This window comes from Lacerta agilis, chromosome 11 (genome assembly GCF_009819535.1).
Source record: "Lacerta agilis isolate rLacAgi1 chromosome 11, rLacAgi1.pri, whole genome shotgun sequence".
Classification (NCBI taxonomy): Eukaryota; Metazoa; Chordata; class Lepidosauria; order Squamata; family Lacertidae; genus Lacerta; species Lacerta agilis.
In genome coordinates this window covers 19,789,804-20,070,717 of record NC_046322.1, presented here as the reverse complement: position 1 = coordinate 20,070,717, position 280,914 = coordinate 19,789,804, and the positions used below count along the sequence as shown (strand labels likewise).

General features: G+C 43.3%; 3 protein-coding genes across 10 annotated transcripts; 2 read left to right on the top strand and 1 right to left on the bottom strand.

The window, feature by feature from the left end:
* Nucleotides 1–39,957: 39,957 nt before the first annotated feature.
* Nucleotides 39,958–198,731, bottom strand: PARP8 (poly(ADP-ribose) polymerase family member 8). Of its 6 annotated transcripts, none has more exons than XM_033164017.1 (27): nucleotides 198,632–198,731; nucleotides 197,707–197,808; nucleotides 196,703–196,763; nucleotides 119,797–119,834; nucleotides 116,096–116,185; nucleotides 112,507–112,577; nucleotides 109,328–109,408; nucleotides 95,375–95,469; nucleotides 90,620–90,680; nucleotides 88,250–88,340; nucleotides 84,446–84,512; nucleotides 83,547–83,672; nucleotides 80,546–81,110; nucleotides 77,824–77,877; nucleotides 77,626–77,721; nucleotides 60,184–60,276; nucleotides 56,258–56,383; nucleotides 55,196–55,261; nucleotides 53,044–53,111; nucleotides 52,003–52,051; nucleotides 48,969–49,081; nucleotides 48,596–48,668; nucleotides 47,680–47,749; nucleotides 45,435–45,511; nucleotides 44,274–44,343; nucleotides 43,213–43,297; nucleotides 39,958–40,295 (listed from the first exon to the last, which is right to left on the bottom strand). In XM_033164017.1, the coding sequence occupies exons 2-27, from the start codon at nucleotides 197,795–197,797 to the stop codon at nucleotides 40,193–40,195; spliced, it is 2,580 nt and encodes an 859-aa protein (XP_033019908.1). In that variant the 5' UTR covers nucleotides 197,798–197,808; nucleotides 198,632–198,731; the 3' UTR covers nucleotides 39,958–40,192. The 6 variants fall into 6 exon arrangements, with proteins under 6 accessions (XP_033019908.1, XP_033019909.1, XP_033019906.1 ...); XM_033164018.1 differs by lacking the exon at nucleotides 198,632–198,731 and adding an exon at nucleotides 198,061–198,079; XM_033164015.1 differs by lacking the exon at nucleotides 198,632–198,731 and having other exon boundaries at nucleotides 197,707–197,869.
* Nucleotides 198,732–230,967: 32,236 nt separating this feature from the next.
* LOC117054897 (trafficking protein particle complex subunit 2-like protein) lies at nucleotides 230,968–231,504 on the top strand. Its single transcript, XM_033164118.1, has one exon. It carries the CDS (start codon nucleotides 230,968–230,970, stop codon nucleotides 231,385–231,387), a length of 420 nt encoding a protein of 139 aa, XP_033020009.1. The 3' UTR covers nucleotides 231,388–231,504.
* Nucleotides 231,505–246,175: 14,671 nt separating this feature from the next.
* Nucleotides 246,176–272,335, top strand: EMB (embigin). Of its 3 annotated transcripts, none has more exons than XM_033164316.1 (10): nucleotides 246,176–246,374; nucleotides 254,543–254,623; nucleotides 258,164–258,226; nucleotides 260,344–260,539; nucleotides 261,690–261,781; nucleotides 267,583–267,722; nucleotides 268,793–269,075; nucleotides 270,018–270,051; nucleotides 271,093–271,168; nucleotides 272,287–272,335. In XM_033164316.1, the coding sequence occupies exons 1-9, from the start codon at nucleotides 246,269–246,271 to the stop codon at nucleotides 271,148–271,150; spliced, it is 1,053 nt and encodes a 350-aa protein (XP_033020207.1). In that variant the 5' UTR covers nucleotides 246,176–246,268; the 3' UTR covers nucleotides 271,151–271,168; nucleotides 272,287–272,335. The 3 variants fall into 3 exon arrangements, with proteins under 3 accessions (XP_033020207.1, XP_033020206.1, XP_033020208.1); XM_033164315.1 differs by having other exon boundaries at nucleotides 246,177–246,374; nucleotides 270,015–270,051; XM_033164317.1 differs by lacking the exon at nucleotides 254,543–254,623 and having other exon boundaries at nucleotides 246,177–246,374; nucleotides 270,015–270,051.
* The last annotated feature ends 8,579 nt before the right edge of the window (nucleotides 272,336–280,914 follow it).

Sequence of the window (280,914 nt, the reverse complement as noted above, 5' to 3'; positions counted from 1 at the left end):
CGGTTGCGCGGCGAAACCCGCCACTTTCGGAAGCCAATTGAAAGCAGAACCATGGGGGGGGGGGAGAGAGCGAGAGCGAGAGAGAGGGGAGAGAGAGAGAATATCGGTGTATCGACCGGAAGGAAGAGCGGGGAAATTTTCTGCTGCCCAGTTTTGACTCTCAGCCCCCATCCCGGTCCCGGCACATCGCTTTCAATCCCTCATTTCTGACGTACCCTCTATGGAGAGAGGCACGGCATTGCGTCCCACTTCCCGTGCAGAAGCAGAATTATAACTCTGCCCACCCCATCACAAAATGCCCCTGCTTTCGTCCTACCTCCACTTCTCTCACACACATTAAAAACAAAAACAAAAAAAAACATCCGGTCACTCCATTGACTCTTACTGCGCCGCTCCCCCGCTCTCCCCCTTGCAATGGAGTCGAGAGAGACAAACGGTGCAAGGACTTTGACCTGGCGTGCTAGCCTTTCCTTAGCCACGCTAGGGAACGACGAGCCAACGAGGCACCTGGGTCAGGACCGGTTCCCAGCAAAGCCAAAAACTTTTGCAAAGAAGCCCCCTCCCTCCCCTCAGTCCCTTTGCGCCACAGCTCCTGGGCAGTTTGGATACAGATATAAATCGCAACTTCCTCTCTGACGCTCAAGAAATATTTTCATCCCGGTGGCCCGTAGAAAGAAGCACCGGTGCGCACCCCGCGGAGAACCGCTTCTCTCTGCAAGCCCTCCTGGGCATCCTTCCTTCCCCGCTGCATCCGCAGCATCAGCAGCCAAACTGAGCCAGACTCCATCCATCCCTCAAGTGCCCTCCATCCCTCCCGAGGTGCGCACAATACTGTCTGTTTTTCTCTGGGCAGCGCTGCCAAGCGCAGGTGGCTCATTCTCTGAATACCAAACCCTCTGAATAGCGCAGCCTCCCCTCTCCCCACCCCACATCAACCCTGTCTCCCTTTGATTCTCCCACTCCCTTCTTCTTCCTCTTCCTCCTCCTCCTTCTCTCTCTCTCTCTCTCGGTCAAGAACCTTATAATTAATTTTAAGTTAGTCAATGTACCGTATCATTAAAAACAGTCTGGGGGTGGGGGGGGGAAGCAGCGCCAGAGAAATACCGGGGAGGGAGGGAGATGATGGGGGGGGGTTGTGCAGGGGGGAGTTCGGGGGTGCGAAGAGATCCACTCACAGAAGAAGAAAGGAGGGGATGGGAGACAGGAGGGTCTATTTGCATAAAGCTTTGTCTTTTGCGTCTGTAGAGCTGCCAAGGGTTATAACGCTAATTGCGCAAGATTAATGTGGCCATTGTTGCGCGCTGCTGGCGACGGTTTTATTTCCCCAAATCTCTCTCTCTCTCTCTCTCTCTCTCTCTCTCTCTCTCTCTCTCTCTCTCTCTCTCTCTCTCTCTCTCTCTCTGGGTGGGGGAGATGCATGCCATCTCTAGACCTGTGGATCCAAGTTGTAAAATCCATAGGATGTGAGTGGGGGGGAGGCCCTCTCTTCCTCCCCATAATAGCCCCATCGTTCATATTGAAAGAGCCGCTTTATGGGACAGGTGTTTAAATGTGCTTCTCCACTGGAAAAAAAAAAGAGCGACGTTCCGGGTAGGGATGGGAGGCGGGTGCGCGCTCTGGGTGTGCTACATACCAAGCTCCTAGTAGCTATTATCGTACGCAAAGCTGGATCTGCTCGGCTGGGGAAACTGTGCAACAGCGCGGTTTAGCGGCCAGAGCGCGTATTTCAAGGGAACCCGCATGGTGGCTCAGAAACAGCAGGGCGATTAAGAGCGGAGCGATGCTGTCCCTTAGCGGACTGAGAGGCAAATGGACTGTTCGCTTCTGCTGTTAGGCAAAGAAACGTGCTCATAAAGTGTGGCTGTGCATGCAGCAGAATTAGGTGGGTTTTGCTGCACAACCCAGCAGTCTATTCTCCCCCCCTCCCACTAAAATCGGTGGGGTCTCCAAGAACCAGGATGTGTGTGGGATTCTTGGAGCCAGCCCCCCAAACAGGGATTTTAAACCACCCCTACACCAAGATTTCGGACAGGACTCTTTCCAGTGCCAAATTACTAAATAGGCAGAGCAGGCACCTGTCCATGGAGACCCACACATTTTAGGGGCTCTGCAACAACGATCAAAATATTGCTTTGATCTTTAAAGAAAATTACAATAAACCTTTGTTAGTTCAGTGTTTATCCCCCTGAGATTTCGACTGCCTAGGAGCCTCCACAGGGTTTAATCAGCACTTATCTTACCTGGAGATGCTGGAGCTAAACCTGGGTCCTACCCTCCCATAAAGGAGCTGCCTTATACTGATAGGACCATTGGACCATCTAGCTCAGCATGTCTACACTGGCTGGCAGCATCTCTCCCAGGTTCCATATGAGATGTCAGTATTATCCGATTTCTAGATCACCTCTCCAAAGCTAAAACCAGGTTCAAGGTGGGAGGTGTTTGTGGTGAAAAATGGCACTGGTTGCAACCGTAACAAAAGTAGTCGTAAACAATAAACGAAACATAAAAAAAAATACACAGCCACACGGACAATTTCCCACACCAGTTGTAAGAAGATCTAAAATAAAGAGACAAAAAAATGACACCCCAGCCCACAAATCTGTTCAGCAGCCTCAGCTTTTGTAGCTGGAGTCAGTCAAGGCCGTGCCTACCAAGGCAAGGTGAGGAAAGGCCTGCAAGGCAGGAAGGAGGTCTTCCAGGACTCACTCCCATGATGGATAAAATCTGGAGCCTTCTGTATGCTGGCGTAGCAAGCCCGCTGATGCCGAGGGCAAGGGTGAGTGCGCTGTGCCATGGGGGCAGGGGACCCTATGGGGGTGGACCACGTGCCAGAGTGACTGTGTCCTTCCTGGAGCTTGGCCAGCTTGGGACAGGAGGACTCAGGTGCCCTGCAGGGCCAGAGCCACCCAGGGCAATCTGTCCATCCCATACCCCTAGCTATGCCAGTGTCTGTATGTTTCTACACACAGGTTCTACCACTGAGCTCCCTGCTTTCTCCTTAGCTGGTGAGCATCCCAATGAGAACAGGATGCAGAACATCTGCAGACAGGGTTACTCAAATGGCTTCTGGCCTGAGCTTTTCCTAGGAGGTCTGTTTGTTTGAAGTACAGGAGGGAAGAAGGGAGGAGGCAGCCTGCAGCAGCAGCAGCAGCAGCAGCAGCAGCAGCGAGAGCATTGTATTTCAGGCTGAGAATTGATGAGAATTGATTAACCTGAGTTTTCACTTCCGCGGCTTCACCAAGCCTTTTAGCTCTGATGCCTCACTATTACTTAGGGACCTTAAAATGTAGGCCCATGAAATCCTGAGGAAGTTAATATTTCGCTGAACAGCTACCCGGGGTTATGCTCACACTGGTGATGCTTTGCTGCCTAGGAAATGTACCCAATAAACTTTTTTAAAAAACCTAACAACTGTTGCAGTAAAAGCTGAGTGAGGGAGTGCAAGCCAATGTTGCTGTTATATATCAATAAAATATAAAAGCAGTGAGTATTTAGTAATGGACCTAGCAGAAATAAGGAGCATTTTGCCTTTTCTTCCTCCCACCCTCTTTTTCCCCCTTTTCATTCTGTCCCCAACTTTCACCCCTGTGCACTGCTGCACATTTCGGGCACATTCCATGGGAAAGTTCTCTTAGGATTACAGAACTGTAGAGCTTGGAGGAACCTTAGCAGTAATCTTGTAGGCAAACTAAGGCCCAGGGGCCGGATCCAGCCCAATCACCTTCTAAATCTGGCCCGCAGATGGTCCGGGAATCAGTGAGTTTTTACATGAGTAGAATGTGTGCCTTTATTTAAAATGCATCTCTGGGTTATTTGTGGGGCATAGAAATTCGTTCATTTTTTTTTCAAAGAATAGTCTAGCCCCCCACAAGGTCTGAGGGACAGTGGACCGGCCCCCTGCTAAAAAAGTTTGCTGACCCCTGATCTAGCCCAACCCTAGGCACAGTAAAGGCTCCATAGTGCAGGATACATGAAATACCTGTACTGTAGTTCTATCTTCTTCTTCTTCTTCTTCTTCTTCTTCTTCTTCTTCTTCTTCTTCTTCTTCTTCTTCTTCTTCTTCTTCTTCTTCTTCTTCTTCTTCATGCCCCACCCATCTGGCTGAATTTGCCTAGCCACTCTGGGCGACTTCCAACAAAATATTAAAAACAAAACAAAACATCAAATATTAAAAGCTTCCCTAAACAGGGCTGCCTTCAGATATCTTCTAAAAGTCAGATCATTGTTTATTTCCTTGACATCTGATGGGAGGGCGTTTCACAGGGCGGGCGCCATTACTGAGAAGGCCCTCTTTCTCTCCACAAAGGAGAGTTCACCATGTCCCATGACACTGTCTTTTCTACAGTCAAGCAACTACTAATAGTGAGCCAGAATCTGATTCCTTGCCATTTCCTCCTGACATCTAGAGCAACAAAGAACAGCAGCTGCCCTTTGGAACTCCCTGCCTATTGACATTGTTTTAGGCAAGCCTATCCAGACACATAGGAGTTACATTTGTTTTTATTTGTTTTTAGCTATTGCTGATTTTATTCACCTGTTTTTAAGTATTTATAATCAATCATTGTAATCCTTTACATTTTTGTAAATTTTCTTTTAAATCAAGTTCACTAGGTCAGTACTTGAGAAGGCAATGGACACCATGTGGTTTGTTAGCTCACAAGTGCTATATGGCTCCTTTTGACCATTCCTGAAGGTCCAGATCATTAGTAAAACCTTTTCTGCACACCCAAAGCCTCACCTAACCTGTGCCGGTCAGTGACATCCGAGGGCTGATCTCCGAAGTCAGCAAAAACACAAGGCAGATTTTTCTCTGCACAGTGCTGCAGATGGGCATTCAGTTCTGAAAGCTTGCCGCTTTTAAAAACATGCAAGCCGATAACCCCAAAACTGCTTCTAGGTAGAAAAGTGGGGTGGAGAGACGGCTTTACTGATTATCTTTACGCAGCAACACTTTTGCATGAGGAAGGATTTCAAAGTGTAGCTTGCGCCCCACATGATCCAGATGGCTGTGGGACTACAAATCCAATCATCCCTGACCACTGGCAGTATTGGTGGAGGTTGATGGGAGTTGTAGTCCAACAACATCTGGAGGACACCACATTGGATACCCCTGGCCTAGTCCAAGGCAATGATGGTGCTTCCAAGCTATACCTCTTGCATATAATTCTGACCCCAGAACAAATAGAGGCATGGAAGACTTACAGAGACTGTACTGGTACTGAACCACTTTAAACTGTACCACTGGACCCTGACAAGAAACAAACAAGGAAGCAAATGGCAGAACTCCATCTGAAGGAGACAGATCTTATTAATTTATTGCATCTATATCCTACATTTTTCTCCAAGGACCTCAAAGTGTACTGTACATGGTTCTCCCCCCTCCTCAGTTAATCCCTTCAACAACCTGGTGAGGTAGTGACTGGCCCAATGTTACCTAATGAGCTTCCTGGCCGAGTGAGGATTTGAACCTTGGTCTCCCAGGTCCTAGTCGGATGCTCTTAATTTCTACACCACTATTATGGGAACGTCTGCATCTCTACATTTTTGAATGATGGGTTGTTTTTTTAAAAACCATTTTCAGTTTGTGTGTGTGTGTGTGTGTGATTGAGAGTTACTTTTTAAAAAGGAAATATTTCATTCTCCGGATTGCAGCATGCTCAAAAGGAGAGACGCCTTCCTCTGATTGCCTGTTGAGAAGTTTGGTCGTTTTCCTGTAGAAATCACTCAGAGGGCAGCCTGATTAATAGACGGAAGCCCCAGTATAGCTGGCATTGGCTTAGTGTTGCACAGCTAGCCAGGGAAAGGGTATGTGCTTCCTTTTCAATCTTTCCACCAGCGGAAGTATCTATCTTGCGAGGTGGGGGAACTTATCTTTTTCAAACATATTTTTAGTCATATTTATTGTATGCTTGTAAATTGCCTTGGGACTTATGTGAAAGGCAATTCATAAATTAACAAAATTCTACAGATGGAATGAGAACACACCATGGAGGGGAAGAATCGAGGGATCATCTTAAGACACTTCTCCTTAGCCTGAGCTTCCAGTTCCATAGTCCATCACATGAAAAGCAGCGCATGAAGTAGAAATGGCTCTGTACATGGGGTGGAACTGCTGGAGTAGCTTTCCAGCAGGTGAGTCAACACTGCATACTGGAAGGCAGAGGAAGAGGGTCGAGAGAGCATGGAGCTCATTGCAGTGCAAAAGTTCCGAAGGAGCTAATCTGGTGCTCCTGCTGGTGTGTTTGCACCTCGCCAACCGTACTGCTAGCATAGTGGTTCTGCTTCACTCAATGAAACACATCTGATCTGACACAGGGAGAAAGTGTCCAAAAAAGCAACAAACATACTTTATCTCTCAGGTGATATGAACATGAACTGGGAAAGGCAGCCTGCACCATTTGCAACCAAGCAGGCAACTTTGAGCACCATCATATCGCTTCCTCTTCACCTGCCCTAAGTAAGTGAGCAGTAATAGGACAGTGGGGAAACAAAAACAGCTTCTGCTTGGCCTTACCATGCTTCTTTATATTGGGAGTGGGGGACGTTATTGCAGTCAAACCAACAATTCCTGTTTTGCCAGATAAGCATATGAAGAGGCTGAGGCTCACAGAGCTTTGCTGTAATATTTGCTAGAGAGAACTCTGTGAGATTACTTCCTTTGTCTGCCTTGGCAGGAAGCTCTAACACGACATACTTCCTGCCTGCCTGGGCAGCCCCCTCTTTCTTCATCATGCTTCCAAGCTGACCACATGTGCATGTCTGAGCTGTGCAGCTCTGACACCATTTTCCAACTTACATTTTGTACTTTTGTAACTTAGATAGTACAGTTGTACCTTGGATCCCAAATGCCTTGGTACTCAGATGTTTTGGCTCCCAAACACCGCATACCTGGAAGTGAGTGTTCCGGCTGGCAAACATTCTTTGCAACCCGAACGTCCGACGGGGCTCCCTCAGCTTCTGATTGGCTGCAGGAGCTTCCGAGCTTTGGTTTCTGAACATTTTGGAAGTTGAACGGACTCCTGAAATGGATTCCATTCGACTTCCAAGGTACGACTGTAGTTATAAACTTGCCTTCATTTTGTTACTGTAGCAGCTGCTTCAACCGCTAGATTATGTAAGTAAATGCTACTTTCACTTCTTAACAAAACGATGTATGTGTGATTGTTGTTTTTTTTGGGGGGGGAGGGGCAATGTCAGGAAAATCCAGTCTGCCTTAAAGCACCCTGGATTATTGTTTCCAGAAGGTTAAATCAACCTTGTTTTAGCTTCCAAGCTTAAGCTGTAAAGCATGGTACTCTGCTTATCTCACTAATGTGAGCAAGGAATGATAATAACTAAACAATATATTGTCTCCTAGTATCTAAATCCATTCCTACATGGAAGGGAAGCTATTTTCAAGCCAAGGGCCACATTATTGTCTGGGCAAACTGCCAGGGCTACATACCAGTGGTGGGTGGGGCCAGAGGCAAAAGTGGGTGGAGCAAGAATGTAGACTTTAGCTTTTGTGGAGTAAGCTAGTTTCAGTAAGTGCCCATCTATTCTCCATCCAAAGAAGAAAGCAGCATTATCACCAAGGGCACATTCCAGCCAAGCAAAATCACTTGGGTGAAATTGAGATGGCAAGGGGTATGTCTAGGGAGGGGTGTGGTCTGAGAGAGTCCAAAGGCTCAAGTAGAGAGGCTTGGAAGGCCAAAATTGGCCTTTGGCCTGAGGCTTCCCCACCCCTGCCCTAGATGATGATGTCATTTTTGGTTTACAAGGATGGGCAAGTCATCAACAGCATCAAGAAGATGAGGCTACTCAGGAAAGTCTTTGGCCAAGCCCCCACCTACACTCCAAACCTGGAGCTGACACTGGTGGGAAGGCAGTTCTATACGTGCCATGAATTCTGTGTTAGATATGCCCGACCCTCCACAGAATGAAAGTTCTCCAGGTTTTCTTGACTGGGGGCAGTTTGAACATCCATGAAAATATTTAAAATTTGCAGTGCAGACTTGATCTTTATTGGAGTTGCACATATGTGCTAATTGAAACCTGCAGCCCTGATTGCAGGTCACAGGGGCTGAGCTGAAGTGCTTTATTTTTACTGTTTTTTTTTTGGGGGGGGGGAAACAATCCCTCAAGGACAATGGGATTTCCTCCTGCTGGATCCAAATCCTCCCCCACTTTTTTGTGGATTGCTGCTTGGCAATCAAGGTGCGTTTCCTGTACTCTTGGCAGGGAGGTCTTCCTCTTCCCTAATGGGTGTTATTTCCAAGGCAAAGTGTTGGTGGTGAAGTGGGTGGCCTGGCTTCAAAAGAAGTTGAGCATGGCCTGCCAGATTTGCAGTTCAATTGGCAGGCATCCTAGGGAGAGGCTGGGAGGTTGGGGGACTGGGAAGGATGCAGGAACTGACTGTACTCAACCTTTACGATCTCCAAATCACCTAAAACGCAAAACGAGAATTTGGATTCAAACGTATTTTCCAGACCCTTTTGAGAGAGCAGCAATTCAGCCAGGGCTGCATCCGCACTGAATTTGGAGTCTCAGCTTTTGTAATGGTGGTGGCATAGATTTATTAACTATGCAGGCAGCTCAAGCACATTTGGCGCTGCACATTCCGTCAGGGGGAAATGGTTCTTCTGAAACATCGGCTAGCCAATCAGCTTTCAAGTGATCACGTCTGCACAGGGGTGCCAACTTGGATAAAATATTGGGGGCCAGGGCCAGGTAAGTATAATTGGTGTGGGATGTAATCCTCTGGAGCAGTCAAGTACAACACATCCTGTTTACCTAGAGTGGACATGCAGGGGAATGTTGGTCCAGCTAGTTGAACTTCCTGTTACACCTGGCCTGGAGCATCCTTTCATTTGCATGTGACTAGTAGGTGGGTGTGACCTTTCCAGACCTGGTAAAAGGCCAAGTCACATAGCCACCTCTCTTCTTTTTCGTCCTGCCTGCTTCCTGCTTCCTGCTTCACCTGGACTGGACAGCAGCTCCCCAGGTTATCTCCCATATGGGGTAAACCTGTTTGTACATGTTTGTAACTTTAAGCCTAAAGCCTGCTGTTATGTACTGAGTTGAATAGGATCCAAAATGCACCAGTCTGATTGGTCCTAGAACAATAGGCTTGAGATTGCAGGAGTCTGACTGGTCCCAGAACAATAGGATTGAGATTGCAGCAGTCTGATTGGTCCACAGGAGCCACCCAATCCAGCTCCAGGTGGAAGTGAATCCGCACTCCGATTGGCATACAGGAGTATCCCGGAATTAGCCAATCACGTGGGGCCCATTGTGTAAATAGTGTATATAAAGCAAACGTTTTGGGGGAACTGCATTCCTCACTACTATGAGCTGAATAAAGAGCATGAAATTCACACTTGACTCCAAGTATATTTCACCTGCCTTCGGGGATCACACTGTGCTCTGTCTGATAGTGAGTAAAACTTCTTTTTGTTACTTAAGAATAAGACTGTTGTGTCTTTATTCTTTTAGGAGGAATCAAAGGGGTCTTACCAGGCATAACAGAACATATTTCAATCTGGGCAAGCTAGATTGAATTGCTTATTGTCTTAAGAGACTCACACGAGTCTGCAACCAGCTTCCTGCTGTGTAAAAGGGGGGGTGCACTCTGTTGTATAAGGAAGCTTGCTTGTGTGAGTTCAGAAGGATAATATTAATCAATATACCCTCTCCTATTACCCACAACATTCTCACAATTGATCACATGATGTGGTGCACACACACCATTTGAATGGCAATGGCCATCAATTGGGGGGGGGAGGAGGAACGGAGGTTTGTTAAGGGTGCTGGGAATTGTAGCTCTGGAGGAGAAAACTACAGTTCTCTGGATTCTTTTGTGAGTGGGATGTGCTTTAAGTGTTCTTTAAATTTATGGTGTGTATACAGCCCTAGACAGGAGCAGGATTGCATCCACTGTGCTCCTGCATTATTTTGGGCTTCCCATTTTAGAATCTATGTGCATACAACTTGTATATGCATAAGATCAAGAAGCCTGTGGAGATGGCTGTCAGGGAGACTGGACATGGTACTTTCCTTTCCACCATATGTCCAGGCAACAAGGCTGGTCATCTGATTAAAACTCTTGCATTCCTTTTGTATCTACCAATATTCATGCAAACAAAACATGTACGAAGCAGATGTAAACCTGCTGTGGAGCAGGAGGCTGGGACTGGGATCTGCTTAATAGCTCCCTGTGGTCAGGTCTGGTAGCAGATGTATACTTTTAAGTCACTGTGTTGCTTGTTGTGTAAGATAGAAGAGAAACAAGCAAAACTAAGAAGTATTGAAGGGAAGAAAATTGAAAGCTTGTGAGAGTTTCACTATGATTTCCAGACTACGAATTTCCCATGCGCCAGGCTTTTGATGATTATCCGAAATGAACTTCTAAATGTTTGGAAGCCTTCCCAGGAATAATCAACACATGTGAAATATCTGAAAATGATATACGCTTTGCATTGAAAGTCGTGGTGAAGAACCAGCTCGGTTTTAAGCTGGAAGCTCCAATGGGGACTGCAATGGCATTTAACTCTAATCTTTCATTTTCTCACTAGGGTGGTCTCCAAGCCATGTGGTTAGCACCGTTTTGAACGTATGGCTGTGACAAAGACTTGTAAATTGTGAGCCCTGCTTTCGTAATGACGCTCGAGCCAAGCAGCGACAAAATGCATCTTCAACCCATCAGGGTAGCCAGCCAACTTGGGGGCTTCCAGGCTCATTTTTGTACACATTTTGGGAGTTTGGAGAAGTTCATTCCCAAATCTAGAAACTGGGAAATTTCAAAGGGTAGCTGTGTTTTGCTTTGTGTATTGTTTTAGGAAGTGTGAATTTAGGTTTGCATTAAAATGAAGAGAATTATGTGAATTGCAGTCTGGCAACATCTGGAGGGTTACAAGTTCCCCTATCCCTTTTTCTACCTTGCTTTTATGGAAGAGGCTGTTCAAAAATGGCTGGGTTACAACATCTTAGAATGGGACAATATGCCCAGATTAGCAAGGGAGCACAGAACTCCGGCTGGGACAGAAAAGGAGATCTTTGGTATCAAACCAGTTAATGCACATATGTTTGAGAGCATCAGTGGTCCATATGTTTCCAAGTGTCCGGGGCACCTGAAAGACCTTGGTGGTGATGGTTTATAAATAGTCTCTGCTATGGGTTTAGAAACAGTATAATGCAATGGAATAAAGTGCGGCAAGTAAACAGAGAGAAACTTATATCATTTGCATTTTGAAGACCATATGTGCCTCTGAGACTTCATCCACCTTACAGGGGCTTTGTGGCCAGACTGCTGAGCCATTTCCTGGACTCTTTTCAAAGTGTACCATTATGCTTGGGGGGGTGGGGGGGCTTTATTGTGTTCGTGTGTCTTCAATGTTAGTCCAACTCAGAGCAGACCTATAGAGAATAATGCACATGGCTAACCTCAGGCCACTGATTTCAGTGGGTCTTCCCTAAGATAGTGCTCAGTTGGATACAACCATTTGTTTATTTATTTATTTATTTGGTAAGCCACTTAGGGACAGTTCTGGGAATAAGTGGTATACAAATAGACAGAGCAAATAAATAAAATCACATAATATAGGGGCTAAATTAGTTGCACTTATTTCCAATTGAAATCAGTGGGGTTTGTTAAGACATGTCTAACTTGTCCCATTGATTTCTGCTCACTTAGGAGCAAGTAACTTGGGTGGCTGTCCTAACCCTACTTACCTGGGACTGGGAGTAAGCCCCATTGAATTAGATGAGACTTACTTATGAGGCCCTATCTGTATGATACATTTAATGCTGTATCAAAACACTTTAAAAGCTTGTGGATTTCCCTCCAAAATCCTGGGAGCTGCAGTTTGTTAAGGGTGCTGAGAATTGTTAGGACACCCCTATTAAGTTTCCTAGGAGGAGAGATTGGTTGTTAAACCACTTTGAGAATTGTAGCTCTGTGAGGGGGAATGAGGGCTTCCTGACCACTCTCAGCACCCTTTGCAGACTGAACTTCCCAGGATTCTTTGGGGGAAGTCAGTACAGTTTAAAGTGGCATGATACGGGTGCCCCTCCCCGCACTTATGCAGGGGTTACGTTCTGGACCCCCCCCCCCAAAAAAAGTGAAATTGCATAAAGTGGGGAACATCCTCTAAAAGGCCTCTACATGCCTACTTCCCCCTGCTCTCCTGCTCTCTCTCTCTCACTCTCTCTCCAGTCCAAACCAAAATATCTAGAGTTGAATCTCTGGGGCCAGCTGGAGGATGCTCAGGAAAGCAGCTGCTGCTGCTGAGCTACCCCACATGTCAGCTGTTAAGTGGAGAGGCTGAGCAGCCTAAACAAAGTCCCACTGTCCCACCGGTCTCTTTGGAGCTTCCTCTGCCCTCACTGACGTCCTCTTCAGGCTCTGGGGAAGGTCTCCTCTGGAGGCATGAGGGCTTTCCAGCTGTCTCCCACCATTTCCTGGTATACTATTCTCCTTATTTATTTCCTGAAAGACCAGGATTTTAATAAGGAATGGGGAAAATGTATAATTTACCTTAAAATCCACTGTAAGCAATTACAATCATGAGTAGGCTTGCGATAACACTTGTAGTTTAATGTTGAGATGTGGGTATAATGGAGACTTAAAAGATTTGGATTATCATAAAAGATGCAGGAGGGGAAAGATTAATACAATGACCCACAAAGGGGAGGAGGGAAGTCCAGGAGATTCTCTGGAATTCTCTGTTTATGTTTGATAAATGTTTGTAAAATTTTAAAATCGGGGGGGGGGGGATTCTGCACATATATGCAGTTGCACACAAGTAGTACGTGCATAAGGGGGTGGGGATGCCTGTACTGCTTTACATGTATAGCGTCTGAGTCAATGTTATTTGGAGTGCAGTCTTGGGCTGACTCCAACTCATAGTGCAGCATTCCAGAATCCTTTCAGTTTAGCCATGCCCTTTCGATGATGTATGCCTCAAACTGTCACTTCACCTCCTCTTTCCTCATTGCGGTCGCTTACCAACAAAGTTGTTCAAACATATGGGGCTTACTACTTTGTGTATAACGGGTTGGACAGGTTTCGCTTCCAGGCATACACCTTCTTGCATCTTTTGTGCAAAAGCTCCAGGAAACGAAATGGTACTTTCTACCTTCATAGTGCCTCTCAGTCAAGCTAAGCTGTTTCTCCAACATCTGGAATCCTTTATTATTATTTTCTATGTCTAGTTTAAGAGTGTTTTGTAGGTGGTAGTCTAGTAATGGGGGGGGGAATGGGGAGGGCATACAAAAGGCAGTTGTCTTTAACATCAGGCCCAAAGCAATTTTGCCAGGAGAGTTGGGTGCTAATTAACAAAAGATCACTAATGTTACTTCTACTAATAAAAAACAATTATCTTTTGGATTTTAGCTCAGGGCAGCGCTCCAAAAATATTCTATGTCTGATACACATATAAACCCATGGATGTTTCACTGATTTTTATTGGAATGGCCTCAGGATGAAGGAATGATATAAAAGTGAACTATTTTGAAGAGATTTCTAGTTATCCAAGGGGAAATGATCCCTGTTATTTCTTATCGCACTGGTCTACAAAGCAAGATTTCTTGGTGGTATGGCTTTTAGTTCTCTTTCCATTAAAATAAGGCAAGAAAAAAAGAGATATTTTAGTGTGGCAAAACCTTTACTTTGAAACTCCTTGCCTAATTACACCAGGCAGATGCTGTCACTCTGCTCTTTGTGATGCCTGCTTAAACATTTTTGTTTAGGCAAGCCTTCCTCAAAACACATAGAAGTTACATATGTTTTATTTCCTTTTTAGCTACTGTTGGTTTTGAATCTAGAGTCAAAAAGGACCAGGCTGTACCATTTTCAGGCATGTGCAACAAGTTACATGATTGAATGCTGTGCCAACATCTGCTCTCCAGTTTCTTGAAAGTAGGGATGGAGGAGAAGTTCAATTCAGTTCACATTAAAAGGTGACCATACCTAACCTGCTGTGTGGGAATCTGAACCGACTGCAGCGCCTGGAGACAGACAGTTACGTCATGGATCCATAGCAGTGACCAGAGGAGGAATGACCACTTGGAGGAGCACAGAGAGAAGAAACGTCATGGTGCATCTGCAGCAGCACAACTGGGACTCAGCTACATTAGTAAAGAAAAAGTGTTTTATATGCGTTATAACACTGTGACATCAGTTGGTGCTGTGGAGTCCCGTCTTTCACCAACGTGATTTCCAATTATGAAGTTTGCAATACGTTTTTCTGAAATGCTTTTTAAAAAATGTGTCTAGATCCAGCCCTGGACACCTTTATCTGCCCCAGCTGCAACAAAACATGTCTCTCCTGCATCATTCTTTACAGCCACAGCAGGCGCTGTGACACTTCAGCAGTTTGACTTCACCTCCAAAGGTGTGCTCCTCCATTGTCTGCCAAGACAGATGGATGCCAACAACAACTTTGGCCAGGCAGCTACCTAATTTGCACTTTTGCGTACACAAACACAGCCACCCTTTAAAATTCACTCTTTTCTGAATTTTGCAATGCAGTACTCCAGTCAAGTAAAGTGTACCAAAAATGCATATATCAGGGGAAAGTCTCCATAATGGAAACATTAGTGGAAATAACATTATTTTGAGGGAAACAAAATAATGTGTATATTGTTACTCGCAACCCCAATCTCTGCAAAAAGTGTGAGATTTGAGTGGTTGCTGGTGCACTTACCCTTTTGGGACAATGAGGCACAAGGGAGTCTGTGGTGTCTTTATGATAAATGGTTTATTTACACATCTATACAACCTGCTTCTAGATGGAGAGAGTGCAGAGCATTCACATCCCGAGAGGGTCCTGTTCCTCCCATTGTTGCAACCACTGTTTTCAAGACTTCATGTCTGTCCCTCTCTGCAGTGTAGTACAGACCGCCTGTCGTGTGCTCTGCCTCACCCTCCAGCTTGCAAAAGGGTCAATTTGGGATTGCCTTTTGCTATTTACCCAGAGCTCAGGCCAGGTCTCTCCCCTTCTGTTTTCTGCCTTGTGGATGGCTTTCTCGATGGGTCATTGATTCTGCCTTTGCTTCATAATGAAACAAGTCCAGCCTGTATTTTTACACTGCTAGATCCATTGATTAAACTCCAACATTTACTAAAGCCAGAAATTATGAGGTTTGCTTAAATTCTAACATTTACTGAATCCAGAGATTTTAGGGGAGCGTTCCTCCCCCACAACTTAGGTGAGCACCTTCTCTTGGTCCCATCAACATCAGAAGCACAGTTGGTGGTGACACGACAGACAGTCCCCCCCCCCATGGTTGCTCCCATATTGTGGAATCCCCTCCCAAGAGAGGTGAGACTGGCTCCATTTTTGTTCTCTTTCCATCGGCAGGCTAAGACCTTCCTGTTCAGACTGGCCTTTGGAAACTAAGATGCAGACAATGCTGATTCCTGGGCTGATGTCAGGGAGAAATGTATTTTAATTGCTGGTTTTAAATATGTTTAAATATATTTTAATGGTTTTTTCTTTTTCTTTTTTTTATAAAAAAAACCGGTTTGTTTTTATTACTCTGTATTTTACAGTTAGTGTTTTAAATGTTGCAAGCCACCTTGAATCCCAACTTGGGAGAATGGTGGAGTTCAATATTTTTAGTACAGAAAGTATTGGTCTGATGTGTAAGGATCTTTCCTAATCTAATTCATTCAAGAGGGTTCTGGAAGCTTCTCTGTGTGAAAGAAACTTCATGATGTTTGGGTTATTCCTTCAGAGAAGCTGAATACAACTGGTTTAAAATGGTTCTCTTATCTCTTTCTGTCAAGCTCATGCTGACTATAATAATAGGCCAAAAGGAGCCTGGCTCTCTTTTTTTGCCTCTCTTTCCTTCTGGTGTGGTGTTCTGTATGTAGTGTTAAGGTTTAGTCTTATTATAAGTATTGTAAGTTTAGGTTAAGTCTGCTGCAACTGGATTCTTTTATGTACAGTTCCAATCTTGAATGTATTGGATTTGTGACCATTTATGCTCATTTGCCTTCAGTAGCAGTAAAGCACTGCTGGATTAAATGCCTCTGGTCCATTTTTTTATTTTTTGGGGGGAGGGGGAATCCTGCAACATGTTTAAATTGTTTCTCTGCTAACTATACATTGGAATCTTCTCTGGATCAATAATGAGTAGAATTTCAATGACATAAATAAACATATTAGGCAAAACTGCAGGCAAATATTGTGTATACCAGGAGAAATTTGCACTAAACTTTGGTGAATTTTCACGAGGAGGGTTTCTGTTTTTGTTTTTTTATCGCAAACTGATGATGAAATGCAGAGACCTAAACTTAAGAGTGGGGGGAAATTAGAAACCGAGAGAAACTGAAATTGACAGATCCACCCATCCTTTACTCAATGGGGCTTGCTTTGATTGTGCCGTATGTTTGATTGGAAAAGAGATAGAGAAAGAGAGAGATAGAGATAGAGAGAGCTACATTCAGCTTGGAACAGACAGAGACACACAAAGAGAAAGATGCACAGCCACAGCATAAGGTTGTACTGATGGCCTGTGATGGCTGTATAGAAAAGGAAACTAACGGCTAACCTTTCATTGGGTGCTATCATTCTCATGACCCTCTAATCATGGTTCTTATCATCAAGCCTTTTTGTTTCTAATTTTCCCTTTTTCCTTAGAAGAGCACCTTCCCCTTCAAGTCAAGATCATTCAACAATCTCACGTTTCAAATTCGCCGGCTGGAGAAAGTGTCATGTTGTGTTGGATACGAAGAATAGGAGGGTGCTCATCAATCAAGGGTTTTGCAGGGTGCTAATCCCCGCCACAGTTAGCTGATTTGGCACTCTGAATTTTGACCACTGCCGTGGTCAATCACTAAGCAGTTCTATTCAACTTCATCACCCACTATTCTTGTCGAGTATTTTTGCTCTCTTCATCTTGGACACCTAGATAAATACAAGAGAAAAGGTGGTGGCGGGGAGGGGGGCGGGGGGGAGACAGAGAGAGAGAGAGGACAAAACAATCAAAACTCATAATTCCCAAGAGAAATAGACAATGGAGCAGGAATTCTTTCTTTCCTTCATTTATGAGCCCAAGGTATCTTAACATAATTTTACAACTCTATTCCTTTTAATCTTATTTATTAAAGCTACACACTTGCATTGTTTTGCAGCTCGATCCTACTCAGGAGTAAATCCCACTGAATTCAATAGGGATGACTCACAATTGAGTGAATAAAGGCTTTCAGTCTAGCATTTTAATCAGTAGAAGTTTTAGTCAATTAATCAAGGTGGGCTAGGTTGATTTGGTGTGATGGTGATGGCTTTTTTAAAAAAAGCATATTTTAGTTATGGGGAGCTAGTGAAGTGGGATACGGAGAAGGGAAATGAACATTAAATTTAAAGAAGAGTCTGCTCACATACTGTCTGTTTCCCTGCCCCAGACCCTCCAAGTGTTCCCTATTTTCCAGGGACAGTCCCGGATTTACAGAAGCTGTCCCAGTTTCTGGTTTGATCCTGGAATGTCCTGCTTTCCCTTAGGATGTCCCTATTTTCATTAGAGAAATGTTGGAGGGTATGGAATTATGTGACACCCCCCCCCCGAGACAAGGTAACTATACAACCTTTAGTTGGAGTGTAGTTAGAGAGATACCCAACCCCTGACAGCCCTATATAGGTAAGGTCTTTTTAATGTTTAATGTTTTATTATGTTTTTGGAAGCCACGCAGAGTGGCTGGGACAACCCAGTCAGATGAGTGGGGTATAAACAACAACAACAACAACAACAACAACAACAACAACAATGAAATAGGATGTCTCTATTTCCATCAGAGAAATCTTGGAGCAAATGCTGCCCCCATAAAGCGAGATTGGTAGGTATTTCTTTGGTTGCTATCTGCTCCTGGGGAAAAGCTAGGGAGAACGAGACTGAAATCCTTTTCAGGTGTAGAGTTTTATTTGTGGGGCTTCCCTCTGAAGGAGGTATGTCAGAACAGCACTTTTGGTTCTATGGGAGAGACAAGAGAACAAGTTTCATTTCACCAGGCTTTTGAGCTTGGAACTCACAGCCCAATACTAACCATTTCTGCTCAGAATAAGTCAGTGGGGCTTTCTCCTAAGTAGGTGGTGTTAGGATCGAAGCCTAAAACTATCTTGGATATTGCCTCCTGCTAATGTTAAAGCTGCGACAAAAAGTTCAGTGCGTATTGTCGTTCCTTTTACCATCCTCCATCCATTACGGAGAAAATAAATCGCATGCTGGAATAGCCAAAATTGAGAGAAAGTGGTGGCTAAATTCCCACAGGGCAGTTGCAGGACTTTCCTTATGCTTAAGTTATTTTTGATGTAGCCAAGGGGTGTTTGCGAGAGTCCTGTCTTTCATTCTACAAATCATTTCACCAGTGGTCTGGTCTCTTTTTAGCTTTCCCAGGTGTCCCCACTTCCCAGGGTAAGACATCATGAGGACAAGCCCACCCATGGGGTCTTTTCAGATAAGGAAGCCAGGGAAGTTGCAGAGTGTTGGAAAAATGTTTACTGGCCTGGCCAGGGACACACCCTTTCCTGCATTGTTGAGCTGTTTGTAGCATTAGGAAATTCTTCCTATTGTTAGTCAAAATCCCCCCCCCCCCTTTTTGGCAATTTGAATCCATTCTCTCAGGTCCTATCTTCTGAAGTTACTGAAAACGAATTGAATCTATCAGCCATGTAATAGCCCTTCAAATATTTGAAGATTGCTATCATGTCACCTCTTAATTGTCCCTTATCCAGAGTAAACAAACCCAGCTCCTTCAACTTTTCCTCACAGGAGTTTATCTCCAAGACCCTCACAATCTTCAATGCAGAAAAGCTATGAGCCAGATTATTCCATATTTGTTGCAGGCATTCCTTTACTAAATATATATCCCACTTTTCCTTTGGTTTGTTCCTTGCTCCTGGGCTTGTTTCTTCAGCTGCAGTGGTTCCACTCTTGTCTTTTTGCAAAGCTACTTTTGGTGCAGTTTAAAGAGCTAGCTACCAAGATAAGGTAGAGCAGGGGTCAGCAAACTTTTCCAGCACAGGGCTAGTCCACTGTCCCTCAGACCTAGTAGGTGGGGCAGACTATATTTTGAAGGGGGGGGAATGAATGAATTCCTATGCCCAACAAATAATCCAGAGATGCATTTTAAATAAAAGGACACATTCTGCTCATGTAAAAACACGCTGATTCCCGGACCATCCGCAGGTCGGATTTACAAGGCAATTGGGCCAGATCTGGGCCTTAGTTTGCCTACCCATGAGGTAGAGCATCATATATGCTTTTTTTTAAAAGGAAAACATATGGACTACACTGACCTCTTGTGGACAACTTGATGAATGCAACAATACCTTATGGATTTGCTCAACAGAAATTTAAGGTGCTGTGGTTTCCCATCCCTGGCTGCCTGCACCCAATTACTGCATGGCTTTTAGTTGCGTTGCTGTGTCTAAAATGAGAATAAGGATTCAGCAAATGACTGGGTTGATTTATACAACCCACAAGCATTTAGACCAGGGATGCAGAACTTATGGGGCACTCCAGATGCTGTAATGCCCCCCCAGATGTTTCCCCTGCCCAGGCCTCTCTGTCTGGTCCCTATCTCACCAGGTTACTCAGAACCCAAAGAAGGAATTCCTTCACCGGTTCCATCGCTTCTGCCTCAAGCAAACAGTGCCCATGGATGATCTCTTGGCTGTATTGCATTGGCAACACCTGTAGTCCACTGCTTTCTTAATCATTTCATATAATCTAGGTCTCAAACGTGGCTGCACACAGAGAGTGCTGTAACCAGGGGCGTTCCTAGCCCCTCGGCTGCCCGGGGCGGGAAGCCAAGGGGCACCCCTGGGGGGCGGGGCATCGTGGCGCGTGCGTGCATCATGACGTCATGACGCACACGCGCGCGGCGACGGCCCGGCATCCCTGGGGGCGGGGCATCGCTGCGTGTGCGTCATGACGCACGCGCGCGCAGCGACGCCCCCGCCCCTGGGGTATGCCGGGCGGGGGCTTGGGAGCATCGGCGGGCTACAAAGAGCCCCGAAGCCGCAGCCATAGCGCAAAGGGCTGCCAGGCTGCGGCTTCGGGGCTCTTTGCAGCCCACCGAGGCTCCGGAAAGCGGCGGCCCGGCATCCCTGGGGGCGGGGCATCGCTGCGTGTGCGTCATGACGCACGCGCGCGCAGCGACGCCCCCGCCCCTGGGGTATGCCGGGCGGGGGCTTGGGAGCATCGGCGGGCTACAAAGAGCCCCGAAGCCGCAGCCATAGCGCAAAGGGCTGCCAGGCTGCGGCTTCGGGGCTCTTTGCAGCCCACCGAGGCTCCGGAAAGCGGCGGCCCGGCATCCCCGGGGGCGGGGCATCGCTGCGTGTGCGTCATGGCGCACGCGCGCACAGCGACGCCCCCGCCCCTGGGGTATGCCGGGCCGCCACTTCGGGAGCCTCGTCCGTGCAGCGCTGCTGCTCCCGGGGTGACGGAGGGAGCGGCGGCGCATGGGAGTGGTGGGACGCGCCGCTGCTCCCTCCGTCACCCCGGGAGCAGCAGCACTGCACACACCCGCCTAGGGGCGGCACCAGGGGCGGCCCGCCCCCACCGCCCCCACCCTACGACGCCCCTGGCTGTAACCTTAAAATTATGTGACTTGTTAGGTTGTTCTCAGGGCGCTTGTTCCACCTGTTGTTGAACTACAGCATAGCAATGGTAATCGAAGAGCGTCAGGAAGATTTGGGGCATCACATGGCAGGACAGATTCTCAAGCAAAAATGTGCTCTCCCAAGCCCACATTCCCAGCATCTTTGCACTCCTGTCTCAGCGAAGTGTACGCTGGCTTGTTTATGTCCACAGAAAGGAAAGTGGCAGGATTCCCAAGGTAGACCAACTTCATCTCCTCCAGCCACAACAAAACGTGCCTCTCCCCTATCGGTCTTTACAACCACGGAAGGCACTGCAAACTTCCAACAGCTTGGCCTCACCCCCAAAGCTGCACTCCTCCATTGTCTCCCAAGACCGAAGAAAGCCAGCAACAGCTTTCAGAGCAATGATAAACCATGATCCGGCAGGCACCTCAAAGGCTATCTAGTCAAGCCCCTTGCCAATGTGGAAGAAGAAGAAGAAGAGAAGAAGAGTTTGGATTTGATATCCCGCTTTATCACTACCCGAAGGAGTCTCAAAGCGGCTAACATTCTCCTTCCCCTTCCTCCCCCACAACAAACACTCTGTGAGGTGAGTGGGGCTGACAGACTTCATGGGGGTGAAAAATGGGAAAGCTGCATCAAACATCTGGTAGGCCCCTTTATGTGTCCAGAGGTGGACAGATGTGAAAGAAGATGGAGCTCTGGTATCTTTAATAGTCGTATGACAAGCTCAAGCCACGCCAGATGAAATCCTCTCTCTTGCACCAGTATTAAAGGTGCGGGGGGGGGGGGGGCTTCCCTCTTTTTCACCTGGCCAGATTCATTCAAGGCAACATTTGCAAGTTTAGTCACTAAGAGGTGATGTCAGGAGGGAGACAGCTGCCGAATGGAATTATTCCTGTAGTTTTCCAGCCGCTTCACCTAGAAGGCCTCCCATTAAGCAACTCAAAAGCGAAGCTGATTCTGCAATTAATAGAGAACGTCATTGTTTACGGCTGCTGTTGCTTTCGATTCAAATCCCATTCACGCAGGGCTCCAGTAAGGGGAAGCTGAAGGCCGTGTCCCTGCAATAGCAAGCATGAAAAATTCAAGGAAATCTTGATAGGATTTGGCACTTCATAAACAAAATATGAACACTCTCCCTATCTTGCCGCACAGCTGCCTTGCCTTCAAAGCGATATTATTCTTAAAAAACGTGCCACAACAAATCTATTTGTATATCAAAATCTGTTTGGCTGCATGTGATATATAGGTCATCTGCTCAAGCTTAACTTGAACTAGAAATTTCCAATTCCCAGAGCTTAGATTGGCTCAGTATCTTATCTTTTCTTCTTCAGTCTTCAGCCCTCAGTCATGCTGGTGGTGTTTGGCTTAAAAAAAACAACAACAACCAACCAGCCAATCTATTACTTGTACAAATTAGAGCATGGGTAGGCAAACTAAGTCCCAGGGGCCGGATCCAGCCCAATTGCCTTCTAAATCTGGCCCGCGGACAGTCCAGGAATCAGCGTGCTTTTACATGAGTAGAATGTGTCCAGGGCCGTCTTAAGCATATCCTGCGCCATGGTGCAAAGCCCCCTCTGGCGCCTCCCCCCGTCCTTTTTTTAGGGAGGACAGGGCGGGGCTGGAGGAGGCGGGCAGCGGCTGAAGGGCAAGATGCGGAGGGGGGAGCAGATAAACAGCATAACTCTGGGAAGGGCAATGCAGGGGCAAGTGTTCTGTGCCCCACGTTCTCCCTAGAGTAGCCATAAAATGGGGGGCAGAAAGAGGCCTCCCCCACCCCACAATTATTACAAAGTTCCTGGTCTTCCCCCTTTACCTGGGAGTACAATTTGAATTTCACAGACACACACACAAAGACATGTTGGTTGGTGGTGCTCAGCTCAGAGTTGCCACATTTTCTGACCGCTAGGTGCTCCTCTGCTGGGTTTCTGGCAGTGGGGGGTGTCCTTGCTCAGCTGGGGACTTGAGCCCACCCCTGCCAGGTGGCGTCTTCAACAAAGCGCCTGCTCTCCTGAGCCACGGACACACACACCCCGCTCTTGACACCCACAGGACAGACACGGGGGCGGGGGCGGGGAGAGGAAGGGTGCTGACTGCTACATGACCCCCCTCCAACTGAGCACATGGAAGGTGAGGGGGTGCTATTTAGTGTTCAGTCTCTCAGGGGAGCTAGATAACCATCGGGGTCCTTCCAGCACTACAACTCTATGGTTCCCTCCTTGCAAGGTGCATTTATGTGTTTTATTGTTGATTTACTAAGCCGCTGTGCTCTTGTAAGAAAAAAAAATGGGATGTCCCAGTTTTACTGGGACACAGTTGAAGGGTATAGAACTATAGATGAGTGTTTCCGATGCAGAAGGCCCCAGGTTCAATCCGTGACATTACCAGTTAAAAAGTCACGAGAAAGGCCTGCTTCTGAGATCCAGCAGAGCTGCTGCCAGACAGAGTAGGCAATCGATGGACCAATCATCAGGCCTCATTGTAAGATGCTTCTATAGTTCAGCAATCTTTGCCTAAACTCCCCACTTGACATCTATCTCTGACTCTACTCAAATTCAAATGACAACAATAGTGTAGTGTTCAGTGTACAGCGGTACCTCGGGTTAAGAACTTTATTCGTTCTGGAGGTCCGTTCTTAACCTGAAACCATTCTTAACCTGAGGTACCACTTTAGCTAACCTCACCGCACGATTTCTGTTCTCATCCTGAAGCAAAGTTCTTAACCCGAGGTACTATTTCTGGGTTAGCAGAGTCTGTAACCTGAAGTGTCTGTAACCCAAGGTACCACTGCAGTTTCATTTACTAAACTTCAGCAAGTTATTCCTGGGCAATAATAATAATAATATGCATGGAAAGAGTTGACTTAGGGCACAATACACTGGGAAGTTCTCCTGCGCAAGACTCACTGAAATGCATGGGAACTGTGTTAGGAACAAGTTATTCTTAGTACAGTAGGACAAAGTTGGAGCGCCTGTGTTGCTGGACTACAACTCCCAGCAACCATTGGTCATGCTGGTTGGGGCTGATGGGAGTTGGAGTCATCTAGAGGGTCACTTCTGTAGTGCACCATGCAGTTCACAGTGGATTATGCTTTTGGATGTCATCCAGTCTTTCTATGTAACTGTCTCTGGTAGTCTTTCTTTCTTTCCCTTAAGATTCTGATGTTATCTTTTGCTGAAGGTCGCCAGCAATGGTAAGAACAGCCCTGGAAGAACTATTTATAGCACAGTTAGAAAGAAGAGATCTTCAAGAAGCTATTAATGCCCTAGGCAAGAAACCCCATAAATATTATGTTGAAATGTGATTATAGACACTGGAAACTGAGGACAGAGTGACAGGCCAGGAGAGGTTTAAGCAGAATCTTTAAAAGAAAAAGAAAAAAATAAACCCTACTTGAGCAGCATGATTCCTTATAAAACATTGAAATGTTCTTGTGACTCTTCAGCCAAGATCAAGAGCGGCTGACAGTGGTGCAGCTTAAAAGCAGATTTCTACCCCTGCTTCCCAGTTCATATTGTTGTTCGCCACCCCAATCTCCAAGCAATATGAGATTCCAGGGGTTCTTGGTGCTCACCCAGGGTTCAAGTTTCCTTTTGGAAATGAGGCACAGCAAAGATTGTGGTGTGTTTGTGATATATGGTTTATTTACACCTGAGCCTACGATGGAGGGGCTTACAGCATCAACACCCCAAAAGGGTCTTGTGTATGCCATAGCTGCAGTCTTCAAAAAGATATCAGGCATTCTCTGGATTTTCAGCTTGCTTCCTTTACCAGCCTTCAACTCTTGTTCTTCTAGGATCACATCACAGCCAACTCCAAACTCCGGCTTTGTCCTCCTCACTATCTAAGAGATGTATTTTTTATGTTTCTGCTTTGTTTTGAAGAGTTATGCCAGTAAAACTTTGAATAATATTTTTATGGGTTTGGACAATGCTTTATTTCCAAAAGGTGTCAGTTCTTATGCTTCCAGTCGCTTCAAACTGTGCAGTATTAATATCTGCAACAGAGACTACAAATGCATGGTTAACTCTCCAGTGGTCTCACATTCCAAAGAAACCAGTAGCAATGCAGCCCCTGGAACTTCCTGCCACATGGAAATTTGGAGTGCACAATAGCAGTCCTATTGGATAATAACAACAAAACTGGCTTGCAACAGATTTGAGAAATATAGTTAGATTGCAAAACCAAGCTAAGGAGGAGATGCTGGGTAATTGCCAAGTACAGGAAGACTGACTGTGAGAACAATATTGCATTGAAAAGGCGATGATTCTTGCCATACATAAGGCTTTCTCTATTTCTGCTATTTTCATTTACTACCTATTATCTGACATTCCCAGGAAATGCTGAAAGTGCTGAGATGCTGGGAAAGACTAAAGCAGAAGGCACAGGGATCACTGGAGACAGCTAGAAATTAAGGTGAGAGGCCTCCCGGCAGACATTGCTCATAGGAGACCTTGTTTCCCAGTCTTTGGAAATTAGTTTACAGAGGCAAACAGCTGAAAATGTAATATACTCCTCCCACCCTCCCCAACCAAAGCAAATAAATTAAGTAATAAACAAGGAGTTCGGAAGGAGGAAAGGAAATACATTCTTCATGGAGTGGAGAAACAAACAGCTCAGTAAAGAGGAAACGTACAAAAACAGACCAAGTCTCATGTGGTTTGACCAGACTGTGCTATTTCAGTGTAAAGGTTTGCGATGCCTCAATGTATGAGAAAGGAGATACAAAAAGGCAGCATGGAGGAAATACTAGCTACCATAGTAATATTCGAGATAAGCATCAAATCAAAGCTAGTATCTCCCAGAAAAGGTTTTAAATAAACACACTACTCTACTAGTATTCAAACCCTCTAACTTTGTGTTTGCTCCACATTATACAACTACTTGCTGTTTTTATGGCACTCTTACATTTTGAAGTGCTTGATGGCCTTCGTTTTCATTGTGTTCACCTGTAACAGCCCAGGGATGAAACATTATCAGGTGAACAAATGTTGGGAAAATGGAACGAAGAGCATCAGTGCATAGAAGAGGGAATTTTGGTAGGTGCAGCTTGTCAGGTAGAGATGACAGAATCTGCACCTGCCAAAATTCCCTTGTCTATGCAAGTATTATAGGCACTTGCCAAATCATACCAGGAGTGGGGCTTGGTTGCCATAGCGCCGACAGGGAGCTAGGTGCTGTATAAAGAAATACTTTCTGGACGAGGAGTTTATCATGGATTATTGAGATGTGAGTCACTGATGCTGGGATCATTGCCAGTGCTTTTTTCAGGGGGGACACCGGGGTACGCATACCCCTAAACATTTAGTGAATCTAACGGAAGAAAAAAACTAAATATTTTAAAATTTTCAGTTTCTTCTCTAGCACAAGGAATCGTCAGTTCCATTGCTACCCTGATGGTGGCCTTATTTCCTGTCACGGTGTTTCCTGTGTCTCAGATGGAAGCGAGCGTTTAATGTGTGAAGTAGTGTGGAATGTGGATATGTGGTGTTTTACTGGTGAAAGTGTGGCCTCATTGAGGGGCAGTATTTATTTCCCCCGATTTGAACTATAAAATGGTGCTTTCCTTGAGTCAAAATGAGAGTACCCTTTGTACAAGCACTGTATAAAGGTGTTACCTGACTCATGCTGTAACTTGTTATAGCAGTTCTTTTTGGAATTGCTATAATAATTCCAGAACTTCTTCAATCATCAGGTCTGTGTTGTAACATTCCAAATTGTGTTTCTTTTTAAATCCATTGAAAAAAATCCAATTTATATCACCCTTATGATAAAAGTATCTCTCTTTCCTTTCTCTGTCCTTTTTAAACAAAATAAAAAATACTAACACTGTTTATCACCCAAGTGTAAAATATGAACTATAAAAACATCCCCAGACAAATTTCCCCCTTTGCATAGTTTTCGGGGGTGGGAGCACTGATCATTGCTAATGTGACCAGATGGAAAGGAGGACAGTGCATTTGTACCTATAATACTTGCATAGACAAAGGAATTTTGGCAGGTGCAGATTCTGTCATCTCTACCTACCAAAATTCCCTCTTGTATGCACTGATTGTAAGTAATGCGAAGGAGATTATGCATTGAAATATTTTAGTTGATATTTTAGAATGTAAAATGTTGTTTTATTTATTGATTTGTTTTACCTTGTGGGCTTATAGCCGAATAAAGTATTATCTATCTATCTATCTTCGTTCCATTTTCCCAATGTTTGTTCACCTGATAAATGTTTGTGTTTAATGTGATCTTTGACACGACGCAAAAACACTTCTGGAAACATGGCAGAATCTAGTGGAGGTTTAGTGCTCTTTTCTGTGCTTAGTGAGAGGCTTTGGGTCAGGTTACCTTTCCTATGAAACAGGGTTGTAGGAAGGCAAAAATTAGGTAGCCTTCATAGCTAGCCACCTTGAGCTCCTGGGAGGAAGTGGAGGGGGTTGGGTAGGATAGAAATATGATAAATAATAACCGTAGCATTTACACTGATGCTCATTCTGAATGCAACATTTTAAGTAAATTAAATTAGATTCTGCTTAGGTGTGTGAATACCAGTATGGCAGGGTGATTAACTATCAATCTCTATCATCAGCAACAGGCATCGTTTATTAAATGCTTAAAGAACAGGCAAACACTGTGCTGTCAGTAAAGAGCAATGAGCAGGCTGTAGCTCAACGGTAGATCATCTGCACACAGGTTCAGTCCCCAGCATCTCCAGGAAGAGATGTCAAACAAGCACACCATTCGTTTTTATGCAATTTGGCATTGTTGTTGTTTCAAAACATAATCGGTGTATTTATGCGCACACGGAGCCCTGTGCAAATGTGTCATCTGCCTCACATTTAGACATCTGGCAAGATGTTTTGGGTACGCTGCTTGGTAGGCTGGGCAGAGGACAGAGTCCCTCTCTCCCTGTCCCAACCTCCCCCCACCCGCCGGCCAACATGTGCAGCCTGTAAGGCCATCTAAACCAAATCCTATATTTTATTACCCTGGTTGCACATTCTGGAAGATTAATGATCAGTTTAAATGCAGAGCACTTTTATTAGCACGCTGATGTGCGTGTGTTTTTCCCACTTAATGAAACCTGGGGGGAAAGGAATTAGAGGAAACACAGATGTGATGAGCAAGACCCGACATGGTTATACACAAGGCAGTTTTATGTGTGGCTGGCTTGTGTATAGAGATTTGGGGGCTACTCTGAGAGGCCAAGAGGACATGGTGACAAGCAGGATTTGTCTGAATATGTCGCATGTGTGCTCCTCATTACGACCTCCTGCAATGTGGAAAGCAGTTCTTTCCTTCTATTCCCCCACCCGCCCAGCACTCCCCAGTGCTTAAATTCCCTGAAAATGTAGTCCAATACTCTTATAAACATCATTGGTATGCCAGCGGGTGTTAAATCAATGCTTTTCACTGTGAATTGCACCTGTGTTTTGTCTGTCAGAGCACAGTCCATCAAAACCCAGGAAAGAACCCGTATTTCTAACAAAGCCTACCCCCTGTCAACTAGGGAGAAATCAGCATTTAACAGGGTTCTGTTCTTCAATTTCTCTATTGCTCTGTGGATTTCCTGTGCCTTGGGTTCTACTCCTTGGAAAGGCCAGCTTCGCTAGAGAATGATTATAAAATTAATTTCAGAATGTGCAATATGTAGCACAACACAATTACCTACAGGGGAAATGGGAGGAAATTTCCAGAGGAATGCAGCTGGGGATGTACAGAGGAGAGAGACCATTGATTCATGCCTTCTAATACATTATTTCATCTTTTCAAGCAGCACTTCGTTTAAGCAACAATAATAACATTCAGCGTTGCATATATAGAGATCTTTAGATCTTTAGACTGTCTGGGGCACTTTACTGAGGGTGGGTTGCACCCAAGTAAGTTCTACTCAAAGTAAACCTATTGAATGGATGTGACTCACTGTGCGTTCTGCACATATGCACTGAAGGCAAAGAAGAAATAGCAGCAAAGCCCAATCCTTGCCTTTAAAATGTAGACTTTGTGAACAAAAATTGTGACAGCAGGCCAGGACACAAAACAAAACTATTATACAATTGGTTGCTTATTTTCTTGACCAAACTAGTTAGGTTAGAGCGAAGTCCCCACAAATCTACAGCCAGATGAGGACGGCTTCCTGTAGCATCCAAACCAAGCTCTGCAAAACCTTTGTCAATATTTTGTGGTATAAAACTCTGCCAATATCTCTTAGATAATTGCCAGAGGTGCAGTGAGACTCATGGACATCATTTCTCCAGCTGAGATTCAGAGCTGGCACAGTAGTGAGAAGGAAGGCATCTTAACACCATGTAGGAGATTCGGGATCACAGCCTAATTTTGGAATTTGTTCTTCCCTGAAAGCAAGAACTTGAAAGGTTGCATGGGAGAACCTTTTGAAGTCATTGGTTTAAGGCTGGCTTTTAGAGAGGAGGAAGCGGCTGAGTCTCCAGCCCATCACAAAGCACATCATCCACTGATCCACATCTCCTGGAGCTGGTCATGGTTACTTAGTGGTGATGGACGGATGTATACTCTTGCCTGCAAGCCTAATTTAGAAAAGGAAAGTCTGAAACCACTACTGGAAGCCTGGAAAGCAGCATTCTAGTGGATATTAAACACGTTCCGCTGATGATAACTCTTGACTTTCATTAAAATGGGGCTTAAGTCAAGAGTTAGTGGATTTTTCCAGATGTGATCCCTTGAGGCTCAGGCTGTTGTTGCTTCAGACTCTGCTAGTGGTCCCATTTCCACTGATTCTTTTAGGTGGTCAAGTCAAACTATGATGTAAAACACCGCTTTCCAAATAGCCGTTCAGGTTTCCTATTGCCTTTTGATGAACTGCAGTTTGCTGAAGAAGGATGAAATCTCCTGCGATTAAATGTGTGGACAGATGTGCCACTGTGAAGCTGTGCATTTGTGCTGACAAAACGCAGATGCATTCCAAGAGTTGCCTGGGTCTCTCAGAGAGGTTGCTTTCCATCCCTGAGTGCAAGCCAACATCTATTGCGTGGCAATCTCTTCACATTTGCGATGCTGCACCACATTGCACCATCATGTGCAGTATGAAACCACTGGATGAAATCTGTTTAGAAAGCTCTGAGTTCAAATCATCCCTTTCCTTCTGAATAGCCTTGGGCCAGGCTCACTCTCTTCAGTTTAAGTTACAGGTGGGTAGCCGTGTTGGTCTGCCATAGTTGAAACAAAATAGAAAATTCTTTCCAGTAGCACCTTAGAGACCAACTGAGTTTGTTCTTGGTATGAGCTTTCGTGTGCATGCACACTTCTTCAGATACTCTGAAACAGAAGTCACCAGATCCTTAAATATAGTGAGGGAGTGGGGAGGGGTATTACTCAGAAGGGTGGTGGGAATGGGTGATCAGCTGATAGGTGTGGAAAACCTGTTGACAACTCTTAACGGCTGCAATTAGTCTTGCAGGGAAAGGCAAGGGGTGAGATGGCTAAAGATAGCTTTGTTATGTATAATGAGATAAGAATCCAATGTCTTTGTTCAGACCAGGTTTCTCCATGGTTTTAAGTTTGGTGATTAGTTGCAATTCAGCCACTTCTCTTTCCAGTCTATTTCTCTTCAGTTTAGTTTCCTCACAGGAGTGTTGTGTAAAAATTAAAATACTAAAGACCTGTATGTTCATGGGAGGAAAGATGTGGTACAAATATGTTATCCGCATGACAAGCTTCTAGTAATGTTTTGAGATTTTGGACCATTCCTCATTGGTTGGACTGAGCCTACTTGAATACCATGTGTCAGCGCATGTGTCAGCCACTAAAGCAAGATGAGCGCTGCAACCCCAGAGTCGTTCGCGACCAGACCTTAAATCTCCAGTAGATTTAAATTAAAAGCTATAGGGACCTTAGACTGAACCTTGCTGTAGGCCACTCTTGCAGACCTGGCATCACCACCCTGCATACTGAAGAATTTGCAGATAACATATTTGTACCACATCTTTCCTCCCATGAACATACAGGTCAGGGGTACCTTTACCTTTTAAGGAAAAGTGGGACATTCTGGGATCAAATCAGAAACCAGGATGGCTTCTCTAAATCAAGGTCACCCCTGGGAAATAGGGGCACTTGGAAAGTCTGTTTTTATTGATAATTTTATTATTTTCCAAAATGGCTTTGGGTTTTGTCTTGGGTTTGTTTTTTTTTTTTTAAAAAAATCAAACACTACATACATTATATGTAATAAATAAAATAAACCATTTTAGCACATATTCCACATGTTTTTACCACAAATCATCTTCTGAGGGGTTGTAAAATCCCAGATGACCAAGGAAACCTGGGAGAGTTTAGTCATCTGAATGTGAACTCAGTGACATAGGGAAGATTCCTAAGGATCCTGGGAGCCTGGCTGAAGGTCTGTTTCATTTCCTGCCTTACTCACCAAAAAGCACACAAGGCCAGGCCTCTTGGTTCTGAAGCATTTTGCAGTGTTTCCCAAGCAAGACTCAGATACGCTGCACACATTGAACAAATTCAGGATTTATTGAAAGTAAACATTTGCATTTGCTACAACGTTATAACTGTTACAAAGCTGAATAAAAGAGCTTAAATAGCAATAAGAAAGCAAGTGTGGTAAAAAGTGACTGGAGAAAATATTTGGCCTTAGTGATCTTTTGGCAGTTATTTACAGTATGTACAAATTGTTCAATATCTGTAATAATCTGAAGGCACCATAGGCTAAAAATTAGCAGACTGCGAGGAGGTTTTGTGCACAAAATCCAAGACGTTTGTTGGAGAACAGGTTGTTGAGAAACAGAGGCCTAACTGAATGCTTAAATCACGGGAGTGGCTGCATTTTCTTTAAAATTTCAAATACAGTGGTACCTCAGGTTAAGAACTTAATTCGTTCTGGAGGTCCGTTCTTAACCTGAAACTGTTATTAACTAGAGGTGTGCTTTCGCTAATGGGGCCTCTTGCTGCAGCTGCGCCGCCGGCACACGATTTCCATTCTCATCTTGGGGCAAAGTTCTCAACTTGAGGTAACTCTTCCAGGTTAGCAGAGTTTGTAACCTGAAGCGTTAGTAACCTGAGGCATTTGTAACTCAAGTTACCACTGTATACTGTTGAGAATTGGGTAATTTTATCTTTTAAATTTTATTTTTAACCGTTATTTTAAAGAGCACAACATGCTGCAATGATGGTGTGTAAAGACTCCATTTTATCGGAACTGCTGGCAGTAGATGTTTGGTGTCACCTGTGTATTTAACAGAGTTTCACATTCTAGGGTTTGTGTTGTTGTTGTTCCCTTCTGACAGCTCCTTGAAATGTATTTGTCTACAAAAGGCTAACATCTACCCCACTGAACTACAAAACCCCAGTGCAGAATTGGACAAATTGTAATGTACATCTGGGCTGCCTTAAGTCTGAGCAGTCTTCAAATGGAGCAGGAAGCAACTGGCAAGCGACCCATTCAGTACTCGATAGCTAGGCTTAAATAAAAAATTGCTTGGGTCTCATCAACAAACCAGCCATCATTACACACATCCCATAGCGCAAATGATAAACAGAAGCCAAATGGACTGCAGACTTAGCTCAGTCTGAGACCACTTGAACTGCAATGGAATTCTCTTCCAAAGAATTCTGGGAATTGTAGCTTGATATTAGGGATCACTCCCTCTTGCCAGCTCCAACTACCATTCCCAGATTCAGAGAAGAACCTATGAAACTAGGTTATGTATAGCTATATGGGAAGTGCTTCATATGTTGAACTCCTAAGAGCAAACCAGAAGCCAGTGCCCTTAATTCTTAAAAATATAAAAGCTTTGCTTCCTCCTTGTACAGCAGCAATGGAAGCCACCGATTCCTATACCTTTAATGATTGGATGGGAGAAGTTCAAGTAGCTGTTGCCACACCTGGGTGACAAAATATCTCCCCTTCCGCTCAGCTATCGAAGTCCTCCTTTGTAGTCAGTCTCCCTAGTCAAGTATAATACAAGGAGGTAAAATTAACGAAGACAGTTGCATCTGTAGTGGATCAGACCCGACATATTCTGCCAGCTAGGTCTTCTTTCACCATGTTGACTGGAAAAGCTGTTCCCTGTTTTTGGCACAAACAATAAAAGGAACAATGGAGGGGAAGTGTTATAACTCAGGGGTAGAGTATCTGCTTTGCATGCAGGTCTCAAGTTCAATCCCTAGCATCCCTGGGTAGGGCAGGGAATGTCCCCTCTGTGAAATCTTGGAGAGCCACTGCCAGTCACTGAAGACCAGGGTTTCCCAAACTTGGGTCTCCAGCTGGTTTTGGACTACAACTCCCATCACCCTGAGCTAGCAAGACCAGTAGTCAGGAATGATGGGAATTGTAGTTTGTGGAACACTGGTGTAGACAATGTTGAGATGATTTAGGATAAGGCAGCTGCCGTGTTCCCAGGAACTCAGGCAAGGTCTGGCACTCTGAGCATTGAATTAGCCCCAGTCCATAACTCTTGTGTGTCCAGTGTGATGTGCAAGTGGAATTCTTGCATGCACAATCCCCCCATTCACTTTAATGAGAAGGTCAACTCTGAAGGCCAAAGTAATGCATAACTATAGCTATATGGAAAGTTATCTTCTTCATCTGAGTTGCCATGGGTATGGCAATAACAATCGATAGGAATGAAGTGTCCTTTTCCTATTGATCCTGAGAGCAGGATCAGGTCACTGAAGAAACTCCCTACATTGACTTGAGCAGAACATTTATGGTTTTCTTTTACAAGCAGTGACCCTTAGTGGATTTGTGTAAACTGAGTTTTTCTTTCTTTTCAGTTTAATGGGTTTTGTGATCTGGTGCCAATACATCATTGGAAATCTTTTAAGATTGAGCCAAACTAGATAATCAGCCACAAACATGGGTTTAGTAGTTACGGTAGGTTGTCACCAAACAGTTGCAAAGCAGCAGTGGTAAGGGTCAGATTCGCATTGAAGAAGTGGTGAAGTGGCAGTGAAGTATTCAGCTCTCTACCATCCACAACCTTCTCCCTAAAATTTGTCACGCACTGCCTCCCCCATAAAGCAGCAAATAAGCATCCAGGAAGCACTTAGGGAGAGGATGGAGTTTCCAGCAGAAAGTTGCAGGCTGGGGTGGGGCTTAAGCACTGCTCAACCAATCTCCACTTTTCCATTCCACAAATCATGCCATCTCACCACTGCTTTGTAGCTATTCATTGGCAACCTGGCCTCCCAATAGGGTGGTCCAATACATAAGAAGAGTTGATTCTGATGACTTTAGGTCCCAGAGCCATTTGGGTATGGCCCAGATGTGCAATCTTAGTTTGAACATCTGCAATATCCATGTTGAACCCACCAAAGAAGTCAATTTGTAAATGGTCCTGAGATTAGGACAAATGTGTTTAGGGTGACGGGTTAGCACACGGGTATTAACAATCACAGAGATGCACAGAGATTCTGTTCTATTCCTAGGATAGAATAAACCTCCCAAAGTAGGTGGATACAATTCGGAAATCATGGTGGATTGCTCTGTGCAAAGGGCTATAGGGTTGCCATATTTTGAAAAGCAAAAAAGAGGGCACGTTTGCCAACTTCTACTTTTAACTATGGATCGCTATGATGACTCTACCCATGAAAAAGAGGGTGTGCCAACAACATATCTTGGGTTGTCCCTGGCTCCTTATAAGATTTATTTCACCTCCATAGCACCTCTTGAGTTTCCCTACTTTTCTAGGAGTGACAACACACCTTCTTAGCATTGCAAAAGGAGTTTTGTAAAAGGATGGGGAACAGAAAATTAGGATACAACTTGTCAATGTGGAACTGAAAGAGCTAAACACCACATAAGCTATTATGATTAAGTGCAGAATCACCCCATCACTGTGCTTTCAACAGCAGTTTGATACATAGGAATGAGAAGAGGATGCTTTCAGGGCATGGAGATGTATGCTCATCACAATTTACTGCACATCAAGCCATTGCTAAAGACATAGCAGTGGAACAGAATGAGAAAAGAATCAGCACTTGTTAGCTCTGCATTAGCTAGCATATATAAATTGTCCCGCCCCCTGCTCTTTTAGGTTCCAGGTATAAATGAAGATCACCACCCCACCATTTCTAGATCAGTTCCAAAAATCTGGAATAAACAAGACTAAACAAAAGTATCCAAGTTCTAATTCCATATCCAAACAGAACACCCTGTTAGATTTGGGTTGCAATCCTGACACCTCCTGTGTCCTGTCAGTTGCAATAACTAGGTGCAGGATTTCAGCCCAAGTATCAGGCTGTTCTCCTTTTATCTTGAGGTAGTGTTTGTAATGGAGACTTTCAATGAGACAAGTGACTACTTCGAACCAAGGGGCAACTTCTCTGATGGGATTGTATCACTTTAAAGTGGCTTGGGATGGGGGGAGCTGGCCTGGACATCTCTTTGATGTGTACTTTCCCCACAGACAAGGAAAGCATTTTTCCTCTCACGTTCTGGAGTGGTAGAGTCTCATGAGAGGCTCCCAAATGGCTCTGGGACCTAAAGTCATCAGAAGTGAATGCATTTGAAATGGCTCACTGTCGATGGGTGGGTTCCCAAGGAAAGAATCAGAAGGCAGCGACAGAATCCAGAAGGGATTTCTCTGATGTAATGGCCATTGAAAGAAGTGGAAATTGCCCCCAGACACATTTTAAAAACAAAATCGAAAATTCTTTCTAGTAGCACCTTAGAGACCAACTGAGTTTGTTCCTGGTATGAGCTTTCGTGTGCATGCACACTTCTTCAGATACATGCATGCACACGAAAGCTCATACCAGGAACAAACTCAGTTGGTCTCTAAGGTGCTACTAGAAAGAATTTTTGATTTTGTTTTGACTATGGCAGACCAACACGGCTACCCACCTGTAATTTTAAAAACAGTCTAGCAAGCATAAATCCCACAGAAGAAACATTCTACTTGGCAACCAGATGTTCAGTGCACAGGGCCCTGTCCACACAGAAAAAGTTGACTGCTCTATTTTTGGCTTGTGTTTTACCCCATCACTGAATTTTCCACAAGCATGGCAAATTCCAAAATGGACAGTTAACAAGGGCATATACCAAGCATTTAGGGCATGTGAACAGGTTCCCCATTTCCGACAGGAATCAGCTACCTGTAAAGAACTGAATGGCAGGCAGAAATTCAACAGATGGTGGGTCCCCTAATGCAAAGATATTGTGCATCTTGAAATTCTGCCTGACATTCAGCTACAAAAGGCACTGCAGCCTGAGGAATGGTAGCAGCCCTGCTTAGCTCATGCTGAAATTCTCAGCATTACTTTTCTTTAAAAATCCCCCTGCTTTTGCTGAGGAGCTATTAACAGTGCTGTGTGTAATTGCACCATATTTTTTTCCGGGTATAATTGGGCATGTTGCACAAAACTGGAAACTGGGGCACCAGTGCTGAGGGATACAATACCATGTCAGCACTCCTTGTTGTAAGAACAGAAGAATGGCTCTGCTGGTTCAGACTAATTGCCCATTTTGTCCCAGATCCTGCTTCCCGAAGTGGCCAATTAGATGCCTCTCAGAAAGAGCCGGCAAATAGGGCACGAGGCCAATGGCCCTCTCCAGCTGCTGTTCCCCAGCAGCTGGTATTCGGAGCCATCTGATGGTATGAAATGTGTGCAGGAGAAAGGATGAGATCCCAATGGACAAGTTGTATGCAGAGGTCTTGTTTTAACAATGAAATAGAGCAGCACTCCAGAGAACTGAATTCCAAAGAAATTAACCAAGTGGTATAAAAATACAGAATCACACTTAGGACACTGCTGATAGATCAGCTTCACGCACCACGCTGTGGGGGGTGGGGGGATTCCTTGCGAAACAATCCCACAGGGCCATGATGTGCATGATACCATCACATGGTCAGGGCCAATTTGCACAAATCTAGCCATTTCACTTAGGGACCCAGGTGGCGCTGTGGGTTAAACCACAGAGTCTAGGGCTTGCTGATCAGAAGGTCGGCGGTTCGAATCCCTGCCACGGGGTGAGCTCCCGTTGCTCGGTCCCAGCTCCTGCCCACCTAGCAGTTCGAAAGCACATCAAAGTGCAAGTAGATAAATAGGGACCGCTCCAGCGGGAAGGTAAACGGCGTTTCCGTGCGCTGCTCTGGTTCGCCAGAAGCGGCTTTGTCATGCTGGCCACATGACCCGGAAGCTGTCTGCGGACAAACGCCGGCTCCCTTGGCCTATAGAGCGAGATGAGCGCCGCAACCCCAGAGTCGGACACGACTGGACCTGATGGTCAGGGGTCCCTTTACCTTTACCTTTAGCCATTTCACTCAGTCAGTCCTTCTCTACAGGATTGGCCTTGGGGATATGGTTGCACCATTTACAAATGCTATAGCCAGACAAGAGAACACTGCACTGCAGAGATGAATGCAAAGGGGGCATCCTGCCAATAATTGATCCTTCTATACTGTGTGTGTGTGTGTTTGTGTGTGTGTGTGTGTGTGTGTGTGTGTGTGTGTGTGTGAATCGATGCATGAGAGAATGAGTGAGCCATGGCATTTTGTTTTAGGGACTGCTGGTGAGGTGGTGAAGCTTCATAGAGCTGGATACAAGGAGTATGAAAGAATGGCCGAACTTGCAGACTACCACTGTTTACTCCTTCCCCCAGCCATAAATACATCCAGCCGATTCTTAATTTCAAGATTCCACTGTAGTGGCATCAAGATACAAAGTGCGGCACCGCAATCTATTTCTGACTCAAGCGAGACTGGTTTGCAGGTGGCATTGAAGCTGACGAAGGCCAATTTAAGTATGATATCTATGTGTGACCTTCTTACAGCCATAGTAGCAAACCAATGAGTGAACAAAAACTGGGGAATTCAGCAATATATAAATTTATTTCCCCCCCCCCCAGCCTGGCTGCTGTTCAACGAAGAGGAGTTTGAAGTTCTCTAGGAAATTTGTGGCACCATCTCTGTTATAGAGCTGGTGGCCTTCTGTCAGAGGACTTATGGCAGGAATGGGGAACCTATGGCCTACCCAGATGGGTGTTGGACTATAGCGAACATCATCCCTGGCCACTGGTCGTGCTGGCTGGGGCTGATGGGAATTGGGAGACCAACAACATCAAGAAGTTCACAGATTCCCCAGCCCTGAATCATGAAATTGAGGAAGCAGATGAGAAAAAAGCTGGATTTGTTGGGAGCGAGAAGCAAGGATTTGGGTAATACAGATGAGCCCATTAACCTGGGAAATAATGTGTGTCTTACATTTACTCTAAAAATGTCATTGTTCCAGACTATGTCTGTATGTGTATATGCTATAGCAAGTGTTAAAAAATAAGTGAATGTTGTTGCATATTGACAATTCCTAGTTAGAGGCCTGCAGGAAATGTGTTCTTCTGGAATTCAAATATATTAAAAATGTCAGCATTTTCAATGGGTCTCATAAAATCTTTGGAATTACTGGCACATGTCAACATTCACCAAGAGTGCTAATCCATCACAATGCAAGTATACCTTCCATTTCCTCTTCTCCTCCCTGAAGGCCCCCCACTAACACACAAATCTGTGGAGGATACCCCAACCCTCCAGAGCACATCCTGGAGCACACAGGAAGGGCAAATCTCATTGTGCAGGTGTATGTCTATTGCACAACTGGACAAATACAATTGGATGTCACCCAAACGTTCCCCCACCCCCCACCCCCGCTTACAATAACATACAGAATACTTAGGATTTTACCTTTCACAAAGACCATTTTACCCATTCATTTTACTAAATGCTTAGTTGGGCATCCAGGAAATTTGCATGACAAATTTGCTACGTTAAATTACGCCTAGAATAGAAAATAAGAATTTGAAAGATTTCTAATGTGGGAATGCCCCCGGGCTAAGCCTCCTAGTCAATTATCATTGGGTTGATCACCTGAAATGCATTCCATTGGGTATGCACTGTCTCCCTTATTAGGCACTCAAACTATTAGGGAACATCAGTTTTACTGTTAGCTGTTTCTGCTGAATTCTGGTTTCGGAAATCTTGTGTTTCAGTGCTTTGTTTCCAGCAGGCTGAAATTTTGTATAAGAAAATTATTATTATTTGCAGTGGCTGCCTTCCTGTCAGCAATAAAAGACATAATAACAGTCCTGAAACTGATGGACAGTAGATGCTCAGCGTAGGATTGGCTGTGATCTTGTTTTCACGTTATTGGAGGAAAGAACCTCCACTTTTAATTTGGCAAATCAAAATCAAAATGTGCCAGTTCTTGCATTGCCCAGTGGTTTCGGTAATGTATGCACTGATGACAGATGCAAGCCTTGGACCCAGGCATCCTGCTACATTGCAAATAGGTTTTTCGCCGTGAATCAATGCCATTTGAAATATCTGCCTGCCACAAAAAGGTGGTTGAAAGCAGTGTACTTGTGTGGTCCCCAGTTCACATTAAAAAGCTGTGCACATTGTAGGAGGACATGTGAGCATGAAGCTCACTTCTGCACCCTAAACTACACAATGCACATGAACCAGCTCCACAAGTCTGATATATGTGACTCTCTCTCTTTGTGGATGGAATAAAAGAACAGGGTAGATTCAAAAGTACATTTCCATTTCACAAAATAAATGGAAAAAAGTACCGGTATCAGATGAACGGAAACACAGAGAGGCTTCCATAAAACACGTATGCATATTCCTGCTTTGAAGAACAGGGCTACTGCCACACAATTCAATAAGAAACCTAAGAAGGCAGCTGGACTTTCCAAGCAATAAAGACTCAGGGCTTCACCTGTGGGAACATGAAGATTTCACAGGGGCAGCATTGACAGTTCAGGTACTCGGCAGCCCCTTACATATTGATCCACTGTGATGATTGCGCGATTTTTTCCACCCTTTAAAATCCATTAAGGACTTAGTCGACCATCTTCACATGGATGAAAGAAGGATGCTCTGGCTGAATCTACCGGGAACTTTTTCTCCAAAAGCTGCACCTAAAGGAATGAAAAGCGCGCAGAACCAAGCACATACCCTTATGCTGAACATCGGCAAAATAGTCACTTTCATGTTGGCATATATGTCAGCACGACAGAAAAGTCCCTTTCCTGTAACATTGTGGGTCGTGTACATGATTTGTATATAGCAGAATGAATATATTTTACAGCTAACTTTTTCTCACTTTTTTTTAACATTCCAGGCAACCAGTTTCTATGGTGTATCAAAATGTGAATATTCTACTTATTGCAAAATATCCTGTACTACATAGGCTTCCACTTTTGTTTATTTGTTTTATAAAAAGACTTTCTGTTCCAGTCATTGTAAATTTAAAATACAGGTAATACAGTACTAAAATGATCCGATTCAAGTCTTTAATATAAAAATATCAGCACAAAACTCCTTTTCAAATTCCGTTTATTGTGAACAATCCGAAGCGTCTGTTCGACTATCAGCTGTCTTGGACTCTGTGTCCCTACAGTTGCTTGCTTAGATCCCTTTCAGGTTTGTTAATTTCCCCCTCTCCCCGGTGTGATAAGAAATGCTAAGTAAGAAAAAGTATTCAAAGGGTTAACTTGTTCAGAATAACAATAAATTAGGGTTGTTTCCCCGCCTGCCCCAAAATTTCTTCTTCAGTTCAAAATCCAGCTTTGAGACTGAGGAAGGCTTCCAAATCACATCAAGGAGTTAAGAGTGGTCCTTTTAACCAGTAGCAGTTTGATTACCAATGACCCGGAGGATTTCTTTATGAATGCTTGGCTCTTGAGTGTTTATACTTGTATCTCCTACTTGGCCATCTTCATAGCTATAAAAGAAAGAAAGAAAGAAAAGTGCACAAGATAATTTTTTTGAAAAAAATATTTCGAAACTTTCCACAGTACAAGAAACAGTGTGATCCTCCACCTGAATAAGGGGAGTCACCAGAGTGAGGCCCTCTAGATCAGGGGTCAGCAAACTTTTTTAGCAGGGGGCCGGTCCACTGTCCCTCAGACCTTGTGGGGGGCCGGACTATATTTTGGGAAGGGGGGGGAAAGGAACCAATTCCTATGCCCCACAAATAACCCAGAGATGCATTTTAAATAAAAGCAAACATTCCACTCATGTAAAAACACACTGCTTCCTGGACCGTCCGCAAGCCGGATTTAGAAGGCAATTGGGCCATACCCGGCCCCTGGGCCTTAGTTTGCCTACCCATGCTCTAGATGCTGTTGGACTTCTGCTCACATCAGCCCCAACCATTATGGCCAGGAATGAGGCGAGTTCGAGTCCAGCAGTATTTGGAGGGAACCACATGGGCTACTCCTGCTGTATATGGTTTGCATTGAGAAGGAGATTTGCCACATTTCTGGCTTCTGGCAGTTTACAATACACTCCTTCCTTGGATCACGAACACCTTGCGACTCGAACATTTTTGGCTCCCGAATGCCGCAAACCCAGAAGCGAGTGTTGCGGCTTGCGAACGTCCTTTGGAACCTGAACGTCCGACGCTGCTTCCATGGCTTCCGATTGAGTACAGGAAGCTCCTGCAGCCAACCAGAAGCCACACTTTGGTTTCCGAACATTTTCCGAAGTCGAACGGACTTCCGGAACAGATTCCGTTCGAGAACCAAGGTAACACTGTAGTGAGGCTGGGAAGTGGAGAAGCAAGGAGGAACTACAGCGCAGGCTAACAGAATGCACTTTAAAAAATAATAATGAATTTTATCCAAACGTTTAATATGCATTTGGGGATGTTATGTTAAGGGTGGGCAAGCTATCATTTGGTCGTGTCCACCATGACCAACTCAATAAAGAATTTGTGACAAACGTCTTGTGTCAACTGGGGTGTGTGTGGAAGCAGAGTTGTACCTAGGCTCCCCCCACCCCTGCTAGTCCCTTGCTTCCTTGGCAAAGAGATGCATCAGCAGCCCCCTGGCCCCAGAACAGTTTGAAAACCACTCTCCTAGGAGACTGTAGCTCTGCGAAACAGCAATGCGAATCTGATCTAGGGATAGAGATTGCGGAGGTAGCTTGGAATAATTTGCAGGGCAAAAAACCACTAAAATCAGTATCAACTTGGATCTGGGAAAATACCTTTAAATTACTACACTGATGGCATTTGATGCCATTGCAGTGTAACTATATTAGGAAAACCAGAGGTCTCCAAACTACAGCCCATGGGCTGGATATGGCGCGCGGGACTCATTTATCCGGCCCCCGGTGACCCCCGCCGCCCACTGCTGCCACCCACTCTTACCAGCGCAGTGTGGCGCTACTGCCCACTTCTGGGTTGGAGGAGCACCAGAAATAGCTTGTGTGCATGCGCAAGCATTATTTCCGGTGCACATCCAGGTCAGAGGAGGTCCGTGCACATGCCCACAAGCTATTTCTGGTGCTCCTCCAACACGGAAGTGTGCTGGAAATAGCGTGTGCACACGTGTATGGGCACACACTCACCCGCCCTCTGGCCCACCGTGCAATTGGCACTGCAGACACCAGCCCGAGGCACGGTAAGTTTGCTGACCCCTGAGTAAAACTATTGCACTATTGTGCTGGAGATTCTGCATAGTATAGGTACAACATTTCACATGTGGTGGATGTGTGAACATATAAAGCCCTTTGGGCAGAGGGTCTTTGCAGAAATGAGCTATATTACAGGTCAACATGTGTAATGCACCCCAAGTTTGGAATGTGTTAACTATTTTTAAAGAAGGGCAATCTAACCCTGACAGCTGTTCGGCAGTGGAATTTGCTGCCAAGGAGTGTGGTGGAGTCTCCTTCTTTGGAGGTCTTTAAGCAGAGGCTTGACAGCCATCTGTCAGGAATGCTTTGATGGTGTTTCCTGCTTGGCAGGGGGTTGGACTGGATGGCCCTTGTGGTCTCTTCCAACTCTATGATTCTATGATTCTATAACCTTTGCAATAAAGAAATAATTACTTTTCTTTTAGTAGCAGCATGCCTACTAGTGGTACAGAATTGGAAAGGGTGAGAACATCTGTGTGTCTCTTGTTGGAAACAGAATTTATGGTCTATTGATATATGAGAAAAATTAACAAAGAGATTACACACATTCAATAATACAAATGGTATAGATGATTTTGTTGAAGTACAGTGGTACCCCGTGTTACGCACACGATCCATTCCGGATCGCGCTACGTAACACGGGCGTGCTTAACATGAACGCCCAAAAAACAAACAAACCCGGAAGTAGCACAATTTGAGCACTTCTGCACATGCGCGAAGTGCGCAGAAGCGTTCTGTGCATCCGGAGGTCGCGCGTGCTCCGGAAACGCTTCCAGGTTGCAGGCGTTCTGAACTCAAACATCTGCAACCCGGGGTGTGCGCAACCCGGGGTATGCCTGTATGGCTTCCTTTTATAAAAGACTTTACTGATAACCCTGAAGGATGGCAGCTACCAAAATCAGAGATTGGACTTTGGCAAACTTGATTAGATTGATCTGTCCTGGAAGGAGGAAAGTTGGAGATGAATAAAAATATATTCAAGCTTTTAAAAAGAACAGAAGAAAAGAGAAACGAAAAGCACTAAAGGCTTTGGCCTGCTCAAAGGGTTTAAATGAATACAAAGCAGTTTGTTTGAGTGCGACAACAGGCAGGTTGCACCCCCTCTTATTTTAGCAAACTGTTTATTTAATAAAGAAAAAGAATAGCAAGTTATGAAAGTTACAAAGCGGTAAACATTTTTTTTTTGAAAAAATGTACAATTGAAAGTCCTCTGTACTTACACAAAGAAGAATCTCGTGCACACATGATCTGTGTTGGGAACTACCCAGATCTCCCCATGTTTGTGCAGATCGGGTGAAGTTATCACTATAAGGAAGAGAGAAATTATTGACAAAATGCCTGCCGAGTTTCTTTATTAGTGGTCAACAGACCATTAAAGCATTTTAAAACAGCTGACAAGCACAAATGATGACATTAATAAAAATGTAAATACAGCTAAAAAAACACACTGATTTAAAATGCTAGATGGTGTGCATATGTCAGGCAGTCATGAGGGGGTCTAGTAGTATTCAAAAACTTTGCCACTTGCTCTGTGGTTGACTTATTAGATAGAACCTTGGAGCAAAGTGATCAGAAGAGAGTCAGAGGAGTGATTGGGGACGGACTGTGTGGATATACCAGATCTTTCCTAGCCCCTTGATGAAAGTTATAGTAGAAGAGGGCATGCAAGAAAAGAATCCACCTCTGCATTGTTACAGGAGGCAGCATCTGTTCTTTGAGATTTTATTATATCTGCCGACTAAGAAATTAGAGGGGGGATCATTAAACTTTGCCTGAGAGAAAGCCTTCCTATATTTAAGGTTAGATACTGTAACCACCCCAAGTATGGCATGGTATCTCCAGTGACTTGGGATAACAAGATCCCTTGGAAACCTAAATCCAGACGCCTCTGCTTAATCATTGATTTGGCTTACTTTAAAACCATGGGTAGCAGGTATGAGGGTGACGGACCAACTGAGGTAACTTTTTGCACCACAGACTTCAATCAAGGTGATTTTAAAGAAACCATTGTTGCCTTGGAGACCAAGGAACTGCGGGTAGGCACAAGACAACAATGGAACCAAAAAAAGATGGAATAAATCTATTCTAAGCACCCAAAGGAATTCAAACCAGCTATAGAGAATTCTCTGTTAAGAGACCCCTACCACCCCTTCACAATTCCCAGGCTTTCTGTGAAGAGGAAATGATGTCACTATGCAACCAAGTTAGGTTTGAGGTGTAGTTGCTTCATTCTGACTGCAGGAAGAAGACCCGTCTCGTCTTTATTGTTCTTCTTGCTTACCTTCACATAAGGCTATACATTTTAAGTTTCGGCTTTGCAAAAACTGAGACTGCTGTCCTTTTTTCTGCGACTGTAAGGGAAGGCAAGCGTTGGAAGACAAAATTATACTAAATATGGATCACTGACTAAATAGTTACTAAATATGAAGTTGTGCTCTAAAAAGAAAGCAATTTGAGGAAGGGCTGAAGCTCAGTAGTAGAACAACAATTGCTTTTCATGCAGAATGCCCCAGGTACAATCCCCATTGGCATCTGCAGGTACATCAGGGAATGGCTGATGCCTGGATCCCTACACAGTCGCTGTCAGTCAGTGTAGACTCTACTAAACTAAACTAACCTAATGTTCAGATTTGGTTTTAAGAATGCTTCCTCTGTTCCAGTGGTACTATATATTTAAAAAAACGAAAACCAATTTTGGCCAATGAAGGAGTTATTAATAGGTCCGGTTGACATATTCTTGCTAGAAGTACTGATATCATTACTGTTCTGGCAAATCTATAAATTCTCTGTAATATTGCCCATAGCTATCAGTTCAATCCTTGGTTTAATAACAGATCAAATTTCTCCTAGCAGTAGAGCAGAAAAAAAATCCTTACAAGGGACATATATTTGCTAACAGATGAACGAAAGAGTCCAAATTAGGATAATATATGTGACAGTGTATATCTTTTTTGATTACTAATCAAGCATGAGATATTTGAGCTCAATCCTGTGGAGTTGTATATATACCAGTTATGTCTGTTAGTGCCAACATAGAACACAGGGCAACAATACTGGGATGCGGAACCTGTTGTCCTAATACTACTATTACTACTACTAATAATAATAATCACTCATTTGACTGGATGGACTACAACTCCCATCATGCCTGACATTTGGCCATTGTGGCTGGGGATGCTGGGAGCTGGAGTCCAGCAACTTCTGAAGGGTCGCAGGTTCCCCATCCTTGCAACAGAGGAACGGCAGTCCAACAACTTACTATTTGACACAGAAAACAGTTCTTGTAGAGTTCTCAGTTGTCAATGCAATGCCCTTATGGATTCCTCCATCACCACTATCTCATGTGCACAAGAATGCTCTGGGGATAAATAAGCCTCATATCCAGTACTTGCCCTGCATAAAACTAAAACGTCTTTTAGAAATGCTTCATATATTTCTTTACCTGTAACACATTGCTGTTTTTACTGCCTGAAGCAGGCTCATCCTTCGCTGACACCTTCTGCTGCTTCTTGTTCATCCCTAAAGACATTAGATTTACATCAGACATACTGGTGCGTAAAATGTCAGATGTTCCACTTCATATAAATGGAGAGTGCATGCAGACACGGATGTTACAGCTGATTCTTCTTTCTAGCGACTGACAACCCTGGTAAATTGAGCGCTTTCTATGCTGCCAGCCGAGATGGTACAATCTCCTCTGTATCCTGTGCTGGCTCAGTCCTGTCTCATCCCTGCTTCAGGGCTTTCCACTGACCATCACCAGCAGAGTTGTCATAAGTAGTAGCACCTGTCTGCCCACCTTTTGTGCAGGTGCACTGAAACGCTCTTCAGCAGTGCAGCTCCCCCCCCCCCACCAGCAGGGCCAGGCAGGGCTGGGGGGAGGGACAGCCAAACACACATCACACACCCACCCCAGATGGCAGATTGGGGGTTTGGATTGCTTTGGTTGGTTTTTATTTCAGGGATTTCAAAACTATATTTTATCAGAAAGGAGTCTAAGAGAGTTATGTTTCAAGCACAGATATGGCTTTGCGGGGGGGGGGGGGGCAGCAGTTTTGTTGGCCAACAACAGAATAAAATTACAATAAAGTAGATTAAAATAAAGGAGTAAATAGGGGGGAAACCCTGCAAATTTGCTCTGGTGGCTAAATTAACCATGTTATATTAAAACAAGGGAAAAACAGTGACGGAACAAATTGGAATCCCTTTGTACTCTATGGATAATGTTTTTTTGCTTTGGATTTTCAGTGTTTCACAGCTAGTAGATAACTAATACTTCATTTCAGTTCAGCTTGCCTTGGATTTTTTAATGGATTGTTGTTTTGCTATAAATATTTGTAAAGCAAGTACACTACCATATGGATAAAGAGATGTTTTCTTTTGATTTGTATGCTTTTTCTTGTGGCGGAGACCAAATCAATTAGCAACAAAGACAAAATTGGGAATGTGGGAGGCAGGTGCTGTCTCCCCTCCCACTGTAGCAAAAAATCCTACCCACCCCACCCCCTGAACTTTGCAGTTTGGGATTAGCCAATCGTGCGATCAGTCACCTGCTTGGAAGTAAGCAGTAATTTTCTGGGAGGGTGCAGCAATATTTCCTACACCCAGGAATGCGTTCCCTCCCTCCACCAAAGTAATGCTGCAAATGCTCCTGGGGTTTACATGACAACCTGGTGGGTGACTTTTTTTGGTCACTGCTGGGATGTTCAGTATGGGTGGGGAAGGCATTAAACCAAACTGCGGAAGACAAGTGAAACATTATTCAACCAATTCTTCACTGCCAACTGGCTGGAGGGTACGTGGGAGGAGAGCCAACTGGGGGAACTGGTGGCTTCATCACATCTATGCCTGTTCTTGTGACATGAGATGGAGCTTGACACACCTCTAAGCATGGATCAGCTAATGGACTGATTTGGTGCTTGGAGCCATGATGAAATTGTTACCTATGTAAGCTGGGAGTGTTAGTTGTCCCCTGCCTCTCTCCTCGGGGAGACCACACTGTGAGGCTGCTGCTAGTATGTTTCATGTGCTTGTAAAGGTACAAGCTGTGTATCCTAACAAGGATGTCCCTTTGTGAATCTATATGTCTGCAACCCAGTGTGCATTGTGAAATATAGCTCATACAGGGTGAGTCCTTTAAAACAGGCCCCGTGGATACAGAGCACACATGTTCCATGGGGCCTCTTTTAAATGACTCACCCTGTATAGACCCTGTGCTGTATCCAACTGAACTGTTGTTCATGCGGAAGAACTTTACTGAGTGCAATGTAACTTTGCATCCATCTCCCCTCCCTGCAGGTCCCTCAAATCTGCATGAGCAGATATGGGGGAAGTGTGGGGTGTGTGCAGGTAAATGAAAGCAGGGTTAATACCACTGGGCTTGTGAAAGTTGTTCCACACATGCAATAATTTAGTTGGATTCAACTCCCGCGGTTGAGCCAGAAAACTGCAACAACTTCCAGCCTCCACAAAGACTTCCTGTGAGATATGACTATCTGACTTCCACTCCTGCTTCTCCTTCCTGCTCCATCCTTTAATCTCTGCAGCAAGCACAGCCTTCATATATAGAACGAGGAGGAAAGTTGCCACAGGCTAATTCAGCAGGCATTTGGTTCTCTGTTTTAAAAATTCATTCACTCTGCCATATCCCACTCCCCTCTGCACATAGAGAGATTTAAAAATGTCACCTGAGTAACCAAAAGATATGCTTGACAATGGACTAAGGTAGATTCCACTTCCAAACATTGCACCATGGAGCTGCAACAAAACAAGGACCTTTTAGCTCGTTCTTAAATCTGCTACAGTTCCTAGATCTGCTACAGAATAAGAGCATACAACATTTGAATCATTTTAGTTTCATCTCAAACTCTCAATTTATTTAGTATTCAGTGGTATACAGTCTTTGAACTGCACTCAGCTATAATGACCAACATTCAACATTATAGAGAGCTGTACCCAAAGGACCTGTAGCTCAGTGGTTAAGAGCATCTGCTTTGAATGCAAAAGGTCCCAGGTTCAAACCCAGGCATCCCCAGGTAGGGCTGGGAGGGAACGCTGTCTGAAATCTTGCACAGCCTCTTTTAGTCAGTGCAGGCCATGCTAAGTTAGCTGGAATAATGGTCTGACTTGATCTATGGCATCTTCCTATGTTCCTTTGAGACCTTTATCCTTATTGCTTAAGCTGTTCAAAGCCATCAAAGCTGGTGGCCCTTGCTACATCTGCCAAGGCAAATTCTACACATCAAGCAATGAATTATGGATGGGAAACCTGTGGCCCCTTTGAAGTTTTTGGATGCCAAAACCCACCAACTTCAGCCAGCAGAGCCAAAGGTCAAGGGTAGGAGTTGTAGCCCAAAAACAACTGGGAGGTCACAGCTTCCCCAATGCTGCATTATGTGAATTAGTAGTTTTGTCTGTCTAGAATCTACTTTGTGTTGCAATTCAATTCTATACAAGTCTACTCAGAAATAAAGACCCCTGAATTTACTGGGACTTTCTTCCGGATAAAGAGTGCTGTTTATAAGCTTGTAACTTCAATGTCTTGCACCCAAAGCTGCCTTTAAGAAACAACCCATATATTTCCCTTTTCAGTTTTACTTTTACCTGCAATCTTGTATTGGAAGCAACTACTAAGCCATTCCTCAGGATAGAGTGCCAGTTTTCAATGTGTGACCCACTTTCAGAGGGGGGAAAAACACACAGAGAGGAAATTAGTACTGTCATAGAGAAACCAAAATGAAAAACAATGTGTTTAGTTTTTGTTTTTATTGTGCATTTTGTGTTCTCAATTTGTTTTTTTATGATGCAAACAGCCCTGTGATCTTCAGATGAGGGTCAGTATACAAATTTTAAAATATAATAATAACAATAAATAATAAAACTAGCCATTTGCTCTAAAACCATGTTCTGGAAGAAGAAAAGTATGCATTTCAGAATATTTCATTTTTTAAAAAAAATTACAGCTTTTGATACTCACTGAAATGCAAAGGTACTTCCATAGAGATTTTTAGCAGCTCTGAAATTGGATTCTTTGGCTGGTGGACTGCTGAGCAGAAGAAACTGGTGTGGGGTGTGCATAAACTTCAATTGCTGAAAAAGAACAGGAGCAAACCAGCAAAGGGAAGTCAGTGACATATTCTAATTCTCATAAATTCTCTAGTGTAAACTTATTCTTAAGGGTCAAACTAGGCTTAAAACGAGGGGTCTGCAAACAAGATCTAAAAGATCAAAGCAACCCCTCGTCCCTGATATGCAGTTAGCTCTGTGGCCCTTAACTCCTTCTCCTTTGCACTGTTTTCTTTCCCAACCTGCCCTTGATTACTATTTATTCCCCAGGAAAAATATGCTTTGTATTTATCTGTATTTTTTGTTGAGGAAAAGCCAACAGCAGTTGATTCAATGGGAGTCAGAGATGGGAGTTCAGCCAGGAAAGCTTTTCAGGGTTGACCCTGCCTGACCCCCATACCCCACAGTTTCACTAATCTCTGAAAAATACCCCATTAGATATAACAATCACATAGCTCCTGCACCTAACATTTTATTTTCAGCTTATCCAAAAAAAAAAAACCTAAAAAAAACTTGAGTTTGGAGATTAAAAAAAAAATCTAACAAGGGAAAAGGGAAATACCTCTTGTGTTTTCCTATTCATGACATTGCATATACTGTGACAAGGCATGCAGCTAAAGATGGGTGAACTTTCTCTGACTCACCTTATGTTTTTCTGAGTTTTCAAAAGATCTTGGAAGAAAAGATCTGGGTCTTTCTAAGTTGTTCTGGTTTCTTCTGAGAAAGCTTTTTTTAAAAACTGGATTTTTGGGGGGGGGCAATATGCCAATGACTTCTCCCAGTTCTTTCAAGGCAACCTTACACTGCCACATAGTGGGGGAACCAGGGGAAGGAAGGTTCACTCATTATAGCAGACACCTTGCAGACCTCTTCCTTCTAGCCTGGATCATCCTGAGCATGCTCAGGAATGTCACCAAGGAGTGTTCATTGTTGCCCGCTCAATTGCACAAGACCTGCCATTTCCCATGACCCTTAACTTAATGGATTTGGCATGGAGATATAGGGAAGTGATAGTGGTGGTGATTTCTTAGCCACTCTTTGCCCTGAAGTCCAAGGGCAGGTAACAGCAGTTCAAAAACACAACACACCCCAAATTCTGAGAGCAGTGAAACTACCAAGAGGATTCCTTTCTCCTGATCTTAATACCAGGGTCTGAAGGGAAGGAGTGGGTCTCCCAGATCCCTGCCCAACAAATTCCACTAGAAAATTATGCTCATGAACCTACTAGAACACAAGCTTTAAGGATGAGGCCTACAATGTATGTATGGTACCTTGAGACATCTGGTTTCCCTACCACCTAGAAGAATAAGTTGGCACAGGAAGACAGTGGAAAGTAGCAGCAGTGGCTGGTTGGCTTGGTGGGAGTTTGGGCTCTGTTCACAATGGAGCTCAGATTTCCAAACTTTGGTGGGGGAAGTTTGTACTTCAAACCCTTCTCCCCACTTTCCGAAATCCATTGTCATTTCTACATCCAACCTATCATGTCATCACCCAGTGCTATCAGATGGTGGATGGAATACTTTATATTGAAAGGCAGAGCCAATAACCCATAAGATGATCTAAGTTAACACGGCTTGTTCCGAGACATTTAATTAACAGTGGGCTGCACAGAGATGGCTTTAATGCAGTTATTACCCATCAAAATAAATTGGAGCCTACATGCCTAAGTGAACATTTCATCTATTACATTTTGTTCTATCCTCTGAAGTCAGCTGACTGCCTATTTGAGATTTATTTATCAGGAGTGCAGCCCAGAAAAAGTGAAGCATGGCTAAGTCTTGCTGAAATAAATGGGACTTATCAGAACAGTCCTACACACATCTCCTAAAAAATGAGTTCTGTTAAGTCCAGTGAGACTTATTTCTAGGTAAGGGTGTATAGGATTGCAGCTGTAAACACAGTCAAATGCATTCATTTTAATGGCTCTTGGAAAGGTCTAACATTATTTTGCAATATAACTCATGCCTATAATGAGAGCAGGCAGGGAAGAAACTATAATTCTTGAACTCACTCACTTGGACATTTCCTGATGTTCCAATTTTGCCAGTCTTTCAAGAATTGACTTGTAGTGGCTGGAACTGAACAGGTGCTAAATGGTCTTTGGATTATGACTTTTAAATATTTTAATGACTGTCTTTTAATTGCTTATTTAGTTAGTTATTTTCATATTAAGTTCCTCAGTCCAATTCCAGAACAATCGTTTTCAAGTTTACTGGAAGTAAATGCCCTGTTCTCCTTGCCAGCTCCCTGATAGCAGCAGTAGGATGAATATCTAGCAAACAGGCCGAAGGTTAGTCTGAACAGCTGTGACTGCACATACATGGACATTCCTTTGAAATCAGTAGGACTTGTTGAATATGCAACAAGACCAAACCAATAGCCAGATGCAATGGATTCAGAAGCATTCAATGTATATTGTACTGGGTGACGGGCTGCTGAATGTCAATAAGCAATCTCATAGCCAGAATTCATTACCTACCCAAGACATTTTGTTGCCTGAGGTGGAGCAACAACTCAAGTCAGTCAAGCACGAGACTCTTAATCTCAGGGTCATGAGTTCGAGTCCCACATTGGGCCAAAAGATTCCTGCATTGCAGGGAGTTGGACTAGATGACCCAAGTGGTCCCTTCCAATTCTACAATTCTATGATTCTCTTTCCCTCCTCCAGCCTAGCATCTAAGACTGGTCACTTTATTTGGTCCCTGAAGAAGAAAATCCCACAAGCACCTCTTCCCCTCCCCGGCAGTAAAATGTAATAAAATATATAATAACAATAACAATTTGCTGCCTGTTCAGGACAGCCATTTCCCTGTACCTAATGGTAAGGCCATTTCTGTCATTACATCTCTATGCAACTGATTCACAAATACCCCCCTCCAAGTGTTTAATTTTATATCCAACATAACACTTACCCTGTTTAATTTTATATCCAACATAACACTTACCCTGTTCACAGGTAGCTTCACAATATGTGATCTGTTACTTGAAATAACCCTGAAAATAACAATAAATTATATATATATATTTAAGATATCCCACTGACGTAGTACTAAAGTATCACTAGCAACAATTAAAATCATATATAAAGAAATGCTTGGTTTTCTGAAAAGCTTGCCTAAACAGTAAAACACTGATAGATGAGGGGATTGTCAAGTGAAGGGCAGAGAGTTCCTCTGCGCTGACACAAAGAAGGCCATTTCTCTTCTTTCCATTAGCTGAGCCTTCACATTAGTCAGGGCATAGTGAAGGGCCTCTATCTCAACTCTTAGGGCACAGGGAGGCAGGTAACTATCGGGTTGGTTTTCCTATAAAAATATGGGCAGGTACCTTCATTCCATTTTACTTAAGCCCCCACAGATGATGGAAAGCCCTCAAAGTCTGGCTCCCTCAGCCCAAGATAGCTTGGCCATTTGTATCATTCTGCCAAGCAGAAATGGGGATTTTACCACACATTCGTTAAAGAAGCGTCTTAATGTCTCAGAATGCACTCAACTTCATGGGCTCCTTGTGTATGCAACAAGTGAGAATTTACAGGTGTAAAATGATTTTGGATAGTCAACCCATTTTTCTGGGGCTCATTTTCAATATTTCTTTTCAATTGACATTCACAAATGAATGACATGATTCGTTCCCCATGGGGTTGCTTTTAACTTTCCCAACAACTGCACTCCTTTCGAGTAATGGGAAGCCTGCGCCTACTTGCCATATGCCCATTCTATGGCCCAGATCTGTCTTTAAAAAGCAACCTTAAAAATTCAACGAATGAAGTGGAGCTGCTGTATGTGCAGGATAAATCAGAATGCATGGACTTCCCAATACACCAGATAGTCAGGCACACTGCACTGCAACAAGGGCTGTATTGAACATGGCAAAATCTTCTCTCACAGGAGGTGATGGATTGTGCCCTACATTAATGACAAATGGGATCTGGTAAGAATGAACCATGTCATCAAACACCCAGCATTCCATCTAAGTGAGATCTTTACCACTGCAGAAGAGGATGAGCAAGTGGGTCTTGTTTGTCCATCTGCTTCTTTATTTCTAAATAAGGTGCCTAGGAAATAATAACAGTGTTACACTTAGCCAAGGGAACATTCTGAAAGCTAGACGACAGAAGCTAGGGTGGATTCTGGTAACTCTCCCCACCGGAAAAGGTGCAGGAAGTTTCAACAATAACCGCATCTTATGCACAACAAATGGAATCGCCCAACAAAATCTTGCCATTATCCTTACCTCCTAATGGGAATCTGTTCAGGGTCCCAGTTAGCCAGCCCCAGTTCCCCAGTTCCCTTTTCCAACTTTCACTCAATAGTCCGCTGCAGCTGAGCATGCTCAGTTCTCATTGGGCTAGGTATTTTTTAGAGGGGGCTGCATGCACCTTAAGGGATTTTTGTTTCGTACTTCTGCAAGTCTTGACATTACTCTGATTAAAGCCTCTGTCCCCGTCCCCCGTCCTCCAATGGACTTGCTTTGGCTGCATTTCTGTTGGCACTCAACACCTGACCTTGCTAACAGAGGAAGCAATTCAGTGTCAAGTGTAGACAGAGATATCTTTTTTGGTGTGGAAACCATTCTTCTTGTACTCCAAGACATGTTGACTTGCAGCTCACCAAGACTCATCATCAAAACCAGAATTCATGCACACCAAAAGGACCAGTTAATAGTGGCTTCACTTTCAAAGCATTAAAGATGATTGTAAGACTCAGACATCAAGCCAGTCTCCCTAGAGATCCATTCACAATGATATCCTTGTATGACAAACTATCTTTACGCCTGTTTTGTGAAGGTCAGCTCACTTGTTTATGCTTCATACTGACTCATAACCCTTCACAAAAATACATGAGTGGATCTTTGCAAAACAGTAGTAAAGATACCATGCTCAGGAAAGAATGCACCATTGTTTAAAGAGAACCACAGGAAGAATCAAATACTAGAATTATTGCAGGAGAATTCTAACTGAAATGTTGTCTACGCAACTAGATTATGTCTACACTTACTCTTTTTGGGTGTAATGATAAACCACAATACTAGCAGCACTTAGTCTCAAATTCAAGTGCTGCTCCTCACTCCCTTCCAGTGTGACTGTGAGGAGATCAGATGCCTTTACATCCTGTTTAGGTTGGCCAGTGTTTGTCTTACAGATAAATTAGTTAGAACGCTGGTCAGTTTTGTTTGCTCGGAGAAGTCAGGATCAAACCCTGGTTTATGATCCCAGCTTCTTAACAAGAGTCTTTCTGAGCTTCCCCTGCACTTGAGTTTGGATGTTCACAAGAAGTCCTGATTAGTTTAAAACTGGAAGAGGATACCTTCAGTCTTCCCTTCACAGCTATGTAGATGGAGGAGATGGGAAGAGAGAGCACATGACCTTGAGGTTCACTGCTGCTCATGCAAATACTGTAATGATAAATCATGCATCACACCTGAACCGAACTGTCCAGAGCAATCTTGTGTACTCTCCTAACATATAATTCTTATGGACTCATGGATTCATGAAGTGTACGGCAAGGCATTCACTTTGCCAAGCTTATGGCACAACTTGAAAGGACATAACAGAAACTAGTTTCCACTGAGTATTGAGAAGATTCACACTGCAACCCCAAACCCACTCCCCCTTTACTTGAGCAAGCACACTTTTAGTTGTAAAGCCATCACCACAGCAGATCATCACAAAATCAATAGAGTTGGATCCAGAGAGGAGCCATGCTCAGAGCACATCCATTGGCATCAATGAGAATTAAGCTAGCTATCAACCATTCCAATGTCTCCCCTCATCTCTGGCCCTTTAGAAGGCTTTGGCTTGGCTGTCATATTGCATTCAAATAAATACATAAAAATTTAGTCAGCAGCCACTGATCGCTGCTCCATTCCATTGATGGTGGAAACAATCTACTGCTCCTAAGCAGCCTCCGCTGAAAATAAATACTTTTGTGTAACTCTTGCTCATTTCCATTCAAGCTTTATGCGCCTGCCTTCTGGTTCATTGATTTTATGTTGTAGCTTGCTGGACTTTCAAAGTCTATTACGTTGATAGGCTTTTCTTGTATGGCTCTAGTAAAACAACTGCGCAAACAACGTTGCAAACTCATAAACAGATGTACCTTACCAACAGTTAAGGAACAAAATGAGTTTTAGGCTTACCTGCGTCATTTCTCTTATTGAAGTAATACTATCCAGTGCTTTCATGACTCGGTCATAATTCTTCTTCTACGGTGAAACAAATGAATAGATTAAACACAATAGATTATGAACAGATTAAATGCAAAGCATTAAAAAAGAACTAACAGTGCACTCACAAAGAGCAGGAATCTTTGTGCAATGGTACGTAGATACCATGCATTACAGATAATCTTCTATAATAAACATCTACCTATTTGCAAATGAGGTTTGGATGGGCCAATCTTTGCTTGAAAAGACTTCTTTATTTTGGGAGGCTTTTAAATTGTCAGAATTGAAAACTTAAGTTGAAAACTGTGTGAGAACTGATGTGCCTGATTGAATTTGCTGCACCTTCTATTTCTTAGTCTGCGATGCTTATGTTGTGGTTTTTATATCACTGATATTGTTATATTTTTCTGTTGTGATTTTCACTGCTTGTAAGCTGCCTTATTGAGTAGCTGTGCACCAGACAGGTAGAAAGTCTTTTTAAATAAATATTTTGTTTGTCTGTTTGTTTTTCTTCTTTGGTGTCCTCTGCCCTGGACCATTGTTGGGGTCCAGAGATTACACACACGTGAGGGTGGTGGATGGTTGGTGGAGGGATCCTGAGTGAATGGCTGGGAAGTGAAGATCTCCCAGGGTAAGAGGCCAGGAGAAGAAAGGAGGGCTCACCACTTTCTGCAGGTAGCAAGGTTTAAGAGGTTTTTTGAGAGAGGACTCTGTGTGTTCTTTTTCTTTCTCTGTTTTTATTTAGCTTAGTTTCTTATTGTATTATGTAAAAGCTTTAATAAAATATTATGGAGGGAAAAGAGATGGCGGAAATTGTAATCCAACATTATCTGGATGACCACAGGTTCCCTAGCCCTCTCTAACTGCTCTACAGCACTGTTTTAAGCATTCAGAAAGAGCTTTCCCCCAAATGTGGTCCATCCATCCTTTTGCACAAAGCTATACCTTTTCTTAATATTGCATCGTGCCTCTGAAGAAGGATTCAAATTCAAAACACATTAGACTCAAAAACCATAAAATGCAGAATGTACATACCCTGGGATTAAAGGCCAGCATCTGAGAGTCATTAGGATCAACTACAGAAGGATATGGCTCAAAAATGACAACTTTCCTGGGTGATTCCAATGCAGAGCGGCACATGGAGACCAACAAGTCTACAACCTAGAGATAAAAATGGAAACATGTACAGTCTCTCTTTCTCTCTTTTTGCGAGAAATAATATCTTTGGCACTTTCCCCCATGGCTGATTCATCCTTTTTCAGCCTGAGGGATACATTCTCTTCTGGGCAACTTCAGGAGGCCACACTCCAGTGGTGAGCATGACCAGAGGGGAACGGGAGCAGAGCAAAGAATGTAAATATGTATCATAGACTAGCTTTACACACAGTCTCACACACCCCTCTCTTTCTTCTTCCAGTGAAGTAAGCAAGGAGGAGCAGGAGCAGGAGCAGGAGGAGGAGTAGTTTGGATTTGATATCCCACTTTATCATTACCCGAATGAGTCTCAAAGCGGCTAACATTCTCCTTTCCCTTCGTCCCCCACAACAAACACTCTGTGAGGTGAGTGGGGCTGAGAGACTTCAAAGAAGTGTGACTAGCTCAAGGTCCCCTAGCAGCTGCACTTGGAGGAGCGGAGACACGAACCCAGTTCACCAGATTACGAGTCTACCGCTCTTAACCACTACACCACACTGGCTCTCAGCATTATCGGAGTTCAAGGATACATTCCAGACAGTCAAAAACACTTGAGGATGGCAGGGCTGCGGCATGAGAAGTAGATGTTGTGACTGAGGGCAGTCTATGTCATGATGCACAGTCAACACTGCAGATGGCTAGTAAGTAACACTGCAGCTATCAACTCAGTAGGCCAGTGACATAAGGGGCCAATTGAGTTTCAACTGATTATATAAAGCTGCTAGTTCTGGGCTGGCTCCTCAGCATGTTCCTCAGGTAGAAACCCCATTCAGGGATTCAGATCACTCACTCAACCAATAAGCACAGGGCAGCAAGTTCGCACTTCCTGATACACTCATTCACTTAGTGACTGGATGGGGATCAACAGGAGCAGAAACACAGTTGGTGGCACAGTTCCTGATCATGTGAACAAAGCCCTCTGCATTTATACAGCTGTCCGTAAAGGCATTCACTTGCTTACTTCCAAAATATCACTCTCAGCTAGTGATAAAGTCCTGAGCTGAGAATCTTATGTTTCATAACACATGGAAAGAATGATTCCTCAAAATGTAGCTGTAAACTTGCTTGGATAAATTAGTTAGCAGAAATAATGGCACTCTAAAAGGAGACCATTTCTGAAGAAAGAAAGGGGGACTTTAAAATAATTAAATAAATGATTTGACCATGTGATATTAAGATTGATTTCAGCTAATTGCAAGATAGAAAAATCACCTGCCAAATAGCCTGAAATTCTAAGTTGCACACATATTATTATTCTGACACGGCACGGAAAGAAATGAATGATTTTGTTCAGAGTCCCTCCCTCTATCTTTCTATCCTAGATTTAAAATAGTTCACTCACTGAACCCATTTAAAAAAAGAAGATGGATTTTGATTAACACTTCCCTCTGGTTCCACCCACAATCCCAGACAGACTCTGACTCATGCCAGTTCTAAAACCTTTATGTTCAGATCTCTGGAGGGAAATAAAAAAATATGATCCTTCCAATAAGTGAAATAAAAAAAGAGAAACACCAGGAAGAGGAGGCAGATCAAGGCTGCATTTCTCATCCTCCTTTGCACACTTGGAATGATTGCCACAGTCTAGTTGCCAGTGAACCAGCACGCCAGTGCTGCCCCAGCAGGAAGATTAAATGAATTAATTGCCAATAAATATGGATTCAAATACCAGCTTGGCCAAAGAACCACTGGGTACCTATTGTCCTTTGGCCCTCCAGATGGAGATGAATTCCAGTTCCCATCATCCCTGGCCACTGGCCATGCTTCCTGGGGCTGATGTGAGTTGCAGTTCAGCAACATCTGGAGGAACAGGTGTTTCCCACACCTGCTCCAGGCAAATGTAGACAGATGGTACTTTAAGGTGACTTGACCTGGTGAAATTCTAAAACTAGTTTACCAGTTGTTGGGAATCACAAGTGGGGAGAGCTGGGGAGAGCACTGTTGTGCTCAGGTTCTGCTTGTAGTCTTCTCGTGAGCATCTGGTTGGCCACCGCGAGAACAACGTAGACTGGATGTATCTTTGGTCCAATGTGTGGGGGGGTCTTCTTACGTTGTTATCTAACGTGGTGACCACTATTGTCACAGACCCAGTGGCCCAGTTGACTGCTCACCTCTTTTTTAGCCATTTAACAGAGAATCAAAGTCTCCAAAGAGGGCCAGAGGAAAGAACATCTTGGTGCTCATTTATGAACAAGTGAACAGAGTGAATCTCAGGGAGACATTTTGGAGACTACCAAGTCTCTGTGTTTATCTGGGTGTCTGCTGTGGAAACTAGCAGCTCAGCTGTCCTTGCTAGCATGCTTGAATTCCAGACTGAGATAGTAGCCAAGTAACCAAGGTCTTAGCACAGGGAGAGAGAGAGAGAATGGTTTAAGATTTGAGATTGGGGAAGCAAGACTCATCTGTGCCAGGGCAATGTTTATCCGCTTGTGTACCTGCTTTAGTATTAAGATGCTGGGAGAAGGGAAATAATCAATGAATGAATGAAATTTTTGATCCATTCTTACTTTTGACCTTTTGTGCTGTCCTGGTTTTTTCCCCTCAAAAAAAATTATTTATGCTTTTCAGGTTTATACATTTCACTAATTTTACAATCATTTTAACATTTCAAAACTTGACTTCATTCCCCCTCTTTCTGTGGTTCCTTAAATTTATTTTTAATATATTCTGCATATCCAAGGTTCTATCCTGTTTTATTAACATACAATATTTTTTAAATATATAATAAAAGGCTAAAATAAGGAAAACGACCCCTGCTCTTAATTGTCTTGACAATGCACTTTCTTTATAGAGTCAGAGGTGATGGCTTTGATTAGACCTGGGAATTTGGAAAAGGGTGATACTGTAGGCTTCCCACCTTCTAGGAAAGGGCTATCACTCAGGCAGGAATTCTTGGTTTTTGACACTACGCCACCATAGAATCACAGAACTGCAGAGCTGGAAGGGACCACAAGGCTCATCTAGTCCAACCCCCTGCAATGCAGGAATCTTTTGCCCAACATGGGGCTTGAACCCACAACCCTGAGCTATCCAGCAACCAGTAGTCTGGACTTCTTTCAGTCTAACACAGGGTCTGTGGGCACAGGTTGGGCTGTATGTGTGGTGCCCCCAGTTCCCAAAAGGCTGGCAACCCCTGCTACGGTATACCCAGAGTGCTCCAAGGGCAGCCTACAGGCAATGGTTCCCATTCCACAAAAACCTGTGCCAAATTAGGCATGTCACTGTGAAGACTTTGGAATCGAAATTCCTTCCTCTCTCTACTCATCCATGAAGTTAATTGGGTAACTTCTTTCTTAGGGCTGTTGTGAAGTTAAAGTGGGGTGGGAGTAGGGGTTAGGAGAACCAGCTTGGAAGATACTCTTCATTCCCTGGAGGGTTTTGGATAAAGTGATTTTTTACTAGAAGGGTTGAGAAAAAGAAAAGTCTCAGCCGTTTTCACAGAAAAACGTCATCTGTGATATTTTGGCTCAGCTCTTAATAACACTGCGTTTAATGTGAGATTTCTTATACTTCAAGTGCAGGCAGAGTTTCAAAAGAATAAAATGAAAGCTTGAACTTTTAACTCAACTTTTCATTTGCCGTAGGGTGAAATTCGAGCACTTCTGAAAATACCAGCTGCTCAGTAAAATCATAGCACCATTAGTCCTCAGTGCTTTGGATGCAACAGGGGGAAATAAAATGTAGCAAAATGACATGGGAAGATGCTTAATAATAATTGAGCCGGCAATGCAAACATCATTCATGATGGTGTATTTGTTTCACTTTACCTGAGCCCCTGTTGCGATTTCATCTGCCGCTTCATTCATCACACCGAGAGTTTGGAAAGCAAATACACACAGCTCCCGTTCACACACGGTAGGCTAAGATCGGGGTGGAAAAAGAGAGAGAGAGAATCTGCATGAGTTGCATTCATGAAAATTATTTCCTACTAAGGAAAATGCCCAGTCCTATGAAGGCTTGTATACTGCAAGGGCTTCATGGAGTACATACAGGTATATGGAATGACCCAGCAACCAGACCCTGCCTTTAGCAGGGTATCAAGCCCACCAAATTCCATGATGGCTCAAAGAATTGGACCCACACAAAATCCCATGATGCAGCATCCTCAGGCTGCACCAATGTATCCAACTGCTGAAATGAAGGGCTGGCCATCAGGAAATATGGCCAGGAGCAGCTCTTTTCCACAGCAACAGTTTAGCCATTCAGGGAACCCTGCAACTTACAACATGATGCACATGAACAGCAATGGTGGTCACATGGGACAAATGAATGAATACAGGTATATGTCCTTGTTGGGTTAAAAGGCAGGCAAAAAACAGCAGCAGCAGCAGCAACAACAACAACAACAGTTTGTCTCTGTAGTTTTTGAAAAAAAGATTACTGGTGGGAGGTAGCTCCCTTGCCCACCAGCTGAACTCATTATCACCACAATATTCATGTTCATTTGTATGGCACTTTCCTACCGAATTCTGCCCCAAGAAGCTCACAACACGCCAGGCGAACAATTTGGTGTAACAATTCAAGAAATATATATGACAAACAATTAACAATTACAAAGAATAGTAGTAATTTCAAATACATAACTACAACCTCGTCAATCCACACAAGTTTGTATGAAGCAATGCAAATAACTCAATCTAATTTAGCAGCTCAAAACTAAACAGGAGAGAGACCAATGCGTAACACAAAAATAAAAAGTAGTTATACAAAACATCCATAGGCTCCCGATGATGCTATTTCCAAAACAGTACGGTAATTTCAGATCCAAGGTTCAAACTCCGCCTCTCTCACCCGGGATACACTGCAGACACTCCCAGCCTGGCTCTCGCCCAGAGGGGCCTTATGACCACTATTGTCAAGGGCTCTCACTCCACACAGAGGCCAACAACTTTCCTTCCACATTCTCCCACCAATCAGCACAGAACCATAGAATAAACGTCATTGCAGCACTGTCCTAAGCCTCTGAGCCTTGGGAAATGTACTGTAGCTCCCAGCTGATGCCCATAGTAAGGGCACAGTGTTTAATGAATGCCAGAGACTGCAGTAGGTTAACTGTAACTGACACTTTTTCGTCCAAAAGCATCTATGCATCAACTCTAAGAAAATCACTAAGAGCAGAGCCACATCATAGCTACAATTCCAAGCATACTTGACAAACTACAGTTCCCAGGACGCTTTGCGAGAAGGCATGTGCTTTAAATGTGTGTTGAATGTGCTTGTGTGTGGTGTGGATCTTCCCTAACAAAGAACATGTGCTTCAGTCCTCCATTCTAGTTTCACTTTCCACGCCATTCCATAAAAAGTAATGTCTGCCCCCCATTCGGAATCCCATTACACCACAGGCTGCATTTTCTGAGCCTTCCTGGAAATATAGATAATATATGCTACTTTATGCTCTGGAGAGAGAAACCACTCTATAGATTTTCCTGCCAATGCATTTATGCCTTTGGCTGCCATCAGGATAACTGACGAATCCATCTTACCCTGCTCTAGGGGTCACTCTCGGCAGAAATGAAAACCAAACAAGAATGTGTGCCAAGTGTTGGAAGAAATAAATATAAATATAAATAAATAAATAAATAAATAAATAAATAAATAAATAAATAAATAAATATAAAACTATAGAAGGGATTTGCTCTAAGAAAAATAAATTTTAAAAACTGCATCCCTGGGTGCACGGATTTCTGCACCGACAGATTTCGCCTTGCATTATGAGAGCAACTAAGCCGTTTTGTTTGCAGGATCTTTCCCCCTCCTCTCTGCCTCTCTTTACCTCAATGACTGCACGATGACTACAACACTGAAATATTTTCACAGAGATTGCTTTAGAAAAGCCATCATCTTTCAAGTCCTATACAGCATCAGTCATTTGATTTATCTCATCTGCCGTGCTACATTGAATTAGGCAGCAGATGAAGCTGAACACCATCCAATTCACTGTAGCACGGCACTCTAGTAACAGAAGAAGAAGAAGTGTGTTTATTACCTCCAGCGGCGCTCTGTGCGCACACTTTATTTAGGAGCCTTGCGCATACTATCAGTTACTCTGTATTTGGCCCATGTGCTTCAGTGGGTCCAGTTCTGAAATTATTACCCTGGGCAGGGCTGGGCCAAGATATTTTGGCAATCAAGGCAAGCTGCAATGTCATGCTCCGTGTGAAGGGATGATGGGAGCGGTAGCCCACCAAGAAAACGGTGCTTCCACCAGGGTAGAAAAGGTGAGTGAAGATCTACATTGGGAACAGCAGTGCCTTCTGATCCCCAAGATACCGCTGTAGAGGCAGCATGGAGGTGGGGGGGGGTGTTAGGTTTGCACTTTTTTGGTACAGAAAATGTTGGTTTAGTGTGTGGAAATCTTTCCTGTTCAATTTAAGAAGGTTCTGGAAACTTCTCTGTGTGATATAAGCTGGTGCAAGCTGGAAGTTTCTACCTGACAAGTAAGTTTCCATTCTGCCTGGAAGCAAGCTGAAGGTTCCTGGTGTTTGGGTTATTCCTTCAGAGAAGCTGAGTTAAGCTGGTTCAAACCGATCCTGTTATCTTTCTCTCAAAGTCATGCTCTGGACTACAGTGGTGCCTCGCAAGACGAAATTAATTCATTCTGCGAGTGCTGTCGTCTAGCGAAAATTTCGTCTTGCGAAGCACCAACGGGGGAAGAGCGGTTTGATGAGGAAAAAAAAATCGCGGAAATTTTTCGTCTTGCGAGGCAAGCCCAAAGGAAAATTCGTCTTGCAAGACAGCCTTTCGCTAGCGAATGCCTTTCGTCTAGCGAGTTTTTCGTCTAGCGAGGCATTCGTCTAGCGAGGTACCACTGTATAAGAACAGGCCAGAAGAAGCCTGGGTTTCACTTTCTGTCTCTCTTTTCTTCTTGGTTCTCTCTATTTAGTTCCTGTGTGGGAACTCAATATGTTTAAGTGCTAATTGTCAGCGGCGGAGCTAGCCACTCGGGCGCCAGGTGCTGTGCATGCGTCCTATGGGCAGGGGCAGGGCGAGCCACCCATGGGTGCGGGGCGCACTGCATGGAGACTCTCCGTCGCCTCCCCCTCAGCTGTAGGGCGGCTGAGGGAGAGGTGGAGGACAAGCGCAAGTCCCATGCTGCTGTTTTAGGCAGTGCGGAGCCTGCAGGCACCCAAGCCACCACGTCACTCCCAGGAGAGACATGTGGCTCGGGCACGCTGCAGGCCCCGTGGTAAGTGCCGGTCCCCACAGTGTGGTGCCCAATACCAACCGTGTTTCGTTACATTTGTTGACTGAACTAAAAAATTCATTGAGCCCAATTTATTATTATTACTATTCTTAAATAGTAGTAATAATAGTAAATAGCTGGACCATAAAGAAGGCTGATCGCTGAAGAATTGATGCTTTTGAATTATGGTGCTGGAGGAGACTCTTGAGAGTCCCATGGACCGCAAGATGATCAAACCTATCCATTCTGAAGGAAATCAGGCCTGCCTGAGTGCTCACTGGAAGGACAGATCCTGAAGTTGAGGCTCCAGTACTTTGGCCACCTCATGAGAAGAGAAGACTCCCTGGAAAAGACCCTGATGCTGGGAAAGATGGAGGGCACAAGGAGAAGGGGACGACAGAGGATGAGACGGTTGGACGGTGTTCTCGAAGCTACTAACATGAGTCTGACCAAACTGCGGGAGGCAGTGGAAGACAGGAGTGCCTGGCATGCTCTGGTCCATGGGGTCACGAAGAGTCGGACATGACTGAACGACTGAACAACAACAACATTCTTAAAAACTCATAGTTTTGTCATTTTGTCACCCCCCTCAGTGATGACACCCAGGGCGACCCACAGCCCCCGCACCTTCGTCCCCCACTGCTAAGTGTCTTGCTCTGGATCATTATGGAGCAAAACTACGACAGGGGGTGCTAAGGAGGCAGCAGATCTGGCTTCCAATGAGTGCCATTGCAGGAGCAGTAGGCAATGTGCTCCTTGATGGACAAATCTGCTGCCTCTGTGAATCCTGCTGCTTGAGGTGGTCTCCTCACCTTGCCTCATGGGTGGGCCTGCCCCGGCCTTGAGGGATTGTCCCCTAAATATGGATGGCTAACAACCCTGGGAAACAGAATGGTGGTAGGACTAGCCCAACATTTAAGGGAAAGGCCATGGCTCAGGGAGATGCAGCTAAGGAAAGCTACACCTGCTAAAAAATCTCTTTTACACAACTCACAAAGTGGCCACATGTCTGGCTTTAAAGAGGATGATCCTCTGTTGGGGAGAAACCCCTTCTTGAAGGGCTGTCCATCCACAGTTAACACCAGGCTGAGCAGGGGCGCAGGCTGGGAAGGAGACGGAGCAGGCAGACAGGTTACCTGGTTGTAGCGTAAGATTGCATCTCTCTTTAAATTCTAGCAATTAATTCCAGATTTGCATCTATAAATATAAATTAGCATCTGGATGTTTTATTTCTTTTATTAGCTGGTTCAAATGCAGCTATTAACAATAGCAGCAGATCACGTTTTTTAAATTCTAGTATTTATTTTCAAATTAATTGCATCTATAAACTAAGCATCTGCATGGTGTGTGTGTTTTTCTATTTGTTGATTCAAATGGAACTGATAATGACAGTAATGACAGATTACGTTCTTGACAAATGGGATTGTATGTTACAATCGTCCGGAATGCAACCTGTTACTATTGTCGTAAGTTAAATTTGTACGAACAAATAACATAAATACATAGAAAGCATACACATATTTTATGTAAAAAATAATAATGTCTAAACTTTTGCTTTTGGCAATTCATTTTTGGGTGATGTGTAAGTGGCCATACTGGATTCAAGATGCAGGAGCCCAAATTTGCATCTGCTTTGAACACAAGATACCAGAATCGATCCCAGGCATTTCCAGTTAAAAGGTCAGGTAGCAGCTGATGACAGCTAACATCCTGCATTAGACCCTAGACATTTCATGTAAATAGACCTGAGCTAGATGGACTGATTTGGTACACAGCAGTTTCATATATAGGCAGGTTAAAGAGTGGCATTTGGCAGGTTGGAGGTGGCCCACTGGTGTTGCACCAATGGAGGCAGTAGATAATTTATTATTTTAAACATACTCTCTAAGAAAAGAAAGAGACACAGATGGAGAAACATACTCTGGGATCCATTTGGATTCTCTGTCCCTGGTCTCAACAGTGAATATGTAGGAGCTAAAAGAGACAAACCATGCAATGCAAGGAGATTGCAAGGGGGGTTATTCTTTGCAATCACCCTGAATTCCCCTAATGCCACCAGTAAGATCGTCCAGGGCCTTCTTGACAGTGGCCTCATTGTTATGGAATGCTTTTTCTGCAACAATTATTTTAAGGTCAGCTTTTAAAATGGGGCCCTCAAAACTTATTTATTTCAGGCTGTTCTTGTCTGAAAATATTTCTGTAAATCTTGTTTTATGTGACCCTGAGCTGTTTATTTGTTGATATTCTGCTTGGATCAACCTTGTTCAATGTTGTACATTCCAGGTATTCCTAGAATACAACTCCCATAAGCCCTAGCCAGCATGCCCAGTGGTCAGGGATGAAGGAGTTGCTGCCCAAAACACCAGGTTGGGGGTGGCTGGTTTAGATCTATGAGGCTAAAGTGCTCTCTCCAAAGTAATATGTACCAATTTGATATGTATGTTTAATGTTAGCTATAAAGCATTTTTTTGTGTGTGTATACCATTTTATGAATTCCAGGGCAACTCACAAGTACAATCAGCTCCATTTCAGGAATGCAATGGATGATCTGAACCCAAACAGGTCAATGTGAATTTTTTCTTTTCCCGCAACCATAGTGAATGAGGCCACCTACTTTGTTTTTTTCTATACTATATTGCACCACGAATGCTTCTAGGTGGTTTCCTCACAGTCTCAGCCATTCATCACGAACATGCGATGCAATCCAAAATACAATGCCAGATAAAAGCTACATTGTGTTGGGCAATCAATCTAAACATGCACACGCCACATGACAGTAACGAAACCAGCAGCAATCATCAGGCAGTGAGACAGGAAAAAGTCTAGCTATTACTTCCCAAAGGCTCAAAAGGATAACTTTGTTTTAACGTGCTGCCTAAAAGATAGAGGAGCAGACACAAAACAACTGTCTTTCAATAGTGTCTCATGACTGGGGTGCCACTGCAAAGAAGTTATTCTCCCTGATACTTATCCACTTAAGCTCTGAAGGTGAGGAACCTCAGTGATGACCTCAGTAAATGGGAAGGCTTGTTAGGGAAGGAGGAAATCTTCCAGGTATGCTTGGTCTCAGGCATTTGGGGGCAGGGGCTGGGGCTGATAGAAGTTGGGAGCTCAACAATATCTGGGAGGCCACAAGTAAAAACCAGTACTTTGAATTACTTTGAATGGTGGCCAGAAACACAGTGGGTTTGAAAGAGAGGCACATTCAGTACAATGGAGCCCAGTAAACAACTCAATCATCAATTTCTTTTGTTTGTTTGTGTGTGTATGTAATGACTTAATTATCCCACTGGCCACATAATACTGTAAGGTGGGATGGGGAGATGAAAGTACTTAGATTGTGCAGGAAAGTATTGAATATCACATAATCCAGGCATGTCCAAATTCCATTTTGGGGGCCTAATATGGCCCGCCGGTTGGTTTAATCTGGCCCCTGTGGCAGTTTATTTCCTGGGGTGAAATCCTTTTAAAAAGCTCAATCTTAAAGAAAGCTCAACTTCAATCCTTAAAAAGCAGGTCAACAACTTTGGTCGGCCCTTTGGTTGGCCCTCACACATGTTCACTTTATCAAATCTGGCCCTCTTTGAAAAAAGTTTGGACACCCCTGAGTCATAATTGAACTGTTCCAAGTTTCCATGCTTTTTGGGACCTGAGGAAATCATCGTTTCAGTTTTTTCATTAGATCTGTCCCATTCTTCAGACTTCAGCTCCCTCTCCAACATCTCTAGAACATCAGCCTCTTGGTAGGCCACAGCTGGTCTTATCCCTAGTGTCCATCAACGTTAATACATGTACATCCAAAGTAGCCAACATGGCAGCCTCCTGCTGTTGGTGGACTACAACTCCCATCAGTCTCAGCCATCACTGTCCATGGGCAGGCATGATGGGAGCTGTAGTCCACCAACATCTGGGGAGCACCACATTGGTTCCCCTGATGTACATGAACACTGAAGAAGCCTCATAAATAAGCCCACAAAAATTACTAGTCTGCCTTTAAAAAAAACAAAAAAAACTAGCATGGTAACAGGCTAATGGGGCAGGAGTTTCCTACCAAGTGGATTGGCAGAAAAGGGCAGAACTAAGAGACAGGATTCCTGTCCTACACTGATCTCATGGAAACCATAAAGAGTGACCACCCGCCTATATGGAATTCCATTGAGATAGGTAGCCATGTTAGTCTGGATGAATGGCTAAATACATGGCCACAATATGCAAATTATGGCTCTTACATTGCACACACTGAGTTCTGTTTTGAATTGCTGGTTTTTCTAATGTACCTTGAATCAAAATAAGACACAGTGGCTTTGCTTTTTCAATCCGTGCAGGGCAGGCGATTGCACATCAAACGACTGCAGCATACATGAGGCTAAGCCTTCAACAACCTGTATTTCTGGAAGGGGGTGAGTTTCATAACAAGGCAATGATCCTTGTTATGAACAGGTGCTCCGAGCGTGTCTCTGTTTTCGCATGTGAAACACTGGCAGTGATGTGACATTCGTTCAATGATATGCTGGACAGCAGGAGGGCAAGATATCCCAGCCACAAAGGCATGCTGTTTGTGCTAATTTATAGCCTTTTGATTCTCTTTCCATTAAACACAGACACAGAAAGTTCCAATCCTATCAGAGGAAGTGATCCAATTTATCCTGTTAATTTCTCAAAGCTTTTATGAAACTCAGACGAGGAATGATTACAAGGACACTAATAAGGCTAGGACATAACTGCCACTCCAAAGTATACTATTGATCTAAAAATAGTGTAGCGAAAGGAACGGTAATCTCACAGAGGCCATCATTAAGAAAGAAAAAGGGAGCATTAACAGTTTCCAGAGTTCTACTTAAGAAAGTTTTTGCAGTGGGTATCAGCCTTGAAGGCAATCCCCTTTCTGTTCCTTAGCTATGAGGACATTTTCTTCATGAGACTAATAGAGGAAACTATATTCAAGTTACTGCCTAAAGTCAAGAAGGGGAGGATTGTACCCCCAGGTTAGTTTGCCCTCTGTGCTATAGAACTAAGATGTTCCTTCAAATTTCTTTGCATTTCTTTTTTGTGTAGAAATGTTTTATATATACAACACCACTGATCTTCTTAATGATGACAAATCAGCTTCATTGTCTTTGGGTGATGGGGAAGTAGTTTGTTTTATTTATTTATTTATTACATTTATACCCCACTCTTCCTGCAATAAGCTAGAGAGGTGGCATACCCTTCCATGCAGCAACCCTGAGAGGTAGGCAAGGTTGAGGGGCAGGGAGGGACTGGCCCAAGGTCATGGCTGAGATGCAATCTGAACCCTGGTCTCCCAGGTTCTAGTCCAACCCTATCTCAACATGACACCACAGTTTCGAAGAAGTGCTTGAGAATCTAGTTTCTACACACACTCAAAACACTATTCTCTATCCCCCATCCAAGCAAGCAAGTGGTATTATCAGGGTTTAAGGACACATTCCAGCCAGGCCAAAATATTTGGAGTGCAAAGCAGGGCATCCACTGAGGGTTGTGGTCTGGGGAGGTTTCTAGGGGCCACACAGAGAGTCTCAGAGAGCTGCATTTGGCCCTCAACCCTGAAGTTTTCCAGCACTGCACTACAGCATGAAAACCACCTTTGGATCTCCCAGAGCCTTGCGGCACCCACCTCTGTTGTGATAGTGCATCCCCATCATTATGCCAGAAGCGCCATAAAACAGCCCGAGTGCATAAGAGCTGGAGGCTACAAATTCAGATAAAATGTTTTGACATTGGATTTGCCTTTCCCTTTTGCCTTCAAAGCATCGGAGGGGGAGGAGGGGGGGAACTCTCCTAGCAGAAGAGAAAAATGCTGCCTAGATGCAACTTTGCAAAAGTGAGATTCTTTCTCTCAAATGTGAGGAATAAAAGCAGGGCAGAAGAGAAGCCTTGTCTCTCAGCCCTCAATGCTCTTCTCTGCCCCACACCCTCGCCTTCCTGTGCTTTGTGGAAACATCCTGCATCTCATCCCAAGACAGGCTGTGCAAAGTTTGCGGAAGCCAGCCAGCAGTGAAGAATGATAGAAGTTGGAAGGGGCCCTGAGGGTCATCTAGCCCAGTCCCCTACAATGCAAGAATCTCAACAAAAGCATCCATGGCAGATGGCCATCCAACGTCCACTTAAACTCCTCAAATGCAGGAGACTCCACCACCTTCTGAGGGAGTCTGAGGAAGAAGACAAAGACGGAAATGACTACACTTTCTAGACACTGGATTTCAAATATGCTGAGCAGAGGTCCAGTGGGGAAGGAAAAAGTCCCACTAGAGGTTGACCATTTCAATAATTAGACTGAATTGCAAAGAATGGCATTTTGCTGGCAAACAGGAATTTTGGAGTAGTTCGAATCTCAAGTCAAGTTCATATGCCTGATCTGGATAGCGGATGCATACCTGTTTCCTGGAAAAAAAACACAAAACAAAACAAAACAAAAACCACATCTCCCTCCACTTGGTGCTATTTGCCCTGGAAATAATTAATAATAATAATAAACTTTTAAGGGCAAATGTGAGACAGGGGGAGGATTGGTAGGAAACAAGTGTGGAGTCCTGATCCAGATTTATAACATATTCTGGATAGGGGCTTCAGGGCTGTTATTCCTTCATAATAAAAGTAGCCACGTTTAAAAGTGTGTCTACTGTAACATGTAGCACGGTGCTTAAAGTGTGTTTTTGTCACCGATAAAAGCAAATTTAAAACTCCACTCTGACCTTCCTTCAACTTTTCTTGCATTAGTGACCACAGAGCAATTGGGATTGGAGGAGAGCTGTGCTGATCTAGACCCAGGCCCATCCATTTTTTTTTATTTAAGGACAATCCAGAAAGGAGCTTCTGTGGCAATGGTAAAGCAGTGGAACATCTAGCTTGTGCCAACAATGAAAAACAGTGATCACCAGCTGCTAAACAGTCTATCATTCACAATGGGCAACAGTGAAATGTCGTCGCAGAAAGGTCAGCATTTTGCAATTAAGCTGATGTGTAGTTCTGCCAGCTATAACCCCTTGAGATTCTCAAGGGCTTGTTAAGGATAGATAGATGATAGATAGATAGATAGATAGATAGATAGATAGATAGATAGATATAGACAGATGATAGATAGATGACAGGTGATAGATAGATGATAGATAGATAGATGATAGATATAGATATCATGGGGTCACGAAGAGTCGGACACGACTGAACGACTGAACAACAACAATAGATAGATAGAGATAGATGATAGCTAAAAGATAGATAGATAGATAGATAGATAGATAGATAGATAGATAGATAGATAGATAGATAGATGATAGATAGATTATAGAGCATTTGAAGGGCTTCAAACCAATGATCTTAATAAGACACAAAACAACCCTGTAATTAATGTACTTTAGTATTCATCTGTCCATATTACAGATTCCAAAGGGAACATAGGAAATTACCTAATACCAAGTCAGACCACAGGTTCATCTTTTTACCTCAGTATTGTCACTCTACACAGACTGGCAGTGGGCTTCCTGGGTTTCTGACAGGGATCTCTCACTGTCTTACCTAGAGACGTCAGGGATTGAACTTGCAACATCTTTGTCATGGTCCTAAAGCTAAAGGCAGAAGCTAAAAGAGAGTGACTTGCTGAGGAGGCAACTGAGCCGATTCCTATGCAAGTTTATAGTTTACATACATGGCTGTCAAACTACATTGGCTCTCCTCTACAACGCATATCTTGACACATTTCATTCATTACTAATATCAATCAATTAAAGGGTCAGATGATTCCATTTTTAAAAAGATGAACTCAAAAGGATTACTCTGAAGATTTCTTAAATTTTTTTTTTAAAACCAATTATTTTAAATAAAACCATTTAAAAATATTTTTAAAATGACAACCACACTCTTCTCTGTGAGAGGGGGATGCCAGTTATAAGAGTGCATCATTTAATAATATAGTATGCTTATTCTTTAGAACCCCCCCCCCCAATTTTAACACATTTCCCTTATAAATGTTTCCCTAGAAGTAAGCCTCAAGGAGTTCAAGGCAGCTTACTTGTGGGTAAGTAGCACCATGTTTCAAGAAACTGGATTGTGATCAGAGGAAGGCGATTGAGATGGTACAGGGTCCTGGAAGCCAATTCCTATGCATAATGGTTGAAGGAGTTGGGGGTGTTTAGCTTGGAGAAGCAAAGATTAAGAGGAAACGTGATAGAGATCTTCTTTTGAACTAAGTTCCTATGAGCTTCATTGCCAACCTTCCTGCTTCTTTGACATTAATGGGAAGGGGGGGGGGCAGAATAGTCTGAGATTTCAACACAAGGTGGCACCCGAGAGGAGAGTTTGCAAGTTGATGGAGAAAACATTGAGGCATATTCCTGTGGGTCCCCCCACCCCGCTTACTGAAAAGTTCCATCAGCTTATCTGGTTACCATTCATGCTAATGCCTGAGACATAGGTTGTTGCTGGTGCTGTTTTGAACTATTTCAAATATGCCTTTTTTGCTAGGTACAGTATTCAGAAATCATGCAGAAGAACTTTAGCAAACAGAACATACATAATTTAAGGAGACTGAGAGGGCAGATTCACTGTGTCACGACACTAACCGTCACGATGACCTCATTTTCTTAAATAGTTCAGCATCTTTAGTATCAGCATTTTTCTTTAGAGTATCTCAAGCAGCAGGTGATAACATACAGGAGAAGGGCCTTCGCTCAGTGGCACAGCATCTGCCTTGCATGCAAAAAGGCCCCAGGTTCAATCCCTGGCAATCCCTGGCATAGGGCTGCTGGGAATATTCCAAAACCCAAACCCCAGATAACTGCTGCTAGTCAAGTGTATGCAACATTGAGCTAGATGGATAAATGGTGTGGCTTGGAAGAAAGCAGCTTCCTATATTCCCTTGGGTTCTGTCAGTACAGCTTATTTAGGGCTAAAGGGTCCAAGGATCTGAACCATATGTGGAAGCTTCAAATGGTTGCAATGTTAAGAGAACTGTTTCCTAGAACCAGTGCCGGACCACCCTTGAGGCAAGGTGGGGTGCCTGCCTCAGGTGGCAGGATCTACAGGGGCAGCAGATCCAGCCTCCAAGGAATGCATCACTCACTGCAGCCACCGCTGCCACAGTGGCAGCAAAAGCTGTGGCATGCTGCATGGAAGCTGGATCTGGCACCTCTTTAGCACCCCCCATGCCTCCTATTTTCTCTTGGAGAATAGGAGGCACTGCTCGTCTACTCCCACCCTTGTTCTCGGCGTAGAACTTTATTTCCCCTTTGTTCCTAATTTAGACCTTCCCTCCCCTTGTTCCCTGGCAGTGGGGCAGTGGGTGGGGGAAGAGGGGAGACACACACCATTTTTGGGTTCATCTCAGGTGCCAACATGCCTTGGGCCAGACCTGTCTAGAATAGGCAAAGGCAAACTCGGCCCACCAGATGTTTTGGAACTACAACTCCCATCATCCTTAGCTCACAGGACCAGTGGTCAGGGATGATGGGAGTTGTAGTCCCAAAACATCTGGAAGGCTGAGTTTGCCTATGCCTGGCCTAGAATATTAAAGTTGCATTCCATGCATGCTTCTTGTTTGTTATTTATATATTACTATTATTATTAATTAAATTTGCATTCTGCCCTTCATCCAAAGATCACAGGGCTGTTCACAACATAAAAATGCAAAATGAGGACACAAAATGTGTAATAAACCAAAACAAAGCCATTGTAACCCACAAACACATTTTAAAGGCCATGGGGTGTTAATATGTGGATGATTCAGACTTTTATCTAGTGTCATCAGTATGCACATTGCTTCACAGTGTAGCAGAAGCAAAACAAGGTGTCTGCCCTCAGGATCTTACAATCCAAAGCTGCAATCTAACAGAGAGTGCCGCGTGCTTAACTCTACTGAAAACCCAAGAGATATGGGGAAAATATGCTATTTGTTTTTGAACAGACAATCAAGTTGGTACAATAAGATATTGCATGTCCTGCCCCAAGGATAAATTTAGGGCTGTGTGCATTCTGCAAGCATCAGATCATAGATTTCATTTCCTGAATGCCAGCATCTAATGTCTTGAAAACGGAGAATAACTCTCAAAAGTCAAAGTGGAAGGTGGGGGAGGAATCCCTAAGTTATACAAACTGAAGAATTTAGCTTGCTGCAGGATGTGGGCTACCTTGTTGCAGCATACACAAAGTTGGGCTAATGTAAAAAGGATAATGCCAGAGAACCGGATCCCATCCTAGCTGCAATAAAGCTCTCCCTGAGCCAATATTCTTATCAGCTATGAAGTTAACACTTGATGGGAGGATGGAGGGCTAACTAGGGCTGCATACACACTATATATTTAAGAACTTTTAAAGCATAACCCCTTCAAAGAATCCTGGGATCCTTTACTTATAATTAACAGCAAAAAGTACTAAAACACGTTGACATCTGTGTGGCTGGATGGGCTTCCCTAGTTGGGCCCTCTATGAAAAGAATAGTCCAAGGTTTGGTGCATTCCCAAGTCCAGAGGAAACCCCATCAACTTCTATTGCCACAATTAGCATTTTGTCTCTTTTAAAGGTCAAATCACATGCCTTTGTCTTTTGCCTTTTTTTAGAAAGAAAAAAATAACAATAAATAAATGGCTTGGCCAAGCTCAAACCTGCCACAAGTCTGCGTTATTGTTTTTTAAAAGAAAAGATTCAGGGAACCAATTTCCTCCCCAATAGCATTTGTTTGCTCGCTTGCTTGCTTAGGTCCAGCTGTGGATTGTCACCTCCTCAATTCTTAATCTCCTTCATTGTTATTCTGGGATTCCTTTGAAGCTGTTTATCTAAAGGGAGAAGGCAGCCGAGGCCAGCTCTCTCTGCTATGTGCTAAGCAGCTGAATGAGAAATCCTGACTCCCCGAGGTTCCCCCTCAAAGAGCCATGCCTAACGGGCAGAAAATGAAATGAAAATATCCCGACAGCTCTGCTAGAATGGAGATGGAGGGTGTTTGTGGTGGTGTGGGGTGCAGTGCTGGGTGGGTGGGGGCACAGTAATAATAATAATAATAATAATAATAATAATAATAATAATAATAATAATAATAATAATAATATTTATTATTTGTACCCCGCCCATCTGGCTGGATTTCCCCAGCCACTCTGGGCGGCTTCCAACAGAAATCAAATACAAAAATATCAAACATTAAAAACTTCCCTAAAAAGGGCTGCCTTCAGGTTTTTTCTGAATGTCAGGTAGTTGTTTATTTCCCTGACCTGTGATGGGAGGGCGTTCCACAGGGCGGGCGCCACTACCGAGAAGGCCCTCTGCCTGGTTCCCTGTAGTTTTGCTTCTCGCAGTGAGGGAACCGACAGAAGGCCCTCGGCGCTGGATCTCAGTGTCCGGGCTGAATGATGGGGGTGGAGACGCTCCTTCAGGTATACAGGACCGAGGCCGTTTAGGGCTTTAAAGGTCAGCACCAACACTTTGAATTGTGCTCGGAAACGTACTGGGAGCCAATGCAGATCTCTCAGGACCGGTGTTATGTGGTCCCGGCGGCCACTCCCAGTCACCAGTCTAGCTGCCGCATTAAGAAATCCACCAGTCTAGCTGCCGCAGTAAGAAATCCACCCTGGATATAATGCTCAATGTCAGTCTGCCAGCTGCTCTTTTTCGGCGGAAATTTCTGCCTCCCTTTGACTTGCTGCCCATGCAAGTTCTTTAGCGCACAGCCTGAAGTTACTCTGGCTGTCCTGAGTGCAAAAGGGGATGGAAACCCAGGAGGAGACATGGGTCAATGTTGTCAGCAACCCGCCCCCCAGCAGATTTTGGTGGTCAAGGACCAAGGAGAGGTTGCGAACCATTTAGCTGTGAAGACCAGAAGAGTCCGTGCAGGATTAGTGTATAGCTGAAGGATGAGTGACCTTTTTTCAGCCTGAGGGCCACATCCCATTATATGAAACCTTCTGGGGGCCACATACCAGAGCCAAATGCAAGAGTAGGCAGATCAATGGATGTGGCGCTTAAGGTTACATTCCAGGCACGCAACGGTCACAAAACAAACACACATAAGAAAAGCCTGTTGGATCAGGCCAACGGCCCACCTAGTTCAGCATCCTGTTCTCACAGTGGCCAACCAGGTGCCTGTGGAAGCCTGAAAAGAACACACACACACACACACATACACACACACACACACACACACCCTGCCTTCCAGAGGATGCTTTTTAGCCAGACACAAGCTGGAAAGGAAAGGGGTGTCCCAAGAGCCAAAACAGACTCTGTGCAGCAATGTTCCTTTCCACCACTGCTGATTTGCAGTCAAATCTGTGCAGGGGTTGCTACAGATAGCTCAGTTCCTGTGCCACATTTCACTACCTGGATGTAGCCACCGCTTTCTCTGGGCAGTGATGGTCAGTATGTGCAAACCCACTTCGCTGCTTATGTCTGCCTCCTTTCCCCTCAAATTTCTTTCTCTCTCTCTCTCCCCCCCCCACACTTCTGTCTTTGAGTTAACTTCGCCTAACAATCTCAGCTGTTGTTGTTTTTTTCTGTATCTGGCTGGGTAGGAAAAGAGAGGGTGCCTTTTTGCTGGCTGCACCCAGATTAGGCAACACTTTGCCTTGTGAAACACCATAGGCTCCGCTCCCTCACTGTTTTTCACTGCTTGTTGAATACCTTAAAAAAAAATAAAAAATCCAAGCTGGGTTTTTTATGAATTAGGAATATGTTTAAACTGCTGACCCTGCCCTTTGGTGCAGTTTCTGTGAGGGTTTTTTTGTGATTTTATGCTTTTGTTTATTTCTATCCCCTCCTTTCTCGTAATAAGCTCAAGGTGGCCTCCATGACTCTCCCCCTCCATGTTTCATCCTCACAACAACAACAACAACCCTGTGAGGTAGGTTAGTCTGAAGGACACTGACTGGCCCAGGGTGTCATGGATGGGTGAGGATTTGAGCCTTGTCTGACCCTCTTAACCACAACATCACCGTGGCCTATAAGTTGTAAGCCCCCCGAGTGGTGTATTTACAGTAGAAGAAGGGTGTACAGATAAATGCTCTAATATAAATAAAATAGTATATTTTAGTCCCAAAGGCAAATGGGTGACATTTGACCTTCTAGCTGTTTTGTTTTAAGAGCATTTATCTGCACAATGACAGAGGACAACACTGGAGGGTATCAGCAAACCAATTTTTTATGACAGGAGCATTTTATGGATGGACTACAACTGCCACAGGCCTGTCTCCCAGTCACATTTCAGAAAGAACCAGCCGAGTGCCAAGACCAAAAGGCCCCTGAAGAGTTCTGGCTGCACTGCTGGACGAAGGACATCACACAGTCCCATTAGCTCATTCCTTTCATTTCATCTCTGAAATCTGAAGTGAAAGAAGTAATGGTTTATTTGCTTACATTCATGTGGATCCAACTGACACACGACCACACATGAAGCGACTTTAAAAATGGCAAAAGTGTCCCTAAAAGAGCCCAGAAATGGCAAAAAGGCACAAAAACAGTGCCTAGCAATCCTGTGAGCCTTTGCAAGTGCAATCCCGGGAGCCCTTGCACTGACTGTTGAGGCCTGTGGAGAGCTGGAGGTTTGGAGGGAGTGGAGTGGAGTTTGACAGAGTTTGGAAAGGGCTGCTGGTTTTTAAAAGGATTTTTCAAGGGTTTGCATTGGTTTAGAGGCTTTTTTCCAGTTGGCACAGGGAGCCAACACACATTTTCTTGCACACTGCCTTGGTATTCTAGGTGGGGGGGGGTCCATTTTAAATAAATAAATGAACTGCATGAGCATACACTTCAACTAATTGAGCAAGTAGATGCACAGATTGTACACACACTGAACGTAAGGTACAAATGCCCCTATGTGCTTTACCAGCTGTTTACTCCAAAATACTAAGGAGCATGCAGACACACACACACACACACAAAAACATACCACATGGTTATATTCAGCTTCCCTCAACCTGGTGACCTTCAGATGTTTTGGGCTACAGAAAATGGCTGTGGCTGGTGGGAGCTGTGGTCCACAACATCTGGAAGGTAGCAAGTTGGGGAGGCTGCTTTAGTTCAAAGAGCAACAACATACCCTCAGCATGGGCCCATTTTGAAACACATGTGGCTCGTCACAGACCACGCAGTATTCGTTGAGCACTGGAATCCGCTGTTCTGCAAACTCAATCGTCTGAGGACAACGAAAAAGAGAACAATACAATCTGCTTAAAATAATTAACAAGCAGCTCCACGTCCTCCAGCTTTCCGAAACAGAGGAGGCATTCTGTCCTACCTGTACGAGGAAGCCATGGTCTCTTATTGGAATGGATTTTGCACCGTAATTTGGCTGTTTTAAAAGAGAGAAAGGTAGCAGCAGCATTAGAGCAAGTCTGGTATACTGGAACATTAGTTTCAGAAACAGGAGATGCATTGGTCTTTATTATACAAAGCATGAAATTGTGGACATTTGCACCTGGAACGCACTCAAGGGAAATCCATGTCTTATTCCAATGGTTTTCACTTGAGCATGTTTAACAACAGCAGCAGCAACAACAAAAATTGGGGCCAAACAAAGAAAACAGGGGCCAAACCATTCACACAATTAACAAACTGCATGAATGTCTTTTCAAAAGTAAATAGCAGGTGAGGTCAGGACTGGGAGGGAAGGCAAAGGTTTAAAGTAGGGATGGGGAACCCTTTTCATTCCAAGGGTCACGTTCTCTCCTGGAGAACCCAACCCTTTGGGGACCATATGCCAGTGATGGGTGGAATCAGTGGCAAAGGTGGGTGGTGCAACAAACGTGAATTGTACTTTCATGGAATAGGCTAGTACCTGTACACACACCCATCTGTATCCTCCACTGAGGCGAACAAGAAGCATTACTGGAACTCCAAGACATATTCAAGCTGGGCAAAAATATTCAAGGAGGGGACAAAGCAGGGTAGGTGCCCTGGAGGACTGCCCACCTAAACCACACGCCTGAGTCATAGCCTGGATTGAAAGCAATTTAAATTAAGCCATTCATGCAATTTGCCAGCTGTGTGCATGGCACTGCATCTTGTTTGGCCCTCCTTTCTGAAAGTTGTGCACCTGTACCTAAATGCCATTCTATGTTATACCAAAGGAAACTGGACACCATTCTTTAAAGAAAAAGGCAAACATCTGTCCTTTTAACACCACACTTCTATGCATCCATAACCAGATCCTGAGTGAGGCCAATGCTGATCGGAGCCGGGCTGCCCATGCCAATTTTCATATTGACTACAGAGATAAGAAAGGGTGTTGTATGAACATCTGCTGCTGAACTGCACATGCTGTGAAAGCAAAAGGTTCCTGATTTAATCCTCATCAACTCTGGCTAAGGGGGCAGGACTGGGTAAGATTTTTGCCTGAGATCTTGGGAGTGATGCTGCCTCCAGAGTGAGACCATACTGGGTGAGATGAACAAGTAGCCTTGATCAGACATCCGCTAAACCACAGTTCATTGTGATGAAAATGAGTCTCCCTTCCCTATTTCCGAAGTGCCCACAATGGGGAATATAAAAACTTTGATTTATATCCCAATATTTCTCTGAAGATCTCAGGATAGCGTATGTGCCTGCTTCCTGACACCCACCAATTTTATGATTGCAATCACCATATCAGGTAGGTTAGGCAGAAAGAGATCATGAGTGGCCCAATGTCAACCCATGGAAGCTTCATGGCAGTGTGCCCACATTGCTTATCATGACATGACTGGCAAGGACACCAGAAAGAGCTCAGAAGCTCTTTCAGTTTTGATTAACCACAGATTGGCATGTCACCTGAATCCAAGAAACTACGGTTAATCTTTGAAACAATCTAACTTTTAATCATGGGATGTGCAGCTATACTTACATTAAGCATAGTTTCAGTTTCAGATGCTATGCTACTGCTGTTAATCAAAGCCAGAGATGAAAGCTTCCAGTCTCCTCCTTCCAACCATGCTGAAGATGGAGGGGGGAAATGGAGGCTTACATAAACTCAATCCCATCACATATAAACCATTTTTTTCCTCATGATCTCTTAACACAGCCATTGTGGAGCCTGGAGCACAAATTTACCCCTCTGGAGACACCCACTTTATTGGGTTGTGGCTGCTTTCTCCAAGTCCTTTCTCCAAAGGCTAAACTATAATCAAAAGCAGTGTTATAAAAATTAATTACTGGACTTTATCCATGAATTTGCAACAGCAGGAAAACCAATATGGTGAGGCAGAATCTCACACCTTTCATTCTCTTCACGTGATTTTCCCAGAGCAAATAACAGCTGTCTGCATGAATAACAAAGTCATGGCAGAATTACTTCCATGATCATTTTCCCACTCCTTGTTGAAAAACAGACCATGCCATCATTATACCTAGAGATTCCTCATAATATTTTGTGGTATTTTTTTTAGACATGATTCCATGCTTCCTCGGGAGATATTCCCAGAATTCACAGTATGAAGCCTGGCTATATTATCACTACTAAATATTGATATAGTATCAAAATGTGCTGAAAACTGAATAAATATATCTACATCTTATCTTCTTGATATGGATTAAATATATACCATTCAGACAGAATTTTCCAGCAGGATTGGCACATAGTACCATGGTTAATGGTTGCCTTCTGTTGAAAGATCACAAGGCCCATTGTTTTAGTCACAGAAATATTAACATGGCAAAATATCATGCAATACATTTGTTGATAGTAAGTCCCAAGGGGACAGATCAAATCAGAAAGCTTCACCAGTGTGAGTGGAAGCTGAAATGCTTTCTAAGGCTGCAACCAATAACATATATTCAAGCTGGACAAGTTCCACTGACTTAAGTAGAAAATGGTTAAAAATGGCTGTGTGACAACACGTATATGAACAAAGGTACAATTTCATGCACTTTACCAAAACTCTGTTTCCACTTCTGCATGTATTGTATGTTTAACACACACACACCCCCGAAATATGAGGAGAAGGGAAAAAAAGAAAACCCACGGAACAAAACTAGTTACGCACAGCAGATTGTGATGGGGATGATGAAGATGGTGTTAAGATACCAATAAGCCCTGAGGTAAGAGAGAGCCTCCTGCCCTCTGCTATGGTGGGTTCTTTGAAAAGATCCATTTTAGAAGACTTGGGGACACCAGAATAAGTCTTGCTGAGCAACTTGTGATTCTTCAGCCCATCTAATTCATCCATCCTAAGGTTACTGGAGTAAGACCTGCTCAAAAGTTTGTGGGGCTTCAAAGTACTGTTGTGCTCACATCGAGTATCCCCAGAGCACGGTCTACTGAGCAACTTGTGGGGCTTCAAAGTGCCACACTCCTCCTGCTTGATGGCTGCCGAGCACGAGTGGTTCAAGAGTTTGTGCGATTTAATGGTCATTGTGTGTTCAGCCCTGGGATCGCTAGACAAGGAGCGGCCAAAGGTTCGGTGGGACTTGGTGACACACGCATCCTCAGCCTTAACTGTGCTAGAACAAGTCCTTCTCAACAACTTGTGGGTTTTTGAGATGCCGTCTTGTTCGGGTTTCAGTTTCGATTTGTTTTTCCCACAGCCTGGTGGAGGATAACTCGGCGACCTTGAAAACAGGCAGAGAGAAAAATTAACTGGAGCACGGCTTGCTATGAGAAACACCAACAACATCTTTCTTTTGTTCAGGTCTCAGTTGTTGCCTTGACCTGGAAGTGAACCCTCTTATTCTTTCCCCAGGTCCTTCTTGTGAATGCCTGTCAACAAACCATCAAGCCAAGCTCGAAACAGGGGAAGGCCACAATTGAGTAGTAGAGTGTATACATCCAAGTTTACCTCACAGCATGAGCGATTAAGAATATTACTTGATAACATCTGCTCTTAATTGTAGCTTCAGGAGAGACACAACCCAACACTTCTTCACACAACAACTAACTTGTGAAATTCAGTTTCACAGGATGTGGTAAGGACTAGTAAGCTTACATAGCTTTAAGAAAATACTGAAAAATTCATAGAAGGTTTGTTTACAGCAGTGGTGGCCAAACTAGGCTCTCCTGATATTTTCAGACTACAATTCCCATCATCCCTAGCTAACAGAACCAGTGGTCATGGATGATGGGAATTGTAGTCCCAAAACATCTGGAGGACCGAGTTTGGCCACCACTGGTTTATAGGTTATCCAAAAAATTATTGAAATTAGAGGGAGATAGTATGCGTGGTATTCAGCTAAGTTTTACTCAGAGTAAAACCGCTGAAATTAATGAGCTTGAATAAGTTTGACTCATTAATTTCAATGAGTCTATGCTGAGTAAACTAGCCAACGTTTCTCATAATTAGATACTGTACTAAGGACAAATTTACTATAGAGAATGGCTGGCCATCATCATGTGCTTGAGAATGTTCAGAGACAATTGTCTTCTGCAGCTTTCGGTATACCTACCAAAATTAAAAACAGTATCTTTGAAAGAAACTACGTTGCTTGATTAATCACAGACAGCTTTTTAGTCCACCAAACAATAATTAATCAATTAATGCCAACTTTTGAATCTAACTAGTTAATATATTAAATAATTTATCCCAGCCTTCGGCAACCTGGCAGGGGCTGATGGGAGTTGTAGTTCAAAACATCTGGAGAGCAACAGGTTGGTGAACTGATGTAGCCAATCTCCCCCCCCCATCCTTTCTAAGGTATGCTAAAGAAACGGTGGCATCGATTAGAGCTAGGTACCCATGTACAGAAGGGTTCTTTCCATGCATGGGTGATGGAACTGAGACCCAACAGAGGATTCCACCAGCAAAATTTGGGATGGCAAGTTTTTGGAATCCCCCTTAGTCCCTTAAGCCAGCTGAAGTGCTCCTGCTCTGGAGATTCTTTGAAGCCACCAGAAAGAGATTTGCATGGGGTATAGAAAGTGCTGTGGAGAAAGAGGGAATTGATGTATGTTATCTCTCCCGCTGGTAGGAGCAAACCAACTCTGCTCCACCAGCAGCAAACATGTTAAGATCTGAGCCATTTAAATCACCCACAAGACAGTGAACAAGGCACTTAACACAATAATGCAAATAATCTAATGGAGAAGATAACATATAATTTGAGATTTCAATAAGGACGGGTACCTCCAGATATTCTCTTATATGATTCAGCATTTCTTTATGACATATACTGTGGAGCCAAGACAACCCGTGTCACAAGCCTGGCAAACCTGGAACTATACCTGGTGATCTGATAACGTTGGAAGTCTTTACTTGGACTTTTGTTATTTTAACTCATGTGAAGCTACTCATTCTACATGCCTATTTTTAAGGTTTTGTTTTTCGTATTTCGATTTTTGTTGTTATAATTGTTCTCTCGGTTTTATACACATTATAAAATATATATGAAAAATATTAGCTGGGAGTGTAAAACCTTAATTATTATATCACGCCTGTGTGAATTTCCCCATAGAGCTGGTATAGCAGATCCACAGCACCCCTTATGGTGGGTACTTAGCAGCAGGAACTAAAAATCATTTTTTTTTTTTTTGCACTTTTGCCCTCTGCAGTATTCACCCCCTCTATGGTTGCTGTTAATAGAACTCAACAAGGCACAGCTGAAGCCCTTACAGGAAGTGGGATGAAAGAGATTGTGCAATGGGGACCTGAAGAACTTACTGTGTGAAAAGTCTGAGAAAACCACAACCTTCTGGACTCAGTTTATGTGATTTGTCCCACCTCCTGCTCAGCAGAGCACTGAAGTGTTGTATACACGAAATCTAACAGGAAGCCTGATTAGCCCAGGATTCTCCCTTCACAGGAACATCAATATGTGCAAATGGCCTTGCCCAAATTGCATTGCTGCCAAACACACAGCTAGCAGGAGCTTGGCCAGATGCACACATCAAGAATTAGGGGAGGGGGTCTCACTGGTATGACACGGTGGTCCCCTCATACATGAAATGTATTTTTGTGATGATCTGAGTGAACCTCTCACTTAAGGAACCTAAAAGACTTTATTCAATCTTCTAGTAGGATAGCACCGTGCTGCTCCATGATCACTTGTGCCTACCTGCGCAGTGTAGAAAAGATGTGCAGAGGAGATTTCACCTTCTTCTCTGACATTTTTTTGTTGTGCGTACTGTTTGATTTCTCTTTGCCATTTTTCCATTGTTGTGTGACAAACGTTTGCATGATTCTGAAAGTTGAAAACACAGAGACAAATCTTTGATGTGCATCTGTACACATACGTAAGACTCAAAAGGGTCCCTTTCCCCCATCTAACCCTGAAGATTTACGCTTTCCAATTGGGCTCACTGGATGTTTCTTATACACAAGGCATATAGAGAGATAGCCATCCTTAAACATGTCATTGAGAGAAGTGATGAAGCTATGAAGAGTTTTTTAGTTGTATCAGCCTTGAGGCAGGGTATGGCTTCCAACCAGCTTCTCCAGCAGGGATTGGCTACTGTTTGGCAACCAATGTACAACCAATGACAACCCTGTAATGCAGGGATGGGGAACCTGTGGCTCCCCAGCTGTGGTTGGACTACAACTCCCATCCTCCCTAACTACTGAATATGCTGATGGGAGGTGGAATCCAACAACATCTGGAAGGGTTACTTGTTAGCCACCCCTGCTGCAATGTGTGAAAAAATATCTAAACTCTGCTTTCCTCAACTGGTTGTGTTCCAGATACTGCTGGACTACAATTTCCAACATCCCTGACTACTGATCATGGTAGCAGGGGCAACAACAATATCTGGAATGAGCCAGATTGAGGAAGCCTGGACTATATCAATAAAGGTATGACATGATAGACCTTGATCTGCCTTTCTTTGGACCCTTGGAAAACAGGTGCCCATGGCAATGCTGTTATTAATTCAGACTGCATCAGTCCAAAAACAGCCAGACACAATACTTTGCAACAAAAACACACAAAATAGGGGATGAAGTTTTAGCAGAACTCACTTCTTCAGCTGATGCCCCAGTCCAAATCTTTCCTTAGTAGAGATCTGAAATACATCAACGGTGGGCACTGTAGGACAGAAGATATCGTTGAAAAACTGAGAGAAGCTCACATATTCCAAAACCTACCATTACTATAGTGGAGTATTAGAGGGCAGTCCCCATTACGTCTGATGAAAATTGTGTACAAGCAAAGTTCACAAGACTGTAGAAGAGCTGAACAGAGAAAAGGTTTTGGAACACTGAGAATCGTGGAACATTGTGAGTTTCCTGCATATCAGTGGAAATGACCTTTCCCACAGGTTCCATGTTGGCAGAGGCCATGTCAGACATCCTCAGGGATAGCCATGAGTAAGCTTAACTGAGTTCAATTTGGAATGGTTTTGCTAAAAACAAGGGGATTTGGACTCTGTTGAATTAGCTCATTTCAGTCTTGGGTCCATGCAAGACTTCAGGTTATGTCACATTCTCAAGAAACACAAAACAGTTGGAGGCCTCTGACCTCCAACCCCCAGTACATTCCCCCACTCAGATTCCCTTTCTGAAAAACCTCCAGTACTGGAGCCAACAAGAAAAGCTGCTGAGGTGGCCTTGACCAGGCATTTGGATGCTGCAGAAACACCATCCTGGACATAACAATACATTTTCCTTAGGAGCCCATAGGCCTTTATACCCACAAAGCATCAGCTGCCCTTCCCAGGGCCACTGGCTCCACCAGGCAAGTTTAAGATGGAAAGGGATTTCTGTAGTGTTGGGAAGGGCTCTGGTACTTAAGCCCACCAAATTGTGATCAGAGCTCAAAACTTCAGAGAGATATGGGTCTAGTTTATAATTTGTCTGTCAGTTCTGAAATAGGGAGGTTCGTACTCTAAACTCTCCCAATGGGCCAACAACTTCAAAAAAAAAAATCCAACATAGGTGAAAAGTACCCTTAGAACAGTGATGGCCAAACTTGGCCATCCAGCTGTTTTGGGACTACAATTCCCATCATCCCTGACCACTGGTCCTATTAGCTAGGGATGATGGGAGTTGTAGTCCCAAAACAGCTGGAGGGCCATGTTTGGCCATCACTGCCTTAGAGAAAGGGCAGGGATGATGGCTGATCAGGCTTTCTGCAAAGCAAAGCAAAACAAAATCTGGAAAATTACCAGATTAATTGCAGAAAAGAGGAGGCCATGGCAGTCCAGCAATAGTGTTGTCGGAATCCCTGGATTTTCCAGAGGGCTCAAAGAGGGTTATTACTTCTTAAGAAACCAGCTGAGGAAAGAGGGGGAATGTTTGCCCCTTACGTAATGTGGAGCAGGACTCATCTGCTTTTAGGAAACTGGCATTAGCTACAGCAGGAGCAGCTTTATTATACTTGTATGTTAAATCAGATTCCAAACCTCTAGCCATGCATTAGCCTGGCATTTTTATTCCACAGGGTTCAAGTGCTTTTTGCACTCAGCTGCGCCATCAAGGCTTGCCACCATGGCTTTCAGCTTGTGAAAGGTTACAGATTATTGCCACATTAATTTTTTGCAAGGGCAAGAAAGGCAGGCGTTGATCTGGCTGCCCTGCCGCTGACTGTGCCTGCTTCACTGCTGGGTGCGATCCAAAATCCACAGAAGGGCAGTACCATTGTTGGGATCAATGAAATAAAGAGCGTTTGCAGTCTGCAGAACAGAAAACTAGCTCAGGCAGGAAGTTATAACAAGGATATAAAGCCAAGAGCGGTGTAGCCTGCAAGTTACAACACCCATCAACTGGAGTGCTTGGCTGCATGTGATTTTCATGAGACTATTGGACAGGTCTGTCTTTGGACATGTGCGATATTATTTGAGTCACTACTTGGCTGTGGAGAGAGAACCTCTCCTGCTTCCAGGAGAAACATCACCTGAAGGCTTTTAATGTAAGTACTGGTGAGACACGAAAGGGAGATAAAAGTATGGAAAGGCAATGCATAATTTACAAAGCAAGGCACTTGATGTGGATAAAAAATGGCTGCATTCACACAGCAGTTTATTCCATTTCCCCAACATTTCCCTGTTAATTCCAGTATTGTATTTGACCTTTCACACAGTGTGAAAGCCACTTCCGGAATATAGTGCATTAACCTAGAAAATTGCAGGAGTAAAATGTCAAAATTTAGGGCAATATATCAGCAGACGATGCAGAAAGGGTGGGGAGTAGTGGCACTTGCCCAATGGTTCCCTGGTGCAAATGAAATTTAGTGTGGCATGGCGGTATATTGGCCTAAAAGTTCCATAAGACAACCGATACTGCAATGTGACAGGAACATCAGAGAACAGGACAGAAGTGCCAGCATTATTAGCAGGAAAACCAACGCAATATTCCTCACGTCTGAATGCACCCATTGGTACAAGTGGCGAGTGGGTAGGTGTTGAAATCCCTTTCCTTTGGCTGTTTTGGACTGGAAAGAGGAGTGCACAGCCAATGCAGGATTTAACCCCAACCCCAGATGATGCCACAGGTAGGGCATGAGGAAAATGGCCTCATGGGTCAACTTAAAAATATAAACAGGGCACAGATTGCTATAACAAGGAGACGGCTGAGTTCTTTCACGGATGTGAAAAAGTAAACTATTGAAAGATGGCCGTTAGTACAAAGATAATAAGTGTCCATCTACCACTTGATTAAAAAAAACACTTATTGCTTAATTTTCTAAAGGATTGTTTTGAATTAGTGTTAATGGTGATGCTTAGACAAGAGAGTGCAAAAAGAAATACTCATAAAGAAAGAATAGTTTTGTCAAGTGATGAAATTAATTGTGCGAGTGAAGGAACAGCTTATCAAATAATTGTGCTGGTGAAGTAAGAGCTTATCAGAAGTTCATTTCAAAGTTTTTAAAAACTGAGTAAAGGCTGGTCCCCTATGATTGTTGCTATAATGAATTTTCTATGCATAGAAAAATCATAACACAGCTTGGTTTAAGACTTACAGTGAAATCTTAGCGATACATGGTATTGCTTGTAGGGAACTGAATTTTTCTCTCTCAGTGGATCTTCTGTGTCTCAGGGCTTTTTTCCAGCCAGAACTCACCAGAACTCAGTTCTGGCACTTCTCAGGTGGGCACCATTACCATTGTAAGAGAATAAAGGAGGTGTTCATGGTGCATTTTGGCACCTCTTTTTCTAGAAAAGGGGGAACTTGAAGCCCAGTGGTGTAGCATCACACCCTTTGGAGCATTACATGATACACAGAAAAGGAAAGGAAGAAACTGGCTGAAGTTTTCAGCAGTAGGCATGCATTCTCCCTAATATCTCCTGACTTTCAAACCATTTCCTTCAAAACTCTCGAGTTTCCTGGAAGGTTATCAGAGCTTCCTCAAGGGTGGGTTTGTCCTCACTGCAGCCCTGTGTGAATAGAAAGCTGCCACAGATTTGTGTCCCAGAATTCTCTGCAAGGCACCAGGGTTCTTCAGGAGGTAAACAAATGCAAAAGGGTTGTGGGTTTGCTGAGAGTAGTACGCTGCAAAGTAAAATCTTAAGAAGGATCAGGAATCCTGACCTGATTGAGAGTCCATCACTCTACTTCATTAGCAATCCATTCTGACTGATAATCGCCCACACAGATTTAATAATTGAATTTCTGTAGTATTAACATCCACCCATTGATTGTTGCTAGGTCTCCGTCTGCTAAAATTAAACAGCCCTTCAGAAGCCAATACTCTCTTCTTGAGAATATAATTACGCACTACAATCGAGTCTCGTAATTGCTTGGTGGAGAAAAATCATCATGGGCCCCATGCGCAGGATTCCCTATGAAGGCATCACATAGGAAAAGTGAACAACAAAAGTGACTTACCGGGGCCATTTAGATATTGCGTGAGTGAACAGTGCAACCGAACAATTATAGGCTCTGTGCGGATCACGTCCCATGCCACTGCAATCTCTTCCTGAATCAAGAGCACAACAGAAGCCATTAGCCATTATCATCAGGTTCAAATTCCGCCATTCTCGCTTCCAGGGCTGGCAAAGGAAATGAATGTGCTGGCCTAAGTTGCTGTCTAGATTGATTTGCCAAGGCATGAGTTCTATCAGCTTCTACTTGATATTAGTAAATGGAAAGAGGTCAGTAATAAAGCATGAACTGGATTTTGACTGAAATGGGAACTTTCCCCTTCCCATGGTACCTATACATATCTCTGCCATGGGCATCGTTTTATCCCATAGGTTTGCAGAAATGAAGCTGTACAAAAGTTAGTCTTCTTGTTTTATTCCCCCAGAATGGGGAGCGAGGGATGGGCTATGCAGGCATCTAAGCACTGTGGTTTCCATCTTCAGTGGCATGCAACAGATTTACTTGAAGTCAGTCCCACTTACCCCCACAGTGGCTTACTCCTAGTGAGTACAGAACAGTTGCCTTTGTCCAAATAAATCCATCCCATTACTTCTGGATTACCCTCAAATATATTTCAGTTTCAGAGTCAGAACTAGGGTGGTTTCATTAAACTATAGTCTATGGTTCACAGCTTTTACTTAGCGAGATGTGAGTTATAACAAAGTGGGCTGTTTTGTTCCCATAAATTGCCCTGAATTTCCTCCACGAAATATCTACATTGAATCATGAGAGACTGCCATCTACAAGCCACATCAAAAATGTTAATTCTGAACATAATCAAAGTTACATAAAAAGATGATTAGAATCCAATTCCTGATTTATTAGTCACAGTTATGATCTCTATATCGATAAATTTTGGAATGAACTAAGCATCCCAGATATTAAAATCCGACTGAGCAAACCTTTGGGGTTTAGCAGTCATGGAAAAGGTTGAAAATGGTTTTAAATGAAGAAATGACAAAATTTATTCCAGTACATTTAAAACAAAATAGTGCTTTCTTTCATAGAGATTTTGGCCTGAAGTTTGCATTTCTTGGCTTGGATGACAAATCTTGGCAACTCATCATCTTCATAAAACAGCCAAGCATTGTCACACGCACGCCACCAAATTCTTCTTCAGTTCAGATACTAATCCAAGATGGAGATGAACACAACTCCTCCCTGTCATTGAGAATCTGTTCCCTCTGGGTGTGGAAGGAAAACAGACACTAGCACTGTTTAGTAAAAGTTTTCCTGTGGTTTTCTGGAAGAGTTCACACATTGCTACAAAAGATAACTCCAGTCACAGTTCTTGTGCTCCTTGTGTACAAGCAAGGTCTTGTGCAAAATAGAAAACACACACACATTTTCTCGTACAACACTAGTGTTAAGGCATGTTGAATTTTTCACCTTTCAAATTCCCAAAATGAGGGGTGCTGAAAAGTTGTAACATGATTTAGGAATTCAAAAGAGATTTTGGTTAAATTAATATAATTTAGTTTTGCTTGGTAAGGAAAATATGTGTAAGATTGCATAGAAATCACTAAAAATGATTGCCAAGTACTTGCAGTTGTATATTATTATTATTATTATTATTATTATTATTATTATTAATTACCTGACATTTTTCAGAATGCAAAATTAAAATTCTTTGGTTTTCCAAAAGCAGTTTATGTACTTCTTAATTAAATGTAGACTTACCAAACTCAATGTTGTCCGATCACAAAAATAATAGCAGATTTGAATTCCTCAAACCCAAAAACATATTTTTAAGAACCCTCACTGAGGGAATTTGCAAAAAAATAAGTTTTACCTCCTAAAATGGCATGCTCTACCCTAGTGTGCAGTAAGCCACTTCTGTGGATGACACAAGCCTTTCAAAAAGGCACTTTTGGACCAAAAACCATCCTTCCATGGAGTAAATGCCTGGAGGATATGCAATATGGCCCATGGGATGTCTTTCCTGTCTTTTCTAAACTTTACACATTTTATTGCAAACACGGCAAACCAAAACATAAAATGAATAACTATTGCGGAGGACTATTACACCAGGTCCCTTGTCTCCTGCTGTAAACTTTTGATATTAATGGAGAAAGTAGTATCATTTTAAATCATCATGACATAAATGTATACAACTACGCCAAATATTTAAGAGGTGCATGGAACTTATCACAACAATGTTTCCACTATCATGCAACGGAAGCTTCTGGTGGTGGAAGAAGAAGAAGAAGAAGAAGAAGAAGAAGAAGAAGAAGAAGAGATGTGCCACTGTGTGGCTGACTACACTTCTTGATGAAAAACAAAGGCAGATATGTATTAATGATTGCCATATTACCATATGGTTCAATTACTTACATCAAGAAAGCTAACATCAATATGCAGATCAATGTCTACATCATCAATGGCTCCATATTCCCTGAAAGGAAAGAACAGCATGTTACAGCTAACTTTGATAATTGTGACCATCCGAAAGAGATATCTTATCAGCAGACTGAAGAAGATAAAGCTAGGAGACAGTCAACCTTATATTTAACCCAGTTTCTTCCAGCATAAAAATGGGATGTCTTACAGTACTGAATAGGTTCTGTTGCACCCACACCAAAATGGTTCCAATGTCACCTCTGCATGGATTTTGCTGAGACTACACCTCAGTAGCAGAGCTGATCATTTGCACACAGCAGATATTTATGTACAGTCTCCAGTATCTCAGGATAAAAAGCTCAGGTAGCAAATGAAGAGATATATATCTTGCCTCAGACCCCAGAGAGGTACTAACAGCCACAGCAGACATTACAGTAGTGAGCTGGATGGACATACTGTATGTATAGTCTGATCTGGTAGACAATAGCTTCTTGTGTCTTCAGCATAAAGAAATTGGAGGAGACTGTGGCAGGATAACTTCCAACAGGAAGCCTTTGGGAAATGAGTGGCATTTTAGCTTACATTTGGAGATGTGGTTTTAATGGTGAAAATGTAGTTCCATGCTAAGCCACAAAAATGAAATGGAAGAAATGAATGTGCAATCCAAAACAGCCAAAATAATTTCCATTCTAGGGCACAGCTAGTGCAATGCAGCAGCCTGAAAGATTCTGTTATGAAGCAGCATTGCCACATATTATTGACTTTTGATCCACCAAGTCATTATCTTAAAATCATTAACTTGTGGAAAAAGCCATACAAAACGGACACTTCTGTGAAAGCAACAGGATTCCCACAGACCATTGCAGCCTGTAAAAGTGAGAAAATAAATATTTTACATTTCAATTGTGGTTTCACACTTCCTGTTCAATCTCATTAGAATGATGGTTCATAATAATAATTTATTATTTATACCCCGCCCATCTGGCCGGGTCTCCCCAGCCACTCTGGGTGGCCTCCAACAAATACCAAAATACAATACAGAGTCACAAATTAAAAACTTCCCTAAACAGGGCTGCCTTCAGGATGGTTCAGGATGATACACGATGTGTTATACTGTTCTTGGTACACCTCAGCTTGTTTTGTCTGTTTGTGGAAACCAAACCATTTTTTCCTACCAGGGATAATAATACATAATACAATAATACAACCAGTAGATTGAGATCTACTGGTAGATCCCCAGCTGATCCTGGTAGATCGAGTGATCCTCCTTAAGTTACAGGGGGAAAGCTTAAAAAAAACCCTCTGTGCAAACCTCCCCCCAAAAAGCTCAACAACTCTGGGCAATTCACCCACCCCACGCACGCTCCTCCTCCCTCCAATGACAATGGGTACATATCACTGCCAGTGTGTGTGTGTGTGTGTGTGTATATATATATATATATATATATATATATATATATATATATATATACACACACACATATATATACTGGGAGTAGATCACAGTCTCTTGGGAGTTGGACATACATGATTAGGGAAAGCCTGGTCAGGCACAATGCAACCACTTCATAATACTAGCCTACATCAGATGGCTGTTGTAAGGATTACTGAAATAGTATATGTAAAGCAATTGAATCATGCAGAAAAAGAAAAAGAAAAATTCCCAGGGTGAGAGTACAAAGATCATGTAAAATCACAACAGAATCAACAGTAGCAATAAGAAGTTAAAATCCCAGATAAGGTAATTAAGCCCCCATAATAGCCTACTGGATGGCGAGAGATATTGCCTATCACTAAAAACTCATCAAGTGTTAGTATATCAAGGTACCAGTCATATACATTATCCCTCATGATATTGTAACAATACTAAGTTCTACCTCAATTACTCTTTGCACATACTGTGGAGCATTCAGTGCAGCAATGATATCATGGCATCTGTCCACTCGTGTATGGGGAGGCTACACCGGAGATTTGCTATTTCGATTTTCTCTTCTAGGCCCAAGATCAAATCAAAATTTATTGCGGCTATAAGCCCATAAAATCATAAATTATGAGGCCCAAGATGTCTTAGGCCAACTCTGTGGATAATGTCATTATATGGTTTAGCCACTAGGTGGCACTGGATTGAGTTGCATGTTGACGGAACTCAGGAGATTCCTGTTACTGCTGGTACTGTTGAAAAGAGGCAATAAAGTTATTGTCTAGCTTCCTGGTTGATGTACCCTCTAAGCCTTACATGACACTAATGATCCCTGTATGACAAGTCATGTAATGGTCACACGTCTAAGGAAAATGTGGCAGGTTGGAAAATGTGGGAAGTTGCTGGTTGGCTGGGGTGCAGGGAAGATCACAAGGTGATCCTGGTGGAAACTGCAGATATTCCCTAGGTGCCAGGTGGGTTTGCAGGCCAAAGAATAGCTAACAATGCAAAGAATGAAAATTCAGAGCAGCATGTTTTGACCACCAAGGAACTTGTAAGCACTTTTAACAGTGGCACAGAGAAGAAATGTGAAATGTTCTGGGGTTGTTTGGTTTTTTCTTTACTTTTGCAAGCCAGAAGCAGCCAGTTATTAAATGAATTGAGCCTCAGAAGATCACACAAATTATAATGAAGCAGGTACTGAAGAAATTGAGCACACTGACGTTTTTATAAGAAGTTAACATTTACTTTCATAGCCTGTGGAACCTGAGGGAGCTTATTATGAAGGTATACATAACTTCCCCAACTATAGCTGTTATCAGCCTTGCAATTAAATGATTATCTTCTTCATTCCACGTCTGGCCTTTAATTTCCAATACGCTCTGTACTTAATGAATTTCCACTTAATTCAAAACGGCACGTAATGAAAGTAAGATTTTCCTTTAGTCGTATTGTCTAAGGAACTGCAACATACATTCACAAATTCAATTCATATGCCACTCAGCAGAATGAAACAAATGAATTCTAAAGAATATTAATTTGGCTTCACTAAAGAGCAACATATGCACAGCTCATGTTCAAATTCTGACAACTTTTTATATTTTATTCTATGCTAAAATAGAGACAGGCTGAAATGGTGATGAGGAATGGTCACTTGTAAAGTACTCTTGGAACTGAATCCATGAAGATGAAATGGCAAATTAAACAAAATGACAGAAGTAGACTGTTCTTTTTGGTGTTCTTCAGGTTAACTAGACATTTGACTGATCTCTTTCACTAAAATTATGTTGGATATACAGGTACCACAGAGTTTATGAATTAGCAGCCTGACCAAATTCAGACATAATGCTCAGCCAAACCATGGCTTAGCATGAATAACCAAATGTGTGGGTCAAAACAAAATCGAAAATTCTTTCTAGTAGCACCTTAGAGACCAACTGAGTTTGTTCCTGGTATGAGCTTTCGTGTGCATGCACACTTCTTCAGATACACTGAAACAGAAGTGTGGGTGCTATGGACTAAGCCAGAGTTTGCCATCCAAACCCAGGGTGCTATGGACTAAGCCAGAGTTTGCCATCCAAACCCAGGCTTGCGGTTTATCTTGCTCCAAACAAACCTTGAGCTGTACTTGAGGTATGTACTATGGCTTACCACTTGTGGTTTGTCTGGGGGAGATAAGCCACAAACTTATGTTCAGATACTAATCCTTAAACCAAACTGTGGCTTAGTTCACAGAGGCATTGCAGCAACAGGACCAGAGGAGGATCAAAGCAGCCACCATCTTCTCTGTTTTGTTTGTTTGTGCTAATCCATGGTTTGGCTTAGTATTATGGGTGAACTTGGCTAACTATGATGCAGCACAATCCGATGAATGTTTGCTTGGAAGTGAAGTCCCAGTATATTCAAAGAAGTTTAGCAAGTGTGCTTAGGATGCAGCCCTGAACTGCCAAAAACTGCTTATTTAATCACCCGAAGGCTTTACTGTATGTTCAGAAGTCCTCAAATGGCCAAAGACATTTAGCAGTGAAGCCAAGAACAGTATCATAAATTTCAGTAAATTTAATACAACCAAGGGGGGAGGGGAGGGAATCCAGATACCTGAGGGGGGGGAACTATTCAATTTATTTTCCCTCTGAATATGCAGGAAATGACAGGGCATGCACCTGCTTGTTCTGAAACAGAGATTCCCTGTAAAAGAAGGTTACCATATTTTTTTCAATGAGTTCGGGGACACTTTTCAACTTCCTACTAAATAGATGGATTTTGTCAGGGGACTGATTTGTAAATCTGGGGACTATCCCCGGGAAATGGGGACATCTGGTAACCTTACTGTAAGGTAAGGGTAAAGGTACCCCTGACCATTAGGTCCAGTAGTGTCCGACTCTGGGGTTGCGGCGCTCATCTCGCATTACTGGCTGAGGGAGCCGGCATACAGCTTCCAGGTCATGTGGCCAGCATGACAAAGCCACTTCTGGCAAACCAGAGCAGTGCACGGAAATGCTGTTTACATTCCCGCCGGAGCGGTACCTATTTATCTACTTGCACTTTGACGTGCTTTCAAACTGCAAGGTTGGCAGGAGCTGGGACCGAGCAACAGCAGCTCACCCGGGGGATTCGAACCGCTGACCTTCTGATCAGCAAGCCCTAGGCTCTGTGGTTTAACCCACAGCACCACCCGCGTCCCAACCTTACTGTAGAAGCCTTTATTTACTCAGTTTTAGATACCAGGTATACAGTTTGCCCTCAGTGCTAAGCTATATTAATTTACCATCTTCTTCTTAGCTACAAAGTCATACTTAATTCAACTTCACAAAGAGATATATAGATACCTGAGAGAAACTGCATTTGGCCCATAGATCTCTCTTACTGCTGCCAAGTCCGCTTCCAACTGTGGGTGTTTGTGAAGTTCTCCATCATAACTAACCTGCAGAGAAAAGGGGAGAATATGTTTTGCTGGGAGGTTTTCCTTCTTAGTAACTCCCCCCCCCAACCTGTCTTCAACGACTGGTCCAAAGTTGAGGTCACCTTGTGGCAGAAACACAGGGAAGTGCAAAAAATGTATAAGAGCATTAAAAAAGAATTCTCAGTGGATGAGACCAAATGTCCGCTTTGTTTTCTGCAACACTAGGCAAGTGCGTTTAGGATCCCCACAACAAGAGCATGGCAGAAGGGTTGATTGCATACACTGTTCGGGTATTCACTGAACGTACAGCAGCTTGTAAATTCTGAAATAAATTCAACAGGCCTTGCCTGTTGATTTCCCCAAGCAACTGGCATTTATAGTTATCCTGCAGTTACATTATACAGAGTACAATAATGTTGGGTGGCCTTATAGAAATACAGAGGAATAGTGAGAGGAACCAGCTGGGGAAGCACCAAGGGAAGAAGGCTCAGGGTCCGGAGACTGGTGGTGGGACAGTGATGGTTGGTGACAGGGAGAAGGAGAAGAAGACTGGGGAAAGGAGGTGTCAGAAGCTGAAGGGGTAAAAGAGCTCAGAGAGTTGGGAAAGTCTTTGACAGAGAAGTCAAGAATCAGAGGAAGAAGGTGAAGCAGACAAGTGGAAGGAGGGAGGTCAAGAGACAGAGATGAGTCGGGCTGGTTGAGAGTCATGGGTGTTTCCCCCTCCTGCTACAACAAGCTTTCCTCTTCCCTTGTCTCCCAGAACCAGAAGAGGCATGAAAAGAGTGGAGGAGAGATTGACTGCACACAGGCACAGTCTCCGATTGCTTGCAAGAAGCCCTAGAGAGGAGGAGACAGCTGTGAGGCAGTGGGGCTTTTAGTCTCAGCAACTATTTCATGGAGCAAGACCTACAGGGCAAGAGCTGCTGTGCTCATTAGGCCTGAAACTCAGCCAAGTCTGTGAAGATCATGTTTCACTAATGAGGAGTTAACTCCAGCCTGAATTGTGTGACTTACTGACCAGCTTCCTGGCAATTGCCTTATACCAAATGGACCGCTGGCCTATCTTCCTCAGTGCTGTCGCTACCGACTGGCAACAGCTCTTTGAGGCTTCAGGCAGGTGACACCAAAGAATGAACCTAAGACCTTTTGCACGCAAAGCACACTCTATCACAGAGCCCAGACTGGTAACACCACCACCAAAAATAAAATAAAATAGGGTCATAAGAGATTCCTGGTCTTTGGGAGGTTAAATACCGGTAGATGCAATACCTTCTGTCAATTATCACTCAATGACAGAAAACTCTGATTAAAGGAATCTCTTTGCTGTGTGATCTCCAAAGTCAAACACACCCAGAGAGAAAGAGGTTCTGCAGAGGGAATTTCATTTATTGGATTATCTTGCATTCTCTCTGTACCACAATCCCACACAGTACTAGCAAAAATTCAGTCCCCCTCAGCAGTATTTTCACCTCATCTGGAGCCCTTAAAAATTAATTATCCTTCATTAAATAGTCTATTTTTTCTTGGAAATGTAAATGAAAGGGTTTTGCAAAAAGTCTTTTGGGTAAAAATGAAAAGGAAAGAAAGTGGCCTGTTTGAATTGAAATAGGGCTCATATAATAATGTTAAGGTACATTACTGCAGAGTTAAAATAGCAAAAAGAGGCTGCATTCCTTCAAACAAAATCTGATTTAAACTATCCTGCTTCAGGAGAGGTTTTCTTTGATTTAGGGAAGTTAAGAATTAAATCTTTGTGAATTCTAATATGAAATGAACTGATATGCACCTCCTGGAAGAATGTGCGGATTGCAACAGAACTACAGTGGTACCTCGACTTACGAATTACTCGACATACAAATTTTTCGACTTACGAATGAAAAAAGTGCCCACACGCCTATGAATTTTTCGACATCCGAAGGACATCTGTTGGCAGTTTTAGGTGGGGTTTACTCTACTTACGAATTTTTCTGAATTTTTCGTTTCCAATGCATTCCTATGGGGAAATCGCTTTTTTCGACTTACGAATTTTTCAACCCACGAATGTGCATTCAGAACGGATTAAATTTGTAAGTCGAGGTACCACTGTATCTATTGAATCTTGCACTTCTCCAATGTTGTGACACAACTAAAAAAAAAGTATCAAAATGTGCTTTAAAATGACTGTTTTGAACGAAACATTATTTTAGAGAAAATCCGGGGTGTGTGTGTCACAAATTAATGCAAAAATGGGATGGAACTGACACCGGAGTATGAAAGTGATGCATGAAAGTGACACTGACCAAAAAGAAAGCCATCCATTCCTAACCTAGGTGCACTGAACTTTGTATTGGGCAGGTATATGTACATTTATTTGGTTTTTTTGGGTGCGCTGAGGGCTTACCCTAATAAAACTTCATCTATGTCATGCAGAGTTAGCCCCCAGTCTTCCTGGACTAATGATGCCATGCTCTATTTCAAAATGCCACAGCAAGAATCTAAAGATTATTTTTCCCCCACAACGGGAGTACAATATGTTTGCATTAGAAGAGTAGCCTCCTCCATTGCTCCACTCAACATTTTTAGAAGACACGGGACAGTGGCAAATTACAGTGGTTCTGCGAATATTTTCGTCTAGTGAAGCGGCAATGCAAACCGCGGTTTTCTCTAGGCAAAAAAAAAATTCCGTCTTGCGAGGCAGCCCCATAGACAAATTCGTCTTGTGAGGCAGCCTTCCGCTAGACGAATGCCTTCGTCTAGCGAGTTTTCCATCTAGCGAGGTATTCGTCTAGCGGGGCACCACTGTATGTGGTTATAACAGCATCACCCGAGAAGGGGAAATCTCACCATGGGAAGCAGCCACACATTTTGTTGGATTTTTTTTTAAAAAAAATTTCTACACTGCCAATGAAAGCCTTGAGGAATGGCAGCCACAGAACTGGTGGTGGGATGGTAAGAAGAGAGTGGGAGAGAGACAAAGAGAAGAAATGGGTTCACAATAAACTTAGAACAGAATTATAGACAATCTGCCGTCTTCTGAATTGGACTGTAAAAAGCTACAGTTGCTATGAACCTGGTGCGGCAGATAGTAGAAAATATTAGTCATCCAAGTAATGGCTTGAAAACTTCCATTATCCCTAGCTCATCAACCAGACCCATGGGAATTTTCAATGACTCTAACAGCCCATAAAGCTAAGACTCCAATGAAGTCAATACAAAATAGATTTACATGAATATAGTGTAAATAGGAGGGAACAAGGGTGGTCTTGTATCTCATAGAAAGTCAAACGCTAATGTGCAATTTTGCCTGTGATGATGTCAGGGAGTCTCAGACCTTAATCAGAATAGTGAATATGACATTCAGTTCTCCTGCTAAGGGGCTAATTACTGTACTTGATATTCAGAGAAGTCACACTCAGCAGATGCTTAACATGACTAGGCCTGAAGCTTAATGCTTAATGCTAAGATATTGTTTGTTTGTTTGTTTGAAAACGTGCTTCCGAGGCAGCTAACAAGTTAAAAAGCCAGACTAGTTAAACTCAACAAATGATAGTTGGGATGCTGGCGAGGAACACACCTGTTAAACAGGATTACTAGAGATGCATGTTATGTATTTGTTTAATATCTATACATGAGTTTCACTGCTAGTTCTGTAACTACCTTTCCCGCTCCAGGGTGATCCAAATGGGTGCGGTGACAGTTGCTATTGGTTAACTTGTTGGCACAATTTGGATCCTTACTCTGATTGTGTCCCGCCAAAATCTAAATGTATCCCTTTCCCAACTCCAGTTCCTGAGAGTATAAAAGGAGCTCGCCCTTTCCCTCCAGTCAGTCAAGTTCCTACTGCAATAAAGGAGATTGTTCTTGTTAGACTCCTAGCATATCCTTGCTAGCATGCTGAATCACTACCCAAAGCTGATTACACAAAGAGCTGAAATCATATAGACACTGCACTCGCAACATAACACATACTAGCAACACTTATATAAGACAGGAATCCGAGCTTCTGTCTGGGATACTGCTGAAATCAGGAAATAGCTAGGACTGATGGGATATCTGGAGGGCACCAGGAAATTCTCTTCTTGGGGAAAGCCTTTAAAAATGCTGAAGAGTACAGAGAAGTATCTTGAGAAATGAAAGAGTTTTGTTCATGGGTATGGACCTGAGCAGGATGCATTTGCCCAAGCAGCAGATGTCTCTGTGTGTATCGTTCCATCAGCCTACACTGGTATGTGTTTCAGATCTGTCCGTGTGTGTGTGTGCACAGGGATTTGTCTGTCAAATCGGCTTGTGCACCAGTCTCTGCTTGTGTTATCCACCTGTCTGGGAACTTTTAAAGACAAATCTTTTCTTTCTCTAGGTAAGTTTGAATAAGCCTTTCTTTCTGGGAGAAGGGGAAGAGGTTTGGAATCTGCATTTAAAGAAACACTTATCTGCATATAGATACATTCAAACGTCTGGTAGGATGGGGTACGAGAATCGGATGATGTACAGTCTGGATGCCTGTGTATCGCATTTCGAAAGGTTCACGGTTCTTGAATCAGTTTACAAGTCCCATAACAACATGAGTCCAGGTTATCTCAAGGATCACCTGATCCCTTATATCCCAATCTGATCATCGAGATCTTTGGGGGAGTCTCCCATGACCGGGGGTCGGCAACCCGCGGCTCGCGAGCCACATGTGGCTCTTTGAAAGGGCTGCTGCGGCTCCGGGCAGGGCCGGCGCTTAGCGCCGAAATGTAGGCGGCGGCGCGCCGTGCTGCTGGCCCACCCACTTGCCTCCCACCCACTTGCCGCACTGCTGCCCTGCCTGCGCCGCTGCCCCGCCTTGGGGGGCCTCCCGCTGATCGGGCCGCTATGGTTGGTGCTTAGGGGGCTGCCTGCTGTGCCTAGAGCGCTGAGGGAGCTCCCGGGTTCGGGCCGTGCAGCGGCCAATTGTTGGCCGTCGGCGCGGGAGGGCAATGGGCCCTGCCGCCACCGACACTTTCGTTGGGGGCCTCTCGCTGGGCCTGGCGGGCTGCGGGAGCCCCAGGATCAGGCCGCGTGACGGCCGAAGAGATGGAGGCGGGGCCGCTTCCGCTGGTTTCAGGGGCCTCCCGCTGGGCCTGGCAGGCTGCGGGAGCACCAGGATCGGGCCGCGTGGCGGCCGAAGGGATGGCGGCGGGGCGCGATGCACCACCCCCATGGAAAGGGAGACCCCGACCCCCCCTGCCGCCCCCACAGCTCCCGTCCCAAGGGAAACACTCATTGCCGCCATCGCAGCCGCCGCCGCTGCCGGCTAATCGCCATCCCAAGGAGAGAAGAGGGACACCCAGGGAAGGTAAAACCTCTTCCCTGTTGCCCAGCCGCCATGCAACCACCGCCAAAGAGGGGAGAGGTAGGCTGAAGAGGGCCACGAAGGGACACAGGCCCAACCCGAACCCACCCCCCCAGCGGCTGGCTCGTCGGAGGAAGGCCTGACTCTCACTGGTAAAGACCTCTTCGCCTTACTCTCACCTAGTATTTTTTACTTTATTTTTATATATATATTTATTATTCAAATACATTCTACTTTATTTCTTTTCTTTTTTTAAAAAAACTATTTTTTAAATATTTTTTATTACTAATTTTTCCCCCAATATCTTTTCTTTTTTTTCCGACTTCCAGCGAGGACGCCATCGCGGGCGGTCGTGGGTCGCTTCGGCAGCGAAGCGACTCAGGCCGGCCCGGGGGTAGGAGCCCTGCTACCGCAAAGCAGGGCTCCGCTAAACCGCGGGTCGAGCGTCCCGCGGCATGGGCTCTCCAGCGAGCCCGCTATAGCGCCGAACCCTTCTCCCGTTCCCCCTGTAAAGGGGGAGTGGGGGTGAAGGGACTACGGCGCCGGGCTGTGGAGGCATGCCCCAACCGGACCGGCAAAGCGGCGGCCGCCGCTCGCGATGAGCAAGATCGTTCTACCTGTCAGAAGGAAAACAGAAGAAACCCGTTGGCCGTGAGTACGGTAATAATTGGACTTAATTTTGACATTTGGCGCTCCGGGAGTTACGATGGAAAGGAAGCCCGTTTTTTCCCTTTGTGTGGAGAGAAAGTAACTGCTTTTGATGGCGACTGCTGCTGCAGTGGTGGATACAATGTTTTGAATTTGACAAGTGAGACCGGTTAAACCCCTTTTAGGGGACCTAAGTTGGTGGAAATATTTCTTTCTGAAGTGGATAGAATGTAATCTTTCCACCCTGACTCCAGGGAAAATGGCTGCGGAGACTTATGACTAAGATGGAAAAGTACTGTGACTAAGATGGAAAAATACTGAAACCTGATACCCTATGCCCACTTCTACCATGTTGGGTTTCATTTTCAAGCTGGCTTTAGACTCTGGACTGACTCACGAACAAAGGATTATTTTTTTGAACTTAGAATTGCTAAACCAGAAATTAATTTTGCTGAACCAGGATGTCGCAGAAAAGTTATATCCCACAGGAAAGACTCTTCAGAACATTGTTAAAATGGAAGAAAACCTTGGCAGGGAACTTAAGGGAATTATTGAAGTACAAAGTACAATGATTATGCAACTCCGAGAAGATGAAAAATCCTGTTGGGGTGAGAGACCCAGGATCAGAAGACAATTTATATCCAATTTCTGGGGTGAGAGCCCAGGAATGATGGGGAAAAGATTTGTATATTTACGATTAGAAGAACGGAATTTTGAAGCGGAGATGCTGGAAGGTGATAATTTGTGTACCCTGATGCTCCCTGTAAGGACTGTTATAGACTGCGTCTGGAACTGTGGACTTATAAGAAAAGAGGACATTCTGAAAAATGGTTTTGGTGTAAGATGGAGGAATGTCTGGGGGGAGACCCCGAGATGGCGAAAGAAAATGGTTAGAAAAGGGATAGGATGAAATATCTAAAATATAATTAGGATGGTTTATTATGGTACCCTGAAGCCGGTGTGTTAAGATTTTAAGTTTTTGAACTAGAGAAGAGATATCTGAATTCTTTTATTAGCAGCAGTTTAAGTGAAATAAGATGTAAGATGTTAGTTAAGAAGTAATAGGTTAATTTGAACTAGAATTAAATATTGAGAAGTATGTTTAGATTTTCTTTTTGGATGATTTGAATTTTAGACATGAGAAGTTATTAAAGTAAATGGGAATTGGAACCAAAGGAGAGAAAACGGGGGAAGTCACCCAGTATTGATTCGAACAAGAAATTTTTTGTTTGTTTGTTTCAAACAAGAAAAAGAATTATTGGTGTTTTAGTGGGGTTATATTTGTCTTTTCATTATGTTTTGATTGTTATGTTTGTGTGTTGTATGTGTTTTGTTGTTCTTTGTTCTGAAAAAAGCCAATAAAATTCTTATAAAAAAAATAAATCTTTTCTTTTTTTCCTCCCCCCCCCCCCAACCTGTTTTTTGCTTTCTGGCTTTTTGCCTTGCTGTCCCACACCCCCCCTCTCTTTTTCTTCCTCCCCTCCTTTTTTTAATCCAAGGGGGGAAATCCCATTTTTAAAACAAACAAACAAATGAAAAACAAACAAACACCCCCCACAGCTGCTGCAGCCACTCTATTTGAATTTTTATTATTACCCTTTTCTCCCTCTATCCCCCCTTTTTCTTTTCTCTTCCCCTTTTGTTTTTGTTTTCAAAAAAGGAAAAAGAAAAAGATTTTCCCCCTTTATTTTTTATTTTTTAAACTACTACATATTTTTAATAGATATTCTCCCCACCCCACCCCACCCCACCCCCAATTTATATTTTTTCCACCCCACTTTTCTATTCTCACCCCTATCTGTTTTCTACCCCGTCTCTTCCTTTCTCTCTTTCCCTTTGTGTCCCTCCCTCTCCCTTTCTAAACCAAATCCCCCCCCCCTTTTTCTTTCTTTCTTAGTTCGCTTGCCAACCTATCTTAGAGGGGGAAGCCCTCTCTCCCACCCCACCCCCAAAACCAACTTTGAGCTGAACCCCAAAAAACGGGGGTAGATCACTGCTAAAAGTAGATCACAGTTTCTTGGGAGTTGGCCACCCCTGGTATAAGACATGTAACTAGAATAAAAAAATTTAAAAACCAAGCAAATAATTGTAATAAAGCACTGCTATAATTATATATAATTTCCCTAAAATTTTGGTTTCATTCGCCTTTCCGTGCTGAAATGTCACAACCTGAAGGACCATGGCTTGCGCCCCCCCCCCCCCCAGTTTTGATCCTGGGTACGCCCCTGAGTCAATGCAAATAAGTAAGAACTTATTCTTGTTGTTTTTACTGATTATACTTTGCATTGGCTCCTATACGTTATTTATTATTATTGCATTAAGGTAAGAAACAATATATGCAGTGTTATATTTGTTTTAAATGTCGCAATGGTTTTGCGGCTCCCAGTTGTTGTTTTTTCCTTTGGAAACGGGTCCAAGTGGCTCTTTTCGTCTTAAAGGTTGCAGACCCCTGCCTATGACTCAGATACATGGCTTTTAACTATGAGGAGCTGTGTGTTCAGTGCAGTGGCGCCAGGCCATCATAACCTCCTCCCATTTGAGATTGGACAGGTACCCTCTTTGCTTCAGGTGTATGACTAAGACTCTTAAAACTAAGGCAGCATTTTAAGGTAGAATTTGGTTTTGTGATAATTTTTTATTGTTTTATTATCTCATGTTCTGTGGATTGTTTTCCTCTACATTCCTTAGAAATGTGAATAGTTAAGTGATATATAAATGTCTCAAATAAAACAAAACTATGTCTGACATAACACTTCTAGTGAGTAGAAAAAGAATCCAATTCAATAGTAGCACATGTTATAAGTAAAATACATATAGTGTCACTCATTCTAAGGAGAAGCACATACAAATAGCTGGCGAGTGTCAAATTTAAATATAGGATTGTTGTTTTGTCTGTCAATGAACAGATTCTAGGAGCAGCACAGCCCAAAACTAACCATACATGCTTTTGCTTGGAAAAGCACATCTCTGTTTACTATTTAAAGAGCAAACAAAAACTTTCACAGTGAAAAGTAAAATACCTGCAAAGATAAAAGGTATCACTTTCCTGTGTCTGAATGGATTGTGTTTAGAAGAGATGAGCCGTTAAACCGAGACATGATATAGATTTTTGACTGTTGTTCTAGAGAAGGAAAGCTTTTTTTTCTCTCCTGAAGAATTCTGCACAGGTGACTGGCAGGAGTAAAGAAACCCTTTTATCAAAGATCAAAGCAGAGTTTTCTTCTTCGCCGCCACTGTCTTATAATCTCTCCATCACTCACAGCTCTTCGTGTCACATCTGTTTGGTTCAGACTACTAAAAACTGGAGCTGTGCTTAAAAGGCCTGTTGAAATACTTCACCCAGTTTGTGCATAGAGAAATTTGAAGACCATTTCAGTGTATTTCTCCAGTAGTTTTCTCAGGGCAGATTGGCCACCATCTTGGACCCTCCACAAGACCTAGCTTTGTTGTGGGACACTGGGAGGGAGGGAGCCACCACACAAAAAATAATGGAGAATGTTTAGAGAAAATACTGCGGAGGGGCCTTTTTCTTTGTGGGTGAGAAAAATACAGTCTTAAGAATCACACAGCAACAGGGATACTATCTTCCAAGAAATCCATAGTTTCAATGCTCTCAGCATCTACATCAGTAGCTTCTTTATGATGGTAACAAGGAATATTGGAAGTTCCCTTCTGGCTACAACATGGTCTGATCCATGCCTCACAGTGGTCTACACCCAGAAGCATGAGCCTGGAGTTTAATATATGGTCTGCCTACTTTCTGCATTAAGGGTTGAGACCAAGGGAGCCGATTCTGCCAGTAAGCAGTTGCTTCTCTCATATCTCCGCCGCCGCCCCTCCCCCTTCCTGGCAAGATTTGGGCAAGTAAATGCTCCCAGAATTCCCCCTTACAAGGAGGAGATGAGAGATTCAGGAATCCCACCAGCTTGTTCTGAAGTAAACACTGAGGACCTGTGCAATTTCATAGCATCCTTTTTTCCTAATGATGTTTATTACTGGTATTTGTTATCTTAGGCTTCCATTGCTTGACATCCTGCTTTCTTTCTTTCTTTCTTTCTTTCTTTCTTTCTTTCTTTCTTCATCTACCACCTTCTTTCAATGATCATGCTTTGGTTTTGCTTTCTTTTTCCTGAGCCTGAGAACTCTGTTTCATCTTTCTGGCTCTGCCTTTTAAAATTCCATTTCCAAAACCTGTCTCCCTGTTTCCCCTCCTGAACGCTCGTTTCTACTAATCCCTCATCTTGCCTCATACTCTATTTGCCTTCTAATATACAATTTGAGTGCCGAGAGCCAACAAACTATGCCTCTTGTACTAATTTTGTTTTCCTTTAGGACAAATGTAATTGCTAGTTTGTCCACACCAGCATACACTTTATTGCTACTTCTCTTGGTTGAATTCCTCCAGGATATTATACACACACAGAGAGAAAATGATTCATAACACAAATTCACTTTCTCGAAAAAGAAAAAAATCTGCATAGCTATTGCCCAAAATTTCGCTACCGATCATTTGCTAATTTCATACTGTGTCGTTATAGGGTGCAGTCACTAAGCATCACTGGACTTAGTTGTATATGGATGGAGCCAGGAGTTTCCTGTTGTAGCTATGTCCTGTTTAAGAGAGGCAACAGAGTTGTCTTGCCTAGCAACGAGACTGTCCTCTTAAGCCTCTTAAGTAACTGGATACAGTGGTGCCCCACTAGACGAATGCCTCGCTAGACGAAAAACTCGCTAGACGAACGCATTCGTCTAGCGGAAGGCTGCCCCGCAAGACGAATTTGTCTATGGGGCTGCCTCGCAAGACGAATTTTTTTTTCGTCTAGCAAAAACCGCGGTTTGCATTGCCGCTTCGCTAGACGAAAAACCCGCTAGACGAAAATACTCGCAGAACGAATTATTTTCGTCTTGCGGGGCACCACTGTATACAGTTTGAATTGTTTAAATGGGACAGAAGGATGGCCACCTGTCACAGATGCTTTAGTTGAGATTCCTGCATTGCAGGGGGTTGGACTAAATGGCTCTTGGGGGACTCTTCCAACTTTATGATTCTATGATCTGCGCTAGGCATTTAAAGCCATGTCATGACAATTTGAACAGTCGTGGTTTCCTGAAAAGTATCCTGGGAACTGCAGTTTGGTTTAAAATGCTGAGAGTTGATCCCTATTCCCCTCCAAGGGCTGCAATTCCCAGAGTGCTTTCACAGTCAATCCCTCTTCACAGGGAACTCTGGAAAATGTAGCTCCGTGAAGAGAATAGAGGTCTCCTAACATGCTTTTGGGGGGGTCTGAGGTTCCTTTCCCCTGTTCTACAAGCATCTGGTAGGTCATTGTTGAAGGGAGTACGCTTGATCAGATGGGACTTTGTTCTGATCCAGCAATGCAAGTTTTACCTTCTTATGTAAGGGGAATAAAATGGCAAAGGATAAAAGGCAGAATACAGAGGAGGAAGGTTACACAAAAGGCCTGAAATGTTCCCAGCCGGTGTTTAGAGGATTTCATAAAGGACAGTCTCTCCGACAATATTTCATTAACAATTGTACATATTCACTGACATTTTGTTTCAAATGTGTCTTACAAAGGACCTAAAGCATGAGAAGCAACTTCTGAGCACCAAAAAGATGAGTTGAAGAAAGTGCCCTAATCAAACCTTTCATTGTTCTCACAAAAGACACCAGAATGGGGACAGCACTTCCATTCCTCTTTTGGAAAGAGGCTGTGCTAAGTATTTTCAATTCCACTGAGAGTGCAAGAAACAAGACAGGGGGAAAAATGCAGTCCTGCTTTAAAAAGGAAAAATAATAATAATCAGCAAATCTCAAGGTGAATCAGATTTAAAAGCTCCCCAAATGGACACTGTCATTCCGGATTGGGGGAAAAAAGTTATGTAACTGACTTTTTAATATTGAAAAATACTGGGGTACATTTTTAGCTCAGTGGGAACCATATAACACCTTGGGGGTTTTTTGGTGCCATTTTGTTAAGGCTGCAGTTCCTAAACACATTTACTTGAATGCTATATTCCACTGGAATTAGTGGGGTTTTATTTCCAAACTCCAGTGTAAGCCTATGCATATTTACTCAGAGGTGCCGTATTTTTCGCTCCATAGGACGCACTGGACCATAGGGCACACCTCATTTTTAGAGGAGGAAACAAGGGAAAAAATATTTTTCTGGTTTTCCTCCTCTAAAAGCCCTGTTTTTTGGGATCAGCTAAAAGTTTTGCAGCTTTTTTGCAAAGGGAAAAGCCCTGGTTTTTTGAGGATCAGCTAAACGTTTTGCAGCTTTTTTGCAAAGGGAAATGCCCTGGGTTTTTTTGAGGATCAGCTAAACGTTTTGCAGCTTTTTTGCAAAGGGAAAAGCCCTGGGTTTTTTTGAGGATCAGCTAAAAGTTTTGCAGCTTTTTTTTGCAAAGGGGGAAAAGCAAAGCTCCTTTTGTAAAGGGGGAAAAGCAAAGAGGAAAAGCCCCATTTTTATGGGGTTCAACTCACATTTCTGAAAAATCTTAAGGAAAGGGAGCAGTTTCTACTGTTTCCAGACAGATAATCTAATCAGCTAGACACATGTCCTGGGAAAACAAACAACCTCCCTCTGTAGCACATTCAACAAAGGAGGGCGGGGCTGAAAGGGAGACTCTTATCTCTCTCCCGATCTCTTGCTGATCAGCTGCTGAGCGGGGTCCTTTATTTTGCAAAATAAAAAGCACAATCTGCTTTTGGCCCCTGGGCAATTTAGCTCCAGGGACCACCATTCGCTCCAAAAGACGCACAGGTATTTCTCCTTACTTTTTAGGAGGGAAAAGGTGCGTCTTATGGAGCGAAAAATACGGTATGTCACAGTGAATTCAGTGGGGCTTACTCATAGATAAGTGAGTCTAGGGTTGCAGATGGGTAAATGTGTTAAGGATAAATATATGAAACTCAACTCTTCAGATCACATTTTAAGGTTGACATTAATTGAACATGTTTTGTACAATTTTGCTAAATTACTTGGTCTTTTCCAGGAGACAGACATTGTGAAACCTTTCCTAGGTATGTGTGCTCAATCCATTACATGTGTAAGCATGCATATGTCTTTAAAAATAAGCTGCAGAAGCAGTTCAAAAGCATGAATGTATTTTCTGTAAATAGACTTTGCTAAACCCTCCATTATCTACCTGCTCCATTACATGTGTGCACTTCCATGTGTCTTTTAAAAAAAAAAATCTTAAGAACTTCCAGGCTCACCTGCTCCCACCTCCTCCTCTGGCACGGCTGCAATAATAATACTGCCAAGCAGATCAGAAGCTTCTATGTTCATATAAGATTAACTGCAGCTTGCCATGCTGTACAAACCCATGCAAACTGTGGTTAAACACAACTATGCTTAGTGAAAACAAGCCATCTTCAAACCATAATTAATGAAGTTGGCTTGCTTCACTAAACATAGTTAAAATTAACCACAGTTGAGTGTTTGGATGACACGCTAAACTGTGGTTAATCTAAAAGTCAAATCTTCCAGTTCCCGCCTCATGGCCATACAGGAAGAGGCAATGGGTACATGAGTTCAGGAGGGACTGGGCTTGTTCACAAATGTAGCTAAGGGACCTGTCCTACAGCTTCGTAGGCAAGCTACACAGGATTCATCACTGATATACAATCATCACATGAGCACCGTGATGCTGCAAACAGGCTTCAAATCAATGAAATCCAGGACTGTGTTATTATTTGTGCCATGCCACTAAAATCTCTCTTAAGAAGTGATGGCTCAATTATTTCAAAGCAAGTTACCATCAAAACTAGGGGTGTGGGTTTTTCTTTTAAATAATAAATGTTTACCAAATTAAATGTATTTTCCAAAGGGAAGATGAAAAAAGAGCTGCAGAGGTGATTTCCCACCCGCACACTCTTCAAATAACTTCTGCTTTTAATTTTTAACAAGATGGATATTTATTCTCTCTTACCTGCCCGCCATAGTAAAACTCTTCTGAGTCATTATCTCCTTCTGAATCTTCTTCAACCGCACTACTGTGCCTTGATTCCTGCTTAAAAGAAAAGCAGATGAACTGAGTAAACTTGAAACACAGCTTCTTCTTTTTTTAACCTTCCTCTTCTTCAACTATTGGAAGCTTATGTAGCACTAGCTAATTCTGAACAATGAGTCAAGAAGTCCCTGGTTACCTCTGCCATGAATTCACTAGGAAGCTTTAGGTAAGCCCCTCTATCACAGCCCTCTAAGACTTCCTCTATGGCCCTCAGGACTCCCTCTAACATTGCTTCACATCCTTATTGAGTGGTTTCTTAGCCTGGCTAGAATGCATCCTTTAATAATGCTATGGGATGGAAGTTGGGGGAAGAGGAAGCTAACACTGCATTTATTGTTCCACCCACTTTTGCATCTGACTCTGCTCACTATATGGTCCCTGGAAGGTTGCCTAGGAATTAACATGGACCTTTGGCTGGAAAAAAAGGTTGCACGCTCCTGATCTAAAATATGGCCTGTATGTGTGTGGGAGAGGAATAACAGTATTGCCAATTTACAGGGTGGTTGAAGAATCACAGCTATGAATGTGACGTGCTCTGAACACCTGAAAGAGCTATGCAAAAGTGAAGTGTTGTTACTAAAAAGAAACAAGTCTCTACCAAAGCTGGGTCATCGCCCCGTTTGCCTTAGGCCTCAGAGTATCCCATGTAAAATGGTTGCCCCAGGGAGGTCAGCAGGAGCTTAGCCAACGGAAACACACCAGGGTGGCACATCACACAGGGTGGCACATTGATCTAGGCACTGGGTTATTATTAGCTGTGAATTCATTCTTGGGGATTCTCTGAATCAGTAAAGAGATATCCCAATTTATACAGTTCACAAGTGTGACTGTGCACACAAGCGTGACTGTAAATGGTGCATAGCCCAGGTTGAATGCACAAGATCTCTATATGATCACAACAGCCTAGAAAGTATATGGAAATGGGTGCTGGCTTCCTGTGTGTAAAATGGAATATACCAGATATTAAGAGAACCTACCCAAACAATGTAAAATGCTCATTAACTTCAGTGCAGTGTCTGTTACATTCTAAATATCAGAGAATCTATAAAGCAACTCTTTGGGCTCCTTTTCTATCTCTAGTAACTGTGTCAGCGCCTGTTTAATGAAGAATTGTTTGACCAATCTAAGGCATGTCCAAATCACATTCAGTACTGTATACTGTACTCATTCATACTAGTTTTTCTCTGTTTTCTCTCTCTCCTCTTCTCTTTCCATGCACAACTGTGTGTAGTATTTTAGTTTATTTTTTGATCCAGTGAATTAGCCTTATGCCATTAATAACAGTGACTTGTAACATATGCAGCCAGGTCCGCAAAATAAATAAATCCCGGGCATCTAAATACTTGGTGCTGGCCCCTAAGCATTTTAGCAGTTTTCCATTCCTGCAAAACTGTTGTCTAAATGTACAATTCAGACACTGAGAAACTGAAAATAGTTTCCCAACTCTTAATAGACTGTCCTGGAGGAACCCTTCACATAATAGCATGCTTCATTCAGTTCTCTATTTGGAGGAAATTTCAGCATTTGAATAATCAGAAGGTTGCAGAACCAGGAGGACAGCTATTTAAACAAGGTTCTATAAACACTGAGCTACACAGAGGACACATAGCAGGTAACTAGCAATGTCATATCCCTGCAGTTTACATAATGACTACATTACTGTATATATTAGAATCCCATTACCCACATTTCCCTCTTTGATCGAAACCATTTTTGATCTAGGCTATTGTACTTTCTTCATTCATGTCTTGTACACAGGGTCTGTAACTGAATGGAAATCAGCTGTGTAACTATCAGAGAGTGAAAGCAAGAGAGATCTGCTGAAAATCACATTCCATTTGCCAGCAATTTCCACAGCTTGTGATTCTAATCTTTTTACAGTTATCTTCAAATTCTTGCTTTATGTGCTTCATGTACATAGACAAGGAAAACTGTACTGTCAAGAAGTATTAAACAACAAGACATTTATTTATTTTTAAGGATCACCCAATTTTCTGGAAAAAATATATGCTGATTTATTTTATTTTCTCCCTGTAAATAACCTTAACGAAAGGGGAAACACGCTGAAACATCTACAGTTCGCTGTAACGAAGGAGCCTTCTCAAATGCATCTTCATCACAGATGATCAAATCATAAAATGGAATAGCATGCTGTGAATGTTAGTGGGCACAACTCTTGCCCATTTCCCAATGAAATGAGAGTTTCACAGCAGCACTGAATTTTATGAAAGAGAGGCACCTAATAGAATGTACCAACTCGGTTCAACTAGGTTTAAAAAAAAATATCCTTTCCCAGGCTGTTTGGATTCAAGGTAGTCTCTGCCATGCAACAATCTGAGACACTTCTAGGAACATAAGGAACTGCTTTATACTGAGTAAGACCACTGACCAAGCGAGGGAAACAGCAGACAGAGTCTATTTATGCAATTAGATATTTGGAAGATGAAGGTTCCGAAAGCTTGGTGAGACAACCTTTTGTTCTTTCTTCCCATAGACCCAGTAGTGCTTTCTTATTTAGACAGCCTTAAAACCTCTCTTCTCCCTGCCACCCACTCAATGTGGTGTGTGCGAATCAGCTGGTTCCCAGCCTTAAAATCAATACAAGTCAAGAAAACAACTACACAACAGCTGTCTGAACATGTTCAAAATCTTGTTTTCCCATTTGGAGCAGGAAAGAACTTGGGAGAGACATAATATTTGGCAATTACTGTTTCTGAGCATTACTAGGTCGACAAATTTGTATTCTAGACCAGATCATAGCAGGTATCTGCAACATCACTACTGATTGAAGATCACACCATTTTTATTTATTGTTTGATTGATCAACTTTTATTTACGACTGGACTATCAGCCAGACTTCAGATTTTATTCACACCAGATAACCTGTACACACAGGTTCCATGGATATAATATCATCCTATTCATTTCACTGGCAGGGACAGTTCTATGTGCACATTCCACTAAAGAGTGACTAGACCTTTGGACAAAAGCTGGGGCTCCTCTGACCATGCTAACTTGGCAGAAGTGGTTTATCTGGCTTTTCTTAATTTACTCTGTGATCTGTTTGCAAGCATTGCACTAACAAAGCAGTACTGTACCTCTCCATTTTCCCTTTGCAACCTTGATTTTATGGATAAACAACAGTTGACATCGCTGGTTTTTCGCAATTCTAAAAAAAAGAAAAGAAAAAGGGGGAAAGAGGACAGAGTTAGCAGGTAAGGGTGCTAAGGGGGACTTTCTGTTCATTGACCCTGGACTTTCATATAAATACCTGCAAGAAAAGAACTAAGCCATAAGAATCTGCTTGAGACTGGGTCAGTTTGTCTGTCTGTCCCTGTATGCCAATCTATCTATGACTGTAATATCCACTCTGGCTTAGCAGATCTCCAGAGTGTCTATCAGAGGTCTTTCCCACATCCACCAACTGGAGATGAAGGTAATGAACATGGGACTTTCTGTGTACATATCATGTGCCCTACCACTGAGTTATTGACCCTTTTTCACTTTGATGTGCAGAAAGCAGTGGGGCAGGGAAACAGACATGGGGTTCTGTTTTCTTTTCTTTCTTTCTTTTTTATAAGTTTTTTTTAATATTTACATTTCAACAACAACAAAAATCAAACAGTTCTCACATATCAAACATCAACTTCCCTCCCCCCCTTTCAGCGGTTCCATGAATTTACCCTCTTTTCTTCTTCTTCTTCTTCTTCTGCATATCCCAACTAACTCTAGTTACAGGTGGGTAGCCGTGTTGGTCTGCCATAGTCGAAACAAAATAGAAAATGCACACTTCTTCAGATGCACACGAAAGCTCATACCAAGAACAAACTCAGTTGGTCTCTAAGGTGCTACTGGAAAGAATTTTCTATTTTGTTCCAATTAACTCTATTTATTCTTTTCCTCATCTATTTCATATATGTTTTAGAAACTGCAAGTTTTTCCAGTAACCCTGCTCATGTCTTAATTTGTTTACAATTTGTTTGTAAGTATTCAATAAACGATTTCCTTTCCTTAATAAAAAAAAAGTTTGTTGTCTTGATTTCTTAATTCTTTCGGTAAGTTTTGCCATTTCTGCATAGTCCATTAATTTCTGTAGCCATTCTTCTTTTGTCGGGACTTCTTCTTCTTTCCATTTTTGGGTGAATGTCATTCTTGCGGCAGTAGTTGCATACACAGACCTAGGGTTCTGGTGCATATGGCAAGGCTAGTACAAGAACTGGCACAATCCTCAAGGATTTTGCTAAAAATCAGATTCCAGACTCTTCAGTACCCATCTGTGTTATTTAGAGAGCACCTTCCCTGCATACTGCTGCTTTCCACTGAGAATCTTCACATTCTAGCCTGAGGCTGCCAGAAACATCTGACAGGGGCGTGGAGCTTCTTAATATGGTGGTGATGATCTGTTTGACAAGGCACTCAAAATGTTTTAGAGAGGGTGTGATTAACCAACCCCAGGGAGGATGTTCCCAGTGCCATCCCCATGGTAAGTGTGAGGCATCAACCCTAAGTAAATTTTTCATACTCTTGTAAATCTCACATTTTATTTTCCCGCCAGCTAGTGTTACCATGCTGTTTTAAAACTAACGGAGAATAAATGCTCTAATCACATCTAAGTTGTTGATTTTAATTACAATTCCTGTAAAAGCTAATGTGAATGTATTCCAAATATAATTTCTACTCTTAACCATGGAGGTAAAAATGGCCGTTAAGTCTTGATGGAAAATACAAAATTAATGAGTTATGTGTATAAGAAAATGGTCTATGTTTACTGTGGCCAATCAGAGCTAGCCTAGCACATTTTGGCATTGTAATAGCACAGGGTAGAGAACCAACTCCAACTCCCATCAGCTCCAACCAGCCTGGCAAAGAGTAAAGGATAATGGGATTTATGGTCCAATAACTTCTGAAGAGCCATTGGTTTCCTATCCATCTAATAGCACAATCCTATACATGTCTGATTGGAGTTCAATGTGGCTTACTCTTGGGTGAGTGAATGTAGCATTCCTGCCTAAGTGTATTATTATAATTGTAATCCATCACTCCAAACCCTCAATCTTAAAGCAACCTGCTAAATACTAGCCAGGAAATAATTATATGTTAAATACTAACCAGCTACTCCTCAACATTCCTTCCCAATGTTTTATCCTCTCTTATACTTCTTTTGTCCTTTCACTTCCCAAATAATCACCTGCCTGCTACTTAAAGAAAGCATTTTGGTTCTTGGTGTGTCTCACAGGAATATACCAATTCCAGATGATCTAAAACATTGCATCACAGTCTTCTTCATCTGCTGGTATTGATTTGTGTAGTTTTAGAGATATGAGATTTATCCTAGGCTTGCATCAGGTCAGGGCAGAAAAAAACCCCAAGAACTTTCCTCCAAAAGGTGGGGAATAGCTTATCTTGCAACCCAGACCAACTTTGCAAAGAAAGCCCACAAAGGCTGAAACTCTCTCCCACCCAGGCCACTGAACTCCAAACCCCTTCCTTCTTGCCCTTAAAAGCCCCACTTACAGACTCGGTCAGTGATGGCACTTCATATGGTTGTTGAGAGATGGGTCTTTTATTCTCTTCCCTCTCCAATGCCCAGGAGCAAGTGGGGCTTTCAAAGAAGAGGGGTTTGGGCAGGATGAGGGCTTGGATGATAGAGAATAAGCCTGGCATTCTTCTTCGTCTTGAATTTTAATCAAAGGTGAAGGCGTTTCTGGGGTTCACAACGCTCAACTCTTCTTTAAAATGAGCACTACAAGACCCCCAAAGCTCACATTTGACCGAAAGCCCTTAAGATCATGCTTGATCTTAGGGCTCTTTTATCTGTTCTTCCTTGCAGTCATTTTATCATCGCTCCCAATTGCCATTAATTGCTTTAAAATCTTGAGGGCCAAAGGAAACCCACTGGTCTTTTACCATACCGGAATTCAGTTCCAAAAGACTCTCTACAAGTCCCACGCAGCCAACAATAGTGAGCACTGCCACCTCAGACTTTACTTCTCAGAGGTTAAACAACATATACGATAAAGGAAACCTCCCACCCTTATAATAACCACGGTGGAGCACAGAAAATCCAAAGTTTAGTCTCCAAAAAATCCCAGTTCCCAGTTGATTCTGAAATCACACCTATCCCCTTACTTACTGATATCTATGTCCTGGCTGCAACCTTCATGTTTCTTACTATGCAAGTGGGGTGGTGATATGCAGCCACTCTCCTAAAGCAGAGTAAGGAAGGCACAAGGTGAGACATATGTTGGCGCAACAGTAGACTTTCCACTGGTGCACCCACACAGTCCCAACCTCCTTGCCACCCAGCCACTGCACTGTCCTGGTAAGCGGCAGCAACAATGCATTGGGCAGAGTGGCAGGGTGGCACTGCCGACTGACTCCTCCTCCTACGAATGCATATCTTTAACCTCTGTTAAATTACACCTGGCCAAGTTCTAGGTATCATTAGCCATCCTTAATAAAAGTTGCATCAGTCAGCTGGAAAGGAGTCAGGAATGGATTGCCTAACAACTGAATTATCATTGGTATAAGACAATGCTTTTTTTCCTCCCTCTTTTGCCTTTTGATAAGCCATGGTTTAAGGAGCTTTCCACTGCCAAAGTCAAGCATTCCCACCTCTTCAGTGGAAAGGTTGTGTTTTGTCTGCCTTCTTCAGACTTATTCAGACTTTGGTCATCTCAGCATTACCTGTAGAAATTCGGTGGAAAATTATTGGAATTGGCTCTGTTGTAACTAATACATCTTCATCATTATCTGAACTGGACACGTAGGTATTGTCTGTAAAAGGAAAAAAGAAAAAACAACAAATGAATTTAATGCGTATAAGGATTTAATGTGCATATGGATTTAATGTGCAAAGATCACATACACTCCCCAAGCACTCCATGCCATGCATTCATCATTTTAGGATAAAAACAGGCTCATCGTTAAGCTTTCTGGTTCCTGCCCCCCAGCCCAGCAGTAGATACCTGCAATTCTAATCCTAAACCCTAGGAAACCCTGTAGGAGAAATTGCAGCCCAGCACTAGCTTTGACCTGCCAAAGTCAGAAAGCCAAACTGTGGGAAACAGCCTTTCCTTGCCTCTGATAAATACATGATAAAAGCATACTCAATAATCAGTTGTATAGATTTAGGCTGCAATCCATAACCCACTTAGTTGAGGCCTTAAACTATTTCCCCCCCCTATCTGTTCATTGATTTTTAGTCTCATCTGGAAACTAGAAAGTGGTTCCCCCACCACAACCTCTTTGATTTATTTGGTTTAAGCCCCCTTCAGGATATAATAAAACCTGAAACAAAGATACCCATTATTTTTTATTTACTTCATCTTGTCTCTACCAGGGCACACCTTGGTGCTGGCACACAGCCTTTGCAAAGGCACATGAACAGACTGTTCAGGGGAGAAAATTCCACCCTTCCTGAGTTCAGTAAGTGAAGGATGGGGGCTCTCTATCTGCTGGCAATGAAGAGAAAGAAGGCAGCCAGCTTAGGTCTCGGAATACCTCTTGCTTGTTTGCGGAGCCCAGACAGATTCTTAGTATAAGAGACAGCGCCTATGTCTGTCACCAGGCATTAGCTCGAGCAGTTATTCATTGGAACCTACTCTTTAAACTATAATGACTCCTAAAGGGCTCCTAAAAGAGTCAGTGTGCTGTATTGTATTGATTCTCAGTAATGGAACTTTTAGTTTCCACTATGTGTATTGTTTGCTTGCATGTGTGCTGTAAAGATTTTCCCCATGCACTCTGAAAAACATACTAAAGTTAAGGATAGATGGATATAGATATAGTTATAGATATAGATATATAGATATAGATATATAGATATAGATATATAGATATAGATATATATAGATATAGTTATAGATATAGATATATACATACATACACACACACACACACACACACCGTATTTTTCCGTGTATAAGATGACCTCATGTATAAGACGACCCCTCTTTTTTGATCCCAAAATTAAGAAATAAATATTTTAAATATTTTAAACACCAAATAGAACAACTTTAATATTTTATTAAATATTTAAAACACTTGTATATTTAGTACCGTATATTTGAACATCAAGCAGTGAGGCAAGCTGTGTAGTGAATGGCAGCTGCTCCTGTCAGCTCAGTGTAACTCCACTGTGGCTGCAGCTCCAGCTCTCCTGCCTTTATGTTGCACTTTTGTCTCAGTATTTACGGTATGTACCGTATTTACTCCGCGGGCGCTGGCAGATGCAAACGTGGATCGAGGAGCTGCGACTGCCAGAACTGCCTGAGTGAGTGCGCTTGGGGAATGGGGGGGGGGTCTGTGTAGCCAGGGGGTGGCTGAGGGAACCGGGTGGAAGGGACAATGTCCAGAGTGGGGGCTGCTGGGGGGGAGTACCAGACCAGAGTTTGTCGTGAGGCCAATAGTGAGGGGAGGCTAGGGGGAAAGAATATGGCGGCATGTAGTCATTTATATATTTAATTGCAACATTCCGTGTAGAAGACCACCCCAAATTTCAAACTTGGGGGTAAATATCGTCTTATACACGGAAAAATATGGTATATAGCCTTAACACACACTCACCCTCCCTCACCCCCTCCCTCCTTCTCTCTCTCTCTCTCTCTCGCTATATATATAAACACCTTCTTACAATAACCTTTAAGAGGCTTACAACACAATCCCAACCAAGTCTACTTAGAAGTCAATCCTACTGAATTCAGTTGGGCTTACTCCCATGTCAGTGGGTTTAGGATTGCTGCTTTATTGTGGTAGGAGTTGTGGATTGCAATCATTTTTTTCCTATAATTAGTTAAATTGTTTGCATAGAGCATATCAACAATCAGAGGAACGTTAAGAGAAGCCAGATGATGCCAGAAGATGTCAGAGGCCTATCAAGAGCAGCTCCTGGTTTCCACAGTGAACAGCTGGGTGCCTATGGGGCTTCCACAAGCAGGGCGTAGAATCACAGAATTGTAGAGTTGGGAGGGACCCCAAGGGTCATCTAGTCCAATCCCCTGAGATGCAGGAAATGAGGGCATGGGTGCAATGGCACTCTCCCATTGTTGGCAGCTGGTATGTATGGCACCCCTGATCCTGGAATATATAAAGCAATCACAACTAGCAGCCATAGCCTTCATGAATTATTCTAATCCTCTTCTAAATCAATCTTCTAAAGCAGGGTTTCCCAATCTTCAGTTGCCACAGGTTTGGGGACTACTCCCATCATCCCTGACAACTGGTTCTGCTAGCTAGGGATGATGGGAGTTGTAGTCCAAAAACAGCAACTTTTGGAAACCCTGTAAAGTGACTGCAAGTGGAAGCAAGGCAAGCAGAGCACACATGGCCTTGATTCTGCTCACACCCCAGGCCAGCCTAGGCCAGCCTGCCCTCCCCCTACTGAACCAAAACTGCACTGGGCCAGCTGCTTTGCTTAGCCTGAGATACTGGGTGCAGACATTGCTGTCAGCACCCATGACCTCCAGCTGCAAAACCTGCAGCTCCAAAGAAAGGAATGCAAGACCAGAAGGGAGAACAATGCAAATCTTGGACGAGGGAGGATGAGATGATAGAAGAATCCACTCATCAACAGTGGTCATTCAAATGGCTTTGTAGGTGAAACCTCTGGCAGCTTCTGTCATGGCAACATGGAAGGAATTCCTGCCCTAACCATTAAGGAGGAGGTGAAGGGTACTACAGACAGCCCCGCTGCTGAGTGGAGAGTCACCTCTGTGGATAGTTGCGCTTGTGCCTTGGAGACTATCTCCTCAGCAGTCATGCACCCCTGCCCCATGCACCCACTGCCCCCTCCCACTAAGAAAATTTGCTTCCACTCTAACACCATACAGTGGCCTTTGATGGTTTAACTTAGCAAACCACTTGACCAGTGGCATACGAATCATAGCGATGTGAGAGAGGCAAAGATTTGTGCAAAAGATCTGAGCCCCTCGAGCCTTTATGAAACATTGTCCGTGTGTTATCAAGTGAGACATGAAGATTAGAAACCCCCTTTAGCTTCTGAATGAGATCAGAGAGTGGGCCCTTTAGTTACTTACATTGGCAGTAGATTACCCCATCATTGATGGCTGTAGGCAGAGAACATTTCTCTCTCTCTCTCTCTCTCTCTCTCTCTCTCACACACACACACACACACACACACACACACACACACACACATTTAAACACATTTTCTCTCACACAGCCTTTCACAAATTGGATTCCTTCATTCTCACCCTGCCTACAAACGAAGGCAGAAAAACAGAAATAACACTGCAAATGAAGTGGCTAATGAAATGTGATTAGCACAAAGGTGATGCAGGGGCACAATAATGGTGTTTCAAATGCCTTCAGTGGAATCTTTAAAATAAAATAAAAAAGCAGCGGCGGCACGGAAAGTAGCACTTTACCTGGATAATCCTCAGAGACGTGCACCGAATAGGATATGCTGTTTAAAAGAAAAAGAAAAGATAGATAAGGAAGACTGTAAGAAGCAGGGGGGGGGAATAATTGCACTGAACTGTCAATGTTTATTTATAGATTTCTGACAGCTCTGTAAGACTACTAGTGTGACAGCTTTCAGAGCATGCCATGCAAATAAATAAATAAATAAATAACCAAACACAGTGTTAGCACTGCTCTCCCCCCCCCTAAAAGTGTGCCGCTCTAATCCAAAACCACATTTCAGGGAGGTGGGGAAGGAGGAAGAATGAAGATTGACTGCTCATGAGCTCAGAGTAGTATTTCTGCACCGTCTCTTCTCTCTTGTCTTTTTTATTTTTATTTCTAAAGGAAAACATATTAGGGGCTGCAACCTACAAATCACTTACAAGCAAAGTCCCTGCAAAGATTTATGAGTTCTTTCACGACTGCTGTCTTACAGCCTGAAGTCTGCAGTTACATGTACTGCAGCCTTTGGACCCAAACTTATGAGTGCAACTGGTGAAGGAGCAGCCTGTCTCTTCAATGACAGCTATCATTCACTTTACTGTGTGCTGTCTTTGGGTGTGTTTTTTTGTTGTTTTTTTTGAGAAAGTGAGGGAAATTAATCATCCTGCAATCTGTGTGACATGCTCTTCTTCCTGAAAGAACATGCCATGGCTTGTTCTTTATGTATTAGTCTCCAGAAAGCAACCCTATACTGACTCAGATTATCAGTCTATTTAGCTCACTACACCAAAAGTCTTCAGCCTTTTCAGACCCACCTTTAATCCATATGTGCATTTTTGGACTGTGTTTTTATAACTTGCATTTGTATGGTGGCAGTCTTGCTACTATGACTCGTCTTAGATCAGGCCATGATGAGTACCAACCCACCGGCTGAAAACCAAAGATCTACTATGACTGCCAGCAGTTCTCTAGGATTTCAGACGACGAGTATTCCTAGCCCTATCTGGAGAGGTGGGGAATGACCCTGAGACCTTCTGCATGCAGAACAGATCCATTGAGCTACAGCTGTTCTCCTTAAGTCAGACTATTGGTCCACTGAGCTCAGTATTATCCATCCTCACTAGCAATATATCCCACTCTTCACCATAAGGTCCTATGGCCAGTCACAATAGTATAATACACATTTATAAAAAGAAAACAATTATAGTTATTTAAAAAAGACAAGTAAAGCAAGTGAAACCATTCCAGCTAGAACAGAACAGTATAGATTCAGCAAAACAGTTGCATCCCACAAAACAATGATGGACTCCACTTTCAGTCTATTATATGAAGTCTGGCCATTGGACAGTATTGTGTTTAAATGGCACTGGGCAATATTAAAAGAGGTGATTAACCTGCAATGCCACTTTCATTGCAGCATCTGATAGTACAACCAATGATGATGACCATGCATGTGTAGATTGTCTCACCAGCTGGTGCTACAGTAGCTAAAGTTGGATCTGAATCCTGGCAAAATTACTCAAGCATCAGACTGAGGCTGAGCATTGCTATCTACCCTTCCATACATTAAGAGTATGCCTGGCTTTTACCATGGGACACAAAGGATATACTAGGCTGTGGGTACCGTGTAAAGGAATATGTTCACAACTGTGTTCATCATACTTCAGAATCCAGAATTGCATAAAACACAACATGAGGGGGTTGGACTGGATGGCCCTTGTGGTCTCTTCCAACTCTATGATTCTATGAATTAAATGTGTACAAAGCTATGCATAAACCAATAGAATGTAATCAAAGGTGCAAATTGTGGAAAAATAATTTTGCTGCATTGAGGCGTCACAATAAATCACACTGAAGTGTGATAAGAAGAAGCCACAATGAGTTTGGGCTTATAACCCCTACCCCCTTCCCCTCTTCTTCCAGTGCAGCTGCAAATAACAGATGGGAAGCTTCACTTTAAATTTCAATTAACCATAGTTTAGCATTACATCTAAACCTTAAACTGTGGTTCATGTCAACTATGGACTGCTTTGACATGCCAGGTCCATAACCCATGCTTTGAAGTTGACTTGTTTCCAACAAACCATAGTTAAGATTAACAACAAATTGCCAGGTTCAGCTGACACAACGAACTAATCCAAGGTGGAAACCAACCTCCCATCTTCCTCCACACAGCCAAGCCAAAAGTGGGAGAGGCTGAGCACATGAGCCCAGAGGTGCTTGAGAGAGAACTTTAAATAAGATACCAGTAAATGATCCATTACTGACACTTTAAGAATATTCAGTAATTTTAGTAATACTAATAAAAAAAAATGTTCCTGGTGCCAGGAAAAAATGCCCACTCTCATTGGAAAGGATTTTTAAAAATGTACAGGGTAACATTAAATCAATCAATGACCTCTTTGCTAAAATTTGCAGCAACTATTCCAGGTAATGCAAACAGTGGAGTCTGTGAAATTGATGGCATGAGCTCAGTCTCGCCTAAAACTGCTGACTCTTTCTGCATGGGTACTTGTACAGCTGTTGGGTGCTACCATTTCTTATTTTTGCACTAGTTCAGTCTTCTTACTGCTTAGTAGGAAGACTGTGTGCACCGCTTGTTTTGTTGCCTATGGAAAGCTTAAAGAATTCTTTACATTAAATATTAAACAAATGCCATAATGTCCCCCAAGTAGACTCTGCAGTTTCAGCACCCTGTGAAAATGATAGGTGCTTGCTTTGATCTGTTTCACTTAAAGAAGAAAGTTCTTGCGGGGGGGGGGGGGAGAGAGAAAGCTTCCCTTGCCCGACTTATTATTCTAAATCAACAATGGATCCTGTTATGTATTGAAGTTCTCACCCTAGGCCACTAGGGGTGTGTGTATATAGTTCATTCTGCTGCAGTTTTCACTCAGGTCCGCATATGCAAAAGAAGGATTGTAAAGTGACGTTCAGGGATTGGTTAACTGCGGAAAGTTGTTACTGTTGCTTTGTAGCTGAGTTCTATATAAGCAGGCTGCTGAGGCCTTCAGCTCACTTCTGTTCCAGCCTAAGAATAAACAAGAGCTGCTTGGAAATCACTGTGTCGTCTGCTGTGTCCACCCACAACTTAACAGATCCAATATTTTTTAGGATCTTATTATATGAACATAGAAAGATGGCTTATATCAAGTCAGACCGCAGGTCCATCAAGCTCTCCATAATTTCACCTGGAAGTATTTCTCAGCTCTACCTAGACACCTGCGTATTCAGAAGCTGTCTCCATCACTGGAGGTAGGACATTTCTATCACTGCTGGTAGCCTTGTTCTCCATAAATTTCTCTAATCCTCTTTCAAAGCCATCCAAGTAATCTGCCCATTCATAGCAAGTCAAGTGTCAACAATGGAAACACCAAAGAATAGAAGGAATGGAACCAGTGAGAATTTGGTTCCAGCAGAGGGGGAAGAAGTGAAGAAGGGACATGTCAAGCACCCCCACCCCCCATTTGATAGTGATGAGATAAGAAAAGGAAGTGGTCCACCAAGAAAAAGCAAGTCATAGAATCGTAGAGTTGAAAGGGACACCTAGTCCAACCGCCTGCAATGCAGGAATCTCAGCTAAAGCATCCAAGACAGATAGCCATCCAACCTCTGGTTAAAAACCTCCAAGGAAGGAGAGTCTACAACTCTGATCAAAATAGTGATCATCAAAGAAACAAAGTTTGAGAACCACTGATCTAGGACAAATATTTTTTCCTTCACCTTCGAGCATACATTTGCATGAGTGATACAGAATAGGCGGACAGAGATACTGGGTACTATCCAGTATTATTCAAACTTAAGAGTAAATTAGCTGAAATCAATTGCTGTAAGCAACTTGAATTCATGGAATTGGATGGGTTTACACTAGTAATGGGTGTCACTCATAATTTAAAGAGAATTCCAACTCAGTGCAGAGCAGCTAAAATAGAAAACAGGCTGGAATATCGAACTGGATGACTCTACTATAGTTTCTGGAGAAAGATGCAATACATCAGTGAAATAGAAAAGGGGGGCTTTTTCTGGCCCAGATCGTTTTTGGACTTATTGTTACTGGAAATCAGTAAATTAATGATGTGTTGCAGATATCCTGAAGTGGAATCTTGCATGATGCACAGTGTGATTTATATATAGCCTCTAGCTTATCCCATAGTCACTGCATAGACAAAAACTTTCCAGTGGCTCAAGGTCTCTCAAGTCTGATGTCACAGCTACTGCCTACAAGGAGCTGAGAAGCTGCCTTATGAAAACCTGGACAAGGGGTGAGGTGATATATGCTCTGTAATACCTAGACTGTCCATAAGCAAATTTGCCATTCTTTGGGCTGATAAGCTAAACCACAGATACATGATACATGAGCAAGAAGCCAGTCGTGCATTGAAAATTTTTTGCCCCCCTCCTTTGCTACAGTGCCTCTTGGTGGAACACAGATGCTGAGTCAAAGTTACTGAACATTTGCATTTTTCACTAAGAATAATTCTCACAGTTAGCTTGTCCATGTGACTCAACCACAAGTGAACGAAATGGCATGTATCACTTGTAAATTGATGCTTGAATTAACTTGCCATGCAAATGGACTGGTGGCAAGCTTCTGCTGCACAGCCACTTCTGCTTTGCAAAAGTTTCCACTACAAAACAAGCTCACAGCAATTCCACTTCTAAGATGCTGTTTATAGCCTCACTGCTAACAGTCACTTGTTTAGGGCATTGGGACGACAGCACCTCGGAAGGTCAAATTCGCTAGTCAAACCAATCTGGTAAAAAAAATTCCGTACTTCTCAACAGTGATGAAGGCTTCTCTAAAATTCTGGCCTCTCTCAAGGGAAGGATCAGCAATTGCTAGGGGTGAATCTAGACAAGATCTAGAAACATAAAGTTGGAAGCAACCTGTAAGCTCGGCTAGACAAACCACTTGTCATATAAGTGGCTATCTAGCTTCTGCTTAAAAATCTCTATGGAAGGAGAGTTCACCACCTTTTCCAGATAATCTGCCCAACACTGTCAATCAGCTCAGGCCATCTAGTGAGACCTTTTTTGCCCCAACCCAATTTTGGATGTCCCTCAGTGCATAGCACCTTTTTTTCTAGTCCTAGTCTCCAAAGTTCCTAACACATTCCCAATAGCCAGTGAACATTTACTGTTATGAGTTGCTCACTTCCTTTATCATCATTCTGATAAGCACTACCTTCTATATAATTCGACTCTCTTTGTGTTTATTTTCACTTAGGGAGACCTTAGGGAGACTCAACCTTACTCACACAACAACACAGTCTGTAGCCTAATCCTCCCAGGGTCAAGAACAGTGTCGACTACCAAATGCTGTGTTATGACCAGAGCTGCAGCAGCTTGGAGATGAGTGTTGTGCTTGCTCTCCCTGGGAGTTGCTGAGCTCCCTGCAATCCACTCGTGAAGGGTGCAGGATTTCAGCCAAAACAGCCAACAGCAAGAGTGGCAGCAGTAAACAGAGGATTTGCAAGTACCTGGCGTATGTTACAGGCACTATAGAAAAGATAAACGACAACAGCCAACCAGCAACGCAGAAGAAGGTCAGTCTATGGCAGGATAATATGTTCATACTGCAGCTGCACCACCTAAGCACAGAATGTTGACACTATGTATGCTGTTTGGCATATTAAGAATGTAAACTTAAAAGTACAGAAAAAAGCAGCCTGGTAGCAGTTAACCTACAAATATAGGTTTTTATCATTCATATACCAATGTGTGGATGATGAATATCATGGAAGCAGACCAGTGGGACTACACAAAAATCTCCCTTCCTCATATCCAAACATACCTATTCAAACAAGTCCACACATAACATGCACAGACCCTCCAAGCACCCCTATTTTTCAGGAACAGTCCCAGATTTACATAGGCCATCCTGGTTTCTGATTTGATCCCGGAATGTCCTGCTTTTCCTTAGGACGTCCCTATTTTCATGAGAGAAATGTTGTTGTTGTTCAGTCGTTCAGTTGTGTCCGACTCTTCGTGACCCCATGGACCAGAGCACGCCAGGCATGTCTATCTTTCACTGCCTCCCGCAGTTTTGCCAAACTCATGCCAGTCGCTTTGAGAACACTGTCCAACCATCTCATCTTCTGTCGTTCCCTTCTCCTTGTGCCCTCCATCTTTCCCAACATCAGGGTCTTTTCTAGGGAGTCTTCTCTTCTCATGAGGTGGCCAAAATACTGGAGCCTCAACTTCAAGATCTATCCTTCCAGGGAGCACTTGGGGCTGATTTCTTTAAGGGTGGATAAGTTTGATCTTTTTGCAGTCCATGGGACTCTCAAGAGTCTCCTCCAGCACCATAATTCAAAAGCATCAATTCTTCAGCGATCAGTCTTCTTTATGGTCCAGCTCTCACTTCCATACATTACTACTGGGAAAACCATAGCTTTAACTATACGGACCTTTGTCGGCAAGTGATGTCTCTGTTTTTTAATATGCTGTCTAGGTTTGTCATTGCTTTTCTCTCAAGAAGCAGGTGTCTTTTAATTTCGTGACTGCTGTCACCATCAGCAGTGATCATGGAGCCCAAGAAAGTAATATCTCATCAGAGAAATACTGGAGGGTATAGCACAGGGGTTGGCAACCTAAGGCTCATGGGCCACACGCAGGCCATGGGGATCATTTAACTGGCCCACAAGCCGCCCTCAAACCGAGCCGCCTGCTCAGTGAGTCCCCGCACGCTGCGCTAAAGTGGCGCAGTGCAGCGTGGGGACTTTCTTGCACTGTGCTGGAAATCACATCTGCGCATGCACAGACACCGGAAATCACATCTGCGCAGATGCAGACGCCAGAAATTGAGGGCACGCATGCTCACGCACACACCATCCAACCCACAGAGGGATCTCCGCTGGAGTGAACCGGCCCAGGCGAGGTAAACCTTGCCGACCCCTGCAGGGTGTCCCTATTTTTATTCATTCCCATAGATAACACACACCTGTTCATTCATGCATGCACCAATTCATTCACTGTCTCTTTCTCCCACTCTTAAATACACCGCCCTTCCATTGAAGCCAATGAGAGACTCTCCCCCCCCCCCGGCCTGTTTACTGCACAAGGGGCAGGGTTAGATGAGGAGAGGATTTCCCCATCCCCCCACTGCAGTCAAATCTCATTGGACTACACAGTATTGCAATGTCATTCCATTCATTGCATAATCACCATTTAAGGACTACTACCCTAGGAAGGAAAGGAAAGGAAAGGAAAGAAAGAAGATGGGTTAGTGAAGTGACCTGTCCAGTATCACAGGTTCAGAGGGATAAATGCACAAAGGTCATAATGCACAGGGTTAATGTGAATGGGGAAAGCAGAACAGAAACTAGATGGGAAGTAGAAAGTCCTGTGGTCACAGGGTCAGGCTTCACTGCTCTGCATAATACCACACTCTTTTCTCACCATGACAGAAGCCAAATAAATTATGCAAAATAAGCAAATTAAGCACCTTTGCATACATAAGTTTACAGAATCCAGCTTTTGGGGTACATACATGAATTTGTTCTTTATTTTATTTTTTCTTTAAGCACAGGCCGCTGATAGTCCCGCTTGGAAATAAAAGGAGCCATAAATATCTGAGGAAGTCAGTATCCCCCTACAAAAAACAAAAACAAAAAACCGTCTATCTGAAACTATATATAAAGACCAGCCTGTGGTCAACACTACACCAGTTCCCAGCAGTTGCAGTTAGTTAGTAACACTAGAAATAGGAGAACAGTTAAATCAGGACCATGAGAAGGTGTACAAACATCAATTATCTTAATCTGAAGTCAGCTTAGAGAATTTGACCGATCTGAAAGATGGAATAGAAGCAATCAAAATGTGTGTTTTTAAAAAATCTATTGAAATTGATTGTATATGCATATGCTTATATAATGAGGAAGTATCAAAAAATAAGTTCCTATTTGAGCTGCTGGTTTTTAAAATGAGCACCCAAAGGCATCATTTTAAGTTCTGACATCCTGATAGATCCAGAGAGGGAGAGAGAAAGCCCCATTTTGCATTGGTTTTCCTTTTTTTAATGAAGCAGGACCCTGTTACTATTTATGCCACAATAAAGCACCCAACAGCAGTAGTTAAACTGAAAGTCTGCATTATATTGTTGGCCACAAGTATAAATTTCAGAGACAGTCCAAGTCTGTACGATGGAGGCAAAATACAGCTTAAAACGTCTGCAATAGGTGCCAGGAGTCCCAGGGCCATAAACACGTCAAACCAATTGGAGAGAATTCAGGAAGCAATAACCTCGGTGTATCTAAAGGAGTATGAAATGGATCAGTGATGGTGGTGGTAGAGCTAATGAATACATGAAGAAACAAATCCAGAAGACAAATTATTTGTAATGAGGGCATGCAAGACATACACAGAAATCAAATCTGATCGTTGGGTCTATATAGTATTCTTCTTCTTTTTTGGCGATCACTCGTAGCCAGGTAAGAATGTCTTCCATAAACACAGCCTTAATGGTGTGTCCGTCGGTGACTGTGGAGGCCAATTCTGGATCCATACGTCCTTCCACAGTGGAGATACAGGTTTCCAGGTGGAGTTGATCATGGTGAGAGTTTGCCAAACATGCCTTCCTCTAGCACGTTTCTCGCTTTCGTCCTGAATTCGAACGTCTTCAAAGTCCAGACACCTTTAGTAAAGGCTGTTCTCCAATTGAAGCACTCGCAAGCCAGTGTTTCCCAATTGTTGGTGAGAGAGTCTTTAAACCTCTTTTGTTGACCACCAGCATTACGCTTTCCATTTTTAAGTTTGAAATAGAGTAGTTGCTTTGGAAGACGATAATCAGGCATCCAAACAACATGACCAGTCCAACAAAGTTGATGTTGAAGAATCATTGCTTCAATACTGATGAACTCTGCTTTTTGCCCGACATCTCTGACAATCGGCCATTCTGGTTGGGGCTGATGGAAGTTGGAATCCAACAATATTGGGGGTGGGGGGCAATACACTGGCTATTCTGGGTCAACAGTTACTTGCAGTGGCTAGCCAGTGTTTCAGAAAAGAGTATTTCCTAACCTAGAGGTGCTGGAGTGTGAAAATTGGATCTTCTTCACGCAAAGCATACTACTGAAGTATGGCCCTATATGACTTGGGCACTGGGTAGCCTACCTGAAGGAACACCTATGTGGCACAATGGGTCGCTGCATCTGGCTGTTAACCAGAAGGTTGGTGGTTCAAGCCCACCCTGGGATGGCAGCGGGCAGGATTCCTGTATTGTAGGTAGTCGGACTAGATGAGTTGAGTTCCTTCCAACACAACAATTCTGTGGTTCTATGAGAAATCTCTTAAATGGAAGAAGAGGCAGCAACTGAAATACCATACCAACCAGCCCATACATTTAGGTAATGGAGACCTTCCTATGGATGACCATCTGAGGTGAAACAGGTGGGGACTGGGGATGGGGACTTCTCCGTTATGGTGCCCTTTCTTTGAAATAGTCTATTGACTCCCTGCACTCAAATATTTGCAGCAGTCAACAAAGTTGTTTAATGTCCACATGATTTTTAAACCTTCTGTTTCATGCTGAAGGCTTTTGCTGCAGTTTTTTTGTTGAATTTTCTGTAGTTTTAAAATAGAAATTATGTATTAAATAAATAAAGAAGATCTCGTGAATCTGCATCTATGTCATATCCAGAATATGGCATTTTGCCTAGCAGTTTAATGTTAAGTTATTTACTTATCTTTTAACATATTCATATGCTGCCTAAAAACAAGGTCTCTACAATAATGATTAACACAAAATACAAACATAAGACCATAAGATCTCAAATATTAGCTTATGTGTAACGATTGAAAATTCAATTCGCTTTTTAAATGTATTTATATTGAGCTGCCTTCTTCCAAATAAATAAACCATAATATCTAATACAACATAAAAATCTGTTGGGCTTTCGTAATGGAAAACATAGCCATGTTCCTTGCTATAACCATCAATGCCAGACCACACAATTGTTGTCTGTATTTTTAACTATCTCTGATAGTTTGCAGGTTTTATTACACCCTTGTTTTAAAAGACACATTTTGTGTGCACGTATATTGTGGTTATTTTTCTCCTCTGCTGTGGTTGCCTTGATAACTTCACATTGCAGCTGCTGTTTAAGGTCTGTAGATCAAATATAAACTAAACTTAAGCAAATAAAATAAAATAAAGTCAATACAATGGTAAATCGGGTTAAGAACTTAATTTATTCTGGAGGTCCGTTCTTAACCTAAAACTGTTCTTAACCTGAGGTACTACTTTAGCTAATGGGGCCTCCTGCCGCCACTGCGCCGCTGCCGCACGATTTCTGTTCTCATCCTGAAGCAAAGTTCTTAACCTGAAGCATTATTTCTGGGTTAACGGAGTCTGTAACCTGAAGCATCTGTAACCTGAAGCATCTGTAACCCGAGGTACCACTGTAAATAAAACTGATCTAATACAGCATAAAACCCTGTTGGCAATTGTTGTCTGTTGGCTGTTTCTGACATGAAGCTTACTTTATCATTCACAACGATACATGATAGGAAGCTATCTTATATTGACTCTGTAATGCCTACACCAACTGGCAGCAGCTCTCCAAGGTTTCAGGCTGTTGACATACCCAGCTCTACTTGGAGCTGCCCAGCATTGAACCCAGGCCATCCTTGAGGTACTGCAGTCCTGAGCTGTTTAAGGCTTTATAGGTGAAAACCAGCACTTGGGCCCGGAAGTATGACTCTGAATACCAGTTTCTGGGATTCGCGGGAGAGAGGGAGGGAGAGAGAGAGAGAGAGAGAGAGAGAGAGAGAGAGAGAGAGAGAGAGAGCTGTTTTCCTGTGGTCCTGCTTCTGAATTTCCCACAGGCATCTGTTTAGCCACTGTGATAACAGGCCTTTTCTGCAGTGGCTTACCATCTGTGGAATGATCTCCCCCCCAAGGCAAAAATGATCCTTTTTAAGCAGGCCTTTGATTGATTTGATTGGCACCCTATGCCCTTCTGAAATGTGTTGGGGGGGTGCATTATTGGATTGTTGTTGTTTTCGTTTCGTTTATGTATTTTGTGGTTTTGTATTCTGATTTTATTCTGTGAACCGCCCTGAGACCTGGGGGTATAGGGCAGTATATTATTATTATCATTATTATCATTATTATCATTATTATTATTATTAATACTGGTGTGTGTGTGTGTGTGTGTGTGTGTGTGTGTGTGTGTGTGACATACATTTGGCATCTTCCAGTGTAAAACATGTTAATTTAGCTGCAGCCCTCTGGTTTATGATCCATTTCTGACATGGCCCCCAGTACTGAACAAGTCTGCCAAACCTGCTATGGAAACTGACACAACAGAAACCAGGAGAGGTTTAGCATATTTACTGGATTCCCCAAAGGAGAAATTAAAGACAAGTGTAATGGGGCTGATTAGAGTGATCACAAAAACATAAAATTGTCTTCCCAAGAGAAGAGAAGGGAGCCGCATCATTCAATAACATTAAAATGTGGAATGGAAAATGCTGTAAAGTATAATTAATGGAACAGTTCCGCACTGGCGAGGTCATGAACCCATATGATTCCCATCACTAATTCTTACGATTCTATGATGGGAAGAACTGCTAGCGACTGAGGAACGGCATAGACATTGGCTATCCTATCGTGTTTTATAAATACGTATAGGGAAATAAAAATTCAAAGAATACCCTTTCTATATACACTGGTATGCAGAATACTGACAAGGTGCAAGAGTTCAATAGCATCATAAGTATCTGAACTGGCAGAAGCAGCTGAAGGGTGTAATCCACCAGGCACTCTTTTCCATACAGGCCTTAGTCAAGTGGATGAGGTTGTGAATGGGCCGTTCTTGATAGATTATGCACCCAAAGGCTGAAACAGTCCTTTACAAACTTCTCATTTATTTTAGCAACTTGCATATCTATCTATCTATATCTATCTATCTATCTATCTATCTATCTATCTATCTATCTATCTTTGTTGCTGATTTTAATGCCAGACTTGCTGCATCCCATTTAGCAATCAAGGTCTATTTCCACTATCCCCCACCTCCTGCCGCAGCACAAGCTTTTTTGCTTTCCCCAAAAGAACACACTCTCTCTCCTCTCCTCTCCTCTCCTCTCCTCTCCTCTCCTCTCCTCTCCTCTCCTCCCCTTGTGTCCTGTTCTGGGTGTTTTCCTGCCCATATTCCCAAATGGTATGGTATTATTATGGTGGTATTATTATTATTATTATTATTATTATTATTATTATTATTATTGATGGTATTATTTCTATTAGTTATTTATTTATCTAGTTTTATGTTTATTATTTATCTAATTATATGTTTCTATCGAGGCCTGTCCCTCCTGGTGTCAGATATGTGTACGTGTGTGTTTAGAAAATAGAAGTTGTATCTGAATGTTGTAAACAAGAAACAAGCAAACAAATGTGGAGATAATTTCTGAGAAGACAAAGAGAAGTGAGTGGGTAGGGTAACAAACTGAAACTCTTGAGACAGAGCACTCAATTCAGCAACCTGATTCTCTCTCGTCAAGCAATTGTTTGGGGTTTGTGCGGTGTGTGTTTTTTCACCTAAAAGCAAGCTTTAATTCTTCTACAGCTGCTTTATTTTAGCTGTGCTGAACAGTTTTGGTTAAAAGACAAAAGTTGAAGGAAGTAAGCAAGCAAGAAGACAAAACCACAACGAATCCCTCCACTTCCTCAGGTACATGCTGCCTTAGGAAATGTTTTGTGAACTCGAGGCCTTTGCTCCGATAAGCAATGAGAGAAGACAAGGAGAAGGTGGGGAGAAAGAAACCCACAGCCATCTTGCACACTTTCCGTGGAAAGTACTGTGACAACTTGCAAGTTCAAAACGAAAGAAAAAAGGATGAAATGAACAGGAATTACTGTTCTTGCACTCTCTGACCCATCAAGGGAGGCCATGTGTCCTACTTTGCAGAGGACAGTTCTCTGTTTGAAGGGCTATCCTGTCCAAGTCCTGTTTAAAGATGAAGAGCCAGATGGAGAGCAGCAGGGGCCCTGAAGATGTTAATCTGTAGTCAGCAGCTGGGCAGCAGATTGCGCAGCCACACGGGTAACCTTGTCAAAATCTTCCCCACTGAGGTGAGGTGCACTGTATTACTACTTAAATTATCGTAATTATTTCAAAACTATCACACACAATTCTCATGCATATCTCAGCCCTCTTTTGTAGGAACATAAGAAAGCTGCCTTAAACTGAGAGTCAGAACATTGGTCCAACTGCTCAGGATTGCAATACTGCCTGGTAGATGCTCTCCAGTTTTTCTGGTAGGAATCTCTCTCAGCCCTATCTGAGGAATGAACTTGGAACCTTCTTCATGCCAAGCAGCTGCTCTGCCACAGAGCTACAGCCCAGTGAAGAATTTCCTCTCAGTGACAATTCATAAGTGGTCACTCTACTATCTTTTATGCAACTAGGCCCATTGAACAGCACTGGTTCCTGCCTCTTCTATTCCAATGCCTTTGAGATCGCATCTTCTACTTTGGTTCATAAGCATGCATACATTTAAAACCCCTGTTCATGTGTAAGTTGGGAGCTCATTATATGACACTCCACAAATGAATCTTTCCTCCACTTGAGATTTGTGGTTCGTTTCATTGCAGAGGAAAGATTCCATAGGATTCCGGATAACATGGAGCTTGACATTGTGGATTCAGGATGATATATGCAGATGTTCATGAGCCGGGGAGTATGAAGTCGTGAAAGGGCAAGTTTACAATGGAGATGGATTTGTTCATTACATTTCTATTCTCTTCCTCCTCGTCGGAGGCCAAGGTAGCATCCACATCGTTGTCCTCCTGCCCATTTTATCCTCACAACAATCCTGTGAGGTAGGTTAGGCTGAGAGTGAGTGACTGGCCCCAGGACACTCAGTGAGCTTCATGGCTGAGAGGCGATTTGAACCTTGGTCTCCAAGGTCCCAGTCCAACACTCTAACCACTACACCGCATTTACCACTTGCATGGGAATCCCCAACTAAAAACCACCTGTGCAGCCGTAGGTTGAGTGTCCATTGCTGGTAGAGTCCACCTCAATTCTAACAGAGAAAGGGTCCTCAGTGTAGCACGGATCTCTAGATACAGGAAAATATATTAGCCCCCTTCACAAATTGCTTCTCATGAATTCACGGGCACATGAAGGCAAGGAGTGGGATGCACTTCATGATAAGGCAGCTTGCTATGTTCCTATTTTGGAACCCTACTATGGAATCCCACATTACAGGGCAGCATGCATGCTTAACAGAGGTGGAGTCAATAGTGTGGATCTTTCCTCACTATGTCATGGTCACCCCTGTTTGGACCTGTCCACACACACTGCCCTGAAAGTTCAAGCTTCCTCCGTAATGAACTTTCCGAGCTGACAGGAGTGCAAGGTGTCCACCTTTTTGTCACACCACCTGCCTTATTGGTGGCAGAAAAAGGTTTTGGTTGGGGTAGGGGCAATCTGAAGGAGTGAGAAATGCAGTCTGAGGTTCACAGCTGGCTTACGGTTATGGCAAGAGGTGTGAAAGCTTGCTGGAAAGCAGAACACTCAGCTGAAAGCAACTTTTCATTTTAAGATGTGTACATATAAATCTATGCATATTGAAGTTAAACTCCCCAGTTGCCTTTGCATTTATCTGCACTCAGACACCTTCTGAGAGTCTGGATCAATGGATAAGTATATTTTCCTGTACAGCCAGCAACTGGGATGCCATAGGGCTCTATTACTCATCCTGCTTGGCAGGGCTGCAAATGAAGACCAGAATGGGGACTGCGATTATAGCTCTTTCATTTGGAAAGGTCACTCACCTCTCATCATCCAATAGTATCATTAAGTTTGGGAGAAATGGGAATGAAGTGTCCAGAATTAGTGCCCAGGGCAAAAGGGAACAGTTAAACAGTGTCCTTTATTTGCACTAGGAAAATTAACATGAAAAACACACATCTTTTTTCTTTTTCTTCTGCGAAAACCTCAAAATCATTCTAGCTTCTGCAAAGGCTTCAAATGACTTTTTTAGATATAGGGACACACACAGAGAGAGAGACCTGGTTAAACAGGCATTTAAAAATGAGTTTATGGGAGGATGTGTGTACAATAGTTGTACCAAATCATATACACCAGTCCACATTCCCTGGAATGTGTTAAATAGTCTCACTGCCTCTTAAGGTTAACATAAACTGTGATAGTTCTATGCTCTGGCAAATATGATCTAGGAGACTTAAATAATACTATAGATTGTATGATGCAAATGGCAGAAAAAAATGGGTCTGTAAGGGTTCAGTTGTTAGGAGACTCCTATTCCCACAAAACTACAATTCCCAGAGTTCCCTGGGAAGAGGGATTGATTATTAAACTCTGGAGATTGTAGCTCTGTGAGGGGAATAGGGGCTTCCTGCTTTCGCAATAACTCATAGCTGAGTAAGATTGTCTTCCATGAACACGGTCTTAACAGTGAGTCCGTAAGTGACTGTGCAGGCCAATTCTGGATCCACATGTTCTTCCACAATGGGGACATAGGTTTCTGGGTGGGCGTTGATCACGGTGAGCCTGTTTAAAGTAGCATCATAGTGCTTCAAGTATATGGTGTGGATGTGGCCTAAGGCTGCAGTCCTAACACCAGGTATCTTGGATTAAGCAGCACTGAATTCAGTGGGACTTTCTTCTGAGTAGACGTGGTTAGGCTTACAGCTTTTGTCCTATGAAGAAAAGTTTAGGGAGAATGGTATGTTTAGCCTGGAGAAAAGATGGCCAAGAAGCAATATAGGAACCATCTTCAAATATCTGAGGGGCTGTTCTGTAGAAGATGATGGAACACATTCGTTTTCTCTTGTTCCAGAGGGCAAAGCCCAAACCAACAGATTCAATTTATAGAAAAAGGGATGTCTATTAAACATTTGCAATATCTTCATGGTAGAAGCTGTTTGACAACGGAACAGCCTGCTGTGGAAGGTAGTGGGCTCTTCTTCACCAGAGGTTTTTAAGCAGAGGTCAGATGATCATTTATCAGTAATGCTGTAGCAATGGATTCCCTGCACTGGCAAGTCATCAGACTAGATGATCTTTGATCTCCCTTCCAACTCTTATCATTCAATACTGATATATTTTACTATGCCTGTCCTGCTAACTTTTACTATGTTGCACATTTCCCCCCCATTCTACTCGTACTGGAGCAATGAAGGGTGCTGAAGTAGCACCCTCAACAACTAGAAATCTTATCCAGCCACCCCTCTCTCTTCTAAAATCTCAAAGCATCCCTTTCAGGACTAGAAACCAACCCGAAACAGGATTGACGAGAAAGGCAACCGAGAGGAATGTCAGAACTACAAAGACCACCATGATCCCAAACAACAAACAGGACCCAAAAGAAGATGACCTGAAATTAAAATAAGGACTAGAAACCTTACTGTTCCATTTTGTTTTGTTTTTATTTGTTTTTAAGAAAAGATACCCATAGATTCTTGGGAAGCCGAACGCTGTGCTAGTTCCCTGTGCTCCTGTAGTATCACAGTGTACACACAGCGCTGCTTATGAATAATGCATGGGGATGCCTAAATATTCAAGCAATGACATTAACAAGGATCAGGTGAGCAGCCATCTTTATAGCCAGCTGCCGAGAACTTAAAGTAAGAACCAATCATCTTTTGGGATTTATGAGCAACCTTTTCACAGAGATGACATTGGGAGTCAGGGTGCCAGGATGACGATTTGCCTAAATTGCTTCGCCCTTAAATCATGCAGCATATAAAGCAAAATACACTAGAGAGCTCTGAGAGCTCAGTTACACCTGAAAGTGATCCTGAGCATATTAATCACAGTACAAAGCTTCTAAGTTGCTGGAGAAAGGTGAGTTAGCTTCCTGCAAGAAATGCCCTTGACCTCTGCAAATAAAAAAATCTGGCATAGTAATAAGTAAGTTACAAACCCTGGTTGTCATCCTGTACAATTTTGTTATTTGCACTGCTGCAGGGCAGAGAGGGGGATAGGAAACATTCACAACTGTGCTCAGGTAATCACAGAATATATGAACTGTTGCAAGTGCTATATGAGGAATAGTTTTCATTAATGCACCAGCACTTTGTTCTGCTTGTGCCGATAAAATATAACAGATAGAATTCTACAGGATGTGTTGTTAGTGTGTGAAAACAGGCAAGATTCAAGGATACCTAGGCCTGCACCTCCATATGTGGAAATGTCAGGCACCATCCAGGTACCCAGGCTCCTTCACTTGGCTGCAAATGGCTGATAGCCAAGTGCAAAATGCAACTGATGAATTTTGAACGCTGGCCCATCCGCAAAACTAATCTAGAGCCTTTTCATGGACATGCTCATCCTGAACATTCTGGACATGTGGACAGGGACCTTCTTCCCAGGAGCGAACCCTGACACATTTGATACACACATCCCACCTAAGAACATAGGAAGCGGCTTCCCACCAGGTCAGTTAGGCAATTTAGTCCGGTATTGTCTACAATGTTTCAAGTTGCTGGTTTATTACAGGAGTGCCTTCCAGATCTTATGGGACTACAGCTCCCATTATCCTTACCCAAGGATCATGCTGACTAGGGGATGATGGGAGTTGTAGTCTGACAAGTTCTGGAGAGCACCATGTTGACTATCCTTGGCATTTATTGATCGCCAATCAAAATGCATTGCTATCTTTTCCTATTTGTTCTAGGATGCACAGCAGGGATAGGAAACCTATGTCCCTCCAGGTGTTGCCAGACTCCAACTCCCATCATCCCTGACCAATGCAGGGTAAATCAAAACATCCCAAACATAACACCTTTTGGTTGTGTGAGACTGACCATTAGTTAAAATAAAAAATGAACTTTATTCACCATCAGAACACATGTTCACTTTGAAGTGAATGCCATGATCACAGTGGTAGTTCAGTTGTGGAAATGAATGATTTGGGAACATAAAAAACTACCTCAGTCAGGCCATTAGTCCATCTAGCTCAGTACTGTCTACACTGGCTGGCAGCAACACTTTGGAGTTTCAGGCAAGGAGCCCTTCCCACCCCTACTTGGAAATGCCACAGAGTGAACCAGGGAACTTCTGCATGCATTGCGGATGCCCATCCACTGAGCTACAACCTTTCCCCTCCAAGTCATTAATCACTTAGGGAGATGTTGCCTAAATCACAAGGAGCTCTTTTGTACCAATCTTAAATTCTTCTGTTTCATCCTCTGGCTACAATATTCCAGCTCAAAATTATTATTTTTCAGTTCACACATACATCAAACCACTGGTTTATTATTATTATTATTTCTTTACATTTTTGTGTCTTTCGGGACTGCAGCAGTTCCTCCAGAGCAAAATCTCCCACTGGTTTTTTATAATCCTGCCTTGCCTCCACACAAGGACTGAGGCAGCATCAAGCTGTTTGAATAAGGACGGGTTTTGCAATCTCAAATGCAGTTCAGGAGAGGTCACTCAAAACTTCCTGCCTATCTGCTGCTGTTGAAAAAAAAAATTTCACGGATGACTCACATGCCCATCCAGCAGCCCATCTGAGGATGAGGAAGAGAAGCTGAAGTGCTTTTGTTTACTGAAGGAAATTGTGCAGTCAGCCTTTATTCTCACATGATGTGGACTTTGGATTATTCTGCTGCCAAAAGTTCCCTGCAGGTGAGGAATACCTGCAGTTTGGGAAAGTGTAACCCTCACAATACCAAAATAAATTTTACAATTTTAATAAATTCCAGTAGCACCTTAGAGACCAACTAAGTTTGTTCTGGGTTTAAGCTTTTATGTGCATGCACACTTCTTCAGATACCTCACAATGCCATTGTTTCTCTGTGCAGGGTCACAGAAGCCATTGCAAGCCTACAGGAGTGGTATTACAAAGACGTTGCTTCAGGTCCCTTCCACATCTCTTTATTTCTACTTCCATTTCCACATTCTTCACTGGCGTTATAACCCCCCCCCCCACCACCACACCCCCTGCTTTCCTGAAACCTTGGCTGGGTCTAAACATGCAGCAGTATGAGAAGAGACAACATCATTTCAAACTCCAAGTGACTGCCCTGCAGATAGAAAACTAGAGTGTTAGGTAAAAAAAAAATGGCTCTTTCTCCCTGAAATGCTAGTAGATGTTTTTGCAGAGACTTGGTTTTTGCATGGGATAAACATTCAAAAGTGGTATCCCTCACCCAGCAGTGGAGCAAGTCGATCGGGCGCCTGGGGCGGCATGTGTGCCCTGCGCCCACGGGTGGGGCCAGCCGCCCGTGGGGTGGGGCCAGCCAGGGCAAGACGCTCCGCTGGGCCTCCAAGGAGTCTGCCTGCCTTCTCCCACTCAGCTGCCCTACAGCTGAGGGGGAGGTGGTGAGCGGACCGTTTGGGGCAGTGTGGAGCCTGTGGGTGCCCAAGCCACTGCATCACGCCCAGGAGAGACATGTGGCTTGGGCACGCTGCAGGCCCTGCGGTGACTGCCGCCTGGCATTTTGTCAACCCCCCCCCCCAGTGGTGACACCTGGGGCACACTGCCCCCACCATAACCCCTTCCTCCACCCCTGCCCTCACCTGTAATCCAAAGTGGTACAAAACACCCCTCATTTCCACCTCATTCTAGTGCAAGTCTGACCTTAGACTGGTTTGGACTATCTGCCTAGGTGGTCCTATATCCTCTTGAGTTTGGGATAGATTGGACCTTTTGGAGTCTGCACGGTGCCATTCGGCATCGGAGGCAGTGCACCCAATAGAGAAGTCCACAAAATCCAAAGCTAATCAATAGTGTCACAGTATAAGCCTTGAAACCAGAACTCTGCCATTTTAAAATTCTATGGGAGTGATGGAGCTTTGGCACTCATCGCTCTCTGCTGGGGAATACAAGGGCTCAATTAGGCTTTGGGCTCTTATCAGATCGACAGCTGCCTCCCCTGGGAGAGATTTCCTAGATCCGGCAGAGCCTGAGACTAACACTGCTTCCATTAGCAGGAACTTGTACTCTTGACCAGCTACACGTTACTGGACGACTCCAGGTCTGGCTTAGTGCCCTGCGGGATCGCAGCCAAGCACAAACAGGATATTTGTTTGGAAAACAAGATGGGGCTGCTTGAAATCACTTTCCACTCAGTTTGCACAATAGGTAACGTGAGCGCCAGGCTTGATCACATGGATCAGTCCTCCTGGGTCCGTACCAAAAATGCACACAGGGGTTGTCTGTCTGAATGCTCCTCCTACGTGCAAAACTAGCACATAAAAATGCAAAAATCAACATCACCACTCACTGTTCTAGAAAAAAGTGAACACTAGGGGTTGTTCCTCGTGGGTAATAACTGGTTGTATAGTAAGTGAGGAGGAATTAAAGAACCTCTTAATGAGGGTGAAAGAGGAGAGCACAAAATATGGACTGAAGCTCAACATCAAAAAAACTAAGATCATGGCCACTGGTCCCATCACCTCCTGGCAAATAGAAGGGGAAGAAATGGAGGCAGTGAGAGATTTTACTTTCTTGGGCTCCATGATCACTGCTGATGGTGACAGCAGTCACGAAATTAAAAGACACCTGCTTCTTGAGAGAAAAGCAATGACAGCATATTAAAAAACAGAGACATCACCTTGCCGACAAAGGTCCGCATAGTTGAAGCTATGGTTTTCCCAGTAGTGATGTATGGAAGTGAGAGCTGGACCATAAAGAAGGCTGATCACTGAAGAATTGATGCTTTTGAATTATGGTGCTGGAGGAGACTCTTGAGAGTCCCATGGACTGCAAAAAGATCAAACCTATCCCCATTCTTAAGGAAATCAGCTCTGAGTGCTCGCTGAAAGGACAGATCCTGAAGCTGAGGCTCCAATACTTTGGCCACCTCATGAGAAGAGAAGACTCCCTGGCAAAGACCCTGATGTTGGGAAAGATTGAGAGCACAAGGAGAAGGGGGCGACAGAGGACGAGATGGTTGGACAGTGTTCTCGAAGCTACTGACATGAGTTTGACCAAACTGCGGGAGGCAGTGAAGGATAGGCGTGCCTGGCGTGCTCTGGTCCATGGGGTCATGAAGAGTCGGACACGACTAAACAACAAATAGTAAGTTTGCATCACTAAATAACTACAAAAAAAAAGAATGAAGTAACTTGGAGTTCAAACCCTGAAGCAGTTCTGCCACTGAAGTGCAAGATGCTCAGGCTTACAGAGCATAATGTGGCAGAAGCTATCAGGAAGCTCCATATCATTATCTGTAAGCTGCATTGAAGGTTGATCACCTCGCCCAATGATATCTACATCCTAATGGATTTTACTTAAAATTATTGCTTGGGTTGTATTGAGCTAAGCTCATTAGCAGAGAGTTTATTTCTCCCCATTCATTGCTACATTTTCCTTCCCATTTGTCTTTCCAAACAAAGGAGTGTGTTATCATTGACCCAGCTCCAACATAGACAGGGAAAAGGGAACACGCACTGCCTAAATCTATACCAGAAGGTATGTTAGCACGTTAGAAACTGTTGTGATGCAAGGCACTCATATTATCCTATGGGCTAGGTGCTATAAGCTGCAGTAAAGGACAATTAGAGCTGCCATCACCCACTCAATTTGGTACTTTATTTTTCAAGGCTGGGGAGAGAGAAAACCCACTTCAGTTCCTCCCACCATCTCATCTGAAGGGAAGCAGCATTAGTCAGAGTGCCTGCTGTTCCTCTGTTATGGAATCGACCAGCATCAGAGAAGACCAAATTGTCGTGTATCAGACTGAATGGGAAGCTGCCCTGTTATATCACGTTTCCCTTAATGAAGGACAGCAGAACAGAGAGAACGTGCAAATTCCCAAAAGAAAGCAAGAACCCTGGGTTAGTACCTAGAAACCCTGCAGTCTCTCACCACTCAAAGATTGGGCGACATGTATACTATTTCTGACTTTAGCAGCTCAAGCACTTCAGAGGGAGTAGTTATGCATTCTTAGAAGTTTTTATTCACCCACTCCTGATGGCAGCCCACATTTTCCTGTGGCATCGGGGGGGGGGGGGACTTCAGCAAGCTACCATTCTTTCTGTTGCGTGAGAAGCAGAAACAAACATATTCTCAAGTGCCGAAGTATACAAAGAAAATGCTTCATATTATCTTTGATCTTGGCACAACTGTAATGCGCATGCACACACACACACTCGCCTACACTTACTTCAGTGTGGAAGATATATCGTGCTGATACCTAGACTTTACTGGGCCTGGCAATGAGGCCTTGGAAGAGTCTTTAGCACCAAAAGACATTTTCATGTTTCTTTCCCCCTCATCTGGAAAAGTCAGAGCGATAAGCTGTTTTCAAATGCAAGCCCCGGCGTGCAGCAAAGTCTGCCTCTCATATTTCAGAATCTAAATCTGTTTGAGAAAATGAAGCATGAAATTTCAAGGCACCTAAAATAATGTGGTGGCCATCTGTCGTAAAGCAAATGCACCCATACTCGTATAAGCAATGCTATTTGCTCTAACACAAGGGTTAAAAAAAAAAGGTAAAGGACCCCTGACAGTTAAGTCCAGTCGCAGACGACTCTGGGATTGCGGTGTTCATCTTGCTTTACAGGCTGAGGGAGCCGGCGTTTGTCTGCAGACAGTTTTTCTGGGTCATGTGGCCAGCATGACTAAGCCGATTCTGGGGCAACAGAACACTGAAACCAGAGCAGCGCATGGAAATGCCATTTACCTTCTAGCCGGAGCGGTACCTATTTATCTACTTGCACTTTTGGGTGTGCTTTCAAACTACCAGGTTGACAGGAGCTGGGATTGAGCAATGGGAGCTCACCCCATCGTGGGGATTCGAACTGCCAACCTTCTGATCGGCAAGCCCAAGAGGGTCAGTGGTTTAGACCACAGCACCACTCGCGTCCCTTAACACAAGGGTAGGGAACCATTCCCCCCCCCCCCAGCCTGAGGAACATGTTCCCTCATGGACAACCTCAGGAGGATGGAACCAGAGGAGGTGAGGACTGAGGAGAGCAAGGGAAGTGATTCCCCCCCCCCTTTGTAGAGTAGGGTGTATTTGAGTCACACAATGGCTAGAGGTTTCTGCACATAACCAATGGACACATTTGTCTGTCCTCCAACCAGTCAAGCAAGAGGTATGGTCACAGATTCACAGCAGGTGGCCTTTTGGTGGAAGCTGGTAGTTCACCACACCTCAAACAGTGTAATGTATCAGCAGAGCATGTGGAGCCCCAGCAAAGCCTTCAGAGATTTCCTGCTCCCAGCAGAGCAACTTCTTTCTGCTCTCTTCCCAAGTGGTGCGGGTCGATATTAAAAACTCTGCTTGCTGCAACAAGTGACAAATGAGTGGAAGGAGTCATGAGGGGCAGAAGTCACAGCTGCTGTACAATCTCACACTGCAGAGTTCAAGGTCAAATCAGGTTCGGCAGCAGGCTGGGCTCTCCAGTTCCTAGAGATTTCAAAGCAGTGTCTCTTCTTTCTTCTCAACGTACTGTGTGCATAGCGCTCTGGTCAGTTTAACCCGGATTTCTTTTCCTGTCTTATATTACTCTTTTAATTTTCCTGTCTCATATTCTTGTTGTCACTCAGGCTCAGGGGCACATCCTTGGTCGTTTTATAGAAATTCGTGACCTTTATTCCAAAGAGCTTACAAACAAATGGATCTAGCTGCAGTTTATTGGATCCCGAAGCATGTGCGTTCTAACCTAGAAAACCTGCAGCAATCTACAGCGTAGATCTCAGTCTCTGGTCTTTAACACTGCAGGGAAACCAAACCAATATTCAACAAATGTAAACAAAAGCTGTTGGTCCCCCCCCCAAAAAAAATGTATCCAAGTGAATGAGTACAATCATGAACCTTTCCAAACTTATTGGAGCTGGAAAAAGAGGGTTGACATTCCTATGAAGACAATGGGCTGCTAAGGTAATCTTGTATAAATCACTTTTGCTCTGTCCCTATTCTCTAAAAGGAGAAATTATTTCTATTTCCTTCTTTGTACTGGGTTGAAGCCAACATTGCATAAGTGGGAGGGAGCCCATCCAACTGATCTTTCCCTTCCACTCCTCCTCCTGCAGTCTCCTACACTCCTCACTTCTTTAAGCCACTCCAGAGGTTGTGGGAAAGCAGGGGAATCTATTGAATATTGCATTTATGGGTCTGGAGTAAGAGAGGGGAATCATCCCAAATGAGGTGGAGGATTCTTGCACCGCTCATGCAAGCTTCCCAATTTGGAGTGACTCCCTCCTCATGCTGCAGCCCCATAAGGCAGAGCCTTCAATGTTCAGAAGGTCTCCCTATGGAGATGTTTCAGGAGAGGGCAACTGCAAGGAGGAAAGGAAGATCTGCTGGACAAGTGTGCTCGCCCAACATCGGGCATGATCAGAGGCGTACTTATGGTGTCTGCTGCCCAGGACTGATTTGCTGCCCTTGCTTCAGTAATAAATTCTGCACAAGTTTGTTGAATGAGAACAGTAAGAACAGTAATTCGGTTTGAAAACCAAAGATAAGATCAATTTGTTTTTCAAAAAGCCTTTTGACGTTAAAAAATATATGCAAATGAACCCACTTCACCCTGTACCTTCATGCTGTATATGCATTTTCCCAGTAGGTCCGTTACACCTATAAATGCTTTCATCTTTGGAAACTACAACTGAATGCCTCATAATTGTATCATGTGGCAATTTGATAATTTAAGATTGTTAAAACTTAAGAAAGTTGTTGCAATATGGTAATTTCATTGGAGTGCTTAATGAAGGGGAACAGGGAAGAAGAAATAGCTTATCATGACAGAATCCTGCTACTCAAAAGCCCCACTGACTCCAATGGGGCCATAACAGGCAAGGGAAAATTTATGTAATCCTTAGTTGTGTTTTTAAAGAAACCTTTGATTTCCCCCTTGATCCATTCGTGGAGATCCAAATTACCCCCTCCAGTGTCATGGTTAGGGTCAGTGGGTCTGAATTCTCCCATTCCACAGTGCTTGTAAAAAAAATAAATTGCATGCAATAACAAGTATTCCATAATATCACTTTGCAGCTGCCTGTCATTGTTCAGATGTGCCTGACTTTCTCTGGGGTATGCCCTGGCATCAGACCCTGCCTAGCCTTGTACGCCAGCTTCCTCAAAATGAGGGAGCGTGAGCTGCAGAAATTGGGCTATAGGGGCATGTATTTCATCTGGAAGTTTCCACTTCAAGAAATGTACACAGCAGCCTTTTGCTTCTGGGAAGAAAAGCAGGATGAAAGTATATTTGGCACTGACCAGGCAAAGAGAAATAAAATGCAGAAAGCCAGGGAAGCCAGCTCCCGCCACAACCCTGTTCATGCTTTAGCTGCAACCGTCCTCATATCTGACAGCAAAATAATTTCTTGAAAAGTCTGCCCAAACAGAAAAAGAAGAAAATATCTCTGCATAAGTAGTTTCAGAATTCAGAAAACAGCAAAGAGCACACACGGGAGGAAAAACACCCCACACATCCATCTCCAGAACTTTCCCAACTCTCCGTTTGTCCTGACTAGGGCTGCAAACCTAATCCCCTTTACCGGCAAGTAAGCCTCATTTAATTCAGTGGGGTTTACTTCTGAGCAGACATGGTTAGGCTCACAGCCAGAGTCAGTGCTGCTTTAGTTTTCCACCCAACCCCTGGGCTGCAGCAAACAACTTGAAGGCAGAGAGATGATGAGGAAGAGGCGGCGCTCAGGTGTACCTTTCCAAACCTTGTGCCGAGAACACATAACTTTCGATTGCTGCAGTAAATAAATATGGCACTTTTAAAGAGCTCTTCCCAGTAGTCCCTAATAAGTATTGCTATTAATCATTCACAGCTTTAGAGCTGATATCTGATGTGTGCTCACAGCAAATAAGTAAATCAAGGATGGACCTGGGGGGGGGGGGAGAATCATACAATTATCGGTAAGCATAACATAGCAATGGTGGATATGGAGAATTCCCCTCAACCCCACTCCATAATACTAAACATTTATTTTATTACATTTACAGCCACTGTTTCTTCCATCACAGACTGCAAGGCAGCACACCTGTCAGTTCCCAGGCAGTCATCCATCCAGGCACTGACCAGACTCAAGTCCTTTAGTGCTGTTGATGATATTTAACCTAGTTTGATTAATTTTCATGGTTGTTGTGCCTTTGCTTGTGTGAGGTGTGTGTGTGTGTGTGTGTGTGTGTGTGTGTTGTTTCTCTGTTGTCTTCAGCTGTTGTTTTAATACAGGAGTATCCAATGTAATGCCTTCCAGATCTTATTGGACTACAGCTCCCATCATCCTTACCCAAGGATCATGCTGACTAGGGGCTGATGGGAGTTGTAGTCCAACAACTTCTGGACAGCACCATGTTGACTATCCCTGGCCTACTGTATTTATATTTATTGACTGCTGATCAAAATGTATTGGATCTTTTACTACTTTTTCTAGGGTACTTTTTCAGGGGTGGAGAACCTGCGGCCCTCCAGGTGCTGCCAGACTCCAGCTCCCATCATCCCTGACCAACGGCCATGCTGGTTGGCTGGGGACTGATGGGAGTCGGAGTCCAACAACACCTGAAGGTTCACAGGTTCTTCACAACTGGTGCGGAAGAATGTGTGAATATATGTGCTCAGAAGTCCTCTGCCACCCAGCAAAAACCACCCACACATGATATCAGGCCACTGGAGATCAATCACAGAATCGTAGAATTGTAGAGTTGGAAGGGACCCTGAGGGTCATCTAGTCCAATCCTCTGCTATGCAGGAATCTCCGCTAAAGCATCCTTGACAAATGGCCATCCAACCTCTGCTTAAAAACCTCCAAGGAAGGAGAGTCCACCACCTTGTGAGAGTCTGTTCCACTGTCAAACAGCTCTTAACTGTCAGAAAGTTCTTCCTGATGTTTAGTTGGAATCTCCTTTCTTGTAACTTGAATACATTGGTTTCGGTTCTACCATCCAGAGCAGAAGAACACAAGCTTGTTCCATCCTCCATGTGGCAGCCCTTTAGATATCTGAAGGTGGCTGTCATATCTCCTCTCACTCTCCTCTTTTCCAGGCTAAACATATCCAGCTCCTTCAACACGCCCTCATAAGGCCTGGTTTCCAGACCCTCAATCATCTTGGTTCCCCTCCTCTACACACATTTCAAGTTGTCTATATGCTTCCTAAATTGAGCTGCCCAAAACTGGACACAGTACTCTAGAGCTGGATCTAGACAGATCAAAGGAGCAATTCAGTTAGATGCATTGTAAACTTCATACAGAGAAATCCCATTGGTGAAAGACGGGACTCCATAGAACCATCTGATGTCACGGTGTTATAATGCATATAAAGTGCTTACGAATGTAAGCTGAGTCTCAGATGTGGTCTGGTCAAGAGTGGGACTATTACTTCCCTTGATTGGGACACCAGGCCAAAACTGAATCAAAGGCACAAAAGGAAGTTCTTAAAGTCCTTGGAGTCACTAGAGAAACCAGAAAATCACAGGAAACAGACAGGACAATTCTTGCAACTCGCCCCAAACCACTTGGCAACCTGAATCCAGCCTACCAGCCCTCCATCAGTATCCCATCTTAACTAATATGACAAATACTTTCACTCTTGGGAAAGCATTTCAGCTACTTCAAAATACAGAAAAACCCTATTGAATAAAGTGTGCAGCCACATATCCTCACTTTTATTCTAAAAGACACCAGCTGCTTTGGAGCTATTTGGGAACGTTTGTGGGGGGACATGTATTTGAGTCAGCTGCGACAACCGTTCTGGAGCATTTCACAGTGGTGGGTGGGGAATCCTGATAAACCACAGGATATTCAGATGAAGCTGCCAAGTTTGGAATGTGACTCTCTGGAATGTGACTCCCTGGCACTCAGATACCAGAAGATGGAACCGGCAGAAGAGACAGAGAAAGAAAAAAGATTGAGGATGCAATCTGGCATGCCTGGAATGCACACGACCAAGCCAAACCATTCGTCTATTTAGTTCAGTACTGTCTACATTGGGTGGTCCTGCCTGGAGATGCCAGTTGAAACCTAGGACATTCTGCATGCAAAGCAATTACTCAACCACTGAGCAACAGTCCTTAAGAACATAGTGAGTCCCTGCTGGATCAGGCCAATGGCCCATCTAGCGCAGCATCTTTTTCTCACCGTGGCTAACCATGTGCCTTTGGGAAACCTACAAGCAGGGCCTGAGCAGAAGAGCTCTCTCACCTCCTGTGGTTTCCAGCAGCTGCCTCCAATTGTGGAAGCACAGCACAGTAGCCATTGAGAACAGTGTTGGAAACTCATATATATATATAAGCTAATCGCCAAATGGCACCTTAAACCTAGGTTGTGGTTGCCACAATGGAATGTCTAGGCGCCTTTCCTTTGCAATAATTATCATTATTATTAATTTTATTTCTATACCGCTTTATATTTTAAAGGGGGGGGGGAAATCTCAGAATGGTTTACAACACATTAAAACATCAAAGAAAACAATCTGGTATAAAACAAAGCCAAGCTTCAAGAAAAAATTTTCAGGTCCTTCTCTAATTGACATTTTGCTTTCCTCATATTTATTTACCTACTTAACATATATATTGCTGCCCCATAGCAGAAGTGCTGTAGGATGTCAGTGTGGTGTAGCGGTTAGAGTATCAGATTAGGACATTGGAGATCCCTACTCAGTCATGAAGCTCAAGGCCTGAACTTTGGGCCAGTCACAGCCTCTTATCCTACCTCACAGGGTCAATGTAAGAATTAACTGAAGAGGGGAGTGAAGAAAAGGATGGGATATACAGGTATATGCAATAAATAAGCTCTTCTGCTTATCTGCTTAAGAAAGCTGGAGGAGCCAGCCAGATGGAGATACCAGCTGCATCCACAGATCTCCATGTGGTCACAATTGGAACCGCTCCGGTCATAAAATGGGAGAGCACTGGTTGAGAGCCTTAGCCTCCCTGGAGAATAATAGTTCTTCCCTATGGAAGCTATCCCTGCTGCTTTGCTGTTGAGCACACAACCCTCAAAATTACACCCATGGCCATTCCGTACTATCCAGACATTTTGATAAGAAGCTACAGTATGAATGGCTACTATGAAACTTTCCCTCTCCTAAAATGGAGGGCACTGCCCTTGGTGTTTTCTCTCCCATGCATTCAAGCACCGACTGTTCAGCGCTGCATTTGTATTAGGGAAAACATGGCTTCAGGTGCCCCTGGGTTGGAAAGGTAGCTTAGAAACTATAAAAATGAAAAATGACCAATGCAAGGAAAAGGAAAGGTTTTGTTTCTGTAAAGTAGTGTCCGATAATGAGGGTAAGACAGAGCAAGCAAAAAGAAAAGTGATATGCAGAGCAATCATAGACAGCAGGGGCGTAGCTACCGCCTCCGGCCCCCGGTGGTCCGCCCAGGGAGGGGTGCCGATCGTGGAGTGGCAGCGCTCCACTGGGGGGATTTTGTCACCTCCTCTTAGGGATGACACCCGGGGAGCTTCCCCCCCCCAACCCCTTTCCTATGCCACTGATAAGACAGGCTTGCTCAGAAGCAAGTCTCTCGGATTTCAAAGACACTGTGAATTTATGGTTGCAGCCTCATTGGGATATGTTAGGCAAGGGTTTCAAAAGACACAATGAGGAATTCAACATAGTACTATGGCACCACAGCAAACTTTTCAACTTGCCAAGTGGAACAACCCCCCCCTCCTCTCCAGTGCACTAGTCTGGAGTTGCTCCTGACCCCCACCCTGCAGCCAATTTTAGGGGGCACAGGGGAGAAAGGGGGGAAAGCTCTGTTGTGCCAAGGGAAGTCCTTCCAGCACTAGTTACCTGAATCCTGGCCACAGGAAGCTACCTTATACCATCAGATCACTGGTCCATCTAACTCACTGTCCACAATGACTGGCAGTAGCTTTCCAGGGCAATGATTGTGTTGTTGTTGTTGTTGTTGTTGTTGTTGTTGTTGTTGTTGTTGTTCAGGCACCCCTATCCTCCACTGCCTCCCGCAGTTTGGCCAAACCCATGCCAGTCGCCTCGAGAACACTGTCCAACCATCTCATCGTTGTATTACAGTATATTCTTTATTAAATGTCAAGTTGGCATATACAGAGTATTTACACATGGATTCTATCAACAAAATTAACTCAACATCAGCTCTTGTTTTGCGTAACTTTCAATCTATTATTAGAATAATATAACCTGCCCTTGCACACTCTGCATAATGTAGTCCCAGGGTAGGTTACAATCATTTTTAAGATATTATATTCACACAGTTAAAACAGACTGCAGTTAAGAGAAGAGGGGACAGTCCCAGTCCTACTTGGAGATGCTGGAGACTGAACCTAGGACCTTCTGCATGCAAAGCAGGTGTCCTACCACTGAGATAAGGCTGTACTCCAAGCCAGCACAATGTGTGGAAGGGTTCAGCACCAAGGAGAGCATCACAGCACAGACTGGGAAAGGCCACATGGCCATAGGGACCAACCAGGAAGACCATGGTGGCAACACACCACAGCCGAGCTGTCTCTGGCCAGCATGTAAAAGGCAAGTCCCAAATAGCCAACTTCCCACTACTGAAGGAAGCTGATCTGCTGAAAACTTCCTTCTATTACTGAAACATGACCTCTGGGTTGGAGAGGTAGTTAAGCAACTTTCAGAATAAAAGCAGAACAATCAATGAGAGGAAATGAAGAGTTTCTATATTCGAACTGGTATCTAATAACAAGGGTAGACAAAGACACACACTTCTCTACAGGTTCACAGATTCATGGCAGTGCAGGGGGGAATCATGCCTGCTGACCATGGCCCTCACATGCTAGTGGCTGGGCATCCAGCAGCAGTGTGAAGAGGCTATACAGATGTGCATATATATGGTTCTTCTATAAAATGGAAAACTGCATCAGTGTCCAGGGGTGCAGCCAGCAAGAGGCTTCCTACTTCCCCAACCAATGCATGAGGAGTATTCATTTCCACATCCTTAAATTCATCTGCCGATGAACTGACCAAGCTGGAAAAGGCTGAGGTTCTTTCTAGCTGCTGTCTGGTAAATGCCAGTTGGCCTGTTGTTGTTTTAATGAATTCTTATAGTTAGCCAGTCTCCCACTTAAGGCATTTTCTAGCTCTTAAATCTAGATCACTTCTAATATATTTGTGGATGAGATGTCAAGATTTATCTCAGGTTAAACAAGACATATTGCCAAACTCAAATTACAGCAGACAGAACTGGGTTGGGGAGATAGGAGAAAGAGAGAAGGAGAGAGAAAGAGAAATATGATGTGTTTATATTTTGCGAAGAACTGGGCGATTAAGGAGAGAGTTCAACTAATGTGTCCCATCAGTGCAAGGATTTATTTTCACTTGATCAATGGAAATTTCTTCCCTCTTCTCTCCCCATGCGCACCCCTATGCCCTCTCCAAAGGTGCTCCAGAGGATTGAGAGAACACATAGAACAGATTTAGGGGGTGTGCAGGGCGAATAGAGGCAGATTTTGCAAACATAAATCCTTGTCTGGATGGAACGTTCATGTAGAGCTACTTGGGATACTTAACTTATTTTAAATCACAGTGAGATTTTATGGTACTGATTTTTTTTATAGAAACATGACTTAAAGCAGGGTGGAACAGTATGCTTTTGCTCATTTTGAAACCTGAACGAACATTGTCTCCCGATTCTTGTTCACAGGTCACTTGCAGCAGAGCTTCCATTACTGTGGCATCAACTGTTTTGAGACTCAAAAGTTGCAAGCATGGCAGTGGTAAACTTCACCTTCACCTCACCAGCGATCTCATAATTGTCATACAGTAAGTATCCATGTCATCTGCGCAATGATGAACCACACAACACTCATTAGGGACAATGTATATACTTCCAGAGCTGGGATATGGGCTCACATTTCCCTAGCAACAGTCTATTGTTGCTTGTGTCCTAGGATCTTCTACCGAAGTTGTTCTCTAATTGCTTCCTCTGACAGAAGTGCATCATTCAGTTAAAAGGGATAGGACTTATTTCAGTGGTGGAGCTTCAGTTTTCGAATACTCACCATAAAGAGACTCACCTGCAACCGACACTGAAATTCTTTCGGCACTGAACTGAACATTTTTATTTACCGTAGCCTGTGTAATGGTTTTGATGTTGGTCTTTTCCTTATTTTTGTTATTTTAGTGTGTGTGTGTGTGTGTGTGTGTGTGTGTGCCTTGTTACACACTACTCTGGAATCCAAACTGCATGAAGAGTGGTGTGTAAATGTTTTAAATTTTTTTTTTAAAAAAATGCATGAATATTGGGGGAAACATTATTTCTTCCACAAGAGTTGTGCTTCCTTAAAGGATGGTACCAAGACTCCCCTGCAAGAACTAGGAAATCACTTTACACTGAACACTTTAAAAAGAAAACAATAATCCAGGAAATTCAATGGCTCGCAGTAAACAACGCTGTTTGCTTAATCCTGTTGTGCATGTTATTGCTGTTTCTCATTTATAAATTGGAATATCCAGAGTTGGGGTGATATCCAAGTAGGCCTAATTCATTCCATCAGTGCAAGGATTACCACTTTACTGATGAAACTGAACAAAACACAGAAAGGCAGTGACATAGCATGTGTTGCCAGTGCCCTGGGCCATGCAGAGTGGGGTGGGAAGGAGGGGAAAGGACAGAGTACACATGCGTAATCAACTGCAAAATGGCATTAGGGTCACCCTGCAGATTGCAGCCACAGAGAGATCTGGAGCTGTCACTTCCAGCTGGCATGGAGAAGCCATTTTCAACAGAGCTCAGCAACAGAAGTGCAGCTATATTGAGGTGGCACTGGGTGTTGAAATTCTGCACCGCTAACAATTCTGTGCCCAAGGCAGCCGTCCCTGTACCCTCTTCCCCCCACCCACCCACACTACGCTACTACTGCAGTAAGGAGAATTTGAGAAGAAAGAATAAGAGGTTTTGGCTTTTAGAGAAGACTTTTGTACATAGCAGGGTTAGGTAGACAGTACAACTAAACATACAGGGCAAGACTCTCACAGAACTACACAGCCAATCAGAGCTTGTCCTACCTCAGCAAAGATCATGCCACTCTGACACGTTGCTAAGCAACACTTCCACCACTTCCATCACCTTGGTTAGCTGAGGTTAGCTAATTCTTAAGTAGAATTAGCCCTTAAATTACACATGCTAGTCAACATACTGAGCAGTGAGCAACACTTGTTTCTCTTTCCTTTAAGGCTATACATATATACACACACATACATCGATATATTCTGCACAATTGCAACCACTTTTCAGCAGGGAGGAAATTTGATTCGAGTAATACTTAATGCAAGATCCCCACAAATACACTGGCCTTCCTATCTGTGCCACAACAAACTGCAAAGGATTGTTTTAATATTCATAGTAGGTAGAGATCATAGTCACAGATAAGCTAAATCCTCTGTCAAACAAAATGTCAAGCACTCTGTGCTGAGCTAATTTTCCAATGTTCCAGCAGCATCGCTTGTGCTACTATTTTCAAATAAAAACCTGCTTCATTTTGCAGTTCAGCTTCAGAGTTACAGCCACATGAAATTTCGGAACAGGTGGCTGTTAAAGATGGGCAAGCAAAATGAAGTGGTTTAATTCAAGCATGACTACAATGATCTCCATGACAAAACTATGTGCTTGGGGCACCTTCACTGATGGATTTAAATCCATGAAAATAAAACAAACAGCACAAAATTGCACCTAAAAGTCACAAGGAAGAGGCAAAATTACAGGGGCTGACTAGAGGATAGGGGGGAAAGACACTAGTTCTTACTCAAAAGTCTTTAATAAACTGAAAAATGAAGGAGTGCTATTAGTTCACTTCTCCAGATTGGCTAGCATAGATTTCCTTTCAAGAGCTTTCTTTATGAAAAGGACAGTGCAAGGATTTTGCTGAGGGCAGGCAGAGATTTAGTACAGTACAACCCACTGCTATACAAGTCACTTTCTCACTCTTGCATCACTCATGAGTCCAGAGTCCAACAGAGTAAAACCACCACCTGTCCACCTTTTATCTCCCTGCTTCCTTAACTCCCATGTAAACTCCCATACACTCTGTTGTTTTGACACAGCCATATATATGAATGGCCTAACACAGGTGCGGGAACTTTGGGTCCTCCAGATGTTGCTGAATGACTATTTCCATCAGTCTTAGGAAGCATGACCAATGAGCAGGGACAATGGGAGTTGTCATTCAGCAACCTCTGGAGGGCTAAAGGTTCCCCACACCTGGCCTAATACATGGCTGAAGATTAGCCCCACCAATAATCATTCAATTTGGTATAAGCCAGGGACATTTTCACAGGCTTAGAAGTAGCCATAACCATTGACATCTCATCCATTGGATCTCTAGACCTCCTTTGAACCTTAGCCAAGAAATTCAGCTGATCAGCAGGCAGTGCAAGAGAAGCTGATCATGTGCAAGAGAAGCTGATCCATATCTTACCTCTTCATTGGCTTCCACTAGTTTCCATTGATTGAAGAATAGTTATGTTTAAAAGTCACATTTACAAAATTCCCCCCTTTATCTTTACGCACACATATAGACGTTTGTCACTAGCTGCCAACAATGGAAGTGACAATAGACTTAGTGCTTAATAAGCCAACAATGGGACCAAGCTAGAATGAGCAAGTTGAGTTCTCAATTAATTCTGATTCAATTTGTTTACCTGAAATGGAAGTGCCTTGAGGTTCTGCCAAGATTTAATCGGCTGTTCTGCTTAGAATTTGCAACTGACTACAGGAGTTGCAGCAGAACAAAATGAGGGACTTGGAGCCAACTTCTTCTGTGATTTATACCAATGTAATCCAATTAATCAAATCAGGTTTGTCAAAGGGAAATTATGTACATTTTTTGACATTGGGAAGAGTCTAGTATGTAGGCTACCTCTAGGGCAGTGATATTCAAACTAAAATCCAGGGAAGGATGGGTTCCTGAGAAGTGCTTCCCAATGAAAAATCAGGAATGGTGTGGAAGAAAGCTGTCCACACCCTACCAAGCATCTCCTGCCATATATATGCAACCACAGGAAAACATTGGCTTTGTTCTCTCTCAGCATTGGCTCCAGAGTTTGGGGTGGAAGATTTCTGGGGACAGATGACTTTGTAGCAATTCAAGATAAGGTCAGGAGTTGGACTAGAGAAAGGGAGACTGCCTGGGAAAGAGGAGCAACAACAAAATTACTTTCCAAGTCTTCATATTAAACACTCAACAATCCCACAGAGGATTTTCAAGTGTTCGATACAAACGCTCAAAAAACAATTTAATTTGAGGATGAGTACACATCCTATGTCCTCAGGCATCTTTGGCTCAATAAAATGTGTTTGACCAGTGTCAGGAATACATTTCACAGCACTGCTGGGACCTGCACCTTATGGAAAGTAGGAATCAGATGGCATAGGGTCAGTCATGAGGAAGGACACTCCAATCCTCCTTTAGGAAAAGGCGCATTGATCAGTGTTCAAAACTCCCATTGTTCTAGGTGTGTTTTGCAATAGGGAATGGCAATAGGGTGAGCAGTTCCTGAGCTCTGGGCGCAGTACTGTGCCTAAGATTTCAGATTAAAACTGCAGAGTGGAAGGAAAAGACACATACCAACATGGCTACCTACCTGCAGTTGATTCATATCAAACACCCAAATCAGATGTATTTGAATGAAGCCTTGCAGATGCCATTACCAAGTTGTTCTGCTTCAACAATGGTTCACTGATCAAGGCCAGCCCACCCATGAGGTGAGGTGAGGCAACTGCCTTAGGCGGTAGGGTCCACCGGGGCAGCAGATGCCAGTGTCAATCTTTCTCCCCACCCCTTCTCCTGTTCCTGATGTAGATCTTCCTGGACCTCTTCTTCCCTGGTGTGGAGGAGGGGCACCATTTGGGTGGCAAAATGAATTGGGCTTGCCCAGTCACTGATAATATTTAGGACACTCCCCCCTCCAATTTCTCCTCAAGTTACTTTGTTTCCCAAAGGCCACATTTTAACTATCAGTGGATGTACAGGCTCTGCTCCAACTGAAGGGAGTCCACTGATGAGCAGCTTTTTCTGGCCTGGTTCGCACACAGCCCTAAACTCTGGTTTCTCCCTAGTCAGAGCCCACTACCATTGGTTCACCCAGCCACTCTGGGTGGCTTTCAACAAAATATTAAAAACACTATAAAACATCAAACATTAAAAACTTCCCTAAACAGGGCTGCCTTCAGATGTCTTCTAAAAGTCAGATCGTTTTTTATTTCCTTGACATCTGATGGGAAGGCATTCCACAGGGTGGGCGCCACTACCGAGAAGACCCTCTGCCTGGTTCCCTGCAACCTCACTTCTCGCAGTGAGGGAACCGCCAGAAGGTCCTCAGAGCTGGACTTCGGTGTCCGGGCTGAACGATGGGGGTGGAGACATTCCTTCAGGTATACTGGGCTCATACAAAGGTAATATTTGTATTTGTTGTTCTACCTACTTTTGCCTCTGTTCCCTGATGGCATGTGGCCCCTAGAAGGCTGTCCAGAAGGGAACATGGCCCTCAGGCTCCAAAACGTTTCCAATCCCTATCCTTGTCTCTCAAATTGTAAGCCCTAGAGAGCTATGCCTTTTATTTCATTCTATGGTCAGCAGCTAATTTCTGTAGGCACTGAAAAACAAAACTCTACATAGTGTGCCTTTCCTGTTAAACAATGCCTGCTAATTCTTGAGGAGGAGACAGTCTTTCAGCCTGAGGTGTTGAAGAGGTGGCATTTCATTCTGAAGGGACACCTGGAATCATGATTTAGCGCTGGCCCTGTTCAAGCAGCTCCAGCTGGGAACTGCTGGCTGCTGCACATAACACTGGTGGCCCCAATCTGATTTTTGGTCTATTTTTAGCCCTTGAAGGGCATCCAAAGTAATACATAGAGTGTGGAGCACCATTCCCCCCCCCCAAAAAAAAAAAATCTCGAGAATGGCAACAATGCCAGTGATATCCAGCATTTCCTGCAATGTTTCTGCAAACCCTTGAGTGTTTTATGCCACATAATGAAATGTGACAACAAAGTACCCTTGGTTGACACATACACCAGAGAGTAAGGGAAATTATGGCAACATTTGCATAATCAAATTGACTTTAAGGATCTGCAGCAGAACTGACCCAATGGTGCTGTTCACTGTAGAGAGCCCCAGATGTCCACGCCGATACAACACAATGTCATTTTATGGTACGCCAGAAATAAACATCCTCAAAATGATTCAGAGATCTTAAATGTAAACGACTGCATTCCTATCATATGGTTTGTGGGATTCATAAATTCCTGATTGAATTACACCACTCAGTTAATGCAGCTGTCCATCTGTGAAAGATAATCTCCATTTCATATGCTGACTTCTCTGTAACAATTTATGAACGATTGCCTGGGAAATCACCTCAGAATGGGAACTGCTTATAAAGGATGTTGTGCTGCAGCTGATTCAGGTGAATTTTATGGGATTGTTATATATACTCCAGTCTCCAAATACACAAGGCTAGGGAAAGGATAAAGAATACCTCTTTGTTTAAATGGTGAAACTAGGAATAGAAACACAAAATATTTCAAAGTGCTTGACCACACTGGAAATAGAACCCAGGACTGAAGTCATAAGCAAGTATAGACAGATGCACAGGAGATGCCAACCCTTTTGTATGCTTTTACAGTTCATTTGGGTTTTTCGGAGTCTTCAAAGTAGCTGGAAAACCCTCAACACCTTCCACATGCACTGCATCAGCAGAATTTTGGGCATCTAATGGCAGGACAGAATATCAAACAAAGATGTGCTCTCCCAAGCCCACATCCCCAGCATGTTCGCACTCCCGTCTCAGCAATGTCTATGCTGGCTTGGTCATGTTCACAGGACGAAAGATGGCAGGAAGATGCTCTACACTGGCTGCATGCACCAGGCCCATGGGCAGACTAACTCTGCATTACAAAGATGTCTACAAATGTGACATGAAGTCTGGCAACATCAACCCAGCTGTGTGGGAATCCCTTGCAGATGACCGCAATGTCTGAAGACAGGCAGTCAGGTCATGCATCCATAGCAGTGACCAGAGGAGAAATGGCCATTGGGAGGAGCACAGAGAGAAGAAATGCCATGGTGCATCTGCAGCAACACAACCAGAGGCCTGCATCTGCCCCAGCTACAACAAAGCATGTCTCTCCTATATTGGGTCTCTACAGCCACAGCAGGCACTTTAACTCTCCAATGGTTTGACATCATCCACATGACAAAGGCACATTCCTCCACTGTCTCCTGAGACAGACAGATGCCAACAGGCTGCTGCCGAAACTGGAAGTGAAACAAGACACAGGATTATTTTGCCCACGATTCTCAAGTGTATGCAGAAGACATGGGTTGGTGGTTCTCGTTTCACTTCCTGTAGAGCTTTATGAGAAGGTTAGATGTGGTTTGGATCTATCTCATAGCTCTTCCCTTCCCGGGGCTGTACTGGTGCTGAGGGAGGTGGGGAGGAGGAAGAGTCAAGGGTTCTCAGAAGATAAAACCTCTCTGGGGGTACAATACCACCAAGAAGCTCTGCAGCAATTTGTCAGGTGCAGAAGACTTTGGGAAGGGGGAGTGAGGGGCTGGTAACAACTAATAATATGACTGGCTTTTAAGCCAAATTAAAACAGCATGAATCCATTATGAACTATGCTTTTTCAAAACTTTTGTAGCCACTCATTTTATCTTATGTGCAGTTTGGATGTACTTATTGTGACTTATAAGGGAAGCATCTTATAAAAGAATGAATGGGTGAGGCCACTTGTCTGCATATGGCAAATAGGAAAGATTTACAGTAGCTGTGTGTTTTTTCACTATGGGGCCATAAATGTTTGGCAGGGCAATCCAAGCCCCCCTTGTTCTGCGCTGAGTGGGCAGGTTGGATTCAATGGAGGTGTCCCTAATGCATAGGCCTGCCAGGTATGCTGGCCTCTTGCCAGTGGTGGAGGAAGGGGGTGCAGGGGTGCGGTCCACCCTGGGCGTCATCACTGGGGGAGGTTGACAAAATGAGGTTTTTATTAATAAAATTGGGCTCACAAAACTTTTTAGGAGTGACGTGGTGGCTTAGGCACCTGCAGGTTCCGCACTGCCTGAAACGACAGTGTGAGACTTGTGTCTGCCTATTGCCTCTCCCTCAGCCACCCTACAGCTGAGGGGGAGGAGCCAGAGGGGCTCTAAGCATCAGAGAGACTCGCCTCACCCCATGGGCGGATCGCCATGCCCCCGGCTGCAGGACATCAGATAAAATGAGTGGCCCCCACACCAAGCACTCGAGCAGCTAGCTACGCCACTGCTTCCTGCTGGCCGATGTCCACTGAGTGGTCAAGAGTGCTGTTGCCAGGATCCCCACTGGCAGTATTCAATGGAAGGTCCTGAAATGGGGAGTTTGAGAGGAAGGGAAGGGCTGAGTCAGCTGAGGATCTATGGGATCCCAAACTGAAAGGAACAAATCCAAACCCACCCCCAACTTTCTACCACAGCTGCTAAGTCCTACTGGCAGCTGGGTGGGGATTGCATTGTACCCCAATACAGGTCAGTGTGGCAACACAGGTTATTAAAAAACATTAGCTATGGACTTGTTGTTGTTGTTCAGTCATTCAGTCGTATCCAACTCTTCGTGACCCCATGGACCAGAGCACGCCAGGCACGCCTATCCTTCACTGCCTCTCGCAGTTTGGCCAAACTCATGTTAGTAGCTTTGAGAACACTGTCCAACCATCTCATCCTCTGTCGTCCCCTTCTCCTTGTGCCCTCCATCTTTCCCAACATCAGGGTCATTCTAGGGAATCTTCTCTTCTCATGAGGTGGCCAAAGTACTGGAGCCTCAACTTCAGGATCTGTCCTTCTAGTGAGCACTCAGGGCTGATTTCTTTGAGAATGGATAGCTATGGACTAGCAAATTTTAAAGGTGTTTTTTTCCCCAAAGCTGAAATGAAAGCTGAGAAGTGCTGCCCTAGATGGTAACTAGTGAAAATAGAGTCCCTTGAGGATGCCACATAGCTAAGTTAAAATTAAATATGAATGTTCCTGCATTACAGTTCTGCAGCAATGCATGACATTTGATTTACCCAGATTTACCAAACTGCGATGCATGGTGCCAGATGTTCCAAAGATGCTCTATGATGCAGCTCCAATAAAATGAACGTCCCCTGTTTGCAACTGCTGCAAATTAAAACTCACAGAGGACAGGCTGACTGCCACAGCCATGTCCCCCACCCCACCCCAAATGAATGATTTCTATCACAATTCCATGTTATTTCTACTGTAAAGTGACCCACTGCCAACGGACAGGAAAGGTGTGTTGTCTCTAGATCAGGGTTAAGAAACATTTTTGGCCTAAGGGCCACATTCCCTCATGGGTAACCGTCCAGTGGCCACATGCCAAAGATGGGTGTAGAGGCAAAAGTAGGCAGAGAAACACATGCCAACACTTGGCTTTGGGGCACATTCCAGCCACACAAAAGGTTTCTGTGTGCACACACCTCTCTGTCCTTCATCCAGGCAAGCAAGAGGCATGATCACAATTAAAAAACAACAACATCTCAACTAGTTTGAAACAGTCAAGTGGAGCCAGTGAAATGTGTGGCTTGGAGAGAGGTAATATGGCCTGGGGACCAACCTGAGAAGGCATGAGGCAAAGATCTGGAGGGCCACAATCAGCAGCTGGGTCTCAGGTTCTAGAGACTTTGAACATCGGTATAACATTCTACAAAGGTAAAAGTTTGTGGGCAGCAGTAAACAAATTGCTACCACTCTTGGTTTCCTTGCAGGCTCAGGTTCAGTCAGGAAAATGCCCAGCTCCTGAGGCCTTGACAGGACTCACCATCAATGACACCCACTCCTCCTCCCCAATCTTGTCCCACTCCTGCCAAGACATCTCCACAGGACTCATGAAACTGGTTCAAAGAACTCTCCCCAGGCCACCCTCCTCACTGGCCCTGCTGCATACCAAAATGTGTTTCTGCCTGGCTGAAACATATCCTTGAACTCTGATCATGCCTTCTGCTTGCCTGAGCGGAGGATAAAGAGGGGTATCTGAGTGTGCACAGAAACTAACCTACTGTGCAAAGGTAGAATTTAGTTCTGTTGCTCCTCTCACTTTTGCATCTGTTCCCAACCCACCACTGCCATGTGGCCCTCAGAAGCTTTCCCAGAAAGGAACGCGGCCCTCAGTCTCAGGGAGAGGAGTTTCCCCATCCTGCTCTTGGGCACATTGAAACCCGTTGTGGGGAAATTCACACTTACCGTAACAATAGAGTAGCATATTTGTATAAATATTTTTAGACAAGGCAGGAAATTTTTGATGGTTCTAATCAGATTAAGATGCATGGAAATGACAGAAGCTATTTCTGATTTGCTGTTTCTTCCTACTTTATTAACTTCAAAAGGGCATAATAAAGGTAATTCTGTTCTCTCTCCCAAGAGACACCAGTGATTATTTCTATCCATCAAATACTGTCTCTCAAATCATAATCTGTGCTATCATTAGCCGCTCCAGCAGAAATAGCTTCACATCGGCTAGAACTTATTATATTGAGAAACACAAAACTCGGTGCCCCCAAAGCTAATCCTAAATGATGCTGCTTGAAGGAGAATCCCAAAGTTGTATGAGCAAAAGGTCATGCAAAAAAAAATATGTTTGAATCTCTTTAATTAATGCAGGCTCAGCTGAGCACAGATTGTTCCACCAATGTTATTTAACAATCTATGAACTGATCAGTGCTGGTGAAAACATAATTATGACTGTAGTAAAAAGAAGGAGTACTCCTGCCTAGAGCTGGTACCTTTGTGCTCTTAGTTCCCACTGCAGATCATTAAGTTTGTTCAATTACAGTGGATAGCTCAGTCCATAGAGTTTAAGGTTCTTAATTCCAGGGTCGTGGGTTTGAACCCCACGTTGGGGGGAGGAGATTCCTGCACTGCAGGGGGCTGGATTAGATTACCCTCATGGTACCTTCAACCTCTACAATTCTATGGACTACAGCACCCTGTTGCCCTGGAACAAATCCAGCAGGAACATGTGTAAGCATATCACAAGCAAATCAGGATGAATGCGGGATGAATGCTCACTGTCATACAGCCATTCCATTAACAATTTTTTGGTTAATACCCCATACACACACACCCCCAGACATAGTCTAAACACCATGTAAGCTTTGTGCAAACAAATTAGGATGACTGCTCAATAAGCAGGTCATCACGAGCTCCCACCCCACTGTGTTATGTTAACAGTAGGTTATGTGCCATGAAAACAGAAGGGCAAAAAGTCCTTGCATTAACATGAGCATTTCAAAATGTCATGCACTTTTCTAGACCTCCGTGTGCAAGAGTCAAACCACTTTCAGCCCTTTTAAGTCTCACTGATTTCAAAACATTTATAGTGCAACCTTAACTCATAAATAAGTTCCATGGCATTCAGTGGAATTTCCTTCCAGGTAAGTGTGTACAGGCTTAAGCCTCTCTGAACACAGTGGGATTTCATGCTTAGCAAACAGATTTAGGATTGCACTGTTAAGCATGTACTTAAATCTCCCATTGATACCACTAGGACTTAAAAGTGCTTACCTTTGGCTGAATTGTGCCCTGAGTAATTAATCACAAGCACATTGTAATCGCTACCTGCTGTAATAAGCTCAGTGTTTGCTATTCGGAGTGCTCCGTTGCTACAGCAATGCCTGATCACTGTCAATTGCATTGTAACTCTAGAACTCTGTGAAATCAATTAATCTAATAAGGAAATTAGGAATGCTGCAAACAGATCAGTTAGTATTTTCCTCCTGTTCAGATTCTCTTAACACATCTGAACCAAATGCTGCAATGGACAATTAAATATGCCTTGCAAATGGAATCCTCTGTATTAAAGAGAAAATTTCTCAGTTCTCAGCAGGTTGAAGAGATGTAAATTCCCCGCCCCCGCCCCCACCCCCCTGCTGTCCTGAGGGGCAAGAGAAGGAATAGCTTTGAATGTGGAAGCAGCTCCCCTGTTCCAATCCTCTCCTGGCTCCTTTTAGGATCGCTCTGCACAGTATATAGGGTCACATTACCCCAGAAACAGCAACTAGTGCTTGGAATGCTGGACAAATGTCACAACCCAGCAAGCAAAAACCTAAATTGAGAAAAGATGGCTGGATCCTCCTTAAATCACAAGAAACAAGTTTATAGGGGTAAAAAACACAATAGTTGAGAATGCCCATGCAGTAATTAGGTAAAGGTAAAGGTACCCCTGACAGTTAGGTCCAGTCGCAGACGACTCTGGGGTTGCGGTGCTCATCTCGCTCTATAGGCCGAGGGAGCCGACGTTTGTCCACAGACAGCTTCTGGGTCATGTGGCCAGCATGACTAAGCCGCTTCTGGCGAACCAGAGCAGCACATGGAAACGCCATTTACCTTCCCGCTGGAGCGGTACCTATTTATCTACTTGCACTTTGACGTGCTTTCGAACTGCTGGGTTGGCAGGAGCTGGGACCGAACAACGGGAGCTCACCCCGTTGCGAGGATTCGAACTGCCGACCTTCTGAACGGCAAGCCCTAGGCCCACAGCACCACCTGCGTCCCTTCCATGCAGTAATTGTCTTGGCCTAAATAAAAATGCCTTTGGAGAGTAAGGGAAGAGGCACCCCCGTGCCCTGGGGAGCAGCACTGCCGGCAGGGCCGCACGCAGGAGCGCCCCTGGTGCCCCATGCCAGTAGCCCCAATGGTTAAGACAGGGCTGGGAACAAGGCACTTGTTCCTACTGCAGTCAAAAGGAGGAAGTTAAGAACATAAGCAGAGTCTGCTGGATGTAGACCAGCATCCTGTTCTCACAATGGCCAACCAGATGTCTGTGAGAAACCCACAAGCAGGACCCGAGCACAAGAGCACTCTCCCCTCCCTTGGCTTCTAGCAACTGCCATTCAGCAGCATTACTGCCTCTGGCTGTGGAGGCAGAGCATAGCCATCGTGACCCATAGCAATTGATAGCTCCACTTCCAAACGTTCACAGAGGATAAGGCGAACTTCTTCTGTGATTTATAAGTGATGTAATCCAATTAATCAAATCAAGTTTCTGAAGGGAAGTTACATACTTGTTTACATTTGGAAGAGTTTTAGTATGTAGCCTACATCTAGGGCAGTGATGTTACAACTACATCCCAGCATGAGTTTTGTGGAAGCTTACCAGATGTTCCCCAATGGGAAAATCAGGAGCGGTGTACGAGCTTCCCAAAAAGACACCCACCCACTACCAACTGTTTCCTGACATATGCAAGCATAAAAAAGAACTGGGCTTGTTCTCTCGCAGTTTTAGATCCAGGATTTGAGGTGGAGGATTTCTTGGGTCAGATGACTTCATAGCAATTCAGGGTAAGGGAAGGCATTGGACTGGGGAAAGTGTGGCTGGCTGGGAAGGGGACGTAACAGCTAACTTGTTTTTTGAGATCACTCAAAAATCCCTCTGTGGATTTTCAAGTGTTTGATAGGAACGCTCAAAAAACCTTTGAGGATCAGCAGTAAGAAGCATGCATTCTCTGTCCTCAGCCATCTTGGGCTCGATTAAATTTATTTGGCCTGTGTCAGGAGTATGTATCACACACGGCGCTCCTGGGACCTGCAGCTTATGGAACTGGAAGGCAGAAATTGAGAGGGGCAGATGAGTCACAAGGAAGGACATTCCCAGCCTCCTTTGGGAAAATCCCTAGCAACTGAGATCAAATGCCCAAATCCAATGCATTGGACAAGACTGAAGCCTTGCAGATGCCATTACCAAGTCCTTCTGCTCCAACAACAGTCCACTGATAACTTTTAGGGCACTTTCCCCACCTTTATCTTCAAGATATTTTGCAGTTTTGCCACACTAGCTCTAGGGCTGATACCACTGAGAGGGACTGATAACCAGACCACAGGGCTTTTTGGTTCCTGCTTCTGGTACCCCACCCCCAATGCCTCCATTCAGGTGGTAGGAGAACCACTGTCAGATGTATCTGAAGAAGTGTGCATGCACACGAAAGCTCATACCAAGAACAAACTTAGTTGGTCTCTAAGGTGCTACTGGAAGGAATTTTTTTATTTTGTTTGACAGATAATGCATATTTGTAAAGATGTATGCTATGTGGCATAGCAACTAAAATGCACTACTACAAATCAGGAGAATAGTAGCTTGAATTTCTTCTCTGCCGTGAACTCACTGTAGGTGGTCTTAGTCAAGCAACTATCTCTCAGCTTCAGTTCCCTGCAAAATGGAAATGATAATAATACCTCACAAGATTGTTGCAAGGCCTTCAAGGAAAGAGCTCTGAGCATGCTCAGAACATATGTACTGGTTAGTGGGTCTGCCGCAGCAGCAAACCTGCTAATATTATATCCTATGGATATCATGGCAACATGAGGTGAGGGGAAACCTCACAAACTGGAGGATGGAGGAAGAGCTCCATTAAAATACAAATTTATTATTTCGTTTTTCTGCTTGGAGACAGAGGAGTGGGACCCTCTGACCATAGCAGTACTTGGGGGCTGAGATTGTAAAAGAATTTTGAGATTTGGGGGAAAACTTAAAAAAAATGCATGGCATTTCACCTGGTAAAGGTATCTCCTGGTTGTCCTAATGAACCAGCTTCCACTGCTTACAGTTTGGTAGTGTATGTGAAACACTTTGAGCACTTGCAGAAACCATAAAGGTAAAGATAAAAAGACAACTCTGGGGTTGCGGTGCTCATCTCGCTTTATTGGCTGAGGGAGCCGGCATACAGCTTCCGGGTCATGTGGCCAGCATGGCTAAGCCGCTTCTGGCGAACCAGAGCAACACATGGAAACCTCGTTTACCTTCCCGCCGGAGTAGTACCTATTTATCTACTTGCACTTTGACGTGCTTTCAAACTGCTAGGTGGGCAGGAGCAGGGACCGAGCAACAGGAGCTCACCCTGTCACGGTGATTCAAACCGCCGACCTTCTGATCAGCAAGCCCTAGGCTCTGTGGTTTAACCCACAGTGCCACCCGCGTCCCTGCAGACACCACACGAATGCTAAAAATTAGTATTCTGTCGTATTGTAATTCATTGCTGTTTACTATTTGCTCCCTGCCTGTTTTGAAATTACTGTGGTGAAATCACAGCCAGAAGGGAAGGGAATAGGGAAAATTCCACCTTCCCCTCAAGGCCTCATGCCTGGCATGCTCATGTATAAATCAACAATCCTCACAGCAATGGGGATATAACCTTTTGTACCGCCGATAATCGCAGCAGTAATTTACCATCAGCCTGCGAGATTCATGGCTAATTCACATCGGAATTAAGAACTAAAGAGAAATACAGATCTTGGGTTTTAAGAACCAAAAAAGTTAGAACAAAGGAAAGAGATTTCCCAATATCTTATGTTTTATTGTACCTGCATATATCATTGTATTTGAGTAGGAGGCTTAAAAATGTTCAAACAAAGAAACAAGGATGAACATACAGGAGAAGCCTGCCGGCGTCATTATAATGCTAGTCATTTAACCCTTTCTTCCAGCTCTCCCGGTAGAACTGAGCATCATTAACTAGGCTACATTCCCTGGCACACTATATCCCTTCAGCTTCCTCCCACCTGGTGCACTCAAAATGTTTCTGACTACAACTCCCATCAGCCCCTAACAGCACAGCCATACTGGCTTGGGCTGGTGGAAGTGGTGATCCAATCCAAAACATTGGTACCAGATTGAGGAAGGCTGGTTTAATAAAAGAAGCATTCTCACTTGGGCTATATATACAGTAACAGAGTTTTTGAGTGAAGAATTGAGTGTTTCATGTTCTTGGATACAACACCTTATATGGACACTTTATTTTTTAGCAGACCTTCACAACCCACCAACTTTACACAATATTAACAGGCCTCATTATTTCAGTGATTACTTCTCCTAGACACTGCACTCCATTGCTTAAAGAATTCTGTCATTCAGCATAAATATAGATCTTTATAGCTTTATGAAAGACGATCCAATAATATCAAATATTATGAAAATCATCTTATGTTATTTTATATTGTTCTATTTTAAAATTCAACTGACATATTTTGCATGTACTGTTTCCCCCCCCCCTGCCACTAGCTTAACTTCCAGCTACTGTTTCACCTAGAAATTATTTTGAAGCTATTTTTAGGTACTTAGTTCAATATTAAGTAGGCATTCAATGGAACTGACAGATTTGGCTTTGCTTAAAGATTTAACAAATTACCTTCCTTAGAAATTAATTCTGTGACATCCTGTTTCACCGGCACGAAGGTTGAAAAAGTATCGAAAGAAAAATGTGACTTTCAACAAGCAGCCTTCTAGCTATCTCTGTCCTCTGAAATTGCAAGAACTTGATAAGAATACATGAAAGGAAGCCTCTTCTCCCTTAGATAAATTGCAGGTCTCCCACCATCTAAGAAAGTACTCAAAAATGAGAACATGTCTCAAAAGGCAGCAGTTATAAAAGAGAACAGGGCACATCATAAATGCCCCAGCATGAAAAATTACCTGCATTTCAAAACACTAGAACACTCAGGGTCAAGCATACAGTACTATTCAATTATAGTGAAATAAATCTACTGCCCCACTCCACATACCAAAGATGATTCTCTGGATTTGCATTTTTGCAGAAATTAGAATTTGGACCAAATAAATGCTCCCCCCCCCTAAATTAGGCTTATTGTCTGGTTTGCAACTCATTCTTCTAATGTGGCACAAAAGCAATGTCAATTAGCAGTGTAGCTTTACTTAACATGGGATGACTGAGATGAACCCTTGTTATTAAAGAGAGTGGTCAGAAAGAAGGAGCAGAGACAAGAAACAGAGCAGGAAATCAGATATTCTACCATCATGAGCAGAAAAGTCAATGACCCAGAATAACTTCTCTCTCTATCCTTTAGATTCAGAATAATTTTCCTGTCTATCCTTTAGGCCAGGGGTGGGGAACCTCTAGTCCAGGGTTTCCCAAACTTGGGTCTCCACTCCCATCATTCCCAGCTAGCAGGACCAGTGGTCAGGGATGATGGGACTTGCAGTTCAAAAACAGCTGGAGGCCCAAGTTTGGGAAACCCTGTGTCTAGTCCATGGGCCTCATTAAGCTCACCAGGTTCCCAAGCCATGCCCATCTGTCCTGCACTAAATATCATATATGACTTCATGTGTGGGTGGCAGATAAAACCTGGCTTGTCCTAAAGGGCATTTGCAAGCACTGCTAATCAGTGGTGCCTGCAAACCATATTAAAAAGCACTTGGCATGGTCAAGTGTTGTGGTCCAACAATATCTGGGAGGGCCACAGGTTCCCCATCCCTGCCCCAGACGATTGGAACCAATCAGTTCAGGCCAACCCTATTAAAACCAAAAGAAATTATGATGTTTACTTTAATGGCAAGCCAATTACAAGCTAGACATGATACAGAGAATATAAAGCACGTATTGCTTTCATGGAAATTAGTGAAATCGTAGTTGCACTACTACTACTACCAGTAAGAATAAGTTCTCATCTAGCAATGCAATCAAAGACATCTGCACACTTCAGCATAAGGGGATGTGCCAACACATATGTGGCGTTTCAAAGCTATGCACTGCAGCCAATATCTCTGGCATATAATTTTATGGTCTTCATTTTACTTTGGCGTGACTCCAATCCACTAACTAGTACTACCAGATGATGCCATTTATATGGTAAGCTCCATCCTTGGATGCCGTGTGTTAATTTTATCAAGTATAGCTTCTTGCCATGTGTCATCAGACTTCAGCACACGTAATTCCTTGAATGAAGCACTATAAGTTCCTTTGTGCTTTTAATGCAGTCCAAAGAAAATTGCAGCGAAAACATCATCATCATTCAGAGGCAAATAATTAGGTCAGTCTTGCTGAAATAACACAATCGTTAGGCTCTTTGCAGGGATTCATTTAGTATAAGCAAGGCCAGAAACATTTGTTGGGGTTTTCTTTTTCTTTTTCCTTTTTCCAGATTAATTCTCATTTCAAAGTCTATATCATAATAACAAACTGCTGGTAAAATAAGTAGAAATACTCCGGGTGAAGGCTGTCAGTGCAGGGTGTGAATGGAAATCCCCATTCTCAGGGGTGGACAAAGAAATGTTGTCACTTTAGTCCGAGTAACCAATGTGTGCCCCTCCCCTCAAAACAAAAAACCCTCAAGGTGTTTAATGCTGGAGGTCAGCCAAGTTACTTTAGCACTTGAGGCAGAAAAACCCAGAACTGTCTTCCTCACTACCAACAATAAAATATGAATAATAATCAGTGCTAATTTTCTACAAAAATAGGTACTGGAGCTCACTGTTAACTTCTCCCTTGTTCTCTTAGAATGGCAATGGCTCCCACCTGAGAGGTGCCAGAACTGAGCTTTGGCTGAACAAAAGCTCTGATAGCAATAATAAATAACTATCAATTTGCAGCCTTTTTGTGGCAACCCAAATCACCTGCAAGTGGTGGCCACCTCAAAGCACCTCATGGAAGGGCCAGGCCTGCCCACCCTCCATCTCCTTAAAAGTTCTCCTCAAAGTCTGCTCCCCCCCCCAGCCATTCCTAAGCCATCACAGGTGTCCATTTCTACATGCTGTCATTCCCATCAAGCTGCCCAATCCATCCTCAAATGTTTTCCTTTTCCTTTTGCTTCTTCCTTGCAACCAAGCCTTCTGCTCTACAGACTTCTACTTGGAGCTTAGTGCAGAGCTGCATTGCCTTATATCCTACAAACAGAAGTAAGTTCACAGAAGGGCCCTATCTCCTTTAACACTGTGCAGAACTGTGCTCCCAGAAAAAGCTTCTCTGGAGGGCTGTGGGGAACTTCTGGACAAAGTTGTACAAGGTGATGGTGGTCATCCAAAATCAGAAGGCACTGTCTCTTGATTTGGGGCAATTTTCACCTGCCCCAGCAACAGGTCCCATGCCTTCCACAAAGGTTTTAGGGAATCAGAAGTGGCTTCACCCTTCACCTCAAAGTATTAAAATACAATGGCTTGTAGCCAGCACTGCTGAGATGTATTTTTTTTTTTTTTTTGGCATTATGTACCTTCTGGTTAACATTTGCGCAGCACTCTGAGGAATGTCATACATTAACTCCCTAAATATCTTATCCAAAGATGATCTGGAGCTCTTGCTCTCTGTTAATTCTCATTGCTGAAGGGAATACAGTGGTTCAACTAAATGATTGGGGATTTCAGCACCCCTCTCCTTTTTCTTTCCTGTTTTCGAATCACAGTTAAATACAGATTGTGCAAGCTTCGCCCTCAACATTTCTTAGTTTATCACTCATAAAGTTTACCTCCCATTCATGCAACTTGGAGGAAGACCATTAAGTTCTTCTGCTTCCAGGCCACTCATTCTTCGAAAGTCCTTGAAAACAGATATCCACTCATCTTGATATGTTCCCCCACAGCTATGCTAAAAATGCCTTCAGAACTATTCCCCGAGAGCCACTTTACACATCACAAGCAAACATATGAAGCTGCCCTTAAACTGAGTCAGATTATTCTGTCCATCCAGCCCAATAGTTTCTGCTCTGACTGGAAGTGATGTTTCAGGGCCTCAGGCAGGGTAGTTTGTTTCTCCAGCTCACCAGAAGTAACTGGAACCTTACCTTAAGAAAGCAAGACACACACATGTTCTACCACCAAGCTATTTCTCAATTACATTATTACTAGGGCTAAACTGTTAGATGAATTAATTACAAGCTCAAAAGTCAAGGCTGGCCCTGTTATTAGGCAGAATGAGGCAGTAGCCTCGGGCAGCAGATACTGAAGGGCAGTGAATGGACAGAGCTCTATGTGTGTGTCCTGTCCTGCTGCCCTCAACTGCCATGTAGGATGTTCAAGTAAGATAAAACTTCCAGTCTGGTCAGCTTTTGTGCATGGAATAGAGGTTGAGGGGAAGGCTTCATTTTATCCTTTGTTTCCGGCAGCAAAAATGTCCTTTGTTGTCAGACAGACATATTTAAAGGCCTCCCCCATTTTTATGTGATTTAAATTTTTTTAAAAACCATAGATGAAAAGCACCTCCTTAAAAGATGGAATTAGAAGATTCCTCTTCCAGGTTGCCACCTGATGTGACATATACATGCACCGTCTAAGTATGATTTTTAAAAAACCCAATTGTTCAGAATTACTGGGCCAATGCATACCGATTTAATCAATTAAAGTTAATTTGCTTCAACTAAGGCTTCCCTAACTGAATGGCACCCCCAGTTATTACATGGATATCCTGTGTTTCCTCCAGACATGCAAAGAGATGTGCAAGGTGTTGCCTACCTCCCCATCCTGCCACTGAATAGACCCAATCCTGCTTAGCTTCAGCTACATTGTGTTCTTTTAGACCATGGCCTGGGACCAAACTATTGCCCTGTTTTCCACTGAGTATACACTTATCTGAAGCTGTGGTTAGTTCCAAATATATAGTGCTTCAGTGCTGGTTAACTGACTCTAGCCAAGTTGTTCCAGAATGCCCACAATCCTCTTTTTATGCAGTGTTATCTTTTAAACCGCATCATGGTGCCATCTGATAGCAATGGTAAGAATGTTAACTCCTTGGTCCATGTCGCTCAGTATTTTCCTGCTGAATGGCAGTGGCACCCCAAGATTTTAGACAAGGCTGTCTCCCAGCCATACCTGGAGGTGCTGGGGATTGAACCAGGGAACTTCTGCGTGCAAAGCAGATACTCTACCACTCTACCACTTCACTCGATCCTTTTGATATTTTTGAATTTTCCCTCTGATCTGCTTCCCTACCCCCCTTGTTTGCTTAAATCTCTTTTATAACAGCATACAAAACCATAACCAATACAAACTTTTCTCGTTTATGGTTGCCTGTGTGTTTTATTTGTTTAATCTCATTTTTTAAAAAACAAGTCTTGCAACTGTTTCAGATATTTCTTTAAGTTTCCAGGATGAAAGCCAAGCAGAGATGTTCAGTCTCTTGAATTATCATTCACATACGTTTATATTTGCATTACACTGTGAGCTATAAATAACAGTTGATTACAATAGTTAATCATAGTGACAGTTGACTAACTTGGTTTTTTGTAATTAGCATTTGTCTCTCTCTTTATTACATTTCTAATACATCAGTGCTCTAAGTACTTGACCAGGATTTGGAATGAGAAAAGTAACTGCAGCAGCAGCAGGAGCCAGAAGAGGATAGTCAGCCAAGAGGATGCTCCTTCCACCCTAAGCTAGAGCAAGTTGTCATGGGAAGTTTCCTTAAAATGAGCCAGACCATTGGTTCATCTAGCTCAGTGCTGCCTACACTGACTAGCAGAGGCTCTCTGGAATTTCAGATAGGATTCTCTCCTGGAGATGCCAGGGAATGAACCAGCATCAAGCAATGCTGAATCAAGGGAAACTTCCAATCTGTGAACCTGCATCTTCTTAAGAATACTGTAACATCATTAAAAAAAACCAGACTGCAACTCCAACAACAGATTTCTGAAGAGGCTTACAAACCATCAATGACAATATAACATACAGTGGGTTGGTTCAGTTGTACTGCTAAACCAGAGTTTAGCAGTACAAGAAGAAGCCTAGGTAATCCTTGAGCTACTGTGTTCCTTCTTCCTCCTCTGGCCTAACCAGAGGTGGGAAGCTTTTGCTTCCATTTTAACCACAGTCATAACAAATTGTGGTTAATTTTGATGACTGCTTATTGAAACAAGTCAACTTTGCACCATAGGTTTAAAAGCTGGCTTCTTTCAGAAGCAATAGATAAAATTAATCACATTTTAGGATTTGGACATATTGCTAAATTATGGATGACCTAAAATGGACACTTCTGTTCTCTTTGGGTCTGCTCTTGAGGTTTCTTGTGTCTTGTGCCCATAACACCAAGCACTGGGTTAGCATTACGTGAGAACTGGGTCCATACCAAATATATTGTTGGTTGTGAAGATCAAATTAACCCTATGTGTCTGGAGCTCCAGCTATGAATATAGAAATTATATAGAATAAGCATACTCTAGAACCTGTAATGATGTAATAACTGACAGGGAAAGGGATCAATCTGAAAAATATTTAGCACAAGACATGGAACTGATAATAGAGGGCATTGAAGTGAGTCACACCATCCCATGTCACAAGAACCTGGTGCAAAGGGGATACATGAGCTGGCTCATTTATGGGCAATACAAACATGTCTCAGAGAGGGAGATACTAAGGTCATTCTGTGTACAACACTCCGGAACACAGTTTTATTGGCACTATATCCCACTTTATAGCCCCAAGAGGCTGTCAAAGTGGCTTAGATTTGGGAAATGCAATTACATTCAAGTGCAGTATCAGGAACAGAAATACCAGGGCGTCCCTCTGGTGCCAGGATTGCTCAGGCAGTGTTTTCTGTCCTCATCCCTGAATGGTAGCCCTTTGGGATTTCCCTTCAGACATCATGCAGAAAGCTGCAAGCCCCCCAAGGGCCCTGAAGACATTGCGGTGGGGCAGAACAGTTGGAACTCACTCAGGCATGGTGGAGTAAATCTCCTCTTGCTGTCAGCTCCCACTGAGAACTTCTGAGGCAAGGGAGTGGGACTGAGCAGCAGAAACTCACTCAGCCAATGATGGACGCAGCATTTCTCAGTCACATCTTTTTCAACGTGTCTGCATCAAGTGCAGATACTACCTCCAGCTATTCCCAATTTTCTTCTTCCTAGGAACATAGCTCACTGATCCTGGGAGGATGGCTGCATTATCTCTGGGGGGGATTTTAGATGGAGTCAATCACTTTAAACAACTGCAACCTAAAAAGCCAAGGACAACATTGGAAAACAAGGCTTTGTTTCTTCCTGCACAAGCTGGAAGGGTGGGGGAGACTGCGCTACATATAAATTTGTTATACACTCCTGCGGAATAGGACAAAAAGCCTTTTGGTTCTCTCTATAATACTGTATATCAGCTCTCCTGACTAATGAGGCCCCTGAAAAGATTTGATTTACCATGGTAACCATGGCGCAGATGACAGGTTTCTCTGTTCTAGTGTACTTGATCTGCTGCATGTACGATCACATGGTAAATTCAATTAAGCTGTTGTAATGGATGGTCCTCAGAAATCCTGTCAGTATCCCATTAGAGGAGAGGAAATTAGCAAACGAGAATCCACTTATCCTTAGGTTGTTGGGAAGGGAGATCTTTTCCAACTATAAAACATGAACAGAGCTACTGATGTCAAGGATCTGTCCAAGGTACTGATATAGACTGAGTGTATACATAACACTGTCCAATCTCCTAACTATAGATGGAAGGCACACAGCAGGGCTGGGAGAACCTGTGGTCATCCAGATACCTGTATGGCTGGACTCCAAATCCCATCATCCCTGAGTATTGTCAATGCACACTGAGGCTGATGGGAGTTGCAGTACAACAGCATCTGGAAAGCCACAGGTTCCTCATCCCTGGTCTAGACTTCCCCCACATTATCACAAACACCTAGCCTCTCACACCCATCTTCTGCACTGCCTTCCATTTTCAGATCAAACTGTTTTAAGCGTTAACATCCTCACCAGCATTTCCACTATCCGTAGCTAGTGCCAAATTGCAGAGGGCAGCCACAGACAGACATAGGTTCACAAACTGGCTAGGCACTAAACATAGTACAGCAAAAGAGCCACAGCAAATGTAGTAAAAAGGCCCCATCAGCACTATTCATTTAAAGCTGTATCATACCACTTTAAACCACCATGGCTTCCCTTGAAAAATCCTGGGAGCTGTAGTTAGATTGGGGGGTGGGGGTTAGAGAGTTGTTAGGACACCCCATTCCCCTCTCAGAACTACAATTCCCAGAGTGATCTAACAATCAATCCCTCTTCCCAAGGAACTCTGGGAGGGGAATAAGGGTCTCCTAACACCTCTTGGCACATACAACACCTCCCAGAACTCTCCCAGGATAGCCATGACTGTTGTGATACTGATTTAAATGTATAGTGCAGATTGGGCTACTGTCCCAAAATATTTTTTCTGGCATCTCTCTGACCCTCTCATTCTTGCTTTTTAACTATTATTTATTATGTGTTAATTATTGTTGGGATGGGCTGCAATTCTCAGAGTTCCCTGGGAAGAAGGACTGGTTGTGAAACCAGTCTGTGAGGGGAATAGAGGCCTTCTAACAACCCTTAACAAACTACACTTCCTAGAATTCTTTGGGGGAAGCCATGCCTGTTTAAAGTAGTACAATGATACTTTAAATATATAGTGCATTTAAAGGTGCCTAACTGTGGGTGGCTCCAAAACTGAGAAGGGAGAGTGATTAGCCTTTTAGGGCTTCAGCATCCCAACACATTCTACAAATCTTTTTCGGTTGTGCTCTATATCCTATTTTAATTTAAAAATTAATAAAAGCTTATCATGATATATTTGCCTGCAAATTTATACTATTTGCCATCTCCTCAGGGCATGACACTTAAGCCAAAATGCCCCTCACAGATGCAAGAACTGCTAAGTTCAATTCCATCCTGACAGTCAGCTTTCCCTGCACGCCTGGAACTCCCATTGCTATTATCATTCCTCTCATGTAGAGAGAAGAGCACATCATGGTCAAAAGCCGCTGTGCAGAGCTAAGAGAGAATTTTGCTGACAAAAAAAATTAAGTCTAGGAGTTTAGGAGTCTGAAAAGTTCTGGCTCACAGCCTGATTCTAGGAGCCACTGTGGCGAGACTGAGGTGCACAGGATAAAGCAAGCAGGTCCCTTCCCTGTTGCTTGGACCATCCCATATCCAAGTCAATCTTTGGTGTTCAAGTGCTAGCACTTCTGCCCCTTTCCCTTCACATCCCAAGTGTTGTTGCACAAAGGACCTATCCTGGCAAGGCATGAGTAGGACTGGCAACAGCCCATTTGTCGCTACTCAGTACAACCTCCACTTTTCTTCTAGATACTATCTGAGGGACAGCATAAGATGATTCTGCTCAATTTACCATACACAGAATTCCAGCTGGTTGGTTGGTTGGTTGGTTGGTTGGCTGGCTGGCTGGCTGGCATCTGTCTGTCTCGAGAGACAATGGAAGAATGTACCCTCAGGGGCTAAGTCAAACTGTCGGAGAGGCACAGCACCTGTTATGGCTATAGAGACTAATACAGGAGAGACATATTTTGCTGCAGGTGGGGCAAATGAAAGTGTCCACTTGTGCTGATGCAGGTGTACCATAGTGTTTCTTCCTTTCTGTGCTCCTCCCAGAAATCATTCCTCCTCTGGTCACTGCTGTGGATACACAACCTGACTGATTGTCTCCAGGCACTGCAGTCATCTGCAAGGGATTCCCACACAGTGAAGTTAATGCTGCCAACCTTCATGGAACATTTGCAGACATCTTTGTAATGCAGAGTTGGTCTGCCACCAGTCCTAATGCCTGAAGCCAGCTCCCCATATAGAGCATATCCTTGGGGATCCTGCCATCTTCCATTCTGTGGACATGGCCAAGGCAGTGTAATTGTCACTGAGACAGGAGTGTGAACATGCTGGGAATTAGGCTTGGGAGGGCCCATCTTTGTTTGAGACTCTGTTTTGCCATGTAACGCACCAAATCTTGCTGATGCAGTGCATGTGGAAGGTGTTGAGGCATTGCTCTTGGTAGGTGTAAGTTGCTCATGACTCACTACCATAAAAAGCAGGAGGCCCAACACGCAAGCCTCGTAGGCCTTCAAATTCATATTGGTTGTTAGCATCACATTCTCCCATACCCATTTGGAGAAGTGAGCCATTGCCGTAGCTGCCTTGCCAATATGCTTGCCCAGATTAGCATTGATGGAGAAGTTGCTGGTTATTGTAGAACCCAGGTAGACAAGATTGTTTGCCATCTCAAGTGTGCGGCCACCAATTCTGATGTGTGGAGTACTGGTGACGCCAGACCCAGGATGCTGGTCTTCATCAGGCTATAACACTATTAGTTTTATGACACACAAACTGATATTACCAGCATCTCCCCTTTTTTCCTTTGTTATTTTCACCAGTGCAGCTATACAGACCCAGGTTTATTTGTTTTTAACCAGTAGATATATCAAGGCGCCTGTACCATGAACACTGTCACTGTCTCTTATCTGCCTTCTATGTCAACCCACTACGATTGACTGACCTTAGCTGTTTTCCAGTCTCTGTTATCTGTTTCTGAAGGATGGTTTTACTTTTCATAAGGGTAACTGTAACAATAACATTAGTTTCCTAGCAGTAGTAACAGAGAACAAACAGTATCTGTTTATTTTCAGCTTTATTTAAGGGGGTGGGGAATAGTGGGCCTTTACCAATAACTAAGAAAAATATATTTTCTGGCAAAAGCCACTTCCTTGATGATGCAAATGAGCCTAGCTGTGTTAAGCAGCTAGCTACACGTTAGATGCTAATGCATGTAACAGAACCCTGACACCATTTTCTTTTAAGGGAAAGCAAACCTGTGAGGAGCTGAATGAAACAGGAGGCCTTGCAAACACACCACCACCTAAACCAGAAGGTGGGTCATTGGGTCCATCATCTCTGACCATTAGCCATGCTGGCTGGGGCTGATGGCAGCAGGAGTTGCAAATCCTCTGGCAGGCCACAGGTTCTAATCCAGAGGTCAGCAACCTAAGGCCCATGGGCCAGAAGCGGTGCATGAGGGTCACTTAACTGGCCCATGAGCCGCCCGCGAACCAAGCCGCCCATTCAGCAAGCCCCCGTGCGCTGTGCTAAACCAATGCAGCATGGCACTGGGATTCTCTTCTGCGGCTCTGGAAATCAATTCTCCGCATGCTCAGATGCTGGAAATCGTGTCTGCACATGTCCGTGGCTCCGGAAATCGCTTCTGAGCAGGCGTGATCTTTGGCATCTGGGCATGCACAGAAGCGATTTCTGGTGTCATGGACATGTGCAGACGTGATTTCCGGTGTCACGTTGTGCCGGTCCGGCCCACAGAGGATCTTCGCAGGAGTGATCCAGCCCATGCCCGGTAAGTCTTGATGACCCCTGTTCTAATCCTCCAACCTAAACCTTGGAGTGGAAACATCCAAGCTTAACCACATTAATCTTGCCATTTTTACTGACTGGGTGGAAGAGAATTGTGAACGATAGTCCAGGAACATTCAAGAAGCATAAAACGGGGGGTGGAAGAATAAGGTAGAATTTCGTGGTCTATGCCACCTTATAAGCTTTCCACCTCACATTTTGGCTGGGTACAGAATTAATATTTACACAAAGCAATAGGAGTACAGTAGCTTTCTTCTAGTGTAACCGTAGCCCAACTTCAGCAAAAAATATATGCAAACAACAGCGTTTGAGATATGACGTCTCCTAGCAGGAGGAAATGGTAGTGCTCTCCATCATCCTAATTCTTTTACGACCTCCACTTCTCTTGGCTCTATGCAGGTAAATGGAATAGTGAAATTGACTAGACCAGCAACCTCCGGTTCAAACAAGTTTGCTGTTCTGGGGAACTTCACACTTGAATGCCTCTTTCTTTAGAAGGCTGCCTAGATATATATGCAGATATATATTTGTATCATTTGATATGCTTTTTAGTATATAGATATAAAAGCCAGGATTTCTTAAATGAGTTGAGGAGAAAGGTGTTATGTGCCTCGTTTGGACATTCATGATATGGACATGTAAGCAAGTGCACAAGGAATACGGGAAGATAAGAACTTAGGGAAGTTGTATTGTACTGAGTCAGACGACTGGTTCATCTAGTCCAGTAGTATAATGCTCTCCTGTATTTTAGGCAGGATTTTTTTCCCAAACCCTACCAGGAGATGCCAGAAACTAAGCTGGGACCTCCTGCATACAAACACATGCTCTACCAGTAAGTTACAGCCTTTGATCTTAATAAAAACTGGTTACTAAGTAGTACTGCCTAAGGGAAACACATTGCACCACTCCTGAAACTGGTGGTCCATTTCTAAGAAACTACAGTGGTACCTCTGGTTATGAACTTAATTCATTCCAAAGGTCCCTTCTTAACCTGAAACCGTTCTTAACCTGAGGTACCACTTTAGCTAATGGGGCCTCCCGCTGCCGCCATGCCACTGGTGCACGATTTCTGTTCTCATCCTGATGTAAAATTCTTAACTCAAGGTACTACTTCCGGGTTAGCGGAGTCTGTAACCAGAGGTGTTTGTAAACTGAGGTACCACTGTACTTATTTTACTTTTAAAGCAGCATTCACCAAACTGGTGCCCTTCCAGATGGGGCAGACCACAGCTCCCATCAGCCCCAGCTTGCACAGCCAAGGAAGGGTGTGGGGAGTCTGCTGCCAAGCCTCACCCCTGGCACATCAGCGTTGTTCCATGCAGGTGAAGGGAGTCGTGTGGTGGCTCCCCGCGTGATTTAGAAACCCTGATCATGCAGGATTCGGCTCCAGAGAGGCCATTAGAAATCAATTTGTTAACTAAGAGGGAAGCCCTGTTTAAAGCAGACAGAGAGAGGGAGAGAGAGAGAGAGAGAAAGAAAGAAGAAAGAAAGAAAGAAAGAAAGAAAGAAAGAAGAAAGAAAGAAGCACTAAGCCTTCATTTTACGTAAACTGAGTACAAATATCTGCAGACTCCAGGGCACAATGTGCCATCCTTTGCAAAGGTGCCAGATCAGCACTCCTCATAGCCCGCTGGATTCTGGAACGGCCAGCATCCCACACAAAGCAGGGCAGCAAAGTAGAACAACAGAAATACGCGTTACAATTCTAAATGTCATTTTTTCGTTCCTGCGGAAATAAATAAATAAATAAATAGCCAAGCTGCTGCTGCTGAAATGGAAAGTAAATCTTGCCCTGTCACGGCACCTGACTGAGCATCATGCAATAGAAGGTGGGGGTGGGGGGTGGGAGATATCTCTCAACTTGTCTGAGAGTGTTCCAAAAATGGCAGTTTAAAAATTATCAAAATTGCTATACAGTCCTGTTCCATATTTAGTGCCCCGATTACCCCACAAAGATGTTCTCCACTAATAAATTCCTAATTACAGTCTTCCTAAACCAGCAAACACTTCAGGCCTGTCAAACAGCTCCGATAATTCAGAAATGTGAACGCAGATCGTTTTTCGAAAAATGAAGCAGTGCCTGGCCAGTCAGACAGCCAAAAAATGATTACTCAAGCCTCACAGGGAAAGGATTATTTATGATAATCCATGCAATTCACAGGCTTGAGCTCCACAGGAGATTTTCTTTTTTCTTCCCTTAACTTTATTTGAAGTGGGAGTTGGGGGGGGGATGACAAACTCCTTCAAATGCCAGCCCTGCTTTGCCCATATTTATGTCCAGTCTAAATCTGATTGTCACGTAATTTCCACAATATTGCAGCTCAATACCGTTTATGAGTAAAGATGTTCTTATTGATCCAACCACCAAAATCGCATGCTGGGCTCTACGGGAAGCCAGAACTGAAATGACAGCAAAACTACAGCCTTAGATCCTGTGCAGAAACTAGGGTGCATACAGCCTTTTCCTTGCCCACCCGATTAATTTCATTGCATTGCTATTTTTGAGATCAGGCCCTGAACAATTAATTGCTAGGGAATCCATGACTCTGCATGGCCACAGTGACGCTGCCAAAGGGAATGGATGTGGTGCAATGGTTACTGCACCAAATTAAGATGGATGAGACCTTCTAATACCCATTCAGCTATGAAGTTCACCAGGTGACCTTGTGCCAAACACTATCCTTTGGGGGAAAGACTGTAACTCGGTGATAGAGCATGTGGTTTCCATGCACAAGGTTCCAGGTTTGATCCCCAGCATCTTCAGGTAGGACCAGGAGAGAAAACCCCATCTGAATCTTGAAGAACCACTGCCAGTCAGTGTAGACCAGACAGAGTCAATGTGGCCAGCCAGCATGGCCAATGGCAAGAGATAACTTGAGTCTTACTCCAACACCATCTGGTGGAAACCACTTTGGCTGCCCCTTGTGTAGACAATACTGACCATGGGTCTGTTAGAGATTCATTCCCCGTGTCTGCAGTCATGGGATTGTTATCTATCACATGATGGTATGTGTTTTCATTCCACAGAATGGGAAGTGACGGAGACAGTATGTATGTATTACTGTGTTCGCGGGCCCTTCGCCCTGTACAGCCCACCCCCGGACGTTTTACGGTCTATGAGTGCTGCACCAACGACAAACAGTCCCCAGCTGCCGCCCTTCAGACTACTAGCTGGATCCTGCTTACTTCATTCACCACAGACGAGGATATTGTGAACTAAAAAGATGTTTATTGCGTACAAAGCTTATGGTTGCTGATAAATAAAAGGTTGTTCAATAAGCTTATAACAGTTGTCCTATACCGGCCTAATACCTCTAAATATTACCGGCCTAATACCTCTAATAGTAAACTAAATATCAATAACAATGCGTTTCACAATCTCTTTATCCTCTCTGCTAACATCCACCTAAGACTCTAAACTCCCAGCTCTATCTCTTGACTCACACCTCAACTCCCCGCACTTAACTGCCTCACTGCCCACTGGGAGGGGTGTTTTATACCCATGCTAAGCCCGCCCCTGAGGGTTCTAACTGTCAGAAAAAATTAACCCCTACCTGGCATTGGGCTAGTTCTCCACATACCTCCCTCCTTTTTAGGTTTGTATCAGAGGAGTTACTAGCCAAAGTATCCCTCTGATACAAACAACATTTTTAAACATTAACATAAACAATACATTTTATAACTCTTACCTATATTACCTATCTATAACATAAACAGTTACATCTTCAGTAAAAGTACATATGGTTGTGAACATTATATACATGCAATATTACATAGTACCAGTGACATGCAATATCGTTGTGGTGATGTCTTGTCTTCGGATCAGCCGTGGCTCCCTGGTTTTCGAGACAACGCATCAGCCACAATGTTCAGGGTTCCTTTTACTGATTTGATGGTGAAATCAAAGTCTTGCAAGATTAATGCCCACCTCATTAACTTGCTGTTGGTCTTCATGGATCGTAGCCAGATCAGCGGTGAGTGATCCGTACAAAGTTCAAATGTTCGTCCCCACAGATACGGCTTTAAACGTTGCAGAGCCCAGATGATGGCCAAACACTCTTTCTCGATCGTCGACAGATGTTTCTCCCGAGGCAACAACTTTTTGCTGAGGTAGACGACCGGATGTAGTTCGTCCTCAGCTCCCGGCTGGCATAACACAGCGCCAAGTCCATCATTAGACGCGTCAGTGTAGACCGTAAATGGCTTGCCAAAATCAGGTGTAGCTAGTATTGGTTGGGATATCAGTGCGTTCTTCAGCTTGTCAAAAGCAGTTTGACAGGCTGCTGTCCACGTGATGGGGTCTGTTATTTTTTTCCCTGTCAGACTAGACAAAGGAGCAGCTATTTCACTAAATTTGGGGATGAATTTACGATAATACCCCACCAGTCCCAAGAATGCCCTCACTTTCTTCTTGGTTGTGGGTTTCGGCCAGGTCGCGATGGCTTCTACTTTTGCAGATAAGGGTTTAATCTGCCCATCCCCAATCATATGACCCAAATATTTGATAGAACTGCCCCCAATGTGACATTTTGCCGCCTTGATGGTTAGACCTGCCTCTTGGATTCTTTGTAGCACTATTTTTAAGTGCCCTTTATGCTCCTCCCAAGTTTTACTAAATATGGCGATATCGTCAAGATACGCAATTGTAAAGTCATATAACCCATTTAAAACTTTATCCATGAGGCGTTGGAAAGTGGCTGGTGCGTTTTTTAGACCGAACGCCATGACTGTAAATTCATATAAACCGATAGGACTTCTGAAAGCGGTCTTTTCCCTATCTTTTGGGTGCATTGGAATCTGATAGTATCCTTTTGTTAAGTCCAAACTAGATATGTATTTACAGCTTCCAATTTTCTCGATTAAATTGTCGAGCCTAGGCATAGGATAGGCATCTGATTTTGTCACATGGTTAAGACGGCGAAAATCCAGACAAAATCTTATAGTTCCATCGGGCTTATCTAATAAAAGAACAGGGGCTGCCCATGCACTGCTCGAAGGAACAATAATGCCTGCTTTTAACATCTCCTGAACTTCCTCGGTTACAGTCTTTATATAATGGCCTGTAATCCTGTACGGAGCCAATGCAATGGGTTTGGCATCGCCCGTATCAATCTGATGCATTACCCCTTTAGCAATACCTGGTTTATTGCTGAACGTGGGTGCATAGTGTGTCAAAATTTGTTTTACATCTTCTTGTTGGGACTGCGTTAGTTGGGGGTCCAACTTAATGTCAGTTATTGGACAGGGTTTCTTCTCCCTTTCCCAACAAGGTATTGGCATGTCTTGGGGATCTTCTTTAATAGCAAATAATGACCACCCTTCCGCTTTATAATAAGGCTTTATCATGTTCACATGCACGACCCGCCTGCCTTCACCGTATTGAATTATATAGTTTACATCATTCATTTTTGAAATGATTTTAAAAGGACCTTCCCAGGTCAGTTGTAACTTATTCCCTTTTACTGGTCTGATTAATAAAATATCCTGTCCTGGCTCAAAAGATCTCACACGTGCCTTTTTGTCATACCAAACTTTTTGTTTGTGCTGAGCAACCTTGCAATGTTCTCCTGCCAGTTCTAGTGATCGTTTGAGAGTGTTTTGCAATTTAAATAGATAATCAACTACATTCTCCGAATCTCCAACCGGCCGTCCTTCCCAATTAAATCTTAATAAATCTAGGGGACCCTTGACTTTTCTCCCAAACAATAATTCAAAGGGACTAAAACCCGTGCTTTCCTGGGGTATGGATCTATAAGCATATAATAAGGCTTGAATATTGTCATCCCAATTGTGAGGATGTTCCGTTACATATGCCCTCAGCATTCTTATCAGGCTTCCATTAAAACGTTCTGCCAAGCCGTTCGTCTGAGGGTGATAAGCGGTACTGGTGATATGTTTTATCCCACACCTCTCCCACAAACGCTGCATCAGTTTAGAGGTAAATGAGGCTCCAAGGTCTGTCACGATCTGTTCTGCAAACCCTAGCCGACACATATAACTTATTAGAGCTGAAGCCACTGTTTCAGTCTCTATGTTTCGTAATGGAATCGCTTCCGGATATCTAGTCGCAAAATCCACAATAGTCAATAAATAATGATGTCCCCTGCGACTGGCTTTTGGCAGTGGTCCAATAATATCTATTGCTAAGCGTTGGAAGGGTTGGGAAATTATAGGCAAGGGGCATAATTGTGCTTTCGTTTTATCTTGCCCATGTCCTTGTAATTGGCAAGTATGGCACGTTCGACAAAATAACTTTATTTGCTTGCCCATCCCAGGCCAAAAGAAATTTTGGGACACCCTTTGTTTGGTTCTGGTGATTCCCAAGTGACCTCCAAAGATACTGCCATGTGCATGTTGTATTATCTTGGTTCTGAATTCAGTAGGTACTATCAGTTGCCTGTGGATCTCATTACCCCCTCTATTAGGCTTTAAAAGAATCTCCCTGTATAGCAACCCATTGTTGACTATAAACCGCTCCGGGCTTTCAGGGGTTAATACTGTATTCACGGCTGTGGCTTGAAAATATTTCTGTAAATCTGTATCTAGTTTCTGCTTGGCTGCAAAACTAGCTGCTTGACTATTTGTAACTGGCATTATACTTGTATCTTGTGTCAGTTCAGCAATTGTATCAGGCCTTTCCTCCTGAGGTAACTGTCGCAGTTTTTGTGCCCTAGTTATTACAAATGCACTCTGTACATGGTCAAGGAGATCCCACCCGATTAACATTGGAGCTGGGATTTCTGGTGAAACTGCTACTTGCCATTTTCCAGACCATTGTTTATATGTCAGATTAACTAATGCGACTGGCAAGATTTCTGGCTGTTTTGATATTCCTTTTAAACTGAGTGTTTTGCCTTTAATAAAGTCTTCTGGCTTTAACAAATCAGGATGTACAATACTAATCTGAGACCCTGTGTCTTTTAAGCCTTTATATTGTTTACCATTCACCCAAATTTCTTCTCCTGTTTTGTGTAATAGCATGTCATCTTGTTGAATTATATAGCACCTCACAACTTGGGCCACTGGTAACTCCTCAGCCTGTTCTCTAGACTGGGCCTCGGTTGCCGTGGCAACCATGTTGGCAGTTGGCTCTGTCTCCACAGTTTGGACACAATATGTCTGCTTCTGAGGGATATTATTTACACTCTTAGTTCTGAGTTCAGTTCTACAGTCCAATTGTCGATGGCCTTTTCTCCCACATTGCCAACAGATTAATTCAGGCCTTTTACCCTCACTATATTTATTTACTTTTCCCTCAGTTCCCCCCGTTGTCATAGGCGTGTTATGGGGAACATTTGCATTGGCGGGAAAAATTTTCTTGGCAGTTTCTGTGGTAAACTTTGTGGGCTGTTGCATTCTCTTAAACTTATTTGTTTCCCACTGTTTGTCCTTATATTTTGGGGCATCATAAGCGTGTTCTCGGATTTCATTTATTTCATCTGCCAGATTAGCAGCTTCCAGGATGGTTTTAGGTCGTCTTTCTTTAATTAAATACTTCAGATGACTATTAATCGTGTCATAAAATTGTTCTAATGCGATCACCTCTTTTATTTTCGCCACAGAATCAGCACCCTCCTGTTCTAGCCACTTGTTTAAATAATTTGTAGTTTTAGCTCCTAGTTGAGCAAATGTTTCCTCACGCAATTTTTTTATTGTTCTAAACTTTTGTCTCAGTTGTTCTGCAGTAATTCCGAATCTAACATAAACCAACTGTTTAAATGCTTCAAAATCTTTGGATTGATCAGATGGCATTTGAGAATAAATCTCTGTTAATGTTCCACTAATACGAGCTCTCAGTATTTGCATTTTCTCCTCATCTTTTACTTCAAAATCTTCACAAGCCCTCTCAAAAGAAATGATAAATGCTTCAGGGTCGTCTTTATCTCTGAAGTCAGGGAATCTTTTTAAATCCACCCTGCTAGGATTTTGTGTGGAACTATTGTTGTTGTTTCTATTATCTACAGCTGATAATTCAAGTCTTTTCATTTCTAATAAATATTCTCTTTCCTCCCGTTCTCTTTCTCTCTCAAGAGCTAAGGTCATTTCTTTCTCTTTCAGTTCTCTCTCTTTTGCCTCAGCTTGGAACTTTAATTCTCTCTCTTTTGCTTCAGCTTGTAACTTTAATTCTCTCTCTTTCAGTGCCATTGCCTCCCTTTCTCTTTCTCTCTCTCTTTCAATATTTAAAGTCATTTCTTTCTCTTTTGCCTCAGCTTGTAATTTCGCTAGCTCGAGTTTTAAATTATATTCCTTCTCAAGTTTCCATTTCTCAAATTCCTCTGAGGCTTTAAAACTGGTCCCCTCAGCAGGATTTTTGTTAACTGTTTCAGTACTGGTTTCCTCAATCTGGGAAACCCCATTTTCTTCTTCAGAGCTTTCTACTTGTGAGTCCCTAAGAGCTGTTTTAGTCTTTCTAGGTGGCATTTTCTATTTATTTGGTGGTATTATTTCTGTACTTAAATCAAGGATGTTTCAGTTAAACTATTTCTTCAGGCTCAGTTTCCACAGTTTAGGTCCAAAGTCACGCCTAAAGTTGCCTCAGTGCACTTTGTCCAGCGTACTTTTCCGACCTCTCACTATAAACCTTTCTGCCTGAAATAGTTTCAAACGCAAAGTATCTTTGTAACTCTCTCACAATCTCACAGTCTTAGGCGCTATCACACCACACCCTAGGGCCAGGTAATTCCTCTCTGAATTCCCCTTCTCCCTTTCCAGGTGTATGCGATCCCCTTCCTGACTAGATTGTAGAGTCTCACAGAAGTTTGCTTAAATCCTCTTTAAGCCTCACACTTCACACAATGCGTCACCCTTAAATCCTTCTTGAACCTTGGCACTTCTTGCCAACACTTTAGATCTTTGATCTCAATGTGACCACCACTTTATGACAATCTTTCGTCCCGACGCTGCCACCACTTTAATGTCGCGGGCCCTTCGCCCTGTACAGCCCACCCCCGGACGTTTTACGGTCTATGAGTGCTGCACCAACGACAAACAGTCCCCAGCTGCCGCCCTTCAGACTACTAGCTGGATCCTGCTTACTTCATTCACCACAGACGAGGATATTGTGAACTAAAAAGATGTTTATTGCGTACAAAGCTTATGGTTGCTGATAAATAAAAGGTTGTTCAATAAGCTTATAACAGTTGTCCTATACCGGCCTAATACCTCTAAATATTACCGGCCTAATACCTCTAATAGTAAACTAAATATCAATAACAATGCGTTTCACAATCTCTTTATCCTCTCTGCTAACATCCACCTAAGACTCTAAACTCCCAGCTCTATCTCTTGACTCACACCTCAACTCCCCGCACTTAACTGCCTCACTGCCCACTGGGAGGGGTGTTTTATACCCATGCTAAGCCCGCCCCTGAGGGTTCTAACTGTCAGAAAAAATTAACCCCTACCTGGCATTGGGCTAGTTCTCCACACATGGGTCTGTTAGAGATTCATTCCCCGTGTCTGCAGTCATGGGATTGTTATCTATCACATGATGGTATGTGTTTTCATTCCACAGAATGGGAAGTGACGGAGACAGTATGTATGTATTACTGTGTTCCGTGAAGTGGGACTATTGTCCTTTGTTCTTTCTCTCTTTGCAGTCTGATGCTAGAGAGAGAGGGAGCCATGTTGCAGTGCTCCGTGTGTGTTTATATGTAAATAAAGTATATTAGCCAAAATGCTGAGTTGCTGAGGTCTGTTTACGCATTCTGTGAAGACTCTGCGGATCCCTAAGTGTGCTGATGCTTCTTGGTATCAGTCACTGTGATGTTCAGGCAGAAGAAAGCTTTTGAAGCTCCTGAACGACCGACTAGGAGGGAGAGAACATGCCAACAAGGCATGTGTCTCTGCCAGGGTCCTACACGAGAGTAGGACGCTCCTGCCAACAGGGTCTGCCTCCATATAAAGGCAACTTCCTACGTTCCATTTCCTGTTTTCCTAGGTCTCTCATCCTACCAGCATATAGTGAACCTCACCTCCAGGAACCTGTCCATTGGCATCAACTGAACAACATCAATTAGCCACGTCCTACTGAGAGGCAATATGCCAGCAAGTATTAGTTTCTAGGATGGATTGGGGGGAAATTCGATTCAGTTCACATTTAAAGGCAAACTTACTTAATTCACACTTTTGGAAACAATATGAGAACCAAAACACAGCCATCCTTTGAAATTTGCACTTCTCCGAATTCTGCAATGCAGTCCTCCAGCCAAGTAATGTGTGCAAAAAATGCATCTGTTAGAAAGGCGTGCGCATACATGCACATAAATAACTTACATTGATGCATTATATTTGAAAAAAGTGTATATTAGAGGAAAACGCATACAAAAATGTGAACATTAGTAGGAGAAATTTGCACTAAAATGCAAAAGAATTTTAATGAGGACATTTTTTTTAAAAAAAAAAAATGCAAACCGATTTGAAAATGTAGAGAACTGAACTTAAGATTGGAAAAAATCAGAAATGGGGAGAAGCCAAACTTGACAGATTTGCCCATCTCTAGTTACCAGGGTACTTTTCTCCCTTTCATGCCCTGCTTGTGAGACTCCCTAGGCATCTGGCTGGTCAATGTTGGAAACAACAGGCTGTATTAGATAAGCTTGAAGGTCTAATGCAGCAAAACCATTCTCCAAATGTGCAGGCAGGTTTCCTGTGGGGAATGGAAAACTTTCCTAGAATCAAAAGAAGCTGCCTTATGTCCGGTGTGGCTGATTTGTTCATCTAGGCCAGTATTGTCTATTTTGACTAGCAGTGGCTCTCCAGGGTCTCAGGCAAAGGATCTTTCCTGTGATCTCTTCCCTGATTCATGACAAGCTAGAGGATCCACACATTGAACCCGAGACCCTCAGCATTCAGAACATGCACACTCACTACTGATGTGCAGGCTGGAATGCGATCGTAGTCATGAGGTTGCAATTTTAAGCATAGAATCTGACATGCGTCATTAATATTGGGCAAAGCAATCTTAACAGCAAGGAATGAAACAGAAAAATAAAGTGGGCAATTCTTACCATAAAAATAAGGGGAGGGAAACCCCAACAAACCAGTACTATGAAAATATGCAGAATGGTTCTCACTTTTGTGGAAAAGGCAAATTCTCCACTTATTGCAGCCTGTTTGAATTTAACATCCCTGAAAATGCAAAGTCAACCTGGTCATAGTGTTTCAGCTGTGAATCTCCCTTCTGGGCACAGTAGAGTAAACGAGAAAATATTTTTTCCCCTATCATGAACGAAGCCAGGCTGAGAATCCCATCCTGAATGCACTTGGGTGAAGTCAGTTGAGACGGAAGTGCTCTTCATTCCCCTCACAGGCACAAACATGCCACACAGCCACGGAAGAAATGCTAACCTCTCTTTGCCTCGGCCACAAGGGACGCAAGTCTTTACAGAGTCAACATTATCCATCCTAATAAAAATGTCATAAGTCAGCCAGTTTGAATTTCCCTCTCTTCGGCATCAGGCATCAAGAATTATAATCAACTTTCAAATGCTTAACTCAGGCAGGTGAAAGGAAAACTAACAATGTGAACTCCTGGCAGGTTAGCATTCAAGGGCCTTCAATCACATCTAAACTTAGCAGTGAAAAGACCTTCACACAAAAGATGGAACGATCTTGTTCTCTCTGTCACTCCACAGGGCAGGACTAAGCCAACGGGTGGAAATTGCAGGGAGGCAGGTTGGGATGAACTCTTTTTAGGGCAAGATCTGTTTGACAGTGGAACATACTGCCTGTGGAGACCCCTTTGCTGGAGGTCTTTAAGCAACGGCTGCACAACCATCTGTCAGAAGTGCTTAATTTCACCCACCATTGTAGATCCTGCACTGACCACCAACATCCCTTCCAACTCTAAAAGGGTGCTTCCATAAAGCAATTTATTGTGGAGTCAGTGACTGCATGCACACCATACATCCAAAGCACAGTTAAAGCACATTACTTTCCCCAAAGAATCCTGGGAACTCTAGTTTATGCCTTGCAGAGCTACAATTTTCAACACTCTTTTAATCAAGATTTACCAGACAGAGGGACACATATGAAAGCATCAGACAAGTATCTTTTGGGTCCTGGTAGGGTGCAGTTAAGCACTAAAACCATATATATATATTTTACACTGACAAAACAGAATTGCTAAATTCTGACAGCAAAACGTTTCAGCTTCGGCCTTTGCAAGTTGCTCTGATAAAATATAATGCTGTTTCCAAGGTGACCATTACTGAATTCTGAGCTAACTCTGGATTTTCCTGGGAAACAGCAGATCCAGTTTAAATACAAAACTAATGTGGGACATTGTGTGGACACTGTGAGAAGCTTGCATGCACAATTAGTTCCAACTCCACAATAAACTGCCTTGCAGAAGACCACAAATTCTACGATCCTATGGAAAGCAAAAATAAAATAAAATTATGAACTCTTTCTTACAAGTAGGTCATTTCAGTGTTCTGAACACAGAAACATTTCCTCTCCAATCCCCTCACCTGCTCACCTGGTTTCCTGCCCACCTGGCATGCTGTTGGCAGTGGTAATAGCACCATAAATCCTGGGGCAGCTGCATAGAGTGGGAAAGAAGAAGTCCTATTACCTCCACCACTCACATGCCTCTGCTGCTGGAGGACCTGCTGAATGCACATTATAGGCAGACACTTCTTTTCAAGAGCTTTAAAAGTGAGCAGATTTAAGGAGGCTTCAAATTTTTTACCCTTAAATTGCACTCCAGTTTACAAATGGAAGCTGCTGTTTGCTCACCCCAACTTACAGCACAGTGACTCCTCCCCGCTAGTCCCATGTGTCATAGAATCATGGAATCAAGGGACCACAAGGGTTATCTAATTCAACCCCCTGCAATGCAGATTTTTTTTTGCTCAACATCCGGCTCGAACCCACAAGCCTGATATTAAGAGTCTCATGCCATACTGACTGAGCTATCCTGAGCTATAGACAAGACAGATGCAAAGACCAGTGCAGAAGGATTCAATTTTTAACACAGGAGTCAGGGAATAAGTACCTGAGGCTTCTTGATCCGTGCCCTGCCATGCCCCTGAAACGAGCTGTACTCTTAGTGGGACATCTATATTTCTGGAGATTTATTTGGGGGTGCTGGGAGCCTAGCTGCAGTGGATAGAACTTTCAGCGAAACAGCACTTCCACCCCATCCTAACCCTCCTCAGGTGGACTTCTGCAGGGGTTAGGATTGCTTTGCCCATTTATCTCACCAACTAGTAAAGCTTTTACTATTACACTGATAATGCAAGCCCTGTCCATCTCCTGGGTTGGATCTCGACACATCAAAGAAGCGTTTCAGTTAAAGGCATTGTAAACTTTGTATGAGAAATTGGGTTGGCAAAAACGGAACTCTACAGCGCCTTCTGGTGTCACAGTGTTATAACGCATATACAATGCCCATAAAGCGCTTTCTCTTTGCCAATGTAGCTGAGTCCCTGGAGATCATATGCCATTGGCAGCAGAAGCAAAGCTATACAATCATCTCTCGGTACAGCAACACTGCCTCAAACTGACTGCAGTCTTTATTTTAATCTGTTGCCTACTCTTTTATTTCCCTTTTCTCTCTGCCCACTAAAAGGAGGTGTTGCCATTTAAAGGTAATCCCTTCCCTGCCCTCTGTGAAATGAGGATTTGCCCTGGTGTGGAGAGGGTTAGAAAAAGCCAGAAATGTGAAGAGGAAGGGTGTTAATGTGTCTCTGAATTTGTTAAGTGGCCTCAGATTCTCTCTCTCTCTCTCTCTCTCTCACTCTCTCTCTCTCTCTCTCTCTCACACACACACACACACACCTTTTCTCTTTTCATCCAAACAGCCCTGTTCTTCTGGGGGGAAACAGAAGGAATAAGCTAGGCAATGGCAGAGGCAGAGGCAGTCAACAGCATGGCTGTGATTCTAATGACATGACACCATATCCAGCTGCTACAATCATGGAAATTGCTCCTAGCATTTATCTGCTGTAGCCCAGTTCACACATTATGATCTCCCACGCTTGGGGACTGCCCACGCAGAAAAAATAATAATTCTGGGAAGCTGGTATAGTATGGTGGGCTAAGGACGTAAGTGAGAAAACTCCCTGTTCAAGTCTCAACTCAGTCAAGAATTCATTAGGCTACATGGTGTTACACAAGCCAGTCGTTCCCAGATTCAGAATCCGATCACAAATAATTCGGAAAACAATTTCCTGGTTCAGGAGTTTGGTATCATGGGTGTTCAGTACCCATTTCCTAGAATGTGTCTATCCAGTCCCACAATGATGTCCAAGTATGTGCAGAACATGCAATGATGCAAGACAGGTCTATGAATGCCAATACATGGATGGCATTACATAGCAGCTAACCCACATGAGAATGAGGGTCCCAGGACAGCTGAATCTGACCTATCTCACAACAGTGCTGTAAAGATGACAAAGATAATAATGTGAAGTTATTTGAACAGTCAATAGAGTGTTTAGCAATATCATCATTCCACTGTGATTTGATGCACAAGGCTCATTACCCATTGCAGGTTCAAGGAATGAGATTTCTGGCTTATGAGGACGATCATTAGGAGCCAATTTCATATATCTAAGAATAATAATAATCAGCAAACCAAATCACCAGCACCCATCTGAGTATTAAAAATGTTGCAAGAGTTTTCACAATAAATCACACAGCACCGAAAAGGTCATTGAGTCCCAGCCTTGAGCTATTGATCATTCGTACAAAGCATCTCTAAAATTGCTGATGAGAAAGCAAATGCATTAACTTCCTTGGTTATGAAATTTAATTGTAATTGTAAATGCTGTTTGCATTTGTTTCTTGCTTGAAGCTAAAGGACCTAAAGCTGTGAGGTTAAACACCCTAATGTGAATTCCAGTATCTTGTGAAATCTGAAAACACTTTCAAATCTAGCGCTTTTCCCACTAGATAAACATTTTAAACTTTATTGTAGACACACACGCACCCATCAGTACACAGTCCAAGTCAAACACCTTAAGTTCATGGATTTCAACAGATGTGTGAATCGATCCTTTGCACTCAAAAGTAAGTCCCTTTGATTTCAAAGGGGTTTACTGTACTTCCAAATAAGTGTGCACAGAACTGCAGCCTAAGGCTGCAATCCTAACACACCAGCGAGTGTGTCCTATTGGACACGGTTGGCCTTACTTCTGAGTAAACATGCTTAAAAGATTTCACTCTTACACACACTTCAGTCTGAAATCATATGCACGTTTGCATGGAAGGAAGTGTTTAGGATTACACTGTAACTCTGTTTTGGATTGTGACCTAAAACAACAGTTTGCATTTCATAGTACAGCGGTTGCCAAACTCCCCACCAACCATGGACCGCTTGAAAATCGCTGGTGGACCACTTAATAATTATTCTAGCTTTTGGAGCAACTGTAATGCACTGTGCTAGATGCTGTATGATTTTAAATTGTACGTTTATCGCTTCCTTTACTCCTTATAGACTGCATTCTATTGTACTACATTTTCAATTCCATAGGATTTGAATGGTAATACAATAAAATGTAATAGAAGAAATGAAGAACCAAAAAAGAAAAAAGGAACCCAATTAAAAATCAATAGCAACATTTAATTGTGCTATAAGCCAGTGTGGTGTAGTGGTTAAGAGCGGTGGACTCATAATCTGGTGAACTGGGTTCGCGTTCCCGCTCTTCCACATGCAGCTGCTGGGTGACCTTGGGCTAGTCACACTTCTCTCTGAAGTCTCTCAGCCCCACTCACCTCACAGAGTGTTTGTTGTGGGGGAGGAAGGGAAAGGAGAATGTGAGCCGCTTTGAGACTCCTTCGGGTAGTGATAAAGCGGGATATCAAATCCAAACTCTTCTTCTTCTACTACTTCTTAATGTGATGGATATGCTGCCTCTTGTCTTCAACTGCAAATTCACTGACACACCACAGACCACCTGAATGTAGCTCCTGTAGACCACCATGTAGCTCCATGGACCACAATTTCCGAACCCCTCTCATAGCAGACTTCACCCATTCAAAAACCTCACCTGTGACTGAAATCACATCTATTTGTCCTGCTCTGGGAATATAAAATCGTGTTTGCCACAAACATATAGCAAAGGTAACTGGTATTTAAACTTATTCCCATAGCTAAATTGGCATAATAGAAAGTTATTCTCATTAATGTACCCATAGCATCTTCAAAATATTACTCCCGATACTGAACATATTTACTAGGAAGGAAAGTATTGCTTACTCTATTGGAATTTATGGGGCTATTTTCAAATAAATGCCCTACTCCACCCTATAAAGAAAAGCTAATGCGTTCTGGGGCTTTTAGTTGAAAAAGAGCACTATGAGTGAACATCACAGAGTATTATAAAATTATGTGTCTAAAAAGTGGGAAAGGTTTTTTCTCACTCTGATAGCTTATTTATCTGATGACTTTTTAAAAAAATATTAAAAATTGTGTGTGAATGCATTTTCCCGCAAAATATGTACTTCTGAATGCACATTCTGAGTTTGCTTTTATAAACATATCTTATCTCAAAAGCACCATTTTATATGCACTTTAGCATCACAAAAAAAATTGGAGAATTGCAAACTTCACCAGAAAAAATGCATTCTGATCTGCACATTCATCCTGGAAGTGTAGATCAGGTCAACTGATACTGGAATTCACAAAGAAGAAATTCCTCAAGCATCCCTGTTCACAGTGCTAAAATCCAGGGGCATCCAATGAAGTTGCATGATGGGAGATTTGGTCAGTAAGACCTCGGCCTGAGACCCTGGAGAGCCCACTGCCAAAGTAGGAAGTGGAGAACCAGAGTTGGAAAAAGAAGTCCACATGTCCCCTTGTCCAGTGCTGGAAGCTGATCGCAGATGCTGCTTTCTTATCGGGGACGCAATCAACAGCAAGCCTTAATTAGATGAGGCAGTCTTTACATTGCATAGAAACAATTCAGAAAGGTTTTGTTTTTTACCTCCGATGTGTCATCCTCGGACCTGTGAACTGAACTACCAGCTCCTCTCACTAGCACATATGTGCACCAATGATGCCGAGGAAACAAACATACTGGAGCAATCCAACTCTGACCAGCTTGTGTTACACAAGATGCCACAATAGCTGTTACAACACAAGTTTGGCTGTTGCTGCAACACCTACAAGAATGGCTACAAAGTCTGATTACAGTGCTCATGTACTTAGGGTCAAGCTGCCAATCATTTTAAATCTGAAATAATTCCACCGAGCCGCTATTTAAGCATATCTAGGGTGCAGATTCAGAGGGGAAAGTGCCCTTAGCATTTAGCAACAAGCTAAACTCCTGCCCCACAAGGCAGACAGAAATGACCAAGGTGCAACCCTAAAGAGTAACTCATAAGATCCTTGTGCCGGAAGTTCTCACCAGCAACCTCATCTTATGAACAGTTGGGTCCATCAGCCTAGGCCCACTTATTTAGGTGTGCCTAGCTCTACATATGATAGGGATATGGACTGGGCTGGAGTGATATAGCAATGGATAAATACACTTTAATCTGAAGATTGCAGGCCAGAGTGCCGAAGTAGATAAGATGCTGGGAAATATGCAATCAACATTTTGATTAAAAAACTGAAATGCAACCTGGCAGGGACTTCAAATATATCGTGTGTGTGTGTGTGTGTGTGTGTGTTGCTTAGAATCATAAAATCATAGAATTGAAGAGTTGGAAATCATCCTAATGGTCATCTAGTCCAACCTCATGTAATATGGGAATTTCAGCTAAAACATCCATAACTGATGGCCATCCAACCTCTGCTTAAAAACCTCCAAGGAAGGAGAGACCAGCTTTTACCATTATAAAGTTCTTCCTGATGTTTAGTCTGGATCTCCTTTCTTGTAACTTGAAGCCATTGAGTCCTACCTTCCGGAGCAGGAGAAAACAAACTTGCTCCATCTTGCATGTGACAGCCCTTGTGTTATTTGAAGATGGCTATCCTATCTCCTCCTAGTCTCCTCTTATGTAGACTAAACATACCCAGCTCCCACAACTGTTCCTCATAAGGCTTGGTTTCCAAACCCTTGGTCACCCTTAACCTTCCCCCCCCCCGGCCACTTTTTTCAGTCAAAATTGACTCAACTGCTTTTCCACCTGCAGACAGAAAGATATACAGTACTGCCCAAATTAGCCCCATGGGTAGAAAAACAGGTGTATGGGGGACAATTCTAATTCGAAAAAAGTCTTTTGGCATCTTGTTTTCATAAAACTTCAATGTACTCTCCTTCTACAGAGATCACCAAAAAATATTTTACAAACACACACACAAACCAGGTAGGAACTGCTGGAACCATCACCAAGATTGGCTTCCATTTCAAAACCGAACACTCGCTCCTGATATTTGAGGGATAATGTTAACCTAGTCCTAGTCAGTCTCTCTCAACATAACACCGCAAAAAGCAACTTAATCTAGACAATGGGCAACAGATTTTCCTTTTAAACTCCAAGCCTCTCTTCCTATTAATACAGCACATTATGCAACAAAAAATTACATAGCTGTTGCAGGGTTTTTTTTTAATATAAAAAAGAAAAACAGGGTGAGATTTATTCAATGATGTGAAGATTACTGTATCCAAAACAATGTCCACCAACTGTGAATAACTTCAAAGTGTGTCACAGTTAATTGGTTCATTGCTCAGCTGTTAAAGAAGTGATAGTTACATGCACCATAAACTTTATTGAATATTTCCCCCCCCTTATTTCAATTATCTGCAGCATTAACACAGAAAATTGCAAACAGTGTTAACGTATTGCAGCCTTGCCTTCGCTGCTGTCATTACTTCCTTTTACTTTTGCTGATAGTTGACACGGGATCTGAATTTCCATGGGCATTGCACTACAAACATTACTCATTCCTGACTGTGCTCTCTTCTACACCCACGCCTCTCAAAACACTTACTTTCTGTTCTGGTGATCCACCTCCCTCTACACCTGTCGAAAATAACGCTGCATATATTCAGAGCAAGAGCAAAGAAAAGCAAAACAAGCAAGAGCAGAGCCCTTGATCAATGAGCCTCTGATGACGAATCATCGCCCCACAGAACACCTGTTTCCAGACCAATATTTCTTCCAAAAGAAGCCTCAAGGCATCAACACTATCTTCAAAGGGGGGAGAATTCTCAACTTACTGAATACAAGCTGGTTTGGAATCAATAGAGAGTCAAGGGAAATTAAGCTGCTTCAACTTACTCATACCTTTTGGATCCTCCGATGTAGGTGAAGGTAAAAGTGGAATCTGCGTATCTGAAATCTAAAACACAAAAGAGCTGTGTTGTTGCTGAACGCTTATTGTTCGTTTTGTGCATTACGCCTGGCATGTGAACTTGCCTCTCTCGTGTTCAGCCCACCCCCAGCCGGCCACCAATATGGGCACAGGGATTAGTCTGAAGGTGGGGGGGGGGGAGAGAGAAATAATGTTACAGCAGGAACCCCCCTCCCTCCCTGCAACAAGTGCTGCCTCGGTACTATGGCAACGGAAAGAATTTCCATTGTCAGTAAAGGCAACAGGCAGCAACAAGCCAGACTGCTAAACGCATATTAAACATAGCAAGTAATGATCATAGAGGAAAGCAACAAGCCAAATATTGAGGAGGGAGAGATGGGGTGGAGAGAAAAGATCACAAAAAAGGAAGACAGCCCAGCTCTGGACATCTGTGGATAATATCTCCCAAGTTCCACCCTGGAAGGAGCCTTCCTCTATGCCATCATCAGCCTGCAGCCCGTGCAAACAAAATATGGGCACAGTTTTGTGTTGTTATTTTTAAAAAAAATAATTTTGTTTTTGTTTAGCTCTGCTGATCACACACACCAAAAAATAAAACAGGGGGGGGGACTCTTGCGAAATCAATCCGATGGCAGATCTGACCAAATAGATAAAAAGGAAACCTAACTGAGGAAAGCATCCAGTGCTTGAGGTTCAACTCCCCACATCACTTAGGTGCCCCACAGAGCATTAGTGTTGTATGTGCGTGTCTGTATATGCCGGGGTGGGGGGAAGGAGGGAGAGATCCTTGCAAGCTTGGGGAGGGGGGGAGAGAGATCAGCTGTCAACAGAGAATCGTGATGCCATGGGAGGACACACACCAAAAGGAACCCCCCCCCCCGGAAAAAAAAACACCCGAAAGCATTTCATGGGCGCGGGAGTGGGGGGGGGGCATCGAGGAAGAACCAAGAGCAGCAGCTGGCAAACTCACCTGCAAACAGGCAGTCCTTTTCCGCCTTGCACTTTTGGATCACAATGTCAATATCCTTCTGAATCCTCTCTTGCCTTGAACACATCCCCATGAACTAAATCCCTGGGGGAGGAAAAAAATTAAAAAAGAAAAAAAAAAGAGCAGCCTCTGGATTTCCAGCCCCGCCACCTCCTCCTCCACCACCACCGCCACCTCCCTCGCTCGCTCGTTGGCTTCCTTCCTTCCTTCTCTGCCAGTGTTAAGAGGCAGTTAAAAGATGGAAACCTCCGAGGAAGGATGAGGGGTTAGCGGGGAAAGAAAAATAGCCAGAAGGCGAGGGGGGAAAGGTCTTTCTCCTCCTTGTTTGCTCCCCACCCCGGAGGAAAGGTCGATGTTGCATGCCCAGATGCGCTCGCCCAGATGCGCTCGCCCAGATGTGCACAGCGATCTCCTCCTCCTCCTCCTTCTCCCGGCTTCGACAATAGATCCAAGAGTCAGGGGGGTCCAGAGGGATCCTGGAGCTCGGGGAGCCGCGGGGGGAAGGCAGTCAGGCGGCGGCGGCAGCAGCAGCAGCACCTGGGAGATCGAGGCAGATCCCACCGAATTGGAACCGGAGGCTTCACATCCCGGCTCCCCTCCGCCACCGCTGGGCTGGAGAGATGTTGACAAGGAGGAGAGCAGGAGGAGGAGGAGGAGAGGAGGAGGAGGAGGCGAAAGGAGAGCAGCCCTCAAGAAGCCTCGGCGGCGGCGGCGGCAGCGGCGGCAGCGGCGGCTCGAAGCGGCAGTCGGGCGAGCGAGGCTCTTCCCCCGTCGGCATCCACCCGCGCGCGCACAGTGGCGGCTCCCCGAGAGGCCGACACTTCTGCAGCGACGCCAAGCCGCAAACCCCTCCCCTTGCCGCCGCCGCCGCCGCTCCCAGCCCAGACACTCCGCCCGCCACACGTACTGTTGCTCGCCGACGCCGGAGCCGGTGGAGGCGGAGGAGCAGCAGGAGGAGGCGGAGAGGTCCAGGCGAGCGGCGGCCGCGCTCCCCTGCCAGGCGGCTCTTCCCGGGAGAGGTGGCTCCCTCGGGCAGACGAGGTGGCGGCTCGTGGTGGGCGCAGGGTAAAAAAAAAAAAAAAAAGGCTCCTTTGCGCGCGTCCCACCAGCTCCTGCGCTGCCCTTTTAGGCTACTAGGTTAGGTTAGGCCTCGGCGCGGCCAAGCGGGGGTGGGGGGCCGAAGGGGACGGACCTGTGACCCTTCAGGGGCTGCTGGCCTGCAACAACCCTTCGTCCCTGACCATTGGGCGTGCTGGCCGGGACTGATGGGAGTTGGAGTCTGGCATCGTCTGGAAACCCAAACTTATACCCGAGGGACCGAGGTCCCTTCGGCTCCGCCAATAAAAGATTTGAGGGGGTTGCCCCCCCCCCAAGTTGATGGACATTGCCATTCAAATAGTGCCCACGTGCTGCGTCATGTGATCGATTATGCAGGGCGGGGCACACCTGGGGGCCCCAATATTTTTTTCAAGTTGGCATCAATGCATATACCGTAACTCATGGCTTGATGCGTGGCAAGGGTGAGTTCCTGTGGTACTGAAGGAAAGCATAGTGTGGACGCCAGTAATGGCTAGTGTCCGACAAGGACTTGAGAGATCAGGGTTTGAATCTCCACTCAGCCACGAAGCTTCCTGGGTGGTCTCATTGCTCAGCTTATCCTACCTCACAGGGTTGTTGTGAGGATAGCTCAGTTGGTAAAGCATGAGATTCTTAATCTCCAGGCTGTGCTTTCAAGATCTACCTTGAGCAAAAGTTACCTGCATTTCAGGGGATTGGACTAGATGACCCCCATGGTCTCTCAGGACTCTACAATTCTAAAGGTGGTGTATCACTGTGGTAAATAAATTCTCACTTGGCCCTGAAGCCCCCTGGGTAGCCATGGGTTAAGTACCACTTCTCATCCCAGACTACCTCACAGGGTTGTTGTGAGGAGAAAAAGTTGGAGGGAGAGAAAAGCCCCCAAAAGGTGAGATATAACACAGACAGACATGTTACTGGTCACACTTGGGAAGTTTAAGCAAGGAAGGGCTTTTATGCCTGCCCTGAATCCTATATAAAGTGGGCCTTGAAATCCGTTCTCCTGGCCTTTAGTGCACAGCTTGGGGCCAAGCCATATGTGACTGCCATGAAGGGTGTCCGCCTAACTCTTTGGTGTGCACTCCATCAAGTTCAGGCACGTGAATGGGTCACCCCACATAGCGGATGTGTTTATACATAGCAGAGTCTATGCGGTAGGCCTTTTATCAGCAGTGGAAGTCACATGCATTCCAACGTGGATGGCTTTAAAGGACAGGACCCATTCATGAAGGATAAGGCTATCCCATGGCTTCTAGCCATGATGTCTATGGTCTACCTACACAGTTTTCTGAATACTAGATGCTGCAAATCCCAGGAGAAGAGAGTGTTCTTGTGCTCAGGTCCATCTTGAGATTTTCCCTCAGACATCTGGTTGGCCACTCTGAGAACAGGATGCTGAACTAGATGGGCAATTTGCCTGATCCAGCATAACTTTCCTTATGTCAGCCTTCCAAAATCCATAGTCCCAGGAACCCTGCAACATCCAGGGCCTTGCAAGAATTTTGCATATGACACTAAAGAGACCTTTATATCTCACTCGGATTTGGTTCACACCTGTGTTAAAACCAGGAATGGGGGGGCAGTTAAACAACCCCCCAAAAATCCCAGGTCCGCACCACAGCCTCTAACTAAGGCCAGGACAATGACCGTTGACACAAGCATACATACGCAACAGCAAAGAGGCTCAGAAAAGCAGTCTATAAAATGGTAGCAATAAGCAGATACCATGTATCATACTGTTTCTTCTTACTTACTATCCAATATAGAATATAATTGCCCAAATTCAACAGTTTGACTGATTTCCTTGGTTCCAACGCCTAATGGCTCCCCCTGTCTCCATAATCCCTTAAGCATAAGGTTACATACTCCTTGCCCCTCTACAAGTTGTGAACTTAGCCAAACAATAGGAGGCAGGAGGCAATTAAGGGCAGCACATACCCCAGACAGAAATCCATCGATGGTGGATTGAATCCTGATACTTTCAAAGGAGAAGGCTTGCAGCTAGGAGGATGCGTAAATGCTTTTATTGTTCTTAGGGGAAGAGGATTAGTTAGAAGGTGTTGGGAACTGAGGTTATTGACAGGGGTGGGTGATGGGCTCATGTTTCTACATGCCAAACATTCCTACTTGGTGACATATTTGTGATGTATTGAGGATGCTGTTGAAAAATGTATTATGGGAAATGGGGAGAGGTCTTAAAAGTTCACGCAATCCCATGCTCGGGGTTCCTACTCTTTGTGTGTTTGAACCTTGTTGCAACAAATAAAGATCAGGTCTACTGACCGCTGTTTGCTTCTTTAACTTGGCTTTGAGACGCCTTTTGCTGAATGGAGAGACCCACAGTGAGTGGCACCCCGACGAGTTGGGCAGCGGAGTAAATCCGCACCCCAGGATTTTTCTTTATCACCTGCATGTAGGCCACTTGATTTCTTTACACTTGATTTCTGTGGCCTCTTACCAGCAGCTGAATGTGTCTACTTGTTCAAGCTTTAAGCCATGGCAGAAGATCTGTCTGTTCTGCTGTTACCCGTTATGTCCCATTTGCACACACTGAACATCAGCACCCAGCACCCTTAGACAGCTGTCGTGGCCCACCAGTACTGATGCCTTTGGGTCTGTGAGCTACCAGTTAAATTTCCTGCAATGTCCCTAACACTCCAAGGCATTGTGGGAAATTCAAATGGTCACCTTGTATTCTCGCCGCCACTTGCTGGGCAAAACTACTTTGACCACTTTTTTTGCCCTTGCATGGTCAGGCCAAATGCGCCAATAGGGCTGTGGTTAGATGTATACCTGAAATGTATTTGGTGTGCCCCTTAAAAAAAAGTGCAATGTGTGAAGAGGCAAGCTATTGGTGTGTGTGTGTTTGTGTGTGTGTGTGTGATTAAAGCTCAACAAGAAACAGGAAGAGGTCATTTTTAAATGGAGGGTGTATAGTTGATTTGCAAACACAGGAAATGCACATAGCACTTTTCAGTGCTACTGTATGTGTCAAAATGCCTTCAGTCTCTGTGGGGAAAAGAGGCAGATTAAGCAGCAAATGCACCACTGGCTAGGAGAGAAAATGAAACTGTAGGCTAACAAAGGGTGAACCAGTGACTAGAACACAACTAGGGCACCGTAGTTTGGGGGAAGGCATGTAGATCAGTGGTAGAGCATCTGCTTTGCATGCAGAAGGTTCTTGGTTCAATCCCTGGCATCTCCAGGTGGGAGTGGGAGAGGTTTCCGTCTGAAACTCTGGAGAGCCATTGACAGACATGTAGACTATACTGAGCTAGATGGACCAGTGTCCCTGGCTCAATATAAGACAGCTTCCTTTGTTCCTCAGGAACAAGGGGTGTGCCTGGTTCTACCATTAGGGAAGTCAGGCGGCTGCCTTAGGCAGCTGATTTTGGGGGTCATGAAAGGGTAGCAAATTGTTAGTGATGAAACATGGTATCATTGTCTTTGGCCGGTCCAGCAGGTTTCCTCTAAGCCAGGGGTGGGCAGAAGGTGTTGGAACCATACCACTCATGTCAAGGAAATTTAAAACACATGGCTTCCCTCTGAGAACTGTAAACGTGCAAAGGTTCTGGGAATTGTAGCTCTGTGAGGGATAAACTCCCAGGATTCTTTGGGGAAAGCTGTGTGCTTTCAGGGTATCGTGTGCATGCAGATCTGCTGTTATGATTTCCAGTAGGTCATCAAGAATTGCTTACTCCCAGTTGTTTACCAATGACAGCAATAAAATGACTGCACACAAAGAAAAACAAAATAGATCCTGCAAGTCAGCTCAATGCTCTAGGTCTTGCATTGCCCCAGGCAAAAAGTTTCCATGCACATTTGTCAGCTGGGATAGATATATTGCCTAAAATTTTCAGATCTCTAATAGCATGCAGTCACTTGTAGGTTCCCTGCCCACTTCGCAAAAGTGATAAGTCTGTACATGTCCCTCAAAATTCTGCAGAAAACTCAGATGGAAGGAGAAATATAATAGAGCTTCCTGGAAGAAGGCATGGCAGGCTGGCTGGCTGGCTGGTTGCAACCCTGAACTGGAGCAGTCCATGCTGCAACATTTTGTTGCAGGTCCCACTTGTACACTCTTGAATACTTGGAACAGACAATGAAGGAAAGCCATCACAGTCATCCTTTGCTTAAGGCTTCTATAGGCACCTGCTAGCCACCGCTTGTAGTAAAATATGGAACTAGATGAATCTTGGTCTGGTACAGCAAAGAAGTTCTTATGTTCACAGACACATTTTTATGACTGCAGAAATGCATATGTGAACAGCTCCCTTGGCATTCTCCATCCTTGGCTGCAGACCAGATTACTTTGACCCCAGCTGAGGGCTCAGTGAAAGTATTGTAAGTTAATTTCCTAGGCACCCAATGCCTGAAAGTGCTGGGGCAGGAGGAAAGTAACATTGAGCAAGGTAGACTGGCATAAAGAAAGGGGAGGGAGATCTGGGTTGGCAGGCAACACTGGCTCTGCATTTTGTTTTGCTATTACATCTTCCTGTTTCCATACAAGTAGCATATAAACCTTGTTTCGATTTAAGTAACAGTATAAATCTTGTTTCCATTGAAGTAACAATATCTACTCTTCTCCTTTTTTAAAAAAGGATAGAAATTTAACATACGGTATACAGTGGTACCTCTGGTTACGTACTTAATTCGTTCTGGAGGTCCATTCTTAACCTGAAACTGTTCTTAACCTGAAGCACCACTTTAGCTAATGGGACCTCCCACTGCTGCTGTGCCCCCAGAGCACGATTTCTGTTCTTATCCTGAAGCAAACCTGAAGCATTATTTCTGGGTTAGCGGAGTATGTAACCTGAAGTGTATGTAACCTGAAGCGTATGTAACCCGACGTACCACTGTATATAGTGGCAGGTAGTTCCCAAACATCTCACGGTAGTTCATCTCCAGAAACAGGACTCTAAACCTCACTCAGTTTATACACCCATATGATCACATCCAGGATTCTTCAAGGTTCAGGGTGAATGTTTCAATATTACAATGACCTTTATCATGCTTAAGGGATCCTGCAAAAATCAACTACACCTCCTTTAGCTACAATGACTCCTCTGTGAATTTTAATATATGGTAAAGGACAACTTAAGAAAATGATTGTTTAAGGAAGATTGTCAGGGTAAGAAGGCAAATGCTTCTGAACCAAGAAAATAAAAGTTATTGTTTAACTTACAATACATGCTTTCAGTGCTAAAAATTCATAGGCACCAATATGCCCCTAAACTCTTGACTTCGGCAAGAGGGTTCTAGAACTCTCTTATGGCAACCCCACCTAGTGAGGAAGGCTAGCAAGCCTTTCTTCTCTTTCTGGTCTGTAGATATGGTTATCTGCTATTGAGGTTGTAGGACCTACCCTCATATCAATGTGTTAAGAGCGGCGTTCTGTTCCTATGGATAGTATATAACCATTCGCACCAGAACATAGGAACATAGGATGCTGACTCAGAACATTGGGCAATTGAAAGGGATGTAGCTCAGTAGTAGAGCTTCTGTTTGTAGGCAGAAGGTCCCAGGTTCAATCCCTGCCAGCTAGGACTGGGAAGAGGCCTCTGTCTGAAACTCTAGAAAGCTGTTAGCTTGTATACATGAGCTACATAGGCCAATGATCTGACTCGATATCAGGCAACTGCATTGCAGGGGGTTAGACTACATGACCCGTCCTTCCAACTCTATGATTCTATAATCCCCATTTTCCGAAACTCACTGGCAATAGCTTTCTGGGGTTTCAGACAGGGGGCTCTCCCAGTCCTCCTTGGAGATGCAAGAAACTGAACCAGGGACCTTTTGCACGAACATAGGTGGTCTGCCACAGAGCTACAGGCCTTTGCATACCCCCCACATTCCCTTCGATGCTTTCTTTCCACAACGACACTTGTCTTGGGTAAATTGATTTGCAATGTCGGACTGGTGGTCCAGTGTCGTGCCACAAGTCTTCTCCTGCTCCCATCCGCTCTTTTCTACTATTCCTGATAAAGGATAAGATCAGGCCATGCAATTCAGAGGTTTGAAAAACTCCCAATGGCAAGCAAGGTTAAAGAATGTTGCTGGGAATTTACGTTTATGGCACTCCTTAATTCTGAAAACAATGGATTAAAGGGATCTCTTAAACTTCACAATAATGCAATACATTACTGTGTCTCCTTCACTAGGAGCCTTCTATTGTCTGAGGGCTATTTGATGTTTGCAAAGTACTTTGTTACTAACAATCTTGTTTTCATGTAACTCACAACCCTTCCATTGTCTGCTATAACTTGTTTGTATGTAAAGCTAAGCATCAGTCTTCTCATTTCTAGCCAAAGAAGAGTGCTGCCCCTTCTGAGAGCCTACACACTTGATAACAGGATGTTGGACTAGATAGGCCTCTGGCCTGATCCAGCAGGGCTCTTCTTACATTTCTTACAATGAGAGAAAACAATTAATGAAAGACTTTCCTGAAAACTGTCCAGGTTAGATCAAAGCAACAGGAAAAGCTAGCAGCTTGATCCAAAAGGTATTTGTCTGGAAGAAAATGCCATGGAGGTTTGTTTTTCTGAGTAAACTCACTTGACATTTACAGCCAACCACTGGTACTTCAGAAACAAACTACTCTGAAGTCCCATCTCATTACCAATAATTAAAGATGTCACCTGGACAAAAGTCACAGCAGGGATTAAGTAATGTATTCGTCATCCTTCATGGACTTAGCAGATTGTAAATTTCATCTCTCTGTGGTTTTCCCACGTTGCTAGGGTTGGACCATTTTTGGTCCATTTCAGTTCTGGGATTGTATTATGTCTCCCTTCATTTTCTCAATAAAACCGGATGCAATCTGGACCAAAACTAAACACCTTCCAGCAGGGTTGTTACTAGGTACTTAGGACACAGGCCTATCGTAAAACTAATTTGCACCTGGGACAAAACAAGATAGCAAGTGGCAAGCACACCCTGTAAGAAAAGAAAAGAAAATTCATTCCAGTAGCACCTTAGTGACCAACTAAGTTTGTTATTGGTATGAGCTTTCTTTTTTTTTTTTATAAGATTTTATTATTTTCTGTTAAGACAAATGAGAAACATAACATAAACAACAACATTAGCAATACAAAAATACAATGCATAAACACAACACAAAAACACAATCAAACAATTACAATAAAAAAAGACATATACAAACCTTTAAACTAACACTTATCCTCTTATTTTTCTTGTTACTATCTTCTCTGTTTTGGGGGACTTCCCCCATTCCCTCCACTGTCTTCAAAATCATATATACCTTCTAGGTAGCTTTGTATCTTATTCTGTTCACATTTGCTCAATTTTTAATGTGCTTTACTTTACTTAATCATATCTTAACTTAAACACCAAATCTTAACATATTTTCTAACAATTAAATCTTTCACACAAAAATATCTTACTGACAATTTTATCTAACATATACCTGCTAAAGCCGCTAATCTATTTAATTCTGCTCAAATATTCAATTTTACTGATTTAACCAAATAGTCTTTAAATTTCTTCCAGTCTCGTGACACCTTCTCCTCCCTCTGGTCCCGGATTCTGGCGGTCAGTTCTGCGAGTTCCATATATTCCATCATCTTCATCTGCCATTCTTCCACCGTTGGTATCTCTTCGCCTTTCCATGTTCTTGCCAATAAAATTCTCGCTGCTGTTGTGGCATACATAAAAAACACTCTATCCTGACTGGGTATCTCTTCATTAGTTATGCTCAGGAGAAATGCCTCTGGTTTCTTACAAAAGGTAACCTTCATTACCTTCTTGAGTTCGTTATAGATCTTATCCCAGAAAGCATTTACCACTGGGCACAACCACCACATATGAAAAAAGGTACCTTTCGCATGTTTACATTTCCAACATACATCTGACATTTTGGTATTCATCCTAGCTATCTTAACTGGTGTCAAATACCATCTGTAAACCATTTTCATTATATTTTCTCTTAGACTATGACAAGCAGTGAATTTAATACCTCTTTGCCACAATCCCTCCCAGTCATCCATCATAATGTTGTGTCCTATATCTTTCGCCCAATTTATCATTGACGATTTAACCAATTCATCTTTCGTATGCCACTCTAGCAATAGATTGTACATTTTGGAAAGGTTTTTAAAGTTCGATTCTATTAATTCTGTTTCCAGTTTTGATTTTTCTACTTGAAAACCAACTTTTTTGTCCATTTTGAATGTTTCATATACCTGATGATAATGCAGCCAGTCGGGGACCTGACTTTTCACTTGATCGTAGCTTTTTAGCTTAAAAGAGTCCCCTTCTTGCTGCAATATGTCCATGTATCTTAACCAGTTTGCAGACATGTTCGGTCTCTTATAGGCCTTGGCCTCCACTGGAGAGATCCATCTAGGGGTCTTTCTCTCTAACAAGTCTTTATATCTAATCCAAACCTGGTACAAGGATTTTCTGACTATATGTGTCTTAAAAGTTCTGTGGATCTTAACCTTGTCATACCACAGGTATGCATGCCAACCGAACATATTATCATATCCTTCCAAGTCCAATACATCAACGTTCTCTAGTTTGAACCAATCCTTTAGCCAGCAAAAGGCCGCTGCTTCAAAGTAAAGTCTTAAATCCGGCAGGGCAAAGCCTCCTCTCTCTTTAGAGTCTGTTAAAATCTTAAACTTGATTCTTGGCTTTTTGCCCTGCCATATAAACCTTGATAAGTCCTTTTGCCATTTCTTAAAGCAATCCAGTTTGTCCAAAATTGGTATGGCTTGGAATAAAAACAGCATCCTTGGTAGGACATTCATTTTTATCACGGCAATTCTTCCCATTAACGACAATTTCAATCTAGTCCATATCTCCATGTCTTTCTTTATTTCCATCCACAGTCTTTCGTAGTTGTCCTTGTACAGGTTCAGATTCTTGGTTGTGAGATTGATACCTAGATATTTTACTGTTTTGACAAAATTGAGGCCAGTGCCTTCCTGTATTCTTTGGATTTGTTCTGCACTCATATTTTTTCCTAAAACTTTGGTTTTCTGCTTGTTTAATTTGAAACCAGCTACAAGTCCAAATTGTTCGATTATTTCCAAGGCTCTGGGGACACTGCTTTCCGGTTCCTGCAGGGATAACATCAAATCGTCTGCAAAGGCGCGTAATTTGTATTCCTTCTCTCCCACACGAATTCCTTTTATCTGTTTGTCCTTTCGTATCATGTTTAGGAGGACTTCCAGGACCGTGATAAAAAGTAAAGGGGAGATAGGGCACCCTTGTCTTGTTCCCTTTTCAACTTCGAACTCCTCCGATATCACACTGTTTACAATTACTTTGGCTCTTTGTTCTGTATAAATGGCATTAATGCCATTCAAAAACTTTTCGCCAACTCCCATCCTTTCCAAATTCTTTTTCATAAATGTCCAAGAAACTTTATCAAATGCTTTCTCTGCATCGACAAACAGTAGTGCCGCATCTGTATTTATGTTTCTCTCCAGTTTTTCTAAAATGTCCACAATAATTCTCGTATTATTACTAATTTGTCTTCCTGGCAAGAAACCTGCTTGGTCTCTATGTATATAGTCTTTCAACACTCTTTTCAGCCTTGTAGCCAATATATTTGCAAAAATCTTATAATCCACATTCAAAAGGGATATTGGACGATAATTTTTCATTTGAGTCATATCCATATCTGGTTTTGGAATCAGTGTGATAAAGGCTTCCTTCCACGTCTCTGGTGCCCTATCTCCTTCTAATATCTTGTTACAAACTTCTCTTAGTGGCTGCGATAGCCAGTCTTTCAATATCTTATAATATTTTGCTGTTAGTCCATCCGGTCCTGGAGCCTTCCCCAATTGCATGTTATTTATTGCATCTTCTATTTCCTGCGTCGTTATTGGGTGGTTGAGAGTAACTAATTTTTCCTCTGGGACTTTTTGCAATCCGTTTTTTTCCAGAAATCGGTCTATTTCTGCTTCATCTATCTTCTCCTCCTTGTACAGTTGCTTGTAAAATCTTTGAAAGCACCATCTGATTTCCTCTGGTTTCTCCACGTTTTTTCCGTTTACTACCAAGGTATTGATGACATTTACCTTTTGTCTTTTCTTCAATTGCCAAGCTAGTAATTTTCCACATTTGTTAGCCGATTCAAATGTTCTTTGCTTCATCATTTTCACTTTCCATTCAATGTCCTGGTTCATTATATTGGCATATTGGGATTGCAAGTATTTAATTTCTTTTTGAATTTTAACACATCTGGGATGTCCTCTTAGTTCTTTTTCCTTTTCTTTGATTAATTTCAACAATCTCTCCATCTCTGCATTTTGTTGTCTCTTCTTTTTTGCTTTTTCACTAATGAGAAATCCTCTCATTACAGCTTTACTTGCATCCCAAGCAATTCTTTTCTCCACTTCGGAGCTCCAATTTATCTGAAAATATTCTTTCATCTTTTTCGCCGCTCTTTCCACTAGCTTGGTGTCTCTCATCAAAGCGTCATCCATTCTCCATCTAAAAGAATCCTTGGAAATCATTTTTAAATTTAACTGTACAGGATTATGGTCTGAAAGAGTTTTGGGGCCAATTTCTGCCTTTTGTATTTTTGGAGCCAATTCATTCGAAATCCAAATATAATCTATCCTCGACCATGACTGCTGAGATTCGCTGAAGTACGTTGCCTCTGTATCTGTGGGATTTTTTAATCTCCAAGAGTCCACCAAATTCAAATTGTCCACCATTTCGAAAAAGGTCTTTGGGAGTTTCCCATCATTCGTTAATTTAGTTCTTTGAGATCTGTCCATTAATGTGGAAACTGCACCATTGAAATCTCCAAGGCAAACTAATTTGTAATCCAAATAGTCCAACAGCAAGTCATGTATTTTCTTATAAAAAATTGACTTTCCATCGTTTGGTGCGTAAAGTCCCAGAATCAAAAATTTTTCGCCTTGTATGTTAATTTCAATTGCGATGTATCTCCCTTCTTCATCTTTAAAAAGCTGTCTTGGGCTATATTTCTCCTTTGCGTATATCACTACTCCTCTCTTCTTGACCTTATCCGATGATATAAACTCTTGGCCTAATTTTTTGTTCTGTAATAATCTTCTGTGACGTCGGGCTATGTGGGTTTCCTGTAAGCATATTATATCCAAATTCTTCTTTTCTATGCTGTAAAACACTCTGCGTCTCTTTGGTCTCTGGTTCAATCCCCGGACATTCCATGTCATTAACTTGAGCGCCATTTTCCTTTTCTAGTCTTCTCCTCCAGTTGCTTCTCCTTTCTTGTCTTCCTCTGGATCCTTGCCTGGACTTGGTAAACTTGGTGGTGGTCCCGGCGGTGGTGGGAATACCTCTGGGAACCTGTAGAATTGTGCTGGGTCGAGTGGTGTGCCTTTAAATTGTTCCAGATGCTTGTCCAAAAACTTCTGCTTCTCCGCCAGGGACCTTATTCTTATCTTTTTTCCTTCAAACGTAAATGCCAGGCCTTCTGGAAATTCCCAACTGAAGGGGATTTTCCTTTTTCTAAGCTCAGTTGCCAAATCGTTGTAAGGAACTCTTTTGTCAAGGAAAAATCTGGGGATATCCTTATAAAAAATTACTTTATTCTGCTCTACCACCAGGTTGTTTCTGTAATGCAAGTCCAGAAAAAAGTCCCTATCGTGTCGATCGTGACACACAATCAAACAGTCACTAACTGTTTTGTTACTTTTCTTTCCTCTGGAACCTCTTGGACCAAATCTGAAGGCCTTCACTATGCGCGCTGAGACGTTGATTTCTTCTATCTCCCAAAATCCTGAAAATAACTTCACTATGTAGTCTTTTAGGTCTTCCCCTTCCACTTCTGGAAGATTTCTTAGGCGGATGTTGCCCTCTCTTTGATGTAGTTGCAGAAACGCAAGAGACTCTTCCACAGACCTCTGTCGTGTTCCAATATTCTCTATCTGTTCCAAATCTAAATTATCCAATTTTTCCTCCACCTTTTTTATTTTTTCCTTGACCACTTTAATTTCCTCTGAATCCTTTTTCAAGGTGGTCACCTCTTGCCCAATCCTATTGATCTCTTCTCTGTTCTTCCTTACGTTCTCCTCAATTTGCCCAATTGATTTTTCTAGGGTCTGCGTAGAATTTTTAATATCAGCTTTTATATCCGCTTGAAGTTTTTCTATCGCTGAATTCACTGCTGTATTTCCTGATGAAACTTGATCTTGTGTTTGCTTCAGCCCATCAGTAACGCTTTTCAATCCTGCTGCAATTTCTGCCACACTAACAACCAATTTCTCCATTTGTTCCTGTAGAGTTAGGGAAACAGAGCCTTTTCTTTTCTCAGAGCCAGTTCCTTTAGATCTAGTTTCCATTCCCTGTGGGCTCTGCAACTGTAATCTCAAGGTCACTCCAGTTGCTGTGGTAACAATCTCAGACATTCACAGTAGAAGGCCAACAGTCCCAAAAGTAAACACCAGGTGGCCAGCAGATCAGTTCTGAGAACAAAGAGACTGCTGAGCCAGGAGCCCACACCAGTCCCAAAAGTCCAACTTTTAGGCAAAGAGTTTAAATTCCAAAGTATAAATTCCTTGAAGCCAAGAAGGGTCCACTTTCATATAGCCCAAGTCAGTAACAGTTCTTGGCTTGCAGTGTTACCACCAAAGTCTATAAAGTAACTTGTATCTGGTTACAAAGAAGTCAAAATGTCTCCACTGGTAAACAGTCACTGAGACACCAACAAAGAAAAAATGGCAACAATATATCACAGCCCGCTACTGACCCGGAATCCTAATCCAGAGGGTGAGGGGCGTCTTCTTTTGCCATATCAACTGTTTTTAAGTCTTAAAACAAACTTTAAGCAACTTTTAAACCACTTTTAAAAAGTTTGGCAGAGTTCGCAAAACTTTTCCGTTAGTCGCGGCTTTGATCTTTTAGCGCTACCAAGCTCACGCAAACAGTACAAAGGGAACAGGCTTCCTTTTGCAGTTCCTCTGCAAGCAGTGCTCTTTAAACTTGTAAAAATAATCCAATTCTTTAACTTACAGAGTTTCTTTGGAGATTTCTATGCAGGAAGTGCCGGGTGCTCGAGTCTGGCGGGATCGCTGCTTTGATCCTCCGCAGGCAGACGCTTCTTCAGTCCCGTGCCGGCGCTCCGCTCGCCCGATTTTCCCCCTTACGAGGGTCAATCGGGAACGGAGACGGCACGTCTGGGACCCACGAAGCTCAGGTCCACGGGACGCTCTTGGTATGAGCTTTCATGTGCATGAACACTTCTTCAGATACCTGAACACACATGCACATGAAAGCTCATACCAATAATAAACTTATTTTTTTTTAATTTTGTTTCAACTACGGCAGACCAACACAGCTACCTACCTGTACATGTAAGAAAAGTTAAACAAATAAATTAAAATCTGTTTCCCAAGCTGTTGTTACAGCTGAAAGCACTGATTGTATAGAAAGGGAAGTGGTGCAGGAACACATTCCAATGCAGTTGTTGGGAGCTGGATGCCAGGGGGTTTTTCTTCACCCACAACACCCTTCTGCACTGGTTGTATGGGAGATGTTCACTGGCCATAAATGAAAATTACAACACGCTCCTACATATTTCTACACAGAAGTGAGTCATTGCTGAATTCAGAAGAACTTCCTCCAAGCAAAGATGAATACAGAACTGTAATTTCAGTGATGTACCATACCAGCCTTATTTCCCTTCTGGAATGAATGGAGGTGGCATGGGACTAACTTTTGGTGGCTTGTGCCTGAGATCCATATTAGTGGCTTTCAGCAATCTAGTGTATAAATAGTCACATATTACATAGTAAAATTCAAATAGATTCCTTAAACCCAGCCCTGCACCTGGAAAACCAATTAATACCCATCTGCCCAAGAGGCCGGTGAATAATTCATACCAAATAAATGGGCATGAATCTAGTGGAAGGAGATTTGTTTAAGAATTCAAAAGAATATTCGTAGATTTTTACACCATACTCTCTCTTCTAATCAGCGCCTATGGTTTATTCATCATTGAGCACAATTGCTTTAGTGCTTTTCCATTAGGCTAGTCTGTATTAATCATGTATTGTTAATGTCAAGCACGGGGGGGGGGGGACAAAGGCATTGTTTTTAATAAGCACTTGGAACTGCAAATTTAAGAAAAGAATTAAGACCATTGCTTGACATTTGTTTAGGTGGGCTTTACAAAATTCGATCACAGGCCTGCAGGCTTTGACAACAAACCATTAGACAGTAAATAACTCAAGTGTTGCTGGATTCTGTGTTTATTCCCACCAGTTGATCATAATAACCCTCTCCCTATGCCTTACCCCTCTTTCTCCTTGCTTCCTTAAGTGTTTTTGCCTGACTAGAACGAGTCCTTGAACCCTGACAATGCCTGGATTGTTGAAACCAGTTTATTGTGTAAAGGTTAAAAAAAAAAAAAAAAACCATGTTGTTTGGTCTGCTTTCCCTCTGTCCCCATCCACCAAAAGGCACGTGGCCACCAGAAGGTTACCCAGAATGGACTCTTTATGTACTGCTTCTTCTTGTTTTCTAGAGGAGAAAAGTAAACCAAGCATTTCCAAACTTGGAAAAACCGCAACACTCTTTTATTATCGCTGGATTTATGTGTGTTTTGTTTTGTTTTTTGCTTGTATCGAAGTGAGAGGTTCCAGCAATCTTTCACAGTCATAATACACAACAAATGATTTGTTTCTGCTCTCCGTCTTCAAGGCAATCAGAACACAATCAAACACAATAGTTTCATAAGCCAAAACTTTTAAGAATTTTCATCAGTCAGCTTTATGACCAGGTTCCATTTTCTTCAGATGTTGACTGAAAGATACTCGGAGTCCAGTGTGACTTTCATGCTCTTTATTCAGCTCATAGTAGTGAGGAATGTAGTTCCCCCAAAACGTTTGCTTTATATACACTATTTACACAATGGGCCCCATGTGATTGGCTAATTCCGGGATACTCCTGTATGCCAATCAGAGTGCGGATTCACTTCCACCTGGAGCTGGATTGGGTGGCTCCTGCAGACCAATCAGACTGCTGCAATCTCAATCCTATTGTTCTAGGACCAATCAGACTGCTGCAGTTTGGATCCTATTCAACTCAGTACATAACATTGACTTTACTTCTGTGATGTCCAAGAAAGGGTGTGTGTGTGTGTGTGTGTGTGTGTGTGTGTGTTTTAAAAAAGATATCCACTTAGCCTTGGTTCTGAGTCTGACTAATGGACTGGTGGCTGCTGAGTGCGTCAAGATGCTTGTTGTAGCATTTGGTCTAAGCCAGAGATTTTCAAACATTGTCATAGCAAGTCAACATGAATCAAGAGAACTCTCTTGACCCTTTCCAAATATATCTGCTCTTCCCTCCTGTCTTCCAAGTCCCTTGTTACAATTGCCTTGTCAACTCTTTAGCTCCTCTGTTCTGTCTCCCACAGTCAGAAGTTAGATGAGTGATATCACCAAATCTGCTGTAATATCCTGGTTTGGAATATGCTTGTAAAGTGTGCTCATACTCAAAACTCGGCCATTTCCCCCCCAAAAGCTCTTTGCTGACTCCCATTCAGTTGCCTGGCAATATGTTATAAATTATGCTTAGCCCTGTTGGAGATTTACCGGTATTTTATCATTTTGACTGAGGATAGCTGGGTTTTGTTCAGTTAGTGTGGATGCTTGAGAGTGTGGTTGCATGTGGAATATTGCTCTAAGAATGTATTTTTTAAAAAAGATGTTACTGGTGGGGGGGGCGATGGTTGCAGCTTTGATTTCAGTTATTTTATTTAGCTGCTAATTATGGTGTTTTTGGAGGGTTTTTTTTTTTTTGCATTTTTGCATTTGACATTCTAATCTATAAAGTCTTTTACGTTTAAGGGAATGCTTTGTTTTGCTGCCAATCATGCTGCCTTAAATGTATATTTTGTATTTCACCTTCATTTGCAATATTTTATTTTGATATTTTGGCCAACGGTTAAGGATGATGGGAATTCTAATCCACAGCCCCTGCAGGGAACCAAGTTGGCTCTTTCTAAATGAAACCACAGAAGATATGAGATGCACTCTTTAGCCAGTCTACGGGTGGTCAGATTTCTGTGCTTCCTTGCCCCTGTGCAACAGTAGCTAGTAAAATTAATGGCCTTTAGAAAATCCAAAGTAATTCTCATTTTTCTCAATGCCCCCCCTTCTCTCTTTGGGCATAGGTCTTGCTTCTGTAACTGTGGTAATAATCAAGTTGAGGATCTTCCTCAATATTTCTGTAGTTTCCTGCAGTTGCAGACTGCAAGAGAGAGAATAATACCACTGAGATATATTGAAGACTATGGATCATTGTTTCCAAAACCAGATTCTTTTAAGCTAGCATCAATGGAACCCATAAAATGGCTTAAAAAAAAAAGATTTTAGCAAATTTTGTGCTACATTTTTTAACCAGCAAGATATAACTTCTGCTCTAGAGTTTTAATGTTTTCTCTTTTAATTGAATGATTGACAGGTATGGTGACCTGTACTTTCTGTTACTGTGGCTAATGGCTAAAACAAAGGATTATATCTCACAAAATCACCCTGTTTGTGCAAAGAATTCCAGTTGAACAACATAACTTACTCTTCACCCACTGTGCACTGTTTTGGGGTTCTCCCACACTCCAAATCAGATTCAGGGGGAGTCATCGGGAGATAAAGCTCCATTGCATAAGTAGAAATCCTTGTGTGAACAGGATAACTTTGTCAGAAAGAACCCAATAAAACTAACAATAAACTGAATGCTAAAAATTAAAATAAAGTACTGGCATAATGTACTCCATCCAGGTGGTCCTAGTGAAGAGTCTAGCAAAGAGCTGACCTAATAATTTGTGCCACCCGAGGCAGAACAGCAAATGATGCTCTCCTGTCCTTGCCACTAAGCTAAGGTACCGGTACATATAGTACCCAAGGCTAGCCAAATTATTTTAGCACCTGAGGCAGAAAATCCCTCAAGCACCTCTCCTCCTGTCTGGTAGTAATAATTCAGAAATAATTACAGTCAACTGCTCTTTCATGACCCTAAGTTCAGTTGCCTAGGGTGGCTGCTAACCTCTATCTAATGGTAGGCTTACCTCTGGAATTCTGGACCAGCAAAAGTTTCTGAGTAGTCTTCAGAATTAGCCCCATGTACATATAACATAGGGCAGTAGCCCAGTTTTTGAGAACACGAGATCACATGGATAACAGTGGCCAAAGTTAAAGGTAGAAGGCACTTTGGGACCATTGCCACTTGAGCATCCCAAACTGGAGGTGGGAACCTAATAGTGCCTCCCCTCCAACTGTGAACATGAGCTTTTGAGTGAGAGCACAGTCCAAACCAGAACAGGTTGAATGCTACTTCCAAAGTCAGATAAAGAACCAATCACCAGTAGCTCCATTTTGTCATAAGATGATCAAGACTATGATCATCAGCATCAGTTTTAAGAACATATGAGATACTTTTAATATATTAAGCAGTTTAGAAATTAAATACTCAATAATCAACATAAGAAGAGCCTACTGGATCCAGCGTCCTGTTCTCACAGTGGCCAGCCAGATGCCTATGGGAAGCCTGCAAGCAGGACCTCGGCTTGAGTCACCAGATGTTGTTGGACTACAACTCCCATCATTCATATCCAGTACAGTCGTACCTTGGAAGTCGAACGGAATCCATTCCAGAAGTCCGTTCGACTTCCGAAATGTTTGGAAACCAAAGTGCAGCTTCGGATTGGCTCAAGGAACCTCCTGCAGCCAATCGGAACCCGCGGAAACCCCGTTGGATGTTCAGGTTCCAAAGAACGTTCACACTCACTTCTGTGTTTGCGGTGTTTGGGAGCCAAAATGTCTGCGTACCAAAGCATTCGGGAGCCAAGGTACGACTGTACAGACAATGGCCAGGAATTATGAAAGTTGTAGTGCAATAATTATGAAAGCAGGGCCGTCTCATCCATAGGGGCTGGTGGCGCGGCGCACCAGGGCGCCGGGCCCCCCAGGGGCGCCCCCGCGAGCCCGCCAGCATACCGCGCTCCCTCTGCCCAACCCGCCCCCACGGGCGGGCGGGCACTCGCGCACCGGTGGGCGGGCGGGCTGCAAGCTGGCCGCCCTTGCCTCCCGGAGCCCCAGCTGGAGTGCTGGAGCGGCGCGGGGCTTTGCGCGCCCTTCCAGCACTCCAGCTGGGGCTCCGGGAGGCGAGGGCGGCCGGCTTGCAGCCCACCCGCCCACCGGCTTGCAGTCCGCCCGCCCCTCATCCCCTGCTCCAACACCACGCCCCTCACCCCCCGCTTGCCCACCCCCCCTCCCGAGGGGCGGCCAGCGCGGGAGGGAGGCAGGCAGAGAGGTGGCAGGCCGGGGGCGCCGAGGGATCGCCGTGCCACGGTGGCCGATCCCTCTAAGACGGCCCTGTATGAAAGTTGTAGTCCAAGAATGTCTGGTTGAAGAACACAGATCTAGCCTTCCCCCAGCATGCCCTATTCTAGATTGACCTCTGCCCTTGTTTCCTGAAACTGCATCAGTGCAATTCCATGCCATAAATACCTTTCACTGCCATAGCTATGCATGGACAGCTAAATGACTAGGTGAGAGAAATGTGCTATTGGAAACTTTATTGCCTCATCAAGCTTCTCTTTATAAACCTGCAGCTCCTTTCAATCAATGATTAATACGTCAATTGTCATTGTTAAGCCATTTTTGTTATAGCAGTTGGTTACAGGGTAGGTTGTGGTGTGCACAGCAATGATAAAATGTTACATAACAAGATTTATCTCAGTCATTAGGCCTTGGTGAATTTTGCTATGCATCAACAAATACAGCCGAGTCTTATAAACTCTATTTTGATCTGAAATTAATTTTCCATCCTCCTAAGTAATTATCTCAATTTTCAAAACCTCTTTGATTTGGCACAGTGTTGAATACTGACATGAATCTTTAATCAGGGAAAAATAAAATACTTTATGAATTTAGTAATTTGAGAAATGCTGCCCTGACAGTAGCTAGGAGATAAAGCTATTAACAAGTACTTTGTTAATTTCATGCAAGATATCTATGTTTATAATTTTTTTGATTGTATGTAGGGACACAGAAAGTTACCTTGTACTTAGTCAGATGTGCGGCCTATCTGGCTCACTATTATCTACGCTAACTGGCAAAGACTTTCTGGGATTTTAGACAGGGCATATTCCCATTGCTACCTGGAGACGCCAGGAATTGAACTGGGGACCTTCTGTTTGCAAAGGCGATGCTGTGCCAAGACTGCGGAAGGGTTGATACATGTGGAGAACACCTATAAGCAATCACAAATGACTCTGTATTACTATTGTCTACAAATTCACAACAAATGTTGGAGCAAATTCATGTGCCTCAGATTACATTGATTCAAATGGCCTGAACACACCCACACACACCAAAAATGAAGCATATTTTCAGAAAAATAAACTTTATAACGTGTCAAAACACCTAGAGTTGTGTTCAGAGTAGCAATACAATCCTATGCACTCAGAAACAAGTCCCAGTTAAGTTCAGTGGGGCTTACTCGCAAATAAAGGGTTTAGGATTCCAGCCTTAGATGCATTTAGGTCCCATTGAAATCAATGGGATATCAGTGCCATGCTGTTATTCATTCATTCATTCATTCATTCATTCATTTGTCTTTTCCTTTTCCTTGAACAATACAAGCATCATTAAAAAACCTAACAGGAGGGGGGAGGGGACATGGGGGGAAAGAAAGAGGAGAGGTACCTGGATTACATTTCTTGAAAAGAATCATTGTCTGCCCACAGCACATTAGACAGCAAGCAAGGAATGGAACATTAGCGGCAATATGAGAGTCCCATTCATTCTAGTGGCCCAGGGCAGAATTTTTCCCAACAGAGAGATCAAGATCCAGCAGCTCCTTGGCTGACTCAGCTCTGCTTCTGCCCCACCCTGCAAAAAACACCCCATTTTGGAGCCTCCCCCCCCCCCGTGGTGGTTCCTCCACTGGCAGAGGATGCTGGATCCTAATTCTCTCCAGCAGCATGGACTGATGTCCTTAGTAGTGTTCGGCTAAGTTTTACTTGAAGACAGGAGTGCCTGGGGTGCAGACACGACTAAATGACTCAACAACAACAACAACAACAACAACAACAAGTTTTACTCAGAGTAGAGCCACTGAAATGAATGAAAATGGCTAAGTTAGGTCCATTAATTTCATTAGGTCAGCTGTGAGTAATACTAAGTTGAATACCATCAGATATCTGGATCCAAACTTTCACATGCTGCCATTCGTACTTACTCAGAAGTTAGTCCTATTGGGTTTGTTCCATGGGAAGTGTGTGCAGACAGGCTGCAGCCCTCTCTGGTTAATATTACCCGTAGCACAACATCATTTGCCAGCACATCATTATATTTTGTAAACTTGTATTTAACATTTGTTGCTGTATTGTTTTCACATTGTTAGCCACTAGGTTTATTTTGGGGGAAAAGGAAAATCCCGTCAAAAGAATCATTTGGGCAGATGAAATGGCAGAGCAAGAAACAAAATAACCATATAAGGATTGTCTTGTTGGTTCGGACCAATGATCCATAAGTTTCCTGCAACAATAAAATATTTTTAAAAAAATATTTTAAAAGTGTTTCCAGCAACAGGTGAAATATTTGACTTTGAGGGAGGTCATAAAAAGGGTTATATATAGCCTTTCTCTATGCTGTCCCCTTTATCTCCCAAATCTGATATCCAGAGGTATACTGCCCCTGTCCATGTGGGTTTCATATTGCTGTCATGGCCAACTCTGCCTGAACACATCTAGGCCTTTTCACAAGCTACCAAAGCTGCAGTGAAATGTGATCCTGAGGAAAGATTACTGAGAAGGCAGAGAGAATGCCTAGGACATGGAAAGTGAAACACAGAAGGACTGGAAGGCAAGGAAATGGGATTTTTAAAGGGTGGCTTTGTTGCAAGAGGTTTTTAGACAATAAAAGAGATACTGTGAAGCTATTAAACTCACTGGCATTCATTGAACATCACTAACAGTTGTTATGCTTTGTTCAAACTCCTTATTCCCAGTCCTAACTAGGGATGGACAAATATATCCATTCTTGTTCTTTCATTTTCTCTTTTGTCCAACCTTAAATCCAGTTTTCCACCTACTGCAGCAATCTGAGAAAAGTTCATCAGTATCTGAGCATGAATTTCTCATAATAAAGATCTTTTGTATGCATATCCATTTACATTTACATGGTTCTGCCCATCATTGGCTCTGGCGCCAGATTCTGTTTGTCTCCCTGCCTTCCACCCTACCAGTTCCGATTAGCACCAGGCACCACTGCTGCATGCAGTAAAGAAATGAGCGAATGGATTCTCAAAAGTGACTAAGTTTACTGAAGCCTGACGTGGAAATTGCATTTCTGAAAATGCACGGAGCTTCCATAAAAGTCAGGCACTTCTGAGAATCCCCTTCTCTCTCATTTCTTCCATGAGCAATTCCACCATTCCTTCCACTGAACCAAGGGCTTCAAGTCACCTGCATGTTTTGATCATAAGATTTCCTCACTTGCTATGCTGATCTAATCCCCTACTGTATAGCTGCTTGTAACATTCCTACCACAAATTAAGCCAATCTAAAGACAACCAGGACACTCATAAATAAGCATTGGGATAGACTGTTCATGAATTTAGATGAGTTTGTTGGCATTTGTGACAACACTCTTGGTTTGTTTCCCCACCAAAAAAGAGTAAGAGTTAATTATCAGTACTCCAGATTGTGCTCAAACTGTACGAGTCCTTCTGGAACAGTAATTTTTAGTTATGTACTTTGTGGAGCAGTTTTCATCCACTTTTTGCCTTCCACAAATCAACTTGCTTGTAAAATACTGTACAAAGGAGAGACAGAACAAGAACAGACCATTCTATATATGTGAAACAAGAAAGGACAGGAGCTTAAACAGAGCTGGGGTGGGAATGATTGGTTTATGGCTCAGAGGTAATAAAGAACATCCTCAACTCGCCTAATTTTTTGATCTGTACCAAAGTTGGCTACTTGCTACAGTCTAGAAATCCGCTCCACTTGCCAGCAGGGAGGAGTTGCAATGGACCACATGGCCACACACTCCCCTCCAGGGGCAGGGGGCGAAGTCCCACGAGTCTCAGAGGTTCCCGGCCACGTCATTTGCCTGCCAGCCAATCCACTGGCTGGGGGGACATGGCCGGGCCCCATTTAAACTGATGCACGAGCTGGAGAGCTTCCTCTTGGCTCATTTCCTCAATCTCCTCCCCTCCCTCCCTCCCTATTTTCAGGTTTTGAATTTGGCCTTGCTATGGAACTCGGTTGGTCGCCTTTGAGGGGCCTGGTAGGAATTTTTCCACTTGGCAAATTGGCACAGGCCATTTGGTTTTCACCTACCTTGTAGCATCCATCACAACTTTGTAATGTTTGGCAGTTAGGCATTGGTTGATCTTATGATGGGGGAGGGGAGGTGTGGCCATCACCAGCCCCTCCAAGCTTAAGCGTATTCTGTTAAATGAATCCGGGGGTGTGGATCTTGTCCAAAGTCCAGGGCTGGGCTAGGGCCATGCCACGATCCCGTCGGGAACCCAGGGGGAGCTTGAGTTGGTTTGCATCAACGGGGCTCCCCCTACTGGTGGTTGACCCTTACTGGACTCCAGGCATATGGGCAGGAGTCAGATATAGTCGGGTCAATTCCAATGCCTAAGCCAATACCGCTCACATTTTGTAACCAATAAAGTTGTGGCCTAAATTTGCCCAATAACATTAACCTAATATCTGTGTCCTTGTGTCTTATTCATCAATGAGGGGGTGGTCTCGGGGTCTCGATATGCAATGAAGGTACCTGAAACGTGATGAAAATTAGGGGATAAATTTGGGTGATAATTTGCTTCTAAAATTCTAGTGAGAAACAACAGTACAATGGTCAGATGCTGTCTAGAGGGAGACAGCTGAGGCCGAGCCGGGTGAGAAGAGGTGTCAGATGTCTTCAGGTTGTCACCTCTTCTTGATCTTTTCAACCTGCCCTCCTACCTGGTGTAGCTGCTGTTGATGTCCGGTCACAACATAATTCACAACTTAATTGTGAATGAGGGTGCTAACCTGCTGTGCAATACCAACACCTGTTGTGTGAACAACTTGGGTGGTCTAGATTTGTCTATCCAGGTATTCAGCACAACATCAACACAAATTGAAGGACTGCATGTGTGCTCTTTAAGTTCCATCTTGCTCTCCAGGAAATCAATCCACCTAGGAGCCAGAATTTAATTTAGTCAACACTTCTCAGAAAACATCCCTAAGCAATTTAACAATAAACACATCTACAATACAACATGCCTGTATATAAAAAACCATTTTAAGTCCAATACAGATACAGCTAGAAATAATATATATATATATATATATATACACACACACACACACACACACACACAAACACTTCTTGGGAAGTTCTTCAATAGATGCTAAAAGAGAACATGTAAAGAGGTTTCCAGAGTTGAGGAATTGTGCCTGGTATGAGGCCCAAGAGCGGCCTGCTGGAAATTCCCAAACGTTTATGGAACTTCAGTATTCTCAATGCAGCTGTGACTCTGGTGCTGCGCCTGCACCATAGTGACCTCCATCTCTTTTGTTGACAGCAGTGACCTCTGCATTGGGAAACCAGGTAAGCAATATACCGGTAACCCTACTACTCCTTGCTGGCGGCTGCTGCTGCTGGTTTCCCTTTTCCAAATACATCATTTTATCCAGGTGTTTGTGGGGGAGCTGACTTTTAAATGTCTTATTGCCACTGTCTTGTTGATCGTGCTAATGTTTCGTAGCAGCATTGCATTTTAATGTAACTTATATCATTTTAATTGTGTGTTTGTTCGCATACTGCCCTGGAATCCTTTGGGGTGAATGGCAGTTTAAAAGTTTAACAAACAATAACATGATGAAGTTTAGCCATATTGTTTGGCCATTCCCAGATGCAAGGAGCCACCCTCCTCTCCTTGAAAAGCTTGACAGCTCTTCTGTGTCAAGCAAGGAATGAAATGGATAACAAGGGCAGCTTAACTTTGCGACACTGAATGCAACATTCGTTTTTATAAACAGCGTCTGGAATGCCACCTGTCCTAGTTTATAACAGCTCCGACACCACTCCATATTCATTCTGCAAGTTGCCAGAGAGCTTTTTAAAAAAACAAAAACAAAACTGAGTGCATTTCAAATGATCATTTACTGCTGGAAAAGAATATTTTAACAATCATTGCCAAATCTAAGAGAGAAACAAACTGATGACAAATTGCATGCATAAAAATTTCAGGCAAACTGCTGACAATGGAACCACTTCAGCAATTTTTAGTGAAGCTTAAAAATGGTCGGTGAGCAGAATTTTAGATGCAGGTGTTACTTGGCTCCAAGAACCACTCCAATGTTCCCATTACCCATGGCGTGATTGTTTTACATCTACGTTCAATACATGGCTGTTGTTTTCAGCTGCTCTTGACACTCGGTGGAACAAAACTAAAATTGTCAAAGGAGATTAAAGAATTAGTCTGTCATCCCTTGAAATATTAAACTGTGGCCTGATAACACATATAGAGTTGCCTTTTTGAAAGATGAGAATAAAAGAGGACAGGGTTTGTGTTTATCGCACCGCTGTGGAGTGTGACAATGTTCTATTTTATTGAAGCGGCGGCTTTCATCAGGGCAGAGAATGGTGTTTTTTAGAAAGAGTTGTGTGCACTGGAGAGATGAAAAACAAATAATAGGAAAGACTGATATAACAAGGTGCCGTGCCTCATGAAGGCTCAGCAGTTAGGAAGGCTAACGTGATATAATGCCATTGGCCAGGCCAGGCCAGGCAGCTGTACAGGTTAAAATAAATCTGCATCAACATATATAGTGTTATGTATTGAAGTTCTCACCCTAGGCCACTAGGGGTGTGTGTGTATATAGTTCATTCTGCTGCAGTTTTCACTCAGGTCCGCACATGCAAATGAGGGATTGAAAAGTGACGTTCAGGGATTGGGTAACTACAGAAAGTTGTTACTGTTGCTTTGTAGCTGAGTTCTATATAAGCAGGCTGCTGAGCCCTTCAGCTCACTTCTGTTCCAGCCTGAGAATAAACAAGAGCTGCTTGGAAATCACTGTGTCGTCTGCTGTGTCCACCCACTACTTAACATATAGTACAAATCATAGAATTCTGAGGGGAGTAGAGTGGCCTGTACAATCAGACTACAGGTCTGGGAGCCATTTTGGTAGCCCCATTTCCTCTACCAGGAATCCTTTGATGTGGAGCAGAAATATGGGACCGCAGGTTCATATTTTATGGAAGAGATCATGAAAGGGAAGAATGCCAAGACTCCAAAGTAGTGCATAGTGCCTCCAGCCAACTGGCTCTATATTTCCTGAACAGAGGTAGAGGGAAAAACAGTAGAAAACTTATAAATCTACTTGAAGGACTGTACCCTCTTATGCAAATCTGCCCAGCCTTTCAGATCAGCTGTTGTGCTTCTTTTGTATGCGGTGTTGGCTTCTGGGGCAAGGTTGGTGGCAATGCACCACAAGACGGCTTACTCTGTGGTGGCCCCCTGACTGCCAAACACCCTGTCAAAAGAGGTTACCATTATCTTCCTCTTGAACTGTGTTCCACTGGCAACTGAAAACATTCCTTTTTAAACCAGAAGTTGAGTCCGTTGCTGCTTAATGTATTGATTGTGGCTTTTTTAAGGTTGATCATTGGTGTTTTAATGGTTGGATGGCTGTTGCTTTTCATATTGCAAGCCACTTTGAGGAACTTTGTTGTGGGGGGGGGGAGAGAGAGAGAGAAGGCTGCAGACACAACAGAAGTATTATTATTATTCTCGAAGCTACCAACATGAGTCTGACCAAACTGCGGGAGGCAGTGGAAGACAGGAGTGCCTGGTGTGCTCTAGTCCATGGGGTCACAAAGAGTCAGACACGATTAAACGACTAAACAACAACAACAACAACAACAAATTAATAATAATAGTATTAAAAATGAATTAAATTTTTTAAAAACTATTAATAACAACAACAACAACAACAACAACACAATAAAACATCAGACATTAAAAGCTTCCCTATTATGTTTTTATATATGCTGGAAGCTGCCCAGTGTGGCTAGGGCAACCCAGTAAGATGTGTGGGGTATAAATAGTAAAATTATCATTATGGAATGAGATGTCTCTATTTTCACTGGAGAAATGTTTGAGGGTATGTGGCTGTACATTTGAAAAAAACAAACAAACAAAAACAGAGTGGGGGAATGTGGCCCTGGGATCCACCCATCCTCTAACTGCTCTAGTGTTCCAATCCATTCCCAGAACACCTCTGATTGCCAAATGCTGGGGGCAGACATGGAAGGAAAGCTCCTTTCCATTCTGCACCATGTTGTAAGCTTCCCAGATGCCTTTGGGACAGCCAGACAGCCACAGCTGGAGAAAAGTTGTTGGATTAGATCAGGGAGAAGGAACTTGTGGCCCTTCAGATATTGTTGGACTAGAAACGTCATTCCAGGCTTCAGGCTGTACAGACTAGGGTTAATGGGAACTGAGAGTCCCACAACTTTTGGAAGGCCACAATTTTTCCATCCCTGTATCATATGGACATTGGGTCTAATCCAGCAATGATAACCACTTGCTCCAGGAAAATAATATTAAACAGGAAGCACTGCTGATTATGTAGCCTACTGATTGTGAGAAAGTACTGGGGAAATGGGAAAGCACAATGTGGGATTAACGCAAAGGGCAAGCATTTCGATGCAGATTTGAGGACCGAGCCTTTCTCATTTTCAAAATTAAACATTGCCCGTAAATGACAGAGCAACCTTTTGCTGGGCCACAGGAGTAGGCTGGTGCATAGAAATGAAACTGGGGGTGAGTTGGTTTGCTGTCCAAATTTAGCAAAGCGCTCCTTTCTAAAATTGAAACGACTGCCTCATTCACAAGCATCAGAAAGGAAGTATTTTTGGGCCCAAACCTCAGTGTGATGAGAAAAAGATGACAACAATTAATGAAGGGCAACAACTTTATTGAATGTTAACTGCAACACAGTGAATTCCCTCCTGGGCCTGCCCGACTCCTTCTCATTTGGTCATGATGATTTGTCATCACGATGGTATCCAAGGTTGTTATATAAAATCCTGCTTTCAATACTTGCACAAAAGAGTTTTGAGGTAGGCAAACTGTTGCATTTGTTTTGTTTATTAATTAAATTTGTATACCAACCTTAATTCAAAGATCACAGGGTGGTTCACAACGTAAAAATACATTTCCAATCAGTCCCTGTAACCCTCTGCTGAAATCCTTTAACTTCTTATACCAAAAACAAGTATATATAGAGAGACAGGCAGGCAGAGAGTCCCATTACAACAAGAGTGCAATAGCACTGGGGAAGCAGAACAACTAATAAAGCGGAATTATTTGCGCACATCCCAGTATCAATCCAGCACTAATACATTATTACCGGTATTAGTGCATCAATGACATCTTGCTGCAGCAGTAATGGGCAAAATGACAACTGAAAATTCATTGCCAGCTGGCAATTGAAAATTTTAAAAATTGGTGGCAGTGTTTGGTGAGAGGGGAGTTCAGAATACACCTTCAAAAAGCCTACCAGTCTGGAGGGGCCATAGTGTGGCATTTTTACCTGGGCTGCTTGATTATGTTGTGTTTTCATTCACACTACCAGCATCCGATTTCTTCCCCTTTGGAATTCCACTTGTGACGATTTTGACACAATCCTCCCCAAAGAAATAGACAGAAAACAGGTAATCATCCAAATAGGCACAACGTGATCTCAACACTAAACGGCTAGCGTCTTTACTTTGAAACAATAGCGAGTGCAAATGAGAAATGACAGGTAAACACACAGATTAGAATGATAACAAAAGATGAGCCATGAGAAAACATTAATTTTGACTCAGTCTTTTGCTTGTGAAATGTGAGAAAGGGGTGGAAATGCATTGTGGGTAACCATTATCCCTCCCCGGTTCCCTCGAGTGGCAGCAAAATCACTCGGGAAATGATGTAAGACAGCTATCGTCTCTTCACGTCTTCTGCTGTTTCAGTGGTGCCATCAGAGCTGGACTTTGGGGGCAGAAGTGCAGGGTTCCGCTCAGCAGAATGAGCAGAAAGGCCCCCAAATGCATCAGCACTGGGTCACCACATTTTGAAGCAAATGACATAATAAGCATCCCCATCCAAAGAAAGCTCCCTTGTAAGACTATTAAGCAGAAAGATAAAAAAATTACCTTAAGTGCCCCATTGCCTCACTTTTCTTGTAGCAGCTAGCAGTAACTTAATAGTAAATAGTAATATTTAGTTGTTTGCCCCCTTGGATAGTAAGAAAAACATGTGGCCCTTCATCTAATTTCCTGTGCCCCCAGGCCTAATGCCCTGTAGATACCAAGGAGAGGAAGAAACAAAAATAACAGTGGGAGAAAGATAGAGAGAGAAGAGGCTAGTCCCATCCATTTTAGGCTCAGATCTCACCAGGGCCGGCCCATCCATGAAGCAAGGTGAGGTGACTGCCTCAGGCAGCACAGATACCATCAGTCATTTTCCTTTGCCCCTTGTTTCTGGTGTAAATCTTCCCTGGTGGAGAGGGAGCATAATTTGAGGTCACTCTGAGGTGACAGAATGTATTGGGCTGCCCTGGACTTTACCCATCCTGGGACTTCAGGCCTACCTACAGCTGGTCTGCAGCCTCTGACAGATTATCCCTGAGGCAGAAGTGGGGAACTGGATCCAGACAATGAGCAGGACCCTGATTTTCCCCCAACTTTCATGAGCGTAGCCAGGATTGATGGGGGGCAGGCCTTTTGTTGGGAGGGGCAGCAACTCAGTTTGCTATGTATTTTTATTGATTTTTTTTTTAAAAAATTGAGGGGCAGCTCCCCTCCCTGCCCCCATGGCTATGCCCATGCTCCCATTCCAGCCTGTATTAGCATGCATCCCACCTTGGAGTTCAAAATGAAGCAGGGCAAAGGCTAATAGAGTTCTGTCAAGAGAACAAGCTGGTCATCACAAACACTCTTTTCCAACAACACAAGAGACGACTCTACACATGGACATCACCAGATGGGCAACATCGAAATCAGATTGATTATATTCTCTGCAGCCAAAGATGGAGAAGCTCTATACACTCAGCAAAAACAAGACCTGGAGCTGACTGTGGCTCAGATCATCAGCTTCTTATAGCAAAATTCCAGCTTAAACTGAAGAAAGTAGGAAAAACCACTGGGCCAGTAAGATACAATCTAAATCAAATTCCTTATGAATACACAGTTGAAGTGAAGAACAGGTTTAAGAATTTAGAGTTGGTGGATAGAGTACCTGAAGAACTGTGGATGGAGGCTCGTAACATTATACAGGAGACAGCAACGAAAACCATCCCAATGAAAAAGAAATGCAAGAAAGCAAAGTGGCTGTCCAATGAGGCCTTACAAATAGCGGGGGAGAGAAGGCAAGCAAAATGCGAGGGAGATCGTGAAAGATACAGGAAATTGAATGCAGATTTCCAAAGAATAGCAAGGAGAGACAAGAGGGCATTTCTAAATGAGCAATGCAAAGGAATAGAGGAAAATAACAGAATGGGAAAAACCAGAGATTTGTTCAAGAAAATTGGAGATATGAAAGGAAGATTTCGTACAAAGATTACCACAATTAAGGACAAAAGTGGAAAGGACCTAACAGAAGCAGAAGACATCAAGAAGAGGTGGCAAGAATACACAGAGGAATTATACCAGAAAGATATGGAGGTCTCATACACCCCAGGTAATGTGGTTGCTGACCTTGAGCCAGACATCCTGGAGAGTGAAGTCAAATAGGTCTTAGAAAGCCTCGCTAACAACAAGGCCAGTGGAAGTGATGATATTCCAGCTGAACTATTTAAAATTTTAAAAGATGATGCTGTTAAGGTGCTACACTCAATATGCCAGCAAATTTGGAAAACTCAGCAGTGGCCAGAGGATTGGAGAAGATCAGTCTACATCCCAATCCCAAAGAAGGGCAGTGCCAAAGAATGCTCCAACTACCGCACAATTGCACTCATTTCACACGCTAGCAAGGTTATGCTTAAAATTCTACAAGGCAGGCTTAAGCAGTATGTGGACCGAGAACTCCCAGAAGTGCAAGCTGGATTTCGAAGGGGCAGAGGAACCAGAGACCAAATTGCAAACATGCGCTGGATTATGGAGAAAGCTAGAGAGTTCCAGAAAAACATCTACTTCTGCTTCATTGACTACGCAAAAGCATTTGACTGTGTCGACCACAGCAAACTATGGCAAGTTCTTAAAGAAATGGGAGTGCCAGATCACCTCATTTGTCTCCTGAGAAATCTCTATGTGGGACAAGAAGCTACAGTTAGAACTGGATATGGAACAACTGATTGGTTCAAAATTGGGAAAGGAGTACGACAAGGCTGTATATTGTCTCCCTGCTTATTTAACTTATATGCAGAATTCACCATGCGAAAGGCTGGACTGGATGAATCCCAAACCGGAATTAAGATTGCCGGAAAAAATATCAACAACCTCAGATATGCTGATGATACTACCCTGGTGGCAGAAAGTGAGGAGGAATTAAAGAACCTTTTAATGAGGGTGAAAGAGGAGAGCGCTAAATATGGTCTGAAGCTCAACATCAAAAAAACTAAGATCATGGCCACTGGTCCCATCACCTCCTGGCAAATAGAAGGGGAAGAAATGGAGGCAGTGAGAGATTTCACTTTCTTGGGTTCCATGATCACTGCAGATGGTGACAGCAGTCACGAAATTAGAAGACGCCTGCTTCTTGGGAGAAAAGCAATGACAAACCTAGACAACATCTTAAAAAGCAAAGACATCACCTTGCTGACAAAGGTCCGTATAGTTAAAGCTATGGTTTTCCCAGTAGTAATGTATGGAAGTGAGAGCTGGACCATAAAGAAGGCTGATCGCCGAAGAATTGATGCTTTTGAATTATGGTGCTGGAGGAGACTCTTGAGAGTCCCATGGACTGCAAGAAGATCAAACCTATCCATTCTCAAAGAAATCAGCCCTGAGTGCTCACTAGAAGGACAGATCCTGAAGTTGAGGCTCCAGTACTTTGGCCACCTCATGAGAAGAGAAGACTCCCTAGAAAAGACCCTGATGTTGGGAAAGATGGAGGGCACAAGGAGAAGGGGACGACAGAGGATGAGATGGTTGGACAGTGTTCTCGAAGCTACTAACATGAGTTTGGCCAAACTGCGGGAGGCAGTGAAGGATAGGCGTGCCTGGCGTACTCTGGTCCATGGGGTCACGAAGAGTCGGACACGACTGAACGACTGAACAACAACAACTTCCATGTTGGCTGGGAACAAAAGACCAAAAACCAACTCCCCAAGCTGGCGATTTGCAATTCAATAGCCTCCCATGTGATTTAAGGTTAAACACTCATGTGTTAGAATAGAGAACAAGAACAGTTCATTATCAGCCCATCTAGGAGCTTAGAGAACCCTTCTTGCTCTTCTTTAGCAACACTTGAATCTTCCAGTTAAACCCTTTCAGAAATACACACAGGCCTTCTCCATTTCAGTTGAATTAAACAATTATACTTGACACCCCCACCCCGAGGGAATGCAGGCTTCCCCCCTCAACTGAAAAAGATTGCCCACTCCTTGGCTAGTGGTACCACACGCATACGGTCCCAGATTCAATTCCTGGTTATCCCCCATTTTGTTTTGAACTCCGCAACAGGGCTGGGAGAATAGAAAAGATTAAACTAATGGCTTTCATCTGTGGCAGCTTCATATGAGTCATAGCCAAATATTGCTCAGCAGTTGTATTACAGCTCATTATAGCTGAACACACACACACCTTTCCTTATATAACCATGGCTCTTTTGAAAGGTATGAAACTCTGAATTGTAAAAGAAAAAGGGAAAGTGCAACTCCTCTTTTCACTCAGACTGAATCAGAAAAGCAATGCTGCTGGCAGGGTGACAAGGCTTTCCAAACCACATACTTTCCAGAGTTAGTTGACGCATGTTGCCACTTTAAGAGCCTGACCTTTCTAGGCAAATATGTAAGGCTCTGTCGTTCATTTTTATAGCTTCTGCTGCATAGGAAAAGAAAGAAAGTTTCCATTTAGCCTCACACCCACTTAACAGTACTGAAAACTGTTTGCAAGATTCCAGCAAGATCTGAAATTTGCAGAAAGCCAAAAAAATAATTAAACTGATGTACACAAGAGGGAGGAAGCGAATCCGCCAGTACCCAAGATGGCGGTATGTATTGCTGTGATCGCCAAGGAGAACTATCCACTGTACATCAAGAGCATTCCTACAGAAAATGAACTGAAGTTCCACTACACAGTCCACACGTCTCTTGATGTTGTGGATGAGAAAATCTCTGCTATGGGAAAAGCTCTTGTGGACCAGAGAGAGCTCTACCTGGGGTTGCTCTACCCAACTGAAGACTACAAAGTATATGGCTACGTGACCAATTCCAAGGTGAAGTTTGTGATGGTGGTGGATTCTTCCAACACGGCACTCAGGGACAACGAAATCCGCAGTATGTTCAGGAAGCTGCATAATTCCTTCACAGATGTCATATGCAACCCCTTTTATAATCCCGGGGACCAGATCCAATCCAGGGCCTTTGACAACATGGTGACGTCCATGATGGTGCAAGTTTGTTGAAGCTTCTGCCTCTTCCAGCTGCTTTACCTGAGACAACTTGACCCACTGTACAGAATTGTTTGTTGTATATGTTCTGCCTTCCAAAATCCCACATTGTATAATAAACTCGTTAACTAAGTTAAAAAACAACACTGATGTACACAGCAAATCTAAAGGGGAACCTCAGACCCAGGGGCAAATATGGCCCTTCGAGCTTCTTTGCCTGTTATGCAAAATAGCCTGTTGTGCAAAGTAAAATTTATATTCATGGTTCCCAGGGGCAGTGCATCCTGTTTCGCCGCTCGAGGTGAAAATGGAAGTGCCATGCTGCCGCGGCCACTGCTTCCGCCGCCACCAGTGCCGCCATACCTGAGGCTGCCACCTTTGCCTTCACTTCCTGCTCTGCTGCTGCCACTGCTGCCTGCGTTGTGCATCCTGCCACATCCAGGCAGGTGGTCCAGGAAAGTTGCCCAGAAGGGAATGCATCCCTCAGGGTGAAAAACTCCCCTTGTCCCCAACCCAAGTGTATCATACAGTATGCCAAGTTACATGTTGAACAGGATTCCAACAGCATCTTAACCGTGCACAGGATTGCAACCCTGGTTATTGCTATGGTGTGGGAATAGGGAGAGGAATCAGACAGCAACCTCATAAGCAAATGGTTGAATCCAGACTCAGAATGCAATCCTGTAGCAGTCTGGGAGTAAGTGCCATTCAAATCAGTGGGACCTCTGAGTAGGCATGCATAGGCTAGCAATGTAAGTGAGTAGAATTTAAGTCCCCCTGAAACCAAGAGGGCAGAAATACTAGCTGCCCCCAAGATGTTTAATGCAATTCATTTGCCTTGGCGCTGTTTAACTTTTAGAGCATGAAACTCCCAAGATCTCTGCGTTAAGTATAAAACATTCTACAATTACTTACTAATGATATAATTAATGTTCGTACTTCCCTAGGTATTACTATGTTGTTAATAGCTGTATCCGATCATGCTCTAGGGTATATTACCTAAGAAAGTGAAAGCCCTCAACAAAGCCTATTAAAGCTTATTAATTCTAAATTACTCTAAGTAAATGTATGAGAAGTTTCAAAATAGAGAGTGTGTGATCATGCCATGCACCCCCTGAAACTAGACTTCTAATTCCCTGAGTGATTTCACAATCCATCCCTCCTCCCAAGAACTCTGAGAATTGTAGCTCTGTGAGGGTAATAAGAGTTTCCTACCCATTCTCAGCACTCTTAATAAACTAAAACTAACATTGCCATGATTATTGGGGGGGGGGGAGCCATGACTGTTTAAAGTTGTTTCATGGTGCTTTAAATGTATGTTATGGATGTGAATTGGGTATATCCAATGCATGTGGGGGAATGTGATCACACCTATTGGTCCTGCCTTCATTGTGTTCATTTTAAGGATGAAAAGGGGCCTATTAAGTCTACAATTTGTGCACACTTCTACCCCTTGCTGCACTGCTATGTGGAACTTGTTTTGTTTCCTTAATTATTATTTTTCAGGACTCCCAGGCTAGGTCACGGCTTTAAAATTTGTTCTGTAAATTGAGCCGTTCAAGGTTAGGACTCAAAAGATGGGGTGTAAATATTCGCAACTTAAAAATGTATAAATGTGCACATACATTTGTACAGGTGCAGGCTCTGTTCTGACTCTCTGGTGGACATGTGTGGAAGTTGTCTTTGGGGCCACGGGCACAATCCTGCACCACCTCCCTACAAATGATTAAATCCCTTGAGTCAAGTGTAGGAAACTTTGGACTTCCAGGTGTAGCTGAACCACGACTTACACCATCTCCAAAAAGCATGGCCAGTGCCCAGGGATGCTGGCAAGATCTGGCAGGCCAAAAGTTTCCCACACCTGCCTTAAGTATTTCCTAGGAATAATCCCATTGCTATGTGTAGCGAAAGTTCTCCAAAAGGCACTTTGATATGCAGTTTGGAAACAACTGTCCATGCAGAAAGGGAGTGGGAAGAGAAAGATTGGCAGGGCTCTCTAGACCAAGCAATTATCTGTCAAGAATAGTAACCTGGGACACTGCTTGGCACATACCCAGGTAAGAGCAACAGGGAAAGAAACTGAAACTAATTTTGCACTAATGACTATTGATCATTTTGTTTACAGTCTCTGTATGACCTATTCATTGTGGATGTCAGCAGGGACTGCGATTTCTGCCATGGCCTGACCCAAAGCCTGCTGAAACAACAGAGAATAATTCTGTTGATGAGGCCATTTATGACTCACTGAAAAAGAGGAAATGCATTAACCCCCAAGGCAAAAAAAGCATATAGATGTACTTAAAATTCCAATATACTAATTAAAACAAAGTATAAGAAGAACCTTGCTGGACCAGATCAAAGGCTGGTTTCCAACAGCACAGCGGCTGACCAAAGGTCCAAGGGAGAAAATTTCCAGCAGTTCATTCCCTAATGAGTTAGCTTTCTACCTGTAGGGCAGGCATGGCCAAACTTGGCCCTCCAGCTGTTTTGGGACTACAATTCCCATCATCCCTGACCACTGGTTCTATTAGCTAGGGATGATGGGAGTTGTAGTCCCAGAACAGCTGGAGGGCCAAGTTTGGCCATGCCTGCTGTAGGAAAAAGGAAAGCATTCAAACATGTGGTTCTTCCTCCACCCCAACTCACTCTTGTTCATATGTAGACTAGAGGCTGAACTAGATGAAAAACCTATTTGTGCAATTAGCCACTGGCTTGATCAAGATCAGTTCTCTGGTATGGAGGGGGGCACTGCCTCCTATTGTGAGGAAAGCTTCCTATGGCAGTAGAGATTCGCACCCCACATGCACACACATACACCATGCAAATACTGTAGCAGGCATGTCAGGGAGTGATCTGGAGCAGGACCAATTTACTTTAAAAAAAAAGCTCTTCACACAGTTGTTAACTGCATGAATGGCATGAATGGGATAGAGCATGAGTGAGGGACCTGTGTTTCTCCATCTGTTTTCATACTACAATCCCCATAATCCCTAACCATTGTCATGTTGGCTGGGTCAGACAGGAGTTGGGGTCCAACACAGCTCAGCTGGTAGATCATGAGACTCTTGGACTCAGAATCAGGGGTTTGAGCCCCACATTGGGCAAAAGATTCCTGCATTGCAGGAGGTTGGACGATATTATTATTGTGGTCCCTTCCAACTCTACAATTCTGTGAACATTGGAGGCAATCCGCAGCTCAGTGGTAGGCCTTGCATGTAGAAGGTCTCAGCTTTGATCCCTGGCATCTCCACACAGAGACCTTTTTCTGAAGACAAGCAGCTACTGCCATACAGAATAGACAATTCAGGCACTTTCCAGTCTTCAGCACTCCGGCAGTAAAGGTCCGAATCTAAGGGGAAGCGAAAGGAGCCTGGAATCTGGGTTGTCTTTAAGGCAATTCTGTTCCCTTAATTCACCCTGCCTGGTCACAACATCTTTCTGCTGGAGCAGAGAAGGCGTTGCATGGCTTGCAGCCAGCTTCATGTAACCTGGACTTCCCCCAAGCCTGAGTAGAGGATACCCCTTCACTGCCACCATGTGGTGATTCACTCATGTGCTAGTCATTTTAGATGAAGGGGGAAAGGCCTTTCCAGGTCATGCAACCTTTTTTTTAAACGAATCTTTTGAAAATGAGCCTGCTTATACAGGCGTTCCATTGATCTCTTTGACCTCAGCTTCCTGTTTCTGTCATTGAGGTGCTATAATGAGATGGCTTTATTGTCTATTTTAAATAATGGATGTTTGTATTTTAATGTTTCTGTAACTGACTTATACTCTGTGTAAACTACTTTGAAATCTATTTGGGATCTAAGCAGTATATTAATAAGGATCATTGTGACTTTAGCAGGCTATATTTTGGTCAGAAATCTACAATGCTGACATAGGAGCATTAAAAATCAACCTGATCTGTTAATTTCTGCCTTCCATGCACAACAGATTCCCCCCCTCGTTCCAGGCCCTTATATCTCCACCCCCTAGGGGTGCCATCTAGGGGGGCAGAGGACCCACTGAAATTTTAAAGGAGGGGGCCGGGCCCCCTCAATATTCCATGGTGACATGCACACACCGTGTGCACATGTCGTGTGGTGTGCTTGTGTCATTCACGCATGCTGCACATCTGAAGGGGCCCATAATTGTTTGAATATATTTTTTATTCACAGCTTATATTCCGTATACCAGCCTTCCCAAACACTGTGTCCTCCAGATCTTTTGGGCTACAATTCCCATCAGACACATCTGATATAGCCGTGCTGGCTGGGGCTGATTGGATTTGTTGTAAAAATGGGAAGGCATGATTTTTTTTATATAAAAAAAATACTTCCAATAAATGTTAAAACATAATTAGTGATTATGGGTAGTGGCAATATATGTCTTCAACTTGCTTTAAATGTTGCACCTGAACTACATTATTTTCTTCCATCCCCCTCCCTTTAAGGGGTTAAATTCAGCTTATGCAATATATTTAACTCCCATATTTGTTAGTAAGGGAGCCCAGTTCAAATGTATAGTCAAGCAACTGATCTTTGTTTTAATCTGTCCACTGATGGATTACCCAATTCCAATAAGTATTGCTGTAATAAATATCGCATTATGCCTTTATTGGGGAAATTCTGTGCATAGCTGGGACTCATTTTTTTATTTTTTTGGTTTGGCTACAGGAAGCAGATAAAGTCATTTATTTGGAGGAAAAATGGTGTTTAAAACACACTGCCTGATTGAACAGGATATATACATAGCTGCTTCTTCGCCTTCATCTTCTTTTTACGGTACCAAACACGCTATCATTTTGTACGTCATGAACTCATCAGCCATATGTACTAGTTAGCTGCCTAACTAGTACCCCAAAAAATCACAAGTAATAATTTATTAAATAATAATAAAACACCTGATCAAATCAAATACCCTCACCTCACCATAAACTTACAAAGCTATTTGAATACCCCCCCCCCATCCCAGCCATCTCCTTCCCCATTAACACAGTTTATAAGGGCCTGCAGCAACCTTGGGCTAATGGGGCATGCAGCCTATAAACCACACAAAGAGGAAAGCTTGATTGAGAAGGTGGGTGCATGGCATAAGGCGGGGGTGGGGAATTTTCTGTGATCTAGTTGCCAATGAAAATATGCAGAGATTCAACCAGCAGTGGGGAGAAGAGAGCTTTTAGCAATACTGACTTCTTGCAAAGAGGTTCCTGGGCTGTCAAGAAAACGCAAGAGTTTCAAGATGAAGGGCAAGTGCAAAGTGCAAATCATTATTTATTGAATACCCTAGTTAATAGCCTGTCAATTCCATAGTGCTTGGGAGGCAGAGGCAACACTCTGACTAACCCTTCTTCCTCATAAGAGCTCACTTGTTTATATTACTTTTGTTATATATTAAAATATATATATACTTGCTGAAGTGAAGCAGGTTTGGGTCTAGGGTCTGGATGGGTGAATGTCCAAATGTAAGCCATTTGGTGTTTCATGGTGGAAGAAACGTGGGGGTCTAACGGTAACAAAGCAAAGAATGAACAAATTCACAATGTAGATCTTGTATTCTCCACCCCCTTGTTACTGATGCAGATCTTCATTCATCTGAAGAAGTGTGCATGCACACGAAAGCTCATACCAGGAACAAACTCAGTTGGTCTCTAAGGTGCTACTAGAAAGAATTTTCGATTTTGTTTTGACTATGGCAGACCAACACGGCTACCCACCTGTAAATACAGGCCAAGGCGTAGTCAATATGGAGCCACCCCAATGCCGCTGGCATACAACACCCATCATCGTTGTTCTTTGGCCATGCTTACAGGGACTGAAGGCCATCCAACATCATCTAGAGGTCAGCACATTGGCGAACCCTGCCAAGATATAACTATTTTTATATATTAAACAAGATTTGTTAAGTAAACATCTTGGGGGAAGCTGTGTGTCAGCGGCAGAGCACTTGCCTTGCCTAGAGAAGGTCCTAGGTTCATTCTACAGGTGGGGCTGGAGACCCTGAAAAGCTGCTGCAGGATTTAACTAAATGGACCCATGGTCTGATTCAGTATCTTCCTATGCTCTAGATACCGCTTAATAACAATAAAAATAACCATCTGAGCCATTTACATAAAACAATGGAAAATATTCATAAGAAAGTACCTATAAAATCCACAGACTTTAAAAACAAGCAGGCATAATCAAATGATCCAAAGGCAGATGAAAATAAAGAGTTTTAAAAATGAATATACATGAATTTTTTTTAAAAAAAACAACAACAACAACAACCAGGAGAGTTTTTAGCAGGTACTGAAAACAGTAAAATTAAGGAGCCTGTCTAATCATTGCCATCCACACATTGTTCAAGGAAATAATGCATTTGGCCTCCTGACTCCAGTCTGACCCAAAGCCAAACTTCCCTGGTCTCTCTTATCACCAAATGCCTCATTACAGGGTACACAAGGCCTGTTGTCTGCTCTCTAATCAGCATTCACTTTGCCAGAGGGTACTCTCTGCTGAAGAAAGATTGTTCTGGTTTCTTCTTCTTTTTCTTAAGATGTGCTACTGTTGTGCAGGAGCCAAGACTTCTTCAGGTCAAGCATTGATCAAAGGAATATTTAGGGAAAGGCAGCAGCAAGATGGGAGGTGTCCCCTGAAAGGATTCCTGCAGCTAATTAAAGAGTTGGAAGCTCTTCCGCTGCATTGTGGAGCTAATATGTAAAGCTGCTAAAGGAAGAGAAAACCATTGTTCAGGCTTCTCCTTCGAAAAAAATATGTTTCTAGCCAAATAACCTTTCTATACTGCTTGAGGTATAAAATATATTTAAGTTAGACTGATACAACTTGCTCAAATTATGGGTAATTTGTACCCCCAGTAGCACCTTAAAGGTAAAGAGACCCCTGACTATTAGGTCCAGTCGCGGACGACTCTGGGGTTGCGGTGCTCATCTCGCTTTATTGGCCGAGGGAGTGGGTGTACAGCTTCCGGGTCATGTGGCCAGCATGACTAAGCCGCTTCTGGCGAACCAGAGCAGCAACTAAGAAGTGTGTATGCACACAAAAGCTCATACCAATAAAAAACTTAGTTGATCTCTAAGGTGCTACTGAAAGGAATTTTTTTTTATTTTGTTTCGACTATGGCAGACCAACACGGCTACCTACCTGAAACTTGTACTAGGTAGACTGAACAACAACAACAAGGCTCATCTTCCATAACCTGGGTCTGCTGATCCCCACGAATTAATCAGTTTTGTCCAATGTGGGTATAAATTGATACTCCAGGGGTGCAATCTACTCAAAGTGAATTCTGAACTTTTAATTTAAGAAGTGTCCTGCTGGATCAAGCCAAAGCCTCCTTTAGGCCAGCATCCTGATCTCTTAGTTACTAATTTACCTACTTAATTTATATACCACCATTTAGTGGAAGATAAGGCTCTCAAGGCATCCTTCCTCTTTCCCTTAAGTCCCATTCATTTCAACAAGATAAATTTAAGCAGTACTTAACTCTTCCATGGAGATAATGGGACTTCACTTTGATGGTGCCCTGAGGCAGGAGTGGCTAACCTGAGTGTGAGAGGGACAGAGAAGGAGAAAATGGTTTGTGTTTGCATGCCTGTGGATGAGGGATGTGTATGCACTGTGTTTACTGACCATGCTGGCCCTTGGAAGGGTGGATGATGTGGCCCACTCCTACCCTAGGGATTTCAGATACAGTAAATTCCAAATCAGCTTCAGTCGGTCTGGATTGAATATCCGTATAATCCATGATCACTGCAGACGGTGACAGCAGTCACGAAATTAGAAGACGCCTGCTTCTTGGGAGAAAAGTAATGACAAACCTAGACAGCATCTTAAAAAGCAAAGACATCACCTTGCCAACAAAGGTCCGTATAGTTAAAGCTATGATTTTCCCAGTAGTAATGTACAGAAGTGTGAGCTGGATCATAAAGAAGGCTGGTCGCTGAAGAATTGATGCTTTTGAATTATGGTGCTGGAGGAGACTCTTGAGAGTCCCATGGACTGCAAGAAGATCAAACCTATCCATTCTCAAAGAAATCAGCCATGAGTGCTCACTAGAAGGACAGATCCTGAAGTTGAGGCTCCAGTACTTTGGCCACCTCATGAGAAGAGAAGACTCCCTGGAAAAGACCCTGATGTTGGGAAAGATGGAGGGCACAAGGAGAAGGAGACGACAGAAGATGAGATGGTTGGACAGTGTTCTCACAGATACCAACATGAGTCTGACCATACTGCATGAGGCAGTGGAGGATAGGCGTGCCTGGCGTGCTCTGGTCCATGGGGTCACGAAGAGTCGGACACGACTGAACGACTGAACAACAACAACAACATAATCCTAGCAGGCAAGCTCAGCAAACCCCTTTCCTGCAGTTCCCAGCTCCTGCTATTCAGAAGCATTCTGTGGCTGACCATGGAAGCAGAGGACAGCCATACTTATCACCCACAAATTTGTCTAATCCTCTTTTAATGCCTCCCAAGTTGGCGGCTATCACTGCCTCACGTGGGAGTGAGTTCTGTGGTTTCATGAAGTGCTGTGTGAAGTACTTTTTTTTATCTGTCCTGAATCTTCCAACATTCAGCTTCATTGGATCCCTGTGAATTCTAGAGACTTTTCTCTATTCATGCAGAATTTGATAAACTTCTATCATGGCTCAAGTCCCAAACACGGCAACCTTTTCTCATAGGTGATTTGCTAAATTATTGTTCTGCCTTTTCACCACTAGGTGGTTTAAACAAGATAGCTTCAGGTCAATAATGTACAGTACAGTATTTGCTTTTGTCATCATAGGTAAGTTGAAGAAGATGCAACTTTTATCCATTCAAGTATCTTTCCCCCCTCTTTTTTTCTTTTGTATGTATTATGGACTGACCTTGACCCTAAATCTTTGGTAACGAAGCTGCCCCAATTTTAGTGGGCTACAACTCCCATCATCCTTGGCTTGTACACTTGCTGAATGGGGCTGAACATCAGCTGCATCGGCTCTAAACCCTGCGTGAGGCCCAAGCTTCACCACACATCCTGAAGATGCCCTAAAGATTAAACTGAGGGTGTCTAGGAACAGAGTAAATCTCATTGTATGGGAGGGAATTAAATGAAAATTGTGATTAAATGGCATCAATCCAGTCTGCCTTCCTTGACTACTTAGCATATATTTGTTTATCAGCAGTGCTCTCTCCCCCCCCCCCCCAAGAAAAGTAGGTGCAGGAACTCACCATGAAGTTGTTACAGTAAATCACCAGGCGACTTGAGGCAGCCCTGAACAGATGCTGGTTTGAAAACAGTCGCGTTCACTGACCATAGAGGTGCTAAAAACTATGGCAAGCTGCCTCCCTAGCTGGTTTGGGGGGTTGCCCCTGGTTCTGGCACAGGTCAAATAAAAGTGCCCCCACCTCCCACATTCTCTTAGATTCAAGTGGATGGCTAGGGAAGCTCAGAAGGGTCCTCACGTGTGTGCAATGGTAGAAGCCTGGCTGGAAAGCTTAAAGCTGCTACATGGGATACAAATTGAAAAGGAAATACAAATTGGTTGTGCCTCATAGCTTGACCATTCATGACTAGGAGCAGCTAGCTAGGAGCTAGGTAGAGTCTAAAGGAAATTTGGACTCACACATGCTGGCCAGATTCAGGTAGGTAGCCGTGTTGGTCTGACGCAGTTGATATATATATATATATATATATATATATATATATATATATATATATATATAATTAAAAAATTGTCCAGTAGCACCTTAGAGACCAGGTAAAGGTAAAGGTAAAGGTAAAGGGACCCCTGACCATTAGGTCCAGTTGCAGATGACTCTGGGGTTGCAGTGCTCATCTTGCTTTATTGCCTGAGGGAGCCAGTGTACAGCTTCTGGGTCATGTGGCCAGCATGACTAAGCCACTTCTGGCGAACCAGAGCTGCACACGGAAATGCCGTTTACCTTCCCGCCGGAGCGGTACCTATTTATCTATTTGCACTCTGACACACTTTTGAACTGCTAGGTTGGCAGGAGCAGGGACCGAGCAATGGGCGCTCACCCCGTTGTGGGGATTTGAACCACCGACCTTCTGATCGGCAAGCCCTAGGCTCTGTGGTTTAGACCACAGCGCCACCCACATCCCAGGTACTACTGGACAATTTTTTTAACATTTTTTAAAAAATATTTTGACATGCTGGCCAGCTTCTGTTTTGACTTGAAATGTACATTTTGGGCTTCTTAGAAGCACATAAAGGCAGGAAGCAGGCAAGAAGAGCGATGTCATACAATGGCGCCCACCTGAGATGTGCCAGAACTGCGTTCTGACATACTCCGGCTGAAAAATAGCACTGGGTATAAGGTTTGCAATTCAACTTCGTTTAAAAGGCTTGCCGATGTTTTATACCCCTAGGACTGCATGGGAAGCCTTCCAGGACCTTTAATGGGCCTTTGAATTTGGTCCTCAGCCATTTTTAATCCCTGGTTTAGATGTTTTTAATTGCTTCTCTTTTCTATATAATCCTTTCCTTTTAGGTTTGCTTTGTTCTTTAGTCACCGCTTCTCTCCTTGTATATTCGATGCCACAAGAGGCTGACACCACTGGATGCCAAAATGTGGGGTTTAATGGATTATGCTTATAAATAAAAGTCCGAATGGTTCCACGTTGCCTTGGAATTTCAAAACAAAAATGGTCTGAAAGAACCTTAAGCGCTTGCTGAAGGCATTTTTGTGCAAACTCATGACCGATCGATTGCAAAGGCAAAACTTTTAACACTAAAGTCCATCACTGTGGCATGTGTGTGGCAAGGGGTCAAAAAGAAAGAATGGAAACATTATTCTGCTTTTATGTTACAATGTATTTAGTGATCGGAATACTTGCCAGACTTTACTGTGAATGTTTGCTTGCATACTTATTACATGCACATGAAAGCTCATACCAAGAACAAACTTAGTTGGTCTCTAAGGTGCTACTGGAAGGAATTTTTTATTTTATTTTGTTTTGACTATGGCAGACCAACACGGCTACCTACCTGTAACCTTTTCTAAGGTGATGCACAAGCTTCTCCCCTCTCCATTTTATCCACACAAGAACCCTGCAAGGTAGCTCAGACTGAAAGATAGTGACTAGTCCAAGGTCACTCAGTGGCCCTCATGGATGAGTGCGATCTGAACCCTGGTCTCCGAGGTCCTAGTCCGACTGTGATGGCCTGGGAGTCAGATTCTGATGCTGAACCTGAGGGATCCCAGCCTGCACAGGATTCCCCGCCTCCAGAACCAGCTGAGCTGGGGCCAGGGCTTGAGCCTGAAGGATCCCCACCTGTGCTGGATCCCCAGGTGCAGGCATCAGCAGAGTCTGCTCTGGCTCCTGATGGGAGGGAGGACCCATTGCCTGCAGGTGCTCCACTCCCAGCCTCATCAGAGGAAGCTGAGGCGGCCCCTGGGTCCAGTAACCCACCAGCCTCTCCTGAACTGCAGAGGCTCAGGACAGAGAGGTGAAGAGAGCTAAGTGCTTGCAGGAGGAGTGCTCGCCTCCAGGCCCGGAGGAGAGGCGAGTCTCCGGAGGATCGGGGCCGCCCTAAGCATAGGGCCAGATAAAAGCCAGCCAGACCCAGCCCAAGTTGCGTGAGCAACTTAGTTGCAAGCGTGTGCTCAACCTGCAACCTTGTGCCTGAACCTGCCTTGGACCTCGACCTGCTCCCCGCCGGACTGACCTCCTTTGGACCCCTAGACCCAGGACTGGACTTGGACCTCGCTTCATGGACAAACCCTTGGGGCCAGCACACCGACACTCTAACCTCTACACTACATGAAACAGAGCTGTGCATCACCGGCTGCGCATATGGCAGGAAGCAAAGAGAGGCAGGTTGTGCTCATTCCTTGATGAGTTCCAGACTCAGGTCAAGTTACCCACTTCCAGCCGGGTCCAGGTTGAGCAGGGCTGGGCAGACCTCAGGATCATTTGGTGTGATTGGCTTCACAGCTAAAAAAAGACCAGACAGCTGAAGAGAGTGCACATTTAGCACTACAACCTCCAAGGTCTACTAACCTGTGATTAGTTGCGACTTCTGCATTGGAGGGGGTTGGGCTAGATGGCCCTTAGGGTCCCTTCCAACTCTATAACCAGAGCTGGAAATTAAATAGAATGTCCCTGAGCCTGGGAAGAGGCTATTAGTTCTGAACCCTGAGCTCACAATGCTTCCACTTACTTAGAAGTCCACTCCTGCTAAGCCTGTTTAGTGGCCTAATTATGGTGACAAAAGCTATTTTGTTGTTGCTTCTTTGAAACAACTGGGAGACAGAAACCTTGTAAATCACCCAGTGATCCACCAGAAATACTCAACCCCCTCCCTCCTGTAAAAGGGCAAGCTGTGCTGCTTCCTCTTACTCTTGCTGAAACCTGCTGCCTCCCCCCCCCCATGAGTTTATGCAACCAAGAGGGCAATGGAATGAAAAGTTAGGAAAACATTGATCTAGATCAGTGTTTTTCAACCTTTTTTGGGCAAAGGCACACTTGTTTCATGAAAAAAATCACGAGGCACACCACCATTAGAAAATGTTAAAAAATTTAACTCTGTGCCTATATTGACTATATATAAAGTAATTTTCCCCACGGCACGCCAGGCAACATCTCGCGGCACACTAGCGTGCCGCGGAACAGTGGTTGAAAAACACTGATCTAGATCAGGCATCCCCAAACTTGGCTCTCCAGATGTTTTGGGACTACAACTCCCATCAACCCTAGCTAACAGGACCAGTTACAGGTAGGTAGCCGTGTTGGTCTGCCATAGTCAAAACAAAATAAAAAAATAAAAAAATCCTTCCAGTAGCACCTAAGACTAAGTTTGTTCTTGGTATGAAATAGAAGTCAGTGTATCTGAAGAAGTGTGCATGCACACGAAAGCTCATACCAAGAACAAACTTAGTTGGTCTCTAAGGTGCTACTGGAAGGATTTATTTTATTTTTTATTTTGTTTTAACAGGACCAGTGGTCAGGGATGATGGGAATTGTAGTCCCAAAACATCTGGAGGGCCTAGTTTGGGGGTCCCTGATCTAGATGAACGGGGTGAGACAAGAGTATCTCATTACAAAGGGTAAAATCACTCTGCACATGCTCTGAGGTATTCTTATTTTGTTAATATTACCATGCTTACGGCTGAGCTCTGACATTTACAGCAAGCATCAAAGGTTAGTCCTGCTGAGTCCCTGGAATTAGCTGTGCAGAGTACTGTACTTTACATCAGTACTCTTCAACCTTTTCAGACCTGAGACACACATTTAACACAAGCACACATTTATTTTATTTTCTTTTCTTTTTTTAAAATAGCATATAATCATATGGTGGAGTGCTGCTATTATGACCCACCTTAGATTAGGCTGCAGGCCAATAGCAGTCGTAATGCCCCAGCTGAAGACCACTGCCTCATTTTATGGAACAACATACAAAATGTCATTCATAACTAACCAACTAACTAATTAACTAACTAAATCAAATCAAGTCTTTAAAATTTTTAGACCATGGTGGACAGCTCAATGAAAACTTTAGTGGTAGGAATATATATATATATATATATATATATATATATATATATATATATATGGCTGAAATTATAGAAGGGAATAATACTGCAGTGCCTTTATAGAAATATATGATGGAGTGACTTGAGGAATAAGTTGTGCATCCCCCTAAAAAAGAATATTTTAAAGCTGTACAAGATGCAGGAAAGAGCAAGCAAAATTATCAAAGTGTTGAAGGATCAAGAGAATCAATCACAATGCAGGGAAAGGTGAAAGCATTTTGGGACATCAGTGTTTGGAGTAGAAATGGTACAGGGTACAATTGCCCATTTTCATGGGAACTGAATTCAGTGGGCCTTAGGTAAAGGTAAAGGGACCCCTGACCATTAGGTCCAGTCGTGTCCAACTCTGGGATTGCGGCACTCTTCTCGTGTTACTGGCCAAGGGAGCCGGCGTACATCTTCCATGTGAACCTCAGCAGCGCACAGAAATGCCGTTTACCTTCCCGCTGGAGCGGTACCTATTTATCTACTTGCACTTTGACGTGCTTTCGAACTGAGCAACGGGCGCTCACCCCGTCATGGGGATTCGAACCGCCAACCTTCTGATCAGCAAGCCCTAGGCTTTGTGGTTTAACCCACAGCTCCACCCCCGTCCCATTCAGTGGGCCTTACTTCTGAGTAAATATATATAGGATTGTGCTGTAAGAGGTTCTGTGATGGAGGTTTAGAAATATATATATCTCCCTCTTCCACTTCATTAGAGTGGCGTTTTAGGACAAAAGGAAGTACATCTTCACACAAGTCACATAAATGCCTGGAATTCCACCTCCAGGAGATGTGATGAGCATCACCAGCAGGGGATTAGGCTAATTCAAAGACAAAGGGACTTGGGTCAATCAATGGCCAGGATGGCTATCTCCAGAGATTGCTGAGCCACTAAATACCTGTTGATGGGAAACAAACAGTGCCAGTGGAGTGGAGTGTGTGTGTTTGTGTTGCTGTCAGGTTTCAGCCCCTTCTTATATGTCTGAGCATTCTTGGAAAAATATTCCTGTTTGTTCAATCCAGAGGGGCTCTTCTTCATAATCTTATAAGGTTAGTTCTGTGGTGCCTCAACCATACATGCAAAAATACTTCTCTGAGTGGTGAGAGACTTCATTCATTCATTCATTCATTCATAGAAAGATTCGGAGATTCTAAACAGAGCTGCGCGATGGCCACATTTTCCCTTTCGCACCTTCCCGACGATTCGCTGGTTGGTTGCTCCTCTTGACGTCAGTCTCCCGTTATTATAGTACGGCTCCAGGGCGACACCCTCCTCAAAGAACGAGGCGCTGCTTGCTGGAGCGGCCGGGCGGGACGCAAAGGAGCAAGCGGCCAAACCTCATTGCAGTGTTATTGCAGAAGCTTCTGCCGGCTGCAAGCAAGCAAGCATGAGCGCCTCCGTGGCGTTGCACTCCGTTCGCCTCCTTCTCCTGCTGGTGGTTTGGGGTGTCTTGGACGTCGGGAGCAGTAGCAGCAGCAGCAGCACTCCCGCAGGTAAGGATATTAATATTCGCTATGAATTTCCGCGGTGTTCTCTCCGGGCGGCTGGCAACCCAGTCCAGAAAAAAAAGGATGGCCGTTGCTGCGTTTCTCATCCCAAGGTGAGCAGTCACCTTGAGAAGGTTTGCTTCAAGGCAAAAAAATAAATAAAACGATTACTATTATTTTCTCCAAACCGAGGGGAGAGGTTAGATGGTTAAGGACATTTTAATTTTAAACATTCTCTTTATTTATTTACCCCAGCCCGAGTTTACTTGGGAGGAGGGGGTTGCTTTGTTGAAGTGATGTTCTGCCCGGATCTTCACTTTGCGGCATTCTAACCAGGCTCCCCCGCCTCCTGAAAGGTTAATTCCCACCCTATGACGATTAAGATTTAAAAGATACGCGTCTAAGGCGTTTCCAAACTCTGCATCCCCCTGGTTGTAGAATCCTCCATGTCCTCTTTTGTAAAAGCCATTGCATTCCTAGTTTAATAAAAGGAAGGGGGGAAATAAGCGGGAGGGGGGGAGGGAAGAGAAGCTAAGATCCCAGCAGGTGGTAAAGTGGAGGCAGACAATACAAAGTAGTCCCTATGACTGGAGATTGTGTTGCTGCAGCAACATTACCCATGGAATTAACTTAATAATGCCAGGATGATGGCCCATTGTTTCACTGTGCTTTATTTTGTGTCTGTTGGCTGCTCTGTGTGAATGATGTGCTACTTGCATGTCGTTGCTCTTTGACTCCACTATAACCACCACCATATGCGAGCACACAGTTTTATAAAGATACAAGGACATAAGAAGAGACTTGGTGGGTCAGGCCCATCTAGTCCAACATCCTGTTCTCCCAGTGGCCAACCAGATGCCTGTAGGAAGCCCAACCCCCCAAGCAGGACATGAGTGTAACAGCACTCCCCCCCCCCACTTGTTGCCTGAGATATTTATTTATTTAGACCAGGGATGGCCAACTCCTAAGAGACTGTGATCTACTTACAGAGTTAAAAACTGGCAGTGATCTACCCTTTTTGGGGGGGTTCAGGTCAAAGTTGTTGAGCTTTTTTGGGGAGGAGGAAAGCTCAGTTTTTTAAGCATTCAAGTCAAAGTTGTTGAGCTTTTTTTAGGGAGAAGAAAATCCCTGTTTTTGGGTGGTGCAGGGCAAAAAAAGAGAGCTTTTCTTAGTGGAGTCAAAGTTGTTGAGCTTCTTTGGGGGAACCAGTGATCTACCACAGACATCCAGTGATCTACCGGTAGATCACGATCTACCTGTTGGACGTGCCAGATTTAGACCATTCCTATACCACTTCAGATATTAAACTGTCTCTAAGCATTCTGCAGTAAATTGAAACAACGGTTAAAAAAATGCACAATATACCCAGGAATGTCAATACACAAACACAGACATGGAACTTCCATCTCAAACTCCCCCCACCCCTGCAGACAGCTCTCAGCATCCTGTCTCTTGCTGTCATCAATGCTGGCTCTCACCCAAGACCCAACAAACTCACAGATTTGTGCAAGTCTCACAACAGAAGAGGGGTCCTGCATCCTGTTGACATTGCCCTAGGGACCCATCTGCACCGTACAATTAAAGCAGTATCGTGCTACTATAAACAGCCATGGCTTTCCCCCAAAGAATCCTGGGAAGTTAGGGGTGCTATGAGTGGGTTAGGAGATCCTTATACCCCTTGCAGAGCTGCAGTTCTCAGGGTGGTTTGCCCCTCTTCCCAGGGAACTCTGAGAATTGAAGATCTGTGAGTGGAATAGGCTCTCCTTAACAACTCTGCTTTGAATGTACAGTGTGCAGATAGAACTCTAGTCTTCAGCTCCAGGTCCCCAACTTCACTACACATTTAAAACTATTTTAGCACTTTGAAGTCCTGTTTTGTGTGCACTGCATTAAAACCCTGTTTGGCACGATACTGATGATTCTCCCCTCCCCACAGTTTGTGCCACAGTAAATGCAGAGGAAGTGATACCAGTGCTTCCTGTTTGAAAATTTGAGAGTGATTGTTTTACCAAATCACACAGTGAGGATATGAAATAAACCAGCAGACCTCTTTCATAGACTGAATTCTATTAGAATTCATGGGGTTTATAAAGTCACTATAAAAAATATCCTTACCCCATGTTCCTTTTCTTAAAAATTATAGTATAATGGCTATAGCGTCAGACATCTCCTGTACAACAGACAGCAGTTTCCAACTAGAAAACAACCAGATTTTGAATTGCTAGGCGTAGGGCTGGATCCTCCAGAGTCCATACTCGCACATGTTACACCAAAGTCCTGTTACAATCATTGAGACTCTGGCTGTGTACAATCCATGCACATTCGAAGCAGTTTCTTTTGCTCCAAGAATTCTGGGTAGTGTAGATCACCCCTAACAGAGCTATGTTAGCAACCCTTAAAAAAACTACAGTGCTCATAATTCTTCGGGGGGGGGGGGGTTCCTTTAAAAGTATAGTCTGAATGCAGCCTTAAGTTGATTTTGGTGGCAACTAACCGCCACTCACTTAGTCTGAATCCAACCAATCATCTTCAGAATTTCTGAGATGGGGTGTGATCACACTTGCCTCTGATTTACGGTATTTACTGCTGAAGGGGCCAACAGGTTGTATCACTGTACTGCTGGGATCAGAAGGGTTAGAAAGATATTGAGTAGTTTTATCTGACATTTGTTACTTTTTGAAGTTGAAGCAGTGTTGCTCACCCCAAATTTCATCTTCAGAATTCTTGATCAGCTCAGAGTTGTTTCCCCTCCAACAGCACTGAGTGGTTGCTGTTAAGTCTAGCCCAAAATTAAGCAAGTACCTTTGTACTTTGTAGTATCAAAGCTGTTCAGAAGCTCATCCACGATCTACGTTTTATCTTAAACAGAGAAACAAAGGGACAATTTTAAATGGGGAAGAGGAATGGCCCTTCACTATGAGAAAATGATTTTTAAGCATAGTGAACTTGGAGTCATCAAGTAAAACTTCTTGGCTTCCAGTTTAGAAGAGACAAATTACTTCATGCCATGGAGTATAATTTAATGTATGGAATTTACTGCCACACAATGGGGATGGCTGCTAGCTTAGACAGGGCCCTGCAACAAAATTGTGTAGTGTGGAATGTGCCTGTTCAGGGTTCCAGCCAACCAGCCAGCCAGCAACACCGTTGAGGATACTTCCATTTCATCTTCTTGTTTTCTGCTCCTGCAAAAGGCAGTCAGCGTTTTGTATCCTCAATCCTCATTCCCACCACCCTTCTAAGTAATTCCCCTCCCCACTCTCTCACCATATATAAGGGTCAGGTGACTTCTGTTTCAGTGTATCTGAAGAAGTGTGCATGCACACGAAAGCTCATTCCAAGAACAAACTTAGTTGGTCTCTAAGGTGCTACTGGAAGGAATTTTTATTATTTTTTAATTTTGTTTTGACCTTACTGGTCTGTTAGGATTCCTCATCTTAGAGTTCTCCCGATTCCTGTGCCTCCTTCAAACCAAGCCTGCTGATCCTTTTGTACACGGATGTTGCAGTTTTGTTTACCTAAAATATCAATGTGTGGAGAAAGATTTCTCAGTTAGTATGTAGAGTAGCTTTAAAAAGGAGACTAATGAATGAGTGGTCTCTCGTTGGTTATGAGTCACAATGGCTGTGTGGAAATTCCAGGTTTGTTTAAAGGTTTGTAGATGCAGAAATGGGTCACTAGGTGGGGCGGAGCCACTGGCAAGTGGGTCACAGTTGCTTACTGGAAAGTAAAGGGGGTGAGGTGGAAGGCGATTGGCAAAGTGCACATGCACTGGCAGAAATGCTGGATTGGCTCTGCCACTGGGTTTGCACCATGCTGACATCCACACCACCTCTCCCTCTCAATGAGCAACAGCAGCACACCAGGCAATCAGGTGTGATGAACCTTTGGCCTTCTAGTTTTGGATGAACTGCAACTCCCACCAGACCCAGCAAACATAACCAGTGTCCAGGGATGATGGAAGTTGTAGTACAGTAACATCTGTAGGGTCAGAGATTGACCAGAACTTGCTTAGATGGAGCATCATCCCTCATGGAAATGGCGGGCCTCACTTGGCCTGTTCTGGACTTTGCCAGTCTGCATATCAGCTTTATCATAGATTGACCTATATTAAATTGACTCAGTGAATACTTCATTTCTGTCCAATATCCTTCAGTGGTGGAGCAAGCAAGTACTGGTACCTCTTCCACAGTGTTAACTTCAGTTAACTTTCTGGTGGAGTTCTAGGACAGAGCTGTTTTGGGCAAAGTGATGCCACCCTACAGAAAGATTGTCTGAAATTTATGTGCTTAGTGCCTTCTTGGAGTTACTTCTCTGCGTGATGAGGTCAATCAGAAGGTGGGCAATATAGGACCATTGACCTCCATCTGACCTAGTATTGTGCAAACTGGATGGCAACTCATGTCAACAGGGTTGTAGACAGGGATCTCTCCTGGGCCTATCTAGAGATAATACTGTGGAATTAAACCTGGAACCATTTGCCACTTGAAGCATATCCTCAAAGGAGGAGGTCAGAATCAAGAATGAGAGAGCAGCAGCAGTTAAATTTTAAGCTCAGGCATTTAAAATGCTGTACATAGCTCTGGGATGATTAATGGATTTCTCTCACATGGGGATGACTGCAAAGCAGCAGTGATATGGAAAGAAGGACTAAAAAGAGAGAACATACAACTCAGGTTCAGGGATGCCAACTTGAATAAAATATTTGGAGGCCCAGGTAAGCCCCACCCTCCAAGTGTCCCTGTTTTCCAGAGACATCCCTGATTTAGAGAAGATGTCCTGGTTTCTGATTTGATCCTGGAATGTCCCACTTTTCCTTAGGATGTCCCTATTTTCATTGGAGAAATGCTGGAGGGTATGGAATTATCCAACCCCTGAGCCATCTGAAGGCAATCCTATATAGGGAAGTTTAACGTTTTATTAGGTTTTTATATATGTTGGAAGAGGAGACTCTTGAGTCTCCTCTTCCAACATAGAGTCTCTCAAGAGGAGACTCTTGAGAGTCCCATGGACTGCAAGAAGATCAAACCTATCCATTCTCAAAGAAATCAGCCCTGAGTGCTCACTAGAAGGACAGATCCTGAAGTTGTGGCTCCAGTACTTTGGCCACCTCATGAGAAGAGAAGACTCCCTAGAAAAGACCCTGATGTTGGGAAAGATGGAGGGCACAAGGAGAAGGGGACGACAGAGGATGAGATGGTTGGACAGTGTTCTCAAAGCTACTAACATGAGTTTGGCCAAACTACGAGAGGCAGTGAAGGATAGGCGTGCCTGGCGTGCTCTGGTCCATGGGGTCATGAAGAGTCGGACACGACTGAACGACTGAACAACAACAATATGTTGGAAGCTGCCCAGAGTGGCTGGGGCAACCCAGTAAGATGCATGGGGTATTAATAGTACAATGATAATTATGGAATGGGACGTCCCTATTTTCATCCGAGAAATGTTGGAGGGTATGCCTGCATAATTGATCACATGATGTGATGCATGCACAGCATTTGAATGGCAATGCCCATCAACTTTGGGGGAGGCCCCCACGGCCCCTAGGAGTTGGCTCCTATGCTCAGGGTCTTCACTCTTCATATCTGCTTTATGTTGCACCGCACCAATCCTGTCTTGTGCAGTGCAATCCTACATATGGCTTACTCCCAGGTAAGGGTCTAGAAATGCAGCTTAGATACGGTTCTGCAAGGCACTCTGTTCCTGCAAATATTACTAATGTTGCAGAGAATAAAGTCAGACTTGAGGCCTTGTATGTATTCAACTGAAGTAGTTTCATAGCTTGTAGAACTTCAGTTTCCTGTAGGAAGTTTATTCTTTGTATTTTAGGTATACTTTTAATGGAATTCAGTGGGTGGGTGGGTGCAGATGTGTGCGACTGTGGCACACATACACCCCTCAACCATTTCCCTTCATAATGTACTATCATCAAGAAAGGGGATGTGGTTATGAAGAAAAGAGGACTTGAGGACTAGTTAAGATAGAACTATTAAACAGAACTATTATGTGCAGGGGTGGGTGGAAAGGAAAATATTGACAGTTAACTAGTGAGTATTTGGTATGTTGGAGGCAGGGGCTAGTAGTTCAGTGGCAAGGGATCTATTTTGCATTCAAGAGGTTCCAGGTTCGATCTACAGCAGGGGTCAGCAACCTTTTTCAGTCGTGGGCCGGTCCACTGTCCCTCAGACCATGTGGTGGGCCGGACTATATTTTTTTTGGGGGGGGAATGAACAAATTCCTATGCCCCACAAATAACCCAGAGATGCATTGTAAATAAAAGGACACATTCTACTCATGTAAAAACACGCTGATTCCTGGACCGTCCGCGGGCCGGATTTAGAAGGTGATTGGGCCGCATCTGGCCACCGGGCCTTAGGTTGCCTACCCCTGATCTACAGCATACATATACAGAGATATGTAGTACATATCTGTGGTACACCTGGGATTATCCTTGCCTGAAACCAGTGCATTTTTTCTGGGGGGGGGGTGGACACAGGGGTATGCATACACCTAAACATTTTGTGAATCTAAGTTTGGCCTCATTGAGGGGCAGTATTCAATGAGTAGGAAAATGAGAGTATCCCTAAACATATTTTTTTTATATAGAAAAAAAGCACTGCCTGAACACCTGGAGAGATGCTGCCAGTCTGTGTAGAGACAATACTGAACTAGGTAGAGCAATAGTTTAATATTAGTAGCAGGCTTGACAGTACCTAGAAGGTGGAGAGATTTGATACAACTTGCTATCTGAATGGCACCAGCTTGGACAATTGCATTGATGGGAAAAAGTGAGACGCAAGGTGAAAGACAGTAGTGATTTTTAAAAGGCAAAAGGGAAGTTTCAAGTGACATGGCATTTTTTAAATAAAATACATAGTGTGAAAGGAACAGAACTGGCAACCACCAGCAACACATGGCTTCCTGTGGAATGACTGTACAAGATGACACGGACAATTCAAAAGGAGAATTCTGGTCATAAGAACAACAAATGCTTTACAGTAAAACAGATGCACCCAATGCTCTGAACTATGTGTTACCTGCATCTTCTGGATGTTACATGTTATTTTGTTCTTTTCACAAAAGCAAATTATTTTTTTAAAAGAATAGACTCATTTTAAGGGAGTTTCCTCTGAAAAAAGAATCCAGTCCCCAATTGATCTACAGCTAGCAGAGGCAGCCTGTTTCCTTAGAAGCAAGCAGGCATGAATCATTGCAGCAAAGAGCACCAGGCTGATTAATTTCTCAGTCCACTATTGACAAAGGCATTATTGGCTATGATGATCTCAGATAAGACACTGTCTTCCTTCCACTTGGGGGACATAACTGAAATGATCTCATTGGTCTGGCTAGGGCACAAAATGTTCTTTGCAGGTTGCTGAGGACAGCAACAGAGGCAGGAGACATTAGATGGAGAAGAGCCTCCATCCAAATGGCAGGAGGTGAATTGTTTCATCTATTGTGTGACTTTGCAGGGCTGATGTCTAAACCCTGTTGGCACTCACCTCACAGAGTGTTTGTTGTGGGGGAGGAAGGGAAAGGAGAATGTTAGCCGCTTTGAGACTCCTTCGGATAGTGATAAAGTGGGATATCAAATCCAAACCGTTCTTCTTCATGACAACAACAACAACAATAATGGATGTATTGCAATAATAATATTGGATGTATTGCAATGATCAATGCAGCTCTCCAGATGCTGCCTTCCAGCTGTAACTGCTATTTTCTGTGCACATTCATGGGCAAATGATTTGGAGTGCTCCAATATCTTCTTTCGGAATGACTTAAGTTGTATTTTCTGTGAGGTTTTGTTGCATGGAGGAGATGGAGAGCAAGGGCGTGGGAAGGCTGACTTGTGTGGTCCACATGGCCTGCCCAGCATCCCTAAGCTAGCCTGCTGCCCACAGGTGAGATGGAGGATGCTCTCCTGTCTCTGTAAGCTTTCATTTCCTGTCTGGTTTGCTTTTCCCTGTACACGGAATGAAAGGCAGGTGCCCTGTTCATAACTTGTTGTCAAAGGATTGGGACGTTTGCTCACTGTATCTGGATGAAGGGTCTGCTCCATTCTCAGGACCCAGAAACATTTTTTTAAAAAATAAATAAAATCAAAACAAGAATCTCGAAACTGTACCATAAAAAGAATAAATATTTTGTACTCTTCCTTTTTTTATTGTATGTAGCTGATACTTCGACAGCACAAAATCCCAATCAGGAAAGGGCTACCAGCAATGGAATTTTCTCTCAGGGAACTTCCACTTCAGGTAACAACCTATTATTATTTCCCAGTAGGGCTATTTTCGCATGTCTGCTGTTTCTACCAATAGTGATGACAGCACAAGATTAATCTCGTGCCGAGGGAGTTCACACTCTAAAATATTCCAGTTATTGAGAGGAGGAAGATAAGGCTGAGGAACACCTTGTGTTTTACTTTTGCCCTGTAGGAGTCTTCTTGTCACTCATTCCAGGAGAAGCCTGTACCTTGTCATGTATTGATTGAGTTGCATTCTTCAGCCCGGGCAACTGCACTTGGTAGCTCCGCTGATAAGATTGTGTAGGCGAAACAGAAACAACAAGTGTTGCAGCCCCTTGTGACTTAAAAAAGAGGCACGTAGCAAAATTCTCAAGGCTGCCATTCACGCATCCTTTAAGCTGGGGCAAGGCACATTCCCACTCTCTACTCCTCCTCTCTTAATAAATGCAGAAAAACCAGATTTATTACATGGATTCTTGCTGACACTGACATGAATCAGACCCCAGCTTTTGCACCTCTTACCCTGTACTAGAGAACCCAGGTGGCATCGAGAGGATTCAGCAGCCTCAGACACCTATGGGCACATCTGCACAACACATATAAAGCACATTGCTTCCCCCCAAAAGTCACGGAGACTGCAATTTACCCACACAGATCCGCCAATCCCAGTGTCCTTAACAAACTACAGTTTCCACAATTCTTTGAGGGGACACATGTGCTTTATACATGTTGGTTGTGCTTGGATATATGGTGCAGATCTGCCCTAAGGCTACATATGCACCATACACTTAAAGTACATGATCCCCCCCCCAAAAAATCCAGGAACTGTAGTTTAAGGGTGCTGAGAATGATGGCTCTGCAAGGGGTAAACTACAGTTCCCAGGATTCTTTGTAGGAAGTAATGTGCTGCATATACAAAGTGCTTTTCTTCTAGGAAAAAAAGGTGCCAGTACTGTGTACTGTTGAGAACCCCCAGGAAAAAAATACCACTGTGTATACAGTATGTGCAGCCTAAGTCTTGGCAGTATGGCCTACAGGAAACAGTGTATTTAAAAAACAACAACTGGTTGAACCGGAGGCTACTCCTACCTGAGCCCACCCCTGCCTGCCTGCAAGCATTCCAGAGCGTGGCACTGTCTCTCATTTTTAATATCAGCGTTGCCTTTTGTTGAACTCGGCTAAGTTAGGAGGATAGGAGCACAGCTAGAACTAGTTGGCACCACCTGTTGCTGGTTCTACCTGACGTTGGTCTCCCTGTCTTACACCCTCCCAGTCCCCTTGGGTTGCATGTTGGATATCAAGCTGTTTCAGTTGCTTATCAGGCCAAAGGGGCCCAGCCCAGGAAATGCTAGATGAGCTGATTTGTGCTCATTGTGTCACCTAGCCCACGGTTACATTTAGGGAAGTTCCGCTGTTTATTTCTCAGCTTCCTGTGCAGGTTTCCTGTACTGGGTGTTTGGTGGGCTGCTGCCTTCTTGCACTGTTTTGTGGGCTTCTGGGAAGCATCTGATTGGCCAGTGGCGGAAACAGGATGCTGGGCTGAAGTGGTCCCTTGCTCTGACCCAGCAGGGCTCTTCTTTTGATGCTCTGAAGCTCCATTCTGCAGTCCAGCGGGCTTCTCTTCCCCTCCAGAACCATCAGTCAAGGAGTCCCAACAAGCAGCTGCCTTTGAAAACAACTCCTTAAAATAAAACGTAGCCCTTGCTCCAAAACATTTTCTATCATCTACAGGAAGGGAGGAGCTTTAGGCGTGCACACACACACACACACACACACACACACACCCCTCCCCAGCAACTCGCATATTATATAAAAATGAAAAGGAGCCAGACCCCTGCAGTGTCGGAAGACTTTTTCATGCTCCAAAATGTTTTGAAAGAATATTAGGGTGGTTCTGATTTTCAGCAACATAGGCTTGGTCTTTGGAATGTATTCTTCCTAAATATCTCAGACCAGGATCGCAGCTATACAGGGCCAAGGAAAACATTACTTTAAAAGTGTTCCTGCACTAAATGTGCCCATTCTTCTGCGAGGGTCAAGACAATGGCAGGCAGGCAGGGGGGCACTTAACCCTTTCCTGATATCCAAGAGTCCCCCCCACTCCTCATAAGGCTATTTGCATTGGGAGGAACAATCCTTAGGCTACACTGGGAATAAGTGCTGGAGAGAGGGATTCCCCCACCCCCCAGCATTGTGTGTTTATGTCTGTGTGCATTAAGATCTCCCCCTTTGTCTTTCCTCTTCCTCATGGCAACTACTTATGTGTGCATTTCGGGTTGGATTTTTTAAATTGCCTGTTAAATGTGGTAATGCATTTCACCTTACATTGAGTTTTGGCTCATAGTTTGTAGTTTAGTGTGGCCCATGGTTTGCAGAAGGGAAGTCAAATCTGCAGTGAGAGCTTGTAAACGATTTTGTGATTAAAAATGTGCCCTTAGGCCACTGTTCACTTCAGATGAAGACTTCTTAAGAGTCAATTTCAAGACACAGCAACTCCAGTTTAGAGAAGTCGATGATTGCAAAGGCCTCTAACTGAGACCCTGGAGAGCTGCAGGCGGAGTAGACCAATTGGGACCAGTGGTCTGCTCAGAATAAGGCAGCTCCTATGTTCATTACAAAGTGCATTTCTGTCCTACCCTTCCGCTAAGCATCACAGAGTGGCATAAAAGACTTCCACTGAGTCTTCTTGGTCTTACTCCAACTTTGCATAACTCAGCTTTCCCCAACCTGGCATTCTCAGATGTTTTGGGTTATATCTGCAGCCAGCACAGTCATGGTCAATAGCCAATGTGTGGAGGAAAAGATATATAGCATAAGTGTTAAGTTGTGGGTGGACACGGCAGACGACACAGGGATTTTCAGGCAGCTCTTGTTTATTCTCAGGCTGGAACAGAAGTGAGCTGAAGGGCTCAGCAGCCTGCTTATATAGAACTCGGCTACAAAGCAACAGTAACAACTTTCTGTAGTTACCCCAGTGTTTTTCAACCTTTTTTGGGCAAAGGCACACTTGTTTCATGAAAAAAATCACGAGGCACACCACCATTGGAAAATGTTAAAAAATTTAACTCTGTGCCTATATTGACTATATATAAAGTAATTCTCTTGAATAGGAATCAAATAAACAAATTTTTCCCACGGCACACCAGGCAACATCTCGCGGCACACTAGTGTGCCGCGGAACAGTGGTTGAAAAACACTGAGTTACCCAATCCCTGAATGTCACTTTTCAATCCCTCATTTGCATGTGCGGACCTGAGTGAAAACTGCAGCAGAATGAACTATATACACACACCCCTAGTGGCCTAGGGTGAGAACTTCAATACATAACAATAAGGGTATCAGAAAATGAACTAAGAGGATAAGGAGAAGCTCTGAGCACAAGGCTGTTTTTAGTGGCAGCCCAATGTTCTTTATGAAATGTACTTCTGCTCCTGTGGCCCTTATATTTTTGATTCAATTAAAGAATGTTAAAAGAGCAAATTAATCTTCTGTTGAATCTTGTTCTGCTTGATATGAAAATAAATCTAGTCTCAACTTTTCTTTTTGGCAGCTCCACGTTCCATTACACAAGCGCCGATCCTGCCTTTCAAGAAGTATAATTTAACCATGAAGGGTATGTTTTCTCCTCTTAATCTTGAACATTGATTGGTAGTAGAGAAATCATGCTAATTTGGTTTCTTTTGTGGGAGAATCTTACCACAAGTAAGATTCTAGCTATCATAGCCATGGAGATAGATTTCAAAACATCGGATCAATTTTTTTTTAGAGTAGCTAAAAGCCAGAGAACAAATTGAGGAGGGGGCGTGGAAACTGCTTGCATTTAAGGCTGGGCTGAGATGGACAGTCTTTATGAAGATACTTTATGGACTTCATGGGCTCCTTTGGCAGTGTGTGTGGGCTACACAGCTAATAAATATTATTATTTGCATTTTTGCCATTAAGTAATTTTACGTCAAAAAGTATACAAATAGAAACCAAACATGTCTGACTATTTAAGTCCAGAATACAAAGTACAGCTTATAGGCAGCTGTGCAGGAAACTACAGTGAACCATTGGTGTCTGAGGTTACCCAAAGAGAGTTTCATTTTTATATCAGACCAAACCCTTTGGTTTTGCTGCTACCCTTTTTTGAGTTGCTCCATAGGGATACATTCTTAAACCAGTTTGTCAAGTTTCTCCCTTTCTGTCGAAAAAAGAGACAGAGGTATTTTAGCGCTCCTTTTTGGTCATGCTGGGCATGGACCCTCTTACCACTGATATTTAAGCTGCTTGAGTAACCTTTTTTTTTAGGCTGAACAGTCAAGGATAAATTGCTTCACATAAAATAAATACTGAGTTATTACAGAGGTATTTCACAGAATTTATATGGAGGAAAATTAGTTGAACTTAACCCAGTGGAACTGTGATTCATTAAGAACATAAGAGCCTGCTGGATCAGGCCAACGGCCCATCTAGTCCAAAATCCTGTTCTCACAGTGGCCAACCAGATGCCTGTAGGAAGCCTGCAAGCTGGTTGTGATTGCCGCAGTGCTTTGCCCACCTGTGGTTCCCAGGAACTGATATTTAGAGGCATACTGCTTTGTGACTTCACACCAAAAGGCTTCTCTGTCTAGTTGTCATAGACTGGTTGGATGCAGAAGAAATGGTGGGAGGAACCAGCTGGGGAACCAAGGGAAGAAGGCTTAGAGCCCAGGGAGTAGTGGTGGGACAACCGTGAGTGGTTAGAGGGAGAAGACTGGGAAGAGGAAGTGTTGGAAGCTGAAGAGTTAACAGGGCTTAGTGAGCTGGGAGAGTCTGTAGCAGAGAGAAGTCCAGAATTGGAGGCAGAGGCTGAAGCAGGAGAGTGGAAGGAGGAAGGCCAAGAGGCAGAGATGAGTTAGGCTGGCAAAGAGGCATAGTTGTCTCTCCCTCCTGCTGTGACAAGCTCCCCTCCCCCCTTGTCTCCCAGAGTCAGAAGAGGCATGAACAGGACAGAGGAGAGGTTAGCTGCACACGGGCATAGTCTGATTGCTTGGAAAAAATCCTGGGGAGAAGGGAATTTAGACTACAGTGAAGAGGGTGGGGACTTTCAGTCGCAGCAACTGATTTTCATGGAGTAATGAACTTTGCTCATTAGTCTGTTAAGATTGTGTATTTGCTAATAAAGAGTTAACTCTACTCATATCAAGTAAAAAAGAAACATCGTTACCCCACCTATCTCCATGTCCCACCAACCTCTCCCCCCCTTTTTTCTAATGTCTCAACAACACTGATTGTAAAAATGTTATATGGAAAAATACGAGAGAGACATTGTACTACCTTTGAAAATCTTTAATTAATTTTTTAAAATAAAATAAAATAAAGAGTTAACTCCAAATTTGAACACTGATTACTGACTAGCATGCACCTGTGACACTTGCTGATGCAAATGCCTGACTTATCAATGCACTGGGAGCATTTACTTCTAAGCAAGTCTCTGAAATTCCCCAGGGGGTTGGACTGGGTGGCCCTTGTGGTCTCTTCCAACTATGATTCTATGAAATTGATGGAAATGACAGTTTTAAGTGTGTTTGGTAGAATTGCAGAATGGTAGGGCTTTTCTAATGTCCTCATTGCAAAATTAAATTGGATTTAAACTAGTGGATGTATGTGCAACCAATAGTCTGTTGTAAAAAAAAAAAAAAAGTAACCTAATTTCATAGGTTAAAGTAATTTCTATTAAGCACATAACTTTCTTTTTATTTCCCACAGATTCCCCCAAAGATTCAGTGTTTAAAACCGTCATTTTACAGAGTCCAGCTGAGCTTGAACTGTTGTGTAGTTTGGTTCTGCAGCCTTCTAAGGATGTGGAAAAAATTGAGGTTGTTTGGAAGAAGGAGCACCAAATAATAAAAAATGACACAATCTACAAGAATGAAAGCAAGAACAGTTGGTGCAGTCGACACGAGTGAGTGCCTTTCTGATTTGCCTAGTGTATTACAGCATTTGTAAGGAAGGTTTGATGCAGACAGGTGCATTGGCATGGCTCCCTCCCCCCCCCCCCCCAGTTGATGATCTTCTGCAGGGTATGAGAAATGATTCCGATATAAAACATTGCATTTGCAGTGAAGAGGAGAGCTTAACTATGAGCAGGGCCGGTGCTAGGGTTTTTTGTGGCCTAGGCGAGATCACCTTCTGGTGCCCTCCCCCCCCCCCCGGCCCAATCATATTTGAAACACAGATGTATTATAGGAAGAATGAAAAGCACAGAATTTGAAATGGTTAATTTATTTTTTAAAAAATTGTGAAAACAAGTCATAAAACAATTTCTTATTTATTTTCTCAAACAGAACACAGTTTTAGCACAGAAATTACTTTGAAAAATGTTAAATGTGTTGCTGAAATTTAAGTTTCTTTAATGATTCAATTTCAAGCAAATCAAAATCTTATTTTACGTGCCTTTTCCTTTGCAAATTGCAAACAGTTCCTTCAGGTCAAGTGCTGATGCTTCAGCATGTTCGATTGATATAGTTACCAAACCAACTAGTCTCTTTTGGAGCATAGTTGAGCGTATGTGTGGCCACCGCCCCCTCCATTTTGGCGCCCTAGGCAACTGCCTAGTTCGCCTTAATGGATGCGCCAGCCCTGACTATGAGAGCCACAGGATGGTTACTGCAGAGGACATCCTTGTGTCAAGTTTCTCCTTTCCATTCACAATGTGTAGCGGCATTTACATGGTGTCATAAAGACAGACGTGCCCCAGGTGGGAGGCATGTGATCTACCAGGTGATGTTGGAGTTCAACTCCTTTCACTGAGTTGGCATGGCCAGTTTTTGGGGATGATGGGATTTGTGGTCTAGTGACATTATCTGTAGTATTTTATCTGTGGTGATTTGTTCACACAAGATGCACCGCCCATCAATTGATCTGTTGCACATGCTACAGTGTGCAATCTTTCATGAATCTGGAATATCCTTGTTTTAGCAATTTTGTCATCACTCTCTAATTCTGCTTTCAGCTTTTGCTTTTTCAAGTTAATTCCAGCTTCTTATCACTCCTTTTTAATTAAAAAAACAAAAAGTCATAACATCAGTTTATATAATGCTTCTTCTGTTAAGGGTAAATGTCACAACAAGAGACCAACTTGGAAACTATACTTGTGTTTATAAAACCAAACCTGAAGAAGTTAATTCTACATTTCATTTGCAAGGTAAGATCATGAAATGGTTGCTTCATTTGTGATCCTATTTATTCCTAATGACATAACCTAGCCAGAGTTTTATTGCCGAGCTATCAGTTTCAACGAACATTTGTGCGAACAGCAATAAAATCCTATGAAGCCAAATTGGGGGAGGGAGTTCAGTGTTTTCTTCCCTCCAAAATACTTGTTCAGTTTCACCCATCCCTGTTTATGATGCTTTGCTGATATAGAGGTAGACAGACCCCATGGAAAGGTTCCATTGCCTTTCTGTCCAACTCTATCTTGTAATTGGACTTATAAAGCAACTGTGGATGCCTGTGGAAGTGGGTTTTGGTGCTCCATGGTAGGCTGAGCATTAAAGAGCACTAGGACCATAATGGAAGGGGAAAGATGGTGGAGGCAGAACATGAGAAGAATCCTCGAGAATCTGAGGGTATGGTATGTTGATTTACAGTGGTACCTTGGGTTACGAACTTAATTTGTTCCGGAGGTCCGTTCTTAACCTGAAACCTTTCTTAACCTGAGGTGCGCTTTTGCTAATGGGGTGTCCCACTGCTGCCCCGCCGCTGGCACGTGATTTCCGTTCTTATCCTGGGACAAAGTTTGTAACCCGAGATACTACTTCCAGGTGAGCGGAGTTTGTAACCCGAGGTACCACTTTACTTCTATTCAGGGTTAGCCACGTTTTTTTGCCCCCAAACCAAAAATACCAGTTTGATTGCACGGGGAATTAAATGTATGCAATACTTATGCCCTTTCTCCCAAAGAGAAAGCAGCTTGTAGTAATGTAAACTAGTTGAAATGAGAACAGCGTGAGTCTTTTGCATGCAAAAAAAAGTTGCACCAGAAACTATCCACATGCAGAACTATTGTAAAGGAAAACAGAAATGGGCCTCATTCATTGTGCATTGCAGTGGGCATTTATTCTTTCTGTAATAAGTACCCCATCTTTCTGCCAAGGGGCTGAGGATGCATAAAGCCCTTCCACACTTTCTATCCTTGCAAACCTGTGGAATAGATTAGGTTGATAGACAGCGACTGGCCCCATCTGCATTATCCATTATGTGACATTGGATCTTGACACCACTGACATACTTACACTTTTGCAGCAGTTTACAAGTCTCAAAACACTAAAATACGAACACATGTAATTAAAATATGCAATCAAGCAATAACAATAATAGCAAGTTCTATAAGTAAGCGTACCACTTGGAGCAAGCAACATTTTTAAATGTTAACATTTTATCTTTAAGATGCGTAAGTGAGTGCAGTACTGAATGTAATACTTTCAACTTTTTTGTTGTGTGGTTTGTGTGGGGTTATTTTTTTTGGGGGGGCGGTTGGATATAGCTTTGTGTTTTTAAATTTATATATTTGTTCCTGGAATTGAAGTTCTATCTAATGTCTTGACTTTTTGTTTTGTTTTTGTTTTTCGCTTGGTTTTCCCTGCCCTCTCCTTCAAACCTGCCCAGGATTTGCAACAGTTTTTACTGATGCTTTCCCTTTTTACTGAAATGGGATTATAAGAAAGGTACCTTGATGTAAGATGATATTTTACTGAAGATGCAAGTTGCTGAATTATTAAGATGGGGCTAAATATAGAACGGATGGGGCACATTGATGGATGCCAGTTAAATATTAATGATGTGCTGCCTTTGAATATGCCGTAACTATTTCAGAGTTGAGAGCAAGTATGTTTTAAAGAACTTTCACTTGGACTGTTAATAAATTAACCTTCAATTTGCTAGTTGCGTGGAAAAACAGCAGCCAAACAGTCTTCTTGAAAAGCAGCTGTTGCACAGGATTAGAATTTCATTATTGCAGTCAAGTTTTGCATTTAACTTGTAATACTGTTTTTTGAAATATTTTTTTCAATGCAGCTGTAGCACCAAGGCAATTTCTGACCTAGATAATATCCAATAATGCATCCTTCATTTGCTGGGGTGGAGCTAGACACAGGTTAAAAAGCTATAAATAAGTCAGAAGTTACTGTATTTTTCGCTCCATGAGACGCACTGGACCATGGGACGCACTTAGTTTTTAGAGGAGGAAAACAAGAAAAAAAATATTCTGAAACAAATGTTGTACTAAATTGGTATTTAATAAACAACAGATATATCAGCATAATATTTCAACCATGTAAAGTGAACAGCAGTCAACAGTGGCATTAAGAACCATCATCACTGTCATTAACAATTGAAGAAACAAAATAGAAAATTCTTTCCAGCAGCACCTTAGAGACCAACTGAGTTTGTTCTTGGTATGAGCTTTCGTGTGCATGCACACTTCTTCAGATACACTGACTTCTATTTCATACCAAGAACAAACTTAGTCTTAGGTGCTACTGGAAGGATTTTTTTATTTTCTATTTTGTTTCGACTATGGCAGACCAACAGGGCTACCCACCTGTAACATTAACAATTGAAGAGAGACTAAGGCTCGAGTACTCTTCTAGTCTTCTGTGAACCCCAAGAACTCATCAGTGCAAGAGTCAGAATTTAGGAAGCTCAGTTGCTCACCATGGCCAATAGAACTCCTAATGCCTCATGAACAACTGACAAACACAACAATAGTGTAAAAGGCGAGCTGTAAAATCTTGCCTGAAAGGGGATACAAATGTAATAAAACTGAACCTCAAGGAAAATCTGTTAACAACACCCTATTCATCTTCTATAATCCCCACACAGCACCTGGATAACAGATGGGGGGGGGAAGGGGAGGAGGCGGAGGCCCACGGGCTGGGATGGGAGCCTGCAGAAGCAGCACATCGCACAGCAGTGCCTCTCAACTGCGGTTGCGATCCCAGCTCTTGCATCGGGGGTGGGGCACAGACATTTTCCCTTGCTTTTTAGGAGGAAAAAAGTGCGTCCCGTGGAGCGAAAAATACGGTAAATCGTTACAACAAAAGAAAAGCCTATGTAAAAATCCATATAAACTCCTTTTTGCTCTCTGGCACCAACTGGTGTTGGATGTTTATAACGCGTTCAAAACATATTGTAACGAACGTAGCGATGTCTCTGGTCATTCCCAGAAGAATAGTGCTGACAGATATGGCCACTTCACGTGGAACTGGGGTACCTATCATGGTGTGTTCCAGATCTGCTGGACTACAGTTTTCATACTTCCAGGCCATGCAAGCTGTGGTTGAAGGAGTTGTAGTTCAAAAACTCTGGAGGGCTACCTGTGAGTCATGGAGACTGTTATGTATTCATTGGTCTGTGTTTGCCTGAGCTTGAGTCTGGACTAAGGATTCTGAGCCCCTGTGTTCTGATTCGATACATGATATCCAATCACAGAACAATTCAGGATTTGGGCCATTGACCCTTAAATTCTGAATTACAATTCACAGCTTGGGAGTTTAGACAACCAATCACATTGGGAGTGGGAGTAGCCCAGGCCGTTAAAAATGTATATAAGCAGTTGCTTTGCCCCTGTTGTCCAGTTCTGTTAGTTCAGGGGTGGCCAACTTCCAAGAGACTGCGATCTACTCACAGAGTTAAAAATTGGCAGTGATCTACCCCTTTTTGGGGGGGGAGGGGTTCAGGTCGAGGTTGTTGAGCTTTTTTTAAGAAGGAATGCCATCCATGTTTTGGGGGTTCAGGTCAAAGTTGAGCTTTTTTAAAGCCATTTTGGGGGCTTCAGGGCAAAGATGTAGAGCTTTTTTTAGGGGAGCCAAAGTTGCTGAGCTTCTTTGGGGGGAGCCAGTGATCTACCACAGATGTCCAGTGATCTACCAGTGGATCACGATCTACCTGTTGGACATGCCTGTGTTAGTTCAATAAAGGTTCTTGCTGTTATCACTGTGTCTTGCTTCATGGGAACCCACCTCCAGTACACTTCAGAGGCTCTGAAATGAGAAAAGTGATCAGGGAAGAGAGTAGAAAGCCCAAGCTTTGTTCATCGTTCTTATTGTGGAAGCTTTGCTTGTATCATGGGTATGAAATGTATTTCCCTATCCTGTGCATACTTCCTCAGAGGTCTACTATAGTCAACTGCAGCCTTAGGCTGCAATTTTAGACATGCCTACTTCTGGGGTAGGTTCTATTGTATTAAATGTGTCTTCTGAGTAGACATGTATAGGATTCTGCTGGTGAGTCTTTTATTATCAAGTGAATTGAAACTGGCTTTTTATATGGTTTCCAGTGGTCTACCATTTAGCTTCAGTTAACTTGCAAAATACAATGGCGCAGCTAGACCTGGAGCTCAGGGCCAAAGTTGAGGACTCTTAACGCCTGCTTTCCCTTCCAAATGATTGCCCAGAGAATGGCAAACAAGCTTCCTTTAAGAAACCAAGATAAAATCATTTTATAGTCATGTGGCAGCCAGCCAGACGTGTACACAGTTGCAGATGTTGACCTTAATTTTACTTTAAAAATTTATCGCCCTTTTTTGCAACAAAACTGTACTTATTCTCAAGTAAATGTGTGTTGAATCTGGGCAGCAGATATAAATGGTACCATATTTTGCATAGCCTACAAGTGTTCCAGATAAACTGGGGCATCTCGTTTTTTATTGCAAGACGAGAGACCAGCAGCCATTTTGGTTGCTGTGATCTTGTCCAATTTTGCAGCACAAAAATGCTGGGGGGTGATGGTGAATGGGGTCAAAAAACATACATTTGGTGGCACTGTACTTGAAAATAGCACTTTTTTTGGGGGGGGGAGACTTGTGGTGTGAAATCATGACAACCAAAATGGCTGCCATTCTGTCATGATATAAAAATGGGAAGATGGCGTCCCAGATTTTGGCTTTAAACTCTTGGAATGTATGTATTCTGTAGTCAAGACGGTGCTTTGATTTTAGTGAGTTTAAAATGTGGAGGATACATGCTCTTGTGTATTTCATTTTTTATTTTAAAATCAGTGGAGGCAAACTTCTTAAACACACACTCACACACACAACCTTGAACATATCGGGAATGTAGATGCTGTTTTAAAGCATGGAATGGAGGCAGAGCGGGCAGAGACAGAAGAAAAGTTAATTGTGAGCCTCATAGTTGAAGTAATGCATATGGCTGTTGAAAGCTTTGTGCTGCCCCAGGAAGGCACCATTTCAAAACACAATGGGATGGCTGTGTCCATGTCATGTTCACTCTCCTCCCCACCCCACCCCACCCCCTTTTGGCTGACGCCTCCGCAGATCCAGTCGCCGTCGCTTATTCTGAGCAGCGAAACAGTGCGTGCTATCTAAGAAGGAAAACTTTCATTAAAACAGAGCAGCATGACAAAAGAGATCACGCTCTGCTGACGAACATTAATCAGACTGAGAAGCAGTGATGCTAATCAGATACATTTGGTTTCGTGCTTTATATGCTGAGTTCTAATTTATCGGAGAGATTAAAGCAATATGTTTTAACAGCACTTTGCTTCTCAGTTGGCTGAACCCCTATTTACACGAAGAAAGGAAATGCAGGAAGAACATTGAATGGATTGCTTATATTGGGCTCTTTTGAGGCCAGTGATCTTTTCCTTGCTCTGGTTCATACACCCAGCTGGGAGAAATTAGCATGGTCTAGGATTGGCAGAGGCCCCTTCTGTAACAGCAGTGAAGATAAGGAAGTAGCAGACCCTCCAAGTTCCCCTATTTTCCAGGGACAGTTCTGGATTTACAGAAACCATCCCAGTCTCTGATTTCATCCCAGAATGTCCCGCTTTCCCTTAGGACATCCCTATTTTCATCAGAGAAATGTTGGAAGGTATGGAGCTATTCATATGTGTTGTAGATCCTTGGATGCATCCTTTCACAAGTGGTCTTTTTTTAAAAAAAAAAGCTGCCTGAAGTATCACAAGTGTGTTTTGTTTTTTCCTTAGTGCCTGAACCGCATGGAAAATCTGAGCGCATAATCAGTTACGTAGGCGATTTTGTGGTGCTGGCGTGTTTGGTTGGCAGTGAAACTCGCCAATATAACCCATCTTCCTGGGTTTGGTATACAAAGAATGGAAGCGAACAGGTGAAGTTCTGGTTGATAAAGGACAAACACATATGTCATTCAGTACTTTTATAGAAAGCTCTCTTCAAATGCAGTCTAGAATTGGGATAAGTGTTGGATACAGGGATACTCATGATGCAGAAAATACTTTCATAAAAACGTATCATTTTGAGGATTCCATTTTCTTTTGAGCCTATGACCTTGCTTAACTGAAAATGCCTATGCCTGCTTACCTTTTACTGTACAGAACACTGAAAAGAATAAAATCTATGGTGGTCAGTGTATGTATGAAAAGAGAGCCGACTAGGCATGGCAATTGTGAATAATCCTGAATTGTTTTGTAGACAGATGAAAGAGGATATTGGGAGACATTTAATGAATAGGGAAATGAGTCAAAGTCTTAGTAAAATACATGCTCACATCATATTGCATGATCTGAAGAGCAATTTTTTTTTGATTGGTTCAGGATAATGTCACTGGATTCCATCTATTAAGACTGCTGTGATCCTTTGATCGGTGAATAGAAATCATGTGGTGTTGGTAATGGGAAACTATTTATGCTGCCATTTTGTGACTGGTGGGCTGCCCCATATTTCAGTGCTGGGTCCTGGGGATAGGAAGTTTCTGAAAACCCTGCCCTAAAAATCTTTGGGCATTGTAGGTTTATTGAGGTACCTTAACGGATTATTATAACAGATTCCTACCACCAGTGCTTTTCTTCTAGGGGGAAAGAGGTGTTGGTACTGCAAACCCTTGAGTACCCCCAGAAAAATGCACTGCCTACCACCTTTACTAGACTCTAGTCCCCAAGGTTTATGTTTGGTGTGGACTAAGTAGTAGGCTGTGTCCTGGGTAGAACATTTGCCCCCATAAGCTTGCATTCAAACCACTGGCCCAAACTAGACTGTCAATCAAGTACTTGTGAATTGTGCCATTTCCTTTTCCCTTTCTGCTTTTCCATTGCATATTTAGTTTCCCTATTAAGAGTATTCCATTCCCATATTTAAATCCCTACATTCTGAACTTCCAGTGCTAACATGAGTCCATTTTGTGCCACCCTGCTAAAGCTTGTGAACTTGTTTTTGCACCAGGTGGCTATTAATACTACTCTGATGCCAGAAAAGTACGTCATTACTCAAGAGCATGCCAACATAACAAAACTGAAGATCATGGGTCTCTCTGAGGAAGATACTGGGGTTTACTCGTGTGAAGCTATGTTTCCTCTAGGCGCAAGAAAAGGGGAAGTGGCTCTCAAAGTTCTCACCTATATGACACCCCTCAAGCCATTTCTTGCAATAGCAGCTGAAGTTGTCCTTTTCGTAGCTGCTATTTTTGCCTATGAAGCGTGCACCAAAAAGAAGGAATTTCAAGTTGGTAAGATATAGGAGGAGCACACTTTTTGGTAATATGTTCCTTTTATTACTTTTTGTAATGTGCTCTCTACTATACACATGCCTTTCCTTTCCACAGGCCCTCCCCCAATCTGTCCCAGCAAAATGAATTTTACTACAGTTGCAAAATATATTGCCACACACCCCTACACTACACAAATTGGATTTCCAGAGTTCGCTATAATTCTTCAGTAAAACCCATTCTACCCCAACGTGGTGCCAAACAGATGTTACTGGACTACAGCTTCCATCATCGCTGATGATAGGCCATGCTGATTGGAGATAATGGGACTTGTAGTATAAAACCTCTGGAAGACACTACGTTGGTAAAAACTGGATTAACGAGTAATCTGCAATGTAAGACGGGCCACATGTTAGCCAAGCTTGCCCTAGAGAAATGACATAAATCAAATTGGATGGTATTTTCTAGTGCTTGGAGGACATAGGAGCCAACTCCTAGGGGCCAAGGTCTTTTTGCCCATCCCCTCTCCCAGTTGATGGGCATTGCCATTCAAATGATGTGTGAGTGCCATGTCATGTGATTGATTATATGGAGCAGGGCTTACCTGCCCTCTCAATATTTTATTCAGGTTGGCAACCCTATTAGAGGACTAGTTTCCCCACTTTAGATAATTCACGGCATTATGTAGGCAAATATCATTTCCTTTATTTGTAGGATTCACCTTGTGCATATTTGGGCATTTTCCAAAGTGGACAAAATAATTAGCATTCGGTAATTGCTGAATGCTAAGTTTTGCTCTGCCTCAGCTGTGGCTCCCAGAGTGTTTACATTGTGCCAGTGAGAACCACTCAGATCTTAATGTGCTGGCCTGATGATTCAACACGGCACACCTGTTCTTATGCTCCTGTTAATGCAACGATGGATATGTGAAATAATCACTGGATTTTCTTTGTCTTACAGAAGAAGTTGAAAAAGAATTTGAACAGACGGAGACCCTGTAAGTAGCGATTTTATTCTGCGTTTTTATATGAATGCTTAAATAGTGTGCGGTGAAAATTTAAGCAGCCTTGGCTATGGAGCTCAGTAGGTGTTGGATTGCACCCATTAATAGTGGCATTTTCAAGAAGAGAAAAGTTCTGTTCTTAATTGATGCCAGTTTGCAATTAAATGTAGGAATTCCAACTTATTTAGTCCCTCCCACCCCACCATGACAGTTGCTGTCAAATTCCCAGGCAAAAAAGTCTGTACATAAGAAGGGCTCTCCTGAATCATGCCAAAGGTCCATTTAGTTCAGCACTCTGCTCTCATAGTTGCCTCTAGATGCCCACAGGAAGCACACAAAGCAGAACTTAAGTGTAGCAGCATTCCCCCCACCTGTAATTCTGAACAACCAACATTCAAAGGCATAGTGCCTGCAACATTGGAGACAGAACATAGGAAGCTGACTTATATCTGTTCAGATTATTTGTCCATCTAGTGGCTCCCCAGAGTCTCCAGTACAGCGTCCCATCACTTCCTAGCTGAAATTTTTAGTTGGAGATATCAGATACCTACATTGGGTGTGTTTCCTCCTAGATGTTACTATAACTCCCATCAGTCCTAGCAAGCATAGCCAATGGGCAAGGATGATGGGAGTTGTATCTTGGCAACATCTGGAAGGCTACATGCTACTAAGCTAGTCTTTTCCCCCCTGACAAGAACTTCTTCATACAGAACAATTGGTATATAAAATTGACTGCAAGCTCATGCTCCCTAATAGATGTGTTTCAAAAAAACTAATGAACAAATAGAGAGGGGAAGAGGAAAACAAACAACGGAGCTGTACATTCACTGGCTGATGGGTGGAACCAGGTTGGTCTTCCCCTTGTCATGGTGTTCTTCCAGGGCGCTGTGCTCTTCTGAGATTGGTAGTGAAGGTTACCCACATGAAAGGTGACAACAGAAAAGTCTATCCAGAGAAAAGGGAAGCTCCAAACATAGGTAAAACAATGATTCGTGATGTTTACAGGCTTACGTTAATGTCACTTCTTCTGTACAGGAAAACGGAAGACAGCAACGGTGTGGAAAATAGTGCCACCAGGCAAAGAAAGGTTTAAGTTCTTTGTGGAAGGGCGGTAAGTTCAAAGTCTACTTGAAAGCTTTGGGGACTGTAACGAAATTGAGTAATAAGTGCTGCTGTCTTTTTTCAGGGCTGCCTTGCAATTCCCAAATGTACAACTTCACCCACCTTCACTGAAACGAGTAGAAAATGCTTTCAAAGAAGGGGAGGGGAAGGATTGACACCGTATTATTGCAAAAGGTTGTTTATGCTATGTCCTAGAAACAGGAAGTTTTAAGAGAAGTCACCATGAGGCCCAGGTAGCTACCCAAGAAACTTTGCATTGGAATGAATGGGGGCTGTGCAAGAGCGCTGCTGCTGTGGGGCTGGTGAATCGTCCCCTTACTGGAGGCCTGCACAGCTACAGAAACAGTTCACCAGCCATGATAGACCACTCACCTTAGTATATCACACCAAAATTCTGGGCAGGAATACCATGACTGCATAATCTTGGCTGGAGATGCTACAGATTTAAAAAGTGATGAGCATTGACCAGTATTATTTAAATTTGTATGCTGTCCTTCACCTTTAGATTTCAGACTGATTCACATCATAAAAATACAAGATAAAAGCACAAAATAAATAAATAAATAATAATAATAATAATAATAATAATAATAATAATAATAATAATAATAAAAATTAATATAATCCTGTAATGTCCTGTTGTTGCTCATGATAAAGCAGGCAAAACTCCAAGTTTCTTTTAAGAGTTTTATTTGCAAACTATGTACAGTGCAGAGCTAATAAGTTCACGTCTGTATCAAGCGCCGTCAGAATCCGGGTTCTGATCCCAACAAAAGAGTTTTGGTATACGGAAACCCCACCTCCTATCCTTTTGTTTCACCCCTCAATGCCTTTGGAGTGCTGGAAGCTGCGAGTGTGGGGTCTCTCCAGCATCCTCAGAGCCTTGTCCCTCCATACCCTGAAAAGCCTGCCCCTTTCTGCTGGAAGCCTCGCTGCTCCCTCTGCTACCAGAGGAGGTGCTGCTGGTCAGGTGGGACTGGGGCTCTCTGTAGCATCCCGAGAGCCCTCCCACCACCTTGCGCTGCACCGGGGACAGTTCTCTGACAAACCCCTTGTTAGATCACTTGGTATTTCTATATATAGTTATATGTGTTCTGTTCTGTTTAGATGAAAGAAACCTATTGGAAATCTGACACACTGGAAAACTTCAGGAAGATGCAGACAGTGGAACCATAACTACTTGGCTTCTGATTATGGTCTATCTAGATATATGTAAAAATAGTGCTTTAAAATGCCTTTTTAGTAATGAATGTATGAAATGATGCTGATGTCGTACAAGTACAGTCTGCACCCATGTTGCTGTATGCAGTTATAATCAGTTTTTACCAGTTTGGGCCTCTTGGCTACAGTAACCTGACCTTAACTTTCAGTTGTGAGTCTTAAGTATATATGTGATGCTTTTTTGTATATGAGGCTCAGCACTCACTGGAGAAGTTACTCAAGGCTTCAACTGATTCTGTTGTGTTAGGAAAGCAGTGCAGCAACTGACCTAATCCATACCAGCCATGAAGAAAAGATACAGCATGTATACTGTTTGCATTTAGAATTCTACTGATGGTATGTTATCTCTTCACCCCCCCCCCTTTAACCCAGAGCAGGTTTGCACAAATTGAGTCAAGATGGCCACATTTTAGACCTCAAATTTTTTTGTGTAGACCCAAATGCTGCTCTTAGAATCTCGAGAATCGCCCTTTTCTTTTTAGAGGAAAAAAATGCTTGGAGAAATCATTTTATATGTTCAGACAATAATTGCCTTTAGATTTTTTTAGTTGTGATATTTTAACCAATAGTATTGTTTTCAGATATTTTCATGTAGTAATTCCAAGGTCCTGAGTTCATCTGTCTGGCAATAGAAGTATGCTTTACATAAGTGCTGGACAGCCAAGGCAATAAGTTCTGGTAATTATGGTTATGTTACTGATTTTATGACCTCACCAAAGAATTGTAAAATTACCACAAATCTCTTTATTAAGAAAAACAGAAGAACTGAGACATTTCTAAAATATTTTCTAAAAGCAATTATCTCCCATTTCTTGGATGTGTAGCTACATATTTCTGAATCCTGAAATTAATCTCTTAACCTGTTGCACAAATGCCCACTCTGAAAATTGGGCTGATACTAGTTACATTTTGTCTGTCTTTTGATGTTCCCAAGGATTTTGTAATAAGAAAATTATCACTAAATCTGAACAAGTAAGGGTTATCAGCCTCCATCAAACCTTCAGGGTGCTCAAACTCACATGGACACAATCAAGCCATAGTTGAGATTTCTTAAGTGACATTAGCATCCTTCACCTATCTCATGAAGGTGGAATCATGTGAGTACCAGAATTAGGACTGCCTAGAGCCTACCCCCTTCAGCATTAGGCATGCTTCTGACTCCACCGTCCACCATCAGACTCCACCATCCAGTTTGCATGGACTGCCTTTCTTGGAGGCTATGCATAAGGAGCAGAGGCATTCTTGACGTAGACTCTTTGCGATGATGGACATCTGCAGGTGGGACCACCAGCATGGCCCTGAGCCTAGTAGCTGTGTCATCTCTGTACCTTCAAACAAACCAGAACCTTCCATCATGTTGCCCAGTGTAGTATAATTGTTCCAGGCTTGTCAGAAACCTGAGTATATATTGAGCATTATAGGAAGGTAAATAAGAGGTTGATTATCTAAACCTGTACAATTGCAATATGTGTGTGCAACTTCAGTTCTTCAAGCTCCTTCAGAGGTTAAGTCGGGGGATAGTGTTTTCTCTTTCTGTATTCTGTAGGTATAATGTGAATGGAACTTTTATTTCATTAGGGACCAAAGTGGAAGCAGACAATTTTATAAAGGATTTATAAATGTCTTTAAAGTCTACCTGTACTACGAAATGTAATTCACTGGTTTTGATGAGCATTAAGGAGCAAAATGGGTAATGGCCTCTGTAGAGTTCCAGGACATTTATTTGATGCCTTAAAACTCATATGATACAAGGATTATTAAAGACCTGTGATTTCTGTACATCTCTGTGTTATGTGTGTGTGAAAGAAAAATTATCTCGTGCATGATATCCTAGAAACAAAAAAAATATATATTTTGACAACAGAACGACATTTTTACACACACAGTTCCGTTTATTGTTCTCGCTTGTACATATATAATTTGAACTAACGTTTTGGCCTACAACTCTCATCATCCCTGACCACTAGCCTTGCTAGCTAGGGATGATGGGAGCTGTAGTCCAAAAACAGCTGGAGGCCCAAGGTTGGGGAACACTGGTTTAGACCACAGCGCCACCCGCATCCCTGCACGCGCCTGTACTTCAGTCCAAATTAAGCTCTAACAGGAGAACCTCTGCTTCTTAATGGTGGCCTTGGAGAGTTTTCAGCAGGCAAAGTGCTTTTGCACTCAGCACCTCCATGCTGGAGCGAGAGCCAGGCACCGAAACGAACTGCAACTGTGCCCCTCGCCCCACCCAGGGGGGAGGACTTGCAAGGATAATTACCCTTAATCATCCTTGTTTTTCCTTTGCCAAGATCTGCTGTCGTGGGAGCTGCCTCCATTAAGGGGAACTGGAACTGGAAGCCAAAGAATGACATTTTTAGTGTAGAAGATTACATTTTGTAATTGTATACTGGCTTACTGAGGAGTAGGCTCATTTAACTTGACGGGTTTACTTTTAATAGTTGTGTACAAGATTGATCTGACAATTTCTTAATAAAATAAGTAAAGCTCTCTTGTAAAAATGAGTCAGTTAAGTGGCTGTACATAAACGTTAACTCTTAAACTGCTGGAAATTCCACAAAACTCTGTAAAAACAATCCAGCAAGGGATTAGAAGTGCAATGAGTGCATGTTCAGAGTATGTGCAGAAAAATTACAAGGAAAGGTGGCAACATGCACAGTGTCTTCCCTGATGCCCCCAGGGACCCTATACAGTGGTTGCTCGTGTTACATACCGTCCCCCTTATGAAAGCTTCGGGTTACGCGCTCTGCTAACCCAGACGTAGATGCCCCTTGTTGCGAACTTTGCCCTGGGATGAGAGTGGAAGTCGTGCTCCATCAGCGTGGCAGCAGCGGGAGGCACCATTAGAGAAAGCGCGCCTCATGATATGAGCGGTTTCCGGTTACGAACAGACCTCCGGAACCAATTAAGTTTGTAACCTGAGGTATACCACTGTATCTTATTCCGGTCCTGCCAGCGGAATCCCACTAAAGGACTCCTGCTAATGCAATGGGTCTCTCTCCCATCTTCTTTCCCCTCCCCCCACCCCATGTGCTGCCTTGCACCCACCTAATTGGTTCAGGGTGTAGGGGGCTGAGGAGAATAATAGATTGGGGGGGTGAGGAGAGGGCAGTTGGTTCTATCAGGCAAGCAACAATGCCTGTGCTGTTGGGAGTGATCTGTGCAAAGCTCTGTTGAGTTCCTCCCATTGTAGTCAAGTTAAAGTATGTGTAATTTAAATAGTAAACACTTATACTTCCCCTGTCTACCACAACTGGCCATGTCTTCTGCTGGCTTTAGATTGTAAGCCCCTTGGTGTGTAGGTACCTGTCATACCAGTTTCTTGCAAAGAAACCATGTACATGAACAAAATAAAATAAAAAATCCCTTCCAGTAGCACTCTAGAGACCAACTAAGTTTGTTCTTGGTAGCTCATACTTAGTTGGTCTCTAAGGTGCTACTGGAAGGAATTTTTTAATTTTATTTTGTTTTGACTATGGCAGACCAACATGGCTACCTACCTGTAACATGTACATGAAGAATGACTTACAGAGCATCATCCATATGCCACTGTTGATGTGCCCCCAAAGCAGCAAAAACTTTCACATCTCTCTCTCCTTCCTCCCCAATCAACCCTGCCAACACATTGAGCACACTGGCATCAAGGACAAACTTTTCTGGGTTTAATACATGAATAGGTTCCAAAAGACCCCCACACTCCAGTTTCTTCTCTTTCTCAAATTGATACGGATTCCAAATAAAGTGAAATAATATAGTTAAAACATTTGGCTAATGTTGGTGACATTTCGAATAAATTATGTAATCTAGCTATAAGTGGAGAAACATAATTTGATTTATATTCCCCATTCCATGGATCTTGAGATAAGCTTTAGTAGAAGCTGAACGGAGAGCAATGAAGTAGAAATAGCTGTTTTGACCTTTGAGAGGAATCTCAAGTGTGAAAGAAGAAGCAAACAGGAAAAGAAAATTTCGTTTACAAGTCATGCTGGACAAGCAAGCAGCTGATTGTGTTGTCAGCAGGAGAAAATTGATATCCTCATCGGATGAGGGTTTAAAAAAATATAAAGCAAGGAAATGAGTTTAATGATTTTTGGGATAATCTGCAGCAGTTTAAAACTTAATGGATAGATCCCTAAACATCAGTTGATACAAATGTATTTGGTCAAAATTAGTGATACTACAACCTCCCCATCCTCTCTTAGGTTAACTATCTGAGGGGCAATCAAAGGTGCCATTTGTTTTATTTATAATAGACGAAAAATCATCTTATTGGCTATGTTGACCAAAATTTATATAAGGATCTATACCCCAATTTTCTGCCTGTATATGTTCACTTTGCCATTAATGTGAACAGAAAAGGACTCCCATGTTGTTAAATCTTGCTGCAGGTCTCATTGTATAAGATCTAATCCAAAAATGTGAAAGATAATCTATAAAAAAGGATGAAATCTAAAACTGCAAAAGAAACCTTGTTCTCCTGCAGATTTAGGAACTGGATTCTGAAGTGAAATCCTACCTTTTTACAACCTTGAGTTCCCTTTCTTTTTTTCTTTGTTGGAAACTTTAGCTACAAGGAAAGGAATACTCCTGGGCATTTTTCCAGATTGGCAGGTCAGGAGTTACATAAACCTCTGTTTTTCCCTTGAGTGTGATAAAAGACAAAGAAACTGGACAAGCCTAATGAAATGGCTACAACAAGTGTGCCAAGTGAAAGGCAGGGAACACTGAAATAGGGTCTGATTTTTTCAAAATAAAAACTGGCCATTACAATTCACCATGGTTTTTCACATGGGGCTGTTCATACATCTGCCTCCATCAGCATGTCATTGGCATCAACATGAAACCAATCTAAGGCCCCAGTTGTACTTTATAAAGCACTATCATACAAACTGTTACGGCTTTCCACAATTACTTCACAGTAAGGGCAATACCTGTTAGGAGAGCTTGCAGCTTGGGTGAGTGAGATTGAAATGATCAGTTACAATTTCTAGAGTTCAGAGGCTTTATTCATGCAAGAGCATAGAATCAGACTGGTTGGAAGGCACCTTGAGGGTCATTTAGTCCAACCCCCTTCAATGCAGCAATCTCAACTATATCGTACTTGACAGATGGCCATCCAACCTCTGCTTAAAAACCTTCAGTGAAGGATAGTCCATCACCTGTCATGGGAGTCTGTTTCACTATCTTGGCAGGAGCCATTTACAGGATGACTAGAGATGAAAGAGAAAATAGTAGATGCCTTATATCAACAAGTTGGAAGAAAACAACAAAATGGGCCAGGTTTTAGGGCTGCAGACAATGGCTACCAGCAAGAACTGGCTAGGTTACTAGACAAACCGTGCCCTCATGTGGTTTAAATTAACACACACATTAGATGGAAGTTTGGGAGAAAGGAAATTTATTTGTTTTTCTTCCCAATGGAACTATCCAGGATCAGGTGGGGTGGGGAGCTGTCCCAACCACGAACCACCTTGAGCCATGTAGATCAGGTGGCAAATTAGGAGAGGGAGGGTTTTGCATTTCCCTTTCTACGGACCCCAGTGCTGCCCCCACTCCCACTGCTATGATTGCTCCCTCTTGCAAGCCAATACTGCCATTGCTTCCCTCGCTCTATCCTAACCTGACCCTTTCCTCAAAACATGGTGCTGAGCCTTCCAGGGCTGCTACCATTAACAGCTGGAGTAAGAAGAGGTGAGGTGGTCTGCCTTCCTCATGTGGCACCATGTGTTGTGCAAGCCCTGAGACAAAGCCGCTGTTGTCACTGCTGCTGCGATCCAGGTAAGGGAGGCTATGGTGGCAATGGGGTGGCACAGCAGCCGTGGCAGGGTGTCCCTTTTTGCCACATGAATATAGGGGCTATTCTAGAGTATTAAACCTCTGTATTATATATGCTAATTCAGGATGCCTAACATAAGAGAGGCTTTCAGGAACATTTTAATTGTAACTGTCAGGTTAGTGGAACAGAAAACAGGACAGGGTCAAAGAGTGAGAGAGCATCCTGCGATTACAAAGGTGATGTCAACAAGTTTCAGGTGACTGGTTAAGAAAAGTAAGCGAAAATGGGATGTAGTGCTGAAAACCTCCTGAAACATTTGGGACAAGGGTAATAATGTTATTAGCCAATGGTTTTGCCAGGTTAGGATTTTTATGCAGCCGATGCTGCTAGTGTGATTAGTATAAATCACATGAGATGTCTGAGAAGAGTGTGGAAACAGAAGACTGCCTTATCTGTTCCGTCTGAGCCTGTTTTTGTAACTGTACTTTCACTTTTGCAGTATGCAACAGTTGTTCTGCCAGAGCTTGGAGAACACAGACGTGATTATGGATTGTCTGTATAGAATCTAAATGAAATGTAGTTTAGATGTACAGATGTTTCTTTCTTCTTGCTGTACGATGCTAGAAGACTTGTGTGCACTTTTCAGATGAAAAGTGTCACAGAGAGGCACTCTGGAGATGAAGGGACATTCCATTCCAGAGACGTGCCTACCGGGAGACACTCAGAGGTCCTGGGGGGTCGCTGTCTCCCCAAGAGCGTTTTTCCAATAGGTTTTGGCATAAAATTATTAATAATAATTGGTGCAATACTGAGGGCATAAAAAATAAAAAAGCACATGGAGATCTGATTCCCAGCCACTTCTGAAACATCCACCCATGGGAGTCATCCGTTCTACTTTGCTAACAATCTTGTAAGTGCTTAATTCTATTTCCCTTGTAGGAAAGGCTGTGCAATGAATGTTTTTGGGCACTTTATTTACTAGCTAGAAAGAATACAATTAGCATTGAACCATCTGCGTGTTGATGGTTTATTACTGGTTCAGCTGATGTCTGCTAATCCGCCTAGCCTATAGGTTTGGGGAAATTGCTGTTTGTGAGCTGTGACAACGTTGCAGCTCTTGAGTGTTCAATATCTTTCACAGCATTCATAGGAAGAGAACTGAGCACATTTATTTCCATTGATTGCAGCTAACAATTGGAAACCTGTCAGAACCAGGTAGTTGAATTCAGCCTCTACTGTTTATGTCTGATGTTGTTGTTGTTCAGTCGTTCAATCGTGTCCGACTCTTCGCGACCCCATGGACCAGAGCACGCCAGGCACCCCTATCCTCCATTGCCTCCTGCAGTTTGGCCAAACTCATGTCAGTTGCTTCGAGAGCACTGTCCAACCATCTCGTCCTCTGTCGTCCCCTTCTCCTTGTGCCCTCCATCTTTCCCAACATCAGGGTCTTTTCCAGGGAGTCTCCTCTTCTCATGAGGTGGCCAAAGTATTGGAGCCTCAACTTCAGGATCTGCCCTTCCAGTGAGCACTCAGGGCTGATTTCTTTAAGGATGGATATGTTTGATCTTTTTGCAGTCCATGGGACTCTTCGAGAGTCTCCTCCAGCACCTATATACCGTGTTTCTCCGAAAATAAGACACCGTCTTATATTTATTTTCCCTCAAAAACCCCCACTATGGCTTATTTTCAGGGGATGTCTTATTTTTATTACCACAGATTTATAAACGGACCAAGTGAGAGCCATGAGAAGTACTAAATGTGGGTGCAGGCTGCCAAGACTGCACAGCTTATGTATGTTCTTTGCTAAACTTTTTTTCTTCTTTTAACACAAAGGAAATTCAAATACAATGGCAAATATTTTTTTGGGGGGGAGGAGTAATTTAGTCCCAATCGCAATAGTTTAACCTCTTGGGTTCTCTGCTGGGTCCCGCTGGCTCGGGGCTCCACATGGCGCTGCTAGGCATCCCTCTCACAGCTGCAGCAGCAGCCGGTTGTTGGTGCCGTGCCGGCAGACCTCGGCCGAGCCAAGCGGAGGCGAGGCCGCTGGCTCAGGGTGCTCCACACAGCACTGCCGGGTGTTCCACTTGGCGCTGCAGGAGCAGCCGGTTCCGGGCACCGAGCTGGCAGGTGGAGGCCAGGCCAGGCAGAGGCGAGGCTGCTGGGTGTTCCGCTCGGTGCGGCGCTGCGGTAAAGAAGATGGGCAGCAGCTGGAGGGCGGCTCCTCCAGCAGGAAGGAGGCTTTAAGGTGCGGGCAGCCTCGCCTCTTCCTTGGCGCCCTCCAGAACTGCGCCCAGCACTACGTCTTATTTTCGGGGTATGTCTTACATTTCGTAAACGCTTGAAAATCCTGCCATGGCTTATTTTATAGGGACGCCTTATTTTATGAGAAACAGGGTAGTATGTCTGATACTATATATTTGTGTCACAGGTACAGAGATGCTGTGCAATTTCCTCATTGGCCAGAAGATGTCGGCTTCCTACCATGATTTGGAATGCTCCCTCTTGCTCAGGCTTGAATGGTTTGTTTTTAAAAGAAGGGGAAATAAGTACATTTCTATATTCCATAAAATTTATACACTGCTTGATTGTTTTTTTATATAAAAAAGCTTGAAGCAGTTTACAAAAAGATAAAAAGATAAAATTATCAAGAAAATGATCAATTAAGAAAAATTAACAACAAATAATTTAAGAGTTTCAAAAAGCTAACATAAGAATAGACTAAGAACAGATTAAAA

Coding starts and splice junctions, on each gene's coding strand:
- LOC117054897 (XM_033164118.1), top strand. CDS start 230,968: ATGGCGGTATGTATTGCTGTGATCGCCAAGGAGAACTATCCACTGTAC.
- PARP8 (XM_033164017.1), bottom strand. CDS start 197,797: ATGGGGATGTGTTCAAGGCAAGAGAGGATTCAGAAGGATATTGACATT. Junction 45,512..47,679: donor CATATCTTTTGGTTACTCAG/GTGACATTTTTA, acceptor TAATGTCTTTAG/GGATGAACAAGAAGCAGCAG. Junction 43,298..44,273: donor ATGTATAGCCTTATGTGAAG/GTAAGCAAGAAG, acceptor TCTTCCTTATAG/TGATAACTTCACCCGATCTG.
- EMB (XM_033164315.1), top strand. CDS start 246,269: ATGAGCGCCTCCGTGGCGTTGCACTCCGTTCGCCTCCTTCTCCTGCTG. Junction 258,227..260,343: donor GTATAATTTAACCATGAAGG/GTATGTTTTCTC, acceptor TATTTCCCACAG/ATTCCCCCAAAGATTCAGTG. Junction 260,540..261,689: donor AGTTGGTGCAGTCGACACGA/GTGAGTGCCTTT, acceptor TCTTCTGTTAAG/GGTAAATGTCACAACAAGAG.